The following is a 243,793-nucleotide window of genomic DNA, read 5'->3' on the forward strand; positions in this document are numbered from 1 at the left end:
GGCACTGCTCCTCTCTGCCAAAGTGGACTCCGTCCCCGACTTGGGGTAAAATAAGCCTTTCTCCCTCAGGATATTTCTTGTCAGATGTTCGGTCACAATGACAAGTGTGTGTGGAGGCCAAAGAGCCCACCTCTCTCTTTTCCCACCTTTATTTTATTTTTTTTAATTTATTTTTTACTTTTTGTTTTTCGAGACAGGGTTTCTCTGTGTAGCCTTGACTGTCCTGGACTCACTTTGTAAACCAGGCTGGCCTCGAACTCACAGTGATCCACCTGCCTCTGCCTCCCAAGTGCAGGGATTACAGGCGTGTGCCACCACACCTGGCCCCTCTTTTCCCAACTTTAAAACAGAGCATCTCAGCTGGTTCAAGTCCAGCCTGGTCTACAAAGCGAGTCGAAGACAGCCAAGGCTACACAGTGAAACCTTGTCTCCAAAAACCAAAAAAGAAAGGAGAAAAAAAAAAAAAAAAGACAGAGCACTTGACTGTTCAGCCAAGATGGCTGGCAGATAAACTCCAGGAATCCCCCTGTCTTTTCCTCCACACCAGGACTACAGCCACACGCCCAGGTATTTACAGGTGCTAGGGGTCTGAACTGAAGTCCTCATGCTGATGTGACAAGAACTGATGGAGCCATCTTTCCTGCCCCTAGTTTTGTTTTGTTTTGTTTGTTTTGTTTTTGTTTTTAGAGACAGGGTCTTACTCTGTAGCCAGGCTGTCTTAAACCCACTGTTTAGATCAGGCTGGCTCAAACTCATGATTCTCCTGCCTCAGTCTCCCAAGTGCTGTCTCAAATATTTTTGGGTTTTGGTTGTTTTTTTGTGCAAGGCTGGGGATCAAAACAGGGCCTTCTGTATGCCAGGCAGAACCTCCACCATTGAGCTACATCCAGTCCAAAAATCTATAAGCTGTAATGAACCAACTCTTGACACGCAGACTCTGTCTGGCAGGGGTGCTCTTGGCTCCTCTTGACTCAGAAGATGCTGGCTTGGCTTCCATTTGCATCAATATTCCTGATGCATAGTGTCTGTTATTTGATTTCTCCTTTGAGTTAGTTTTAACATCTTCTGCTTTTCTCAATGATGAGTTAAGGAAGATATTTAAGATGGTTTGTTTTGGTTTTTCAAGACAGGGTTTCTCTGTGTTAGCTTTGGCTGTCCTGGACTTGCTTTGTAAACCAGGCTGGCCATGAACTCAGTGATCTGCTTGCCTCTGCCTCCTGAGTGCTGGGATTAAAGGCATATGCCACCATGCCTGGCTTAAGATGGGTTAAAATACATATATATACATATATATGTGTGTGTATATATATATACACACACACACACACATGTATGCTTGCATGGCAGAAGAGAGCATCAGATAGAAGAGGGCATCAAATTTCATTATAGATGGTCGTGAGCCACTATGTGGTTGCTGGGAATTGAACTCAGGGCCCTGTGATGAGCAGCTAGTGCTCTTAACCACTGAGCCATCTCTCCAGCCCTAAGATGGGTTTGTTTTATAGCCGAATGAGAACTATGATTTTACTCCTTTGTAAAAAATAAAATAAAATAAAATAAAAATCATTGAACATGGGTTACTGCATTAGTTCAACTTTTCATAAACGGCAAATGCCTGAGAAAAACAGTTTATATTATGGTTTGAATGAGAGATGGCCCCCTCCCTCACCCCCACTTTGTATTTGAACTTTGGTTGCCAGTTGGTGGCGCTGTTTTCCTTTGTCATTGGTGTGTGTGTGTGTGTGCGCGTGTGCATGTGTGTGTGTGTGCATACACATGCGTGCAGAGACTGAGGGCAGAGATCAATGCCAGGTGCCTACCTTGATCTCTCTCTGCTTTATTTTTTGAGACAAAATCTCTCATCACACTCAAAGCTCAATAGGCTTTCTGGCCAGGCAGCCCTAATGATCCCTCTGTCTCTGCCTCCCCAGTTCAGAGATCACAGGCATGTACTGATATTTCTAACTTTTTATATGTGTGTGTGCTGGGGATCCAAGCTCATTAACTTCTCAGCCCCAAAGGCACAAGACGTGGAATATCTGTGAGTGGAGGCACAGCTGGCAGAAGTGGGTCACGGAAGGCAGGCATTTGAGAGCTGTAGTGTGGCCCTGCTGTTGACTCTCAGTCTCTGTTTCCTGAACCACCAGATGTGAACAGGCATGATACAAAGCCCCTTCTGAACCTTGAGCACCAGATCAGCCTCCTCGCCCTTAAGTCGTTTCTGGGAGGGATCTTGCCACAGCGATGAAAACAGTTAATAATAAGGGAGGAAAAGATTCCTTTGACTCCGCGCGTTTCAGAGGTTGGCCCTGCTGCTGTGTGCATCAGAGAGGGGTGGGTGAGAAGAGCTGCTCAGTTCACGTCAGCTGGGAAGAAGAGAGGGCAAGCCTGTGCTATCAGCTTCTTCCCCTGTTTCGGTCCCACCCCTTAGCCTCTCCGCTGGTGCCGCCCACATTCAATGGGGCGGGGGGAGGGGCCGGGCGGCAACCAGCGCCGCCTCTGTTTGATGTTTCCAAAGCTTCTAGAGACCCAACGTGGAATCATTCTGTGGTTGGCCTATTTGAGTGGACGGTCTGCAGAGAGGTCTCACGAGCGAGAACAGCCACTGGCTGGAAGCAGTGCACAAACATAAGGCAAACCCGGCAGGCTCTGAGCTCCTGCCCTCATTGTACCAAAATGCCATCTTGGGCAACTGATATATTTTCTTCATGGATGTCGTACAATTGCTCACCAGCCATTGCGTAAAGAGAACGCCAGGTGGTAGAAGGCCTCTCACATGGTGAGCCTTCAGGAAATGCTGGCTACTCTTTTGTTTGTTTGTTTACTTGTTTTGTTTTTGTTTTTCAAGACAGGGTTTTTCTGTGTAGCCTTGGCTGTCCTGGACTCGTTTCGTAGACCAGGCTGGCCCCGAACTCGCAGCGGTCCACCTGCCTCCTCTGCCTCCCGAGTGCTGGGATTAAAGGCGTGCGTCACCACAACCCAGCTTGTGAGTGACTTTATGTATGTATGTGCACTGTGGGTAGTGTGCAGTGCTCACAGAGGCCAGAGAGAGCAGTGCTGGGTGCTAGGAACTGGGCCTGGGTCCTCCGCAAGAGCAGAGCCATCTCTCCAGCCCCTCCGAGCCCCCCATCCCCACCCTGCAAAACTTTAAACCAGATGTGGTGGCCCATGCCTGGAATCCCAGCGCTTGGGAGGCTGAGGAGAGAGGGTACCAAGTTCCCAGCCACTCTGGCTCAACCGTCCCTTCCAAGAAAGACAAGACAGAGCACCAGGACACAGTACGCAAGCGGAGGCTCTGAGGATTTGGGGGTAACACCAAGGATGGGATTTATGTGTTGCGCAGGATCCTTGTCACGAGTGTGGGATGCTAGGAACGTAGACGGCATCACTTATGACTTTCTACAATGTCAGATCTTTTCAGTTTGTTGAATGACAATAGATATCGAGCCATATCAGTTTTGCTGGCCACCATTTACCGAGTGGCTCAGATTTCTTCTGATAGCTGGCTGTTAGTCACGGGCTGTCTCACTCCATCTTAACTACTTACGGCAACTGGAGGCTTACACACCAGGGTCCGTGCAGGCAACAGAATGGCTAAGATGGGCTAAAGGCGTCAGGAGGCCATGGCGCTCAAAGAGGTCTTACTGTAGGCAATGAGTGGCCGATAGCCACGGCAGTTTGGGTACGGGCCTAGTGCCACGAAATCACACCCTGCTTAAACACGTGGTGGCTCAGGCAAAAAAGTACGGATCCTTGCTCCGGCTTCTGAAGCCTAGCCCAGCCTGACCCCTGCCTGCCTCTCTAGCCTCCCTGGGTGCTGCTCTCTCGCCCTGAGTTTGGTTTTCAGCCGCTCCGACCTTCCCTCAAGGCCTCAAGAGTACATGCATATGCGATTCTCTCTGTCCAAATGCTTTTCCTCACTCCCATTAAAGCCTCCTGGGGCTTCACCCACTTAATTCCTTCCTCTCTTTCAAGTCTCCCTGCCCTCCCCTCCGCCTCTATGAGCCCCCAACAGATCCATTCCCTTGTCATGCCCTCCCCGGGTGGCCAGGTGTACCTCTCTCACTCAGCACTTACCACTATCAGGACTTGGCCTGGACCTCTGTGATGGCTCAGGACGAACTTCCTGAGGGCCCCCAGCTTGCTTCTGCCCTTTGTCTGGTGTTAAGGCCTGAGTCAGTCCCGTACATTACCAGTTCTTGTGGCTCAGAGAAAAGATTTAGGCAGAGACATACTGCTACAGAAGAAGCAGGGGCCTTTTAGGAAGAGATTGTACAATTCCCATGAGGGGCAGTTGCCAAAGCACAGGAGTCTGGGAGTCTCCCTGTGCAAGATTGGAGCTTTTACGCTACATGGGGGTTCTGGGCTCATTTGCATAGCACGGTTTTTACATTCGTTCATTCATTCATTTATTTTTATTTTATTTTTATTTTTGCTGAGACAGGGTTTCTCTGTCTAACAGCCTTGGCTGTCCAGGATTCGCTTTGTAGACTAGGCTGGCCTCAAACTCACAGAGATCTGCCTGCCTCTGCCTCCTACAGTGCTGGAGAAGATAGCTTCTCACATAGCCCAGGCTAGCCTTGAACTCTCTACATAGCCTAGGATGGCCTGCTCTTCCCATGACCTGTGTAGCTGTGGCTATCCTGGAACTCACTTTGTAGACCAGGCTAGCCTTACACTTAAGAGATCCAAGTGCTGGGATAAAAAGGGTGTGCCACCACATCTGGTTTAAGTAGTATTTCTAGAAGATTCATTTTGTTTGTATTTTCACATGTATGGGTGTTTTGTCTATACCATCTGCATGTGGCACGCATATAGGCCAGACAAGAGTGTTGCAACCTCTGGAACTGTGGTTACAGACTAGAGTGAGCAGCCATGTGGGTGTTGGAAATCAAACCATGGTCCTCAAGAAGAGTAGCCAGTGCTCATAGCTGCTGTGCCCGCCATCTTGCCTGCCCCCTTAAATGTATTTATTTATTATTTTTTGTTTTTTAGGTTTTGGTTTTTGTTTTTTTGAGACAGGGTTTCTCTGTGTAGCCGTGGCTGTCCTGGACTCACTTTGTAGACCAGGCTGGCCTCGAACTCACAGCGATCCACCTGCCTCTGCCTCCCGAGTGCTGGGATTACAGGCATGCGCCACCACACCCATCCTATTTATTACTATTTGTGTGGGAAGTATATGATGTGTGGGCATGTGCCACAGCTGTGTGTGTGTGTGTGTGTGTGTGTGTGTGTGTGTGTGTGTGTGTGTAGCTCAGAGGACAACTCCGGGAGAGCTTGTGTACTCCTTCCATGGAGTCTAAATATGGAACTCAATGGGAAGCCTGTGGATTGAATTGAGATGATCAGGTTTGTACGGAAGATGATTTTACCTGCTGAGCCATATTCCCAGCCCCCCAAATTGCATCATCTTATAACTTCTTTTTATGTTTATTTGTACGTGTGCATTGGGGTGGTTCATGCTACAGCATGTGTGTGGAGGTCAGAGGACACTTTTCAGGACTTGGTGGACTCCCAGAACTGAACTCAGGTCATCAGGCTTGGTGACAAACCGTTACCCACTGAGCCATCTTGCTGGTCCCCAGATTGCTCTACCTTGAAAACAAATGTAGAACTTGGATTTGAGCAGCGTTGCGATTCTCAGCCTGAAGGCTGACTGTCTAGACAGACTTCAGCAATCCCAGCTCCTTTCTCTCTGGTAGGGCGGGGCCAGAGAAAGAAAGGATAGAGAAAAATGACTCCCTGAAGTGGGAAGCTGTAAACATGGTGAGAATTTACTTTTTGAGACAATTCCCTGTGCTGGCAACTCCAAACAGGCATAGATCAAAGAGAGGTCATGGCCGGCACCTCCCTGCCAAGGCTGGCCACGTTGGGTTTGTCTCATGGTGGCCTTGATGGTAGCTTGGGAGTTAGGGTAATTTGCACCTGTTGGGGGGAGTCTGAGAGCAAATCAGCAATTGTTCTCCTGTTCACTTCCTAATTATCTGTAAACAGGAGCATGGCTTTCAGTGTCTGTGTGTGTGTGTGTGTGTGTGTGTGTGTGTGTGCCCCTGCTTCCTTCAGTGCTGGAACACTGCAGACAGCCCCCAGATCAGTCTTTGGGGCACCATGCTTTTATGCAAGCTACAGCGGAGGTTTCCTCACTAAATGCTGTGTAAAGCCTCACGGGGCTTCTTGTCACCCTCAGGACAAGGGAAGGGACGAGGCGGCCTGAAACCACCATGGCCTCAGCCTCTCAGACAAGGTGACACAAAAACAGCCTGGAGCAGGGCACCCTTTAATGTCTTCTCACCTGAGGGAGCCTTGTAATGGGATTCAGGGCAAAGGAGGGAACCATACTTTGGCATAACAAGATGGGAGCTGTTATCTCACAGCAAGTAGGACTGAAAGGCAGGAGGACAGAATACCAATTTCTCCCTGTGGGAGGACTGATCTTTGAGAGAAGGAAAGCAGTTCCTAAGGAGGAGGACTGGCTTTCAGACTGTGTTCAGGTTGAGGGGCAGTTCCTATCTCTCTCTCTCTCTCTCTCTCTCTCTCTCTCTCTCTCTCTCTCTCTCTCTCTCTCTTCCCCAGCTCTTGGTTCCAGATGTGACCGCTTACTCTGCCATAACATCCCATGGTCTCTTCACCAGAGACCAAATGCAACCATGTGATCTTGAATTTTTTTTTCCCCGAGACAGGGTTTTTCTGTGTAGCCCTGGCTGTTCTAGAATTCTCTCTGTAGTCCAGGCTGGCCTCGAACTCACAGAAATCTGCTTGCCTCTGCCTCCCAAGTGCTGGGATTAAAGGTGTGTGCCACCTATGCCTGGCTCGGTGATTTACGCTCTTAATCCCGGCCTTCAGGAGGCTGAGGCAGGAGGATTGCTGTAAGTTCTCTGCTTTCAGACAGAAGCTACTTAGGGAACACCCAGTGGGGACAGCTGAGGCTGGACAGAGAGCAGAAGGAGCAGGGTCCTAGGAGAGCCAGCCATGGCCCCAGCAGAGGCTGGTGAGCTTGTGCTGCTGGCCACTGCACTGCAGCTGTTCCCTGGCTGCCTCTGCCCCAGCCTCTCACTATCACAAAATGGGACAACAGTGAGACCATGGAAGTCACCTGTTCCCACCAGCATTTCCTATGTCAAGCCTTTGGGGCAGGTGGGTGGGGGGGGAGGTAGGGTAGGGGGAGGTGGGGCAGGGAGAGCTGAGAGCGGGCTTACAAGGTCTAGTAAGGCCAAAAGCCATCTCTCACTGTGTTGTTGTAGACACTTTGTTTTACTCCATGCTGGAGAATAGATGCAAAGAGGTATCATTTTGTTCCCATTTCACAGATGAGGAAACTGGGGGGGGGGGGGCACAGGAAGAGAAAGGAAGTGTCCCGCATGGACAAGTAGCTGAGTTGGGGTTTGAACCCAGGCAATTGAGCTCCAGGCTCCCATCCCCTTGGAGTGCTCACTGTCTGGTCCAGGGAGTGTGTGTGTGGGTGAACAGACTAGGAAACAACCCCCCGGGGGTGGGGTGGGGTCTACAAATGGTCCCTTAACTGCACACAGGATGTTTGCTGGCACCCAGTCTCTGCTTCCTATGGGGCTTCTGGCCTCTAGTAGAACTGTGAAAAAAGAAACTTCTAGTGTCCTCAGCTGCTGTATTGCACACCTGTAGTCACTGTAGACACTAAAGAAAGCCCTGTCTCAGCATCCTTGTTCCTGGTCTTTCTCCTCTAGCAAGAGGTGGGGGAGGGCTGAGCTAGGCACACCTGCTATCCCAGCCTTGGGAGGCAGAGGCAGGAAGGTCAGGAGTTCAAGGCCAGCCTGAGCTACCTGAGATCCAGTCTCAGAAAAAAAAAAAAGTGAAAGGACAAGATTTGGAAAGGGGGCGAGTGGGATGGTGGTGGCGCACACCTTTAATCTCAGCACTCAGGAAGCAGAGGCAGGAAGATCTCTGTGAGTTCAAGGCCAGCCTGGTCTACAAAATAAGTCCAGGGAGCCAGGGATATTACACAGAGAAACCTGCTGGAAAAAAACAACAAAACAAACAAAAGATTTGGAAAGAGGGTACTTCTAAGGGCCTTGTGATTTGTTTTGGTTTTGTAGCACCAAATACTGTACCTAGGGTGTGGTGCGTTCAAGGCAAGCACCCTGTCACTCCACCTCCAAACAGGGGGTTCAAATCTGAGCTCCCACACAGCACCACCCTGGAAGCCTCTGTCTTTGGAGCTGCATTCCCCACCGCATCCTTATACTGTGTCACATAACCAGGAGGCTCACCTGACATCTTGTTTACCAAGGGGGCCTTGGGAGCACTTGCCTGAAGTAATGCTGATTCAGTGACAGCTCCAGAGCAAAGATAGATGTGTCCTGCCTGAGAGGACGTTACAATGTCTGTCCCAGCGGCTCCTTGGAAAGCTGGGCACAGACTCACCAAAGGAGGGAATCCAGACTGACAGGAAGCAGCCGGACAGGGGCTCCGAATATGCAAAAATCTTCAGCCAGATTCTGACTCTGCCACGTACGTGACCCTCCTGAGTCTTGGTCACTATCGTAAAGATGAAGTAACAACAAGCATCTTTGAGAGCGATCCTGTGAGAGAGTAGGCTAAGAGGAGAAGTGCAGCGCATGCGCTCTGGGGCCAGACTGCTTGGCTCGGTCCCAGGCCCACCATCCATCGATTTTTTTTTTTTTAGATTTACTTTTATTTTTGTGTATGTGTCAGTGTGTGTTCAAGCCATGTGTGTGACTATACCCGTGGAGGCCAGAAGAGGGCGTCTAAATCCTCCGGCGCTTGAGTTACAGGCAGCTGTGGGTCCTGGCACTTGAACCTTGGACCTCTCTGGTCATATGGCCATGCACACAGTAAATCCTCCATAAGATGCGCAGGGGCCTTCGCTGAGACTCCCAGCATTGTACACCACAGCATTGTAAGCGTTGCTATACGACCGCAAAAGCAATCAGCACAGTGCCTGGGAAGAAGGGGCCTGCAAGTGACACCTGTTGTCTCTGCTGCCAGTTCTTGCTGAGGGGATGTGGAGGGCGCGGCTGATGCCCTGTGCCCCAATCTGTAGGTCTCCCCCCTTCACTCTCTAGGAGCCTGGCATACTGGAGGAGCTCCTGGAGCCCGTTTATAGATTTAGCTCCCAGATTGCATCCACCAGTTGTCAGCCACTTATCAGCAATTAAGCTCCCATTGTAGATGTCAAGACAGAAATACATTTTTGCTGTTGAGTGGGGAGGTGTTCCCACGGGCTGTCAGACTCGGGTTCTCATTTTCCCTGCTGTGGCAAAGACTTCTATACCAGTACAGCTGGAAGGGACCCTGGAGACGCCCATTTTACATACGTGAAAACAGATCTGGGAGGATGTCATGAGCCAAGGGCAGGGATAGAAGAGCCCCGGGCTACCTTCCCTAGCTGAGTCCTTAGAAGGGAGGTCCCGGGTCTGGACCCCTGGGCCTGTGCTTTCTTATTAAGCTACACCACAGGCCTAACATATTTGCCCACTTTCTTTCTTTTCAGAGTATTTTATTTTTATTTTTTAGTATGTGCACTTGTGTGTGTGCCTGGGTACGGGTGTGTACACATGACTGCAGTTGCCCTTGTGTGTGCCTGGGTACGGGTGTGTGCACATGACTGCAGTTGCCCTTGTGTGTGCCTGGGTATCGGTGTGTGCACATGACTGCAGTTGCCCTTGTGTGTGCCTGGGTATGGGTGTGTGCACATGACTGCAGTTGCCCTTGTGTGTGCCTGGGTATGGGTGTGTGCGTATGACTGCAGTTGCCCTTGTGTGTGCCTGGCTATCGGTGTGTGCACATGACTGCAGTTGCCCTTGTGTGTGCCTGGGTATGGGTGTGTGCACATGACTGCAGTTGCCCTTGTGTGTGCCTGGGTATGGGTGTGTGCACATGACTGCAGTTGCCCGTGTGTGTGCCTGGGTACGGGTGTGTGCACATGACTGCAGTTGCCCTTGTGTATGCCTGGGTACGGGTGTGTGCCCATGACTGCAGTTGCCCTTGTGTGTGCCTGGGTACGGGTGTGTGCCCATGACTGCAGTTGCCCTTGTGTGTGCCTGGGTATCGGTGTGTGCACATGACTGCAGTTGCCCTTGTGTGTGCCTGGGTATGGGTGTGTGCGTATGACTGCAGTTGCCCGTGTGTGTGCCTAGGTACGGGTGTGTGCACATGACTGCAGTTGCCCTTGTGTATGCCTGGGTACGGGTGTGTGCCCATGACTGCAGTTGCCCTTGTGTGTGCCTGGGTACGGGTGTGTGCCCATGACTGCAGTTGCCCTTGGAGGCCAAGATGTGGGATAATCATGGAGCTGGGACCCCACCTCAGCAAGAACTCATACCCCCCTGAGCCATCTCTCCAGCCTTCACCTGGTCCTGCCCTTTTCCTTTAAGACAGGACAGGGTCTTACTAGGCTGTGTAGACCAGATTAGCCAAACTCATAGAGACCCACCAGCCTCCGCTACCCACATGCTGGGATTAATGATGCTCACTTGGCTATTTGATTTTAATGGTAAATAATTGTAAAGTACACCGTTACACCAGAGATGTGCATGCTTGTAACTCCCCCGTACTGTGCGGAGAGCATTGATAGAACCCTGAGTGTGCCATCCAGGGCAAGACACAGAGTGAGCACTGCCACCGCGAAGCTGCAAAGGCCACTTTTATTTATCACTTATTCACAAACAGGGTCTGATTTCATATTTCAGGGGCAACCTAGAACTCCCTAGGCTGCCCTCAAATTCAAAGTATAATCTTCCTGCCTCAGCCTTTTGAGTGCTGGGTTGACAGGCACCTGCTACCATTCCACCCCTACAAATGTGCTTGGTTCAGATTGCCTTTGAAGCACCGTGAAATTGCTCCAGATGACCTAGCCTTAGCTGGCTCTGGGCACCGTGGTGTTTCTATTGTCCTTTCTCCAGGAATGCGCACCTCTCCCCCAGGCTCATGTCACCCTTCTCCACTGGACATAATTCAGATCATCTAAGAATTAACTAGTTTTCAACGTTTCACATTTGAAAAACCTGGGGAGGGGAGCCGGGCGTGGTGGCACTCAGGGGAGCAGAGGCAGGAGGGTCTCTGCAAGTTCAAGGCCAGCTTGGTCTAACAAGGGAGACCAGGGAAGCCAATGCTACACAGAGAATCTCTGTCTCGAAAAGCCAAAAACACCTGACTCAGACATGAACTCTGGTGCCCCATATTTGGCCACTTCCCCTTGGTGAGGAGGCCTGGTGGCACTCAGAGAAAGGAGAAGCAGGCTACCAGGATGAGACTTGATAGGCTGTGACCATATAGTGGGGGAGGAGGTCCCCTTCTGTCACAGACCTAGGGGAGGGGAATAGGATGAAAGAGGGAGGGAGAGAGGGAGGAACAGGAGGATACAAGTGAGGGGATAACAATTGAGATGTAATCTAAATAAATAAATTAAAAAAAAAAAAGAAAACAGAAAAACCAAAAAACACAAACAAACCAAAAAGAAAAAAAGAAAAGCCTGGGAGGCCCCAGGAGCCCCCTTTTTTCCAGGCCACCATTCCCTGGAGGCCAATGCTCTGGTAGGTGGTCCCAGATGACCTTGTGCACATCCAGTCAACAAACTGACACTGTTGCCAGGACCAGGGATGCGGGAGAGAAAATAAAAGCCCTGCCCTCAACTATTAGATGTGCAAATTACAAGTTAAGCAAGTGCAACACTGGGAGTGACATCCGAGTGTGCAGGGCTACCCTGCCTGGCACAGAGCCTACCAGGACTAAGCTCACTGGGCAAAGGAACTGCCTTCCTTGCTTCTGTGTGGTAGCGTTTCCCGGAGACCGTTTGATGAACAAATGCTTTGGGGATGCTGCCATTAAGAGTGTTTTGTGTGGCCCCTAAATTCTAGGTCAGGGTCTTCACTCTCAGGCCGTCGAGATGGCCGAGCAAGGAAAAGAACTTCTCACACACAAACTCGATGGCCGGAGTTCAGGCCCTGGATTCCTTGGTAGGAGAGACCTGGTTGTGCTGTCGGCCTCTGACCTCCACGCCTGCATTTAGCCGACACAGGCTGGGGTTTGTCTGTGCTCTATCTCCCCAGCTGGGGATGGGACCTAGAGCCTCGGGCATGACATGTGGCCTTTGAGAAGTGGCCTTGGTGAGGTGGGGGTGGTGGTGGTTAGTGCCTTTTATAAAGGAGGCTTGACAGAACCGCCTTTGTCCTCCCCCCATTTGAGGGCCCAAGGGAGGAAGGCCATCTATGGTCTAGCAAGCCAGGCAGCACCAGACACTTGATCTGCCAGCACCTTGACTGTGGACTTTTAGACTCTAGGACTGTGGGGGAATAGATCTCTGCCAATGTATACACCGTCCAGCCTACGGCATTTTGTTACAGCAGTTTAAATGGACTAAGACAAAGGAGTAAACCCTCGTGGGTCCCTACCCTAGCACTCTCCTAATGGTGTGGACGTCTCCCTGGTCCTCGGTTATGTATAAAAGAGGGGTAGGACGGCCTCCTAAGCTTGAGTTAATGACTGGCCCAATAAACAGAGGCCTCCTCTCCTGACGGCACAGACACCTGTTAGTGCTGTTAAGGAAGCATGAGCGTGAATCCTGCAGCTCTGAGGAGTTAATTGGGGACTGAATCAGGAGCACGTGCCCTCAGCGGCTGTAATGACGTCTGCGGGCACAAACCTCCGCAGGATGCAACCACCGGCTAAATGTGATGAGGCGGTTTGTGGACACAAAGTGCTGAGACCAGTGTCTAGAACGTCAAGGGCAGCGCTTTGAAAATGAAGGCTTCCCATCGTTTTTACATGGGAAGTAAAACGATGGTGGGCTTCCTATGCAGACTCAAAACTGGCTTCAGCAAGTTGTGAATAGCTGTGATCGACTCACTGAGGACTTCCCCCCCTTCCCCCCTTTTGGGAATTATCTCTTGCTCTACCCAGGGACCCCTAGCTGGTGCAGACATTCTATTTCCCTTACCAACCTTTTTAAGGGTCTGTCTCTGTACGTTAAATAAAAGTTACTTTTTGGCAAGCTTGAATTTGTAATGGGGGAAGAGGAAAAAAAAAAGATTGCTATAGAGGCAGAGATGCTGGGTGTGCGGTTGCCATGGAAATGATTTAATAGTGTAAACTTTATTTTCTAAGATGCCCAGTAAAGTAATTGGTCAGGACAGAAAGAAAGAGGCTAGAAGCATTTTTTTTTCCTGGTGGGGGGAACTGAGGGGGAAGAAGGAAGGAAGGAAGGAAGGAAGGAAGGAAGGAAGGAAGGAAGGAGAAAACAGTACTAGCTAGGGAAAGGCCGACAGATGATGAAAAGAAAGCTTTCCTTCCTCTCAGGGAAAAGAGTTCAAAGATCGCTTATGCTTTGGTTGAGGCAGGAGCCACAGCACTCAGGCGTGCTGTTTCTTTTTTCTCTTCTGCCTGCAGATTAAAACACCAGGGGAAATCAGGAAGAGAGAGCGGGCGTGGTGATGCCGATGCCTGGAACGAGAGGACTTAGAAGGACATCACAGGAGGATAGCCATGAGTTTGCAGGAGGATAGGCCACATTAACTAACCATCAACACAGTCCCACACGGACATGCCCACGGGCAACCTGATCTAGATAATTCTTCAATTAAGAGGTCCAGGTAACTTCAGGTTGTGTCAACAATTAATCAACACACTAGGCAAAAACAACAAAACAAAACAAAAATCCCTTCTACTTACTAGCACTGCACTTCTTATCTTATTCCTCTTTTTTTTTTTTTTCAGTCGAGCTGACATTCAGACTTGCCTAGTGAACTTTGAAACGGTGAGGCTGTCTAACAGACCTCACATACTGGAGAGGAAATGCTAGAGGTTCAGGAAACTACAGGGTAGCCGGCGCCAATCAGGCCTGCTTCAGGGGCCACAGGAGGACAGCATCCACTAGGTATCCACGGCCCCTGAGGGGAGAGCATAGAAGTGACCACCCTCTGCTGGTAGCCTCTGGCTCTAATTTGGTAGAGCCAAATTATTTGGTAGACTTACTGAGTGGCTTCCAGAAGTGGTTCCCCGAGCCTCAGTTTCTCCTTCTGGCTAGTCCCTTTGAGACTACAGGATGACGTTCCCAACTCTTGACTAGTGGCCAGGATGGAGAAATGGAAGCAAGTTGCACAGCCTTGCTGGATGTCATGGGCCAAGGAGTGTGGAACCTGGACACAAAGGGCCAGGGTGAGGTACCACCCTCTCTCCTGCAGCCAGACTCCCCAACAGACAACCTGCAGAACAGTCTGTGATTGACAGGTACAACTGTTTCCATGAAAGAAAAAAAAAAAAGTACAATCAGCCAACTGGGCATTTGTAGCCTCAGCTGTCAGGGTGGCAAGTGCAGCCACAGTTATTTCTGAAAATAATTACTGACTGTGGCTGATGAATCCCACCTGAGGTGTGAGGAGCAGGATGTCGAGGAAGGGGGGTGTTGCCTCCAGCCCTTGGGGAACTTGGGGGGGTTATTTTTATAAACTGGGCCTGGAGCATTAGCTACAGTTCTGCTTTTCAACTTCAGGACGGCAGACAGCTTGCTTGTGGTTCTGCAAATCAGTCCAGGAAAGCCAGCAGGTCAGTGGACACCCAGCTGTTGGCCCTCCCTCTGGGACTAACCTTTTTGGGACTCAGCTCATCATGTGATGACAAGGGAGCCAGCTTACTCCTGGTATCTCCATAAGAGTTGTCTGGTGGCCCTCTAGAACCGGGCAGATCTCCAGGGATATGACGTCCCATAAGGTCAGCAGTGGGGAGAGTCCCTGCCCCATCTGCCCCTGAGCCCTGGGCCCTGCTTGTCTCCTGCAGTTAGCCTCAGATCCCTTTCACACAATCCGTACCCATTTCCCCTGCAAAGTCATGGGGCCTGTCCCTTCCCGGCACAGGAAAACAATGTCCATCCTACCACAGCCAGGCTTGGGAAGAGGAGATGCTAGTTCATTTCGGGACAAGGTCTCACGCCCTTAAACTTCCTATTAGATGAAGATGACCTCAAACTCTTGACGCCTCAGAAGGATCACAGGTGAAGTGACCACACCTTCTGTTTGAATGTTGGAAGAACCCTAACGTTGGAGGCTGCAGTCCTCCCAATCTGAATAGCTATTCTGAGCTTGGCGTTAGGTGCAGGACCCTCTCTCCCCAGCAGGGCCTCCGGCTCTCTGCCTGACTCTGTCTGGAGAGTGTCTTTAGACACAGATAGCCCTAACCACACTCCATATACGGCCCTTGACACAGCTCCCTGGTAGCAGCTCTCCCTCCCTGCACCTATAGGATAATTAGCTACTGTGCTCCTGTTCAGAAGTTAGGAGAGTGATGCCAAATGTAAAACAAGTGTCCTTGGGCTGGGCGGTGGTGGCACACACCTTTAATCCCAGCACTCGGGAGGCAGAGGCAGGGGGATCTCTGTGAGTTCGGGGCCAGCCTGGTCTACAAAGTGAGTCCAGCCCCAGCCCAGGCTACACAGAGAAACCGTGTCTCGAAAAAAAAAAAAATCCTTAAATTGCCTGCTTTCAGCCAATTATGAACACCCATCCCAGAACCCCCCCACTCACTTCCCAAGATCTATTATAGCCTTTGTTCGCCCTGAGTAAAGTTGAATTAGCTCCTGAAGTGGTTCCCGGAGTGTTTGATCTCCATGGTGCTTACGGCCTTCCAGGCCCTGTGTTTTGTTTTCTGCTCCTTCTGTCTCAGCGGGCTGGTGGCCAACAGCTGCCCCCCCCCCAAGGAAGAGAAGAACCACATTTTTTTTTTTCTGAGACAGGGCCTCTCTGTGTATTCTTGACTGTCCTGAACTCACTTTGTAGACCAGGCTGGCCTCGAACTCACAATGATCCTCCTGTCTCTGTCTCCGGAGTGCTGGGATTAAAGGCGTGCGCCGCCTGCGCCGCCACCGCCCGGCCCAAGAACCACATTCAAAACAAAACAAAACAAAACTAACTAAAAACTAAAACAACAACCACAAACCACTGGGGGCTAGAGATATTGTCAGTGATTAAGAGACCCTGAAGAGCTTTTGCGGAGGATCCAAATTCTGTTCCCAGCACCCACATGGTGGCTCTGAAGGAGAGAAACCTGTTCTTTAGGATCCCAAGTGTGGGATCGGAAAGGTCTCTCGAGAGAACAGGTGATGTTAATTCACTAGAAGAGCAACCACCTCATGCAGGAGCTTAATTGCTACCAGATGAAAAAGATCCCGTGAACAGACTCTGGGAGGAGCTATATAAATGAGCCCAGAACTGGCGGAGGGGTGGATTGGAGACTTGGGAAAGGTTTGGCTGTTTATTGCTACCCTTCAAGACGCTCCTAGAGAAAACCGCTCAAGGGAAGGCTTCAGAGCTCTGGCTCCTGCTGAGGCTCTGGGGTCTGGTTAGCCCAGGTTCCAGTGGAAGAAATCCTGCGGCTCCCGACCAGAGAATCGTTCCTCGGAACTGATTTCCTTAAGGTTTTGTTATTTTGTCCATTAATCCTCATTTCCTACTGTTTTGGTTCATCGGGTTATAATTGACGCAGGCTTGGTCACTGAGGTGTTAATAAAATATTCTGGTTAAGAAAATTGAGTCTACATGTAACTGCCTGTAACTCTTGCTCCAGTGTATCGAGGAGCACCTGCTAGTGTGTGGGCATCCACATAAATAAAAACAGAATAAATCTAGAAAAAAGTACATTGGGCCAGGTGGTGGTAGTGCATGCTTTTAATTCCAGCACTTAGGAGGCAGAGGTAGAGACAGACACAGACAGATCTCTGTGAGTTCAAGGCCAGCCTGGTCTACAGAGTAAGTTTCAGAACAGCAGGGGCTATACAGAGCAGCCCTGTCTCAAAACCAAACCAAACCAACCAACCAAAATGGCAATGTCTTGGGGCCGGAGAGTGACTCAGTTAGTACAATGCTTGCCCAGCATGCACAGGGACTTGGCTGTGATCCCCAGCACTGCATATGGCACATAGATATGACGGTATGTGACCATAATCCCAGGAGTTGGAGGCAGGAGCATCAGAAGTCATCTGTTGGCTTGGGTGTGGCTGCTGCCCAAAGGAGCAGACTCATGTACCCTAAACTGTTTGCAACCTTGCCTAAGAACTTCTTCCTGTTTGAACATTAAAAAGCCACCACACCCAGGCAGAGCAAATGGGATAGGTTTGGTGGCTAAGAGTCCCCAGCTTTTGGGAGAGAGACCAGAAGCGGTTCTTGGATAGGGAAGAGCCGGAGGAAGAAAAGGGAAGGAGGCCGGTCCCACGGTTAGGTGGAGGAGAAGCACAAGGCCGGCGTGAATGGAAGATAAGGCCCAGATGAAGAACGTTAGCAAGTATTTGGGATCATGGATGGGAGGTGGCTTGATAGAAATTATTAGAAGCAGATGGCATGGGATTGGGGCAGGTATGGGATTCCCTGCCCCAATATAGAAGATAGTTTAGGGGATTAATATCTGCTCTGACCCAGGTGAACCAAGGGTATTTTAAAATATAACAGGTACCTGTGTCTTCATTGACTGCTAGTGGGTTAGAAAATATCACCATAATAGCTGGGCAGTGGTAGTGCACGCCTTTAATCCCAGCACTCAGGAGGCAGAGGCAGGTGGATCCCTGTGAGTTTGAGGTCAGCCTGGTCTACAATGTGAGTGTAGGACAGCCAAGATTACACAGAGAAACCCTATCTCAAAAAACCAACCCCCCCCACAAAAAAAAAAGAAAACATCACCATAATAATAATTATAGGGCTAATGGTAAACGTCTTTTAGGCCCTACTTCTTTTTTTTTTTTTTAAGATTTATTTATTATTTATACAGTATTCTGCTGTCATGTAGGTCTGCAGGCCAGATGGGGGAACCAGATCTCATTATAGATGGCCGTGAGCCACCATGTGGTTGCTGAGAATTGAACTCAGGACCTTTGGAAGAGCAGGCGGTGCTCTTGACCACTGAGCCATCTCTCCAGTCCTAGGCCCTACTTCTAAATTAACAACAATAGTCACCCTAAAGATATGTCTTGAATACATTTGTTTAGTGGATTGTATTCTTCATAGTTACTTTTTAAAAAATATATATATTTTTTATTTATTTAATTTTAATTTATGTATGTTGGTGTGAGGGTGTCAGATCTTGGAGTTACAGACAGTTGTGAGCCACCATGTGGGTGCCAGGAATTGAACCCGGGTCCTTTGGAAGAGCAGGCAGTGCTCTTAACCACTGAGCCATCTCTCCAGCCCCATAGTTACTTTTTCAGACAATTTTTATCAACGTTTTGAGCATTTATTTCCTTTTTTTTTTTTTTTTAACAGTACTGGGGACTAGACCAAGGCCCTTGTGCATGCTAAGAAACTGTGACACTTCTGAACTACGCCATCAGCCCCACCCTCCCTTTCCCCCAAGTAGTACAGGATCAGACCTAAGACTTCTACAAGCAGCACAGGAGTTCTACCCCCGAGCTGCATCTAGCTCTGAGCCCCTGGTTTTACTTATTTACTTGTTTGTTTGGAGACAGGGTTTCCTCTGTGTAGCCCTGGCTGGCCTCCAAGTCACAAAGATCTACCTGCCTCTGCTTCCCGAGTGTTGGGATTTAAAGAGATGCACCGTCTGGCTCTAAACCCCTTGTTTTATGTTGAAATATTTCCCCCTAATCTTGTTTTTTTTTTTTTTGTTTTGTTTTTTGTTTTTTACTTTGTTTATTGTGTCATTTGCCATAGAGAAGCGTTTATTTTTGCGTAGTCAAATCTGTCAGCCGTGATAATATTTTAAGAAAATAAAGTTTATTTTTAGGCTACGCATTTTTATTTAGATAGTGCAGCTTCAACGTGAAACTTCACTTTGCTTCCTTGCCAGATGTCTTCTATTCTAAGTAATGTGGAAAAATAAAGGAACAGCTCAATCAATACGTTAAGTTTTCCCCCAACACTAGATATGGAATCCAGGGTTTCACATATGCCTGGCAAGGGCTGTGTCGTGGAACCAGCTACAGCTCACCTTCACAGCTTTGCTTCAAATGTGTCCCCTGTCCCAGACAACAATGAGGACAAAGACGATGATGGCGATGATAAAGATGAAGAAGAAAACAGATAATGTCATGATATCAGAGATAATAATTGTGGTGGTGAGAGTGATTGGATATCGAGAGTGATGGCAGTGAGGAAGGAGGACGAAGAAAGTACCTACTCCGTGCTAGAGGCTGCTTCGTTCTCTTCACTTTATAATTGTCTCTTTTTTTTTTTTTTTTTTTTTTGGTTTTTTGGTTTTTCGAGACAAGGTTTCTCTGTGTAGCCTTGGCTGTCTTGGACTCCTATTGTAGACCAGGCTGGCCTCAAACTCACAGCAATCCTCCTGCCTCTGCCTCCCGAGTGCTGGGATTAAAGGCATGCGCCACCACAGCCTGGGTCTCCTCCTTTTTTTCTTATTTATGTATTATGATTTTTTGGGGGGGCGGTTTGAGACAGGGTTTCTCTGTGCAACCTTGACTGTCCTGGACTTGCTTTTGGAGACCAGGCTGGTCTCAGACTCATAGAGTTAAAGCAATCAGATCTCTGACTTAGAAGTCAGCCTGGTCCACAAAGTGAGTTCTATGATGGCCAGGGCTACACAGAGAAACTCTGTCTAGGGGAAGAAAAAAAAAAAGCAAATAAGTAAAAAAATAAAATGTATTTGCAAAATTGTATAACTTTTACTGCTCTTGAAATTGAGAATACTTTCATTATACCCAAAAGAAAACCTGTGGTACAACCTGTCCTCAGGTCCATTATACAGATGAGGAAACTGAGGCTCAGGAAGGCAGAAACATCCAACCAAGACCACATAGCTTAATCTAGATTTGAATTTAAGCTAAATTCTTGAGGTGGCAACCTTTCAATGAAAGTCACCCTTTTAGACCAAGAACCAGAAATTTGTATACGTAAAGGGAAAGCTAGGAATGTTCTAGACTTTTCCAGTAATCCAGTGGATAAGTGAGAGGTGGGGTGGGGGGAAACTGAAATAGACAGACAAAATACCTGTGGGATTGTACATCTGGGTAATAAATTGTTGTTTGGTTGCATCCATCCCCGTGTTCACCCTCTTGTACCATTTCGGGTACCCTGACCTTACCCAGAGGATGTAGCCTGCATCTGTCCCCCGTTGCCTCTAATGAGTGACCTAGTTTCTCTTTGGGAGCCTCCCTCCCCTGTCTCAGATTTTATGACTCAAGGAGAGAAAACAGAATCTTAGCATCTCTGCTCAGCAGTTCCCTAAATCCTCTTTCCCAGACTTCCGGTTCTGAGCCAACAGCTTCCCTTCCACCATCGATTCTTTTCCCCTTCAGAGTCAGTCTTGGGGCCGGGCAAAGTGTCACATGTCCTTTATCCCAGCAATTGGGAGGCAGAGGCAGGCGGATCGCTGTGAGTTCGAGGCCAGCCTGGTCTACAAAGCGAGTCCGGGACAGTCAAGGATACACAGAGAGACGCTGTCTTGGAAAAAAAAAAAAGTCAAGTCTTGGACCCAGGGGTGCCTGCACAGATGTAGCCAATGGACCGCTCATTCTCCATGTGGAGAAGGAGAGGGGAGAGCAGGGGACTGCCTCTGACAAGAACTCTGGTGCCCGAGATTTTGATCACTGCCCCTTGGTGGAGAGGCCCTGTGGGAACACAGAGGAAGGGGATGCAGGCTATCCAGGTGAGACCTGAGAGGCTGCGGTCAGAAGGTGGGGGAGGAGGACCCCATCTGTCCGAGGTCTAGGGGAGGGGAATAGAGCGGAAGAGGGAGTGAGGGTGAAAACAGGAAGATAAGAGCCAGGGAGATTAAGCTGGGCATGATTTTGCACGCCTTTAATCCCAGCACTCGGGAGGCCGAGGGACAGGCGGGCGTTGTGAGTTCGAGGCCAGACTGGTCAACAAAGTGAGTCCAGGACAGCCAGGGCTATTACACAGAGAAACCCTGTCTCGAAAAACAAGCAAAATAATAATAACTTAGCTACATATTTCACATGCTCTCCAGAGAGCACAGCCTTTCTGCGGTCCCTCCCTGTGCCTTACGCATCTCTTGGTGGTCTGGTCTTTTGAATACAAGACTTCATTTTTCCGGGTGCACAATGGCGAACATCACACGTTTGGCCAAACACCTGGGAATTCTCGGGAGTGCTCCAAGGCTTGACTTCTCATGCAGTTCAATCTAGTGACTCGCTAGAGTGTAGGCAGGAGTGTCACCTGGGTCCCCTGCCTGTGGTATGGCCAGGACGTGTGGAGAGTCTGTCTTAGCCCTCCCTGTTATTTCACCAAGAGTCAGTTACTTGTGACGGCCACAGCCTGTATATAATTACAGCTCCTGTGGCTGTTGTGCCCATTGTATCGGTTACTCCAGAGTATGTGGACTGCAGACAGCTTGAACTGTTTTGTAAAAAACGTATTTACTGTGCTGGCGAGCATTAGCAGTCACAGGAGTGAGACAACCCAATCACCGGGAGGAGGAAAGCCTTGGTCGAGGAGTTGGCTAGATCAGAGGCACTGGCTTGTGGGGGGAATTGTCTTGCCTACTAAACTGACGCAGGAGGTTTCCAGCCCACTGTGGGCAGCACCACTCCCTAGGTAGGTGGCCCTTAAGTTTACAAGAAAGCTGGTTAAGCATGCACCAGAGGAACAAGACGGCAAGCAGTGCTTCTCCAGGTTTCCTCTTCAAGCGACTGCTGAGTTACTATCTTGACTGCCTTCGGTGATGGGCGATGACCCGGAAGTGTAGGCCAAGTACTCTCCTCCTCTAAGTTGCTTTTGGTCAGAGTATTTTTTTTTATCCTAGCTCTAGACTGAAGCTAGAGCATTTATGTCATCATCATCATCATCATCATTATCATCATCATCATCATCATCTTATCTTCATCATGTCATCATCAGTGTGCGCCCTCCCATGCCACATGGTACCTGTGGAGGTCAGAGAACAGCTCTGTGGCGTCCAACCTCTCCTTCTACCTTTACTTGTATCCTGAGAATCAGACTCGGGTCACCAAGCTTTCCAGGCAAGCACCGTTGCATGCCGAGTCACCTCACCAGCCCATTTCTTTTCCCTTTGTCTCAGACATTTCGTAAACAGAGCTGGTGCTGCCTGAAGCCCAGCCCTGCCCTCCCAAGCCATTCCAGCACTGCTGTGACGTCTGCCCTGCTCTTCCCAGAGACCCTGGATGGATACGTTAGGTCCTATGTGATATACTGAAAAACAGGGCTGGAGAGACGGTTCAGTGGTTAAGAGCGCTGACTGCTCTTCCAGAGGTCCTGAGTTCAATTCCCAGCAACCACATGGTGGCTCGCACCCATCTAAATATGTCTTTTTTAAAAAGAAAAAGAAAAATACTTTTCTCTTAAATTTCGTTTTACATATTTTATGTGCATATGTGGATTTGAGCGTGTGTGTGTGTGTGTGTGTGTGTGTGTGTGAGAGAGAGAGAGAGAGAGAGAGAGAGAGAGAGAGAGAGAGAGAGAGAGAGAGAGAAGGTTAGCGGATACTAATAAAAATCTGATCTCTCCCTCTGCCTTGTGGGTCTCAAGGCTCGAACTCAGGTTGTTAGGCTTGGCAGCAGGCACTTTTACCTGCTGAGCCATCCCATTGGCTGAAAAAGCAAATAACTTTTTTGTTTTAAAGATTTATTTATTATGTATACAGTGTTCTGCCTACAGGCCAGAAGAGGGCACCAGATCTCATTATAGATGGTTTTGAACCACCATGTGGTTGCTGGGAATTGAACTCAGAACCTTTGGAAGGACAAACAGTGCTCTTAACCTCTGAGCCATTTCTCCAGGCCGCAAATGACTTTCAAAGAGAAACCATGGTGTTACTGAAATAAATAAAACCCTTGAAAAGAAAAAGGGGGGGGGGGGGGGGAAAGAAGGTGCCAGGAAGCAACACTTAGGAATCAGGATCTCTCTGAGTTCAAGGCCAGCCTGGTCTACAGAGACAGCTCCCAGACAGGCAGGGCTGTTACACAAAGAAACCTTGTCTCGAAAAACAAAATAGAACAACTACAACAACAACAACAACAAAAGGAAAAATACATTTTTTAATAGAAAATATTGTCTTACTGGATGTGGTGGTGTATGCCTTTAATTCCAGCAATTGGGAGGAGCAGAAACAGGTCAAGGCCTGGCCTTGAAGTGGGGTGTCAGATCATCCAGGCTGGCCTCCGACTCTCTTAAGTTCCTGCATTTCTGATCCTCTAGCGTCAACTGCGTGAGTCCTGGGATGACAGGCACACACCACCACAGCTGCTTTATGCAGACCTGGGACTTGAACCCTGGGCCTTTGTGCATGGTAGGCAAGCGCTCTACTGACGGAGCCACATCTCCAATCTAAGGAAAAAAGAAAATCTGATGAACACATAGTAAGCGTGTGTAGGAATGGGCTCTTAGTGTGGCATTTCAATCCACTGCAGCAAATGACATGAATCAAATCCAGACTTGTTATTGTTGTTGTTTTGTTGTTTGAGACAGGGTCTCTCTGTGTAGCCTTGGCTGTCCTGGACTCACTTTGTAGACCAGGCTGGCCTCGAACTCACAGTGATCCACCTGCCTCTGCCTCCCAAGTGCTGGGGTTAAAGGCATGCGCCACCATGCCCGGCCAAATCCAGACTTTTATTCATATTCTGCCCGGCACAGGGATTTGAGGCCAGACTTAACTGGATACAAATCCCATTTTCACTAATTGACTAGATGTTGAGAGACCTCACCTCTCCAAATAGGCTTCCTCTTCTTTAAAGTGAGGTCATTTATTTCTAGCGGTATGACAAGGATGGAAGATTTTACACGTGTTAAATAGCCCCTCGCGATGCAGAGTGGGTTTCAAAAAAGAGAAGCCACTATGATCAGGGAGAGTCCCATCTCTTCCTGGCCCCGCTGTTCAAAGCTATAAGTGAAGTCTGGGGCATTTCTCCCTACTATTGCACGAGAGCTTGAGGGAGCCCTAGGTGACCAGAGCAGAAGCATCTTTTTTTTTTTAAAGATTTATTTATTATTATGTATACAGTGCTCTGCCTGCATGTACATCTGCAGGCCAGAGGAGGGCATCAGATCACATTACAGATGGTTGTGGGCCACCACGTGGTTGCTGGGAATTGAACTCATGACCTCTGGAAGAGCAGTCAGTGCTCTTAACCACTGAGCTGTCTCTCCAGCCCCTGCAGAAGCATCTTTTAGACTCTGTTATAAATGGAGAAAGTGAGGCCGAAGGGGGTGAAGGCCCTTACTCTAGGTTGTGCGTGTTTCCTTCAGGGACAGAATTCAGCTGTGGTCCTTGTTCCCAACTGCCCTATCCCCTCTTTCCTAAGAAGACAGAATGTCGGTGACGGCAGGGGTGCTGCCCTGTGGTGGGGCCTCTACCTATCACGTGTGTAGGGGGAGACCATGAAGAAGAGCCGAGCCGGTAAGAATAGTTAACAAGAGCCAAACATTGAGTCACGCCTGGTGTTAAGAACTGTGCACGTATTCCTTCTCCGCTCTTCCTTACAGCCTATCACTCTGCCCCCAGCAAACCCAGAAGAAGCTATACATCCTGCCAAAGGTCACAGAGCTAAGACATGGCTGGGCCAGAGTTTGAACTTGGAGCTGTCTGCTTCTGTGCTTTTCCTACTTTGCCATTTCAAAGTCTCTTCTAGAATTTTCTGTCTTCCTGGCCAATCCAATGACTCCCTGACTGTCCGGTCTTGCTGTTGCCTCAGCCAGGACCCTGCCCTATCACCCGACCCAGGCCCAGCACAGGTCACCACCCACTCCTCACGTCATGTCAGATGTTAGCCCCATGATCTGCCAAGATGGTGCAGTGGGTCAAGACGCTTGCCTCCATGTTTGATCATCTGAATTCAATCTCCTGGACCCAATGGTGGAGGGGGAATGAACGCCGAGACTTGTTCTTTGACCTCCATGGCAACCACACACCTGCACTCATACACATACACACATCACACACACATACACACCCCACACACTCACACACACATACACACACACCCACACACACACACCTCACACACATACACACTCCACACACTCATACACACACACACCTCACACACACATGCACACTCCACACACTCATACACACACACACCTCACACACACATGCACACTCCACACACTCATACACACACACCTCACACACATATATACCCCACACACATACACACCCCACACACTCACACACACACACCTCACACACATATACACCTCACACACTCACACTCACACACACACACCTTACATACATACACACTCCACACACTCATACACACACACCTCACACACATATACACCTCACACACTCACACACACACCTCACACACATACACACCTCACACACTCACACACACACACCTCACACGCATACACACCCCCACACACTCACACACACCCCTTACATACCCATACACGCTCCACACACTCATGTACACCCACCTCACACACCCGTGCACACCACCCATACACACTCACACACACCCCATTAGATAAACAAACAACAACAACAACAACAAAAAACCCATAAATGTAACTAGGAAAAAAAAGAAGTCAGCCATCTGGGACCCTGAAGTAGTTCGGCTGAACTGAACTGCAGGCCTACAGCCGCACTACACTTTCCTTCAAGATAGCAGGGCAGGCCGGGCCTGCTAATTGTGTTTGTATTTGGGCTGATTTATATTTGTGCTCAGTATGCATCGTCACCCCCTACCAAGAAAGCAGATGGGTACGCTGTGCCTTTGAAAGAAATATAATTAAGGCAATTTAGCATCTTCCTTCAAGGATGCTCTTCCTCACAAGAGAGGAAATGTGTTTGCATGGGCTTTAGAATGCTTGAGGTTTCATTCTGTGGTTCTCACAGCTGGTGCGCTCTGGAGGAGGCTGAGCGGGAGAGGGGAGGCTTTTCCTTTTTGTGTGTGTGGAGGACCTGGGACAGGATGGGAGAAGCCATCAGGATGGGAGAAGCCATCGGCAGCACGGTTCTGAGGAAGTCTCTTTCCCTCGGTGAGACTCAGTGGCCGCTTTTGTTTTATGCTTCTTGAGGTTCGGGGAGGTAAGCCAGAGCCTCCGTGTCCGGTGTGCTAGGCAAGCCTTCCCATGAGCCCGAATCCGCAGCGTTGGTGTGTTGGTTTTAAGGAGATAAAACAGTCCAGCTGCTCTGCGGGGTCCTTGGAGATGCTGGTGCAAGGCGCACAGGGAGAGCTGTGGTTTCAATGCCTGGTGACGCTGGCATGTGATCCTAGCTATTCAGAGGGTTGACTCAGGGAGCTGTCAGGTGCAAGACCTACCTGGGCTAGAGATGAGCGGAAGGGCCCGGAAGCTCGCTGACATGCTAGATCAGAATTAGAATATTGCCGGATACAGTGCAGCAGCAGAGTACTTACTTGCCTAATGCATGGAAGACTCCGGATTCAGTCCCCAGCGCTGGAAAGGCAAACAAGCAAACAAACACTTAGGGCTTCTTTGGTTATTCGAGACAGGGTTTCTCTGTGTAGCCTTGGCTGTCCTGGACTCACTTTGTAGACCAGGCTGGCCTCGAACTCACAGCGATCCGCCTGCCTCTGCCTCCTGAGTCCTGGCATTAAAGGCATGCGCCACCACGCCTGGCACACAAACACTTAGTTTTGTGAAGCGTTTATAAAAGTTTAGAGCCAGGAGAGGCTTTAATAATTGGTTTTGTTGTTGTTGAGTCAAGGTCTCGGTATGTAGCCCTGGCTGGCCTAGAGCTCTCTCTGTCTCTCTCTGTAGACCAGGCTAGCCTCCAACTCCCAGAGTTCTACCTCCCAAGTGCTCATCCACACCCAGTAGTGATTTCTCCTAATTAGTATGTCGTGTGAAGATTGCTACAGGGTAGCTTTATGATCAGCTTTTCTTTCATATTTAATTCATTCATATTAGAAAATATGCTGGTGATGACCTGTGTGTAAGAAAATCAAAAGTAAGTTAGAAGTGGCTGTCGAGGGGCCGTGGCAGCTGCGGCAGCGACGGCAGCCATGCCTTTAATCCCAGCACTGTGGAGACAGAGTGTTCTCTGAGTGTTAGAGGCCAGCCTGGTCTACACAGTGAGCTTCAGGGCTAGCAGGGCAATACAGTGAGGCTCTGCTTCAAAGACAGACAGACATGTGCTAAAAGTGTAAGTGCTGAGTGTCTTCCAGGTCCCTCCCTCGTCAGGTGACCACTGAGTCCATTGAGGGTCCTTCAAGGATACTTAAATTTGGATGCTGTTTGTCTGTTTGTTTTTATAGCCGTGTGTGTGTGTGTGTGTGTGTGTGTGTGTGTGTGTGTGTGTGTAGTTCTGAGGACCAGAATGGAATCAGAGCTCATATAATTTCCTTTTGTTTTTGTTTTTTCTAGACAGGGTTTCTCTGTGTAGCCTTGTCTGTCCTTGACTTACTCTGTAGACCAGGCTGGCCTTGAACTCACAGAGATCTCACCCCCCCCCCAACCTCTGCCTCCTGAGTGCTGGAATTAAAGGCGTGTGCCACTACACCTGGGTATAATTTCCTTTTTTTTTTTTTTTTTTTTTGGTTTTTTGAGACAGGGTTTCTCTGTGTAGCCCTGGCCGTCCTGGACTCGCTTTGTAGACCAGGCTGGTCTTGAACTCACAGCGATCCACCACCAGCCTCTGCCTCCCAAGTGCTGGGGTTAAAGGCGTGCACCACCATTGCCCAGCCATTTTCTAACTAGAAAAGTCAACCCAGACCAAGGAGCCAGACCCACAGAGCCAGCTGCTTGTGTTGAGACCTTGGCCCTGTCATCTCTTAGCTGAAAGAGACGAGGTGTGGAGCACCTGGATTTGGTTAGAGGAGATTGTGTGGAAAACGCACCTCGCGTTTCCTATATATATATATGCTATTGTTTATATTTTGTCTGTTTGTTTGTTTTTGGTTTTGAGACAGGGTCTCCCTGTGTCGCTCCAGCTGTCCTGGAACTCACTATGTAAACCAGGCAGGCCTCACAAAAGTCTGCCCGCCTCTGCCTCCTGAGTGCTGAGATTAAAGGCATGGGGTACCATACCTGGTTCTAAACACCGTTATTTTTTAAATTAATTTTTTAAAAAACTGTCTCATTTAGGATCTCTCTTATTTTTGCCACACCAATGCATCCAGCTGTTTTACATGGGTCTAGGGGTTGAACTCAGCCCCCACATCTGTTTGCTTTGCTTCATTGGGACTAGGAACTGAGTAAGGTCCTTGCGTGTGCCTGCTACCAATCTACACTCCCCCATACCTACAGTCCCTTAAATCCCTTTTTTTAAAAAAATTATTATTTATTTGTATGTGCATACACCCACATCACTGTATGTGTGTGGCACTCAGAGGACACCTTTTGGAAGTTGGTTTTCTCCTTCTCCCACGTGGGGCCTGGGGACTGAACACACAGGCCACCAGGCTGGGCAGCAGGTGCCTTCACCTGCTGAGTCATCTTGCTGGCCTCTGGCTCGTTTGTTAGACAGGATCTCAACATGCAGGATTTAAACATATAATTCTCCTGCTTCAGTCTCCCAAGGTCTGGGATTACATGTTATCAGTGTGCCTGGTTCTAATTTGACATTTTATGAGGGCTCGAAGACGTAGCTCAGCTGGTAGAGTGCTTGCTTAGCATGCAGGAGGCCATGGATTCAGTCCCCGGCACTGCACCAACCAGGCGCGGTATACATGTCTGCAATCCTAGCATTTAGGAGGTAGAAGGAAGAGGGTCGGAGGTTCAAGATCATCCTTGGTTACGTAGCAAGCTGAAGGTAAGCCTGGCCTATGTAAGACTCTGCTTTCTCTCAACGCTCCAAAAACCTGAGTGCCGATGGAGGGCCCACCTGGAGGCCTTTTTACTTCCTGGTTCACTGACCGCTTACAACTCCCAGGTGTAACAACGTCGCCGTGGCTCAGAGAGGTACGATCCCGGCCGATATTCACACAGCTGGTTGAGCGGCGCATGGAAGGGTCCCTTCCGGTCCGTTCTATCTCCTAAACCTGGTTTCTTCTCTCTCTCTCTCTCTCTCTTAAGTACCTTCCGCTTTCCCGGTCCCGACTCATCTGTTCCTCCTGAGATTCTGTAGGAAGGTATTTCTGCTCTTGTTTTTTTTCAGGCGAGCAGTGCGAGAGATGTCAGAGCTCTCTCCATTTTGCAGATTAGAATGTCGAGACTAAGGGAGTCGTTAGAATCAGAACCAGATCCTCTGACTCCCTCAGGATCCCAGCAGGGGTTTTCGTTTGACTTTGAACTCTTCATCCGCCTGCCTCAACCTGAATGCTGATTATAGGTGTGTGCTACCAGGTCTGGAATAGTATTATTAAAAAAAAAAAAAGAAGTTATTCGATGGGTGCGGTGGTGTCCGCCTGTAATCCCAGCACTCCGGGAGGCAGAGGCAGGTGGATCTCTGTGAGTTCGAGGCCAGCCTGGTCTACAAAGTGAGTCCAGGACAGCCAAGGCTACACAGAGAAAACCTGTTAGGAAAACAACAACAACAAAAGGTTATTCAATACAACTTGTTAAAAACAAGGAAGAATCTCTGCTTGACCAAACCTTACTCAGATTTTTTTAACCCTGTCCTTGGCTTGCCCATGCAATTTCTTGTGAAAATCCACCACTAGCAAACAGTCTGGGCAAATCCATTTAGCGGGATCCTCACTCTTCTATCTGAACATGGTCATCCTTGCTATCTGGTTCTTTTTCCCTCCTTCATCCCCTGGCAGGATGTCACTCTAGCTTGTCTCCAGAAAAAAATGCTGCTGGGTGGGTTTGGCCAGCATCCCCTTCAGACCCCCCCCCAACTCTGGCCCTTGCTTATAAACTTGGTTATAAACTTGTCCCAAATATAATTGGAGTGAAAGTCTCTCTCCCTACTGCAAAATTTGCTGTGGGTACTTTGTCTATCACAACTGCACTGACATAATCTGCCTTGTTGATACTTTTTTCTTTTAGTTTGGTTTTTCAAGACAGGGTTTCTCTGTGTAGCCTTGGCTGTCCTGGACTCACTTTGTAGACCGGGTTGGCCTCAAACTCACAGAGATCCACCTGCCTCTGCCTCCCGGAGTGCTGGGATTAAAGGCATGCACCATCACTGTCTGGCTTGATGGTCTTTTTTTTAAACTCTATTTTATTTGGGGTATTGAAGCCTCTACCTCCCTTCCACCAACCCCTTAACCCTGAGTACATGAAAGAAGGTTAGTGGGGAGAGGGGGTGGGGACCCCTTTACTTCTCCTGGCTGTTTAAGGTCAAAGGGTTCTTTTGGGGGCAATACCAAGCTCTGTCAACAGCAAACAGAGCAAGTAGTTTCCTCTGAGGTGCTGCATTGAAACATTTCTCTCTGTCTGCCATAACAGACTCTGGTCTTTCGAAACTACTACAAGCCACACTTTCTCTTTCCCGCTCTCTTATTAATCTTCCTCAGTGTCCTAGACCACGCCCCTCTCCATGCCACAAGAGGCAGTTGGTTACCAGCTGGCAAAGACCACACCTTAAGCACGAGACAGTTACCAGCTGTGGACAAACTAAAGCCCAAACTGAAATCCCACACTTGGGATTAAAACGAAAACATATTTACATAACATAACTGAGTTTACAAAGAAACCAAAACTTCTATTACAATGCCTTGGTGAGTATTGTCGATATTTTTTTCCTTCCTGAAAGGTTTGAGTAGAGACACTTGGGACAAGCAAGCTCTGCCTGTTTCCAAGACCAAATTTATTTATTTATTTATTTATTTATTTATTTATTGCTTTTTGTCAAGACAGGATTTCTCTGTAGCCCTGGCTGTCCTGGAGTTGCTTTGTAGATTGGTCTCAAACTCACAGAGATCCACCTGCCTCTGCCTCCCTGAATGCTGAGATTAAAGGTATGAGCCAGCATACCCGGCTGCCCGTGGCTGGTTTAAAATTTTAAAAAATTGTACTACAGAACCTAACATTCCTGGGGAGGCTCTGAGTTTTTAATCCCCTACACCACAGAAAACCAGGCAGGATGACTCTATAATTCTAGAACTCCAGAAGCACAATTGAGGATGTTCAAGGTCATCCGTTTTACGAAGGGCGTTTGAAACCCGGCCTGGATTCCGTGAGATGCAGTCTCCAATCAGTCAGCTAGTTGATTGATCAGTCAGTCAATCAGTCTAACACTCCTCCGGTTGCTGTAGGGAGAGAGACTTTTGTCCTGGGCTCAGACTCATGTCCTCTCTGTGCCCCACTCTGCGGAGGCTTGAGCCCACAGCCCATCCATCTGAGTCAAGAGGGCTTCTCTCTCTCTCTCTCTCTCTCTCTCTCTCTCTCTCTCTCTGCCTTCCTCACAGCCACCTGTCTCCTCGCTGCTGGCCCCTGGGACCTCTATTCCCCAGGCAAGGCCATCAAGCTCCTAATTAAATTCTCGTGTTAAAAGTGGAGGCAGAGGAAAACAAACAACCATCGGTTCTGCGATGCCTCTTGCAGGCTCAGTCAGGTTGATAGCCATCTTCATGGCTGTCCGTGCCCATCCCTCTCTGTTCCTTGGAATTTCCTGTTGGCTCCAGCCAGCTCAGCCCACTCTGTCTGGACCAGAGGAAATTGCCATGGAAGGCTCCGGCCTGTTATCGGGAGTCTCTTTGCTGTTCCAGTTGGGGGTGAGTCCTTGGACTCTAGGCTGAAGAGAAGTGGAGACATGGAAGAGGCCATGTGGCCCCAAGGACAGCGAGTGACAGGTGACCTCCATTCCCTCTTGAGCACACTGTGGTAAACAGAGGAGCCACGGAAAGCTGAAAAGGGCATCGGACAGAGAGTTGGGAAGCCCTGAGTGCATCCCAGATAGGAACCAGGTCACCCGTTAATAACCAGCGAGTGAACTATGCTGAGTGTTTTAACAACTCTTGTGCATGGGTGATTTCACTTCATTCCCACAAACTCCGCCCCCCCCCTTTTTTTTTTCCAAGACAGGGTTTCTCTGTGTAGCCTTGGCTATCCTGGACTCCCTTTGTAGACCAGGCTGGCCTTGAACTCACAGCGATTCGCCTGTCTCTGCCTCTGCTGGGATTAAAGGCTTGCACGCCCCAGCACAAACTTTCCCCTTCTTTCAGACAACCTGAGGTCCAGAGAGGGTAAGTGAGCAACCCAAGGTCACACAGCTGGGAATCAGACCAAGAAGTCTGTCTCCAGGATCCAAGCTCATAATTTTACTCTTCTGTTGGCTTCCTCCTTCTAGGTCTCAGTAAGCGAGTGGGACTGTCATGCTTGAACCGCAAAGACCCGAACCTTCCAGCGTTGACAATCTCTGATTTATTCACTACATTGCCAGGCAGAGCTGGGAATACAAAGATTAGCAAGACTTCACTTCTGTCCTCGGGCTGTGAACTCCCGGGGAGACCTTAATTCTCCTCACTGACCTGATACCAATTACCACAGCGATGCATACTGAAAAGGAAAAGCTATTTGGACACCCAGTTCCTGGGGGAACAGAACTAACCAAAGTCCTGTCTCTCATTTTGCAAGAGAGGATATTGGTCTCCTATGCTTCTCTCTTCACCAATGGGCTAGAAGCACGCAATCCTTTCCTAACAGGCTCTGGAGAGTAAGTAGGATGGTTGGCATGGTGGCTTAATGCTGAACTGTTCGGCTGTCCCCAGGGAACAGCCAAATACAGTTACTTCATCTGCTGGGGGCAGATAGCAAGGCCGCCCTAGTTGGGTCCTAAACCTGAGAGAGAGGAAGGGGGTGATGAGAAGCCAGGTTCCCTGAGGAGCCTTCTCCTGGGCTGCGATTCCCAGGCAGTCCCCATTTCTCCCTAGCAGGCATGTCCTCTCTGTCTAGACAGCTCTCCTTTGAAGACTCTGCAGAGCACAGCTTGTCTGGTGACAAAGCCTGCCCCAGACAGCACGCTCCCTGACACGGGATTCAGTCAGCACTCCTCAGGAAAGGATTAGCCGGGCACCTCTGAAACTGAGGGACTCTAATGAATAGAAATGGCAAAGTGGTGGCGCCCTCCTCCTCCTCCCCTCCCCTCCCCCTGCTCCTCCCTCTTCTCCCCTCCTTCCCTCCTCTTCCTCTTTTTCTTTCCCTCTCCTCTTTTTGCCTCCTCCTTCTTTTTTGAGGCAGGTGTCACAGAGCCCAAGCCGGCCTTGAACTCACTCAGGGTCCTCTTGCCTCCATCTCCCGAGTGCTGGCATTACAGGCATGTACCACCGTGGATGTGGTGTTAGGGAATCAAGCCCAGGACTTGCGCTCTACCAGCTGAGCCGCATCCCCAGTCCTCTTCTTGTAATTTTTTATGTAGCCATCCAGCCAGGCAGCCTTGAATGAATGCTTTATGGTGTGCCGGAGTACAGCTGGGCACTAGGCATACCAAGGTGACTTAAGCTCAACTCACCCTGTCAGGAACTCATCACTTTGTGGAAGACGGACTTAGAGTAATTGTGTGGGATCCAACTGCCGTGGCAGTGATGGGAGACACTCCTGAGGCTCCCGGGGCAGGCAGATGTTGCTTGAGTTCAATGTGGTCTTCATCAGTTATAAAGTTATAACCCTGTGAGGTAGCCAGCCTTCACCATGATCATGAAGTGAGAAATTCACCAAGGTTCCCAGAGCTGGGGTGATGTACCCAGAGTTCCACAGCCATGGAACACTAAAGTCAAGAGTCAAAGTCAGGGGAGGGGGAGAAGCTGCACTTGCACACTTAACCCCACTCTGGTGTGAACCTCCTAGGAGGGGGCCCACTCTCCTGTGCTTGAGGACCGTGTGGGGAAGGGGTTTCTCAGCAGGGTCTGGAATTTTAGGTTGGTGCTCCGAGGAGGTAGGAAAAAGAGTCTAGCAATGAGATTCTGCCAGTAGGAGTGGGAGTGAGAGCTTTCCAGAAAAACACGAGCCAGGTCTCGCTGTGAATGAGCCGGGGGTGGGGGCGGTGGGGGGGTGGGGGGGTGGGGGGGTTGGGGGAGTTAGGGTGGGGTGGGGGATGATGGGGTGGGGGTTGGGGGGGAACAGAACAGGTTGGGAAGACCTGGGATGCCAGAACAAGGGACGTAGGGCCTCTCAGGAGGCTGTGGAAGGCGCCAAGCCTTAGCCAGAGGCTCAGGGCCCTGTGCTCAGGAAGTTGGCTTCAGGGTTTGGAGAATGCCGTGCAGGAAGCTAACTTGGAATGTCACACCCCACACAGTGTTCTCACTCACTTTCCCTCCTCCTTTCTTCTTGTTGTGGTGCCAATGATGGGAACTACAAAAGGCCCTGGTGGTGATGCTCGCCTGGGTGTCAGGACACCAGGATAGCCAGTGTGCACCGTGTGGTCATGCCAAGCTCTTGCTCACACAGTGAAAAGAAGTCCCTGTCACCTGGCTTACCTTCCAACCCCACCCCAGGGACAGGGTTTCTCTGTGGAGCCTTGGCTGTCCTGGACTCACTTTGTAGACCAGGCTGGCCTCGAACTCACAGCGATCTGCCTGCCTCTGCCTCCTGAGTGCTGGGATTAAAGGCATGCACCACCACGCCCGGCCACCTGGCCTTCTTGATAAGCCGACCCTTCTTGTCCCTCCACCCCACGCTATCTGCTCTCTACAACTCCATCTCATCCAGAGCCCCTGCAGCAAGTGCCCATCCTGCATTTGTGCTTTGGTGCCTCTGCACAGCATCTATATCTCTTGCCTGGTCTTTTCTTATATGCCTCCTGCTCATGCATCAAGGCTCAAGGCCCGGGTGAGCCTTCCCTTGCGCCCACACCCAAGGGCTTATATACGGCTTCCTTTCCCTCTTCTTCTGATACTCTGCTGTGCCCAGCTATGTAGAGTTTCCTCCTGGAGGACAGAGAAGGCTCTTTGCATGTCTGCTGGCCCCTGGAAGGTAAAAATCTAAAGTGAACTCTCTTCGCAGACCTAGACATTTCTGTCAACCAGCTTTCCAATATCGCTGTCCTGGGCTGCTTTTAAGCAGGTGCTACCAGAAAGCATTGCCTCAGGTTTGTCACTCTCTCGTGTCTTTTCTTCTTCTTCTTCTTCTTCTTCTTCTTCTTCTTCTTCTTCTTCTTCTTCTTCTTCTTCTTCTTCTTCTTCCTTCTCCTCCTCCATCATAGCATTATGATGATGATGATGATGATGAGACTGAGTCTCATGGAGTCCAGATTGGCCACAGACTCACTATGTGTGTAGTTAGTGACCTTGAACTTCTAATCCTCCTGTTTACTCCTGAGTATGGGGATTACAGACATGTGCCACTACTATGGAATTGTTAGATGCTGGGTGGTGAAGTTGGGGGCTGTGCATTCTAGGCAAGTATGTTACCAACTGATATATGTTGTTCACATCTTCCCAGGGCTGCTTTAGGGACCTCTCATAAAACACACGCGCGCACACACACACACACACACACGTCACATGCCTCTGTCTACTCTGAAGTGTCATTTTCTTTTCTATTTTTTCTTCTTTCCTTCCTTTTCTCCTCCTCCTCCTCCTTCTTTTTAGGTTTTTTTTTTTTTTTTTTTTTTGAGACAAGGTTTCTCTGTGTTACACTGTCCTAGACTCCCTTTGTAGACCAGACTGGCCTCAAACTCACAGAGATCCACCTGCCTCTGCCTCCTGAGTGCTGGGACTAAAGGCGTGCGCCACCACACCTGGCAAGTGTATGGTTTTCAACTGCAAGACCTCAGGGTAGGACCTTGGTAGCTGCCATGCTGGGCTGTGTATCAAGACCCTCTGTCCCTCCATAATGGTCCAACCGAGTCACTGGTAGCTCGGCTTGTATCAAGGGCCACCTACGTTTGGAATTGTTCGATCTTTCCATCTCCTATGTGAGAAAAGAGCCAAGGGCCTAACCCAAGGAGAGGAGGCTGAGGTGTGGTTGCCGATAACTCCCCCCTCCCCTTCCCCCCCCCCCCCCCCCCGTCTGTTCATGCCAGTGATTTATTTGCCTGCGATCTGCGCTAAGACTAAAAGAACCTCTGCATTATTAATGGCCATTGATCACAGCCTTCCAAAAAAGAGAGATTGAAAGAGGTGGAGGCTCCAAGCCAATCACAAATGACAGACCAGGAGAGCAAGGGATGGGCTGGGGAGGGGAGGGCAGGGCCAGGTGGGCAGAGCATTTGGTGCAAATAGAAGGACACAGAAGGACACGGAAAGCAAAACGCACAGTAGCTGTTGAGTTCTCAGCGTGCTGGTGTGCCAGATGTCAAACAGCTGTGTGGGTGCTGCTAGGCGCTTCAGGATCCTCCCTATGCACCCTCCTCCAAGGAGACTCGAAGACACAACTGTCAGGAGGGATAGGGAGGATCACGGGGCACTTTATGATGCTAATAGGGTCAGTTCATCAAGAACACATAAGCAGCCTAGTGGGGATGATGCTGATAGTGACAAGGCTTGAGAACACAGAAACAATAAGGAGACACAGTGGGCAAAGGCACGGAAGGCCGGGTCCACCCGAGCTGTTTGGAACCTAGTCAAGACCTGCTCGCTGCTCAGACTGCTGCAAGAGTTTTTGCTGTTCCTGTCTTTGGACTCAGCCCTCTTTCTTAACGGTTTTCTGCATCCGCAGCTCCTACTAAACGCTGAGCAGGGGAGCTGGCATTCAGATCTTCGGGGGGGGGGGGCAACTCTGGGCTCTCTCTACTTGCCCAGCAGGAAACTGACTGTACCCATCTCACTCTTGTCTGTCCTGGGAGGCTGCTTTCCTGGTGAGACACCCGACCCCCCCCCCCCCCGACTCCCTCGCCACCTCTATTCCGCTGCCACCTCCGCCTCTGATCACCCTGTCCACTCCCTGTCTCTTTTCTTGCATTATTTCCCTCCTGAATCACCTGCCATCTCATTAAGTGCGTTGCATCCGCTCCCTCGGGTAGAAAGTGAGCCCTAAGGTGCAGGGGGCGGGAGGGTGGTGCACAGTGGTTCTAAAAGCCCAGTGCATAGTCCATGCAGACACAAAGCAGATCAATAAATATTTGCTAAATTAAAGGTAGGGGGCAGGAGACCCAGCTTGTAAGGAACTCGCAGAGAGATACAGATGGAGTCTAGGCAAGGGCCACTTTCACCGGACAGTCCGTTCCTTCCTACAGGTGGGCCTCCTCCACCTGCGTCCCCAGCGTCCTCCCACTGTGGGGCTGGGGCAGGGGCTCCGGGCGGGCCTCCTCTGCCTTGGGCGGGAGGCCGAGTGGGGAGCGAGCCCAGCGGGGGAGGAGCCCGGGAGTAGAGCGCGGAGCAGCGGCGGGCGCGGGCAGGAGCACGGAGCCCTAGCTGCAGGCTGGGAGGGCGGAGGCGCCAAGAGCTCAGCAGGGTCGCGGAGGAGGCCCGGCTGCAGTCCTCGGGGGATGCAGGGCGCCCGCAGTGTCTGCCCATACCTGCCGCCACGGAGCCGGTAAGCGCGGGAGCCCAGGGTAGCCGGGCATTGCAGCCTCGCGGGGCTGAGACCAGCCGGGCGGGTCCCGGTGGAGCGGGTCTGGGTCACCTGCTGTCCTGCCTCTGTGCGCCTCTGAGACCTGAGAGGAGCGCTGCGATAGACGGTCCCAAAGGACCATGGGGCCAGGAAGTAGCATCCCAGGTCGCTGCTCAGAGCCCTGGACCGAGAGGTGGGCCGAGGGAGACCACGGGACACCGTGGCTGTGGGGAGATACCACTGGGCTGGAGTTGACAGCCCTCCACCGCCCCCCCCCCCCCGCAAGGCCCGAACTGAGATGCCCCCCAGGTGGCCCTGGCGGCGCCGAGGGAAGCGGGGGAGCCCTCTACCGGCCAGGTCTCGGGGTGACGCCTGTTCGGAAGGGGACCTGAAGGAGTGTCCAGTTTGGAGCTGGGGTTGGAAAGGGCCCTGACTTGCTCATGACCTTGGACAGGTCACTGCTTTTCTTAGAGCCTCAGTATGCACATCTGTCAAATGGAGAGGACGCTTCCCCTTCTCTGCGGATTGGTGGGAACGAGTGAGAGGCCAGGGATGCCTTTTTATATACGGTAAAGTTCTCGGCAAATCCTAGCTGCCCGAGCAACATCAGAACTGCAAAGCTCTGGGAGATTCACTTGATTGTAGGTGGGAGAAATGGGGACGAAATCTTGCCCCAAAGTCACAGAACTTGTAGAATATAAAACTCTAACCTCCTGACTCGCTGGGTTTTGGGGACATTCAGGGACTAAGATCCCGGTACTCTCTCAGGCTGGCTGCACTAGCAAACTAGTCCTGGCCACTTAGCTGTGCGATCTCTGGAAAGCAATTGGTTCCCTCCTCCTATAGGAAACGAGGATGACAACGTTCATGCTTCAGGTTTGCTTTGCAAAATCAGATGGAACCATTGCTAGTAGCAGCCCCGATCTCTTTTCTGGAATTGGTTTATGGCTTTGCTACTCAACCTGTGAGTCGCGACCCCCTTTGAGAGTCAACCAACCCTTTTTTTTTTAGAGGGGTGCCTAAGCCCAGACCATCAGAAAACACAGATGTTTGCGTTATGATCCGTAACAGTAGTGAAGTTAGAGTTATGAAGCCGCAACGAAAATAGTTTTATGGTCAGGATTCACCACAACATGAAGAACTGTATTAAAGGGCCGAAGCGTTAGCAAGGTTGAGAACACCTTATGGTGTTATCAGTGGAGTATATGCTGCAGGTCTGCGCTTTCCTCTGGAGCCCAGTGGCTAGATAGAGTCTCAGCCCTCCCTACAAGAGACCTTTGATGACAGCAGCAAGCTGGCCAAAAGCTGGGCTTTCACGCCAGCCTTTGACTATTCTCAGTTGATTGGCAGAAGGTGGGTGGGCTTTTTCCAAGAGACCAGGACCCCACCGGAAGCTGGAGTTCAGACCAGCAGGTGTTAAGTGGTAGGGCCCTGGGCCTCCATACTTGCCCATCTGATTACAGGGCTGGGAATACAGAGATGCTCCCCTTGGGTTCGCCAGCTGCCTGACGGAGTGTGGACCTGCTGTGCTCCCTCCCCTCCCTAGGATGGCTAACAGCTCTTTTTGGCAAGGGTGATGTGAACACAAACAGAAATACAGATCCTCGGAGGCTGGCATTCCCAGACCTGAGACAGTACTCTCCTTGCGCAGATGGCGCCCATCAGGCCCACAGAGCCCAAGGTCAGCGAGCCGCATTCAGGAAGCCAAATCACTTTAACGTTCTCCACCCCCCCCAACCCCACCCCACCCCCACCCCATCCCCGAGTTAACACTGTTGGCCACACTTTCTGAAACAGGATACTTTGAGTTCCTTTGACTTAACACAATCTTTCCTCTTTGCTATTTACTTGTTTTGAAGGCTCATCTTCCTATGACTAGCCACTGGTGCTCTGCTGCCCCTGCGGGGTGGAGGGTCGGTGGTGGAGAGGGGAAGGCCCTCCTCCCTGTTTATGGTAGACCCTCTCTCTCCCCTGGGTGATCTCACCTTCCCTCAGGCTCTCTATACCACCTCTCCTCACGTGACTCAGAGGTAGGATGTCTCCAGCCTAGAGCACTCTTGGGCTGGCAATGCATCCACTTATTGTCAGCCAGCCACTAGTCAGGCCCTGGGGATACGGTGATGAGCTAGACAGAGCAATGTGTTATGTGAGTATGGGGTGTGTGTGTGTGTGTGTGTGTAGTGGTGAGATGGCCAGTTAACAGAGAAGTGGAAAGCATCAGCTAGTGTTAAGTGCTAAAATGAGAGGACAGGTGACATGGAAGGGACAAGAGCAGCTGTGTGTTGGGTAACGTGGTGGCCTGACTGGGGTGGGCAGGTAGGAGGTGAGGTCAAGAGGTGGTGGGGTCAGGTCCTGTGCATGCTGGGCCAGCACTTGAGCCAGCCCCGAGGCCCAGTGCTTACTGATTTCTCCTGGGTGTTTTTAGGCCTTATAAAAAGACTGATTCTAGATTAGTTTCAAGTGCTCTGGTCTGGAGCGGGGAGGGAGTAGGTTTCTCTTCAATGAGCTCCTAGCCATGGGCAGGAGGAGGCAGAGATGAACTCAGAGTCAGGAGATTAAAGGAGAGAGATCTGGGGGTGGGGGTGGGGGTGGGGGAGCTGGAGATGTAGCTCAGTCGACAGAGCGCTTGCCAGGCAAGCCTAACCGGGCCCTGGGGTTGGTCCCTAGCACTGCGTAGACCTGGGAGTGCTTGTGCGCATCTGCAATCCCAGCACTCAGCAGGGGGAGGCAGGAGTTCCAGGTCATTCCTGCGTATACAGCCAGCTGAAAGCCAGTCTGGGCTGTGACTCTGCAGAGATTGGATCAGGGGAGGAACTTCCTAGAGGAAGTGGCTTCTATAGCAGAGGCATTGTGAGCCCAGGCAGACAGGACAGCCCACACTAAAACAAAGAAATGTCCCAAGTATGTGGAGAGAGGTAACAGGGCCTGCAAGGGTGTAAGATTCCTGGGGTGTTAAGACCAAGGCTCTTGCCAGACACGATGGTGATGGCGCATGCCTGTGATCCCAGCACTCTTGGGAGGCAGAGGCTGGCGGATCTCTGTGAGTTTGAGGCCAGCCTGGGCTACAGAGTGAGTCCAGGGCAGGCAGGGCTACACAGAGAAACCCTGCCTCAAAAAACAAACAAACAGGGCTGGAGAGATGGCTCAGTGGTTAAGAGCGCCGCCTGCTCTTCCAGAGGCCCTGAGTTCAATTCCCAGCAACCACATGGTGGCTCACAACCATCTTTAATGTAATCTGATACCCTCTTCTGCAGATAAAGCAGTCATATGCAATAACAAACAAAGACTAAGGCTATCAACTGTGCCATGGGCTTGTATGGGCCTCTCAGCCTCTTCCTTTGTATGAGATAGCTGGTTAAAAGCCAGGGGGAAACAGCAGAAAGTTCTCAGTCTAGGGGGGAAACAGCAGAAAGTTCTCAGTCTAGGTGTTGGGCTGGGGCCCAGTTGTAGAGTGCTTGCCTAACGTGCCTGAGACCCTGGGTTCCATCCGCATCCAAAAAAAACGTCAAGAAGGGCTGGCAAGATAGCTCAGTGGGTAGAGGCAGTTGCTGCTGAGCCTGTCATCGACCTGAGCTAAATCTCCAGGAATACTGTGGTGGAAGGAGAAAAGAGACACCGCAATTTGTCCTCTGACCCAAACAAACAAACAAACAAACAAAAAAACCAAAACCAAAATATTTAAATAAGTTTATCCTAAGCCAGGTGCTGTGGCACACACCTGTAACCCTGGCACTCAGGGAGGCAGAGGCAGGTGGATCTCTGTGAGTTCGAGGCCAGCCTGGTCTACAAAGTAAGTCCAGGACAGCCAGGGCTACACAGAGAACCCCTGTCTTGAAAACAAACAAACAATAAGTTGGTCCTAGTGGCACGTACCCGTAAACCCATCTGAGAAGGCAGAGGCATGAGGGCCTCCGGCTTGAGGCCAATCTGAGCTATATAGTGAGATCCTGTCTGGAAAAGCCAAGGTCTAGGATGTAGCTCCATGGTAGGGTGTTTGTCTAGCATGGGCAAGGCCCTGGGTTCAATCAGCAATACAGATGCCAGCCAAGTCATAGTCTGGGTGAGAGTGCTTGACTGTGTTTCGAACTCACATCATGCCTTCATACAGAATCATAACAAGGCATTTGGATTACAAGAGATGAGGGTAAAATTGTCTACTTTTTTTTTTCACCCGTTCGTTGAGTAAATTTTTATTGATCGCCTGTATCAACTCTAAAACGTTTCACTATGGACGAAGCCAAGTCCCTGCTGTAGGAATGACCTTTCTTGTGTGGAGAAAAGAGACACAGAAGCTGCAGCGCAGAGTGAGCCAGGCCCTGTGTTAGGGACCGGCTGGCACAGAGGAGAGAGAAGGGCTCAGTGAGGGGACTTTAGGACAGGTGGTCCTGAAGGTGGCTGGGGGAAGGACACTGGGCTCCACCACACATGTGCCATCCCCTTCCAGAATTCCAGTCTGGCAGGGACACAGGAAGTCAGCAACTGAGGACAGTTGAGGCAGCCAAATACAGTCCTACATAAGAAACTTAGTACTGATCAATTCTACCCTGGGGTCTAGGGAAACTTCCAGAAAGTATTTTTTTAGAGGAGAAGGAGATGATGGCTCAGTGGGTAAGAGGGACTTGCTGTACAAGCATGAAGACCTGAGTTCAAGTTCCCAGCGTCCATGTAAAAAAAAAAAAAAGCTGAGCATGGCTGCGCATACCCATAACCCCAGAATGTGGGGAGCAGAGACAGCCTCGAAAGACCCTATCTCAAGGGCTGAGAGTGTTAGATGGAGGAGGAGGTGGCCAAAATGGTCTTTGCAATGGTAAATGGCAGGACGTGAAAAGGATTTAGCGCCCGATTGCTGTGAGTTCGAGGCCAGCCTGGTCTACAAAGTGAGTCTGGGACAGCCAAGATAACACAAAGAAACCCTGTTTCAAAAGAGAGAGAGAGAGAGAGAGAGAGAGAGAGAGAGAGAGAGAGAGAAGAAGAAGAAGAAGAAGAAGAAGAAGAAGAAGAAGAAGAAAAGAAAAAAAGAAAGAAAGAAAGAAAAAAGAAAAAGAAAAGGATTTAGGGCAACTACAGGCTTCAGTCATGTGCTTCCAAGCCACTCTCAGAGTAGGGTCTCAAGATGACAGCAGGTTACCTGTCCTTGTTAGTTCCCATGGCTCCTGGCGTGAACCCTGTCATCCTCTCAAGACTGTCATCTTACATATAGAAAGTGTTTTTCTAGGGGGTCACAGATGCGGGTTGCTCACACCCTCGGGAGTGTATGGAAAGGGAACGGACTCGGCAGGGCTGGGTAAAACTTATCCATGATCACAGAGCTAAGAAATGGAGCTGGGAAGCAAACTCACTCCAAAGCTTGTGTTGACCCCTAATGGCTGCCGCGTGTCTGCCAGCAGAGAAAGTAGGCGGTGGCTAGTGGGTTTGAGCCCTTTAAACACTGTACAGTTCGCTGCTTGGCTTCCTGGAAACATATCCCTGTCGTTAGCATCTCGTGTACCCGGGTGGGAAATGTCAGCTTCTCTTCAGCCCCAAAGAGAAGAGTAGGCTTGCTCCATGAGCTCGAACTGCTCTCCAGAGATCCAGATGTGCAACATCTGGGGCTGAGGAGAAGAGGTGGGCTAAGCTCCAGGCCAAAGGGTGCAAAAGGCCTGTGTAGCTGGCCTGTCTGTGTGCTATCAGATGTGTCCTGCTGTAGATGGAAGTGGTCTTGGGGATGGGGTTGGGGGGGGCTTGTAAAACACCAGAAGCATATGTCCTGAATGGGGGCAGGAGTCCCCTGAGTACTCTGCCCTTTGTCTCAGGTTCACACTGCAAGTGAGAGTCTGGGGGGGGGGCGTCTAGAGACTTGGTCTCTGCCTGTAACCCACTGTGTGGCTTGGTGAGCCTGTCTCTGGGTCAGCATCACCAGGGAGCTGGGCTGGGTGGATCCTGAAAGCCCTTCCCACTCTGACACCTAGGTCTTTGGCAAATCCCAGGGCCAGTGTAACGGTGTCGTATCCAGCCCTGTCCATCCCTCACTCCCTCTCCCTTGCGCACACTGCTTGGTGTGAGCCCTGCAGCCCGATCCCAGCAGCCTCACCTGCAGCAAGCCAGGGTCTCTCAGGCCTCCTCCAGGCCCAGCCAAGCGTGAGACATTGCTGCAAAGTGCTGCAGGCGCCACTTCCCCTTTTCCTCTGGGCTGTGCCAAGTACAGTACAGCCCTGGTAGGAAAAGCCTCTGCCAGGAGAAGTGCTGGCACCCAGCAGGAATAAAGCTCCTTCCTCTATCCTCCTCTCCCCTCCCCCTCCCCTCCCCTCCCCCTTCCCTTCCCTTCCCCTCCCCTTCCCTCCCCCTTCCCTTCCCTTCCCTTCCCCTCCCCCTTCCCTTCCCTTCCCTTCCCCTCCCCCTTCCCTCCCCCTTCCCTTCCCCTCCCCCTTCCCCTCCCCTCCCCTCCCCTCCCCTCCCTTCCCCTCCCCTCCCTTTCTTTTCTTCTTCCTTTCCTTTCTCCCTTCTTCTTTTTCTCAGATAAAGGTCTTGTTATGCAGCCCAGGCTGGCTTCAAACTGCCTCAAACTGCTGGCATGAGCCACTGGGCCTGGCTAAGATCCCTTGTATGTTTGCAGGCCTGCACCCAACAAATAAGTCTTCGTGGGAAGAGAAAGAAGAATTGAACAGGTTTTCCCGCCTTTTATGAATGGTGTGCCACGGAGCCAGGCAAACCCAAATCCCAGTCCTAAAATTTTCTCCCCCAAGCCGGGCATGGTGGTGCACGCTTTTAATCCCAGCACTCGGGAGGCAGAGGCAGGCGGATCGCTGTGAGTTCCAGGCCAAAATGGTCTACAAAGCAAGTCCAGGACAGCCAAGGCTACACAGAGAAACACTGTCTCGAAAAAAATAATTTTTTTTCCTCCCCTGGTGGGAGACAGTAGAAAGGATTGTGGTTGGACATTGCTCTTTATGGCTAGCCACCCACAGTGGTCTCACCGGCTGCCCCATCCCCTGGCCAGAAATGCAGTTCCCAAAGTGACCCCTAGGGGGTGATAGCACCCTGTTTGCAATGACTTGTTCTGACGTTGCACTGTCCGGGCCCTAGGGGTGGGAGAAAGGAGTGTGTGTGTGCGTGTGTGTGTGTGTGTGTGTGTGTGTGTGTGTGTGTGTGTGTGTGTGTGTGTGTGTGTGTGTGTGTGTTTGTACAGGATCCCACTCTGTTGCCTAGGCTAGCCTCAAACTCTGTATCTTCCTGCCTCAGCCTCCAAGTGTGCGTCATTGTTTTTTTTTTTTTTAACACTTAAGTCATTTGTCAGTGTCTCCATTTTAAGTGCTCAGGGTCCCCACTTCTAAAGAGTCCCCCAACTTGGGCTCCCACTCCTATAAATGGTAATACCGAATCTGCCTCAAGGGCAACACTAGGGCCAGGTAGAGGGAGTTAAGGCCTTGCTGCCCGCTTTCCCACAGATGCAGGAATCCGGCAAGCCACCAGTGGCAAAGGCTCTGGCTTCTAAGCAGCTGCTTGGCTTTTTCACAGTGGCCTCTGGCCTGTTGAGGGCTTGTAAAAATCCAGTACAAAATCAAGAAGAACAAAGCCTGAAGTATGCTTCCCTAACCGGTTCAAAGGCCCTGAAAACAGGTCTCTCCCGTATGTGACATTTTATCGATCTTCAGCCATCAGCCATGGCCCGGTATCTCCCTATCTCCCCAGCCAGGCCACACTGGAGAAACACTTGAGGAATTTTCAGAAATTACAGTGTCTGGGCTCTCCCCCCCCACAGAGGGCGAGGCCCAGATAACTGTGGGTTTCGGTTGGTTTTGTTTTGTTTTTGTTTCAGCCTCCACCACCTCACCCCACCCTGCTGGAATTCAAACCCGAGACCTTTCAAAAGCAAGAGCTCTGCCACTGAGCTACATCGCCATCGCCCTTTCTTTTTTTCCTTTTGAAACAGTGTCTCACTCGGTTTCTCAGGCCGGCCATAAACTCACTCTGTCATCTAGGCATACCTTGGACTTTTTTATTTATTTATTTATTTATTATTATTTTTTGATCTCCCTGCCTCAGCCTCCTGAGTAGCTGCGGTTACAGGCCTGTGCTGCCAGGTCCAGCCATTTGTGCTTTACAGAAGTTCCCTCGGGGCTTTTGATAACTCCTCTCGGGAGTCTCTAATTTGCTCCAACACTCTCTTTCTGAAGTTGGAGAAACTGAAAGCTAAATAGGGAAGGACTGAGAGTTACATAGCATTAGTGGCAGAGCCAAGCTGAAGCCTAGGACCCCTGCCTCTGCCTGGCCATGCTCTTTAAGCCACTCCCCTCTGCGCAGTCTGGACATTTAAAGGTTAATTTTTATTCTGTGTCTATGAGGGGGTATGGTGCACGTGAACGCAGTGTTCCGGGTCTAGAGGCATTAGATGCCCTAGTGCTGGAGTTATGTGCACTGAGATTGCCTAACGTAGATGCTGGGAACCCAGCCTGGGTCCTCTACAAGCGTAGAAAGACTCTTAGCCACTGAGCCATCTCTATAGCCGCCTCAACATAACCATTTATCTGTCTCTTGTCAGAGTTATAGGTGTGATTAAAAAAAAAAACTGGCCCCTGTCTTCAAGGATTTCGTGTGGAGATAGTGACGGTGATGGGCCTTTGCGGGAGGGGCACCTGGGCTGCCTAGGGCGACAGGCTAGGAAAGACATCTCAAGTATGCAACAGCCTAGACCCAAGGGTGACTGGAAGTGACACAAGCAGAGGGTGAAAGAGATGACACTTTCCAAGCATGGGAGGATGAAGCAGAGATAAAGGTTCAGAGCAGGAGGTAGCCCTGCCAGAAAACCAGGCAGATGTGCCTTGCTGGTGTATGAAGATGACAGCGAGCTGAGTCAGAACCCACTAGAGGTGGAAGAGACCGTTCATGATGGGGCTCTTAAACCAAGCACGGCAAGTGCATGGAAGCCCCAGCAGGATTTTTAGGGGAGTGACATGGTCAGATGTTTATGTGAAAAAAGATTCTTGAGAGGCAGATGATCTCTGTGAGTTTAAGGCAACCTGGTCTACATAGACAGTTCCAGGCTAGCCTGGGCTACATAGTGATACTTTGTCTCAAAAAAATAAAGTTCTTTTTTTTCCGAGACAGGGTCTCTCTAGGTTAGCCTTGGCCATCCTGGACTTGCTTTATAAACCAGGCTAGCCTCGAACTCACAGTGATCCGCCTGCCTCTGCCTCCCGAGTACTGGGATTAAAGGCATGTGCCACCACACCCCACCCCACCCTACCCCCCAGCTTCCACTCACCTTTTTTGTGATGATGTAAGACATTATAATGCCTAAGTGTCTAAGTGATGAGAAGGAGGCAGGTGCACGTCACAGGCACCGGTGTAGTATCAAGCTACAGCCACATAAGGGACAGCTGAACACAAGTGCTGTGAGAGCAGATGTGGATCTGCAGTAGAGACAGCCCCTAGGTGACTAATGACCAAGTAGTGAGCACACACACATGTATAGCATGGCTACACCAGGCAATGGATGAGTCAGCCCTGGGCCAACCTAAACAGGACTGTGCCAGATTTTTATCATGCTGCTCAAAACGGGGCACAGCTTACAACACAGAAATTGTTTGTTTCTGGAACTTTCCGTGTCATACTTTGGCCAGGTGTAGTGGCTCACGTCTTTAATCCCAGCACTTGGAAAGCAGAGGCTGTGAGTTCAAGGCCAGCCTGGTCTACAATGTAAATTCAGGACAGCCAGAGTGACATAGAGAAACCCTCTCGGGGGAAAAAACAAAAACAAAAACAAAACAAGACAAAACCCATGGCATACTTTGGACCAGAGTTGCCTCTGGATAGTGAAAACATAGAAAGATAACCAGAGGGGCCAACAGCGGTTACAACTGATAGAACCTTTGTAAGACACCCGACACTCTCCTCACACAGTCCACTTATACCCAGCAGATAGCTGTGTGGTGCTGGGGCCGCTACTGTCTTCGTTTTCTACTAGAAGAAACTGAGTGTAGATGTTCAACTGATAACCTGAGGTCTACCCATGGCCAACAGCTGGCGCCTCGGTCACGGGCAGACCTGGGCATCTAACTGCTGCTATTCCCTAGTTTGGGGAGCCATAAAAGCAAATGTCCCCCAAATCTAAATGAGTTTTCACAGCCCTAGAAACAAAACATGTGTTGCCCCAGGGCCCCCAGCCCCCACCCCTCTACCCCTACCCACCCCCACCACCCCCACCCACCACCCACCACACCCACCACCCACCACAACCCCACCCACCTCCACCTCACCACCACCCCCCACCCCCCACCTGCCCCACCTCCACCCCCATCACCCCCCACCCTACCCCCACTCCCCCACCCACCCCCACCTCTACCCCCCCACCCCTACCTCCCCACCCCTACTCCCCCCCCACCCCCCACCCCTACTCCCCCCCACCCCCCACCCCCCGGCCACTTTATAAGAGTCACACTCCAAACCCAGCCAGTAGTGTTTCTCAACTATCATGCCAGCACTTGGACCGGCTGAGGCAGGAGGATGAAAACAGGTTAGTCTGAGGCTGGTCTTGCCTCCATACAAAGGCAACATCTCCAAATGAAACCAAAGCCACACACAGGCTCCTGTCCTTCTCGAGAGGAGTATTTGGCAGGCTGGTGAGCTTTGTGTAAAGTCCCACTGCAGCAAGTGTCTGGCAGCGTCTTGGCCCTAATGTGAGCCTGGGAGCCTCGCTGACACACTGAAAGCTGCGTGGGTTCACTACAGTTACCTATGGAGTCTCCTGATGTGTTTGGGTAGATTCCCGTCTCGAGTTTCTGGGAACAGTTTTGGCAAATGTCTTACATCATTTGATGGGCATTCCCGCAAGCTTTTATTTATTTGCTGAGACCCATCCTAGAGCCTCCTGTATTCCAGACAAGGCCTCTCCTACTGAACTGCAACCTCAACCCTCTGCTCCTGTTTGTTGGGCAGACAGGCAGGGAAGGAAGTACTGGGCCAAGAACCAGCCTCCTGGGGCGGTAGATGCAGTTCAGTCGGCAGAGTTGCTTAGCGTGTATAAAGCTCCTGGGCTAGCCCAGGATCACACAAGCAGCGAACAAGGCTTCCTAGCCAGTGTGAAGTCCCCCTAGGATAAAAGACACTGTGTCTTTTTCTTGTTGTTGTTTTTCTGAGACAAGGTCTCACTATGTAGCTCTGGCTGTCCCGGAACTCACCATGTAGACGGTTAGCCTTGAATTCACAAAGACCCACCTGCCTCTGCCTCCTGAGTGCTGGGATCAAAGATGTGCACCACTATGCCCAGCTAAGACATGGTGTAAAAAAAAAAAAAAAGAAAAGAAAAGAAAGGAAGAGAAAAGAAAGAAAAGAATGTATTCACCTTCCTCTTCTATGTTTTTTTGTTTCTGTTTTTGTTTGTTTGTTTGTTTTTGAGACATCATCTCTCTACAGAGCTGTGGCTGCCTTGGAACTCACTGTGTAGATCAGGCTGATCTCAAAATCACAGAGATCTGCCTGCCTCTACTTCCTGAGTGCTGGGACTAAAGGTCTGTGCTACCACAATGGACTGTTTTTCCAGATTTTAAAGATTTATATTACATACACACACACACACACACACACACACACACACACACACACACACACACACATTGCCATAGCCATGTCTATACTGCTTACATTACCTTTAGCCCTCACTTTATCTCCGGGAGGCATGGGTGATACCTTGATTTTCCCCGGAGAGAAGGGCTCCAAGTGAAGGAGGTCCCACACAGGATGGGGTGGGGTCAGGGTGGGGGAATCAGATAACAGCTGTGGAGGCCTGTCGTAAAAAGGAAAGTGCTCAGATTTGTGGAGAGCTATTTTTCCTGTCCAGGGCTTACTCGTCCGTACAACACTGCTCCTACAGAGAAAGCAGACATGAATTCCTCTGTGGGAGATTTATTCTACTGCAACAAATCTTTGATCAGAAAGCCCTGGATTTTTTTTTTCCCCCTCTAAAAAGCTGAGACTGGCTTCTGCAGAGCCATTAGAGCCACACACCCGCTTTGTTTCTGGCAGGTTTTATGACTCAGTTAAAAACCCTTCAGAATGAAGCAGGACAGACCCTCCCAGAATCCAGGGCAGGAAGCTTAGGTTAAGGGGCGGGGGAGGACCCCTGCTATGTGCCAGTTTCTCTGCCAAGGGTGTCCTGACTTTGCTGAAACCACAGGAGGATTCTGGGAGAAAAGTGGTGTTGCTCTAATTGACAAATGAGAAGAAGGGGCCGGGGGAGGAGGAGGAGGAAGAGGATGGTCTCCCTGCAGGTTCCATGATGGAAATTGTTGCGTGGGAAGAACTGAAAGTCTGTCTTGTGTGACTTTTCTTTTCTTTTTCTTTAGGTTTTGTAGACAGGGTTTCTCTGTGTAGCCCTGACTATCCTGGGCTTGCTCTCTTGACCAGGCTGGCTTTGAACTCACAGAGATACGCCTGCCTCTGCCTCCCACGTGCTGGGATTAAAGGTGTGCATCGCCAAATCCTGGCTTGAGTGGCTTTTCTGGGTCAGCTGGGCCCATCTGAATGGACTTGGCTGGGAGAAGATTAGGCTGGCCCTGGTGACGTTTCCTGGTAGGAGGTTACTCTTAGACATTCATGGATGGGGCTCCTTGCTTCTCTCTCTCTCTCTCTCTCTCTCTCTCTCTCTCTCTCTCTCTCTGCTTCTTTCTTTGTTTATTCTCCTTCAGAGCTTTTTATTTTGTTTTGTTTCCAATTATTCCCTACTAAATAGTATGTGTATACATGTATGCAAACATATATGTGCATGTATATATACATATGTGTGTGTATATTAAAGAATAAAAAGCGTTCAGATGGGGCTGGAGAGATGGCTCAGAGATTAAGAGCGCTGGCAGCTCTCCCAGAGGTCCCGAGTTCAATTCTCAGCAATCACGTGGTGGCTCACAACCATCCGTAATGGGATCTGGTGCCCTCTTCTGGCCTACAGGTGTACAAATAAATAAATATATTAAAAACCCAACAACTTTCCTTTTTTTTAAAAAAAGTGTTCAGATGCAGCTCAGTTGGTAAAATGCTCAACCCATCATACAAAAAGCCATGGTGTGGTCCCCAGCACTGGGTAAGCCAGGGGTGTGGCACCCACCTGGACTCCCAGCACTTAGGAGGAGGAAGCAGGAGGATCAGAAGTTCAAGGTCATCTTTAACTACATGTCAAGTTCGGGATAAGATAAAACTCCATGAGATGAATAGAAAAAAAAAAGAACAGAACCCATATGTCCACCCTAGTATTTTGAAATCAAACAGCTAGGGCTATGGGGATGGCTCAGCTGATAGAGTGCTTCAGTGGCTAAAAGCCACACACACACACACACACACACACACACACACACACACACACACACACCTGACAGGGTAGTTCACGCTCGTGATCGAAGTGCTGGGGAAGCAGAGGTTGGGAGAGCCCTGGGCTTCTCTGGTCAGCCAACCTAGATGACTTGGCAAATTCCAGGCCAATGAGGTAATATCTGCGAAAAAGAGAGAGAGAGAGAGAGAGAGAGAGAGAGAGAGAGAGAGAGAGAGAGAGAGGTAGATGGTACCTGAGAAATGACTCTGTAGGCTGACCTCTGGCCTCTGCACATATCCACACAGAAAACAGATCTGGAAACATAGTTCAGTGGCAGGGCTACTTGTACAGCATGCATGATAGCATGGGTTCAATTCCCAGCACACTGCCAGCACACACACACACACACACACACACACACACACACACACACCACAAATGAAATGAAACGAAAAATAGAACACTCTAGACTCCTGTGGCGGGGGTGGACAGGTCCTGCCATTGGAGGGCCATGGGGAGAAGGGGAGCACAGGGCCTCAGGTGGGCATCGCGTCCTTCGCATCCTGAGACGGGGCAAACGCCGTGCTATGGGGCATCTCCAACTTTTGCTTTATTCTTTGCTGGAGACACTTCCTATCACCCCACCTGCTCGCAGGCTAATTTGATTAGAATAAAAATTGTAGCTGGGCTGTGGTGACGTAAGGCTTTAATCCCAGCACTCTGGGGGCAGAGGCAGGCAGATCATTGTGAGTTTGAGGCCAGCCTTGTCAAAGCCACAACAGAGAAACCCTGTCTCAAAAACACAAACCAAACAAAGAAACAAAGCTTGCAGCCTCAGCTGGGTAAAAATAGCATCTAACTGTCATCTTTATGTGTGTTTCTACTTTTTGTTTGTTTGTTTAATTATCTTTTGAGATGGGATTTCTCTGTGTAGCCTTGGCTATCCTGGAACTCATTCTATAGACCAGGCTGGCCTCGAACTCATGGCGACCCGCCTGCCTCTGCCTCCGGAGTGCTGGGATTAAAGGCATGCGCCACTGCCGCCGCCACCTTCCATGTTTCTACTTTGCTATTTGAGATGTTATGGAGAGAGTCAGTTATTTGTAGCTCTGTAAGTCCATGTCTCCAAAGGTGAAACAATTAGGGATAGTCGCCTAACTTAGTTCAGGCTGGAAAAAGGAAAGGCTGAAGGCTCAAGAATGAGGTCACTTCCTGGAAAAGTTCCAGTACAAGCCCCTGACCAAGGCCATCTCCTTTGCCCCAGTCCGTCTTCCCAAGATGTCACTGAGGGCTTGCCCTTCTACCTGCCTCTCAGCCTTCCCAGCCCAGGACTCTTCCTGCAGGGAGGTAGGTGGCTGGGATGTCTGGCGCCACCGGAGTGTGTGGGGGCGGGTACACCAGGATACTGTGGGGCAGGACGGTAGCAAGCCCACCTACCAGAGCCTGCCTAAGGTACCAATCTGACTTTACATCTTCCTGTTAGCCACAGGGAGGGAAAGCAGCTGCAGATTTGGAATGGAGCCCAAGGCAAGAGGGGGCAGGAGTTGAGGGTTTTTTGGTGTTTTTTTTTTTTTTTTAATCCCTGGGGCCATACCTGTGCCTTGAGGCTTTTCTTCCTGAATTGCAAAATTTGAAGAAAGGTAGAGATTTTGGAGAGCTCTGGACTCAGTCCTTCTACTTCCCGCTGGGTGACGTCACCTCTTAGAACACCCACTGGCCAATTTGTAACTTAGAGGAGGTATTGCCCACTGGACAGGTTGGGTGACTCAGGCCCTGGGCTGGCTCAGTGCCTGTAACATAGCAAGAACGCCATTAATAATAATAATGGTGGGTGCGCCCTTAGTCCAGCAGCAGGGAAGCAGTGGCTGGCTGATCTCTGTGAGTTCAGGTCAGCTGGGTCTTTATCATGAATTCTAGGATAGCCAGGGCTACACAATGAGACCCTGTCTCAAATTGATGATGGTGATGATGATGATGATGATGATGATGATGAATGCCTTTCAATTTTGAAGATACGTTTTAGAGTTTGGAATTTAGTGTTGTTGTTTTTTTTTCCTTCTTCCTTTCTTCCTTTCTTGGAAATAGGGTCCCATATAACCTAGGTTGACCTCAAACTTTGCAATATAACAGAGGCTGGCCTTGAGCGCCTAATCTTCCTACCTCTATGTGCAATTGGCTGGGATTATAGGCATGGGCTACCATACCTGGCTTACTTTTGTTATCGCTGTGGTTTTTGTTTTGTTTTATTTTTGGGGGATAGGGTCTCACTATGTAATCTTAGCTGTCCTGGGACTCACTATGTAGAAAAGACACAAGTAGAACACACATTAAAAACAGATGTTGCTGGACGTGGTGGCACACAGATGGCTGGGAGTTCGAGGCCAGCCTGGTCTACAAAGCGAGTCCAGGACAGCTAAGGCTACACAGAGAAACCCTGTCTCGAAAAACCAAACCAATCAAACAAACAAACAAAAATAGATGCTGTAGAGCCAGATGTGGTGCAGGCAGATCTGTATGAGTTCAAGGTCTTCAGAGTCCAGGACAGCCATGGCTACACAAAGAAACCCTGTCTCAAAAAACAAACAAAACAAAAACAAAAACAAAAACAATCACTCAGGAACCAAGCATAATGGTGTGCGTCTGTAATGCCAGTATTTAGAAAGTGGCACACGCCTTTAATCCCAGCACTTGGGAGGCAGAGGTAGGTGGATCGCTGTGAGTTCGAGGCCAGCCTGGTCTACAAAGTGAGTCCAGGACAGGTAAGGCTACACAGAGCGACCCTGTCTCAAAAAATCAGGAAAAAAAAAGGGAAGAAAGAAAGAAAGAAAGAAAGTGGAGGCAGGAGGATCAGGAGTTCAAAAATCAACCTAGATACTTCAAAGAGTAAATTTAAGGCTGTCGAGGGCTACGTGTGACTCTGTCTTTAAAAAGCACCATTGTTCCCCGCCTTTCCTCACATGCCATTAGTGCTCACTCTAGGACACTTGGAAAGTTCGGATGAATAGAAGTAAGTGACCCTGTGCCCTCTGACAATGTGTGGACAATGTGGTGTTCCTTCTGGGAGCCTTTCTTTCCCCCAGGTCTGGCTTGGCTTGTTTAGCCTCCAATGCTGCATAAACAGAGTGATGCTTTCTGATTCAGTATGCAGCGCTGACTTCATGTGCTTGCAATAAACCTATGATACTACCAACAGCTAGGACACTCTGTCCCCTCTGGGAATTGTGTGGGTGGGGCACATCACCACAGTCATGTTCTCAGTGGCGAGAAAGTCAAGTTTACAGTCCTGGGGGGACAGCATGAAGCTATATCTTTTCCATCTTACCATTTTAGGGCTCAGCATCCTCCTTTTAGAATCTAATTCTACTTTCTTTTTCTTTTTCCTTTCTCAAACCTCAGAGCTTCTGAACACGCATGGCTCTGTCTCTGTCTCCTCCGTGAACCAGCGGTGACCCATTTGTTTTTTTGCCTTCTCCCAGCTCATGCATTCTTTGAGTCTTGGTAACGGGAATGTTTTGTCTGGTCGGATTCAAAACCGTCAGCAGGAGAGAACCAACACTGAGGACTCATGACGTGTCGGGAGGATCCTGGGAAAATGGAGCTGCTGGCGGCGCACCTCTGAATCAGCTGGTCCTTCTTGCCTCCCAGTTTTCAAAGCTCTCTGGAGGAATTGACGTGAAGTCCAGAGTCTTCTCTAAGTATGAACAGGGAAATGGTGAAGTTTTTGTTAAATAGGTTGACATCTGATGTTTTGAAAAAGAGCTAGAATTGCCAAAGACAGGAACCCCAGAGCCCTACCCATCCTCCTGTGAGACCCTGGTAATTGTCTAAGAAATCTATCATGTGTCTACCAGGCTGGGAAAGGTTCCAGAACCTCAAGGTGCGTTGGGTTTCATCTGCTTCCAGAAGCAGCTAGCAGTGGTCTTGATGTTCCTTCTGGGCCACGCCTTGAGGTCTCTCTGCTGTGCTCAGTTCTGACTTATGGCCTCCACGATTGTGAGGCCGAAGGATGACCTTGCTCTTTGGGTGGGGCAGCGGTGAAGGAAGGAGCTGTGAGTGTAGAAGTCTGTGGAAAGAAAGAAACACCGAGCATGTCTCTGGCCAATCAGTCCATAGAAGGCTTTCCCCCGGAGGCCTCCAACAGATCCCTGAATACTACAGGGGCTTGGGACCCACAGGTCCTACAAGCGCTCAAAATCTCCCTTGTGGTGGTCCTCTCCGCTATCACCCTGGCCACGGTCCTCTCCAATGCCTTTGTACTCACCACCATCTTACTCACCAAGAAGCTCCACACCCCGGCCAATTATCTCATTGGCTCCTTGGCCACCACCGACCTCCTGGTTTCTGTCTTGGTCATGCCGATCAGCATAGCCTACACCACCACTCGCACCTGGAACTTCGGCCAAATCTTGTGTGATATCTGGGTGTCTTCTGACATCACCTGCTGCACGGCCTCCATCTTGCATCTCTGTGTCATCGCTCTGGACCGATACTGGGCCATCACTGATGCCCTGGAGTACAGCAAGCGCCGGACAGCTGGCCACGCGGCAGCCATGATTGCGGCAGTCTGGGCCATCTCCATCTGTATCTCCATCCCACCACTGTTCTGGCGTCAGGCCACGGCTCATGAGGAAATGTCCGACTGCCTGGTGAACACATCTCAGATCTCTTACACCATCTACTCCACCTGTGGGGCCTTCTACATCCCGTCCGTCTTGCTCATTATCCTGTATGGCCGCATATACGTGGCCGCCCGGAGTCGGATCCTGAACCCACCCTCCCTCTACGGGAAGCGCTTCACCACGGCACAGCTTATCACGGGCTCCGCGGGCTCCTCACTCTGCTCCCTCAACCCCAGCCTCCACGAGAGCCACACACACACAGCCGGCTCCCCTCTCTTTTTCAACCAAGTGAAAATCAAGCTCGCTGATAGCATCCTAGAACGGAAGAGGATCTCTGCAGCTCGAGAAAAGAAAGCCACTAAAACCTTGGGCATCATTCTGGGAGCCTTTATCGTCTGCTGGCTGCCTTTCTTTGTGGTGTCGCTGGTCCTCCCCATCTGCAGGGACTCCTGTTGGATCCACCCGGCTCTCTTTGACTTCTTCACCTGGCTAGGTTATTTAAACTCCCTCATTAACCCCGTCATTTACACTGTGTTCAACGAAGACTTTCGACAAGCATTTCAAAAAGTTGTCCATTTCAGGAAAGCCTCCTAGTCGGATTTGGGGGTTTATCTGTTATGCCCTGTAACCCGGCTGGGTTTGCCTTTTTTTATTTTTATTTTTTTTTTAATTTATTTTTTATTACTGTTGTTTCTCTGAGACCTGGGCTGATGTGTGCCGTCTTGGGTCTTGGATTAGTCAATAGATTTGTTCTGTGTTCAACTGCCAGCATCTTCTAGACTTCGGGATCGCCTAAAGCTAGGCCATTGTGTGGAAGGGGGCAGGACTGAAGACATCCCTCGCCACAATAGCCGCATGGTTTTCTGCATTGGAAGAAATATAAGCTACAGGACTAAGGTGAGAAACTGTCTTATTCTCTCGCAGGCTCAGAGCCAAGGCCTTCTGGTCTACCTAGGGTTTTACAGAGGGCTGTGGAGAAGGGATGGGATTGATGTCTTGAATAAAAAGAGAATTTGGAATTATAAAGGAGGGGCCCCCATCTCCTGTAGCTCTTTGATTAGAAAACAACATCCGGGAACTGTGTCCACTGGGTCTCTGTTGTCCATAAAGAAAGAGGTACCAGTGACACAGAGTGACATGGAGAGAGAGGTTTAGAAGGTGGCAGCAGGGGAGAGGGATTCTTGGGACCAGACCCACTACTCTGCATCCTTCATTCTTCCCCTGTCTCTATTACATAATGTCCTGAAGTTAAAACCCACACCATGCCACTCAGGAAGACTGACAAGTGTTGGACCCACCAACCTTTGAATGGGACACCCCGTTCTACCGGCTCTGATTTTTTTTTTCTGAATTATTATTATTATTATTTTTTTTACAACTCATTGTCATCAGAGTTCTTACGATGTTGAGTCTTATCAAATAAAAAGCATGAGATATAGTGAGCAGTGGTGTCTTTACAAAGTTATTTGTTTACCTGTTGTTTGGTTATGTGTGTATATGGTGTGTGTGTGTGTGTGTGTGTGTGTGTGTGTGTGTGTGTGTGTGTAAAGGTGTGGCGTGCTACAGTGCATGTGTGGAGGTCAGAGGACCACTTCTGGCGTCAGTCCTCTCTTACACCTTGTTTGAGGAAGGGTCTCCCTTGTTTCCAGCGCTGCCTTGCATGTTCTCAGCTAGCTAGCCCACAGGCTCCAGGGAAGGGCGTTCTGTCTCCACCTCCTGTCTCATCACAGCAGTGTAAGGACTGCAGACATGCACCTCTGCATCCAGCTGTTGAGGCAATGGAACTCACTTTGTCATACTTGGACAGCAAACACTCTCAGAGCCACCTCCCCCACCCCCGACCCCCTTTACCCCCACCCTCCAGCCTTCATGAACCATAAAGTCTTTTTTCCTCTTCTGCCCTGATGTGCTACAGACTTTCAACTTAATTCGGTTCACAGCATCCACTGAGCACCTACCTCACACCAGGCCCTGTGCCCAATGTCTTAGTTAGCATTTGTTCTAAGAGTGAGCCTAGTCACTGTGGAGGCCTGTGGAAATGTGACAACTGAAAACTGAGAAACTGGGCCTGGCAAGGTGGCTGCTCAGTGGGTAAAGATACTTCCCACCAAGTCTGAAGACCTGAGTTTGATTCCCAGAACCCACATGGTAGACAACCATCTCCCTCAAGTTGTCCCCTGACTTCTGCACATGATCTCTTCCTCCTCATCTTAAAAGTGCGAGAACTATGTCTGTGGCTGGAGGAGGGCTTTGTTAAGAGCCCCCGGTGGGAGGGCAAAGGGACTGGAGTTGCCATGAGGTGTCTGAGGAGAATAAGCAAAGCAGAGGAAAGCAGGGCACAGGGTCCCAGGTGAGACAGAGCATCGGAGCCTCTGAGGTATCCCGTGAGGCCTCAGCCACAGGGAACAGATGTGTGAGCCAGATGTCAGGAAGGCTGGGAAGGAGAGAGGGGCTGCCCAGAAGGAGAAGTTTGTTCAGGATGTATTCCAGGGCCCTCCCGCTCAGAGTCACTCCACAAGCTTGCTGACCCTGGATCCCTGCTCTCAGATCCACTGTTGCAGAACCTCTGACAGTGAAGGCCAGGAGTTTTGTTTTGTGACAAGGGTTCACTGGGTTGTTCAGGTTGACTTTGAAGCTTAGGTTGGCTCAAGTGAGATCCTCTCGCTTCAGCATCCCAGTATCCTAGGTTACGGGCTAAAGTCAGCTCTCTAAGTAAGCCCACTTCCTGTACTGGGAGAGTTCTATGCCTTACACCTTGGGAACGGTGCAGAGAGGCTGTGTGGCCTCTCTCTGAGGCAAGGACAGTCAGTGTGCTTGTTGCTTCTCTTTGCCTGATAGGCTCCATGCTTCCGTCCTTCCTTCTTTGTGTGTGTGTGTGTGTGTGTGTGTGTGTGTGTGTGTGTATGTGTATGTGTGTGTACATACACCCATGCATACACATGTAGAAGCCACAGAAGGACATCAGGTGTCTTCTTCCTTTATCATTCTCTGTCTTATTCCCTTAACTCAGGGGCCCTTGATGAACCTGGCGACTTCCGCTGGGCTGGCTGGCTAGTAAGCTCCCAGAACCAGCCTGTCTCAGCCCCTCAGTGCTGGGGTTAAAAGAGTGGGTGGTCAGCCGGCTATGGTGGCGCATGCCTGTAATCCCAGCACTTGGGAGGCAGAGGCAGGTGGATCTCTGTGAGTTCGAGGCCAGCCTGGTCTACAAAGTGAGTCCAGGACAGCCAAGGAAGGCTACACAGAGAAACTCTGTCTTGAAAAAAAAAAAAAAAGAGTGGGTGGTCATGTCTGGGTTTTGTAGGTGCCAAGGTTTTGAAACTGGGTTTTTGTGCTGGCACATAAGCATTTTTTTTTAATCTCCTGAGCCATCTCCCCAAGTCTCCCTTTTCTCTTTTCCTCCCTTCCTCCCTTCATTCCTTTCTTTAGAAGTAAGATCTCCTGTAGCCCTAACTCTCCGTGAATTCTCCATAGAGGGGAGGATGACCTTGAACTGATCCTCCTGCCTCTACTTCCCCTGAGTGCTGTTACAGGCGTGCACCACCCCCCAGGTAATTTATACGGTCTTGGGGGTCAAAACCAGGGCACTGGGCAAGCAGTCTATCAACCCTCAAGCTTGTAAGGCTTGTTTGTCCCATCTCCTCGTCTTGCTTTGAGATGTCTTCCTGACCCAGGAAAGAGTGGGAATTTAGAGTCTAGATAGGAAAGCATTCTATGGCTCTGTGATGTCGGACACAGCCTTTGGTGTCACACTTGGAACTGAGCCCCAGTTCTGTGGAACAGCAGCTGTGTGATGCAGAGGCGGATTGCCCAAGCGCTCTGTGCTTCTGTATCTTATCTGTTGAGTGGGGACATCTGTATTGAGCCCACGGGAAGCTGTGAGGGATGAACAAGGTACGGAACATAAGCACTTTGCACAGTAAAATGTCAAATGTCACCGGTTGCTTACTACGCAAGATCTTTGAGCAAATTATAAAAGAAGTTCAAACACCGAAAGCCTTCCAGGCCTTTTCTGACTAGACCAAAAGTCAACAATGATTTTACAAACAGCTTTTTGAGATATAATTTACACGTGTCACACAATTAAAAGGGCTAGGGGCGTAACTCAGGAGAAGAGTGCTGTGTAGTTTAGGAAAGGCCCTGGGTTTGGTCCAGAGCACTGAAACATCCACAACAATGCCTGGGTGTGATGGCGCATGCCTGCTATCCCAGCACTCAAGCTGAGGTAGAAGGAGTGCCTCCTTGAGTTTGAGGCCAGCCTGGACTACATAGAAAGATCTCATTTCACAAAAACAGGGAGCACTGGGTGGTGGTGGTGGTGGCAGCAGCAGCGGCGCACACCTTTAATCTCAGTCCTCAGGAGGCAGAGGCAAGCAAATCTCTGTGAGTTCGAGGCCAGCCTGGTCTACAGAGCTAGCCCCAGGGCAGCCAGGGCTACACAAAGAAAACCCTGTCTTGAAAACCCAAAAAAAAAAAAAAAAGCTGGGTGTGGTGGCGCACGCCTTTAATCCCAGCACTTGGGAGGCAGAGACAGACAGATCTCTGTGAGTTCGAGGCCAGCCTGGTCTACAAGTGAATCCAGGACAGCCAAGGCTACACAGAGAAACCCTGTCTAGGAAAAAAAGAAAAACAACGCCCCCCCCCCAAAAAAAAAGGAAAAGAAAAGAAAAAAGAGCTTGCTAAGGTGGTTGGCACATACCTTTGATTCTAGCATTCAGGAGACAGAGGTAGGCAGAACTCTGTGAATTCCAGGCCAGGCAAGTCTATGCAGAGAGTTCCAGGACAGCCAGAGCTGCATAGTAAGACTGTCTCAAAAAAAAAAAAAAAACACACACACACAAAACCAGCCATTTTCATTCCCCACTACCCACATAAGGAGACCCGGTACTCCTCAGCTAGCCCCTGCCTTGGTGACTATACAGCTACTTTCTGGCCTGTAGATGTCGGTTGTTTTTTGTTTTTCGGGTTTTGTTTTGTTTGTTTTTTGGTTTTTCAAGAAAAGGTTTCTTTGTGTAGCCTTGGCTGTCCTAGACTCACTTTGTAGACCAGGCTGGCCTCGAACTCACAGAAATCTGTCTTTTTTCTCTTTTTTAGATATGTATATATGTATGTATGTATGTATGTATGTATGTATGTATGTGTGTGTACACACATAGATGTGTGTGAGTATGCACAAGCTCTGGGCATGTGTGGAGGTCTGAGAACAAGTTGTGGGAGCTAATTTCCTCCCTCTCCTTATGGGTTGGGGGATGGTATATAAGTGGTCATCAGGCTTGGTAGAAAGCACCTTGACCCAGTGAGCCCTCTTGATTGCCCTGGTCTGTAGACTTTTTACTACTGGACTGTTTGACTTTTTTTGTTATTGTTTTGCTTTGCTTTGGTTTTGCTTTTCGACACAGAGTTCCTCTGTGTAGCCTTGACTGTCCTGGACTCACTTTGTAGACCAGGCTGGCCTCAAACTCACTGAGATCTGCCCGCCTCTGCCTCTATGAGTGCTGGAATTACAGGCAGGCACCACTGCACCGTGCTTGGACTTTTCATATAAACGGAATCCTGCGCAGCTTGTTGGCACACACCTGTGATCCCAGCTCTCAGGAAGCTGAGGCAGGGGGATTCGTGTATCTTTGAGGCAGAGCTGGGCTGCCCTGCAGTATGAGGCCAGTTAAGGCTGTAGACTGAAGCCAGACCATGCCTCAAACAAAACAAAGTATCCAGGCATGGTGTCAGGTGGTGATGACGCACACCTGTAATCCCTTTAATCCCAGCAGTTGGGAGGTAGAGGCAGGCAGAGCTCTTGTGAGTTCGAGGCCAGCCTGGTCTGCAGAGTGAGTCAAGGTTACACGGCATAATCCTGTCTCAAAAAACAAAACAAAACAAAACTAGAGAGGGGGTGGGGTGGGGAAAAGTGGTATATGACTTCAGAGTGCTATAGAAGCAGGGTCAGGTGGAGCTCCATGAGTTGGAGACCAGTTTGTTCTCTACAGTGAGTGAGTTCTAGGCCAGCCAAGGCTACATAGTCAGACCCTGTCACAAAACCAAACCAAACCAAGCAAACAAATAAAAAAATTAAAACCAGAATCTTATTACCATGGGTGATCTTGGAGACCGGCTTCTTTCATTTGTATAGTGTTTTCACAGCTCATCCAAATTTCGACATAGGTTATCTTTCTTACTGTTGCCGCATCGTGTGGCCTTACCCCCATTTTATTCACCAGCTGAGGGCATTTGAATTGCTTCCACTTTTTAGCTATTGCCAGTGGGGTTGTGAATATCCAAGCCCAAGCTTTGGTGTGGACAAAAGGTTCGAGTGGACTCGACTGGTCAGGTGACAGCTGCGTGTGGGCTCCTGCAGGTCAGCCTCCTCACTGCTTTCCAGAGTGGCCACACCGGTTTCCCTTCCCAGTGGCAAAACATCAGGGTTCCACTCCGTCCCTCCGCATTCTGTGGCTCCTGCTATTGTCTGTCTTTTTTTTTCTTTTTTTTTTTTAATTGGCGCCGGTCTAGTGGGTGTGACGTGGTGTTTCCTTGCAATGGCAAAGCTTTGTAAAGGGGCCAGAGAGCAAATATTTCCAGCTCCCTGACTCATTCCGTCTCTGCCACTGAGGCATGAACACAGCCTGGATGGCATGTAAACAAACTCTCGGTGGTTTACTAACAGGCGGCAGGCAGCTCAAGGGCCAGCTTGCAGATTCTCTTAAAAAACAAAAAAAAAACAAAAAAAGAATGGCTGCCCCATCTGCCCAGCTTGTCTCCTCCCCTACTTTGATATTGTGATTATCAGCTTTACAAGTAGCCGTTATTATTGCATTTATGTGCATGGTGTGTGTATGCGGGTGGGGTGGTGGTGCACACACGTGTGCGCTATAGAGTGCATATGAAGTCAGTGGACCACTTTTGCAGAGTTGCTTACCCCCTTTCCCACCTTTATGTGGCTGTTGGGGATTGAATTTATGTCCCCAAGGCTTTTGCTTTTACCAGGTTGGCTTTCATTTTGCCGACTTCTATTATTGACTTTTTAAAAAACCAGCTTTTATTTTATTCTACACGTATGAGTGTTTGCATGCACGCATGTGTGTATGCCATGTGTGTGTGTGTGTGCAGTGAGTGCCCCATGGAGATCAGAAGAGGCATCGGAGCCCCTGGAACTGGGATTATGGACAGTCTTGAGCTGCCAGGAAATTGCTGGGAACCGAACCCAGGTGTTCTGGAAGAGCAACGTAGGAGCCGACTCTTCAGCCCCTGCCCAGATTATTAGACTTTTGAAACAGGGTCTCCTCCTTACATGGCTCAGGCTGGACCTAAATTCGAGATCTTCCTGCTTCAGTCTTCCCAGTGCTGGGATTACAAACCTGGACTGCCATGCCCCCCCCCACCTCGCCCCTCCCCTCCAGCGACTCCTGGCTTTATGCTTTTGTTATGCTCTCTCGCTCGTTTCCAATGGCAACACTTAAGCATTTAGTCAGCGCGCTTACTGCCCTTCGTTCCTCTTAAGTGTCAGCTTGCTGGTGATGGTCTGATTGCCTGTGTTTTCCCTTTGGCCACGAGGCCTGGTGTATAGTAGGTGTTCAATAAGTACGAATTTTGAGGGAGGGAGTGACTGACTGCTGGGTGAATGGAAACCCATTTCCAAATGCATTCTGCTCAATGTCTTGTAAATTTTTTTAAAAATATATTTTATTAATTTATTCATATTGCATCTCAATTGCTATCCCATCCCTTGGATCCTCTCATTCCTCCCTCCCTCCCATTTTCCCCTTACTCCCCTGCCCTATGACTGTGACTGAGGGGGACCTCTTCTCCCTGTATATGCTCATAGGGTATCAAGTCTCTTCTTGGTAGCCTGCTATCCTTCCTCTGAATGCCACCAGGCCTCCCCATCCAGGGGACGTGGTCAAATATGGGGCACCAGAGTTCGTGTGAAAGTCATACCCCACTCTCCCCTCAACTGTGGAGAATGTCCTGTCCATTGGCTGGATCTGGGTAGGGTTGTCTCGTAAATTTTTGAGAGGTGCCAAGTGCTCCCTGCTTAGGAACTTCACCTGGTGTGAGAGTCAGTGTCAGGTGGAACTGGATAGGTGGGAGGCCATAGCTGAGATGGTGTGACTGGCAAGGAAACCAGGCAACCTCAGTACCTCCAAGGGGTCAAGTCGGATCTGGTGACCTAGCTTGTCCTAGCCCAGTGCCCCCCGTTTCCCCCTGTGATGTCCTCCAGACAAGCCCCTCCTCTTGCAGCAGTCACCCCCACACTGTGAAAATCAAAGGTCAGCCAGCCTAGGAGAGAGATGTGTTGATCATTTTTTTCTTCCTTTTTTAAAAACATATTTATTTATTTATTTATGTATACAATGTTTTGCCTACATGTACACTTGCACCCCAGAAGAGGGTACCCGATTTCTTTACAGATGGTTGTGAGCCACCATGTGGTTGCTGGGAATTGAACTCAGGACCTCTGGAAGAGCAGTCAGTGCTCTTAACCGCTGAGCCATCTCTCCAGGCCCTTGTTTCATTTTTTAAGACAGGTTTTCTCCAGTCCCATTTTTTTTTTCCAAACCGGGTCTCATCTATCTCCATACTGATTCTAGGCCTAGCCAGGGATATATGTTGAAACTTTGTCTTAAAAAATAAAATAAAGCAGGGCGGTGGTGACGCGTGCCTTTAATCCCAGCAATCAGGAGGCAGAGGCAGGTGGATCTCTGTAAGTTCGAGGCCAGCCTGGTCTACAAAGTGGGTCCAGGACAGCCAAGGCTACACAGAAAAACCCTGTCTCGGAAAACCAAATGAAACCAACCAAACAAAAACAAATAATCCAGATGTGGTGGTGCATGTATTTAGTCTCAGCACTGGGAGGCAGAGGCAGAGGCAGACAGATCTCTGCGAGTTTGGTTACAGAATGAGTTCCAGGACAGCCAGGGCTACACAGAGAAAATAGGTCTCAAAAATAAAATAAAATACTTGTGGGCTTGGAAGTGTAGTTTGGGAGGCTGGGGCAGGATGATTTCAAGTTCAAGGCCAGCCTGAACCTCGTAATGAGACTCTGCCACAAAAGATTGTTAAAATCAACTTGAGGTAAGGGCTAGAGATATAGTTCAGTTGGAGATATAGAGCGATTGCTTAGCATGTAAGAGACCCTGGGTTGGCTCCCTGACACTGCATAAACCAAGCATAGTGGCACACAAGTAATCCTAGCACTGGAAGTTTAAGGTCATCCTGGGCTACATAGCAAGTTCAAGCCCAGCCTGGAGTACATGAGACACTATATATAAATAAATAGGTAGGTAGATGATAGATAGATAAAACCTGAGGGCTAGGGCTATGGTTCAGTGGTTGGGGATTTTCCCATCATACATGAGGCCCTGGGTTCAATCCCCATCAATCCAAACAGTTTCCGTTGGTTTTGGTTTTTCAAAACAGGGTTTCTCTAATTAGCATTAGGTATCCTGGACTCACTTTGTAGACCAGGCTGGCCTCAAACTCACAGAGATCCGCCTGCCTCTGCCTCCCCGAATGCTGGAACTATAGGCCTGCGCCACAGCGCCAAGCCAACATTTCTTAGGAGCACAGAGGCAGCCTGTACCAAGGACCTTTCTCCTTTCAGTCTTCTTTCCTGCCACCTCCCATCCTGGCCATGTTTTTAATTCTTTCACACTTAGTCACAGATACACACACCCAGTGTGACAGAGATGATGCTGGGGAAGGGCAGGGCCTCACCCAGCATGTAACTGCTAAATTCTGCTTTATGCAACTACAGCATAGGTTCACAGTTCAATCCTAGCCCTTGCTCATAGAAACTTACAGTTAGCCGGGTGTGGTGGCGCATGCCTTTAATCCCAGCACTAGGGAAGCAGAGGCAGGCAGATTGCTGTGAGTTTGAGGCCAGCCTGGGTCTATAAAGTGAGTCCAGGACAGCCAAGACTACACAGAGAGACCCTGAGTCTAGGCTGTCCTATACAACCTATCTCAAAAAACTAAAATACAAGTCCAGGCATGGAGGCACTCCTTTAATCCCAGCACTCGGGAGGCAGAGGCAGGCAGATCTCTGTGAGTTTGAGGCCAGCCTGGTCTACAAAGCAAATCCAGTAGTGCCAGGGCCATAGAAAGACATCCCGCCTTGAAAAAGGTAAATAAAAAAAATAAATAAATAATAAATGAATGAATGAAGGGCCTGGCTTCTGTATTACCCAGGTTGGTATTGAACTTTTGGGCTCAAGTGATCCTCCCACTTTAGGCTTCTGAGTATCTGGGACTGCAAGTACACACCATGATAGCCCCAGTTTGTCAGTCCAGTTTGTTTTATTTATTTATTTATTTATTTATTTATTTATTTATTTATTTTCAGAGCAAGAAACATAGCCCAGGCCTTCACACATGCTCAGCAAACTGTTCCCTCCTGAGCTGTATTCCCAGCCATCCCATCCCCACAGTTTAATTGGCAGCCGACTTCTGGCCTCCAGGTTGTGAGTCCTGAAGGTGGTCCAAATATCTGAGCTCCATGGACACAGGTGACTTCAGCCGCTCTGCTTCCAAGGTCAGGCCCCCTTGCACCTTGCAGCACTCACCCTATGATCTCCCCCATCAGACTCTGAGCCCTGCAGGGACACTTATCTGTCTCTGTCCTCTTTGCACCTGGCGCACAGCCAGACTGTGTAGTTAATGATCATAGGTAGCATTTATTGAGCTCTGACTGTGTACTCAGGTATGCTGTAAGCGTTTTATGAACCTAAGCCACTTAGCCCAGTGGAGCAAGTCCAGCTGTTCTACTCCAGATTAGGAGCTAACACCTCCAAGAAACTAAATCATTTGCCCTTGTTACACTGCCAGAATTCAAGCCAGTCTACATCCTGAACCCCACTAAAGGATGGATGTGGCCAGGGCACATAAGTATGCGTGCCATTGTAAAGCAGAAAAGCCAAGGAGATGGCTCAGTCAGTACAACGTGTGCAGGGTGTGCAGGAGGATCTGAGGCCTTGTAATCCCAGAACAGGAGAGGCTGAGACAAGCAGTTCCCTGAGGCTCAGGCCCAGTCAGCTCACCTCGTCCAGGTCAAAGTGAGGGAGACTTTGTCTCAAAAATCATGTGGATGACAACCCTGAGGTACAACACCCAAGGTTAACCTCTGTCTTCTATGCATAGGATTGTGTATATTCACCTAGGCACACCTGGACACATGCAGACAAACACACACACACACACACACACACACATACACACACACACACACACACACACACACACACACACACACACCACAGTCGGGCAAAGTACAAGATCTGGTAACCAGGGTTTCCAGTTTTTGCTTCTTTGACTCGGTTCATTCTTTGGTACCATAAGACTACCAGTACTAGGCCGGGCGTAGTGGCGCACGCCTTTAATCCCAGCACTCTGGAGGCAGAGGCAGGTGGATCCCTGTGAGTTCGAGGCCAACCTGGTCTACAAAGTGAGTCCAGGAGAGCCAGGGCTATACAGAGAAACCTTGACTCAAAAACAAAAAACAAAAAACCTAACAGTACTGTCAGCCTCAGAGGCCTGGTACTGTCCCTGACACTGCAGTGCTCTGAACTGGGGAAATCACTGAATGGAACTAGGCTACTACCACTTACTCATTTGGAACTAATTAAGTGGCAAGCCAGATACACACAGTTGCCTATTCAGACTACAGAACAAGAGCCTGGGAGCCATGTCTAGCCCTTGGGTTGCCAGCTGGCAACCTGTGATCTTTTTTTTTTTTTTTAAATGATTGGCTGTTTTCTGTCCCCATATGGCCCCCAGATCCCTCACATGGCTCAGAGTCCATTTGGGGATCAAAGTACATGAAACAGAAAGGCAGACTGCCTGTTCTTCACCCAGCCTATGCTGTGCCCCACCCCCTCAATGCCCTCAGGTGCCCTTTCCATCATCTTCCTGTCACCAGAGTCAGGGCTGGGAGGGACGGAGAGAGGGGACAGTGCCTTTTTTTTTTTACAGACTCTGGCAAGCACCTGATACGAGCAGCCCTCTGACGGAAGGGTCTTACGATGGCGATGGCGTGTTGATGTGCTACGCTAATCCTGCATCTTGTTCTCAAAGGGAGAAGCCGGGGGTCTCAGACCTAGAGAAAGGATTTTAAAGATCAGCTTTGTTCAGCTCATCCATGACACAGCAGCAGCTCATGCCCCCTGGATTGCTTTACCTTAATGACCCAGCAACTTGGTGAAGAGGAAACCACTGGGACTTAAAATGGCTAAAAAAAAAAAATACAAAAGTTCAGGGTATCCTTGTAACTTGTTGGAAGAGACCACGGAGCATTCATGTCTAGGTGACGTCACCTAAGAACAGCATCAACATGCCAGGTGTGGTGACGCATGCCTTTTAATCCCAGCACCCGGGAGGCAGAGGCAGGTGGATTGCTATGAGTTCAAGGCCTGCTTGGTCTACAAAGTGAGTCCAGGACAGCCAAGGCTACACAGGGAAACCGTGCCTCGAAAAAACCAAAATAAATAAATTAATTAAATTTAATTTAAAAAAGAAAACAGGCTAAAAGAAGAAAAGGAAACGGACTAGGGTACAAACCTAGTTTTAAGGACAGGCTGGGATCAAATGCAAGTATATCTCTTTTTTTGTTTTGATTTTTTTGTTTGTTTATTTGTTTTTGTTGTCTTGAGACAGGGTCTCAACTGTACCAGAGGTTCTCAACCTGTGGGTTGTGGCCCCTTGGGGGGAGGGTCAAACGACCCTTTCACAAGGGTGACATAGCAGATACCATGCAAATCATATTTACATTATGATTCATAATGCTAGTAAAATTACAGTTATGAAGTAGCAATGAAAGTCATTTTATGGTTTGGGGTTGCAGCCTTAGGAAGGCTGAGAACCACTGAACTACACGGTCCTAGCTGGCTTGGAACTTGCTATATAAGTAAGACAGGACTGGCCTAGAACTTACGGAGATCTGCCTCTCTCTGCCTTCTGAGTGCTGGGATTAAAGCTATGTGCTACCACATTGAGCTTTGGTTCTAATTTGTTTTGAGAGAGAGAGAGAGAGAGAGAGAGAGAGAGAGAGAGAGAGAGGGAAGGAGGAGGGGGGAGTGTTGCCTGTATATAGTGACCAAGGAGGATAGAAGAGGAATCAAAAATCCCCTGGGATTGGAGCATAGATAGTGGTGAACTACCACATGGATGCTGGAAAACAAGCCCTCTGGAGAAGCAGCCATCTTAACCACCGAGCCGTCTCTCCCTGTCTGACAGAGGAACTTTAGACATCGGCCTTGGCTGTGTTAGAGCGGAAAGGATTCATTCCCTTCCTGCCCTTTTCCTGAAGGAGGAACCTAATCTGGAAAGGGCCTGGTACAAGTCTCCGATCCCATCATAGGCTAGCCATCAATTGGGACCATCTCGCCATCAAGAAGTTTGGCAAAGGCGTTGGCCTCCTCCGAAATCCTGGTCCATTCCACATCTGTCCACCAGGTGGCGCAGAGGCATCAGGGAAAAGGGCAGAAAGAAGGGTGGGCAAACCCCTTCCTCTTGCACAACTTTTCTCCTAACAAACTGGTTCGAGCCTCTGCCTGTTCTGTGCATTGCAGACACTCACAGAGGTGATTTTGGCCTGACCACGTTAGTAGCGACGGTAAAAGCTGAGAGGCAGACTCCAGCAGACGGGGAGCCTTCTTAGCAGCTGGCTCAGAGAGTGGTGCTAGCACACCCAGTGGAGGTGCAAGATGAGGTCCTCCTTTCCTGGGCTCTGCACAGAGCATGAGGGTGTTGGTGCTCTCCTTGGGTGGTCGGTGGCCACCACTAGTGAAGATCTACCACATGACGGAAGTGTCTGCCACTGTGGGAAGGCAGGGGCAACTGTTGGATCTGACAGCTCCACCGCTCAGCTCAAGGCCAGCAGCTCAGTCAGACCTTCTGTTCATGTCCCAGCCCACGGGGAGCTGTATGTTCAAAGGCTCGGAGGCTGGAATCTTTGAAGGTTTGAGTTACTCGGGGCGGGGGAAACAGGGTTGAGGGAGTACTAGAAGAAAGGGCGGGTTGGATGAGGTGTAGGCTGGGCCTTGGGGGCTTGAGCAAGCTGTCTGCTTTGAACTTTATCCTGGGAGGGACCGGGAGCGATTGAGGACTATTCAGCAGGAGGATGGTGTGGGAACATCGTGCTGAGCATGACCCACCCGAGCTGTGTGTAGACCGAGGAAGGGAGGTAGGGAAGTCTGGAGACAGAGGGGTCAACCAAGATGGGGGTTCATTTTCCACCCATTCACCAAGAGCTTCCATGGGGCCTTAGGTAACCCCAGGGAAACTGTTTTGGTTAGGTGACAGTTCTCACAGGTGGGGGGAGTCCCTGGTCCAAGATGATCAGTTCTCCACCTGGTATACACTAGAAGATCCCGGCTGTCAATAGACACTTAGGGAGAGAGAATGGCTAAGAAAAAGCAGATTGGGAGGTGGAGGGAGACAGAGGTGTGTGTGTGTGGGGGGGCGTCAGAAGCAGGGGAGGGCAAAAGTGGGAGGGGCACTTGCAGCAGAGGCAGGGGGTGGCAGAGGTGGGGGGGTCTGGCAGAGGCAGGGGTGTGTGGAAGAGGCAAGGTGGGGAGAGGGGTGACAGAAGTGGGGGGGTGGCAGAGGCAGGAGGTGGCAGAGGCAGGGCATTCCATTCGGGCCCATATTGGTGGTAAACATCTCTTCCAGATGCCAACTCGGCTAGTTATTGGCTGTGTTACCATGGCCAACTCACTTTGGTAATCCAAGCCTCAGCTTCTATATCTGTAAAAACGGTGGCTACGGAGATGGCGCAGCAGGTACCTGATGACCTGGGTTGGATCCTCAAAACCCACTTAAAAGTGGAGAGAACCTTTAATCCCAGCACTCGGGAGGCAGAGGCAGGTGAGTTTGAGGCCAGCCTGGTCTACAAAGTGAGTCCAGGACAGCCAAGATTATACAGAGAAACCCTGTCTCAAAAAACAAAAAACAAAAACAAACAAACAAACAAAAGTGGAGAGAACCGACTCCACAAAATTGTCCACCTCCCCAACCTACACACAACAATAGCAACAACAACAACAAACAACTACACAGAGAAACCCTGTCTTGAAAAACCAGAAAAAAACCAAACCAAAACCCATAAAAGATAAAATGTGATTATGGATAAAATTAATCTTTGAGACTATCTTGGGCCCTGGACAAGGTGGTGTATGTAGGTTCAGCACAGTTTTGGGGGTAGGGGTGGGGGTGTCAGAGAACACCCAGAAAGGGGTATTTTCAGGTTCTCCAAGCCTCAGAGAGTCTGTGGCTATGTAGGTGGGCGCTCTAGCTCTCTGGCCTGGAAGGTACTTCTTCAAGCCAGGGTGGGTTTGAAATCAGGTCAGCCCCAGGCTGACACCACATGGAATTAGGCCAAGGGAATTCTAGCCAGAGGCAAAGAAACAGTCTCATCATGGCCACCTTCTGGAGGAAGGAGCTGTGGCTGTCCCTTTGTTTAAACATTCAGAATGATTTCCTGGGCTACGTTTCAAGGAGAGAACCTCTCCATTCTATTCTGTTGTTTGCTTTCTTGTTTTGTGCTGGTGCAAATGAAAGGGATAAATGTCTCGTGTATATTCCTGCTTTCTTTTATTTTTTTATCCTTTGTTTTTGTATGTGTGTAAACTATGTGCCTCCGTGTGTGTGTGTGTGTGTGTGTGTGTGTGTGTGTGTGTGTGTGATGTGTGTGTCAGTACTTGCATGGATGCCACAGAAGGGCATCAGGTGTTCTGCTCTGTCACTCTCCTCTGCCTTACTCCTTTGAGACAGGATCTCTCACTGAACGCGGAGCTAGGCTGGCAACCAGAAAACCCCAGCCATTTTTTATAAAATGTGAGTGCTGGGTTCTGAACTCAGGTCGTTATGCTTACCCTACCAAGTGCTCTTAACCACTGAGCCATTTTTCCAGCCCCAACATTTTTATTTTGTTTTGGTTTTTTCCTCTCTATCTCTCTTTTTGCCTTTCCTCCCCCTCCCCTTCCCCTCCCTGTCCCTTTCCCATACCCTCCCCTCCCCTTCCCTGTCCTCCTCCCCTTCTCCTCCCTCTCCCTTCTCCTCCTCCTCCTCCTCCTCCTAGAAATCTGAGCCTGAGGCCTCACACAAGTTAAGCAAGTGCTTGACCACTGAGTTGCTCCCAGGCCTTTATGTGCACTCTTTCAGGTGCTCGGGATGGCTGCTTTGTGAGGCAGGTCCTACTTGTTATTCATCCCATTGTATGGGTGGGGAAACCTAGGCCGGAAAAAGTTAACACCTGTATATGGATCTACATTTATTTGGCCTATGGATAGGACAGTACACTTAGAGCCCAAGAATCTCCCAGAGCCTAGATTTATCCAGTAAGTAGAACCAGGCCAAAAGCCGCTAAGAGAAACATGCAGCCCAAGGCACAGCAGTTGTCAGCTTGGGGGCACCAAGCACAGTATTTGTACGACACCTGCCAGGGGGAACTCTTTTTTTATAATTTTTTTTTGTATGTGCATTGATGTTTTGCATGCATGTATGCATGTCTGTGTGAGGGTGTCAGATCTTGGAGTTACAGACAGTTGTGAGCTGCCACGTGGGTGCTGGGAATTGAACCCAGGTCCTTTGGAAGAGCAGTCTGTGCTCTTAACCACTGAGCCATCTCTCCAGCCCCAGCCAGGGGGAACTTAAGGAAAGGAAACATGAGGCTTTCCTGGATCACTGGCCTGATTCTTCCAGCCATATCAAAACAAAACTTGGGGAGAAGAGATGCTGAAACAAACCCCAGCACCTCACATGCACAGTTTAGACACTTGCACCAACCCAACGGTGACTTCTCATACACAATTTGCCTCATGCCAGGCCTGCTGCTAGAACCTTACACCCTTTGCTTGACTCATTTAATTTTCCCAAATAACCTCAAAGAAAGGGGCGTGAACAGAGAAGGCCATGGGTTGCTTAAGGTCATGTGATTACTAAGTGGGAGAGTTGGGTTTCAAAATAACATAGCCTAATGACAGGGAACTTGTCTGGTAGGCAGAAGGCTCTAAATTCCGTCTCCAGCACCAGAGGAGGGGTGGGGGGTGGGGGGTTGGGGGGTGGGGGGAATGGGAGGGGAGCTGGTTAATTGACATAGCACTGTCTCCGGGGCCTGTGCACTCAGTCACATTTACTACTTCCTATTCAATCTGAAACACATCCTGTCTCCTTCTTTGCTTTGACTGCCAGGAAGCTCAGAGCCACGGCTTAGGTTATATCACAGTCACTGTCCTTAGAAAACTTTCTGTCACCTTGCTGCTGTAGTCAGATTTTCATGTTTCTTCCTTCCTTCTCCCCTGGCCTTCTGCCCAGGCTTTCATTACTCCTTGATTCCCGCTCTTTAATTATTGATCAAATGGTCTTTAGGCTGCAGAGGAAGCCACCTCCAAACCCTTTTTGGAGCCGACAAGACGTCAGAAATTTATGAGATGAATAGAGACCTCCTGACTGGCTGCGCCAGCTGGTCACAGTCATGAGGGACGAGTGGTTTTGAGCAGCTTCCAGTGGATAGAACAGTGAAAGTTCTGCATTCCGTAGCTCTGTGTAAGTTAGCACTGCATTCACGAAATTCATGCTAGAGCTACATCGGGCCAACCCTGACATCTCAGTGCCTAAGGAAAAGGAAGCTATTCCTTGCCTCAGTGACTAAAGCATTTTGCCACATTCGTGAGGATTGGAGTTTGGATCCCCCAGACGCTGCCCACTTAAGAGACAGGTGGATGTGGTAGGCATGAAAGTGGAGATGGGGGTCTCCAGAGCAAGCCAATGAGCTACAGTAGCAAAACCAGTGAGCCCTAGGTTCCGTGGGGGACCCTACCTCAATATCTAAGGTGAAGAGTGATGGGCTGGAGAGATGGCTCGGCGGTTAAGAGCACTGTCTGCTCTCCCAGAGGTCCTGAGTTCAATTCCCAGCAACCACATGATGGCTCACAACCATCTATAATGAGATCTGTGCAGGCATACATGCAGGCAGAACACTGTATATGTAAAAATAAAATAAATCTTTAAAAAAAAAAAGAGTGATAGGAGAAGATACATGATATCTCCTGACGCGGTGGCACACGTCTTTAATCCCAGCACTCGGGAGGCAGAGGCAGGTCTGGTCTACAAAGTGAGTCCAGGACAGCCAAGGCTACACAGAGAAACCCTGTCTTGAAAAACCAACAAAACAACAACAAAAAACCCCTCAAAACCAAATCTAAACAAAAAAGATACACAACGTATGTCTCACAGCACTCCATGAACACCTGCACCTGCACACACACACACACACACACACACACACACACACACACACACACACAATGCACACATATACTTGAAAAAGTAGAAAAAAAAATGAAGCTCTTCCAATGTATGTTTTGGCCAATGTAGGGATGGAGTAAAACCCAGATTGACTCAGGCTCTGCCACGTCCAATATGTGGCTTCCAAAGTCACTCTGGTGTTGGCATCCAGTTGGCAGATGGGAGAGCACTTGCATACTTCCTAACCACGCCGGCCTGGATGTGGTGCCATGTCATCCTTGCCATCGTCGTCCCATTGGTAGAAAGGAGTCACATAGTAATTGCAAGAAGGGCTGGAAAAATGTAGGTCTGGGCTGCTTTTTTTTTTCTTTCTTTCCCTGAAACAGCTCTAAATATGGAGGGAAAGCATCTTTACTGAATAGCTGACACAGGTCCACAGGAAAGATGGGCTTGGCTTGCTTGCTTATGAGGAACCATGGGTAAAAGCATTTAGGGCTGAAGAGATGATGGCTCAGTAGGTAGAATTGTTTGTGTCATGTAATCTCAGGACTGGGTAAGTGGATCTTTGGCGTTCATTGGCCAGCTGGCCTATCTGTTTTAGAGAGCTTTAGGTTCAGTGAAAGGTCTTGTCTCAAAAACACAAGGAGGAGAGAGCTTGGAGAGTTGGACCAGTGGTTACAGCACTGGCTGCTCTTGAAGAGGACCTGGGTTCACCTAAGTGGCAGCTCACAAAAAAATCTGTAACTAAAGCTCCAAGGGACCTGATGCCCTCTTCTGGCCTCAAAGGCACCTGCACTCATGTATACACACACACACACACACACACACACACACACACACACACACACACACACACACACTTTTAAAAACGAAATGACTATTTTATTTTATTTTCCGAGACAGGGTTTCTCTGGCTGTCCTGGAAACTTGTCCTGTAGACCAGGCTGGCCTCGAACTCACGGAGATCCACCTGCCTCTGCCTCCCAAGTGCTGGGATTAAAGGCGTGCGCCACCACCAAACAGCACAAAATGACTCTTAAGAAAAAAGTGAAGCGGAGAGCAATTGAGGAAGTTGACCTCTGGCCTCCATAACATGTGTGCACAGTTGCCTCTGACACAGAACATTCACATTTGTTAAAAATTGTGCTTGTTGTGTGCCCGTACATATGGAGGCCAAAAGTCAACAGCCCTCCTCAGTCACTTATCTCCTGTAGTTTTAGAGATGGAGTCTCTTGCTGAATAGGAAGCTCATTGGTTTACCTAAAGCTGATTAGCCAATGAACCGCAGGAATCTGTTTGTCTCTGCCTCCCACTGATAGGGTTACAGGCTTGGGCAGTCACACCTGCTGCTTTTTTTTGTTTTGTTTTGGTTTTCTTTTTCTTTTTTGAACAGGGTTTCTCTGGGTAACCCTAGCCGTCCTGGGACTCTGTAACACTCTCTGTTGACCAGGCTGGCCTCGAACTCAGAGATCTGCCTCTGCCTCCAGAGTGCTAGGACTTAAAGGCATGTGCCACCACTTCCGAGCCACACCCAGCTTTATTATTATTATTATTATTATTATTATTATTATTATTATTATTATTATTTTATTTTTTTGTGGGTGCTGGGGTTAGGAAGTCAGGTTCTGATGATTGTTCAGCAGCCATTTTAAGGACGAACCATCTACTGCCTTTACATTTGCAGTTTAAACCAAACTTTGCTCCACAAGATGAGGAAATAGTCAAAGACAGACTGAATCTTCACCAGTTTTTAAGGTCGTAGAAAGAGTCAGGCAGGATGCCTCAAGTTTTCGCGTGGGTGCCAGGTCTTTTTTGCCTTCTCTGAAATAACTGTTTTGGGCCAGGTTCTGGGTGGGCATTTGGGGGACACCCATAACAAATGAGATAAGGTCTTAAGCCTCCGGGTTACCGAACTACACCAAGGAGGCAGTGTAAAGAATGGGATGGCCTGAGGTCTGGAGCCTGGAGTCAAAGCCTCGCTGAGTTACAGAGCTGGGTGACAAAGAAGCCACATGACCTCGTCAGTTTTCAGATTCCTGGCCCAGTGGGTAAAGTCTATTGTGATAAGCAGGAAGACTTGAGTTAGAAAGGATCCTATAAGTTGTTCTTGGATCCCCACGCGCAACCTGGGGAGCTCGCTCCTCCTCATCCGTCAGCCTCAGTGTTCTCATCAGAAGGATGGCGTTAACAGGTTGACATCAGGGGCTTGGAATCTGGCCGCGTTGTGGGCTCGGCCTCCCTGGGACAAGTGTGTGGCCTCCCCGCCCCGTTGCAAGGACACACACACACACACACACACACACACACACACACACACACACACACACACACACACTCACACACCGCGCGTTCCCGGCCGAGGAGGTCCCTGAGTTCACAAGGACGCGGCTTCCTGGCTGGCGTTCCGGGGAAGGAGCTTTGCGCCGAGGGTCCCATCCCCCGGTCGTCCGGCTCAGGAAACGCAGAGAAAGCCAGGAACCCAGCCTGCCAGGCCCCGGGGCCCTCCGCCCCGGCCTTCGACTGCAGGAAGCGCGCTGGCGGGAACGCCCTGCCCGTGGGTGGGAAAAAGCCAGAGCTGCTGCTTCGCCGCGTCCTGGGCTGCGGCGAGCTGTCACCGCGGGCGCGCGTCCCTGCCGCAGCCCCATCCCTGCGCCAGTGCGGCAGCCGCGTGCCTGGGATCCTGCAGGCTCCACCGCGCGGGGGTGCGGGGAGGGAGGGCGCGGACCCAGAGCTTGCTTTGAGGGGCGACGTGCTTAGGGTACGTAGGTGAGTGGTCCAGCGCTGGACCACTGGCGTTAGACTCCGGATGTCTCCTTGAGTCGCAACTTTTGCGGTTGGCGCCCGGAAGATTTAGTTTCTTGGTGGCAGGAGATCTCAGAAACAGTTCTGGACTTAGATGCTACTGTGATGGGCAGGCCTTGACACCCTTTCACCAATAAGAGCTAAGGAAGAAAAAGATGGAGGACATAAAAGGGCGGTGCTTTCCAGTGCAGCAAGGGCGTTGGAATCAGTTATCCCCAGGCTTAAGTCCTAGCTTTCCCTCTTACCAGCTGTGTGATCTTGAGTAAGTACCATAACTCCTCTGGGCTTCCAGGTCACATCGACTTATTAAAGGTGCCTTTCAACTCTCCTAGACTTAGTTAGGTCCCACACTTAATCTCTTTTTTCCCTCATAGCATATGGCTTGATTCCTTGTGACACAGCGCTAATATTATTTATTAAACAAGTGTGTTCGCTGGGCGTGGTGGCGCACGCCTTTAATCCCAGCACTTGGGAGGCAGAATCAGGCGGATCTCTGTGAGTTTGAGGCCAGCCTGGTCTATAAATGAGTCCAGGACAGCCGAAGGCTACACAGAGAAACCCTGTCTTGAAAAACAAGAACAAACAACAACAACAAAAACAAAAACCAACCACAGTTGTATTCGGGTGCCCTGTCTTTCCACTTCAGGAGTCCCAAAGTTAAGGAAGATGGGGACCTTTGCTAACGTAAGCCCGTGTGCGCGCTGACACATGTTAAACATTCTGCCATTTGTTGTGAAATAAATACAGAGTGAAGGAATGGAGAGATGTGTGCCAGATGCTGCATTAAGAGTAGAAAAGGACCAGAAACAAATAAGCATCGTTCCCATCGTCAAAGAGGTCCCAGTCTAGAGCGGGAGGGGAATGAAATGGGTTTGTGCAAGGAAGATGGTCCTTGGTGTGCGCCAACAAGGGTTAAACAGTCCCGGAGACAAACACTAAAGCAGGGCTAGAAGCGGGAGAGCCGGAGATGAGTGACAGCCAGTCCCTAGGGAGCTGGGATAATGGACTTCTTTTCCACTAGAACTTACAAAGTACTTAATTTGCATAAAGCCTCACCGTGTTTTTATCCTAAGAAGATTGGGGGGGGGGGGGAAATGGATGAAGAATTTAGTGGCTTGTTCAAGCCCTCCTCCCCTTTTTGGAGGTGGGGATCAGTGCTGAAAGTGGATCCCAAACCTTTAGGCAAGCTGAGCTCTAGCCTCAGCTTCAAGGACACCGCCCTTGGTTTTGCACTGATCTTGGCTCAGGTCCAAATAAATGTTTTTTTTGGGTTTTTTTTGTTTTTTTTTTTTTAAGGTAAGCACTGTTGCCTCTCTGCCTTGCTCTACCTCTAAGCCTTGTTTTCCTAACCTGGAAAGAGTAATAATAAAGGCTTCCTATAACACACTGAGGTAGTTGGTGCAGACCTCTCAACCCCTGTCTCGGTTCTTAGTTTATGCTGAAGGGTCCACAGGTGATTTGATGGCCTCCCTGCTCTCACTTTCCATGATTCCTGTGAGACTTTGCTCCTGGACTCATTCATCACTGCGTTATGATTTATTGTGTGCAGACCAACAAAGGCGAGCCGACTCCAGCTTGGTTAGCATCCTTTTTATATATGCTTTTACTGCCTTATTTTCTGATGACAAAGTAATATGCGCTCCTTGTTAAAAAAAAATTACATTGCAGGAAGATATTGGGGGAAAATGAAAGTGCAAGTCTAGGCACACAAAAACAGAAGAGCTGACAGCTTGCTGTTTTTGAGTGTGGGTGGGACAACTCGTAGTATGAGGGCTGATTTTTATGTGTCAGGATATCCAGGGTACGGGATGCCCGGATCTTCTCTAGGTGTTGTTTGTGAGGGTGTTTCCAGAAGAGCATCATATTGGTGACTGAGTCAAGGTTGAAGTTGGTAATTGGGATAGCTGGGGATTTGTGCCTTCCCCTAACCAGACACACACACAATGCCCCCTGCAACACTTGGATGCCTGTTATGCATCAAATCCCAGGCTTTGCTGAGGCTCAGAGCTCAATGTGTGTGCTCTGTTGTGGACCTATATAGCCCCAGCTCCTAAATTTCAAATCTTAGCATTTCTGTTTCTCAAGGCTGAAGCTTTTTTTTTTTTTTAAGATTTATTTATTATGTATACAGTACTCTGCCTGCATGTGTGCCTGCAGACCAAAAGAGGGCATCAGATCACATTATAGATGGTTGTGAGCCACCATGTGGTTGCTGGGAATTGAACTCAGGACCTCTGGAAGAGCAGCCAGTGCTCTTAGCCTCTGAGCCATCTCTCCAGCCCTGGTTGAAGCTTTTTAATGTGGATGAGTGAATATATGGCTGCTGGGCTCCTAGTCTGGGGCAAAGAATTCTATATTTTTAGAGGCATCTACTGGGACCCTTCCAAAAAACGGATGAGATTCGTAGAACGTTTTATTTTTCATTTTGGAAAATGTGGCTTATGTAGCCCAGGCTGGCTTTGAGCTGATCTTCCTGCGTTTACCTCTGGAGCACTGGGATTATAGGCATGTGATACCATACCCAGCTACCTTTGCGACTTTCTGTAGTACTAAACACAATTGGCACAAGTACCTCTTGTTAATGTGAATTGCAGTTGTATTTTCATCTCCTTTCCCCCCTCTTAGCAGTCAGGTCTTTTTGGAAAAATTCCTCTATACATACAGACAAAATAAGGAAAAAGAAAAAAAAAAGATGACGGTTCCCCTAGGTTTTTTATCTTTTTTTCCCTTTTGGCCTCTGAATCTCTCCCTATATGTAGACTAGACATATATTTTAAAGCACAGGCTTCAAGCAGGTCTGTGATTCTGTGGCTTACTCTTTGCAGCAGCTAACTCAGCAGACACCTACTCCTGCCTAGTCATGCAAACCTGTCCCTTTTTCTAAAGGCTCCTGGAGGACAGGACTGTTGTTTAGTTCTCCTAACCCAGAGGCCAATACATGGGAGACTAATGGGGAGGACAGGATGAAATTTAACAGCAGGCTGGGGGATAGCTCCGGAGTACAGCACTTGCCTAGCATGCATGAAGGCCTGCGTTCAGTTCCCAATAAAATGCGCATGTGCACAGGCGCATGCTCGTGTGTGTGTGTGTGTGTGTGTGTGTGTGTGTGTGCGCGCGCGTGCGCGCGCACGCGCGCGCGCGCACACACACAATCAACCACCATTTCCTGCCATAAACAGAGTGTTAAGCTTTTTGGTTTTGTTTGTTTTTTGAGACAGGGTTGCTCTGGGTAGCTCTGTCTTGGAACTCTCTCTGTAGACCAAGCTGTCCTTGAACTCACAGAGATCTGTCTGTCTCTTTCTCCCGAGTGCTGGGATTACAGGCATGCACCACCACACCTGGCAAGTGCTCAGCTTTTAACAGTTCAGTTTTTAGGTTTATTTATTTATTATGTATACAGTGTTTTGCTTGCATGTATGTCTGCACACCAGAAGAGGGCACCAGATCTCTTTATAAGATGGTTGTGAGCCACCATGTGGTTGCTGGGATTTGAACTCAGGGCCTCTGGAAGAGCAGGCAGTGCTCTTAGCCTCTGAGCCATCCCTCCAGCCCCTTATAACAGGTCTCCCATACATTATCTCTTGCGGTCCACTACAGCCATTGCAGGAGGTAGGTAGGTACTAGTCTCCTTTTGCAGATGAGAAACCGAACGCAGAGATTTGGAAGTCTGGGGTTTCTGCAACTGACAAATGCAGTTATAATTTGACTCCCGATCTCTCCAGTTGCAAAGCTTTAACTTTGCATGAGCTAGTAAGTGATCAGTGGGGCCGTGAGCACTGCAGAGTAAGTTCTAACCTCAGACCTTTGCCTGCATGTGCTCGGTTCTCCTTTCTGAACGGTTTCAGAGCCTTCAGACAGTGTTAGCAGATAGGAAAGGCCCTCTCCGTGCCTGAAGCAATCCTGTGATCATGCATACTTTTCATGGGAAGTAGCGTTTTTTTTTTGTTTTTGTTTTTTGGTTTTTTTGAACCTCCTAGTCTAAAAATAAACCACAAATTTTAGGGGCCCTTGGGGACGACTAGCCAAGGCATTTCAGGACAGCTATTTGCCTATCTGCAACACAGGATATTAATCAGAGAGCCCTTCCCCTCTTCCCACAGGCTGGTGTGCTGGAAAGGCCCAGTGCCTTGCTGTGGTTCTTTTGAAAGACCTCGGAGCGCCAAAAGGGCAGCCTAACACGCAACGATCTCTCTGTGGGGAGGCATAGAGCAGAAACAGGTCACTCTGCTGCAAGAACCTGAAGAGAGGACTTGCAGCTGTCACCTGGGAGGTGTGCCAAGACACAGGCCCTGGGGCCTGCAGAATCCACCTGGGGTCTGGGGACTGGGGAACTGGTTTCTGTTCTAATGGCCACTTTCAGTAAACCTCTTCCTTATGTCGAACCCTAGAAGTCTTCCTCCCCCTTATGAAATGATGATGACTTTTTTTTTTCCCTTTTCTCTTTCTTTTTTCTTTTTCTCTCTTTTTTAAGACAGGGTCTTAACAATGTCCTGTGGCCCAGTCTGGCCTTGAACTCCTGTGATCACAGGCCTGTACCTGGTGACTGGTGGGTGAATCATCACAAGGACACTGTGTGATGTTTGTTAGAAGTTAGAAATATCAAGCCGGGTGGTGGTGGCGCACACCTTTCATATCAGCACTCGGGAGGCAGAAGCAGGCTGATCGCTGTGAGTTCGAGGCCAGCCTGGTCTACAAAGTTAGTTTAGGACAGCCAAGGCTACACAGCGAAACCCAGCCTCGAAAAACCAAAAAAAAAAAGAGAGGTTAGAAATATCACTGATAGTGGTAATTTTGAAAATAAGAATGCTAACCACACTGTTTGTGTCAGGTGTTTTCTATATAATATCACATTTGTTTTACTTTAAATTTTTTTGAGACAGCATCTCACTGTGTGGCTCAGGCTTTCCACAAACTTACCGTCCTTCCCAAGTATTGAAATTATAGGCATGTGTCACTATGTTTGGCTTATCATACTTAATTAATAATTAATTAATCTTTTGGTGCTGGGAACTGAACCCCATGAACTTGTGCTTCCTAGGCAAGTGCTGTATCACTGAGCTAGTCCCCCCAAGTCCAGATTAAACAAGCGCCACAAGGACTGTATAATTATTCCCATTTCAAGGTGCAAGGACTGAGGCTCCATCAACACCTATCACCTGAGAAATGGGTTTGCGGTGTCACAACTTGAATTGCTTGCTTTCTTTTCTTTCTTTCTTTCTTTTCTCGTCTTCTTTCTTTCTTTCTTTTACAATCCAGCTCCTTTATTTCTTTTTGTACATTGGGCCATGAATTCGTACGGAATGGGCTCCGGCAGCTCAGGCTCCTTTGCCCCGTCAGTCCTCACGAAGTGTGCTTCTCTGGGTGGCACAGGCTGGCGCTTCGGCTGAACCCAGGTGCCCTTCTCTTTGGCTTCCTCCTTCTTCCGGTCGTTTCTCCTTCGTGCGCTTCAGGAAGCTGCCTCGGCTCCTAGAGAGCTTGATGTGCTCAATGCGCACGTTGATTCTCTCGGCGAGAATCTTGCCCTTATCCTGCCTGTTCACGATGATGCCCACAGCATGCTGGGGGACGTTGTGGACTCTTCCGGGTTTGCTGTGGTAACACTTAGGGGACGTTCTGTTTTTTGAAGAATGTCCATTCCCTTGATGTTTACGATGTCACCCTTTTTGTAGGTTCGCATGTATGTGGCCAAAGGGACAACTTCGTCTCCTAAAAGGCCTAGGGAACCCACAGCGAGTGCCCCACCTCTTTCCCTTCTTGCTTCTCATTTTGGCGAGTTCCTGGAAGATGGCCGAAAGCACAACTTGAGTTTCACAAACATCCCTGGGTTCTCACGTCCAGAAACCAGTGAGAAACAAGTGGAAAGTTTATCTATTTATTTAGAGACAGGATGTTATGTAGCCCAGAATGGCCTCAAACTCACTTTGTTGCTGAGGATGACCTTAATTTTCTTTTTTAAAAAACTTTGTTTTAAATTTCAACACTCAGAGGGAGGGGATGCTTAGTGATTTAAAAAAAAAAATTTTTTTTTTCTTCAACACTCAGGAGGCAGAGGCAGGCGGATTTCTGAGTTCAAGGCCAGCCTGGTCTCCAGAGTGATTTCCAGGACAGCCAGGGCTACACAGAGAAACCCTTTCTTGAAAACAACAACAACAAACTCTTTTTATTTACTAATTTTTTTATGTGGATGAATGTTTTGCTTACATGGATGCATGCCTACCGTGTATGTGCCTGGTTCCTGCAAAGCCCAGAGCAGGGCATGGAATCTCTTGGAACTGGAGTTGCAGATATTTGTAAGCTGCCATGGGGGTGCTGGGAACCAAACCTGGATCCTCTGCGACATGCTCTACCCAGTAAGTCACCTCCCCAGCCCTGAGTGTGACAGGACAGGATTTTACTACATAGCTCTGTGGCTGTCCTGGACCTCAGTCTGTAGACCAGGCTGGTGTCAAACTCACAGAGATCTGCCTGCCTCTGCCTCCCAAATGTTGCGATCAGAGGCATGTGCCACTTATGCTGGGTTCTGAATTTGAATTCCTGAATATTCTCTCTGTACCTCCTGAGTGCTACCACATCAAGTGGTATTACAGGTGAGTGCTACCACATCAAGTCTATGCAGTGCCTGAGATTAAAGCCAAGGGCACTGTGTGCACAGGCTAGCACTCTACCAATTGAACTATATCCCGGCCCCAAAGGGTACTCCAGGCTGGCCTTAGACCTGTGATCTTCCTAGCTCATCTTCTTCAACATTTGCCTACCAGCATGCATGGCCATGGCTGGCTTTGTTTATTTATTTACTTATCTGTTTTTTTTTTTTTCGAATCAGGGTTTCTCTGTGTAGCCTTGGCTGTCCTGGACTAGCTTTGTCGACCAGGCTGGCCTCGAACTCACCGAGATCAGCCGCCCTCTGCCTCCTGAGTGCTGGGATTAAAGGTGAGGGCTACCACTCCCAGCCTTACTTATTTGTTTTCTGAGACAGAGTTTCTGTGTAGCCCCGGCTGTCAGGGAACTTACTCTGTAGACCAAGGTGGCCTCAAACTCACAAAGATCCACCCGCATTGGCCACCACTGCCCAGCTGACTGGCATTTTTTTTTTTAAGAGGCATGCTCTCTCATTCTTAGCCCAGCTTGTCTCCAACTAGGACAGCACCTCCCTCACGGAGTGTCGGAATTAGAGGCATATGCCACCACCACACCCAGCTGGAGGTCAACGGGATACAAGTTATAATGTGTCCAAGGCCCAGAGAGCTCAAGTCAACACCACGAGGTACTGAGAGCCTACGGGATTGGCTTTTGCCTGGGGGGAAACTAGGAGGAGATGCATTGGAGATGAGGTGACAAGGAAAGAGGCTGAGCAAAAGGCCAGATGTGGGAAAGCAGTGGGTGTGCTGAGGGAAGTTTGGGTAAACGTTCGAGAGAGTGTGTGTGAAGGTAGGAAGTGTGCATACCAGGCCACGGATTTGGCCTTTGTTCCATAGGCAATAAAGAGCTTACACAAGAGGCGACTCCAGAGAGCAACCATACTGCTGCAGTCAGAGAGGAAACAGCAGCTCTTAGTCCATCTGTGTCCCGGCTTGTGCCGGCTGCTTGGTGCCAGCGCGTGGGAGGGCGTCCACAGAGAGAACGTCTCTGGCTGTGGCCTGTACTCTGCTGGGTGTGGGTCCTGAGCTACCTTCAAAGTCCTTTTCCCCCCTAATCTGGGCCCTAATACTTTGCAGATAGAAGAGCATTGCGGGATTTTTTTTGAGACCGTTTGGCCACGGCGGATTCCCACTTTAAAGAAGGAAAAAGTAAGGAATACAGACAGGAAGGGACTTTTCTTGGCAGCACAATAATATGGAGTTAGTGGGACTAGAACTCATGACCTCCAAGCCAAGCCCAGTTCCTTCTCCACACTCACTGAGTAACAGCGGTGGTCGTTGAGCGATTACTCCATTTCAGGCCCTAATCCCTTTGCATGGATGATTTTATTGCACCCTTCCTGCGTCTCCAGGAGCGTCCCTTTTGAATGCAGTCTTGCCTTCCAAGTCAGATTTCCTTCGGAACCTAGCCCAGGTCCTGGGCACCTTACGAGGAAGGCAAAGAAAACTTGGCTGGGTTCAAACCCCGGCCTTGGAAGTAGGATGGGGGCGGCGGAGGAGGGGAAGGGGGAAAAAAAAAAAAAAAGGGAAAGCTCTCAAGGGGCGTGGTCTATTATACGCCCCGCCCCGGAGTGTGACGCCACACAAAACCCCGCCCCTCATTGTCAGTCGGGGCAGCCTGAGCAGGCGCCGGCCGCTGGGAGCGGAACGCCGGATCCTTCGGCGGCGGGAGCGCGGGCCGGAGCTGCTGAGGTGAGGCGGCGGCGGCGGGAGTGCGGCCAGGCGGCGGCGGCGGGAGTGCGGCCAGGCGAGCGGCCCGAGGGCCCGGCTTGTGTGCCTGGGGGGAGGTTCGGTAGGGGTGTCCCGGGGGCGGCGGGGAGTGCGCCGCGGCTTCTGGAAGCGGGAGCCGGGAAGGGGAGGAGGTCTCCGGTGGGCCAGCCCGGGAGAGTGTGGCCGGAGTTGGAGGAAGAGACTCAGAAGAGATTTTTAAATTTTTTTTTCTCCCCTTCTCTCTCCTGAGGAGGGGGAGGGACGTTTCTGAGGAGACTGAGGAGACGCCGAGTGAGGGCGAGCGCGGCCGCGGCGGCCCGGGAAGGCGTCGGGGTGCTAAGCCGGGCTCCGCGGGGCGGCGGGCCGGGAGGAAGGAAGTGAGCGGACAGGAAGGGCCGCGGCCGGTGTGCGGGGCCGCGGCGCGCGGGGGACGGCGGAGAGGCCCCGCGGCGGGCCCGGGGCGTCCGCAGCTGTCGGGCCCGGGCTGCGGCCCGCGCGGCTCCCGCCGGCGCGCTGCTCCGTCTCGCGCGGCCAGACCGCCGCGGCCCGGGAAGGAATTCGAGGCATTCGCTTTGTTTAAGTTGCCAGTCGGCAGTCCCGAGGACTAATTAATGGTGGAATCTGCAGGGGCGCTCGGGCAGCCGCCGGGCCCCCTCCCGCCGCCGCGGTGAACTTTCCGCAGCGCGCACCCCGCCCCGCGCGGCCCGGCCAGGGAAGGGAACCATGGCTTCCCGAAGCGCAGGAATGAAGTGCGGTTTCAGGAGCCGCTTTTTGGCCTGCGGCTGGCGAGGCGAGGAGAAGCCGGCGTCCCGGGCACGGCGGGACTCAGGGTTTCCGCAGCCCCGGTGCGGACCTCTCCCGAGGTGCCTGCGGTTTCTGCTAATTACCTCGCAGGAGCCTCCGGCGGCCGAGAAAGACCCATCTTTGCTTTGGAGCATCTGTTTCTTCATCGCGTCAGCCCCTTTCCTAACACTGCAGAGCTTGTTGCGGCTTGTTTCGGAAATGCCGAGGCGGGTGCTCACACTTCGGGGTGGGAGAGGGGAAGAGAGCAGGCAAGCCCCCACCCCCTCTTCACACACCTCAAAAAAAAAAAAAAATAAAAATAAGAAATCTCCGCAGTGTTCTTTACCGAGGAGCTTGCAGATTCTCTGTCGCACCTTTTTCACTGACTTGAATGACCTTGGGGGAAAGGATTGTGCTTCTGAGCGCCTCGTGGTGGCTTTTCTGTCCATTGAGGGGAAAAAAAATTACTCTTCAGACCTCCCTGTCTTCTGAGAGATATTTTTGAGAACTGGGGGGTTTGTCCGGGGCATTTCTTTCTTTCTTTCTTTTTTAACCCACTGCTATGGTTCTTTCTCGCTTAAGGATCTGGAGTAGTGATAGAGCCGGGAAGAATTCAGATCACCAAGGAAGAGTTAGTAACCCCAAATGAGGGAAGGATATTTCCTTTTGGAAAATCTGTACAGTATGTGCCAAATTGCCCTCTGTCACTTTGTGTTCATCGTTGGTGGCATTTGTGTGGTTAAATTCTATTAACCCCCATAGAAAATTCTTCTCTTGTTAGAAATAATTGTTTTGCACAGAATTTCCCCTTGGGGCAGATTAAGGTTTTGCTCAATTTACTCGGAAGAATTTTCCAGGTTTCTAAAATTAAATCACTTTTCTAAACATAGCAACTAAAATTTGTAAAACTAGAAATAGTGGGATGGGTAAGGGATGGATTGGACTATGAAGGCAGGAAATAGAGGTTCACAACTGACCATCCATTGATAGCATGGATTTGAAAAAAGATTTATTTATTTATTTATTTGTGTTCCTGTGTATGGGAATGTTCACTTGAGTTCAGGTGCTCTCTCAGGACAGATCCCTCTGGAGTTTTCATTTATAGGCAGTTATGGTTGGGAGCTGTCTGACATGTGTGCTGGAAAGTGACCTTTGGCCTACTGGAAGAGCAAGAAAGCTTCTTAAACTTTTTGCCCTCTCTCTAGCTCCTTTAACATGGATTGTGCGGGTTAACCCTCCTTGATTTTATTTTTATTTTTTAAAGCCTGAAGACCAAGAAAGGGAACTAATAATGTTGCTATTCCATAATAATGCTAGGTGGTGATTATATTACAGTCTCAAGTCTATGAAATACTAGTTGAGCAAATTGAAGGTCAGAGTGTAAAAGTGACTATCCCCAGCTCATGCATATAAGCATATAACCAGTAAAAAGTGACACTGGAATTCAAAACCAAGTCAGTTTGGAAGGTCCACAGTTATTTCCACTACGCATGCTCCCTTGGGAACCAAGAAACTTAGTTTCTACACTTTTGAGTCAGCCCACTGGGTCACTGTGGACCCAGTAAATCACTCAAGTATTTTACAATAAGTAAGCTTCTTCCAGAGTGTTGTTAGTATGCTTTGCAGGCGTGATGTTTTGGTACAAGACTATATAAACATATGTACTGTATATAATAGATGCTTAATGTTTTGCTTATTTTGGAAACATTCATATTAAAACATATACTTCATCTATATAATGGAAGCTGGTGGAAAGGTGTAATGATCCTGCAGTAGAGGCCACCATTGAGGTGACATTTAGGATCCAGAAATGGAAACATTTTCATCTAACAGTTCTGGGATAGTGCCACTCAGTAGAGTCCTACTGCTTGTAGGACTCAGATAATCCAACCTAAAGGATTTGTTATACATTTTGATGCACATAATAGACACTGAATTTATTTGGCCCAATGTTAGGTGTATAGTTTGAGCTTTGACAAAGGTATAATGTTATATAGTTGTGAAGTCACTACTACCTTTATTATTTTAGACTTTTCTTTAAGGAATTGGTAACACATTGATCCCAAGGAAGATTAGGAGATTTCTGTGCTTAGATTTTATACTCCGTAGGCCAGCTTGGTTCCTAGGAAATAGAGAAACCTTTAAATATTTAATGGTGAGCCTTTTCCTTTGAAACGGTAGTTTGTATATGCAATAAATGCTTTAGATGTTATGTTATAGCTTTTTAATACTTTGTTTTTACTTTTATGTGCATTGATGTTCCGCTGGAGTGCATATCTGTGTGAGGGTTTGGATCTTTGGAACTAGAGTTAAAGACAGTGGTGAGCTGCCATATGATTGTTGGGAATTGAACCCAGGTCCTTTGGAAGAACAACCTGTACTCTTAACTGCTGAGCCGTCTCTCCAGCCCCTTAAGGTGTTATAGTTAACATAACATGTCCACATAATACTTAAGTGTGGGGATGTGTCAAATGGTTCTACAATCTCTCATTCCCACATGTGAATTTGAGAATGAAAACTCTTGTTAAAATCAACTATTGTCCCTCTCTCTATATGCCATTAGGAAATAATAATTAAATTAAAATACTCTCCAGACTACTCAATATTTTGGATGACTAAGGGAGAAAAGTATAATAGATTTTTCACATTTATTATTATCCTTCTTTTATAAATCAGGGAGCTGAGCTCAGAGCAGTTACTGCCAGACCTTGTGAGGGACAGACCATATATTTGAGGTCAGGCAGGTTGAATCTTTATTTTGTTATATTTTATTTCATTAATGTATTGCTGGGGGTATTTCAAAGAACAAACTCTAAGATACCATGTTAAAATTTGAGGTGCAATGTAGTAGGCATGATGCTGTTTTCATCTATTGTCTTAGTTCTTAGTGATGTCTCCTCCGTGCTAACAAATTTGTAGCTCATCTTTTATTGCAGAGTTCCCTTCCCATACTCAGCGCACACACTACACACACACATACTCATGTGTGGTGGTGGTGGTAGTAGTGGTGGTGAGGTGTCCGTATAAATTGTACAAAGGCCAAAAGATGTTGTTGGATCCCTTGGAGCTGCAGTTACAGACATTTGTGAAACCCTTTGCTTTTTAAGTTGGTGTTGGGTTCTAAACTCTGGTCCTTATGACTGTTCAGCAACAGGATCATGTCATGTCCGCCCCCGCCTCCCATCTCTCTGTGTAGTCTTGGCTGCCCTGGACTACTTTGTAGGTCAGGCTGGCCTCAAACTCCCAGTGATCCACTTGCCTCTCTCTGCCTCCCAAGTGCTGGGATTAAAGGCATGTGCTACCATGTCCAGTGCAACAGGTCTTTTTATCCTTTTAAATTAATTTTTAAAGTGGACTTCATCCCTTCTCTGCTCTGCAAGTCTTCCCCCCTCCCCCCCCCCACCCCCCGCCCCCACCGTTCTGGCTGTCCTGGAACTTTCTTTGCTAGCATTGAACTCACAGATCCTCCTGCCTTTGCCTCCCAAATACTTAAGCTTATGTTGAGTATCAGAGACAGCTCCTTATTACTCTGTCTTGTTAGTCCTTTCCCGTTATTCCCTATTACTGGGAATATTACTGGCTTCTGTTGAATTTTTCATAGGGCCTATTATGATTTATATTGATATACCTGCTTGTATGATTATTATCTGTCTTCCTACTACACTCAATAGGAACAAAGAAGTCATTTGTTCTTGAGTGTATGTATCCCAAATACCTAGCACAGTATATTTAATGATTATATTCCAAAGTTAGCACTTTTGTTTGTATTATCCCCCCCACCTCTTTTGGTGTTTTGAGACAGGATTTTTCTGTGTAGCCCTTGCTGTCCTGAAACTCCCTTTGCAGACCAAGCTGGCCTCAAACGGACAGAGATAGCCTGCCTCTGCCTCCTGAGTGCTGAGATTAAAGGTGCTGTTTTAACTTTTTAAATGTTTTCCTTTTTCCTTTTTAAAATTTTTTTTTCCTTTTTCCCTTTTTGGTTTTTTTGAGATAGTGTTTCTCTTAAATAGCCTTGGTTGCCCTGGACTTGCTTTGTAGACCGGGCTAGGCTTGGAACTCACAGAGATCTGCCTGTCTCTGCCTCCTGAGTGCTGGGATTAAAGATGTGTACCACCACTCCCAGGCTTAAAATTTATTTTTATTTCATGTGCATTGGTGTTTTGCCAATATGTATGTCTGTGTGAGGCATCATATCCTGTGGAATTGGAGTTACAGACAGCTGTGAGCTGCCATGGAGGTGCTGGGAATTTAACCTGGGTTCTCTGGATGAGCAGCCAGTGGTCTTAACTGCTAAGCCATCTCTCCAGCCCTGAAAATTCTGAGCTCCAGGATATTGTGACACATGCTTGTAATCTCAAAACTGGGTTTGGTGCTGAGGCTGAAATGGCGGTCACGATTTATAGGCTAGCTTGGGCTGTATGGTTAGGCTATGTTTCAAACACGAAATCAAGATAGGGCTGGGAGATGTCTCAATGGGTGAAGTAATTGTCACAGAAGCATGAGGACCTGAGGATCCCCAGAACATGTAAAAAGCCTGGCAGGAGAACATGCAAGCTCCTACTGTAAAATAAAAGGCGGAGATAAAAGAATCCCTGGATGCTCTCAGGCCAACAGGCACGGACGGAGTCTGTAGCATCAGATGATCTTGTCTTGAACAAAGCAGAAAGTGAGGTCTTAGACCTGGGGTTGTCTTCTGACCTCCATACACATGTTATGGCATGTGTGTACTCACAATCACACACAAGAACACATATACACAGATAAACAAAATATGGGCTGAAGAGATGGCTTAGTTGGTAAAGTGTTTGCCATGTAAACAGGAGAATTTGAGGTTGGATCGCCAACATCTATGTGAATGCCCAGTATGTGCAATTTAGCCCAGCATAGGTGGTGGAGATAAGTGGATCCCTGGAGCTCACTGGCCGACTGAATCGATGGGTTCCAGATTCAGGAAAAGACCCTGCTGTAATGAGAGTTTTGGTTTCTTTGTGCCTCTGCCTTCCGAGTGCAAGAATTAAAGGCGTGCGCCACTGTGCCCCCCTTTGTAACTTTTTTACTCCAACTAATAAGTCAGTTAAAAATAGATATGACACATTCACATGTATAGGTATGTCAATATAGTAGTAAACTTCAGTAAGTTGACTTTAATTTTAATGTAAGACAAATGATGAACTCTGGGGCATCTATTACAAAAAGTCTTCAGAGTTGACAGCCCTTCTTCATCACTTACAGAACAACTCTGCAACTAGAGATGGGAACTCCCAGTAAGAGAATATGAATACTTTAAGCTGCTTTAAAGCCTTTAAACTGCTTAAGATTATTTTAAGTTAAATATTAAGCCATTTTGGGATAGTGATGTTACTATTGTTGGCCACTGGCTTTTTCTTATTCCAGGTACAGATATAAAGTGATTTTTACATTAGTTATAGTAATGTCCCAAGCACTGTTCTAATGGATTCATTTGTTAATTTAACATTTAACAAAAACCTATTGAATGCGTACATATTTCAGGCTCATGAAGTAGGCTCACAGCTTATTATTTTAGCCCTATTTATAGTTGAAGTGGAACACAGAAATTATCTTGTCCAGTGTCAAGCTGGACAAAGCTGTTGAAGCTTAGAATTGATTTAAATTTTACTAATATGTTTGGCTGGTGGTAGCTAAGTAGGCACTCAGCCATTAAACTACATACATCCTTGACCCTGGGATTTTAAACTAGTTTTTGAAATTTTGGCATGAAATTGTTCTATGCTAGTTTTTTGTCTTGGGGGGGGAGGTACTAAATTTTAAGTCTCTGGCTGTAGTCAAGATGATTAGATAATCAGGTTATGATTAACTATGTTGGGATTACATCTTAGTCTGTATAATGCTACTTGTATGTACATTTTCAGGGTTACCATTTGGCATTGGATAACCAATTGGGATGTTCTTCCCTGGAGAAGATTATTTCTTTAGTTGCCTATAGTTTTGTGAGGGTTGAGGCTCCTTGGTTGCCCCTGTTGACTTACATTGTTTAGGCAGTCATGTTGGTAGGCCTTCATGGGTGTAGCCTTTGACTTTACTAGAAGATAGAATTTCACAGCAAACTCCCTTATCTGGCTTTTACAATCTGCCTGCCTTCTGTTCCACATGGATGCCTTGGTGGTATTAAGTAGCCTCTCTCTAACAGTACCCAAGACCTATTTATTCAACAGGAGACAAATCATACCTGGTTCTGGAACCTAGATGACTACCCAGGCTAGTGAGTTGTGGGTCTTGGAGGGAGGAGAACTTACAAATTCCATCTTACTAAACCAGCGTAGCCTCATTTTTAGATTTTTATAGTTGTAGAGGTTCATTAAATGTCTTTAAGTGGGAGATTGACAGTAGCGGCTGGTGAGATACTTGGATATTAAGCTAGACTAACAAACTGCTATTGGTAGTTACCTTTGGGTAACTGTAATGGTCTCTTGCAGGCTCAAGTAAGGATTGCTACTTTTTAAATTTTTTCATTTTTCTGGAATACTGGGGATTAAACCCGGGTTTTATACATGTGAGGCAAGCCTTGTAGGTTTTTGTGGTGTGTGTGTGTGTGTGTGTGTGTGTGTGTGTCTGTGTGTGTGTAGGTAGGTGCTTGCTCAGGTGCATGCTTGCAGAGGTCAGCGGATAACCTTGGGTATTGATCTTCCACTCAGTGTGAGATAGCGTCTCTTGTTCACTGCTATGTACACCAGGCCCACTGGCCTGCACGCTTGTGGAAACTCTTCTGTCTCAACCTTCTCTTTCCCCTCAGGGGTGTGTTGGGGTTACCTAAGCACACGCTACAGCATCTGGCTTCATGAGGGTTCTAGGGCTCCAAACTCAGGTTGTAGGCTTGCATGACAAGTGCTTAAATCTACTGAGCTATATCTCCAGCACCTCACTGTTCCTCTTCCCTTTCCCTCCTCCCTCTCCTTTTCTTTCTGTATCTCTTGTAACCTAGGTTGGCTTTAAATTCCAGTTAGCTGAGGATAACCTTGAACTCTTGATCTTCTTGTTTCACTTCCCAAGTGCTAAAAATTACAATTGTGCCAAACCACACCTGGTTTTATGCGGTGCTGGGGCTCAAACCTAGGGTTTGCCAGCCCTCTACCAGCTGAGCCATATCCTTTCCCACCTTTTACTACTTAAACCTTTTAATTTAGAGACAGGGTCGTGTTAAGTTGCTCAAGCTGGCCTTGAACTTGTGATCCTCCTCCTTTGGTGTTGTAGAACAACATGAGATATTGTTAATGTAATTCGATAAGATCAGACATCTTCAGTGTCTTTTCTGTAGGAACTTGACTGATTAGGTTAACTAACACTTTAGAGATTCTAAATCAGTTTGACATTAACCATAAAAATTTTAGGAGACGGGGTGTAGTTCAATAGTAGAGTGCTTGCTTAAACATGCTGGAGGCCTACGCTTGCTTAGATTTCTCAGTAACGCGCACAAGTACTGTTCAGGCTAGTTTTGTGTCAATTTGACACAAGCTATAGTTAGTTCAGAGGAGGAAACCTTAATTGAGAAATTCCTCCATAAGAGTGGTCTGTATGTAAGTCTGTAGGGCATTTTCTTAGTGAGTTGATAAGGGAGGGGCCCAGCCCATTGTAGATGAGCCCTTCTCACCCCACCCCCACCCCCCAAGCTGGTGGCCCTGGCTTCTATAAGAAAGCCAGTAGGCAGCACTCCTCCATTGCTCATGGGTCTGGGTTCCCATCAAGTTTAAGTTCCTGTCTCAGTTTCCCTCAGTGGACCCTTTCCTCCTCAAGTTACTTTTGGTCATGGTGTTTCATCACCGCAGTAGTCACCCTAACTAAGACACACACAGATATGGTGCTGGGGTATGGAGTGTGTATGTGTCATGCCTGAGGTTCAGTCCCCACTATAAAAAGAAAAAACAATGGTCAAAAGAAACATAACTTAAAAAAAAAATAGGAAGATGGTGAGACAGGCAAATGATCAGAGAGAGAGAGAGAGAGAGAGAGAGACAGACAGACTGAGGAGATGCTAAAGAAATGAAGGATAAAATTTCAGGTGATAAATAAAAGTGGAGTGCAGTTAGTGATCTTGTGATGTAACAGGAATACTCTAGAAATGCGCAGTTGTGTTCAGGGGAGGAGAGATGAGGACACTGAACTGACTTGGCTAGGGTAACATCAGATTTTAAAAGCCAGAATTCACATATATCTGTTTTGTTGTTGTTGTTGTTGTTTTTGTTTTGTCTTTTGGTTTTTTGAGATGGTTTCTCTCGATAGCCTTAACTGTCATGGACTCGCTTTGTAGACCAGGCTGGCCTCGAACTCACAGTCATCCTCCTGCCTCTGCCTCCCAAGTGCTGGGATTAAAGGCGTGTGCCACTGCCACCTGGCCTGTTTTGTTTATAGTCCTGGTTTTGTGTTCAATCCTGGGGTAGTATAGGACAAGCAAAGAGACAAAAGAAGTGCCACATATGACTCTTAAAATTCTCACTGGGGAGACAGTGTTTAGTTTTGAAACAGTTCCTTAAACTGTCCTGAGCTGTGTATAAGAGTGGAAACAAGGGGTATGGAGTGGTTCAGAAACCAGCCTCATGTCAAGGACATGAACATGGGAAACATCTAACATCACTATCAAAGATGGACCTTTGAAAGCAGATAAGAAAAAAAAAGAGTGTCTTGGAGGAGAACAGTCTTACGTACTGCATAATTCCCCTTGTGGTTTGCTAAGTTCCATGAAGACAGACCACGTTTTATGTGCTGGATTTGAACTGGCAGGCAGGAAGAGGCTGGTTTTCCAGACTAGAGCAGTGCAAACCGAAGATACTGAGGTTGGGATAAACTTGTGTGATTGGTGGGCTAAGAAGATCTGTGTGCTATAGAATGGACTGTGAGGAGGTGAGATTAGTAATTAGTCAGCAGACACCATCGGTAGTCACACTGAGGAATTGAGACTGGATTTTTGTCAGCTTTTGGGAGCCATTGAAAGTTTATAAATTAGGCAGTGACATGATGTATTTGAAATTATAGACTGTTACTATTATTATTAAGTAGACTATTAGAAAGGACCTTTTAAATTTTGTTTTATAAAACAAATCTTACTGCTTTTATTTTATGTGTATGGGTGCTTTGCTTGCATATATGTCTATGCATTTCTTACGTGCCTTGTGGTAAGAAGAGGGCATAGGATCCCCTGAAATTAGAGTGACAGATGGTTGTGAGCCATCCTGTAGGTGCTGGGCCAAACCTGAGCCCTCTGGAGGAGCAGCCAGTGGCCTTAACTTCTGAGCCATCTCTCTAGTCCCCTTTTTCTTCTTTCTTTTTGAGACAGGGTCTTACTGTCTTGGTGCCTGCTGTTTGTTCGCGTTTTAGCACAGGTTGGTCTCAAACTTGCAGCAGTATTTCTGCTTTAGCTACCTGAGTGCTGGGGTTACAAGTATATGCCACCATGTCCAGTTCCAGTTAAAGTTTTTCTTTTCTTTTCTTCCTTCCTTCCTTCCTTTCATTTTTTTAAAAAAAGAAATTGGAATGTAAGGGAGCAAGGTATGAGTAGGGAGGCATGGGAAGATGAGAAGGGAAAAGGAATATACTCGAGGGCTCACTGGATAAGAGGACCCGAGTGAGTACCCATGTGAATAAAAGAACCAAGTGTGACCAGAGCCACCTGTAACCCCAGTATAGAGCAGAAGGAAGAAAGTTTAGCAGAAAAACAGCAAGCTCCAGGTCCAGTGAGAGACAGTGTGTAAAGAAATGAAGGCAAAGAGGGAGAGAGCAGGACACACCCAACATGCACCCCTGGTTTCTGTGCATCGCTGGTTTGTTCATGTACATGTGTGTGCATGCGCTTAAACACGAGGGTATGCACACAAACAGGGATATTGAAGAGGTTTTGTTGAGAGTAGAGATAGGACTAAATGACATAAATGAAAAAGGAAGAATAATGGTTTGAGATTGGTAAAATGAGAATTAATTGTGATTATTACTTACCTGAAATTCTTTGCCAGGGTTCTGTGTGCCCCTGATCTTTCTGCCTCCCTTTTCTCCCTTCCCCTGATAGAGCCATAACACCTGGCTTCTTGTGGTTTTTTGTTTTGTTTTGTTTTCTTTTTCTTTACTTAAAAACGTGTAGGTTCTTTAAAATTGCCCTGGTTTTGTGTGTTTGTTTGTTTTTTCTAGATAGGGTTTCTCTGTGTATCCTTGGCTGTCCTGGATTGGCTTTGTAGGCCAGGCTGGCCTCGAATTTACAGAGATCCTCCTGCCTCTGCCTCCCGAGTGCTGGGATTACAGATGTGTGCCACCACGCCCAGCTTGGACTACATTTTTAATTCCAGACCAGCAGGCTTAGAAAATAAAGTGTAGAGCTGGGGTGCGGTGGTTTACAACTATAATCCCAGCACAGAGGCGGGTGGATCACTGTGAGTTTGAGGCCAGCCTGGTCTACAAATTGAGTCCAGGGCAGCCAAGGCTACACAGAGAAATCCTGTCTGGGGCGGGGGGGGGGGGGGGGGGGGGGAGCATAGGCTTAGGCTTCAAATATTGGTTGGATGTCAAGTTAGGTTATTGAGTCCAAATCCATGTGCTATAGTATTCTAACATGACTTATATGTACATTAATTTAGTAGCCAACTCAAATATATTGACCTGATGACTTGTTTGAATTCCAGCTCTGCCAAGCAGTATTTGTGCAAAGTTGGAAAAGGAATTCTATTTCTTGGGGCCTTAGTTTATTTACTAGAAAAAGGACAGCAGTATCTATCTCATAGGCTTGGTGTGAGGAACTAAATTTATGCAAAGGGTTAGAATGTTATGCAGTAAATAGTGAAGATTAGTTATTACATTATGCTTTCAAGCTTTCACAGTACGTTGGTATTTCCTTCAAATGGCATTCCTAATGAAAGAGATAGGTCTAGAATATATTTAGTCCTATTTTTAAAAAATCCATAAAAGGACAGAACAAAATGAAAGGGACTAAAATTTAAGTGATTCTTAAACTCTGAAAGTGGGTTATGGGAGGTTTGGATTGAGTTCTTTGAACTTCTGATCCTTCTACCTCTACTTATGTGCCCACTATGGTGTGTGCCACTAGTCCTCATTTACGTGCTGTGGAGAATGAAGCACAGGGCTTCATGCATGCTAGGTCAGCACTCTACCCACAGAGCTATGCCCCCAGTTTAAATCTGTGCTATTTTGAACGAGAAAGGGAAGATCATTCTTAGCCATTCCTGTTATTCGATTCTTTTCCTACTTTCTCAGGAGGTGTGGGGAGGATGTTGCTGTGTCACTCCTGTATCCTATTCTAGCAAGCTGAGAATTAGCATTTGAAGGATATTGCATTTTCTGGGAACCGGGGAAGCAGCTTACCTGGAGAAAAGGTAAAATGGGAGCTGCCTACCACTAGTATGCTATTGTGTTGTTTCTTGGCTTTACTTTCTTGGCTCTTGTACTGCTTGAACTGAATTCTACTCTTGTGTTTGTCCGTTTTCTGCAGCCCCTTAGAATTATAGGATCCCAGTACTTCTCGGCCTGCCTCCCTCCCTCCCTCTGACCGTCCTTACCTCCCTTTCTTTTTAATAGCCTTCTGCTGCTTGGTCCCTTTCAGCTGCCAGCACATGACTTTGCTGCAGTATGCACTGCATGATCTCTGCAGTGCTGTAGCTATATTTGGTTGGGTTTTCTCTTTTCATCTCCATTAAGAGGATTTTTTCCCGTTGCATCTCTTTCACAGTCTAGACTATAGAATTGGAGGACTGTGGCCCTTGTAAAGCCTGAAGAGAGCAAATTCTAGGCTTTGTCCAAGCTGGATCCTTCTCTTGTGTCTGCGCAATGTCTTCAGGAGATGTATGTGTTTATAAGTAGTCCATGCGAGGGGCTAATTCTGTATCACTCGGTAGCCCTTCAGGGTTTGTAAGAATCAAAGCACATTGGGTTAAGTTGGTAAAAATTGAGGGCAGGTGAAGTATATTTAGTGGAACAGAGAGCTTTAGTGTTGGTCGCATTGGATTTAATCTCAATTCTGCTTTTTATGCCAAATGCTAAGGGAATACTTAGCTTTCTTTCTTTTTCTTTTTAATTATTATTTATATAGTGTTCTGCCTGTGTGTGTGTGTGCCTACAGTTCAGAAGAGGGCACCAGATCTCATTATAGATGGTTGTGAGCCACCATGTGTTTATTGGGAATTGAACTCAGGAGCTTTGGAAGAACGCCCAGCGCTCTTAACCCTTGAGCTGGGATCAGAGACATTCGCCACCACTGCCATATGTTTAAAAAAAAAATGCTTAGCACCTCTGTCCAGCTGAAATAATACAAAAGAGTATATAGGTAGTAGGTAGGGCATGAGCATGGGAGAGCTGGTCCTGCTCCTCATGGGCAGTGGGGTGGGGTGGGTGAGGGAGAGATGCCTTCCTCCCCTACTTCACTCCTAACTGCCTAGGGCAGGCGGGTCAGCTGACCAGGAGAGCTGGCCCCACCCCTCACCAGCTGCAGTGCTCTGGAGAATAGGCCCTGCACTTGGCCTGGGCAGCACAGTAGAGCTGGCCCTGGTGTTGAGGCACTATACTGTGCTGCCCAGGTGAGGCGCTGAGCTTCCAGCCTTGGCCAGCTCTCCTGCAGTGAGGAGTGAGGTTGGTAGCCTGCTTTCTTATGTATCCGGGAGCACTAGCTCAGGGGTAGCTGTACCTACAAATGGGCTGGGCTTGCCTATACTTGGGGCATTTTCTCAATTGAGATTACCTCCTCTCAGATGACCCCAGCTTGTGTCAAGTTGACATAGAGTTAGCCGGCCTTCACAAGTCATATCACTGCCAGCAATTAGTACTACTTCAACAGTCTGAGTATGTGCTTTTCCAGTTATATTTTGCTTACGTCTCATCATTTTAGTTTTATCTCAAATCTAGTCCCTATGAGCCTTTGAGTGTGTGTGTGTGTGTGTGTTTTGTATATATTGGTATGCTTGTGGCTATGTATGCTTGAGAGTGTATATCAGTATCCACAAGTGACGTGACTCGTGTGTGAATGTTAGAGGACAACTTTTGGGTATGAGTCTGTCTTTCCACCTTGTTTGAGACAGGATCACTGCCCTGAGAAAGCCAGGGCAGCTGGCCCCAGTGTTCACTGATTCTTTTGCCTCTAAGATAAGAGCTGCTTGCACTGCTGCATCTGGCTTTTATGTGGGTTCTGGGGATCTGAACTCTGATCGGTAGGCTTGCATGGCAAGTGCTTTATCCCACTGAGCCATTTCCCCAGCCTTCTCTGTTTTTAACAAATACAGTTAGGCTCCATTTATCCTAAAAAATTAGCTTGAGTTTCACCATGAAAGGGTTTTTTTTGTTTTTGTTTTGTTTTTTGAGACAGAGTTTCTCTGTGTAGCCGTGACTGTCCTAGACTCACTTTGTAGACCAGGCTGGCCTCGAACTCACAGCGATCCGCCTGCCTCTGCCTCCCGAGTGCTGGGATTAAAGGCATGCGCCACCATGCCTGGCCTGGTTTGTCACATTTTTAAGTGTCATTTTCATACATACATGCCACCAGTTCATGGGCTGACACACCGTACTTTTCCTCTCCATAATCTTTTTGATAGAAACTTATACCCCTGACCCCAGCATCTAGTTTAGACATCATCATCTGAGTGAAACCTTTCCTGATCTATAATAAATGTCTTCTGTACTTTGTCATCTGTTTTTGTTGTACTTAACACATTGTGTTGTATTATCTGTTTGATTGTGGCTATAATAGACTACAGGGGTCATAGGAACAGAGTATTTACCTCTGTCTTCCTACTGCACAATGCATGGCTACTCAATACGAGACTTTAATGCTTCCACTTTGTGGTGGTACTTTTATTTTTCTAACCTTAGAATTATTGAGAACTATACCTTGGAGTTTGTATGTATGCTTAAAGAGAAAGAAAAGAGCCAGGGAGCTTAGCTCGTGCCTGTAGTCTCAGCTTCTCAGGAGACTGAGCAGTAAGTATTTATTACTCAAGTCTAGGAGTTAAGAGACCAACCTGGGCAACATAGGAAAACTGTCTCAAAACAATAACCCTCATCCACAATGATCATTTAAAAGTTCAGTTCAGTCCCAGCACTCAGAGGCAGAGGCAGGCAGATTGATGTGCGTTCTAGGCCAGTCTGGTATACAAAGTGAGTCCAGGACAACCAAAGCCACACAGAGAAACCCTGTCTTGAAAAAATAAAACAAAAAGTTCAATTCAGTAGCTGTCACCTCTTTTCTTTCTCTTCTTTTTTTCCTCACCCCCCCCCTTTTTTTTTTTTTTTTAAATTAAAGACAGGGTCTGTCTGTGTCCTGGAACTTGGGAATCCTCATGCTTTTTTCTTTCCGAGTACTGGGATTAGAGGTGTGTGCCACTATGTGTGACATTTTTTTTTTTCCTTCTTGAGATAGGGTTTCATTGTGTGGCACTGGCTATTCTGGAACTACTTGCTCTATAGACCAGACTGCCCTCAAACTCTGCCTTCTCAGTGCTAGAATAAAGCCACGGCGCCCAGCTTTTTCCTTAACCCCCTCCCTCCTTTTTTTTTTTCTTTCTCCATTCTTCCAGTCCTCTTGTGACAGGGATCAAATCCAGGGCCTAGCACTAGGCAAGCGTTCTACCATTGAGCTTCATCTCCTTTTCTTCTTTTTGATATGTGATCTTGTTAGGTTACCCAGGCTGGCCACAGACTTATTCTATAGCTCGTATAGGACTTGAACTTGGAATTTTCCTGCTCTAAGCTGCCTCAGCAGCTAGAACAGCCTTGTGGTAATGGTCTTTCAAACTATATTTTCAGAGTTGTGCAACCATTACTCTAATCTCAGAACATTTCATCATCTTAAAAAGGAAACCATATGCCCACTAGCAGTCACACTCTGTTCTGTCTCTCACTCTTGAACAATCACTTTCTCATGTCTGCATTTTTCCCTTGTCAACTCAGGCTTGATAGTGGCTGACCTCTTTTATTAGGTGTAGTATTTTCTTTTAGTTTTTGGGTGTTTTTTATTTTTAGTTGTTTTGTGGTAGGGTTTTATGTAGCTCATGCTGGTCTTAAAACTTGATTTGTAGCTGAGGGTGGTGTTGAATTTCTGAATCTCCTTGCTTTTACCTTCTAGTACTGGGGTTACAAGATTGGGCCACTAAACGTGACTACTGTCGTGTTTTTAAAAGTTTTTTTTCCATATTGCAATATCTGTTGGTACTTTTTTAAAGAGCTAAATGTATAAGCCCCCTTAACAGACTTTTCCTATGTAGTATAATCCTAATTGGCCTAGAATTACGTAATTATGCCAGCCTCAAATTTGTAATCTTCCCACCTCTTTTTCCTGAGTTCTTGGGTTATAGGCATGCCTGGTAGAAATCCCAGTTTTGTTTCTTACTAGTTTGTGGACATATGAGTTGTTTTTACTTTGTGTCTATTGGGAACTTTATTTCTTGGCTACATATCTATAGTTAGAGATACATGGTCATATAGTCACTCTGTTTAATTTTTTAAAAATATTTATTTATTATTTATACAGTGGTCTATATGCATATCTGCACCCCAGAAGAGGGCATTAAGTAACCAGATATATATACTAACCTGATATATATAACCTAATATAGATGGTTGTGAGCCATCATGTGGTTGCTGGAAATTGAACTCAGGACCTCTGGAAGAGCAGTCAGTGCTCTTAATCTCTATGCTATCTCCCCTGACTTTTTTTCTTTTTCTTTTCTTTTCTTTCTTTTTTTGGTTTTTTGAGACAAGGTTTCTCTGTGTAGCCTTGGCTGTCCTGGACTCGCTTTATAGACCAGGCTGGCCTCGAACTCACAGCTGTCCACCTGCCTCTGCCTCCCGAGTGTGTACCACCACGCCTGGCTCTCTGTTTAATGTTTCGAGGAACTGCTAACAACCTTCCCAGTGCTTGTATCATTTTTATTTTACACTCCTAATAGTACATGGGTTTCCTTCTGTTTTTTCCCATATTGCTGCAATATAGTCTTTTTTTATAGCCACACTAGTCAGGGTAAAGTGTTTTGATCTGCATTTACCTAGTGATTAATGCTATTAACCGACTACCTACCTACCTTCCTTCCTTCCTTCCCTTTTTCCTTCCTTCCTTCCTAGCTCACTCAGGCTGGCCTCAAACTTGCCTCAACCTTTAGAGTGCTGTGACTAGAGTGGACTCTCACTAACTGCCCCCCAATCATATATTTTAAAGCTTCCTAAAGTGAATCAGTTGAATAAATAGAATTATTAGTAGTTCTCTTGGATTTGTGGGGTTCCTAAGGTTCTGTAAAGGCGAATCAAACTATTTTATTAATGCCAAGACATTAACATTTGTACTAGTGTTACAAAAGCTAATGGCAAATAATGTTGCTATGTCTTAGCCCACATCAAGAGAGTAGGATTTAATTGTGTTAGTGAGAATTATGCTCATGATACATGTTATAAAGCAAGAATACTAGTTTCACTTTCAAATGTCCTTAATGAAGCACTAAAAATTAGTTTTATTAATATCTTTTGATCAGTAGTCATGCTGTTCTATTTTGTGTGATGGGAAGCTCATGTGAAGCCCTTCTTCTACCCATGTTCAATGAGTACATTAAGAGAAACACTGCTGCAATTGCTTGAATTACAAACTAAAGTAACATTTTTCTTTCCAGGAAGCATCAGTTTTATTTGAAGGGATGACTGCTGGTTACATTGACTTTCAGACTTAGGCCTTTGGCCACTGTTGTCTTATGAATGAAATGTAACTTGTTACTGTAAGAGAAATTGGTAGTATTTATTATCAAGGATAGAATTTGAGCTTCCAGGGGAAAAATTAGAATTAAAGGTAGCTTGTTTTGGGGAGCTTGGCAGCATATCCAACATAGACTTGCTTTTATTATTTATTTATACCTTTACCCCCTCCAATACAGGGTTTCTCTGTGTAGCCCTGGCTGTCCAGGAACTCCCTTTGTAGACCAGGCTGGCCTTGAACTCACAGAGAGCTGCCTGCCTCTGCCTCCCGAGTGCTGGGATTACAGGCAGGCACCACCATGCCCAGTTCTTTTGCTTTTTTTTTTTTTTTAAGATTTATTTATTTATTATGTATGTATACAGTGTTCTGCCTGCATGTACACCAGAAGAGGGCACCAGATCTCATCATAGATGGTTGTGAGCTACCATGTAGTTGCTGGGATTTGAACTCAGGACCTTCGCAAGAGCAGCCAGTACTCTTAACATCAGAGCCATCTCTCCAGCCCCTTTTTGAGTATTTTTGAGACAGGATTTTTTCTTATAATTCTGGCTCCTAGAATTCTGTAGACTAGTCTGGCCTAGAACTCACAGATCCATTTGCCTCTGCCTTCTGAGTGTTAGGATTAAAGGTGTGTGCCACCGCCTCCCAGGAAAAAAAATTATTTATTTATTACTATGTATACAGTGCTCTCAGGCCAGAAAAGGACATCAGATCACATTATAGATGGTTGTGAGCCACCAGGTGGGTTACTGGGAATTGAACTCAGGACCTATGGAGAAGCAGCCAGTACCCTTAACCTCTGAGCCATCTCTCCATCCCCACCAAAAAAAATGTTTTTAAATGATTTATTTTCTAATTTATGTGCATTGGTGTTTTGCCTGTGTGTATGTCTATGTAAGGGTGCCAGATCCCCTGGAGCTGGAGTTACAGTTTGAGTTGCCATGTGGGTGCTGGCAATTGAATGGGGTCCTCTTGAAGAGCAATCAGTGCTCTTAACCACTGAGCCGTCTCTCCAGCCTGTTTTTAAGGTTTTGTTTTAAGTTTTATATAGCCCTTTGAGACCTTCATTAATGCTTTAAGTAAAGGAGATACAAAATCTAAAAATTTGAGAACCATTGACCTAGATTCCATGTTTGCTTTATTTTTTTTCTTGCACACTTTTTCTCATCTGAAACATTTGGAAGAAAGCTGCACATGTTATTCATAAAGAAATATACTTTAGCACTAGCATTCATATAGGTTTAATTTTGTTCATATCTAACTTAGCCGTTCTCTAACCGTTCTTTAGGACCTTTTGTCTAAAGATGTAAGGATTTCAGCTTTGTGGGCTTTAGAGTCTCTTGCTTATTAGGAATTCACAGCCATAGACACCACATGAGTGAATGGCTATGGCTGCACGCCAATAAAACTATAGTTTTTAGATCCCTGATCTAGAACAGCTTTCCCAAACTTGTGTCTTTAGCAGCATTTTGTTTTAAGAGTCCGGGTTAGTTATCCTATAAATTGGATTTAACTCATTTTTTCCCCCTCATGTTTAGATAAGAGGGAAAACTTTTGGGGTGAGTAAATTGTGTATTATGGCTGTGTAATATGCTGTTGTATATTTTTCCCATGTTATATAAAGGCAGGCTATGTCAGTCTGCTTGATCTTTGCATTGTAAAGGTATCTACTCCCTTTTGTATGATATCTGTGGAATGACTTGGAGACAGTCGGAATATTCTATTTTTAAAAAAATTTCTCAGAGATGGGGTTTCTCTGTGTAGCCTGGCTGTCCTGGACTCACTTTGTAGACCAGGCTGGCCTTGAACTCACAGCATCCGCCTGCCTCCTAAATGCTGGGATAAAGTTGTGCACCTCCATGCTTGGCCTCTGCGGTCTCGTGACATTTAAAAACAACAACAACAACAACAACAACAAAACAAACAAAAAACCCACTGTGTTTAAGTGGTTCCCTGAAGATAGCAATAATGGCTTGCATTCCATTGGTCAATAAAATGTGAGATCAGCAGTCTGGGAGCAGGGAACAGTCCAGGACTTCTTTGGCTTCTGTTCAAGTATTAGATCTTTCAGAATACCAAGGCTGAGCACTACATAGTAGAGCACTTCTAGCATACAGTAATTTTTGTGTTTGATTCCTAGCTCTGCAAAACTAAAAAATTATATCAGTGATGAGCAAGATAAATTGAAAACAAATTAACAAAACAAAACAAAAACCTAGAATGCAGCCTAATTTAGCTTATGCTAGATACTTAGTGAATAATGCCTGGCTTATAGTGGTACCTAATGAGTATTTCTGACTTAAAGATGCTGATAGGTTGGAGGAATACAACAGAAAAGGAAAGTCGTTCTCTGTTCAGTAGTTAAAAATTCTATTTGGTCACTCCAACATTTAATCTGTTTATTGCTATGGAAAATAAACAAGTAGAAAGCAATGTTAACTGCAGTGCTGTGTAAGAATGAAAAAATACATTCTTTGTATAGTTAATATTTATCGACTATCTTTTGTGTACCATACAGTATTCTGGGTGTTGGATTCAGTGGTAAACAGCACTAACAAAGTCTTTATCTTTGTAGAGTTTACAACTTATTTGGGAAACAAAGCAGTTTAAAAAAAAAAAAAAGGCCAGGCTGTGGTGGCACACGCCTTTAATCCCAGCATTTGCCAGGCAGAGGCAGTTCCAGGCCAGCCAGAGCTACACAGAGAAACCCTGTCAAAAACAATCCCTCCAAACCCTGTATAATTTTGGATATAGATCTTCCAGTTGGGGAGACATGTTAGGAGCATAGTTATCCAGGATCATTAGGTAAGACATTGCTGAGGAAATGATATTTGACTTGTGACTTGAATTATAAGGCAATAGAAGCCATAGGAAATGATATTAGGAAGATGCTAAAGTTTAGTGGAAGGTTTGTAGGAGCAGAGGGAGATGGATTGGAGAAAATGGTGGGATAGGTCATGAGGTAGGAGAACAGATTCAGTACTGTTACTTTATGTGATGAGAAGACATTGAGGAATCCAAGTTGTAGTCCGTAAAACAGCTGAAGGATTCAGTCACTGATGCAGTCTCATGCTGGTGATGGTGATGATTTAGATAGTCTTGAATTCAAGATGTACCGTCACATGAACCACCGTATCTGTTTTTTTTTAAAGACTTATTTATTTATTATGTATACAATATTCTGCCTGCATGTGTACCTGCCTGCCAGAAGAGGACATCAGATCACATTATAGATGGTTGTGAGCCACCATGTGGTTGCTGGGAATTGAACTCAGGACCTCTAGAAGAGCTGACAGTGCTCTTAACCTCTGAGCCATCTCTCCAGCCCCCACATCTGTTTGTATATGTTTGCTTTAAAAAAAATGTATTTTATTAATTTATTCATATTACATCTAAATTGTTATCCCATCCCTTGTATACTCCCATTCCTCTCTCCCTCCCATTTTCCCCTTACTCCCCTCCCCTATGACTGTGACTGAGGGGGACCTCCTCCCCCTGTATATGCTTATAGGGTATCTATGCTTGTTTTTAAAAAAAAAAACTTTATTTTTAGCCTTATGCCTGCAATTTTAGCATTTAGGAGACTGAGGCAAGAGGAGACCAGATAGAAACTAGCCTGTGTTAGAGAGGGAGACTGTTTCAATGAAAACCAAAAGAACCAAACCAGCAGACAAAACCCCTTTAACTGGTGAATCTGAAGAACCTTATGTTTCATCGCTTTTCACCTTTTTCTTCCAGCATATCTTTACTGAATAATATGTTCATAATATCTTATTAGTAGAATTACAAAGAAATTACAGTTCTACAGTTTTATGTTTGGGTTGTAATTGGAATACTAAAATTACATAAATACAAGGATATTTGAGTAAAGAACAATACAGCATTTATCTGTCAAATGACAGCAGATACTCAAGGAAAGAGTTAACAAGCAATTACTGAAGAAGAGATAGCATTGATTTGTTTCTTGGGTAGATTTGATGATGGAATAAGTCATTTCAGGAAAGGAAAATGTCGGGCCAAAGGTGTAACATGAAGAAATTTATTCTAATGAGACCAGTCTGTTCAAAGTAGGAAGAAGGTCATGACCAGCATGCTAGGAGTTAACTGATAAACTAAGCAATTGAGAATGCAATGTATGCCAGGAGTTAAGTGACAAAATAAGCAATTTAGACTTTATTCTGTTTTTTGTTTGCTTGTTTGTTTTTAAAGATTTATTTATTTAATGTAATGAGTACTCTATCTGCTTGTACACCTATAGGCCAGAAGAGGGCACCAGATTACATTATAGATGGTTATGAGCCACCATGTGGTTGCTGGGAACAGAACTCAGGACCTTTGGAAGAACAGCCAATGCTCTTCACCGCTGAGCCATCTCTCCAGCCCCCGCTTTTTGTTTTTGTTTTTGTTTTTTTGAGACAGGTTTTCTCTGATACTTTGGCTGTCCTGAACTCCTTTTGTAGACCAGGCTGGCCTCAAACTCACAGCGATCTGCCTGCCTCTGCTTCCCAAGTGCTGGGATTAAATGTGTGTGCCACCACGCCCGGCTTGACTAAAGTTATTGACTGTATTATTGTGGATGCTTCTTTATAACTTATTTATATGTTATAGCATGTTCAATCTGCTTATTCAGCTAATATTATTACCTATTGTGTATACTTGAGTTATTTGGAACTTACAGCCTAGATCACTTGCTGCAGATACAAATCTAATTGGATCTGTCACTTGATTGATACAGATATAGAAACACATTCTGAAAATGAATGGGAAGGATCTTTTAAGAGATGCATCCTTAGAAAAGAATTCTTAATTAGGATAGAGTTCATATAATTAGTAGGTGCTGAATAGTTGGGTTTTTTGTTGTTTAGGGATGGATGGGGAAATGTTGAAGGTTATTGTTGAAATGTATTGCAAGATTCACTGTCCTCAAGGGTGCTGCACAAACTACTGTACCAACCAAGGATAATGCATGCAGTAAACCTAGACCCCCTATTCAAATCTATTCAATGGACAGTGCATTCTCCACAGTTGTGTGGAGAGCAAGGACTGACTCTAACATGAACTCTGGTGCCCCCTGTTTGACTACTTCCCTTTGATGGGAAGGCCTGGTGGCACTCACAGGAAGGGGAAGCAAGCTATCTGGATGAGATGTGATAGGCTGTGATCATACAGTGGAGGAAGAGGTGCCCTTATGTCACAGGTCTAGGGGAGGGTAATAGAGTGAAGGAGGGAGGGGGTAATGGGAAGATACAAGTGAGGGGATAACAATTGGGATGTAATCTGAATAAATCATTTAAATAAAAAAGTTTTAAATAGGAAAAAAAAAAAGATTCACTGTCCTCACTGTAACTTATGTGTGAGGGCTGGAAATGGGAATGGTGAGCTTAATGATAGTTTAAGTCTTAGTCAGTCTTTAGTTGGAATACAATCACACACACAACACACAATCCTAGTAGCTCCTACACAATTTCTCTTTTACCTTCCTAAACTATTGGCTTTAAAAAACATTTTATTGCTTGATACTAGTCTCAACAGTGTTATCAATAGAAAAAAGCACTTTGTGGCATTAATTATAATTGATGTTTTCTTTTCACATCAATGACTATTTTCCATATACTTTATAGAAAGATGTTCAGAGTTAGAGTGAAAACAAAACCAGTTTTATCAGTGTTACTGTTTATGTGTTGGAGCAGGGCTTTCCAACAGCAAGTACAGGCTGCGCGGACTAGATGGATCCCTTGTAGATGCAGCCCAGGGCACGCGGTTGTAGGAGCAGTAGCTCCTCCTACAGGAGGTATGATTGCACTCTGCTTCTGCTGGAGCCGGTGTAGGTAGAGGAGTCTCCAGCTGTGCTTGAGCCCCTGGTGGGATCCATTTTAAATCCTGATCATCCAGAGAGGGAACGCAAGGCACTTTTTGAATGTTGTCTTAACTTTAGATTATTGGGTGTCTTTTTATGACTGCATGGCTTGCTTTTTCATAATTTGCTTATGGAAGAATAAGCCCAACATTAGGCATATGCTGATAGTGCTTATTGGCTTCCCTTAAGGAGAGGCCTTAGAAGTCACCTGGAGTTGTGTGTCGTTCCCCCCCCCCCAATTTGATTAAATAGATCTGGATGTCTCAAGTGGGTAAAACCCATAACATGAAAGGAGGGATTAATTGTTTGGACATAACAGGAGTGCTGTCTCCATCCTCCTTCCCCAGTATGTGGTAAGGCTATTGCTGAAAATCCTTCTCAAAATAAAACAGTATATGATTAGTTATATATCCTAGTTTGGACTATTGAGAGACCCAGTGGTGCTGTTGGAGAGAATATTGACAACAAAAGTTGATAAGTAAACCATATCCTTTCTGAGGGACAAATTAGTTGGAGCTTAAGATACTTATTTTCACATATCAATGTAATGATGTTTTTATAGGTATTATCAAATTTGAATTTTAGGGTACCGTTAGATGGAGAAACAAGAGAATTTATCACTATTTAATACGTTAAACTTAGATTTTATTTTACATCCCCCCTTTAGTACAGTGCCTGGATTGCTTACTTTCTATCCAAATTCCTTTCTGGCCTGATGTCATACACCAGTGACTCCTAGCACTTAGGATATTGAGATAGCAAGATTGCTTAAGTCCACAGGGCCACCCTGGGTAACATATTCAGACTATATCTCAATCAACAAAACTGTCAAAATTTTTGTAATAATGGATTATGTTGAGTCCAATTTTGGAGTAAACCCAGGCTTTTCTTTTTAACTGGAAAAGCTGTTTTCCATTACTTCTCTTTTTAAAATTTATTTATTTATTTATTTTATGTGTATGTGTACACTGTCTTTATGCACACCCAAAGAAGGCACCACATATCAATACAGATAGCTGTGAGCCACCATGTGGTTGCTGGGAATTGAACTCAGGACCTCTGGAAGAGCAGCCGGTGCTCTTAACTGCTGAGCCATCTCTCCAGCCCCTTCCATTACTTCTTACTAATTAAAGGGTGTTTTGTTAGTTTGGGTCTTGCCTCCCTCCCTCCCTCCTTCTTTTTCTTCTTTTCCTTGTTTCAGTTTTGAGAGCTTCACCATGCAGTTAAGGCTGCTAGGCTTGATCTCTGTACCTCACCACCCCAAAGTAAAAATCAAACTGAAGAATCGGATTCTAACCAGCATCCAAGTTTGTATTAAATGATCGTGTTTAGCTCTCATAGATTCGATAAGTATTTATTAAATGTCTTCTTTTAGTCTTATTGTAAAGAATAGGAAGGAGGAGGCTTAGTTAGAATATTTAAGTGAAAAGAATTTAAGTTCCATTCTGGACTCAAATCTTGTTAAAACCATGTTACTAGTTGGAAATTGCCAAGCCTCTTAGAGATTTGATCTCTAAAATGAGGATAGTATTGTTAGACTTTTTATTTTTTTTTATTTTTTTGAGACTGGGTCTCTATGTAGCCCAAACTGACCTCAGACTCAATATATAGCCCATGTTGTCCTCAAATTCACAGAAATCGACCTACCTCTGCTTCCTGAGTGTTGGGATTAGAGCTGTGCACCCCTATACCTGGCCAGGATTTTTCTTTCTTTCTGTTTGTGTGTGTGTGTGCATGCACACATACCGGCCTACCTGCCTGTGGGTGGGTGTGTACATGTGAAGACAGGCACCCATGGAGGCCAGAATTACAGTTGGTTGTGAGCTGCACTCTGGAAGAGTAGTATGTGCTCTTAATCCTCGAGCTATGTCTCCAGCCCCAGGTTTGTTTTGAGGAATAAGGTGATACATAGAAATGCAAGGCATTTCTGACCACAGGTGAATGTAGACACTACATTGTGTGCTGGCGAGTTATATGTCAGCTTGACACAAGCTAGAGTCATCTGAAAGGAAGGAACCTCAACTGAGAAAATGCCTCTGTAAGATCCAGCTGTAGGGCATTTTCTTTTTCTTTCTCTTTTCTTTCTTTTAAAGATTTATTTATTTATTATGTATATAGTGTTCTTTCTGCTTGCTTGTACCCCTGAAGGCCAGAAGAGGGCATCAGACCACATTATAGATGTTTGTAAGCCACCATGTGGTTGCTGGGAATTGAACTCAGGACCTCTGAAAGAGCAGTCAATGCTCTTAACCGCTGAGCCATCTCTGCAGCCCTAGGGCATTTTCTTAATTGGTCATTGATGGTAAGGGCCCAGCCCATTGTGGGTGGTGCCATCCCTGGGCTGGTGGTCCTGGGTTCTATAAGAAAACAGGCCAAGTGGTGATGCATGCCTTTAATCCCAGCACTCAAGAGGCAGAGGCAGGCAGATTGCTGTGAGTTCAAGGCCAGCCTGGCCTACAAAGTGAGTCCAGGACAGCCAGGGCTACACAGAGAGACCCTGTCTCAAAAAACCAAAAAACAACAAACAAACAAAGCAAGCAGGCCAAGCAAACTGTGGGGAGCAAGCCAGTAAGCAGCACCCCTCTATGGCTTCTTCATCAGCTCCTGCCTTGAGGTTCCTGTCCTGTTTGAGTTCCTGCCTTGACTTCCCCCAGTGTTTCCTAGAAATGTAAGTGAAATAAACCCTTTCCTCCCCAACTTGCTTTGGTCATTGTGTTTCATCACAGCAACAGTAACCCTAACTAGGACATGTAGTTAATGTTATTTAAGTCTGAGCAGGAAGTGTCTGGCTGACCCATTGTAGGACAGAGTGCAGCAATCTTTGCTGTGGTATGCTGTCTTGCTTTTGTTGAAACTTGCAGCTCTCACATTGACTTTCCCAGCATTGTATTTGCCTTCTCATATGATAGGAGCCAGGTCATTCCTGTGGAGTGTAAGGCTTTTAGAAACTTCTATAAGTTGGACCTTTAAACTTCTGTTGTAGTTAAGCTGGAGAGAAAATTGTATTACCAGAGTAGTGAAGTCAGGTGGCAGGGTCCCTATCTATGATAGTCTCTAGATTCACTTTGCTGAGCATGGTCACCATCAAAAGCAGAAAAGTGGCTGCCTAGAGTTTAGCTAACAAGTAACCGAAGCCAGTAAAATAAACAGCATGAAAGACTTTTGGGTTTTCAAGACAGGGCTTTTCTGTGTAGCCCTGGCAGTCAGTCCTAGAACTCACTCTGTAGACCACCACTGCCTGGCTAAAGGCATGAAAGACTAAGACCATACTTTGTTTTTTGAATAGTCCCATATTTATAAACATTTATAAAGAGCACATAAAAGGCACTATTTGAGGAGCCTAGGAAAATAATACTAGAGACAGGGAAGCCTCTTTCCTAATGGAGTTACATTCTAGCGAGGAGGTAAGTAAATATTAACTCTTAAGTGCTGAGAACCATGAAGAAAAATAACACAGGAAAAAGAAAGATGCTTTTTGTCATTATTATGATTAATATTTTAAGAAGGATCTTGCTGTCTAGTCTGGGCTGGCTTAGAATTCATGTTTTACTTGTCACTATGACAAAATATCTAACAGAAGCAACTTTAAAGGAAAAAGGGTTTATTTTGGATCATGATTTCAGACAGTACATCATGACCATGAAGGCATGGTCACAGTAACAATTCTGTCTGTGATAGCAGGAGCTGAGGTGACATGGCATATCTTGGTTGATTATGAAGCATAGATAAGCTTGTTTCTAGTGCCTCACCTCTTAAATGTTCATAGCGCCACAAAACAGTGCCACGAGTCTAGACAAAGAATACTGAACAAGTTTGTGGGGGAGAATATTGCAGATTCAAATCATTAGTTTGACTCAGTTTCCTGAGTGCTAGAATTACAAGTGTATACCACCATGCCTGGCTTAAGTCTTATTTTAAGTAGAAGTATATGGAAAAATTCTCAGAGGGATAATGAACAGAACTCACAATGAAGCCAAAAGTGGCCTTTAAGGAAAAGGATCCATTTTAGTTACCAAAAGGAAGGTCCTTGGAATGAGGAATAATTGACTTTAGAAGTTACTTTAGTAGATAAAAGAGAGGGTGTGAAAGTCAGTCCCCTATCTCCACTTAACTGTGGAGAATGTTCTTTCTCTTGGCTAGATCTGGGTATGGGTTTGATGATGACTACACGTTTTGTCCTTAGTTGGTTATCTCTGGTGCCCCATATTTGGCCATGTCCCTTTGTTGGGGAGGCCCAATGGCATTCGGAGGAAGGATAGCGGACTACCAAGAAGAGACTTGATACCCTAGCACCATATTCAGGGGGAGGAGGTCCCCCTCAGTCACAGTCATAGGGAAGGGGGATTGGGGTGAAAGTGGGAGGAGGGAGGAATGGGAGGATGCATGGGATGGGATAGAAAATGAGATGTAATATGAATTATTTTATTTTTCAATAAAAATGTGTTAAAAAATAAATAAACATTACTATAGTCACACAAAAAATCAATGACTATAAAATTAAAAGTTTTTTTCATACAAACTTAAGTTCATTTTATGCAAAAGCAGTATATAATGGCTTAAAAATTTGTGCAAAAACTAAATTATGGGCACCAATAACTTTAAAAATAGCTAAAGTAGATTCAATTAAAACAATTCCAACACTCAAAACCAGAGAGAGAGAGAGAGAGAGAGAGGAGAGAGAGTGATTATTTTAAGTCAGTGGTTCTCAACCTTCCTGATGCTTTGACCCTGTAATACAGATCCTCATGTTGTGGAGACCCCAACTATAAAATTATCTTTGTTGCTACTTCTTAACTGTAATTTCGATACTGCTATGAATCATAATGTAAAATATCTGGATTTTCTGATGGTCTTATGTGTGCCTTTAATCCCAGCACTCAGAATGCAGAGGCAGGTGGTTTTCGAGTTCGAGGCCAGCCTGGTCTACAGAGTGAGTTCCGGGATAGCCAAAGCTACACAGAGAAACTGTCTTAAAAAGCTGACAGGAGCCAGGCACTCTTTTAATCCCAGCAGTCAGGAGGCAAAGGCAGGCAAAGGCCAGTCTGGTCTACAAAGCAAGTCCAGGACAGCCAAGGCTACACAGAAAAACCCTATCTTGAAAAGCCAAAATGGTCACTTAACTTAACCCAAGGGGTAGTGAATCACAGGTTAAGAACCACAGCTTAAAAAAATGTGTGTGTGTGTGTGTGTGTGTGTGCGTGCGTGCGCGCGCTCTATCTGCATGTACATCTACATACCAGAAGAGGGCATTAGATCACACTATAGATGCCTATGAGCTACCATGTGATTGCTGGGAATTGAACTCAGGACCTTTCGAAGAACAGATAGTGCTCTTACCCACTGAGCCATCTCCCCAGCCCCTCACAAATGTAACTTTTAAAACATAAAATAGTAGTCTTTCCACTATCAGAATGAAAATTAAAAATTTATTAGCCCCACCACAGATCCACATCAGAACATTTGAGGACAGTATTTGGAAGTTTGTAATATTAACAATTACCAAGATAACTATCTTACCGGGGTTTAAAAAGTATTTTCTGTATTCTTGTTGATAGAAGTCATCTTTACCCTGAGCTTAGTGGGTGGGCAGGCAAGTACCTGCTTATTTAAGACCCATTCTTGTATAATGGATGGTGAATCTTGTATTTACTTTTACAGAGATTTAAATCTTGGCTTTAGACTCTGACTGTTACATACTCTAAGATGTATTGGTGCCACAGCAGAAAAAAAGAAGCCTTTGTCCTCTTTCCTAATACAAAATTTTAAAGGTTTATTTATTCATTATTATGTATACAGTGCTCTGCCTGCATTTATACCTGCAGGCCAGAAGAGAGCATCAGATCACATTATAGATGGTTGTGAGCCACCATGTGGTTGCTGGGAATTGAACTCAAGATTTCTGGAAGAATAGTCCGTGTTCTTAACCTCTGAGCCATCTCTCCAGCCCTCCCAATATAATTTTTAATTTTCACCTTAGCATATACTTGGGAAGGAGAAATTTCTGAATAGAGAAGGCCAAATTGGCTGTACACTGATGTGTGGAATGATTATTAATGTGATATAAATCATAAATTTAGTACAGTGGCAGTTTATCTTTAGCCAGCTATTTACCCAAGTAACAACTCATGGAGACTTATGTATTTAATTAGCCTAGAGTACAGTAATGAGCAGTAATTACTTCATCCTAAACCTCCAAGCTAGTCTACCTTCCTCCCAGCCAAATTTCCCATTATACTTGCTTTTTAATCATCTCCTAGCTTCGGTTCATGTCTCCTGATGCTTCTTGGTTTTTCCCTCATGTCTCAACCCCCTCCCCACCCCTCCTTTCTTCCTCTCCCCACCCATCCTGGACCTGGATGTCCCACCCTATTCTCAGTATTGCTCAACGTTGCCTGGTTGGCACTTTATTGGCAGAACAGAGAACAAAAAGTGGGCGTGTTTACACTTGAGACAGGAGATACTTAGAATAAACATTACAATGCCATGTCTGGATTGAAACCAGATAGTGAGGTAGAGAAATCAGCAAACAAAAGACTACAAAAAGACTATGCCAACACTGATGTACAAAAACTAAAAATGAAACAAAATGAAACCTTGCTAATATAGTGGTGCATGCCTTTAATCTCAGTACTTGGGAGGCAGAGGCAGACAGCTCTCTGTGTGTTCAAGGCTTGTCTGGTCTACAGAATGTGTTCGAAGACATCCACGGCTACGTAGTGAGACTGTCTTGAAAAAACTCAACCCCTTAAGTATCTAGCATGAAAATACCTTAGTGAAAGATTAAACAAAATGAGGGTACTGAAGGTACATAATAAGTAATTTGGTTCTGAGGGAGGGAGGAGGTTGAAATCATCAGTCTCAAATGTAAGCAGTTTGTAGATGTTGAACTGGGTGGTAAGAGTGTCTGTCACAGCCACTATTCCAGTGGCCACACTGCTGAAGGAAATGTACTATTGCTCCAGCTTTAATGGCACTACTGTTAATGTCATGTTGTGGGAGGTCTAATAGCTATGGTACTTCCCTGCTAGGGCTGTGCCGGGCTCCTGGGCAAGTCCTGACTTTTTATACCTTGTCTTGTGCAGCCAGCTGCTCTTGAGGTTAGGGCTTCTTTGAATGAAAATATAAGCCTCTCTTCTATTAAAGAAGCTGAAAGTCCAAGAAGAGAAACTATTTTCCTTCAATATCTAAGTACTGGAATATAAATAATGAAGTCAGGGGAGTGATTTTCTTTGGTGGAGTTCTCTAGCTTTGTAATGCTTTAGAAAAGCACCCCCAAATCTGTGTATGCATACCTTTAGTCACAATGTTCAGGTGGTAAAGGCAAGCAGATCTCTGAGTTTGAGGCCAGCCAGATCTGTCTATGTAGAGAGTTCCAGGACAACCAGAATTACCTAATGAAGCTTGTCTCAAAACAAAAACAAAACCCCAAAAATAAAATTAAAAAATGTCTCCTTACCCTCAATTAACTAACTTCTTTACCCTGATATTAATCTGTTTAAGAGTTTTCATCTCTCTCCATCCTTGTGGCTGGTTGTTTTTGATTACCAGTCCAGTGATTAGGAGAGCTCATTACAGTGAGTGGAAATTTACATTTTGCTTTTTAGTAAAAATGATTCATATTTAAGAGAAAAGGTCATTAAATTGAGTAACTGGTCTTGAGTCATACTGCAAAACAGCAGAGGAGAGTTCACAAAGAAGGGCTGGTTTATCTGCTTAGTACTAAGTGGTATATTCAGTACCATTTACTGTATTTACTTTCTTTTGCCTTAGTCATTTGCCAATGATAGTCTTGCAAAGAGGTCTGATGTGGCAGAGGTACTAGGGTTGGAGATCTGGACTCCTGACTTTAAACCTATGTTTCTCTGTGTTTCCCCTGGGACTTATTTTCCTATCTTCATTTATTTAAAATGGCAAGGAATTCTATTTTATTTTTATTTTATGTGTATAGGAGTTTTCTGTGCCTGGTGCCTCTGGAGGCCAGAAGAGGGCATAGAATCCTCTGGAACTGGATTACAGATGGTTTCAAGCTGCCATGTGGGTGCTGGGAATGGAACATTGCTTTTAACTTCTAACACATCTCTCTAGTCTCATTTCTTCCCATCTTTAAAATGAAAGACTGGTATTGATGATTGTCTTTCAAAACTCTTTTTTTTTTACCCCCCCAGACAGAGTTTCTCTGTAGCCTTCACTGTCCTGGACTCACTTTGTAGACCAGGCTGACCTCTGCCTCCCGAGTGCTGGGATTAAAGGCATGCGCCACCACACCCGGCTCAAAGCTCTGTTTTAAAAGCTCTGAGAGTCCTTGATTTCATGAGTTCTAAGGCAATCTTGATTTTTAAATTAATTATTATTTTTGTTTTGTTTTTGGTTTTTTGAGACAGGGTTTTTCTGTCTAACAGTCCTGACTGTCCTCAGGCTCGCTTTGCAGACCAGGCTGGTCTTAAACGCGCAGAGATCTGCCTGCCTCTGAGTGCTGAGATTAAAAGCATGTGCCACCATGTCCAGCATTTTATTATTATTATTAAACTTACTTATTTTTAAAGATCGGCCTCTATTCTGTTGTCCTTGTAGGCTGTATGGATAAGGCTGGCCTTGAGCTCAAAGCATTCCCTCTGCCTCTATATCCAGGAGTTGGGATTACAAGTGTGAAATATCAAATACGATTTGCTTTTTATAGATTGATTTTTTTGCTTTTTTTTTCTAGTTTGCATATGACAACTCAACACTTTCATTTTCTTTTCTGACTTTGTCATTATATCTATGCCAACAGAAACTGTTTCTCCCAGCAGCATGTGCAGTTAGCATCTCATGTGTTACACCCAGGCCTCCAAACATCCCAGCTCTCCAGCACTGCTAACATGGTCCTCCCTTTTCATTGCACACATCTCTGTCTAGGTCTTGTCACTATTGAGGCGTCCTAAGGTCACTGGCATCAGAAAAATGCCACAATGCTGTTCCACCCTATAAAGGCCCAACAAAGCATTTGTTATTAGAATAGTTGCTTGGGACACACATTACAGATCCAAGTTTCATGTAGATTTTTTGTATCCCTCTTTTTTTTTGGGGGGGGGGGGTCAGACAGGGTCTTATATATAGCCAACTGGCATCACGTGATACGCCAGTACTGACTATGAGACTTTGGAGCATTGGGTTGAGAATTTGTGAGGTTTGCTGTGCTTGGGTTCCACTACTAAATTGTGATTGATTAGCAGAGCCTACTGAGAGGAGGAGCTGCATTGCAGGCAGGAACTGAAAAGGGACAAGAACTAGTTTCAACTTTGCCTTGGGTGGCTGTTCTGCTGTTCAGTCTGTGTAGCTTCACCACCAAGTGGTCAAGAGGCAGTCTGAAGGCCACAGAGCTGTGGGTGACTTCTCTAAGGCCTACATGGAACATCATTAAGTTCCAAGTAAGGCTCAGAAGGTAATTCTACAGAGGATCTGGCCAGGTGTGCATGTTGCAAGGTGTGTGCTTATCCTCTGGAATCCACTGCTGTGTCATCCAGGTGAAGGCTGCTGGAATGTTAGGTGACTTAGGAGCAAAAATGGCCTTGCTTCAGGATAAGCCCAGAACTTCTCACTTCAAATTAAAAAGGTATCTTCTAGTGTTACCTTGAAACCAAGATTGAGTATTTAATCAGGCTCCAGAATTAGGGAGAGTTTTGAAAAGCACAGACTCAGCACAAAACAGGTATGTGGGGGCTGGAGAGATGGCTCAGTGGTTAAGAGGACTGGCTGCTCTTAACTCTTCCAAAAGGACCCAGGTTCAAATCCCAGCACCCCCATGCATGGCAGTTCACAACTGTCTGTAATTCCAGTTCCAGAGGATCTGACATCCTCACACACACATACATTGAGGCAGAATACCAATGTAAATAAAACAATAATTAAAAAAACAAAACAAAACCAGGCATGTGGAGGAAGATGGTTCAGAGGTTAAGAGCACTTGGTGTTCCTGCAGAAGACAAGAGGTTTAGGTCCAGCATCAACATGGCACCTAGTTCCAGGGGAACAGATGCCCTCTTCTGGCCTCTCTGGGCACTGCATATACATGGTACACAGCCATATATGTCAGGCCAAAATGTACATCTCCATCCCCCCCATCCCTCCTCCCCTACCCAAAAGCACACATTATAGGATGTTCCTATAGAGTACCAAAGGGACTCAGTGTGATCCTGATTTTGACTCCTGCTTCTCCTCATGGTGCTGTGTAACTGTACCTTTTGGAGCAACTGGCCCTGTTGCCTTGGAGGATATGGTAGTGTTCTGTAAGTGGATCCAGGCGCCTTCTTTGTGACTCTCCACCTGCTGTTCAGCCCACTTTTCCAGGCAGTGTCACTTTTCTTACTTACTCTTTTAGTTTTTCTTGCCACTTGAAGTAGTTTCACCTTGCCTTTCTGTGTTTTTTTCTTCTGTTTGGTCATGCTGAGGTCTTTGGCAGCTCTCAGCTTTTGTACCATTCTCTGGCCTCCATGGTTCTGCAGTTTGGTGGCCACAGATTCTGCATTGGAACTTTATGGTGCTGCTTGGGTGGTGTCAGGCTAAGATACTTATTTATGTATTTATTTTGGGAGAAATGTTTTTTATAGATAACCTAGTTTTAATTTTGCTTTTTGAAGAGAGAGTAAAATTTTAAAAGAGCCACAGGGCCTGAGATTGTAGCTCAGTTGGTAGAGAGCTTGCCTAATGTGCACATGGTCCTAGATTTATCCCAACAAACAAACTTGCTGAGTGTTGGGAGGCAGGAGGATTAGAAGTTTAGGTCATTCTTGCCTTCATAGTGTGTTTGAGGCCAGCTTAGGGTATATGAGACCCTGTCTCAGAAAACAAAACAAATAACAACAAAAGGACATGAGAAGACTACTTGAAACTTGGATCTATGGGAAATGCCCTGACTGTTCTAATGACACATACATTGTTGGGCCTTTATGTAGGGTGGCACAGCATTGTGGCATTTTTCTGATGCCAGTTGCAAAGAACAAGCAAGTTCAAAGTCTAGTTGGCTTATGCTTTGGGAAAAGGAGTGGTGATTTACCACTGGGCCTGAGAGCTACAAACGACACAGCTTTCTGGTTCTTTGTAATTGCTACTGCTCAGTAGAGCTTCTCTCTTACCTGTGTGTGACTGGAAAAATCTGTAATTCAAACTTGTTTAGCTCTAACTATGGGAGTTTATTTTTATGCAAAAGTTACTTCAACTCATGATGGCTTCATGATTCTTGTAGAATACCCAGAGCTACTTGGATGTATCTGTCTCTAGAACAAGCTTGGTGGCTGTATTCTGAAGTTATACAGCACTCTGGCTCTGTGCTAGAAGACACTGTTTGCTTTTGCTTTGTGTTCTAGGTGGGTGGAGTGCTTTCCACTCCTTCTTGAATAAAAAGCATTTAGCTGACTTCCAATCATGCCCTGTCTTGTCTTTCATTTTTTTCTTCGCATTTCATTCTGGTTTGCTGCAGCTTAGCTTTTTTCCAGTTGTGGCTCAACACAAGGCATGAGCCACAACACGGTACATAGTTGTTTATCGGAAGAGAAACTTAAAATGTATGAGGTAGGAAGGGGTTTAATACTTGTTCTGTTCACAGGGCAGCACTAGGATGAGGAGTGGGAACATAGGAGAAATGTGGATTCTTGATTAGATAAATTATTTGGGGAAATAGAATTTTGGGTTGCTGACAGATCAGAAATATTTGGAGAATGCTCCTGTTTTGATAAAAAAGTTATTTTTAGAATAATTTCATCATCATACTGGAATCTTGCAGTCATGTTTGTAACTCATACTAATCAGCTTATGTGCCAGAAAAGTGTCAGGTGGCACGCTCACTTCCTCCTAAGTGTTAGTACTGCTTGGCTTAACTCCTGCAAGCAGTGCTGTGGCTGGGCTGCTGGGCGTTGTCAGGGGGCATCATGGATGGCGAGGGTGAGCTGGTGCTGGTTTAGGTGCTGGCCTGAGGGGAGAAGGTGCACACTGTGCTGTGCTCCAGTGTGTTCACATGGGCTGTAGTTGGCTGCTGTAGGTACTTAAAACCTGTGCATGCTAGGCATATTTTGGTAAAAACTGTTTTAGAACCTAGTTTGCCTGACCCAGTTGCCCATTCTCCTGGTTTTTGTCCCTCTTGGTTTTACTTCTCGCATATGGGTTTTTAAATGATATTTAAGGTTCCAGTTATTCATGTAGCACACTTCCACTGAGTGCTGTTTAAATGTATGCCCATTGAAGGTGTTAGCATTCCTGTTTTTTTTTTTCCCCTTAGCATTTCTTATTTATTGAAGAAAATCTAAGTACTAAAACAATTTTAATTTTAAAATTTGGAAAAGACTATATAAATTACTAAGTCAGAAAAACATGCCTTGTGGCTTAGTTTTGATTTAGGTACTTTATGGTCATTGCACCAGAGAGAACGTAAACTCATGAAGATGTTGCTTCAACTCTGAAGAATTTAGAATGGTGAGGAGAAAACAACAGGCTTAAAGCAAGTATCTTCTAAACCAGTTAACTGGCTGAGGGCTGGTGGGAGTATACCTTCTTGCTGGAACATGTCTTGTCCATAATAGAAGTTTATGAGTATGACTGAAGTTTTGGAGATTTTTTTTTCCTGGACTGGCCTTATTATTATTATTTTTTCCTTAAAACAGTAAAAATGAAGACTGGGATTGTGGCTTAGTGGCAGAGCACTTGTCCAGCATGTGCACAGTCCTATATCCAGTGTCAGTTATCACAAAAGTAATAAAAACAACTAAACAAAACTATAATAAAATAACTGGTGCCTCACCTAGGCAGCGCAGTAGGGATGGCCCTAGTCGAGAGGGCATGGGTGAGCCAGCCCTGAGGACAGGAGCAAGGGAGAGCTGGCCCAGCCCCTGGAAGGCTGCAGCACTTGGAGGAGTGGGCCTCAGGCCTTGACTGGGCAGCGGAGTGGAGTCGTGGGTGTGGATAGGCCTGCCCCAAGGCATGAGAGCGGGAGACCTGACCCTGCCTCCTGCCCATGGGGAGCAGAACTGGAGAGCTGGTGGTACGGGTAAGGGAGCCAGTGTGCTGACCAGCTCAGCTACCATCCAGGCCCAGATCCAGGGCTCTGAATTGGCCTATCCCAAAATCTATATCTTTGAATGATTGGGACACTTGAAAGGGCCAGTCCTGCTGATCCAAAGCTGTGGGATCTCCATGACACAGGACAAAACCAGGATAACCAGGAGAAATCCCTGTAAGGAGCCAATATTGATTGTATCACAGAAGCCAGAGATCTTGAACCCGACCAACGACTCATTGCAGTGAACATTTGCAAGTAAAGATGTGTGGACAGAGAGTTGTTCTGTGGGACACCCTGTGACATACTACAACTTCTACATGTGTGTGTGTGTGTGTGTGTGTGTGTGTGTGTGTGTGTGTGTGTGTGTGTTTTACTTTTTGGGGGGGAGAGGTTGCAAGAGCAAAGGGCAGATATGAGGGGATGGGAAGATGAGCGGGACTGGGGTACATGATATGAAACTCACAAAGAGTCAATAAAAAGGTAAATAAAATAAAATAACCAGTGAATCTGACTCTCATGGAGGCAAGAAAAGCCTGCAGTCACAGCTAGAGGGCTACTCTGTTTGTGGAGGCCGGAGCAGGTGGAGACAGCCATATATTATTCTCTTTCTCCTGGGCCTGAAGAGGCTACAGTGAAAGCCCTTCTTCAGTCGTCATGGCTTGCCTCAGGTTAAACAATTATTTAAAAGTGGAGCCTCAGTTTCCTGTTACATAAAATGGGTTTGATAATCTTGGAATCTGAAAGGGTTGCTTTGAGGACTGGGAGTGTGCGCAAGTAAGTGTAGGTCATCTGACCCATGAAGTGCTGTGTAAGCAGTGGGCAGTAGTAGGTATATTATTTCTTTTGTTTTCTGAAATGGGGTCTTGGTATGTTGGCCAGGCAAGTTTTGAATTCTTGGCTCAAGTGATCTTTTTGCCTCAATTTCCTGACAAGCTAAAAGGTATATTATTCAGAGAGTAAGAGTAGGGTTTGGAACAGGAATAAACAAATAGACAATTAAAATATTGAATAAGTGCTAGTAAATCTAGGATCTGTCAGGAGAACTGGTTCCTACTGGATTCCTTGTTAACTACCTCTATAGCATTTTTTAAAAAGCTGTAAGAAGTCCTCAGAAATGGAGCAGTTTGCCTAAGTGTCACAGCCACTCTTAGTTACAAAGCTGAACTAAGGTGGGATTTGCTTCACCCACCGATGCTGTTAGTTGTAGTCTTAGTTTCATCCGAACTGACTTTTGCGTTTCCTCTTTGCCTTGGGCCTTTCCCTTTTTCAGTTACATCCTTCCCTCCTCATTCTACCCTCCATCTTTTCATCCTCTGCTCTTATTACCTTGTCTCACAGTTACTATTGCAGTAGACCAGGGCATCGTGAGTGTGCGTTTATTGACATGGAAGGTGCCTAGTATTGACTGTACATTAGAATTATTTACATGACTTTTACAAAATACTGATTACTAAGATTTTGATTTTGTTTTTATATTTGTTGTTTTTTATGATTAGGTTTATATCTATAATAATGTACCCAAATTGCTTAATAAATTTTATGTGTATATAATCATGTGAAAATGAGTTATATTAAGATATATAACCTACCAAAACACAAACTATTTCTAGAACTCCAGAACATTCATTTCCTCCTAATTCTTCCTCATTACTGGCTCTTATAGTAACTTTCCATTAGTTAATTAATTTTTATTTTATTTACATATTTTTGAGACAGGGTCTCTTATAGCCAAGCTGTCCTCCAACTCATTATGCCTTGAACTTTTGTTTCTTCTGCTTCCTTCCGAAGTGCTGATATCACACCGCCATGCCTAGCTTTGTTTTGTTTGTTTGAGGCAGAGTCTTGGTATGTTTGTAGCCCAGTTGTGAACTCCACTTGGCTTTTGCATTCTTTGCTAACTAGCTTTATCTTTGTTGTTGCGGTGCTAGGATTGGGCCTGTGGCCTTGAGCATAGTCCAGCACTGGGCCACTGAGTATACCCCCAGCACTTCTGTTACTTTTTACTTGACAGTGTCACTAAGTTGCTTAGGTTAACTAACCTTCAACGGCCTCTGTAGTTTGGGGTCCTTGAACCAGATATCCTGCCTCAGTTTTCCTGAATGGCTCAGTTTATAGATGTACTTCAGCAGGCCTGGAAGTTTTGCTTGTTGAATTTCATGCAGAGTCAGAGAGTATGCTTTTTTTTTTTTTTTTGGTACTTATCCCCTCAATTCTCCTCATCCTATATTTTAAAGCAGATTATAGTGGGGGCGGGGGAGGACAGGGAGAGAGAAAACGAGGAAGTACAGTTTATACATGAATATAATAGTAAGAAAGAAGTTATTACCTGACGTTCATGACTCTTACTATATTTTCATTAGAAGCAAGTCACCAGTTACTGTCTGCAGTCAAGGAAAGGCCTCTTAAGAATGTGAACATTGGGAACCATTTTTAGAAAACGTAGCCCATGTCAGTATTTGCCTTGTTACTACACAGTTGATGCTAGAGAGGACAAAAGTTCCCTCATTTACCCCTGGGCAAGAACTGTTGTTAAACAGTTTCCTTTTATTACTCATGGGTGTCATGTGAACAACCCAATGAGTTGTCAGGAGTTAGAAGTAGGATTGGTTAAGAGGCTTCAAGCTCTTTCACGCTGGTCAAGGTATGAACTGGTTGTCAGGTCCTTAAAATTATCAATTGTAAATTTCACACAGTGCCAGGGTTTGGGAGGCACAGAACGAACACAGAAGAATAAGAAGAAGAAAAGATAGGCACTGGAGAGAAGACTCGGGAGTTAAGAGCAGGACCCAAGTTTGGTTCCCAACCCCACATCAGAGCCTCACAACCTGCCTTTGTGGGTACTTACATACACGGCATACTTCACACGTTAATATACACGTACACATAAATAAAAGACACATTCATAGGTACAGGAAGAAACTTGGGGAGGGAGAAGAGCCTGTTCCTCTGACTTGGGCATCCTCCCTCTCCTTTTGGATGCTGCTTGATTACACTTCTAGTTTTGCCCAACCACCACTCTTAGTGTATCTTTTAAATTCTTTCTGCTGGAACCATACAACTGTTTCTCAAAGTTTCTTTTTCCAAAGACTTCCTGCTGCACCTAGACAAAGAGATTGAAAATTAAAATGCATAAGGTTTAAATTACAATGCCAATGTTTTTTTGTTTTAGTTTTGGTTGTTGTTTGTTGAGACAGGATTTCTGTTGTAGTCCTGGCTGTCTTGAAACTCCCTTTGTAGACAAAGCCGGCCTCGAACTCACAGAGATCCTTGTGCCTCTGCCTCCCTAGTGCTGGGATTAAAGGTGTGAACCACTACACCTGGCCACAATGTCAATGTAAAGAAAACTGTTCCAGGCTATACATGGCTGGGCACTTAATGTCTATTTTTATAAGTCCTTAACAGCAATTTCATGAAGTTTAGATATGATTTTTATATACAATTGAAAAATTAGAGGTTTTTCATCAACATTGCTATGCAACCAAATTAAAGTTGGGACCTGTCTTCTCTGACTTTTGACTGAGCTCTTTCCACAGTAGTATGTTGGCTGGGCAGGAAACAGGGTGGAGAGTGTGGAGTAGAGACAACGGGCTGTTCTCTAGAGCTGTAAAAGGAAAGACAGTTGCTGCGAGCAAAAATAGTGACCAAAAATACATCTTCACATTAAAATGGGAAAAAGCAGAAAACTCTTTATTATTTGTCTGTAGTGTATGTTTTAGCTCACTCCTAATAGCACCAAGGCTGCTTTTTCACTCTTGCATTGTAATAAGAGAGATGAACTGTTTGTGTAAGCAAAAATTTGAATGTTGATTTTTAAAAATTTATTTATTTATGTACTTTTTAAATGTGGGAGTGCTCTATCTGCATGTCCACCTACATGCCAGAAGAGGGCATCAGACCCCTTTATAGGTATTTGTGAACCACCATGCAGTTTTTGGGAATTGAACTCAGAACGCCTGGATGAACAGCCAGTGTTCTGAACCGCTGAGCCATCTCAGCAGCCCCTTGAACGTTGATTTTTAGGCACTTAGGAATTAATCCAAAGTAAGTCATATTCTAAGTTGAATGTGAATAAAAACAACTTGAAACCTTTGGTGATTAGTAACTGTTAAGACTTGGAGTTCATATCTGTGACTGATAGGATAGTGTGTGTACTCCCTTGGTTTTAAACAAAACCAAACAGAATCCCCTCCTTAATTCTCCCTTCTTTTTATCACCTTTACTTTTACACAGGTAAATGCTTCCACAAAGCTGTATATCCACTGCCTCTCCACTCAGTCTGGCTTCTGTCCCTCACATTTCACAGTGACATCTCTTACTGAGGTCACCAGTATCTTCTACCAAGCTGAATATTAGACCTTTTGTCCTTAGTTTTCTCGGCCTAGTGAACTGCTACACTCCTTCTAGAAGGACTCTTCTTATGGCTCCAGTGGTGTAATACTCACTGTCCTAATCTTCCTCCTACTTCTCTGGTGTTTTTCCAGGCTCATCATCCTTTCTATGGCTATTAAATGCTTACTCGCCCAGGCCCTCCTCTCTTCACATAGTAGACATTCTTCCTGGGTATTCTCAGTCCGCCCCCATTGGCTTTATGGATATGAGTCATGCCTTTATGTCTCCAACCCACACTACTCCATCTGTTATCTACCATACTGTTCCAGGCATTGGGGATATAGCGATGAGCTAGACAGAAAAGTAGAGGTTATTTATAGAGGGGAGGAGGGTGAATCATAAAATAGCAGAGTTAAGTGCTAAGATGAGCACAAAGCATGGTGGTAATGTAGTAGAGAGTGAGAACTATTCTACGTTGACCGATACAAACTTTACTGAGGTGGTAAAATTTATACTGACCTTTGAATGACTGAAGGGAGCCAGCTGTACAAAGGGAAGAGGGAACAGCTAGTACAAAGGTTCCAGGTAGAAATGAATACAGAATGTTCACGAAACAGGAAATGAAGAGGGGATGGTAAAAAGTGAGATCAGAAAGTAGGTTAGGGCTAGAGTTTGCACTGTCCCCGTAAGCTGTAGCTGAAGACTGGAGATTAAGCGAAATGGAAAGCAGCTAGAAATTTTTATTTGCTTGATAGGATCGAGTATTGATCTGATTAAAATTTTGGGAATGTGATCTGTTTGCAGAGTGGTTTATATGTAGACAGCTGGAAGCAGAGAAGCTTAATGTCGCTTTTATAGCAGGTAAGGTAAGAGTCAGTGCAGAAAGGAGTGTGGAGAACAGGGGGACAGAACCAAAGACAACTGGGAAGTGGGGCTGACAGGACCTGCTGACTTGACATTTTCTTGAGACAAAGGAAGTACAGTTTGCGTCTAGGTGCTTGACTTGCACTGCTAGGTGAGTGGTGCTGCTGTAGCTGAGGTGGGCAGAGGTCGAAAGGGAATGCGTTTGCAGTGAGAAGAGTGGAGGTAGAAGTCAGGAAGACTGTGCATGAGTTTGTTCAGGCTGGTTTTCAATTAGATAGAGATCAAAGGAGAGTTTTCTTGTTTTGTTTTTTTCTAAATAGGAAATTCTAGAATCTTATTTCCTAAATATGGTCTCTGGATAGAAACCTAGAATCTCATTGTTTTTATTTTATTCTTTAGATTATTTCATTTTATGTATATGACTGTTTAGCCTGCATGTGTATCTGTGAGCCATGTGCCCTTGGAAATTAAAAGAGGGGTTTTGAGCCGGGCGTGGTGGCGCATGCCTTTAATCCCAGCACTCGGGAGGCAGAGGCGGGCGGATCACTGTGAGTTCGAGGCCAGCCTGGTCTACAAAGTGAGTCCATGACAGCCCAGGGCTACAGAGAGACCCTGTCTCGAAAAACCAAAAAAAAAAAAAAAAAAAAAAAAAAAAAGAAGGGTTTTGATCCTCTGGAACTATAGTTGTGGACCTCCGTGTGGATGCTGGCAACATCTGCTAAATAATTTTTCCTGTCTTTAGATTCTCATTTTAGTGAGACCTGGTCCAACAAAAATTTGGATAATAGTTTGTAGAACTGTGATATCAGGTAATTTTATATCTTGTCGTGGGTTTTTCTTATAATAGAAATTAATTTGTACACTTTGGTAAAGGATCTAATGGTGGCTCTTCTGGAAGCTACAGTCAACCTAGACATATTTCAGTTAGTATATTTTGTTCTGCTCCACTGTCATCTCTGTTCTGATCTGTTTGTTTTAAGGGTTAGATTGATTAAACTTAATTTGGGAGTAGGGCTTTGAAGGTTTGAGACAGGGTTTCTCTGTGTAGTCCTGGCTGTCCTGGAATTCTCTCTGTAGACTAGCTTGGCCTCAAACTCAGTTCCACCTGCCTCTGCTCCTCAAGTACTGGATTAAGGGCATTGCACCACTACTGCCTGGCAATTTATTTAATTATTTTTTTCTGTATATGGTGCATGTGTACATGGGTATGTGTGCTTATGCAAAAGTACATGTGCATGTTCATACTTGTATGTGCATAGGCCAGAGGTCAACTCAAGTATCTTCCTCTGTTGCTCTATATCTTGTTTTTGAGATGGTGTCCCTCACTGAACCTGGGGGACTGGCTGAGAGACTGGCTGACAGGCAACCACTCAGAATGGGATAAACAAACAAGTAAATAGATACTCTATCTTTGCTCTTTTTTTGAGGCGGGGGAGGAGGGTTCTGAGACAGGGTTTCTCTGTGTAGCCTTAGCTGTCCTAGACTCACTTTGTAGATTTGGCTGGCCTCGACAGCACAGCAATCCACCTGCCTCTGCCTCCCTAGTGCTGGCATTAAAGGTGTGCACCACCACCACCTGGCTTTTTTTTTTAATGAGACAGTCTTTCTCTGTGTAGCCCTGGTTGTCCTGGGATTACAGGAGTGTGCCACCATGCCAGAACTTCCAATTTCTCTCCCAAGATTTACCATTTTCCTTTAGTTTTGAACATTTCTTTTCCATTAAATTTAGGTATAATACTTGTATTTTCTATTTTTGTTTGGTAATCCCACCCCTCCCCCAAAAGACAGGGTTTCTCTGTGTAGTCTTGGCTGTTGGCTGTCCTGGATCATTTTTTTTTTTTAACAAAAGAAAGCATTTATTATTTGTGCATATCTCCTACTATGGGTCTCAGTCCCACATATAGCCCAGGAACTAAATCCTGGATCACTTTTTAGACTAGGCTGGCCTCTAAGTCACAGAGATCCTCTGCCTGTGCCTCTCTGAGTGCTGGAATTAAAGGTGTGTGCCACCATTCCCAGCTTTGTTTGGTAATTTCAATATGAAGTCCATCTTAGTGTTGCCTTCTGCTGATTGGCCTTTAATTACTAGGTTTATTTTTTTTTTAATTCTTTACATAATTTGGGGTTGTATCTTTCACATTTGGGTACAAGAATATTTTCAGTTGGTATTTTTATTTTAGCACACAGCTAATCAGACTCAAACTGCAAGCTTTGCCAGCCTAGGGGTTGCAGTTACATTCATTCATAGTTTTTTGTCTTTAGTGAGGTCTTTGGATTCTGCCTTTTGAAACACTGCATACCTAAGGGTTGCTGGCCAGTTTAGGGCCAAGTTTGCACACTCAGATGGGTCTCTCTCCTCTTCTGGCTCTTGTTTTTCCTATTACCCATTATCTTTGGCTGGTCCAGCCTTTTCTGGTTCCTATAGAAGCCTAAATTTGCTTTTTAATTAGAACTACAGCTGGATACCATCAACCAGAACCCACTGCAGTCCCTTCTTGAATTTTCCTAAATCTGCAAGTTTCTGTTCACTTCAGATGGTTTTTGGTTTTTTTATTCAGTTTACATTTGGGTGCAGTATTTTGGGAGGGTCATGTGGAAGCTGAATTCTCGAATAGTACTTTTATTTATTATAGAAGAACCATGGAAGCAAAAGACACTTTTGTTCATGCTTTGTAACCTTGGGCAAGTCTTTCCTCTCTGGAACTTCCTTGCTCCTCAGGAAAATGAGGCAGTTGGTGAACTGTCCACAAGGCAAGGACTCGTTCTTTCATCTCTGCTTTGAAGACAGCCTGCACCTACCATTTATATCACTGGCAGGGTCACCAGAAAGCTCTGAAGAAGCTGTAGCACTGGTGATTGATGGTATTTACTACAGTCATCTTGGGCCGGTGAGAGGGCTCAGTGGGTAAAGACCCATTCTGTCAGGCCTCATGAGCTGAGCTCCATCCCTAGAACCCACATGGTAGGAGTGGCCCCACTTGCAAGCTGTCCTTGGGATGTTTTCCTTTGATGGATCCTTTTAAAAAATAAATTCTTTTTAGGTTGGAGAGATAGCTCAGGACCTTTGTTTGATTTCAGACATCCACATAGTGACTCAGAACCATCTGTAACTCCAATCCCAGGCCATCTGATGCCCTCTTCTGGCCTCTGTGGACCCAGCTAGATTCTGCTGAGGATCAAGCCCTGGGCTTCATTCATGCTAGGCAAGGGTTCCACCAACTGCACTACACCCCCCAGCCTGCTCACTCTTCAGGTTATTGACTTATAGCTTCAAGTATTCCTTGTGCTATTAAGCCATTAAACAAACAACACAACTATTATCTCTTTTTCTAATTCTGTGTTAGCTCTCTAAGAGAATAGAGGCAGTTAGTTCTGTGGTATGGGTAAATTTTAGGGTTGTAGAATTCAGTTTAAAGGGACCAACAGTCTTGGAAGAAGGCCAGAAGGTGGTCTTCAGGCATGGTGAGTCATGGCTCAAGGAAGGAGATGTTTGAATGTGAGACGATGACAGAAGTTTTCGATTAGCACTGACCTCGTTCTTTTTTTTTTTTTTTTTTGCCCTGAGACAGGGTTTCTCTGTGTAGCCTTGGCTGTCCTAGACTTACTTTGTAGACCAGGCTGGCCTCGAACTCACAGCAATCCACCTGCCTCTGCCTCCCCAGTGCTGGGATTAAAGGTGTGTGCCACCACCGCCTGGCTCCACCCTCATTCTTTAAGATGGGGTAGACAGGAAGATTTCACCTAAATCCTCTACTTCGCATAACTTTCCCCTAATTTTAGCAGTAAATTTCAGATTGATTGGTTTTTCAGCTTTCTTTTAGGAAGCCATTCCTTTTAAAACTAGAGAGAGGATTGTAGAAACTCTACTTTTAGCACTAATTGGTATTGGGTGTTTTAAGGGCCTCTTTAAGGACTGAGCCAAAGGCAATAAAATGAGAGTGTTGTGAAGTAGCTTTTTTCAGAAAAATAAGTTTAAGTCTTGACTGTATTTACTGACTAAGCTATAGGATTTTGGACAAGTCACTTGACTTCTTAAGATTTAGATTATCTAAGCAACATTATCATGTTGTTATTTTATATAAAATATAATGCCCAGGATGTAATAGGCTTTCTACTTGTTTTCTAAAATATCTTAATTTTAGCATCATTCCAGCTTTACCCCTAACTCATTGTATGACTTACCTTTTCCAAGCTCAGTTTCCCTTCTCACATGCCTAGCTGATTTCTGAGGTGCTTCCCAGATGCAAGATGTCATGAATATTTAGAATATTGAAAAATACAGGTTTATTAGTTTAAGTAAAGACAATATGGCCTAGGAATCATATAATCTAGTAGGAGGGGAAGTGGCATGGGGCCTAGTTCCCCTTCAGAGACATAGATAGCTTCCTTTACAGCTAGGGTGTATATAGTTCTTCCTTGCCTCTTTTCTGATGCTGGACTATATGTCAAGGTATTTGGGTCAGGTCAGCTCAGCCTTGGTGTGATTCATGACTTACCTATTTCTTCTTTTCTTTTATATTCTGTGTAGGTCAACAGGCAGCTACCAATAAAAGACAGTGACTGTTTCCAGGATAGGAGACAGTGGGAAGGGCAACGAGAAGTCCCCACAAAAAGCTCCCATTACCTAAATGGTAAGTATCTTGCACAGTTATTCCTGGTAGACCTGAAGAATTGGGTAGTTTCTGAAGCGTTTACAATTTTCTATCCTGGCAAGTGAAGGGAGAAAAGACTTTATTGATGCCTTGTTGTGAATCATACATGAGGCTAAGCTAGGCTAAGCACTTTTCATGTTTTCTTTTCTAAGTCTCAACCCAATAGGGTTGTAGTCCACTCATGAAGCCAAAAACTTTAAGGAGCAGGTCTAACCTATCACTAGTATTTACTATGTGTCGGGCCTGTTTGTCGTACATTTTCTTCCTTCATACCTCTTCCAACTCTGAGGTTAGTGCTTTTATCATTGCAAAATGAGTTTAGAGATTAAACAACATCTCCAAGTTTACACAGGCAGAAAACGATAGTTAAGTTTTCAAATTAGGTCCTTTTCGTCATATCACATTCCCCTTCTGAGAGAAAGTAAATTCTGGGCTGAGATGGTGGCTGACTTACTGTTAAGAAGCACACCAAAACAAACAGATTAAAGAAACTTGGACTAACAGCCAATTCCTTTTGCTCTTCCTTGGGTTTTGTGAACCAGTCTTTATTGGTGGTTCTCATGAAGGCTATGGAGAGTGCCGGTGAGCTAGGGTGGAGAGGAGTGAGACTGTGAACAGGGAGCAGCTAGGGACCTTAGTGGTCTTGGTCACTGCTGGCATGATGTGGATAAAGGTCTGGGAAAGACGTTTTTGGAAAGTGGACAGTGGTCATGGAAATGACTGGATATGGAGGAAAAAATTCAGTAACACTCTCATGTTGACCCACTCATGAAAAAGAAAAAGGACAAAGGGGAACTTGTCATGAGGTAGTCGGTGGCATACAGACATGTTCTTTAACTTGTGGACCTTATATTCTGCTGGAAGAGTCAGACAGTTACTGAGTTCACACACAATGTGGTTAAAAGTTCGAGGCTGAAAAGTAGTGAATTCCCTTAGAGCTATCCACAGATGGGATGTGTCGTCTGGTGGGAAAGCGTGTGTCATTCTTGTCATTAGAAGTGCTTAGACAAGAATTGGATGATGCTTACCTGACAACTTCTGCATCTGAATGCGTAGGTACTAGCCCTGAGGTTTCTGAGTCTAAAGTACATGAATTTATGATTCTGGGGAAGGGGATATGCTTGTTAGGAACTGGGCAGTGGTGGCGCACGCCTTTAATCTCAGCACTCAGGAGGCAGCAGACGGCGGATCTCTGAGTCTGAGGCCAGCCTGGTCTACAAAGTGAGTCCAGGACAGCCAAAGCTACACAGAGAAACTCTGTCTCAGAAATAAAACAAAACAAACAAAAAAAGATATGCTTGTTAGAAGGCCTAAGTCTTTAAGACTAACTATTAGAAGTGATCTAGAGGAGACTGTTTAAAAACAGTGCTCTGCTCACTTCAGCAGCACATTTAGTAAAATCGGAACAATAAAAACAGTGCCTTGGTTTTTCCTGTGGACCAGGAGATGCCAAGCTCTGGCAGGCCTGTGCTTGATTTTATAAATAAAGTTTAATTGAAACATGGCTATGCTTGCTTATTTGCTTATATGCCTGACATATGACTGTTTCACATTACGAAGTAGAGTTCTTGGGACAGACACTTTTGGTTTCACAAAAACCTAAAATACTTAACTTCCAACCGAAGTCCATGTAAGTTATATATCAAACTGCAAAGAAGTTTGCTGACCCTGCTTTAAATGACTATTGGGAACAGGAAATGAATCATGGCAACTATGTTGAGAGAAGAGGCAGGGCAGGATTTATTATGTTCTATTTCAGACCTTCCTGATCTGCCAGGACAGGAAGAAGAGCTAGTTTCTAAAATGCTAGATAGGGCCACGTAAAAGTAGGTGTAAGGGGCTGAGGATGTAGTTTAGTTGTCAGAGTGTTATCATGCCCAGGAACAGCCCCCAGTACTACATAAACCAGGCACCCGGGAAGTAGATGTAGGGGGTAAGATGTTCTAGGTCATCCTTAGTTATATACTGAGCTCAGGGCCACTATGAGATAGATATACAAGGCCCTGTTATTTTGGGGGGTTTTGTTTGTTTTGTTTTTTAAGAGGTTTAAGAAGTTTGGCAGCAATGAGCTGCCAAATGAAAAAACAATTGGTATCTTTCTAATATTAATTGGAACATAGGTATCTTTCTAATATTAATTGGAACAGAGGTAGATATTGATATGGGAGACATTGGCTTTAAAGAGATGGGACTGGCTAAGTGGGACATGCTTGTGACCCCAGCACATGGAACACTGAGGCATTGTGAATTTGAGGCTAGTATGAGCTTACCATGTAGTAAGTTCAAGGACCACTTAGACTATAGGGTAGGAAACTCTGTCTAAATGAAATACAAACAAGTGGGACTATCCATCCTTCCCTTTACTTTTCTATGACTTTCTAAGGGTTAGCATCCCTCCCAGACGCCATCCTCAGGCACAGTTCATTGCTATTTCTGATCTTCCCGGGATATATGTATGGTGGTCAAGTGTGCTAAAGAAGAAAATTAGTGTATGAAGATAGAGATGGTAGCTGTAGGTGCTGTCATGTGAGATGGTTAAGGAAGACCTACTGCTGCCTTGCTTCCTCTCTTCCCTCTTTCCTTCCTTTGTTTCTTCACTATGAACCCTTGATCATCTTGCCCCAGCCTCCCAAGGGCTGCGACAATAGGAGAGTGCCACCATGCCCTATTAGGGAAGACCTTATTTTTTTTAACCATTGTTTTACTTTTGGCTATATCTGTCTGATTTCTTTCTTTCTTTTTCTTTTCCTTTTTTTTTTTTTTTTTAAGCCAGGGTTTCTCTGTGTAGCCCTGGCTGTCCTAGATTCTCTTTGTAGACCAGGCTGGCCTTGAACTCACAGTGATCCTCCTGCCTCTGCCTCCCGAGTGCTGGGATTAAAGGCATGAGCCACCACCATGCCCGGCTGATTTCTGAAAGACAGAGGAAGCTCATATTTTTTTCATTCTTGCACTTTATAAAATCTTGGGTATATCATAGATGTTCATAAATATTTAGTAAATAATGATTTCTCTGCTGGGAACAGGCAAATATTAGGAAGAGAGGAATCTACTCCTTATGTTTGTAGATAGCCTTGGAAACAGCACGCCAACTCTTCTCTTCAGATAAGAAATGTATATTAATAAATATACATTAAGTAAATAAAAGGAGTGTGGTGTCACATGTGTTTAATCTCAGCACTTGGGAGGCAGGCGGATCTCTGTGAGTTCAAGGCCAGCCTGGTCAATAATGAGTTCCAGGACAGCCAGTGCTATTTAGAGAGACCCTGTCTCAAAAAAACCAAACCAAACCAAACCCTCTGTTTTCTTTGTTTCTGTTTTTCAAGACGGGGTTTCTCTGTGTAGCCCTGGCTGTTCTGGAACTCACTCTTTAAACCAGGCTGGCCTTGAACTCAAAGATCTGCCTGCCTCTGATTCTTTTTTTTTCTTTTTTCTTTTCTTTTCTTTTCTTTCTTTCTTTTTTTTGTTTTTGTTTTTGTTTTTGTTTTTGTTTTTTTTTCCAGACAGGGTTTCTTGCTGTAGCCTTGCCTGTCCTGGACTCACTTTGTAGACCAGCCTTGAACTCACAGAAATCTACCTGGCTCTGCCTCTGATTCTTGAGTGCTGGAATTAAAGGCAAACACCACCACTGCCTTGCTTTAAAACCCTATTCTAAGGAGTAGAAGAAGATCCAGAAATACTTTGTGTTCTTACTTGGCCCAGTAATATTTGGGCAGCCTGTAAGGAGTGTTGTCTGCAGTTTGGCCCTGTTTCCATGGCACAGACCTGCAGGCTGTAAGATGGACAATATGGTGGTTAAGACACTGAGAAAGTGGTACAGGGTTTGTGTATGATCTTTTAAAATCAGGACCCAATATTCTGTTCCATCTGGATCCACTCTTGCTAGCCATTTCCTCTGTTGTAATCCATGAACAGTTCCTTGGCATTATTTAATGTGTTCTGTTATTGGCCAGTGTCTGGCCAGCCATTGAATCATTAGGAAGTTCATTTGGCCACTCAAAATCACCAAGTTTAAAGCATTTATTGTATGCTGGGTTCCCTGCTGGGTACTGAGAATTCAGAATAAAAATAAGAAAGCAACCAGGGAGAAATGGACTAAGTAAATAAAACCTCATACAGTGTGATAAAATTTGACAATGGAGTCAGTGCAGGCTTCCACCTGGCCTGGGGCTTCAGGAAGGAGGTGCAGAAGTAGGATCTGAGAAAATGAAAAGGAGTCAAGCTTACCGCCAGGTGGGAGGGGGAGTACCAGAGTGAGAAGCTGGGATTGGGGCTCGTGTCTCAGTAACAGAGCGTTTGTCTGGCATGCCCAAGACCCCGGGCTTCATCTCCAGGGTATTCCTGCCACCACAGCCAGCCAGGAATGAAACTTGACATGCAGGCTGAAGGCAAGGCTGGGAGGTAGGTGAACGGGCAGGGCGAGAGCATGCAAGGCTCCTTGTGTTAAATTGGGGAATTTGGACTTTATCCTAAGAATAAAAAGAGCCTTGAAAAGATTTCAGATAGGGTAGTTAGTGAATGTAATGTGGCTCTGTTAGTGCCAAGTAAGTACTTTCTTTCTTTCTTTCTTTCTTTTTTTTTTTTTTTTTTAAGATTTATTATTACAATACAGTGCTCTGCCTACATGTACACCTGCAGGCCAGAAGAGGGCATCAGATCACATTATAGATGGTTGTGAGCCACCATGTGGTTGCTGGGAGTTGAACTCAGGACCTCTGGAAGAGCAGACAGTGCTCTTAACCTCTGAGTCATCTCTCCTTATTAACTGAGTTTAGTTTTTCATTTCTGTGCTATAGTGGTTTAGTTCCCTTGCTCAGTTTTGAACAAAAGATAGAAAATTAACACTAAAATCCAAATGAAGGGGCTGTCAAGATGACTCAGTAGCACTTGTTGCTTTTGTGAAACAAGTTCATTTCTCAGCACCCATGCTGGGCTCACAGGTCCCTGTAACTCTAGCTCCAGGGGATCGGTACTCCCACAGACATGCACACTCACAAAGACAGACACACACACACACACACACACACACACACCTAAAAAAATATCCACATAAAAACGGTCAGGTTCCTGAACTTTTGTAATTCATAATGGTGGTAATTTATAGATGGAGCTGTGCTAAAGTTGGACATCTGTATTAGTTACTTCTCCTGTTTCTATAATAAAGTATCCTGACAAGTTAAGAGAGAAAAGATTGTTCTGGTCCGGTCCATCATGATGAGGAAGTCAAGGCAGCAAGAATATGAGAAAGAAGGCTGCTCACACTGAATCCACAGACCCAACCCCGGGAAATGGGCCTCTCACTTCTTGTATGGGTTTTCCCCTTTCAGTTAACATATCTCACAGGTCGTCCTGGAGACTTTTTGGATTCCAAAATGTATCAGGTTGACAATCAGTATTAACTATTAAACTTTATCTCCCCACCCCCACCCCGCCAGACAGGGTTTCTCTGTGTAGCCTTGGCTGTCCTGGACTCACTTTGTAGACCAGGCTGGCCTCAAACTCACAGTCTGCCTCTGCCTCCTGAGTGCTGGGATTAAAGGTGTGCGTCACCACTGCCCGGCTTTGATGATTTTTTTAAAAGTATATTTACAATAATACACTACTTTTAAAGCACTCTGTAGACACATGGTGTCATTTGTCTTCCAGTAACTGCATGCTAGTATAAATCCTGTAGCCCTTTATCCTTTCTATCTATATGAATTAGTTGAGTTCTTAATCCCCCTCCTTGTATATAGATAGGTAAGGCTTTTGCTGTGCCACTTACCAAATGGCCAAAGGAAAGAGTTTTTTGTTTGTTTGCTAGTTTTTCTGAGACAGGGTTTCTCTGTGTAGCCTTTGCTATCCTGGACTTGCTTTGTAGACCAGGCTGGCCTGGAACTCGCAGTGATCCACCTGCCTCTGCCTCCCAAGTGCTGAGATTAAAGTTGTATGCCACCACGCCCGGCCAAGAGTCCTCTTTTTCTCCAGTTTTGGAGAATGTAGGCTAGGGAACCATGGGAGAATGTCTAAAAAAGCCTAGATGAGAGAAGAGAGCTGTGTCGTGAGATGGGGGCAGAGTGATGAATAGGAAAGAGAGAGCCAGCTTTGGTGGTAGCAGTTTCTCCCCAGAGGTGTGAGCTGTAAGCTGTGCTTGGGCTCCATCTGGTGGCTCTGGACACGTAGTACGGCCAGGGTCTCCAGAAGGCATTTGGTATTTCAAGCCTCGCTTGCAGTTGGATTGTTGGGAGTCAGTTTTACTTTGGATACAGCCCAGACTGTCTATCTTTCCTCCTTTGCCCTAGCTCTGAATCTAATCTTACAAGACTACATCATTCAGTGTCCTCATTGTTGCTGTCATCAACCATTCACTTCCCCAAGTTTCTCAATGATTCAAATCCTGATTCTGTCAGTTTCCAACACTATTCCTGTTCATTAGTGCTAAATCCCTGTCACCCGCCCATGTGGTACTGGAGATGCAGCCCCAGGCTTTACATATGCTGGACAACATGCCTTACCACTGAGCCATCTCCTCAGGCCCAGGGGTGGTTGCTGGTGATACTTGTGACATCATTGTCTTGATAGTTCCATCTTTGTTAGTCTTACTTCACAGCTGGTCATTGCATTTTTCTTAAACTTAGGAGGCTTCCATGACGCTACATGCTGTGCACTCTTCTGGTTTGCCTCACAGATGGTTTCTTCCCTTTACTATTCTTATCTCTATGAGTATTGGGGTTCAGACCATTGGTTTCTTGTTTTCTCTGTGTTTGCTCAATATCTTAGCAATGTCATTGTAGTTTGTTTGTTTGTTTGTTTGAGACAGGGTTTCTCTGTGTAGCCTTGACTGTCCTGGACTCACTTTGTAGACCAGGCTGGCCTCTGCCTCCCAAGTGCTGGGATTAAAGGCATGCACCACCCCAGTCTGGTGCAATGTTGTTGTTTTTATAAGCCATCTTTTGTTGTTGTTGTTGACTCACAGTTTTATATTGTAAGAACACTTCTCCCCTGAACTCTCTCCATGCTTTTGTATTTGTGGCCTCTATTGTCTTTCAATGACCAAGAGGTCCCTCACAAGTAATGTTGTAAACCAATCTTGCTTTTCCTACTGGTCCATCTGTCCTCAGCTGCACTGAGCTTAAGGTAGCACTGTCCTACAAATTCAGTTCAGCAGCCTTGGAGCCATCCCTAATTTCTCACCTGTCTTATACATCATATGCAGCCCAGGGACAAAAGCATGGAGTTCTCCCTTTACATGGCCAGAATTCTGACCACTTTTCAGTGCCTGTAGTATCAGCCACAATGGTCTTTGCCTGGATTATCACAGTGCTTCTGGTTCCACTCCTCACTGGTTTAAAAAAAAACATGGCTTTTATATTGATTTTTATCATGTTTTAGGTCATAGTAATTGCTATCACCCAATGCCTATATATTAAGGTTCACTTTTTTTCTCTTTTTAAGTTTGAGACAGAGTCTCACTGTGTAGCCCTGGCTGCCCTGCAACACACTAAGTATACCAGGCTGGCCTCAAAATTCATAGGAATCCACCTGCTTCTGCTTCAAGTGTGTGCTACCATGTCCAGCCTAGGGTTCACTATCGATCTTGTATGTTTTATAGGTTTAGAGAGAGGTAGAATGACATATATCCATAATTAAACTGGGTAGTGTTTCACTGCCCCGGATTCCCTGTGCTCTAGTCACCCTTCCTGTTCTCATAGTTTTTCCTTTTCCAGACAAGCCTTTTAAAATTGATACCTCATTTCATTTTAGAACTGAATAGTGTTCCATTGTCTGGATGTAGCAGTTTATCTCTATGCTCACTGGAGGATAACTCCCTACTTCTAGGTTTAGGCAGTTATAAATGTAGCTTCTGTAGATAATTACATGCCTGCTTTTATGTGAATGTGGGTTTTCAATCATTTGGGTAAACGAGGAGTTAAACTGCTAGGTCAGATGGTAAGAGTATGCTTAGATTTTCTAGAGACTGTCTTCAAAAAGGGGTGTTACCATTTTGCATTACCACTGGCATGGACTTAAGAAATCTTGTTGCTCTGTATCCTCCATGTTATCAATGGTTTAGACATTCCAATAGGTATGTAGTGGTGTTAGGGTCTTGCTCTATAGCCCAGGCTGGCCTCACAAGATCAAGGTGCTGTTCTCCTGACTCAGCTTCCCGAGTGCTGGCTTATGAGCAGGAGCCACCATGCCCAGCTTTTGGTATATTGTATATTTTTTTTTTCAGTTCTAAATCAACATGATCTTTCCAATGTGCTTATTTGCAATCTGTATGCCTCTTTTGCTGAGGTGTCTGTTCAAGTCTTTTCTTATGGAGGTAAGCTTTTTTTGAAACAGAGTCTCTATATGTGGCTCTGGCTGTTCTGGAACTCACTTTGTAGACCAGGATGGCCTTGAACTCACAGAGAATCTGCCTCTGCTTCTTGTGTGCTGGGATTAAAGTTGTACACCACCATTCCTGATATTATCAAATATATTTTAGTTTTCTCTTGATCTTTGGCTTGTCTTGATGTCTTTCACTTTAACAAACTTAGATTATAACTGATTCTTTCCTTCATGGATTGTCCTTTTGGGATAGTACCTGAGGTTACCACTGTTCTCAAGGTCATCTTTTCTCCTTTATGATTTTTTAGGAGTTGATGGTTTTGCGTTTTATACTTAAGTCTGTACATATGGGTCCAGTTATAGCACCATTTGTAGAGAAGACTATTTTTGCTCTGTTTTACTGCTTTTGTTCTTTTCTCAGAGATCACTAGAGTATTCTGTCAAGGCTGTTTTGTTCCTTTGTCTGTTCTTTCTCATACATACTGCCTTGACTGATAACTTTTTAGGTGTCACCAGATGTTGATTTTGTTAATTTTTAATATTGTGTTTGTTCTTCTGGTCATTTAACTCCACCAGAACTTTTATCAGTTTGGCAATATCCACACAGTAGTAGTTGGCGATTTTGATCATGTTTGAGTCTATAAAACTGACATTCAGAGTACATTGAATCTTTCTGCCAGAGCATGGACAAGCTCCCTATTTTATTTTTATAGTGCTAATAAAAACGATTCTGTTCTTTAATTTCAAATTCCACTTGCTCAGTGTTGGTACATTGGGAAGTGGTTGATTTATATCAACCACTGTCAATTGTTTGACCACCTTAGAATAAAATGACTTTTTTTTTTCTTTTCAAGATAGAGTTTCTCTTTGTAGACCAGGCTGGCCTTGAACTCACAGAGATACGCCTGCCTCTGCCTTCCCAAGTGCTGGGATTACAGGTGTATGCCACTGCACCTGGCTTTGGTCATTCTTTTGAATTTTCTACACAGACAGGCATGTCTTTTTCAAAGTTTCTTTCCCCACAACCAGTATACCTTATTTTCTTGTCTAAGCTTCTAATACAATGTTGAAGAGAGATGGCAAGAAGACCTTGTTCCTCATACCACAGGGAGGCTTGGAGCTTCTCTATGTGATCCATGTTGGTCTTCTTCTGTAACCTATTGCTGTGATTACATATCAGTTTTTAAAAGCTGAAGCCTTGCATTTCTTGGATAAATTCAACTGGTTGTAGCATACAATTCTTCCTATACATTGCTAGAGTTCATATTGCTAGTATTTTGTTGAAGACCCTTAGATGTGTCTGTGTTTGTGAGATACTGGTCTGTAAAATTTGTTTAGTTGTGATGTCTTCGGTCTTATGAGGGTTTGGCTGGCCTCGAGAGAAGGAGCTGGGAGTATTTGTTGTGATTTTGTCTTCTGGAAAAGCGGTGCAGACTTCTCTAAATGTATGTAGTACTTACCTGTAAATTCATTTGGGCTCTTATACCTATTTTGTAATGTTATTGGTGATCAGTTCCCTTATATACCTATTTGACATTGTCTACTATTTGAATAAATTGTGGCTTTCAGGTAATTGCTCTATTTCATCTGGTTTACCAAATTTTGGCCACAGAGTTTTTTTCATAAGTTACTCTTTTTAATGTCTCTGAGATCTGTAGTGTCGTTCCACACCCCCCCCCCCAACCCCCAGACAGGGTTTTTCTGTGTAGCCTTGGCTGTCCTGGACTTTGTAGACCAGGCTGGCCTCGAACTTAGAAATCCACCTGCCTCTGCCTCCCCAGTGCTGGGATTAAAGGCATGTGCCACCATGCCCAGCTTCTCTTTCATTTTTGATACTAGTAATTTTATGTTTTTAGTCCCTTTAAAGTCCTAATTTTATTATCTTTCCAATTGTAAAAAGATATATCTAATTTTAAAAACTTGTGGAGCCTTTTGAATCTGTTCTGTTTTGAAATATTTTCAGTAAACTTGGTGACTCCTAAAAAAAATCCTTTAAAAGATGTATTGCTTTGTGTGTATGTACATGCAATACCATATGAAGGCATTGGATCCCCTGGAAGTGGAGTTGTGTGTCGCTGAAGTGTGTGGGAACCAAAACTCATACCTCTACAAGTACTCATCAGGTGTTATTACTGGCTAAGCCATCTCTCCAGCCCCATTATCTTTTCAAAGAGACAGCTTTGCCTATTTTAAAATATTTATTGTTATGTATATGAGTGCTGTATCTGCATGTACACCTGCATACCAGAAGAGAGGGCACCAGATCTCATAATAGATGGTTGTGAGCTCCAGGTGATTGCTAGGATTTGAAATCAGGACCTCTGGAAGAGCAGACAAAACTCTTAACCTCCCTGATAGCTTTGTCTTTGATTAACGATTCCCCATTTGTTTCCCTGTTTCAATTTGATTTTCACTGATTTTTAAAAACGATTTCTTCTTAATTGTAATGAACTAACTGTACTCACTTAATTAGCTGGCAGTCTCACAGTTGACCACCTTTGTTTTAAGCAGTCATTCTGTTTTACTTTCTCTGGCAGCTGGGACAGCCATCATATCTGGTTTACTTTACCTTTTTGTTTGTTTGTTTCTTAAATGAAAGCTTAGAGGTTATTATTACAATTACTTCATCTACCGTATGCACTAAGTGCCATAACTATGTCTAAGCCACACTTTCACTTCATCCTACAATTCTTTAGAGAATTTCATAATAACTGTATTTCTGTTATTGACTCTCCTTCTCTAACTTGTATGTTATCCCTTACCCCTTGAAATTCATGGCCTCTTCATTAGTGTTTCTCTATTCCCCCCCCACCCCCCACCCCCCACTGTGAGACTTTCCTCCAACTATGTTGGGATGTCATCTGATGGTATCATTGTTCAGGTCTTGTTTAGGCTCCCTCACTGTTAAGATTTCATGGATGCAGTCCCTGTCATATGTAGACGCAAACCTCCACTCCTCTGGTTCTTAAAATCTTGCCACCTCCTCTTGTGCTGTTCTGAGTTTATCCTACAAATTTTATTAAGTTGTATTTTTCTTCATTTCAAAATACTTATATATTTCCAGTTGCTGATTTACTTGATTCCTTTATGGACTAATTTAAGGTTTCACTTAGAATTGTTAAGGTGAAGGGAGAAAGGGTTTGTTTCGGCTTAACTTGAGCACAGTCCATCAGGGTGGCAGGCATCAAAGCAGCTGGCTCTGTCACATCCACAGTCAGGGACAGAGAGAGCAATGGATGCACACTGCTGCTCACCATTTATTAGCACAGGGTCCTTGCCAAGAAAGGGGCCATGCATACCAGGCAGCAGTTAACACAATCAACTCCCCTACCCCAAGCTACCGCCCCCATCTCCCAGGTGACCCTGGGTTCTGCCTGGCTGACAGTTAACACAGCCATCACAACTGTGTTATATATAGCCTTGAATTTGAACTTAAGAATGTGTCTTCTGCTGGTGTTAGCACATGCTGTGCACAAGCCTGTGCCCAGTTCACGAAAGTACTCATGAGTTCATTAGGTTAAGCCCATTATGTTTGGTACTTTAGGGGGTACAAAACTAGTTTGACAGTTTACTTAAACATTGCCATGTCTTTTGTCTTCTACTTGGCACTCAGTTAAAGGTCAGTTGTTGTTTCTTTAAAGATTGTTGCTATGATTTGAATGTTTTTGTGTCCCACAAAACTTAACCCTCCCCAATATAATTAAAAGGTGGGGTTTTTAAGAGGTGATTAGGCCTGCCACTTTTTTTGTCCCTACCACCATTCAAGTACAAAGATTTAAGGCCCATACCTGTTATAGAAGAACCTGCTGGTGGCCTTTGTGTGCATTTTCCAGCTTTCAGAACCTCATCTTGTCTTTTTAAATGATCCAGTGTCAGATCTTTTGCTAGAACAGCCAAATGGATTGAGACAACTTTTTAAAACCTGTTACTTTTATAAATTGTGTGTGTTTCTGTATAACTTGTGTCTGGGAGTAGATTTAACTTTATTCTGTTTGGGGCAGAAGGTTCTTTCACCAACTTGTGTCAGATATTCTTCCCTCCTTTGGTCTGTACACCCGCTCTTCCTTCCCCTCCCCCCACTTCAGGATTATTTAGTGTGTTGTTACCAACAGCTCACCATGTTCTGATGAGGACACTGACTGGGGAGAGAGGACTGTGTTCATTTTACAGCTCAGGAAGAAAGGCAGGCTGTATTTTAAAACGACGACAGAAAGGGTAGAGATTGCGTGCATGGTAGATGTTCTTGTACTCTGCCATGAGAATTGGCGTTTCCTGCACTTCTCTGCCAGTGCAGAGAACTAAGGTTCATTGCCAGCCACAAAGAACAGAGGTTTGTTTTACAGGTTTACTCAAGTTGATCCATTACAGTTTTGAGTAACTGCTATGTCTTCTGTGTAAGGACTTCAGGTTGGCGTTCTTACAGTCAAGCTAACATGCAGGCTTTTATTTGCTGACATGCTTTCCGCTTTCATTCTGTAGACTGATAATGGTCTTCAGTTGCCAAAGAAGGTTGTGGATGCCAAGAGAAAGGTAACCAGTTTCTCCGGTGCGGTTGGATGCCTCTAGCAGCTCCCCTTGGCTGGCTGTAGACATGGCAGAATTTGCTAGCTACAAGGATGCCGCCTCCAGTCGTCACCTGCGGTTTAAGTTACAGAGCCTGAGCCGCCGCCTTGATGAGTTGGAGGAAGCCACAAAAAACCTCCAGAAAGCTGAGGATGAGCTCCTGGACCTCCAGGACAAGGTGATCCAGGCAGAGGGCAGCAACTCCAGCATGCTGCCTGAGATTGAGGTGCTACGCCAGCGGGTACTGAAGATTGAAGGTAAAGATGAGGAAATCAAGAGAGCAGAGGACCTGTGTCATATGATGAAGGAGAAACTTGAAGAGGAGGAAAACCTTACTCGAGAGCTAAAATCTGAGATTGAGCGGCTACAGAAGCGAATGGCTGATTTAGAGAAGCTGGAGGAGGCCTTGAGCAGGAGCAAGAACGAATGTTCCCAGCTTTGTTTGAGCCTGAATGAAGAGAGAAATCTCACCAAGAAAATCTCCTCTGAGTTGGAAATGCTCAGAGTCAAAGTGAAAGAACTAGAGTCTTCAGAAGACCGCTTGGATAAAACTGAGCAGAGTTTAGTGTCAGAATTAGAAAAGCTAAAGTCATTAACCCTGAGCTTTGTAAATGAGAGAAAATACTTGAATGAAAAGGAGAAAGAAAATGAGAAATTAATAAAAGAGCTTACTCAAAGACTGGAGGAGAACAAGAAAATGAACCGAGATCATGTGAGGAATGCTTCCACTTTTCTGGAAAGGAATGACTTGCGGATTGAGGACGGCATATCCTCTACACTGCCATCCAAAGAATCAAGAAGGAAGGGCAGCCTGGATTACCTAAAGCAGGTTGGGAATGAAACCAGAGACAAATCAGAAAATGAAAAGAACCGTAATCAAGAGGACAACAAAGTGAAAGACCTTAACCAAGAGATTGAGAAACTTAAGACACAAATCAAACATTTTGAATCTTTGGAAGAGGAGCTTAAGAAAATGAGGGCTAAAAACAATGACCTTCAGGATAATTACCTAACTGAACTGAATAAAAACAGAACTTTAGCTAGCCAGCTAGAAGAGGTAAAGCTGCAAGTCAAGAAACAGAAAGAGTTAGGAAACGGGGACATAGAAGTGGAAGATGCTTTCCTATTGGGCAGAGGCAGGCAGGAGAGGACTAAGCTAAAAGGCCATGGGGTTGAGGCATCTCTGTCCAAGCACACATCCCGGGAACTGTCTCCTCAACATAAGCGGGAAAGGTTACGGAACAGGGAGTTTGCTCTCAATAATGAAAACTATTCTCTAAGCAACAAGCAAGCATCTCCCATTTTCACAAACAGAAGGGCAGCAAAAGCATCCAACCTGGGGGTGGGTGCAGAAAGTGGGACTCAGGAGACAAAGAGAACTGAAGACCGATTTGCACCTGGGTCCTCTCAGAGTGAAGGGAAAAGGGGTAGGGAGCAGCCATCCGTGCTTAGCCGGTACCCTCCTGCTGCCCAGGAGCACACTAAAGCTTGGAAGGGAACTCCCAAGCCGGGCACTGAGAGTGGACTTAAGGGAAAAGTAGAGAAGACAACGCGAACATACAGCGACTCCGCCCATGGCTCTGTTTCCAATGACACAATGGGGAAAGGCGGTAAGGCTTCTGATCTGTCCTCTGAGGCCCACTATGGCAAGAGAGGACAGATTCCTGGCAATGGAAGTCAAGTAACTCAGTCTGCAGAGTCTGGGTGTTCTAAAGCCACTGGGGCTCCATCATCATCTCGAAGAGCCTCCTCCGAGGGGCTTTCTAAGGGCAAAAAGGCTGCTAATGGCCTAGAAGCTGATGCCAATTTTTCAAATTCTAAAGCTCCTATTTTATCAAAATATCCTTACAGCTCAAGAAGCCAAGAAAATATTCTTCAGGGCTTTTCATCACCAAATAAAGAAGGAATTGATCAGTCTGTAGCTGTTGTGATGGAAGACAGCAGTCAGCATGAAGCCCTGAGGTGCCGAGTCATCAAATCCAGTGGCAGAGAGAAGCCAGACTCAGATGATGACCTGGACATAGAATCTCTTGTTACTGCCAAGTTGGTGAACACAACTATCACTCCAGAGCCAGAGCCCAAACTCCAGCCAAACTCCAGAGAAAAGGTTAAGTCCCGAGGGGGACCTAGAACTGCCCTATATGAAAATGATAAAAATGCTACAATTGAAAATGAATCTGTGAAAGCTTCTCCCAATGCTGTAGAATTCCCAGATGCCAATGGTGCTGGGGTGAAAAGCCAAAGGCCCTTTAGCCCCAGAGAGGCCCTGCGGTCTAGAGCAATTATAAAACCCGTTATCATTGATAAGGATGTGAAAAAAATCATGGGTGGGTCTGGAACTGAGGTTGTATTGGAGAAGCAGAGATCTACTTCTAAACCGGTGACAAGCAAAGTGACAAGCAGTATCACCATCTACCCCTCTGACAACAGTGGCCCTAGAGCCATCCCAGGGGAGGCCTCAAGAGAGAGGCATACATCCACCAGCAACATCCAGGTGGGCCCCCCAGAGCTCACACCGGTTAGCAACCATGTCAGTTCCCCTCTTGAGCTCTCTATTCATAAACATGACATCACCTTACAGCTCACAGAAGCTGAAAGAATGGGAGACGGGTCTCCAAAGAGTAGACCAGAGACAGTAGTCTCTAGGAGCAGCATTCTAATCAAGCCATCAGATTCTGTGGAGAAGAATAGTCATGCCCCGCCAGCGGAGACAATCAGGTGGAAAAGTCACAGTGCCTCTTCAGAGGTGGGCTCTTCAGATACCAGACACGTCACTGTGCGGAATGCCTGGAAGAGTAAACGAGACTTGAAATGTTCAGAAGACTCCCCAGGTCGAATAGGTAGAAACATGGAAACTACCAATGCCTACACACAGAGGTCTTCCACAGACTTCTTAGAACTTGAACAGCCCAGGTCCCACCCTTCTGAACAGGGTACTCGAAAGGTAGGAAATTCAGGGGATGCTCCTGAGCTCTCCTCAAGAAGGACCCAAAGTAGCCTCACTGCATCAGAGGTACTCACCCGGAGGAATCGGATAGGAGATACCATCACTGCTGCCTCCTGGAACCACTCAGCAAACATGGTGAGTCTCACTTTACTTCTTCTATTTCCCTGAGCCTTGATTTGTTCTGCCCAGAATGTAGGGACCCCCACAAGGCTGGGAAATACTGAATCTTGGGTAGGGTTGGCAGAAAGCAACATGACCTCCAGAACCCCTCATCTAGTTTGTCTTCTCTATTTTGCTCTCACATGGAAGGGGAGGCAAACAGAAAATGGCATTTGTTCCCTAGTTTGCTTGAGATTTCCAAAGCAGGAAGCTCTTGGGTGCCTGTAGGATGGCAGTGAACAGGTTCTTCCCTGCCCTGATTCCTCAGTTGGTCAGGAGGTCTCTGTGGACAGCTAACAGATAGGGGAGAGTGAGGGCTGACTTGGGCCTACTTTATAAGATTTACACCTAAGTGTCACTTTCTTTTGTCCCAGATAGCCCTAACCCATTGTATTCTGTCTGAGAATAGTAAAGAACAGATGAATCCAGAAACAACTGACTTGAAAACCAGAGTCACAGTCTGGTAAAGGCCCAGGAGTTCTCTACACACACTATTACCTCTTAAAAATTCACATTAAATTTTATTTATTTAGTGTGTTTGGGTGTTTTGTTTACATGTATGACTGTGTGCCAAGTGTGTATGCCTGGTAGCAACCGAGGCCAGGAGAGTTAGTTTTTAGTTCCCCTGGGACTGGAGTTTTAGGTGGTTGTGAGCTGCCATGTGGGTGCTAGGAATCAAACCCAGATCTTCTAGAAGCTCACTGAGCCGTCTCTCCAGCCCACACTAGTTTTGTTTTGTTTGTCTGGCAGGTGCCTGGTTTAACTGGACAAGCCTGTTAAATCTTTTGGGGACTTAACTCTTTGGCTTTATCCAGTGTCCCTTAAACCCTGTGAACAGCGCTAGCCTCACTTTTCACATGTGAATAGTAAAGATTAAGGTCAGACAAAATGCCTTATTGAAGGTCATCGAGATGAGCTCAGATTGGATCCTAAGATTCCTCTGTGATCCAGTGCCACTCTACCCCAGTCACCTGCCTTTTCTGCACATACTCGTTCTTTGATAAAGACTATTGGCAAGGCAAAATTCCAAGGATGGGGAGAAAGATGGATAGCTGGGGTCCTGAAGATTTGGCTATCTCAATTTCCAGGGCACGGACAAGCCATGGGACAGAATGGTATGAGGGAAGGCATGTGGCTTTTTCATAGATCCTATGTAAGAAATAGAGAGCTGCCTAACTTTCTCTTCAGCATACTCCTGCCATGCAGCAAGGAAATGGCTTTCACACATGCCACCTGGTGGTCCTGCTCCCATATTTCAGTTCTAAGCTCTGGCCTATAAACAGGCTTCTGTTCAGTTATGAGCCTGTTGGTCTCCTCAGTTCTTTATTCCAGGGGTTTTATACCAACTCTGCTCCACACCCCACCCGCAAAAAATATCTCTGCACTTACTGTGTAATGTGGTAGTGTAGTGTCTATGCCAGGTGGGAGAACATCCCAGGGTGGCAGGTGAGGGTGTCTCATTCCTCCCTGTACTGTCTTTGCAGCTCACTTTTTACTTGTTACTCATTGGCACAGGAGGAAGGGGAAGATGGCACATTTGTTATCAGCAGGCGAGTGCACAACGCCCTGGAGCATTCTGAACTGACTGGGAAGCAGGGGCTGCCAGCACCTGAGCGAGTCTGGACTGAGGAGCGACTACAGCCAGCCAGGCCTTATGCTGAGGAAGACTGAGCCAGCTAGGTGAAGTCTGCTGTTTCTTCTCTCCTCCTGCTTCTCAGCTCCTCCCCATTCATGGCCTGCAAAGGACCCAAGGCCAGTTAACCCAGCTAGACACAAAAGCCTCGGCTGGGACACTGTAGAGAGCCAGGATGTGGCTCAGGTAAATTTTGTCAGTTGTCCAGATAGGATCAGACTACAAACCAGTCACTCAGGCCCAGCCTTCCCTGATGCATGAGTAGTCCTCTCCTATCTCTATCCCCAAGGTAGCATGGACCACTCTCTGACCCCCAAATGGGAAGTTACAGAAACCCACCACCATAGAAAGGTAGCCAAAAGTTTTCAATTCTGCTCCTTGGTGAGCGGTTTCAGCCCCCTTTGCTCTGTAGTTGATGCCAATTTGTCTCCTCACCATATCCAGTTTGCTCTATGTTTGCCCTGAGAGGACCCCTCACCCGCTGCCGAGAGCACATTAAGAGTTATCAGCCATCATTTCCATCTAAGAGGCTTACATTCCTTCCTCTCTGAGTTCTTGAGAATTTGGAAACAGAAAGAGTCAGCGCTGCTGCCCCTGAGTATTTATGGGACCACCCTTACACTGAAGCGTCCCTGACCTGACTTAGCGAACCAGTTTCTTGGGGCCAGAGCATGATACCCAATGGAAGGACGCCGTCCTCCTACTCCAGCTCACCTTCCAAAAGCATCAGAAATGGATCTTGGGCACCTGCTTTCCTGGACACCAACACTGCAGCCGGCATCATCACCTTTGCTCTTTCTGGGGGCTGGGAACTTCAGCTCACTTCATCACTCTCGTCTTGGGAAATTCCCTAGACTGAGCTGGCTGACCCAGCATACTCTGCCTTCTAGGAAGTGCCCAGCAAATGGAAAAGCAAACAAGAACAAATTAATTCCTTTAGTCACTCCACAAGCAATAGCTCCATGAAAGCCATGGACCGACTGTCCCCTCCCTTCCCTCCTCCATCCCCTGTGGAGGAGGCTTCGCACTTTACCATGCTGACTGCTGATGCACCAGCCCCACACAAAGCAAGCCCTTGGCATCTATGAGCAGACCATTATTTCAGTGATTTCATCGGAGGAAAGCCAATACCTGCCTGTTGAGGGCCTCAGATTTATGCAGTTCAAAGTGCATTAAGCCTTTTAGGAAGGCAGATAAATAAACTTTTATTCCCTTATACCAACCACATGGGGAGGTTAAGAACTGTTTGCTTGTTGCTGAATTTTCTGAAGCATTCTTTCAGTTCAAAGGGATCCTCCATGGCTACCTTTGTGAAGTAGATGTCATTGCCTTATCACTAGACCTAGGAGTCTGGAAAGCCACTTTTCCCCACTTTGTCAACCCTTGCTCTGTGACCTTTGGCAAGTCAGTCTTCTTGGAGCCTCGTTTTCCTGTCTTTAAAATGAAATGTTGGTTTGTTTGTTGTGGGCATACATGTGTCACATGCAAATGCATGCTGGGGATTAAAGCTAGGACCTGGTGTGGTAGGCAGGTGTTCTGCCACTGCTGTTTCCCAGCTCAGAATGAGTTCTGTGGAATGGATGACCTCTAAGGCCTTAACTTTGGTGTTCTACACTTGTTTCACCAATTGGATTGAGCTGACTCTTGCTTTTAGAAGGTGGTGTGTCCACAGGAGTCTGGAAAGTATCTTTCTGCCTTTAGTTGTCTTCTCATTTTTCCTTTTCTCATGTTTTTTGTCATGGGGATGCGCTCTGAGAAGTCTGTAAGACCTGTTTTCAGTCTGAGGTGAAGGGATTGGAGTGGGTGGTCTCAGGTTTTCCTGGCTTTCAAGCTAGGTGCTTTCTGTAATACAAGTCTGTTTAATTCCTGTTCCTGTGCCTCTCTTGAGAATTTCCTGGTGACAGGAAGACTCAGGACATCCTCAGGAGGACTCCCTCCACCCTTACTCAGCACACACACACTGGCACTCATCTGCCCTTGTCTGCATCAGACTCAACCATCCTGCCAGGGTTTGGGGAGATCTACCGTGTTTTGTATGTTTGTCTCCTCCCCCCCCCCCCCAACCCAGGGACAGGAACAATTAGCTAGCACTTCTGTTTCAATGGAGTTTTTCTAACCTGAGGGCATTGCCATGTGTCTTGCCTCTACATCCCAACTTGATGTACAACTAGGATTAAGTGTTTTTCAAGATCTGTTCTTGCTGCTGCTTTGGGGTCACTGGCCAGAAATTCATTCAAGGCTCCAACATCTCACTTGTAGTCCTTTCCCTGCCCCAGCGCGGCCCCCCCCCCCCCCCCCCCGTACCAGTTGGCAACCCTGAGAGTTCAAAGGAAACAGACCTCTGGGAGGTCCACTGTAGAGTATAAAGTAAAGTCTGTGGCTCTTCTCTGCTGACAGAAACTGGAGGTGTGGGTGAGGGGGCACCAAGCCCTGCTTCAAAAGATTTTGCCAATAATTTTTGTCTTTGGGTGTTGAGCCCTGGATTCTGGTGCTGTAGCTCCTGGTGCCAAAGTCTGGATCTTTCCACAGTTTTAGCAGCACCAACACCTGCTGCTATCAGAAATGTTCTGTGGAAAAGGGACAGCTGTGGGCTGCCATTTTGAAAAATCTGAGTGCAATAGCATTTGATTGTAACAATTGTTTCAGGATATTTTGTTTCTTTAATCTGCACACTTTGTAGAACCGCTATAAAGTAGATTTTATTTTTAAATGTCTTCAGCATTGCAGACGTTTATACTAAGCAAATGACATATGGATGGCTAGGCTGGCTCTGATTCTGAGGTTGGAAGGCACATTACTTCTAAAAATACCAAGACAAAATCCTTGGGCTTAAGCCAGATGCTGGAGGAAGCCTCCAAATAGAAGGGAGAATGGTGGTCAAACCGTTGTCTAATCAAGCCAAATAGTCCCTTAGTCCCCACCAATAGACCCACTTTTTGTGACAAGTGCTTCTCTTCTACAGTCTGGGTAGATGGCTAAATTGAACCAGCAGGTATTTGTCTGTGAGAGTTCTGAGTAGAGCTGGTCCTAGAACTGCTTGGCTGGAGGATGGAGCTGGCTAAATGCCAGGAGCTGGTGTCTTCCACTAGCCACTGTTAACAGCCACTCTGGTACTGAAACAATCAGAAAGGGCTGTAGGGTAGCAGGTAAGAAAAGCTGTACCAGCCCAGCTGTGTTTGTGTGGCAGTGAAACAGTTCACAGTATGATTTAAAGGCTATTTGTGTGGGGCCAAGGCTACAGGCAGGCAAGCTTGCACACCAGTCATTCCTCTCATGTGGCAGGGGCCGGTGCCTAGATTAATAGTGGACTTCTTGTCCTGGGCAGTGTTAGTTTAGGTTTAATGGGTCAGTAAAGGAACAGGGAGGCAGAGGCGGGCCCCTGGCTGCCTCTGTTGGCTTTGGTTTCTTCTCTGACAAAGACTGCTTTGTAAGAGCTGCTTTTTAGGGATTACCTTTTACACCCTGAGAGGGGAACAGGGTTCTCCTCAACCACCTCAACCAAGGTCATAGGAAAGAGGTCCTATTTTCCTGCTGCTTCACAGCTCAGAACATGTATTGAATGGAATGTATTTTTAAGAGAATAAAGTCTATTTTTTGTATTTTAAAGATTGAGAGGGCTAGGAAGATAGATAGCCCTTAAGTAAACTTACGCATGATCGGTCCTTTGCTGGGGGCCTCAGCTCTGTTGGTCCACACTACTTGCCCAGGCAGGTGGCTCTGGCTTCACCTCCGCCCCTTGGAGTCTAGGTGCAGCAGCTTCTACATTCCTGCTCCAAGCACGGGACCAGAGAGGCCAGAACCTGCCTATGGAAAGCAGGGCACAGCCGCAGGCAGTGGCTCAGGGCTCCTTGGGTGCATGTGTACAGTTGAAGCTGCCTGTCTGCATGTTTCCTTTGGCTGTAATGCTCTCTGTTGGCTCTGCAGCACAATATTGTAACCAATAAAGCTCCCTTATTTCCATATACTTCTTTGAGTCAGTGATGCATATTTTGTCAGTATCATCATTTCTGGAAACAACTGTTGTTTGGTGCTGCTGGTATGGAGTTTCACAAATTTAGGTTAAAATAGAGAGTTAAACTAGCAGTTTTAGCCAGGCGTGGTGGCACACACCTTTAATCCCAGCACTCGGAGGCTGGTAGATCGCTGTGAGTTCGAGGACAGCCTGGTCTACAAAGAGAGGCTGGGGCTACACAGAGAAACCGTGTCTCAAAAAAACCAAACAAAACCCCACAAAAAACTAGCAGCTTTGTTCTATTTTCATTTTAGGCTTGTCTGTTGTAAAAGATAATTTCTCTCAAATTACATGCCTTTTAATCCCAAATGGAGGATTTTCTGTGAGTTTCAGAACAGCCGGGGCTACACACACTCTTGAGGCCCTGTCTTAAAAGCAGCAGCCACTGACTGTACCAGATACCCTTGTGAACTCCCCTCAGTTGGTGTGTGTGTGTGTGTAAGTGTAATCACCTTCCTGTCATTAACACCATTTTCCAAAGACTCTTGTCAGTGAGACTAGGGGAAAAGCCCCACTCCATTTTCGTCATCTAGCCAAACCCCAGTATAAAGTTCCTCATAGCTAGGTAGTGGTGCAAGTCTAAAATCCTAGTACACTGGAAACTGAGGCAAAACGATCTTGAGCTCAAGGCCATTCTGGATATATACAAAAATGCCTCATAAAGCAGTGGGGAACCTCAGAGATACTATATAGAATTTTTGGGGGTGCGGAGATTAGATTTGGGCTCCAGGTACAATTACAGTAGCCTTATAGAAGAGACGGTCAGCTACCAGCTGGTGTATGCCAACACAGATGAAACCTGGAAAGTACAAAGAAACATTCCCTTGGAACCTCCCATTTGTTATGTGGCTGGAAAGATGGTTTCATGGTTAAGAAGTACTTGCAGCTCTTGGAGAAGACCCAGGTTTGGTCTCTAGCACCAAATGGAGGCTCATAGTGTATGGTACACATACATACAGGAAGACAAACACCAATAGTAAAGTTTAAAAAAAAAAAAAAAGAGCTAGCAGCAGCATAACTCAGTAGGAGAGCCTGGGACCTGATCAAACTTTGTCCTTTACATGACTTCCGCCTTGCACAGATGTGGAGAAAATATATATTCTATTGTCAAAGGTAGATTTCCATTCCCAAAGGAGCAACACTTGTATATTATGTATATAAAAAAATTTAAAGATCAAACTAATTTTATATGAGGTTAGAGAGAAAAGGCATAGTAGTTAAAGACATATACTATTCTTGCAGAGGACTTGAGTTTGCTTCATGATCAGCTCTAGGAGATCCAATGCCTCTGGCGTCCATGGGCACCCACGTAAGTGCATATACCTACGCAGACACACAAACACACATAATTAAAAATAAATCTTCATAAAAATTATTTTTAAAGTTTTATTCTCAAAATATATTAAAAAAAAAAAAAAACCAAACACCAACAGACTAAGAGGTTATATCTCACAGCACTTGCTTGTCTCAGTTTTTACAGAGTAAGTTCCTCTCTGTGCTGTCAAAGGAGCCAGCCTCTGCTGTCAAACTAAGCCCCAGCAGGCGATGACAGTGCTCGGTAGGATCTAGTATTGCTAGAAGAGCTTGCTCACGTGACAGATGACATGTCCATTGGGCTTCTTTTTTCAGAACTATCTGTCTCACATGCTTGGGGACTGCTGTGCAGGAACACCTGGTGTGGCCTGGCGAGGCAAAGTGTACATGGCCCCCAAAAACTGGTCTGCAATCCTTCCTGCTTCCCGAAGCCCACTCAGCAGAGCACCATGGACTGTAGCTGGGTAGTTCCGTATCGTGTGTTCTCCAGCAAAGAAGAGTCGTGGGATTGGCTATTTTAGGGGTGGGGTAGAGAGAAAAATCAAGTTGCAAACACAACTTCATTGTTTTGAACTGCCAAATTCCTGTTGACTTTTGAAGGCTGGTCTGCTTCCACCTCTAGTTTATCAGTTTACCAAAGTCTCTTCATCAGTTTATTAAAACTCAAAATTCTAGTTTTATTTCACGTAGTACCTGTTGGCTAAGATTGACAGGGTATCCTAAACTCTGAGCCGCCTTAGGCAGGAATGTATTTGACTTCCTGGTTCAGAGGAGACACCAAGCCTTAGGGATTGTGATAGTGAAGAATACTCTAGAACAGGTCTAGCACAATCTACATAAAGAACAACTCCTGAGCAGGCCCTACAAAGCCCTAGTGACTCTCCTGCAACCCTACAAGCTAGCCAAAATTAGGTACAATTAAAAAAAATTTTATGTGCCTTTGGGAGTAGAAGAGGGTGTCAGATCCCCTGAAGCTTGCTGGATTTATAGGTGCTGGGGACTGAACTCAGCCACTTTTTTTTTTTTCATATTTAATTTTAATGTGCCTTAGTACGAGAGTGTCAGATCTTGGAGTTACAGACCGTTGTGAGCTGCCATGTGGGTGCTGGGAATTGAACCTGGGTCCTTTGGAAGAGCAGGCAGTGCTCTTAACCACTGAGCCATCTCTCTAGCCCCATAGCAGCCACTCTTTTGTTTTGTTTTGTTTTGTTTTTTCAAGACAGAGTTTCTCTGTGTAGCCTTGGCCATCCTGGACTCACTTTGTAGACCAGGCTGGCCTCGAACTCACAGCGATCCGCCTGCCTCTGCTTCCTGAGTGCTGGGATTAAAGGTGTGCGCCACCACGCCCAGCATAGCAGCCACTCTTAAATGACTTTTTAAAGGGGTAAAAACGGAGCAAGAAGAAAAAATTGCTGGCATACATTCTCTAGACATTTCTAATCCAGGCTAGGTACATTTACAAAGCCCAACTATGAGAAATAGTACTTTACTCTGAAAGTATCTAAGGATGGGATGACTGAAGTCTGAAATAGCCAGCGGTGTCAACTCTACCCTGAGCTTCTGGTCTTTATCACTAAACAGGCTCAGACACAGATTTCTGGTTTCTCACCTGTGGGGCACCTGGAATTGAGGGGCCAGGAGTGATTGGCTGAGCCATTAAATCATAGTCATTTCCAGAAGATCCTGCAGCCACATAGGAGTAGGAGCCCCGGGCCCACGGATCAGCACGCCAGCGAGACACCACAGTTTCCTTGGGCTACATACGGGAAAAACCGTGAGTGAGTCATTACTGATACCAGGACAAATCACCTCTAAGTAGGTAGGACTCATTTAAGAGGCATGCAAAGGGAAGAGGATCTGACAGGCACCACCTGACCTTTAACTCTTCCTCCTCACCCCAACCCCCCCTTTTGGGGGCCCTTTTTTTTTTTCAAGATAGGGAGGGTTTCTCTGTATAACAACTCTGGCTGTAGACCAGGCTGGCCTCAAACTCAGAGATCCTTCTACCTCCCCAAATGATGGGATTAAAGACACGCGCCACCGTACTCTTCTTTCTTAAGTCTTACAAAAGGCTAAAAGTATTGCAATTGGCCTGGAAAATTAGCTACACAGTGTATTCGCTGAATTAAGTTACTTGTGACATGATCTCACAAAAGGAACACAGCTAGCAGCTGCAATTCTCACTATGAGCCTTCTGAATGCTTTAGTTTTACATATTAAAATCCATGTCAACTCAGCACATATCTCCATGGAATGTCCTGATAAAGAAATTAAGGTGCAAACTGCAACTAAGCCAAACCCTAGTTCAGTTGTAAGCTGTGCCCCTGCTTATCCACTCACTCACATACCTGTGGTACTGCACTGCTACCAAAAATCCCTTTGAGAATGGCCAGGCACCGGCCAACAATTACATCGTCACTAATGTTCTCCATGATGCCAGCAGCTTCTCCTGCCACCAGGGCCAATAGTATTGGAGCTGGGGAAACACAAGAACAAGGACAATTGCAGAGTTTTCCTATACTTTTCTTGAAAGTATTAAGAGAACAAAGTCAAGGAGCCATGTACCACACAAAGCTGGAAAGAAGCTACTGTTTGAGCTTTCCCTAGAAATTGACCAAATGGGCACTTCACTGCCTTTGATTTCCAGAACGTTTCTGTATTTAGGTATAGAATTTTTTGTCCTAACCACTTCAGGTGGTCACGGCAATATGGCAAACATATCTTACCTAACTCATACCTATTACTACCTTCATCCATTTGAAGCTTGCATGAGCCCCAGAATAATGGCCTACTATAAAGCTATGACAATACAGGACATAGTAAAGAGAATACATAGATTTAATCAGATTCTAGGCAACAGGAATGTGTGCCCTAAATATACATGCATTCAGGCCAAGCTGTGAAGGCTGAGCAAAGTGAACAAGACAGTGAAAATAATACACACAGAAGCTCCGAACAACAAAGTAACCTTATCAATCCCAGGGTTTGAAAACAGTTGTAAGTTCCTAGAACTGTGAGTGGGGATAGACAGGGAAGAACAAAAACGGCTACATGAGGGCCTCAGTAAAGCCTTGGTAAGAAATCTATCTTTCCCTTTAGCAATACAAAGCTGTCGACAAACACAAAGCAATCAGCAGAAGCAACTGTTACAGGAGGTGACAGGACCACATGGTGGGTAAGGAAGGCTGTGGGAGATACCATGAGGCTGCACTGAGAGGACCAGATGGCCTTGACGGAAACAGGGAAAAAGCATGGTGCCCCCTTGGTGTATGAAGGCCTCTTCACCAGGGATGGAGTGACAATGGGTCAGAAACATGCCTGTGCTGCTAAGCAGTGTCTACAACTGCTGCACAGGAAACACCTGTTCTTCACTCTTCTTGGAAGAGGGAATTAAATATGCTTACTTAGCTCTCTAGTCAATCTAGTTAATTATAAAGTAATAGGATGGGCGATAGGAACAAAAATATTTTAGGGAAGTGATCTAAGGTTGAAGGCAAGCTGGATTTAACAATCTCAGAATGAGGGATACTGTTTCTTGATTTTTACATGCTTTCTTCAAAACACTCTGAAGGCATTTTTTAGGATTGGCCTATTAAGAGAAAAAAAGTAAGGCATATATATGAGAAAACGTCCAATACGCCTAATTCTGTATGTTTCTGTAGAAGTGTGAAAAAATTAAAACAGCAGTTACCTTTATATAGGTTCCAGAAGAGGAAGAGCTCGCCCCTGCTAGCAGTTGTACTACCAACGTGCCCGAACAAATTGACGCTTGGATCCCAGAACACCCGGTCAAAACACAACACCACCTACACAGGAAGGGAGCTTATGAGCTGGCCTCAGAGAGACCGCTTTCTGTAGGCATTGCTTTGCCCTTTCAGGTCACACTTCTTAGACTTACTAACCACTCCTAATCTACTTTCAATGTAAAAAGAATCCTATTTTGTTATTTATGATGCAATTTATGACCTTTAGTAGGCTTGGAGTTACAAAAAGATTGTGTGCTTGAATATTATATAACAGAAATACAACCAGGCACTGAGTTATGAACTGCCAGGCCTTAAGCTTGGAATCAGACAGTTGAGGGCACAGGCAAACATGCAGACCCATTCCTCACTGAGCCGACTGGAACCCGAACATTAGACTAGTGAGAGGAGGGAGGCAAGCACATCACCTTGTTAAGGTTGCCAAATCCCATCCTTTGGACTGCAGATGTTTTCCACTCAGGAAGAGGTGGCACAAACTGAACAGCTGGTGGCTGCTGCTTCAACACTCCGAGGGGAAGGGTACAGAGAACTGCGTCACACTTATAAATAAAGGTTTGACTTGTGGAGCGTGTGTTCACAGCAATCACTTCACACCCTAGAGAAAGTGGTAAAACTTTACTGGTGATGAGGGAACGGAACATGGTGGCCAACAGGATGGGCGTGCTATTTCCTTCATTTTTTCAGACAAGAAAGCACAAGAGGTTAGCCTACAGTTGCCAGGATTTAAACATTCACATCAATAAAAGAACCCCTGACTGCCCAGCACACTAGGGATAAAGTGGCCTAAAGTAGTCACCTGTTCACTAGGGATGACAACTTGAAGTCTGTGGTACAAAGCCCAAACTGTGGAGATATGTTGTGATGCTTAGCTGATCTCTAAGTTGATATTGGAATTATGTCACTATTTTTTTACCTAATGTGTTTTTTTAAAAAATAGTAATGTAGATTTATTAACAATGAGAGTAAAAACATAGAAAATACTTTATAAAAGAAAGCGCCACCAAGCAGTTTGATGAGCCCAAGGATGCTTTTATATGAATGCTCATACAACTATATTTATGCATCTTTTTGATCATTGTGAATTCTTTGAGAATATGGCACATCTTAACTACAACTAACCTATGCCCAGCTTTTGTAGACAGGAAGATGGTGCTGCAGTTTCTGTCACCTTGCCATCTGCTTGCAAAAGGCATCTTCAAAGTTTACACTCATGAACCCACACAATCAAGTTACCAAAAAGAAGTTGTAAAAAACTAGTTCTGTCTCAGGAAGGTGCTCTATATTCTTATAGAACAAGCAACATACCTGAGGCTGTATAGCGAACCTGTCGTACTGCTGTGTTTAGTTTAATGTCCAGGCCTTCAGCTAAAGCCACAGGCACACACGAGTAGCCATTCCTCACTGTCAGGTGGCTGCCAGTGAACTCAAAGTCGTCATCCTAACAAGGAAAGAAAAGGGGTGGGGGAATCGCCATACTTTTAAAATATAATTTACGCCATGCCACTTGCACTGAATTCTACATGACAGTCTTGAATAGCACAACCTTGCAGACTAGTCAATTTTTTTAAAAATTTATGTGTATGGGTGCTTACCTACATGTGTCTTATGTACCATAAACATGCAGTGTTTGTAGAAGCCAGAAGAGGGTGTTGGATACTCTGGGACCAGAGTGACAGACAACAGCCATGTTGGTGCTGGCAATCAAACCCAGGTCCTCTGCAAGAGCAGCCAGTGCTCTTAACTGCTGAGCTACCTCTCCAGCCCCAAACAGTATTTTAAGACCACAATTAAACACTCACTCTTCACGTTTAACAGCCTAAGGAAAATATACTGACTGATCTGTCCCTTATCCCCATGAAGAAGTTTCTTTTGTGTCTGGACAGCGGTTGGCACAGTCCTATACCACCAAGTTCAGACCATCCATCCACAAGGGGTAGGATGGAGATCAGGCGCTAAGAAAGCACAGAAGCTGATCCATTTACTTCCTTAACACCATTGTAGATGTGCAAGATATCAGATTCACTGCCACAATTACATTTTCTTAAGAACAAAATCCATCTTTAGTCCTTAAAACAATTTTAAACCAGTTGGTCAAATTAGGCAAAGGCAGCCCAGAGGCATAAAGAAGCCCCAGACATCCACAGTATCAAGCCAAGGTCTAACCGAAACTCAGGTGAAAAGGATCATTTTTCAGAATGAAAGTACAGATGGAGCTAGAGGGTGCATGTGCACATGAGGCCCTAGGGTCAAGCCAAAGGCTATAAAAAGTACTGTAAAATATGTATCTGAGAAATAAGCTCTTATAACTTAAAAAGAAGAAAAACAACCAGATTCTTAAAGGGCCGGAATGTATGAAGGCATTTCACTGGAACACGCCATAGAGCGGCTGATGAACACATGGAAGACCCCGTCCTCACAGTCACCCTCCAGGTCTGCACTGAGCACCTCTGAGGGGGTGAAGCACATGGGCTGCCACAGACTTAGGAGGGGACGGCAATCTGGTATATAGTTTGGAAGCTTATTACATGGTTAAAGTAGGGCTAGGGGTCTAAGTATAGCTCAGTGGCAAAACAATTACTTGATAGGTACAAGGCCCTGAATTTGATCCCAGTTATCACTAAAAATCAACTAAGCAGTAACTTTCTATAATACCTTAGCAATTCTGCTCCTACATTTTTGGGGGTCTGGGTAGGGTCTCATGGTGTACCTCTGGCTGTTCTCTCACTATGTTCACGGCTGGCCTTGAAGCCTGCTTCTGCCTCAAGTGCTGGGATTAAAGGCATGATCAACCATGCCCAGCTCCACTCTTACATTTTTTCTTATAAAGATATCAATATTCAGAGACCCCTCACTAATAGTACTCCCACACACACACACACCAGTCAGTGTACCAGTGGTATAGTCTATGCTTATCTCTACAATGGAGCTGTAATAACAAAGGGATACATTATAAATTACGTCATGGTAAGTGAAGTCATTGACAAAGGCAACTTGCAATGAAACTATAGGACAAGCTGAAGCAGGACTGGGAGGAGGGATTAACTGTAAAAGGGCAGGAGAAATCCTTTCAGGATGGAAATATTTTGTATCTTTTGGTTTTTAGAGACAAAGCCCTCACTATGTAGGCCATGCTGACCACAAACTTAATTTTTCTGTCCTAGCCTCCAAAGCACTAGGATGGCAGGAGTGAACCACAACATAAGGGTAAAATGGTCTATATCCTAACTGGGTGGTAGCTCACGATGAAGCAAGCTTGGCAAATTATCAAGCCCCTTGCTTAAAAATGTATGGACTTCACTGTAAGTAGACGTTGTCTCCTCCTGAAGCTATGAGAACAGAGACAGACGGACAGATGCGTGCGTGCGTGCGCGCGCGCGCACACACACACACACACACACACACACACACACACACACACACACACACGGGGTGGGGGGGGTGGAGGCAGAGGAGAGAGGGGCCTTTAATAGTCCTTAAATATGTGCAATTTAATAAATGATGAAGAAAGCTTACCTGATCCCAATGTTTAAGAGAGAGTGTAGAGAGAGGTGTGGCGTTGGCAAACTCAAGATTTGCAAAATGCCAGTCGAGTATTTGTCTGTCTCTTGATGAGAGATAAACATCACTAAAAAAAACGGGGAGCACAGGGTTAACAAGGACATCACTGCTAGTCTCAGTGAGTCAATGTGGGTAGTCTCAGCCAATCTGGACTCTAAGGTGGAACTGGGCCTGTGCCTTATATCTAGGTCATAGAACAGGCTCTCACCTGTGTCATTAACTGCTCTATCCCTGATGTTTAAAGATCAGTGTCAAGCTCAGCTCAGCAAATTATGGTGGGGTCACCTTTTTCTGAAAAAAGTCCTCCTCATACTAAGTCTTTGTACATCATAAAAGTGTACACTTTGTCTCAAATCCTAAGAACAGGCTTTACTGCAAAGATGGGTAGCATCTCTGCCCCCAAGAAATAGGGCAGGTGCATGTGGAGCATCTTATTAGCATGTAGTCACTGCATGAACCCAATGAAAATAAAAACAGTCCTAGTGGTGGAGCACACCTATAATCCCAGCACTCAGACGGCAGAGGCAGGCAGATCACTGTGAGTTCGAAGGCAGCCTGGTCTACAAAGCAAGTCTAGGACGGTCAAGGCTACACAGAGAAACCCTGTCTCAAAACAACCAAAAAGCAGACAAACAAAAAAAGATACAGTCCTAGTCCCCCAAATATTTCAAATGTAAATCAACAGTACTTTTTCTTTTAAACCACACTCAAAGACAATTTCCATCTAGGACAGCTGCATCTCAAAAGCAGGTTTTGTGGAGAAGGGCTAACTCTAGATACCAAAAACATCCTCATACACTAAAACGTTAGAGTAGGGGACTGCAAACCTGACATCAGCCCCGTTTCACACATACCTTCCATTCATCACAGAATTTAATATACTCATAAAAATAAAGGCTCGTTGTTTTATTATCTTCCAAATTGAGTACAAAGAGAGCAAAACTCTCTTTTTTGGGGGGGGGGGGGGGGAGAGGGGTTGGATTCGATTTGTAGACCAGGCTGGCCTTGAACTCACAGCGATCCACCTGCCTCTGCCTCCCGAGTACTGGGATTACAGGCGTGCACCATCACGCCCCATCTGTCATTCTTAGTGTCTGGGTTTCTTTCCTTACCTTGGGGGATTAGCCTCCAATTCTTGAAGTTTTTCTTCTAGCTTTCCTTGTGTTTCAGCTAATTCGTCATATTCCTGACAGAAATTTTAAAAGCAAATGAATGTGATTTATCAGATATTTACCTAATTTACATGTAACACATTTCCTGCTCAGGTCATGTGTACACAGCATGATTCAATTTAAGGTGGATATCAGACCTCAGGGATGTTTTTAATCCTGGAAACAAGCTGTGAATCTGGGATAAGATGGGGCAGGAAGGAAAGTGCTAAATGCACTAGCAGTGTGCTCCAAGCAAGGATGTGACAACACAGCACCTACCATGCTTTCAGTACCCCTCATGGCTTGGCATGGGATTCCTTGGAAACACAGTTCACTTGAACTTCTCAAGGACTCTCCAAGCTCTGTATTACTAATACCATACTGCAGATGACGTGACTAAGGAGGTCAAGGTTTGGGGGATACCATGCGAGAGATTTAAACTTCATGGTCTGACTTCAGCTGGCAGGAAACACCAATCTTATACAATACTGAGCCATTAAGTCTCCATGGCTCTTAAGGTACCCAGCCCTTTTCTGCATAGTACAGACACTTGCCATTGGCTAAGGGCTCTTTCATGTCCTAGGTTTCCCACCTCTGCGTTACTTTTCAGGACAGGAAGGCACTGACCTTGCAGAGGGCAGTCAGGTCCCTGTGCTTGCTTTTCACTAGGAACTCGGCTGTGATGTCTCTGGGTGGCTTCACTTCCGATGCTTCTTTGTATTGTTGATGGAGTTCTTTAATTTTCTCCTTCAAATTTACCATCTAAGAGGGGAAAGTAAAAACTTTTCATACTAGAGAGCAAGGTAATTCATTCCTAAATAACACATACCCTTAGCACTGGCTCTCCCTGTACACTGTTGTGAAAGATCCTTGGAATTTCTCAACACCTGTTCTGTATCAAGCCATTTGGGAATAGATAGTTTAACAGAGGTTTCCACAACACCATCAGATGACTAAAATGGATGTTTGTCTTCCACAACAAGGGAGGGAAAGGAATACTCCACTTAAGAAACAAACATACAAAACAACCTACCATCAACTTAAGTTTATTTTGGGAAAACGGTTATTATTTTGCTTTTTGAGACACGGTCTCACTGTGTAGCACAGGTCTTAAACTCACAACCCCTCTTGCCTTAGCTTCCTGGGTATTGAAATCACACAGGTTCACCATGCCCAGCTTTGTTCCTTTTTAAAAACATGTAAAAGGTCAAATCATCTCACAAAGAACCTTAGGTGACCATTCCTACTGTTAGTTTTTTCAGGTACCAACAAGGTGTTGGAACCTGGTCCACAGATGTCCGCCAAATGGCAGTTCTCCAACCACTCTTCAACTCTTGCCACAGTTGGGGGGAGGAGGGGAGATGGCATGCACACGTGGCAGCAAGTGGCTGGAGCTTACACAACTGCATCTGCATCACCTGAAACTTGATGGTGACAAAGTCCTCACTTGGGAATGAAGGTAGGAATGCTGGCATGTAGAGAAATAATTGTAACAATGATTGCGCTGACCTGGTCTTCCTTCATCAATGGGTACTTGGCCCTCAGTAGTAGTATTTTAAGAACAGAGGACCCAGCTGGGCAACTCCTCTCCATGGTGGTGAACTTCAACAAGGCCTCTAGCATTTCTAAGTTAAAGGAATCTCATTTTACATTTTTGGGCTATGGAAACAGTGAATGCAGAACTCTACCTTATTAAGAAGCTCTTTCAACTCCTCCTGAGTTTTCACTATCTTCTTCCAATGTTCAATCTGCTCATCTTTGACGTGCTTTTCTTGTAGCCTGTAAGAGACAACACATGTGGCCCACCCGCAGAGCCAGCTCTACAGCACAAAATGGGCACCCAGCCAAACATCTAAGGGCCAAAGCCCACTGAATGTCTAATACTCAGACAAGAAAGGTAGCTGGTTGCTATTTATTACCTGGCCTATAGTGCATTAAAGTGGTGCCGTTTAGACCTGAAAATGGCCTTGGCATTCTATAAGTATTTTAAATGTTTTACTTTGAGATTCATTTTATGAATTACTTTTATTTTATGAGTGTTTACCTGTCTGTGCACCGGGTACATATAGTTTCTTCAGAGGCAAGAGGCAAGGGAGTGTCAGATCCTCTGGCACTAGAGTGACAGACTGTTATGCGCTATCATGTGGGTACCAGGAACTGAACCCAGGTCCTTTGAAAGAACAGCCAGTGCTCTTAACCACTGAGCTATCTCTCCAGCCCTGACTTTGGAATTTAAAAATCCACATGAAAATATGTAAGTCAAAAAAGACTTATGACAAACTTAAGACATACACTGCAGTCTGTAAATGGAATTCACTGTGTGAGAAACAGTTTTAAAGTACTTACTGAATGACAACCTCCAACGCCTGGCCAAGGGATACGGGTTTATTATTGAGGACGTTGAAATCTAGCTGATGACTAAGGTAAGAGGTGGCTTCTAGTAACCGGTTAAATTCTTGTTCTACCATTTCATCTTTCTCTTTCGGAACCTGCAAATATGAAGTATAGCAGAGTTGGTCCTTATAAGACTAAGCACAGTCATCCACGAACACACAAAAATGTTCTACAATTTAGAGGCCAAAATATGTATTTCAAAGGAAAACCTTTGAGGACAATGATTTGACTTTTTCTATGAAGTGGTTAAGTCCATTTAAATGAGATATGAAATGTTTCAGGCCTGAAATATTTCCCTCTCTCCCACTTGTTCCCTCAGAGCTGGGATTCAACCTATAGTCACAGCCACAAGACCTGCATTGGCACTAGCTGGATTACATGAAGCACAAGGTACACTGAGCTAAGCTGGGCTGACATGCAGAGGACACACTAGAAAAGTCCCAGAGAACAAAGACTATGATCACACACCCAAAGAACTTAAAAGAATAAGAGCAACATGAGAAAAGAAGAGGCTCAAGTTACCTGCTCAAAGATGAAAGAATTTCAAAGGACAGTAGGAAATACAGAGGTAAAATTCATGATATTGACAATAACACATTATCACCTTATTCTTTTACAGAGCAAAAGCAGATTCTCAGCTCAAAGGCCAATGTCAAACTCTTAGACACTGAATAATCAGCTCGTAGAAGGTCTGGTGCTGCAGCAGAGGAAGGGAACACACTGCAAAGCAGTCCTCTAGCTGTTCTGGGCCATTCTATACAGTCTACTGACAGCATTAGTTCATTAATACCATTCTCTGTTACATCTTAGTTTTGCCCCAAAGTAAACTATCTGGAGTCCACTGCTGGATTCACGACAACAATGTGAGATAACAAAGCATGTCTAAGGTAAGCATTTTTTGCCAGGGCTAGGCACTGAGAGATGGAACTTAAAATACGGACTTTACTTTGCAATCAACCTAAAACAGGGAACAAGAAAACACAGCACTAAAATAAGCTCTAGTAAATACCAAGCCTGTTTTTGGTAGGAAGTGACGACTGACAAGAGGCTACCTCTCACTGGACTCACTTCAATTTTGCATTTGCAAGTAAACACAGGAGCAAAGCACTTGGCCACACCCCTCACAGTAACTCCATGAGATGGGCCACTGTGTGGCAAAGACAACCTGTCAAAAAAGGATAACTTTTACTAAAAGAGAAGGGGAAGAGGGCGGAAGCAGCTCTGCTTTGGATCTGTGAACACAACAGATACAAGTGACAAAGGCATGCTTAAGCCTCAAGGAGAGAGGAGGCTCTTACAGAGAATTAGGTGCTCCCAGCCTAAAGGAAACCTAAACTCCAATAATCTCATTTGTGTAGAAAAACAAGGTGGAGACCCAGGTTTCAGATGCATTACGGTGGTCTCAGGAGCACACTGAAAGAAGAGCTCTTGGTGATGGTCCTCCTGCTCTCGCTGCACCTATTAGAGCTGCTCAGAGACACTCTTGTCATGAATTTTATTCTCGCTTTCAGCAGTTACTTTTTCTCAAAGATATGATGGCCATGAATAAAGTAATTCAAAATGAAATTCTACCAGGAACTTGCTATTTCCAGTACAAGCCTGCAAATGGTGCTAGAGAAGATGGGTCTACCACTCCACAATAACCTCTCCTTTCAAAAGGGAGACAATCACATTTCAATATAAAATCTAACGGATGTGCAACGTTAACTACAAGATGCTTTTCCTGAAGTGTTTCTAGCATGTTTCTAAAATGCCTCAGAAGAGGATGCCCTAGCAAAATGGACTAGACCACATATGCCTTTACCACAGGGCAGAATGTGCTTAAACACGAGAACGCAAATGGGACAGATTAAAGCTCTTCCAGTGCCAACTGGAAGGCTTGCTTCAGACAAGCTTTAATCTTTGTGGTTTGGGTGACAGTCACATAAGGGAGTTCATACTGAGAAACACCCAGCACTCCGGTTCAGTAAGGCGGGTCTAGGGCGTGTGGTAGAGAAATATTTAAAGGGACACTGTCAAGGTTAGAGGGACCAAATTGACCTTTTGTTTCTTCCCTCTATTTTCTGAGCAGCCTGCTTGATTCGTTACACTTCCCCCTTTCCCACCCAAACTCCCCACAAAAAAAACTGATGTTTCACATGCGCTTTCAATGACAAAAACTCAAACAGCACCAGCCCAACATATAGGCGCAACTCTACAACAACAAACCAGTGTGAATGTGTGATGGAGAGGATCATTGAAAGGAAAAGATTTAAGTGTTAAACTTTTAATGGGTTACTGTAAACAGTGAAGAAAATGATTTGAAAAATTATGAAAAAAATACCTTGACAGTGTCCTTTTAACCAGTGCAGCAGAGGGAGAAATAAACTGTAAATAACAGCCCAACAGCCACGTCAAGTTTAGTTTTGTATGACAGCAGTAAAATCAAGGCTTTAAACACACAGCATGACAGAAGCATTCTGTTAAGCTTAGAAGCTGCAACCGCTGGAGAAATAAGGAACAGACTGTACAGAGACCAAAATGGGAAAGTCAAGGCACAGAAATGGCCAGGGGTAAGGGGACAATTTAAAAAAGGCAGGCAGGGGTGGGGTGGGGGTGAAAAAGCAGTGAAGAACAAAAGCAAAACTCAATTAAAAAACAGAAAAACACAGAACAGTAACAACAAAATCAAACAAATAAAACTCAAACCAAAGGAGTACTACCACATTTGACTGACACCAGATGACAAGACTGCGTGTCTGGTACCCACTTAGACCCAAGGCTCAGCTTTATGAGGTATGTGAGGCAGTCGGCAACCAGGCCCATCCATTTCTGCCCAGGTGAGGAATTACAGCAATGCTGATGTTGCTAGTGCAACCAGGAAGTGCTGCTGAAGCAGGGCTGTTCTCCATTAATATTGAAATTGGAAATGAAAGGAGTATTTTGAAAATGGTAAACAGCATAGGCGTCCATTGACAAACCAATGCTAATTAGAGGAAACCCAAATGTGTTTTGAATGCATTTAAATACTGAGTCCATTGCTAAAAGGCCAGTTATAAATGATCTGTTTTACATATCCAACAATTGAAAGTACTCGTAAATGACTACCCTAAGTACCTCCAAATGTTCTGGGTTCCAAATATTTTTGTTCCCTTTCGTTAAAATCTGTGGATTCTATTACTTCTATAAATAATTATGGAGATGTTTCTCCAAAGGAAAACTCAGGGTCTGCAGGATGGATCTCCGTGCTTCCTCTACCCACACATAACCTTAAACTTTCACTGTCAAGACAAACACTGAGGAGCAACAGCATAGCTGCCCATGTAGGACCCCAGAGAATAGTAAGGTATTGCTTTAGGGCCCACTGTCATTATGTTTTTAATAATTTAACAATAGGCACTGGGAAAATAAGATGCTTAAGTCTCTAACGTACCCACCACATGAATTGAAGACCTGAGTTCAGATTGCCAGTATTCACATAAAAACACAACCCAGAGCAGGGTAGGCAGAGACAGGAGAATCCCTGGGGCTTGCTGGCAGCCAAATAGCTGATCAGTGAGCTCCAGGTTCCCTGAGAGATCCTGTCTCAAAAATAAGATGAGGAGTCAAAGAAGAAGACACCAACCTCTTATGTACACTCACACCCCCAAACACACGTGTACATACCTGCATAAATAAACACACACACAAAACAAATAGCAACACAATCACCACCTATTACATTTTTTTCCCTATAGCAAAAAATGACCAGTTATGGAGCTGTGTCCGTAAGGAAGCACCACCTGTGATATCTACAACCTTCTCCCCCCTCCCTCCGCGGCCCACCCCCTCATTGTTTGTTTTTGTTTTTTCAAGACAGGGTTCCTCTGTGTAGCCCTAACTCTCCTGGAACTCACTTTAGAGACCAGGCTACCCTGAACTCACAAAGGTCCAGCTGTATCTGCCTACTAAATTCTGGGGTTAAAGGCACGAGCCACGTCTGGTGATACCCTGACTCTCGGTACCTGCTGGCCTTACAGATCGTGGCAGACTTGTTCTCTACGTGCTAACAGCAGAACCATCATACTGCTTCCTTCCTCCACGGTACTAAGAACTGAACACAGACCACTGGGCTACATACATCCCTAAGTCTTTTAGACAGGGTTATGATCTTCCTGCATCAGCCGCCTAAGTAGCTGGAATTACAGGACTTGAACACTGTGCTGGGTAAATTTTGATTAAGGTTGTACACAAAGAGCATATAATCTAAATTTTTAAACAACTAACAAATCTCAATGGCTGAGCAATGTCTACTCTAGGTGGGTCCTGCTGGCTCCAAGGGAAACCATTTTAGGTTTTGTTTTGTTTTTTTGAGACAGAGTCTCTCACTGAATGTTGTGGCGCACGCCTTTGATCCCAACACTCAGGAGGCAGAGGCAGGCAGATTTCTCTGAGTTCAAGGCCAACCTGGTCTACAAAGCAAGTCCAGTAAAACCAAAGCTACACAGAGAAACCCTGTCTTGAAAAAACAAAAACAAAAACAAAAAAGAAACAGAGTCTCTCTATTATGTAGCTCTGGCTATCCTGGAACTCGCTCTGTAGACCAGGCTGGCCTTGAACTCACAGACATCTACCTGCTTCTGTCTCCAAGTGCCACTGAGTACAGCCTAAGGGGAACCATTTTAAAGCTCTCTGAGAAAGAGATTCAGCTAGTACAGTCACACAGGCAGTCGTGACAGTGCACACTCACTCACCCTGCTCCACCTACCTTCCTGAGAAACCAGGTGGGTGTAACAGGACAAAATGGGAGTGTGAGCAGAACACTAGAAACAGACTGCTGCTCAAGTACTGGCCACAGTGGCTCTAGGGAACTGCATGGGAGATACAGTTTCCATTCTGCAAAACCAGAAAATTAGAAACCACTGGCCCACTTAACTCTTCGTATTTCTAAAGCTACAGCGCAACATTTGTAGCTATAAGCATATGCAAACAAGGTTCTCTGTACCTGTCCTCTAACTGAAAAACTAGTCTGCAGGTCAACAGTTCTGTATTCTCACTGAACTATGCCACTGGAGACAGAAAAACAGATATTATAACGTTGCTTCTTACACAGAATTACACAAAAGGCAAGAGGAACCCAAAGCTACAAAGAATTCTTTCCAAAACTAACTTTCCTAAAGAACCATCACTTGGCTAAAGCACCAAATACAAATAAATGAACTTAGGGGGAAAACACACCCTAGGCTTGAGAGATGGTTCCGCAGTTTAGAGCACTTGTTGCTTTTGCAGAGGACACAGGTTCAATACCCAGCACCCACATTTTCACAAGCATCTGTAATTCCAGAACCAGAGGATCCAATGCCCTCTTCTGTCCTTCATGGGCAACAGGTACACATGTTATGCACAGACATACATGTAGGCAAACACCCAAACACATAAAATAAATAAATCTAAAGAAAATAAATGGGGGGAAAAAAGGGAAGAATAACCATACCCTTGTTAAAATCACTGAATGTTCCCCCAAAGGGCTGGGCCTCAGGGAGCTTCAGTCAGAAGATAATGTACAACTTTCTACAGTATAGTTGGCAGCCTATATTCTTATGCAAGCTGCTTATCTTATACCATACTGTAATAGGAAAGATCGGTGACCATGCCTAGGGAGAACTTGCTGGTGGGCATATTATTTTAAAACGCGTAACACCCCTGTGTTACACAGAAATACAATCACTAATAACAACAAAACCCCACAAAAGGACTAGGTTCAGTGACAGAGCAACTGCCTAGAATAGCATGAAGGCCTGGATCCCATCCCCAACACAGCTCAGCTAGGCTGTGCGAGGTTGCACAGGCATGTTATCTCAGCACTTGGCAGGCTCAGGTAGGAGGCTCAAGAGCCAGCCACAAACAAAAAGCTTATCTAACAGTAAAGCACATCTCTGTGCTTTTTCCTGTGCCCTGTTTCCTGATCCAGCCAGGCTCTTTTCTGCTACTGACCTCAAATACCTATCTCGTCCTGTCTCGGCTCCTGCTCCAGCCCCAGCCCCTCCACAGCAAGGCCTTGCCCTACCCTGTAGCTTCTTTTCTTGCCTCACCAGGATGAGCCATCCTTCTCTGAGCCCACTCTACCTACTCACCTTCCTCAGCCCCAGTGTACAGCCATGGGCTGACGTCCTACACTGACCTCACAAATGTGCCCCTCCCTCTTTTCATCCTGTTCCACCAGTCACTTCCACACACCTTCTTGCCTCTCGACTCTGCTACAGCAATTGGCTCTATCGAACCCTTGGCAAATCTGCTTCAACTTAGTCCTGCTGATAGGCTTTGGGTGATAGATTAAGCATATTAAGCAAACTGGAAAAATGAGAGTACATTATAGTATTCTTCTTACTTTTGTAATATCTTTAAATTTTCATAATAAAAATTGGAGGGAGTTATTTCCATAGAAGTACCACTGGATTGAAGCAGAGAACTACCTTCAACTTTATTTCTGTTGCTGACTTTTGTCAAATAATTTATTAATAAGTTAACACCTATTATATTTCTTTGCTTATTTTGCTAGACGTCTCTCATAAGTCCTGGAAAGAAATCTGGACATGTTGGTGGATACAACCCAAAGCATTTCCTGAGCATCCCCTCTTTCTGACCAGAAGTCCATAGAACCCAAAGACAGCTAGGAGTAAAATACAAGCATCACCTGAAATCATCACACAAGTCTTACCACGTTTGGTGACAATGGCTAAGTCATGACATATACAATATATAGCAAACCTTTCTTCCTCAAAATATAAAGTTGACAATATTTTTACATTCTCAGACAATGGACTCTCATCTAGAGAGGAGAGTCGGTCAAATTTCTGCTAAACACAAACGTTTACATTTTACTTATGCCTGCAAAATCAGGACTGCCAGGAGCAGCCTAAGCCTGCCTGCCCATGGCTCACCTCCGCACATTCTCAGACCAATCACATGTTCCTGCTACTCTCACACCAAGGACAAGAAAGAAGCTCCTAGGCCTCTGACCATAAGCACTTTAACTTACCTCTACTTCTGGGTAAGTGTCACCATTTGGCTGTGTACTAGCTCATCAGAAGCCTGAGTCTATACACACAAAGCGAAGTTGTAAGAGCACACAGAGCTAAAGCACACAATGGAGGCACAGCACAAAAATAACAAGAATCAGGTTCAATTTCCCAGGTCTCTCGAAAATGCGGCCAGGGCCACTTAACTGGGTGGCTAGCCTTCAGTAACTACCTATGACCAAATGCCTAAACAGACATATAAACTTGCACATCAACCATCACCCCTTCCTATATAGCTCAGAGTTGAGAAAACAGCCAGGAAAATGCCAATTGTTTCTCAGTCTGTGTATTCAAGTCATGCTCAGTAATACATTCCCCTGGAATTATTTCCAACTGAACCAGACATTTTGGGAAGTTCTGTTTGTCACCAACTTACAGCTTGTCCATTGGCTTCATAAAGTGGGCATTTTTGCTTGATCTTGGCCAGTTCCATATTTACTTGTTTGCTGACGACAGCCATGGGATTCCCTCCTAGAAAAAAAAACTCAAACAAATTCAGCCTATCCTTGAAAAGAAAAGCGTCAAACTCAACACTTCTTTACTCAAAATTTAAAAATGCTAAATTTGGCCTTGGTGGCTGATGTCAAGACTGCAGCACTTCTGAGGCAAGAAGCAGGAGGATGGCTTGTTCAAGGCTACCCCACGGGCTGGGGGTGGAAATCAGTACTAGAGCTTGTCTCCCATTTGCAAGGCATGGAGTTGGATCCTCAGCAGCATTGCCAAAGGAATAAATAAATAAAACAGCTGAAAATGTATGGTGTCAATTATATCTTCTATTTTAAAGCTCACACTAAAAAAAAAAAAAAAAAAAAGTGTAAGACCAGCATAAAAATGTTAAATTAGCCAGGTTGTGGTGGTGGCTAATAATCCCAGTACTCAGGAGGCAGAGGCAGGCAGATCTCTGTGAGTTCGAGGCTAGTGTGGTCTACAAAGTGAGTCCAGGACAGCCAGGGCTACACAGAGATACCTTGTCTCAAAAAATAACAACAACTCAGGCTGGAGTTTAATCCCCACTGTGAGATGAGAATGATGTCCTTAATTCTACTTTTGTACTCAGAAGGTAAAAGCTTTGCAGATGTGGATAGGTAAACGTGAGTCCCTGGGCTGAATCGTACCAGCCTTAGAAGAATAAAACCTAAGGGCACTCACACACCCCGTTTCCTGCCATATGACCTCAACTACCCTTGACCAACAGCAAGAGGGCTATCAGATCACTGCTCCTTTGGCCTACTACCCAACTACAAAGAAAAAACTTCTTTCATTATGACCCGCTGTCTGTCTGTGGTGTGTCCCTATGACCCACTGTGTGTCTGTGGTGTGTCCCTATGACTGTCTATGGTGTGTTATGGCAACAAAACAAACACAATACTCAAATCAGTACATGATAAAACTACTGGTATAAATGTAAGCTCCATCTTTCTGGTTTTAGATTGTGTATTACAATACCAAACTAAATTACTTACCAAGACCTGTTACTACCATGGCTCCCAAATCAGCTACATAGTTTCCTTTTCGAAATGTAGCAACCCGTCCACCTACACGATCCTGTTTTTTAGAAATTAAATGGTCAAAGTTATTTACTCTATTTTAACCATAATAACTCAGCACACCAGGATCCAATCTTTCATAATATTAAAAGGAAAAGCGTTGTTTTCAGTCTACATGAAGTACAAGAACTGGTTCTATGTGCACAAAACACACACCAATGATAACCTAGCAACAAGCATGAGCGTCAGGAGTGCTGTGATGTAAAACAGTGTGTCAGCTAGAAGCCTACACGCCCTACCCAGCCATTCTAAGTGCCCAGGATGCACAAGGCCCACTGAGAGAAAACATATGCTTGTGCATTCCAACACTAAACACCAATTTTTTACCACCATGCTTTGAAGCTTGCACTTTAATGACTATAGTCACTTTACCAAGTTGCCCTGGCTAGTATTAAACTGATGGGTTAACGTAAGTCTAAGCAGCCTGGACTAGAGAAACACTAGCTGCTGTAACTGGATCACTTCTCTGATAAATGCTCTCCCCCAAGCAACCTGATGGCTAGGCACCCTCTACTGAACATAAGCTGGTAATAAGAGCTTTTACTCCTAAATAGGTCGACTTATGTCTGGTTTGGGAGATAAAAAAAAAAAAAAATTTACTGAGCTACCACAATAACTTAAAATTATGGAAATATCAAAGCACTTTGTAGATTTCATATGCACAACAATAACAACAACAAAAAGCAGAACAAAACCAGTTAGAGCATAATCCACATAGGAGGAATCACAATAACCTGCTATGCCTTCCTTTACTCTTAACACAGTACAGAGCACACACACAAAAGGCCTATAAAGTTAAAGGAGTTTTTCAGTAATTACTAAGAGGTAAAGTTTCTTTTTGTTTTGTTTTTGTTTGGTTGGTTTTGTTTTAAATAAAAATCTTTGGGCTAGAGAGATGGCACAGCAGTTAAGAGCACTGACTGGTCTTCCAGAGGTCCTCAGTTTAATTCCCAGCAACCATGTGGTGGCTCACAACCATCTATAATGTGATCTGATGCCCTCTTCCGGCCTGCAGGTGTACATGCAGGTAGAGCACTGTATTCATAATAAATAAAAGCCACCAAAAGGTAAAATGTTTTAAAAAACTCATTTATGAAAACCATTTTTGTATCAGCTTCCTAAAGTTCCAAGCCATCCACCTTCAGCTTCTATTTCAAGATCCAGAAATAATAGTAAATACAATCAATTCTTTTGGCTTTACCTGGCCCTAAAAGACTCTGTTTATCTGAGGTAACTTCTTTTCCCTGTCTAACAAAGAATATAATTTAATCACTGAAAGTATCATCTCCTACAAAAGGAAGTTTATGGATACTAAATTAAAGAGTTCCCTTTAGGGGCTGGACAGACAGCTCAGTGGTTCAGAGCACTGGACAATCCTGTTAAGGATCTGAGTTCAGGTCCCAGCACTCAATGTGCAGCTCACAAGCAACTGTGATCCAGCTCAGGGGATTTGGTGCCCTCTTCTGGCTCCTTGAGAGCATACTCAGATGTACATATATCCACACCCAGATTCATGCATAAAACATGTAATTAAGTAAAGACAGAGAGCGCTAATATAAAAAATTACCTGAAATTAGCCATCCAAAGGACTGATGAATCCCTTATGATTACCACATACTCAGTGATCACTTTGTAAAAATGTATTGTCAAAAATACTTTAGTGCTGCTCATTGACCTCTGTTACTCAAGTGACCCTAACAGTCACAGGAAGTGGAAGATGGAGCACAGTCTGCCTCTCTAGGCTTTGAATTAGATTGGTTGACATTACCCAGTTTATACATTTTTAATGGATAAAATATAAGAAAAAAAAATCACCACATTTTGGTCAATCCATGGGAATCTTCCATTCGACTCCATTTTTAGCAACAGGCATTTTACGTGGCATAGACCTTGGTAGATTAAGTTTGCCCGACATTTATACAGTCTGTGGGCTTGAATGTATACAGATCTAGATACATACTTCAACACATATCCTCACAGTTGACTTTATATCCACATACAATACCTAGAGGTGTCTAGACTATGTACATGCAAGTGTGTACAGACATGCTTAATACTGATGTTGTAATCTTTCAAATCACCATGCCAAAAAAACCCCAACCAAACAGACTTGAGTGCTAGAAATGTAGATCAATGGTAGAACTATGTGCAAAGCTCAGGGTTTGATTCCCAGCATCAAACAACCATTAATATAGGTAAAAGCTATAGCAGCAACTTTACAGTGTCCAAAAATACTCTATTACACCTCAGAAATCAGTCTGCGTAAGCACAAATTCTCATCTTTAAATTGCAGCAGGTAATTCCTTACCATGTTTCCATTAGGTCAGGAGTCTAATCCCAAAGTACAACTCTTACCCTGGCTTCCAGGAGTGTGACATCCATCCCAAAGCTCTGTAGCTGTCGAGCTGCTGCCAAGCCAGAAACACCCGAGCCTATAATAATCACCTTTCCTGTCTTTTTAGCTAAAAAGAGAAAAGAGAACAAAAATTGCAGTATTTTGTTATAGTTCAGAGTTTGTACTGTTTTTCTCTGGTGAAAAGGTCTGGTTTCTTTACGTAATGCCTTAAACAATTCAGTTACTTTTAAACTGTAGAACTGTAAAAATAACAAATGTCCAAAACTTGTAAAAATTAATTCAATGCTGTAAATTTATAACCAAATTCACAAGCTTAAGTCGTGTTAGTAATTAGAAGTCCTGCAGCCTAACCTCTCAGGAAGGCCTGCTCACCTATTCACAGCTAGGTTAGTGGGAGCATTTTCTTCAGAGCTTTATAACTTCTGTTTAAGTCATTATTAAAATTATTAAAATTTTCTAGAATACCTTTCTCATTTAGATCCCTGGCAAACATTATTGAAACAGTATGAAAAGGGCAAATATTTAGACAAAAGAAAAGAAAAAGAGAAAGAAAAGATGCACAGAGGAAAGCCTCAAAACCTGGTGTCTGCATAATTGCTTTCATTACTAACAATTTTTTAATTTTAAGTTCTAAAAACTGGAAATTAATCTTTTTCTAAAACCTTTTCAAACCAGAAATTCAAAGAAATGTACATTTTTTAAAAAAACTTTGACTGATGAGCCTGAGAATATTTTCACTAGTGGAAACTTATGAATAAAGATAAAATGTCACCAGCACCATTAATATTAAACACAGGCATCGAAGTACCAAATACCACTTAATTCATTTGGTGAGAAAGTCCTTACTTGGTAAAGGTTTTATCCTCTTATAGATGCCAAAGTTGATAAGACCGTGACGTTCTAAGTAACTGTGAACTCGGTGGACAAGCACAGTATCACCTGTAAATTAAAAACATGTTTATATTTCTAACGGTTTTAAACAGAAAGTTTTTGTAACTCTTCTTTCTACAATGTGAAGATATCCTACACACAACTCATGGACCCTTAGTCATGTGATTCTTTAGCAAACTAAGACACAGAAATATCAGGTACAAAATGTTCAACACAGAAATAAAGTTGAGGCTGGCCTCTGACTCTCCTGCTTCTACCCACAGAATGCTTAGGCCATGGGCATGTACCCATGTACCTGCCTAAATAAACATTATATGTATGCATGTATGTACATAGTATGTATTTATGTATGTATGTTTTCTCAAAACAGGGTTTCTCTGTGTGTAGCCCAGGCTATACTGGAATCACTCTGTAGACCTGGCTGGCTTCAAACTCACAGAGATCAGCCTACCTCTACCTCCCTAGTGCTGGGATTAAAGGCATGTGCCAGCACTGCCTGGCTAAATTGGCATTTTAAAGATGATATTATGGGCTGGAGAGATGGCTCAGCAGTTAAGCACTGGCTGCTCTTCCAGGGGTTCTAGGTTCAATTCTCAGCATTCACATGGAGGCTCCCAACTACCTATAATAGAATCTTATACCATCTTTTGGTGTACAGACACATATATGTAGACAAAATACTCAAATACAAAAATATATCTTTAAGAAATATGATAATTACATTACAGATAAAATAGAGAACAAACCTTTGGAAGGTATGACCAATGTTTATATATTTTGCAAAAACTTCCTAAGACTTTGTTGATGGTAAACAGAAAGAAAAGCAAATAACTAGCTAATCAAATTACCAGTGTATTCCACGGATCAAACTGAGACAATAGATCTGGGAAAGCACTTAGAAATATTCTGAATGTTTTCTCAATGTAATTTTCAGATTAGGAAAACAAACAAAAACTGAACTTACTATAAAGGTCATTTCTGGGGCCAGGTGTGGTGGCGCATGCCTTTAATCCCAGCACTCAGGAGGCAGAGGCAGGAGGATCGCTGTGATTCCGAGGACAGCCTGGTCTACAAAGTGAGTCTAGGACAGCCAAGGCTACACAGAGAAACCCTGTCTCAAAAAATAAAACAAAACAAAAAGGGTCATTTCTGCACAACACAAGATGAAATAAATTGTCAACAGAAGCCACCAGGTTCTCCCAGCAAGCACAGTACTTACTGTTGTAAGGCGCTTCTAACTGCTGGAGAGTAGCCTCAAATGTCAGCTGAATCTTTGGGTTGTCCAACCATAACTGCAGCTGTATTTAAATGACATAAGTTGTATTACACACCCACAGATACATGTCACCTGACCAGTTGTGTCACCTGACCTCTTAAATGTAAGACTTCAACAATAAGGTTTTATATTCATATAAACAGTGAGGGTTATAGTCCTAGCAAGGAAACTATTACCGAACACAAAAGGGTACCAAATTAGTGAATTATTGAAGCTGGAGTCTATCTGACCTAAGAAAGAAAAATTTCTAAATAACCAATAGGAAACACCTAGGACTTAAACCTGGGGTTAATGTAATTCCAGATACTGAGAGGATAAAAATCACACTGTTGCGCTGTTACACAGAGAAAGTTGTCTCAAAAACAACAACAACAAAAATCACATTGTTACAATTATGTAGGTATACAGATGCTGAAAAGTGTCAGCGATGGCCCCTCAGTTTTGAGTTGAACAACTAATTAATGCCTTGGCCTTTGTGGATCCGGAAAAACAGAGTATTCTAGGAGTCTAATTCTGAGATAACCAAGAGGAGATAGATACAAGACAGGAAGCTAAGAGGAGGTAAGTCTGCAGTGTGAGAATGACTTAAACGTACAGAGGAGCCTAGAGGAAAAGAAAGGAGAGGACCTCACTTAATGGAGAGCTGGGAAGCACCTGACTGACCACATGGCAGAGGTGCAGGAGAAAATCAGAGTACTATATAACTAAAGCCAAAATAGTGTGTTTAAGAAAAAAACAAAAGGGAACAGTGAATTATTTCAAAGTCTGCAGATGAAGAATGAAAAGATTATAGCATAGTCAATGATTTTCAATGAATTTAAAAAGAAATGCTCTCCAAGGTAAACAGACAGGGAGGCGTGCATGCACTTTCTGTGAGTTGAGGCCTGGTCTACAAAGTGAGTTTATGACAGCCAAGGTTACACAGAGAAACCCTGTCTCGAAAAACAAAGCAAAACAAGAGCAGAAACATGCACTACATGAAACAAAACCAATGCAATTGTACCTAAAACTTCCCCTAAACAAATATTGGTAGCTCTATACACCTGTTGATTCAATCATGAGACATATCAATGTCAAGATTTATAAGCTAAGACATTTCCATTCACTTAAATACCAGCTTTATTGTGTTTCAAACCTCTAGTATAACTGACCTGTCCGTCATCTTAGCTATATGGTACTTTGTGATTCAAATTTTGCAGTGGTTGTACAACCTAGTAGCCAAACTAACAAAGTAAGTAGGAGCTAAAAAGCAAACATGGCTCAAGATATGTTAGAGGCATATTCAAAACACGAGGAACTCCATAGATACTATGAGAAAATGATGGGCATGTTTATAAATAACACCTTGCAGCCTGGCACGGTGGAGCACGTCTTTAATCCCAGCACTTGGAGGCAAAGGCAGGCGGACCTCTGTGAATTCGAGTCCAACTTGGTCTACAAAGTGAGTCCCAGACAACCAGGACTACACAGAGAAATTCTGTCTTGAAAAATCAAAAACAAAACCAAAAAACAAAACCCAAATAACACCTCGCCCTCCCTAATAGCTAAAGAAATTTGTTTTGTTTTGAGACAGGGTCTTATATAGCCTAGGCTCAGCCTCCTGAATGCTGGCTGCAGTTAAAGGCAAGGCTACCATGTCCGATAGCTAAAAAATTTTTGGTAAAGGACATTTTCAAAAAATTACAGCATACAAATGATTAATAAATACAAAAAAAAAAAAACCGCAGTAACCTAAGAATTAAAAATAAGGTGGGTTTGTCTTACAGTAGCACAGCATCATTCAATAACAAAAATGGGGGCAGGACAATCAGATTATAGTTCAATCTTTCTGGATTCTTTTTGTTCTCTCTCTCTCTCTCTCTCTCTCTCTCTCTCTCTCTCTCTCTCTCTCTCTCTCTCTCTCTCTCTCTCGTTTTCAAGACAGGGTTTCTCTATGTAGTCTTGGCTGTCCTGGCCTCACTTTGTAAACCAGGCTGGCCTCGAACTCACAGAAATCTGCCCACCTCTGCCTCCCAAGTGCTGGGACTAAAGGCGTGCGCCACCATGCTCGGTGAGACAGGTTTCTCTATATGTTAACAGTCTTAGCTGTCCTGGAACTTACTGTGCCGACCAGGCTGGCCTCAAACTCACAGAGACCCACCTGGCTTACTTCAGCCTTTCTGGTACATAATCTGCATTAAAATGCTAAAAGTGTTTCTAACTTATGAAGTTTTTACTCCTGGTATAACCACTATTAAAGTGAATTTTTTTCTCTTTGGGTATTGGAAAATATCTTTACAAAGTTTTCGTTTTCTACAAGTTGCGATTCTATTTCCATGCACACAGAACCATACAACCACTGCTCACTTTGGATCACAAACTACCACGTAACTACAATGACACGTCAGCTATACTGGAGATACGAAACATGTGAATGCCAGGGCGTAAGTCAATGGAAACATATTCCAGACACAGAACTGAAAACACATTGAAACTAGTTAAAGTTTAATTACAGCAAAGTAAAAATGGAAACTTAAGTTTCTAAATAGTTAAATATTTCTAATAGAAGAGTTAAGTTTCTAAATAGTTAAATGGTCCAACTGTTAGGAAAAATACTATAAAGTTAGTCTAGAGGAAGTTAAACCAGGTGACAAAAAAGGGTTAAGGATGCAGCTTTGAAGGGAAAGGCAAAGTGGTTGCTTAAAGTAGCTTATATCTGGCTGAGGATATGGCTCAGTGGTGAAACACTTGCCTAGTTAGTGCGTAAACAGCCAATCTCCAGCACTTCTCCCCTCCCCACCCCATCCCACCCCACCCCAAAAACGGTTGAGACAAATTTTGTTTCAATGTAGATTTTTAATATTTATCAGGTATGAGAAGGATCCTTTAAAAAGAATGCAAATAGAACCCCAACTTATAGAAATAAAACTTTGCCCCCATCACTTTCCAGTACCCATGTTGGATGGCTCACAACTGCCTGTAGCTCCAGCCCTAGAACATCTAGGATACCTGTGGATTCTGTGGATACCTGTATTCACATGCACACACACACCCACACAGGTATACAAGCATGCACATACACACGTGCAAAATAAACACAATAAACATAAATCTTCTTAAATAGCTAAAGGAAAAAACAATTTTTCTCTGGCAATAGTTATATATGGAATAAAAATAATACAAATGATTTAATATCTTTTTCTGCTCTTCTATTTTGTTTTTCAATATTCCTTATAAAAGTCATGGATATTTTTCAAAATTAAAGTGAAAAAAGGGAGGCATAGACACTTACTGTGCGGTTCCTGATGAACAGAAAAACCTTCTGTGTCTGCTGGGGCCCACTGATGATGTCAGGGAAACAGGCTGCTTCCTGAGAGGTCATCCGGTCATGGGGAAGTCTGCTTTGAAAAGCTGCACCCTCCACACCTAGCAAAGGAAGCAGAGGGCCACTAGAACAGTGCATACGGGCATAGACCAGTGATGAGGAAACCTTAAATGCCTCTTCTGCCTGAAGACAGCTGTAAACTGTGCCTAATTCACAGACTGATACTGCCTTCAAAAAGTTGTTTGTTTTAAATTTTGCCTCAAAAGTTAAAATTTCAAGCTTAACATCTCAAAGTTTATTAATGAAGTAATTACAACAAACCATTTACAATATTTTCATCCATCAATCAGATAAACTGAATTATATTCTAATTACAATGAATATTGCAGATACCATACAATACAATTTAAAGGGGGGGGGGAGTAAAAGTACACTAACAGGCCAGGAGTTAAAAAATGCAGTCACAGGCCTTAATTTGAGATTACAGCATGAAATGGAAAGTTGAAAACTCAAAACAGAAGAATACACAAGCTCATCATGAGCAGGATGAACTAAATCCTCATTATCTAGCGTTGGCGAGTGGGCAGAGAAATCAAGCAGATTGTCATGGTTAAGTCAGAAGTAGACCAAGAGTTTACTTTTTCTGTCAGCAACATTAGAAATACTTCACTCTATACAAGCGAAATGCTGCTATACACAGTGTACGACAGAGTATGCCCAAAGAAAACGAGTTACTCTGAGATTACTTAAATTTGGCTTTTAAATATTTTATAAGCTGGTGGGTTTTATCGTGTTTGTAAGGGATTCTTGGAAAGGCAGGCACATGCTGGGGTTACAGCTCACACATCTTAAAAACACTAACGCAGGCAGACAGGCCTGAACGCAAGTGCTTACCCAGCCCTAGATCCAATCCCCAGCAAATGTCCACTCCAGAACCAGGAGAGGGACAAGAAAAGTTACAATTTTTAGAGTTTCTGAATTCAATATTATAAAGTATTATAGTAAGTAAGAAAGCAAGACAAAAGTGCCTATATATAATATTTAAAAGTCAGAAAACAGGAAGTTAGAAGCAATGATAAGAGGGTTTAGTGAAGACTAGAATTGAAAGAGCACAGCAGGTACAAATTTAACTTGAAGACTGTAGCTACTCTATCGAGGGATCTGTTTCCACAAAGACATGCAAATGACAATCACCACTTAGAGAAAGTCACAGTGAACAAAAAGGCCAAGTAAAACTGCCCAGTGCTGACAGAGGCCACACACTGGAAATAGCTGTTCTCCCACAACAGCACTGCCCACCACTAGATGTAAGCACAGGGCAAACCCCTGAGCTGCACACCACTAAATAACCAACAATCCTGTATTAGCTAACTCCAACCTAAAATCAAAGATTGTCAGAACAATTAAATATCCCTCAAAGGACAAAAATAAGAGCCTTCTCATTGCAGGTGGCATGTGATACTACTTGAGGAGGAAGTGGTGGTGGAAGAGGTACCAACAGGGGCAGAAATTTTCTAAAATTATACAGCTTTGATGTCCCTGTCCCCTACCTCAAACCAAAACAACTGAACAAAAACCAGAAGTCCAACTCTAAAATATCTTAACTCCTTATAATGAATAGTTATCTACTCACTACAGTTTAGTGCTTAGGCCAAGTACTTCATAGGTTATAGTTCATGTGTGTACTATTAACATAAAGTTAATGATCACTATAAAATCCCCACTACACTCCACTTCTCCGTTGACCGTGGTGGTGCCTGTCATAATGCCAGCACTCCAGAGGCAGAGGCAGGAGGAGCCTAAGTTCAAGGTCGACCTGGGCTTTATGGCAAAACCCCACCATGAGCCCAACCAAAACATCAACAAACACTCTTCTTTGGCTTGCCAAAAATAATTTTCTTTCTTAGCTATACTATATTACGTCCTGGCTTTAAAAGTGGTCGATTAATTAACACTTCTACTAAACCAGATTATTTTTCAACAGCAGAAAAAACTATGTGGGAAAAATAATCCCCCCAAATTTCATATGACACTTGGTTCCAAGATGCAAGTGTTCTTGGGGAAAACAAATAAAAAACCACATACACTTGGTTAACTTTGGGCATCTGAGGAGTATGTAACAATTGAGATAAGTTTACACAGCAATTTCAAAGTACTTCTCTAGATCAGGAATCAAAAATGTTATACAAATGCAAATAAGAAACTAAAAAGGTGGTATAATATATCAGAAGCAATATTCCTTTACAGCTCCATCTTCCTGCTCTGACTCTGTGACACTAAGTTCTCAAACTGAAAAAACCTCTAGGACACTCAGTGAATGCTGAGGTGACTGCTCACGCACAAGCCTGGTGCTCTCCTCAGTACTCAACAAATCAAAACTCTCAGTAGTTATGTTATTTTTTGTATTTAGGGATAGAGTATTATTTAAAGGATGAAGGCCATTGTAAAAACTGGGCAACAAGATTAAAAAAGCAAATCTAGACTTTTTTTTCAAAGAAAACAACAAAAAGTTAATTTGGCATAAGCTGTCCAGAAGCTAAATCAAAGTTTCTTTCCTATGGAATATTTACAGGATGAAAACAAAGATCACTCTGGATAATCCAACATCTCATAGCAATCTCCTTTACAGGAAACCTGCTGACCTGGATAATGTCTTTTTTTTTTTTTTTAAAGTAACCAACAGTACACAGAATTCAGAAGTAATTTGCATTTGGCTCTAGAATATAATTTTTACTTCTGTGTGTGGATACACTACACTTAATACAATCTATTATTCTAGAAATTTAGAAAATTACAAAGATGCTGTCTAAATTTTTAAAAAGCCTCAGCCTGCCTAGCTTCAGTCCTATCTCCCACCCCTCACAGAGTTAAGTTCTACAAGACGCTTCCTTCTAGTCTGCAATCATGCTAAACTACAACGCCCTTTCTGACCACCTGACGCTGTCTCTAAAAACACACAAAACCTTCTTCTTTAAAGGAACAGCCCACATTCTGCAGGGCGGGTCAACTAGAGAAGGGGCAGGCAGGGAGGCAGCACTCTTAAGTATTTTAAGCCACAAAACTACTTTGCCCTGCTCTTTATGAGATGCAAATAGAATTTTAACAAGGGCTGAGTTACACGGAAGTTAAAGAGTGGAGGCCTGCGTGCATCAGTTGCCTTTGAGTATTGTTTTAAGAGATAAATTAACTAGATTTCAGGCTGAAAGTGAAAACAAACAAATATCTGGTGGGATCTACATAAAGTCTTTTCTTAAAATCAGCAGAGGTGTGTCAAATCCTACAACAATTTTAAAATAAAAAGAGTAAAGGCAGGAGAAAAGCAAAGTCAAGAGCCCTCACATTTACACGCTTTGTTTGTAGGGCAGATGCCTGCGGATCAGTATGTAGAACAGTCTATACGCTAAGAAGCAAGGTCCCTGAGTGCTCGCTCACAGCTGCTGGTTTACTGCTAAGGTTCTTTGTTCTGTCAGGATCTGACTCAGGGACAGGGGCACACAGCACTATCTGTTTGAAGGCAGGAGCTAGACAAGATGACCTCAAGCTCCCTTCTAGCGCTAAGAGTTAGGAGACACACATCAAGATGGATCTCAAGAAATCCAAGATACAATCCTGGCCACAAGAAACCCTCAAAGTTCCCTGGCTTCATTTGGAGACCGCTAACCACGTAGGCATGTTTTAAACTCTGACTGTGTCACACGTTTGCTTCTGAACCTTGCAAGATCTAACCTAAGAGAGGATTGGCGGGGTTCACACCATTCACCACCCTCCTGGCAATACCCAGAACCATGCTCTACAGTTTCACATGGCTGCCTGCTGTTGTACCAGCAATACAATATGCTGTTTACGTAAGCAAAGAGGAACAGTTTCTAAAAACAAAAACCAACAAGAGAACTTGATTTCCTTCAGATTAAGACTCTAGAGGCTGTGTTCATCAAGTTTCAAGGAAGATCTCCTGCATCACTCAGTGAAAGCATTCTCTCTGAAGCAGCATCTCCTTGGGACAGTATGGAAAGATCTCCACTTAGAACATTCCAATCCTCTTGACTATCAACTACCAACTACTCTATCTCCAAGGAACTACCTCTGGTCCAAAACAAAGCACAAATAGATCCTGAACCTGCTAGACACAAACTACAACAGACAAATAACCTATACTTAAATGAAAGTTGACAGCCTTCAGTAGTAAGTAATAAGTATTCCAATTTTAAGTGTCTAAACAAATCAGCTTTGGGCCCTGGTGCATGTTCGTTCTCTCTCTCTCTCTCACACACACACACACGCACACACACACACACGCACACACACGCGCGCACACACACACACACTTCAAAGGACGAAAGGATGAAAGACAAGCATGTTACTTCCAGTTCTTGGAACAAGCCTAATTGTCCCAAATGACTGTCCTACAAGTCCTTTACTTTTTCCTAGAAGTAAAAATCTACAGTTTGGTCTGAACAGAGAGAGTCCTACGAATATTCTTTTTCTTAAAGGTAACTTTTACCCTAGAAACAAAATAATTCAACTGTACATACTGTTAGCTGGAAAAAGTACCTAGCAGCAACAATCACACCTATGAAGGTGTCACCTGCAGTCTAGTCCTACCTAGAATACCTTAGCAATGTTTAGACTTCCCAGTCCATGGTTTCTTGTCTATGACTACTGCTACATTTCTCTTTAAAGGTCCCATTGACTCCCAAGAATATTACCCGCCATCGCCTCAAAAACATGAAGAATGGAGGGCTGAGATCGGCCTGAGGACTTCAACAGTCTGCTTGCCTTTGTTCTGGCTACACTCTCTACTTACACTATCCTGTCCTGTGGGTTACATTACCCCTGCGCTTCTGGCTACAATGACAATACCATAGCCAAAAACACTTGCAAGCATCAATCACTCCCTGACTTGGCGGCTCTTGCTAAAGTGGCAAGCATCTAATGCCACCCTCACCTGATGCTTGGCCGTCTCCATACCCTCCAGAACTGTCGTCTTGAAGTCCTCCTGCTTGCCCTGTGGAAGGAAAGAGGAGAACTCAGGGACCTTACTCCATAAATTAAGATAATATTTGGACATAAAGGCCTAATAGTTGGTGACTCAAGAATTTACCACCAACTAGTAAACCCATATCAGAGAGCTCTTTCTGGAATAAGGCCCAGGGAATTACATCATCTTTCAAATTCTGATCAGGAAATTTCAACTTCACATGCTGATCCTTGTTGAAAGGCAGTAGAACAAGTACATAATATTTCTAATCCCTAAATTCTTGCTGCCAGTCGTATTTAGTAAGTCTGGATGGGGATGGGAGATGGATTCTAATGCCCTGTAGCTAACTGTTGCTACACTGAGAGGGTCTGACATAGGCTATAAGACCTGAAATTGCAACAATTTAGCATCAATTCAAAAGTCTCTTAGTTTTCTATCTAAAAAGACAACAAGCAAATGACTGACAATCTTAGTAAAAAAAAAAAAATCCTGTTCTCATCAAAGCAGGGGATATAACTAGAAGACTCAGCACCAAAAGTAGTTTTGTTTACCACACACAGTAGATAGGACTGGACTGAATATTGCAGTGTTTCCTTAGTAAAGACACCATGTAATCAGAGGCCAAGCTACAGACCAGGGACTCAAGGAACTCAGGCAACATCCTAGGGGAACTTCTACCTTAAGCTATATACTAAGCCTTGCTTTAAAAAACAAAAACAAAACAAACAAACAACAACAAAAAAACCCTCCACAATGGTACTTTGTAGAACTTCAAGAATCTAAGCTTTAAATTAATCAGAAAATATCAACAGACTATCTTCTACAATCTAATCAAGACAGACACCATGATCTTAGGCTTCCAGCCCCCTGGCACACTGCAGGGGCAACACCACGTGGACTCTGAAAGTAGGGAAACACAGTCTCTCAGTGATCTGAACTTAAAACAAGCTTCACTAGACAGTTTACCTTAGGATATCCCCACAAGACAGCAGATTGGTTTTTCCACCATTGAGTTTGAAGGAACAGTAAAGTCAAACAATTACAGCCCTTATAAAATTGTTCCAAGGTCTATGAAAAGTTAAATGATAGCTCTATCCAAAATATTAAGGACTGAAATTCAAGCAGTGACTTTTGAGAACACTATAATAATGTGCTGGTAGATAGCAGACACTTTTTAAAAGATCATTTTCCTGTGCTCTTGTCTAAAGGACCCACTTGGTTCTAGAAGGTTCTTTGGCTTATAACAAGATTATCATGTATATAACTTTTTGTTTAGAGGCCCTAAGAAAAAACCCATAGGCATGAGAAGACTGAACTGCTAACACAATCTACAAGCTAATCTTGAGAACACAGGACCTACAGCTTAAATCAGCAATGTCCACTCTTGCTATGATCTTTTTTTCCTGAAAGAGTTGTGGGCTTAAAAAAAAAAACATCATTGTTGGTTTGTTTCTGAACAGAGCTAAGGTAGATCAGAATACTAAATCATATTTGGAAAAAGAAGAGTGGGCTCATAACAGTAAAACCAATACAGCTGAAGAATAACATTTGAACATTAGCTGTTCTCTCAAATGATGCTCCTGACTTGGCAAAAGTGAAGGTTTCTTACAGAAACATATCACTACTAAACAAAACAAAACAAAACCCCTAACAGAGAAGAAAAGCACCCTTCTAGTTTGTTTTTGAGATAGGGTCTCGCTATATAGCTCCTGCTGACCGGGAACTCACCACATACAACAGGCTGGCCTTGAACTCACAGAGATCCACCTGCCTCTGCCTCTCAAGTGCTGGGATTAAAGGCGTGTGACACCACACCAGGCTGTAAAACCACTTTCAATTGGTCACTGACACTCAATATTCCACCCTTTCTATTCCTATCATTTCCCTTTCTCCAACTATATGTCATGCAATAAGCATTGTTTAAGCTACAAATAGCTCTACTCATTTTTCTATTGTCAACAGTATTCAACAAAAAGATATTTCTTATTCATGATTACTGTGCTACAAAGAATGAACAAAGTATAAGGTAAGGCAGTCTTTCTTGCTTCTGCTTTTAAAGGTACATTTTAAAAATTCTTATAAAGACAGTGAGCAAGTATGGTAGTGCATGCCTATAAATAACCCTGAGGACTTGGGAGGCTAAAGTAAGAGGATGCCAAGTTCAAGTCCAGCCTGGCTTACATAGCAAAACTCTTTGTTTTTACCAAGATACTGTTCGTTAATAAGAATATATAGGAGAATTTAGAAGCTATTTAATACCCTAGAAATATTTTAAAGGCTTTTTCATAATATGAAAAAAATTCAAATCCAAAGTATTGTGTGGGTAAACAAAAGGATAAACGCAAAGGGTAACTAACATACAGCATAAGAACTGATGGAAAGCAAAACTAAAATATTCTTTGTTTGATTTGTTTTGTTTTGTTTTTGAAATAGGTTTTCTCTGTGTAGCCTTGGCTGTCTTGGACTTACTTTGTAGACCAGGCTGGCCTGGAACTCACAGAGATCTGCCTCCTGAGTGCTGGGATTACAGGCTGAACCACCTAGCCTGGATAAAACATTCTTAGTAAGACTTAGAAAGAAGATTTATCTATTGGCCTAAAAGTTTAATTTGTTTAGAAGTGAAAGGATGTGGTTATTTTCTAACCATTATATACTTGTGTATTCACCCAGTTTTCAAAAGAGCTGAAAAGAATCCTCTTTGGTTTTGGTTTTGATTTGTTTTTAAGACAAGACTTCATGTACCCATTTGCTATTATGTATCTGAAGATTAACTGAATTTCTGACCTACCTGGGGCTCCCTTCCAAGTGCTTGGATTATAGGCTTGCACCACTACTGAATGAAGAACAAGTAATCTCTCAACTGAGCTACATTCCTAGGCTCAAAAGGGTTTGTTTGCTTGTTTTGCAGTGCTGAGCACTGAACCCATGACCTTACGTACGCTAGGCAAGCATTCCATTACTATGCTATATCCCAGCCTAGAATCTTGTTTTCTTTTCTTTTTTTTTTAAGATTTATATTTATTACTATGTATACAGTGCTCTCAGGCCAGAAAAGGACATCAGATCACATTATAGATGGTTGTGAGCCACCATGTGGTTGCTGGGAATTGAACTCAGGACCTCTGGAAGAGCAGTCAGTGCTCTTAACCTCTGAGCCATCTCTCCAGGCCCCCATCTTTTTTGTTTTCTAAGACAGGCTGGTCTTGAACTTGATGTACATATGAGCCCAGACTTGAACTCTTGCTTTCACCTCCCAAATGCTGTTACAAGGCCCTCTGCCACTGAGTTACAGCCTCAGTCCTGCCAGACGTCCTTATTGTTAATATTCTGGATGAATATGACAGGGGCTACACAATCTGAGCCTCCTTTACAAATTTCAGTGTTGGGATTACAATCATGGGCTGTCACATCCAGTTCATCATTTTCTTCATAAGGGCACAGATACAAATACTAACAGCCAACTTTCTACATAGTTAGCATATATAAAATATCTTATTCATCTAACCTGGGACTCTCCAGACCTTAGGATTCTGCTCCTTACTTGTGAAAGCAAGCACACGGTTATCTTTAATAAGTAAAAATTCAAGATAAAAAAGTGAAAATATTCAAAAGTAACTTTTTTGGCACCACTGCCTTATTTTATTTCAGCCACCGTATGCACACACAAGTGCTCAAACATGCAGTAGCAACAACAAATTCCTCAAGCACTACTTAGGTCATGTGTGCACAACTTCTCCAAATCAAGAATCAGTCTTTGGCTTATCTTCTGTAACAACTGTGGGACTATCCCCTTTAGGGCTCCAGTTCCATCACTAGATGCTTCCTCATCTTGATTTAAGTACCCAAGGGCCCATTTTTTCCAACATCTTAAACAGAAGTCAGTGTTGACCTTCAAATACTCAAATATATGGAGGTGAAAAGGACCAGTTTGCTGACCCCAAGAACTTCCTACTTTAACTAGTTTCCTGCAATTACATCTACATTTGTAATTTCTCTAAGTAGCTTGATAAACCTCTAAATCTTCTTAGAAGAAATGACTGTTTCAGAAATGAGATGTCAATCTAGTCACTTCACACCTTGGCAAATTAGCTTGGTAATAAGAAATCATTATTTTCAGAGAAACCCTGTCTCAAAAAACCAAAAAAAAAAAAAAAAAAAAAAAAAAAAAAAAAAAGAAATCATTATTTCAAAAATTAAAAAGCAAAAATGTAAAACTCTTCTTTGAACACACAAATCCCCATTTTATTAACAATCAGGGCAATTTTGTGTTTAATAATTTCATAATTTAGCCAAGCGTGGTGGCACACACCTTTAATCCCAGCACTCAGGGGGCAGAGGCAGGTGGATCTCTGTGAATTCAAGGCCAGCCTAGTCTACAAGAGAGTCCAGGACAGCCAGGGATACACACAGAGAAACCCTGTCACGAAAAAACAAAACAAAACAAAACAAATAATTTCATAATTTGATGTTTAATGGATACTTATCACAAACTGCTAAGCACCAACACAAAAATAGAGGAGAACTCCTTCTTTAAAAGAGCTTATTTGGAAAAATATGAAAAATACCCATAAAGCAACTTTTAAGACATGAAATAAGATAATAGACTTGAGGATCGGGATGATTTTCTTTTCTTTTTTTGGTTTTTTGAGACAGGGTTTCTCTGTGTAGTCTTAGCTGTCCTAGACTCTCTTTGTAGACCAGGCTGGCCTTGAACTCACAATGATCCACCTGAGACAGAGGTCTCCCAGGTGCTGGGATGAAAGGCTTGCGCCACCACACCCAGCTTGAGGATGATTTTCTGTACAGGTCTCGAAGCATTTGGATAGACTGAGAGGCCCAAAGCATCCAAAGGCAAAGAGACAATCAGATGCAGTATGCAGAATATGGCATAGCACACTTAACTAGGGAGATGGTCTGGAGGAGCAGTGGGAGAGCAAGCAGAGATAGCCAACTGCTAGGTATGTCCAGTTTGTAGCCCACAGGACACATGAGGCTGAGAAGAGCCATAAATGTGGCCCCAAAACTCTGTGAACTTACTTAAATCATTATGAGAGCTTCTTACAACTATTTTTGTGACTCAACTATATGGTTCACCAGTGTGAACTTTGTAGGTGTTAACATTAAGGCATTATGTCCAAACCTTGGACACCCCGAAACCTAATCTTGATCTTAGCATTAATGGAAGAAAATTGATCTTTAGCAAGAACGCGGTATAACAAAATGTATTTTACTTAAACTGATCTGACTACTTTGTACAGATGTCTTGGAGAAAGAAGTGACCTAGAGAAAGAAAATGAAATTAAAAAGCAATAAAATAACTTACATGTAAAATGTAACACAATACTTAGCAAATCACAAAGGCTGTGTACATGAGGATATAAAGGGATAAAGGACTTTAAAGATTACTCCATTTTAATTTAGGAGAATAGTAATGCAATTGATAAAATGGGAAGAGATAAACTGAAATGGGATTATTCTAAAGATGTCTGAAATTAAAGACTAGAACACAGAAGGAACAATAAATCTAAATGTTTTAAAACTGCACAAACATATAAATAAATAAATACATGATTCATTTTAGGAAAGTAATCAAAGCCTTAATTTTTTTTGTTTTTGTTTTTGTTTTTTGGTTTTTCGAGACAGGGTTTCTCTATGTAGCCTTGGCTATCCTAGACTCGCTCTGTAGACCAGGCTGGCCTCGAACTCACAGTATGACTCCTGCACACTTGTTCTGTCCTGTACCACATAAGCACAAGCACATAAAATAATGTTTTGAGAGAGAACATCACTACTTTGTACTACCTTTCTGTTATCTCCATATTAAAAAGTAACTATAAAAACACCATTCAAAGCTGGGTGTGGTAGTGCATGCCTTTGATCCCAGTACTCAGGAAGCAGAGGCAGACAGACTTCTGTAAGTCTGAGGCCAACCTGGTCTACAAAGACTCCAGGATAGCCAGGGCTCCATTACACCAAGAAACCCTATCTCAAAAAACGAACAAAAACTAAACAAAACAACAAAAAATTACAAACCACACCAACCAAACAACAACAAAAAACCCCAACACCATTCAAAAGCTGGGCATGGCAGTTAGCACACCTTTAATCCCACCACCACTCAGGAGGCAGAGTAGATCTCCCTAAATTCTAGCTCAGCCTGAACTATACAGTGAGTTCTGGGACAGCCAGGGATATAGAGAAAGGCCCAGTCTCAAAAACAAAACAAAACATCAACAATAAAACCCAAAACACAAACAAAAAAACATTCAAGAGTCTGGAGATACGGGCTCCTGTTTATCTGGCAGGACCTGCAGTGAACCCCCAGCTCTCAGGTTTAGTGACTCAAAACTGCTTGTAACTCTAGTTTCCAGGGATCTGATACCCCCCCCTTCTGACCCTCAGGCAACCAAGTATACACGGTACATATATACACAGACACACACACTCATATATATAAATAAAAATAGTAAAAACAATCTAAAGTATCATTAAGATAAACTCAATACACTTTTTCCTACTACCTATTTGACCCAATTCTGTGCAAAATAAATGTCTGTTAGAATAAATGTAAAGCAAAGTAAACTAGATTCACAGAGATAGGAAAAAAAAAGACTCTTCAAGCACACTAGAAGTCTGTTAACGATGCTAATGACTGTCAGTATTTGAGGAACAATATTATTCTAAATATAATTCATAGGTTTCAACTGAAACAGAAATCCCAGAGTTACACCATCATTATAAAAATGAACTAAAACAGCCAACCTTCCATAATGTCTAGAACTAAGAAAGGGTTCTGCTGAAAACAGGCTATCCCTCTTCACCATGCCAGAAGAAACAGAAGTCAGAACAGTAACCATGGAGACAAAGTAAGAAGTCAACACACAGGAAGCTGCTAGGGAAAGCAAACCTTTTTTGAAATCAACAGAAAGACTATTTTTTACAAACTATTTACCCACATCCCATAGTACAGATTTTCCTGATCCGTATTTTATGCAGTCTTGATTCATGGTGTAGATTTCAAAATGCTTCAAAGAAAATGTATAATTCTGATTCTCAGTTATGCTAACGACAAGCTTACGGTGTCTGAGCAGTAAAAACAAAGAAACAAACAAACCCCAAACCTTCACTTTTCTTATTTATCTGTTTTTAAAATTGTTGGTATCAAACTTTATTCTGGCTCCACTATTAAAAGTACCAGTGTAACATTTCATACCAATGCTTACTATTATCTTCAAAGTTGCACATATTTGACAATAATGTACTAAATTGACATTCCAGTTTCCAAAACGATCTATGTAGTTTATAATTTGACCTGAATCTTTTTTCTGGCTAACATATGAATAATCCTATTCCTATTCCTAGTTCAACTTTACTGTTCAACATAATGGTAGGATGCACACTTTCCCAATGGAATCCTCACAGAAAGCCCCTGTAGCAGATGAAGAAAATTCTCATGGACAAATTACCCCATCATTGTATTACAATGTGATCAGACCAAATAAATGATAGAAGAGAATTGAAAGTTATAATAATAAAGTTGTTCAACTAAAATTATTGTTTTCCTTAAGAAAAATCAAAACAAAATAAACAAATAAACCAACTCATTAGGAAAGCAGGGCAGAGCCAGTACTCTGGAGGCAGAGGCAAGTGGAACTCTGTGAATTTGAGGACAGCCAAGGCTACATTGTGAAATCCCTGGGGGGGAGCGGGGGGGAGAGGAGACCAAAACCAAACCAAACCAAAAATCATTAATTCTTCATGTTTAATGTAAAATTTCCAAAATCCAATCTGATTTGACACAACTTCTAAAAGGTTTGATACAACACAGTAACTAGTGTTAGGATTTTGCTCCAGTCTGCCTACCTGTGATGTCATTGCCTACCTGTCATAGGGGTGTGGCCCAAGGTTATAAAAGGCCAAACCCTCCTCAGGGCTCTCCCTTACCTCTCTCTTCCTCTCTCTCCCTCTTTTTCTGGAGTACTCCTTCTCCCTCCTTTCTTCCTTTCCCTATGCTCATTTAATAAACTCCTCATCTACTATCTGTTGCCTGGCATCTTATTTTAATTATTAAAACTAGTAAATAACAATAATCTGTATTCTTTAAAAAAAAAAAAAAAGCACCAGAGTAGATGTTAAGTATTCTTTTCAAGACAGAGTAGCCTTGGCTGTCCTGGACTCACTTAGTAGACCTGGCTAGCCTTGAACTCACAGTGATCTGCCTGCCTCTGCCTCCCGAGTGCTGGGGTTAAAGGGGTGCACATCATAAAAATGATCTCATCAAGGTAATAATACATATGCTGCTGTCTCACTCAATTCTGACAGTCTACTAATACACATTACTTCAAAATAGATTTACACAATTTTATCTACCAGCTTAAAAAATTAAATGAACTTGTGGATTCTTAGTACAATTTTCCTTAGATCCCTCCTACAACTGGTCGGTCAGCTGCTAGTATCCATAGCCCTTTGGACTGAAATTATAATGAAGGGTCTAGTCTTATTTCAAAATTCTTAGAACTACACTTGCAACAAAGGATTAAAAGTGTACAATTAAGGGCTGGAGAGATGGCTCAGAGGTTAAGGGCACTGACTGTTCTTCTGGAGGTCCTGAGTTCAATTCAGCAACCACATGGAGGCTCACAACCATCTATAATGTGATCTGATGCCCTCTTCTGGCCTGCAGGTGTACATGCAGACAGCACTGTATACATAATAATAAATAAATAAATCTTTTTTAAAAATTTTTTTTAAAAATGCACAGCCTTTAATCCCAGCACTTGGGAGGCAGAGGCAGGTGGATTGCTGTGAGTTCCAGGCCGGCCTGGTCTACAAAGAGAGTCCAGGACAGCCAAGGCTACACAGAAAAATCCTATCTTGAAAAACCAAAGGAAAAAAAAAAAGGTGCAATTAGTTGCTGTGTGCTAAATAAACTAAGGAAAGAGCTACTATATTTGGAGGAATCTTCTTTTATGTAGAAAATATCTCCATTTTACCTTTTATTTGTTTGTTTTCTGAGATAGTTTCTCTGTGTAGCCCTGCCCATCTTGGAACTCGGTAGACCAGGCTGGCCTTAAACTCAGAAATCCCCAGAGTAGCAGCAATCCTTATCTCCAGCTTCCTGAATGGTTTTTATTGTTTTTATGACAGGGTATTTCTATGTAGGCCTGGGTGTCCTGAAACTCACTTGTAACTAGATTGGCTTAGAATTCAAAGAGATCTACCTGCCTCTGCCCCCCTAGTGCTGAGATTAAAGGCATGGTCAATCACTACCCAGCTCAGGTTTATTTTTCAAAATTTCACCTCTAGGGGCTAGACAGATGATGCGTGTGTGGGTGCGCGCGCGTGCGTGCGCGCGCCCATGCATGCAAGAACACTAGCTGCGGGCTGGAGAGATGGCTCAGCAGTTAAGAACACTGACTGCTCTTCCAGGTCACGAGTTCACTTCCCAGCAACCACATAGTGGCTCACAACCATCTATAATGTGATCTGATGCCCTCTTCTGGCCTGCAGGTGTACATGCAGACAGAGCGCTGTATTCATAATAATAAATAAATGCAAAAAAAAAAAAAACCCAAAAAACAAAAAACCACCACTAGCTGCTCTTCCAGAGGACCTGGGTTCAATTCACCTAAATGACAGCTCACAACTGTCTGTAACTCCTGCTCCAAGGAATTCAACACCCTCAAACAAACATAAATGCAGGCAAAATACCAATGTACATGAAAGAAAAATTACAATGAAAAGAGAAAAGAAAAAATTTCGCCTCTACATTACATATCAATCTTGTACTCTCTACACTCTCTGCTTCCAAGTCTCTCTAGGGCTGTATTTTAATTTTTTTTCTTTTAAAGACAGGGTCTCTTTACATAGTTCTGGCTGTTCTGCAACTCACTAGTATAGACTAGGCAGGTCTACACCATGTCATCACTTGGGTCATCAAACCGGCCTTGCATAGCAAGGACTTTATCCAGTGAGCTATCTCACCAGCCTGTTTTCTCCTTTTCTTTTAAAGTAAATTGGCTGGAGCTGAAGGTGTGTGCCCACAATTCCAGCACTTGGGAGTACAGGCAGAAGGATCACCAGTTCAACCTTAGCCTCAACCAAGCCAAAATGAGCTCGGGCTGTTACAAAGGAGGAAATCAGCTGCCAGCTCGTCTTCAGGGCCAGTGAGAAGGCTCCCTGGGTAAAGGCACTTACCAACGTGGTAAAAGGTGAGAAATAACTTCCACAAATTGTCCTCTGAACTTCCCACCTCCAAAACATACACTAATACAAAAGATTCTGCCTTTTAGATTTCTGTTACACTGAATAATCAATTAATCAAATGTTTATCAGTCTTGTTGTCACATATTTTCATAATAACATTAGTGATCCAATGTCACTGAAACAAACTAAATACTTCTACTCATAGTTTTTCTATATTTATTTTTGATTATTTAGTATTTTTACTATTCCAGGTTGGGTGTACTTTTTAATCTGTGTGTGTGTGTGTGTGTGTGTGTGTGCGTGTGTGCGTGTACGTGTTCTCTTGCTTTCTTCCCTCCTTTTTCTTGAGGGTGGGTGGGTGAGTTTCCACACTGTACAGCCCTGGCTAGCCTTGAACTCCTTGAGATTCAATGGACTTTACTTCAGAGTGCTGGGATTAAAGACATGTGCCACTATGCCCAGATATCTTTTTTTCTTTTTTACAAAATATTTTACTTAATTTATGTGTGCTGGTAACAGGTCTTGGAGTTACAGATAGTTGTGAGCTGCCATGTGGGTGCTGGGAATTGAGCCTGGGTCCCTTGGAAGAACAGGCAGTACTCTTAACCACTGAGCCATCTCTCCAGACCCATGCCCAGCTATCTTCACTTTATTTTTTGGTATAGTGTCTCACTGAACCTGGAACTAAGTGATTCATCTAACTACTGGCAAGACTCGGGAACCTTCCTGTCTTTGCTTCCCCAGGGCTGGGGTTACACACACAGACCACTGAACTTGGGCTATCCTTTCATACGTGTTTTCTCCTACCTTCTTGGGAAGAGGGGGCTGGTAGAGCTGGGGAGCAAACCCAGAGACCTAGGTCATGTTAGGCAGGTGCTCTACCACTGGACTACAACACCAAAATAGTTTTTTCTTTTTCTTTTTTCTTCCCGAGACAAGGTTTCTCTGTGTAGCCCTTAGCTGTCCTGGAACCCACTCTGTAGATCAGGCTGGCCTCAAACTCATAGAGATCTGTCTGTCTCTGCCTCCCAAGTGCTGGGACTAAAGGAAAGCACCACTGCCACCCAGCACATTTCATTTCAAATGTGCTTTTACTAAGTTTTCATATATGTCTCAAGCTATGCACAACAAAACTACTTATTACTCAAAATATTATCATCCTAAAGCAGAGTCCTCCGGTGAAAATGTAAAATCAGCAACTATTTAGTAAGGCAGTAGGATGAGGACAAGTGATGACTCTGTAAATTAAAGGCTTAGTAGCAGCAGAGCAGTTAACAGGGTAAAGACTGAATAATGCCAAGGGACAATCTGAAGTACATGAGACAAGTTCCAAATAAAGTGTATTTGTAACAGAGGCTCCTTCAACCAAGGGGCAGTAACTCTAAACCAGTTACGGACACAAATGAGTCTTCTGTTATGGAAGCTCCTCCATTAACCAACACATGCAACCCAAAGGCAGTATGTTCCCAGTAAGTCCCCATGACTTAAGAAAACAAAGTTTAATGTTAACAGAAAAGATACTAGGAAATAAAACAAAACTATCATTTGTTAAACCAAATATAGCCAACATGGAAATTGTAAGAAAACAAAGCAATACAGGTCTAAATATAAGCAACAGTTGATACTTAAAAATCTGTATATTACCCATGTGACTCTTTTTTGGTTTTTCACACAAGCAGTCAAGCCAGGCTTTCTACAATATGGTTCAAATCTGCCTTTTCCAATTCTCATTTAAAAGAACTTGTCCAATAAAGGTCTTTGGAACACCTTGGGCTTTTATAAACAACAAAGGTTGTGCCCCTTAAAATTAACACTTTAGAAACCAAAGCAAAATTTTGTGAACCAACTTAAAAGTAGGTGAAAATAAAATTAAGCAATCAACCCTTAGAATATTTAGACAACTTCTAGATATTTTCCTTACCAAAACTTAACTTTCCTCCAAATACTAAAACATCTTATTTATACAGTGCCTCCAAATAGTAAATCCCTTCAAGATATGTTTTGTGGGACCCAGTGACTGGTATTTATTTTTTTTAAATTCCTTTAAAAAAAAATATAAGGGCTGAAGAGATGGCTTAGTGGATAAGAGCACAGGCTGCTCTTCCAGGTCCTGAGTTCAAATCCCATCAACCACATGGCAGCCCACAACCATCTGTAATAGAATCTGAGTCTCTCCTTCTGGTGTGCATGAAAACAGAGCACTCATATAAAAAATAAAATAAACACACCATTAAAACCAAGACTTGATTTAAATTTTTAGAGAACAAAAAAAGTGTATCCTGTTGGTACCTAAGATAAATCATATCTACTAGAACCACAGACTACCACACCAAAAAACCTCTGACATATCAGATCGTCACCGGACAATACTTTAAAACTCTTCAGCTGAGGGATCTGCAGCCTCAGGAGCTATGACAGGCATTTCAATAGCACCAAAGGCAGAATTAAAACAAACAAACAAAACAAACAAAAAAACAAACAAACAAAAAAAACCAATCAAAAAGACTGTATTGGGGGGGGTGAAAAGAAGAGAAGGGAGATACAGAGTGAACAAAGGGAAGAAAGCTAAATGCAGTGAGGTGTTGCTGAGGTATAGGGGAGGTCTGCTGCCTCCAGGTGCAAAGGTAAGTCACATCCACACTACAAGCCTTCCAATGCTGAGCTGCCTGATGAATTACTGAAACAGTCTTAGGAAAAACCCCTGCATACTGGGATGAACTGAATCCAGAATCTAATCTTTCTCTTTTTCAGACAGTGTTTTTATAATATTTTGTTTCAGTTGTACAAGTTATTTTTAAGAGCTTTAGTCAGAATTTATGCTCTAAACCTAAATTTACAACAATTGACTTTTAATCCTCTTAAATAGAGTACCATTATTAGGGGCTGGAGAGATGGCTGAGTGATTAAGAGCACTGGATGCTCTTCCAGAGGCCCTGAATTCAATTCCCAGCAACTACATGATGGCTTACAAGCATCTATAATATGATTTGGTGCCCTCTTCTGGTGTGCAGGTGTACATGCAGATAGAGTACTCATATACATTGAAAAAAAAAAAGTACAGTACCAGCATAAATAGTGGGTTTTAAAAAATACCCAAGTTCTTGGAGCTGGAGAGATGGTTCAGAGGTTAATAGCACTGACTGTGAGGGCTAGAGAGATGGCTCAGAGGTTGGGGGCACTGACTGCTCCTCCAGAGGTCCTGAGTTCAATTCTCAGCAACCACATGGTGGCTCACAACCATCTATAATGTGATCTGATGCCCTCTTCTGGCCTGCAGGTGTACATGCAGACAGAGCACTGTATTCATAATAAATAAAGAAAGAAAGAAATCTTTAAAAAAAAAAAAAAAAAACAAACAAGTTCTGTTAATTTACAATAACATCAAAGAGGAGAAACACCTAAAATGAAAAAAAATTTAAATGCTAGGTCAAAAGCTTAAACTTGTCAAAATGAGTTTTAATCTGGATAGCTCTGGAAGTAACAAACACATAAGATGGCAGATGAAGCCTGAAATAAGCGTTCTATTTTAAAGGTATAGGACTAAAAGAACTGGTGAAGTGTGGGTCCTGTAGCTAATAGAACTTTAAAAGTTATTTCAAGGAGAAGAATGCTACAATTCTTCAAAGTCAAAATGTGTTACTAAAATGTTATTCAGGGCAGAAAACACAAAAAAAATTAATTAAGACTCTAGTTTTACATTGTCTCTCCAAAACAAAACAACTAGCTAGAATATCCTGAGAAAGCTAGGACTGAAGGTTGATAATATTTATGAGGGTTTTTGTTTGTTTGAGACAGGGTTTCTCTGTGTGTGTTGTGTAGCCCTGACTATCCTGGACTCGCTTTATAGACAAGGCTGGCCTCAAACACAGAGATCTGCCTGCCTCTGCCACCTTACTGCTGGGACTAAAGGTGTGCACCACCACACCCAGGCTGCCAGGTTCAACAGTGGCTGTCTTCCTCAATCACTCTTCACCTTATTTTTTGAGACAGTCTCGCTGAACCTGGAGCTGGCAGATTCAGCTAGGCTGGCTGGCCAGCAAACCTCAGCAATAGTCATGTCTCTGTCTCCTCAGCACTGAGGCTATAGGCTTGTGCTAGATACTCAGCTTTTTGGGGTGCTAAGGAATGAACTCGGGTCCTTATGATTTGCTCAGCAAGCACTTGACTGAACATCACTCAGTGCCACAGTCTTTCCTTATACCATTCCTTCTATTAGAAGGACCTCTAACTGAAATGACAGGATCTGAGGCCTGATCCTTTTAACTTCAGAATGCTTTTATATATGTTCACCAGGAAAAAAGTTTTTACTAACAAGTACGCGTACATAAAAACAAAAACACCACCACCAACTAATCAAACCTTTAAGCTGTAAATTCAAGTTGTTGTTGACAGGATTGGCTCTGTGGATTCGACACTGTGTTTTCTCTAACCATTTATTTTCTCCTAATTATAACCAACTTACACTGCCATTATATATCACAACCCTATACATTCTTCACACATAAAAAGATCAGCAGCAGCATTATTAATACACATGTGCACATATACACATGTATATGAACACATCAAAAGACACAGCAAAGAACCCCAGAATCAGAATATAAGCCAAAGATGCAGATATAAATAACACAGCAAGATAATAACAAAATAACTGACTTTTACTTCTTAGATAAAATATTATCTTAACTCACCAGATGGCTCTTCTGGCTCACTTTCATTTTCTTCCTCAGGTGGGGCTTGAGGAGGTGGTGGGGGAAGCTTCTTTTCCTTCTCTGCTTTGGCATTTCTTTCTTCTTCCGAATAATATTCATCTTCTGAGAGGTTGGCCAAGCTTTCATCCATTTCCCTGTATTCTACCTACATGGAGATCATACCAGGAAAAAAAAAAAAAAACTAATGAGAAGCTCAATCACGGACTCTACTTGGAACCATTAATGGAAATTGATTGCTTTCAAATTTTAAAGAAATAACAAAGATCAAACCAACTTATAATAGTTACTAAAGACAAAAAGCCTTAAGAATACAGTGTCATCTGTGAGTTCCAGGCCAGCCTGGTCTACAAAAGGAGTCCAGGACAGTCAAGGTTACACAGAGAAACCCTGTCTCGAAAAACCAAAAACCAAACAGTATCAGTCATAGTTACATCTCTGACTCAAGCTCTCCTGTAGGTTTTTTTTCCCCAGTGTGTATTCATGTTCATATATTGAAAGTTTCTATTAAAATGGTTCTCATGGGGCTGGAGAGATGGCTCAGAGGTTAAGAGCACTGGCTGCTCTTCCGGAGGTCCTGAGTTCAATTCCCAGCAACCACATGGTGGCTCACAACCACCTATAATGGGATCTAATGCCCTCTTCTGGTGTGCAAGTATATATATGCAGGCAGAACACTGTATACATATTAAGTAAATTAAAAAATAAAATAAAATGTCTCCCATCCAGAAACCCTGTCTCAAAACAAACAAACAAACAAACAAACAAACAAAACAAAAAGCCTCTCATCCAAAAATAAAGTTAGTGATCCAGATATGGTGGCACATGCCTATAATTCCAGGTGATTTTTAAGTTCTAACGTGAGCTACACAGACAATTTCATGGCCAGCCTATATAAAATATCCTGTCTTAAAATATCATGAACTGGTCAGGCTTAGTGGCCCACACCTTTAATCCCAGCACTCAGGAGGTAGAGGCAGGCAGATCGATGTGAGTTCAAGGCCAGCCTGGTCTACAAATGGACTCCAGGACAGCCAAGGCTAACACAGAAACCCTGTCTCGAAAAACCAAAACAACAACAACAAACAACACATGAACTGAGAATGTAGCTCAGGTATTAGAGTCTCTTCCTGCTGTGGCCACTTTGAAAATCTTTTTTCTGCTTTTTGCTATTATTAGTTGACATACTGAGGACAGATGGCCCAAGCTAATTTGTTAGACCTGCGAGACCTAACGTGTTGACCCCAACATCTTCAGTACACTTTTATAAAACTTCAATTTAAGTCTGACTATGTAATTTCATATTTTAAAAGAGGAAACCCTAGTCCTGGGCACAGTGGTTCACGTCTATAATCCCAACACTTGGGAGGCAGAGGCAGAGTCTACATTGGCCTCAGCTTCCTTTGTAAAAAGTTCTCTTCAGGTGTATGTACTCTTATACATTCTAAAGCCAAAAGAGAAAATTGGGTGTCCTGTTCTATTACTCTCTTCTTTATTCCCTTGAGACAGGGTCTCTCACTGAACCTGAAGCTTGGCTATAGCAGCCAATCAGCCTCTGATAGCGTCCTGTCTCTACTTCCCCCACAATGATGGCCAGTGGGGCCCACACTCATCAGCTTGCTTTTTTTTTTTAAAAGATGTATTCACTATTTATACAGTATTCTGCCTACACATGAGCCAGCAGGCCAAAAGAAGGCATCAGAGCCCATCACAGATGGGTATGAGCCACCATATGGTTGCTGGGAATTGAACTCAGGACCCCCAGAAGAATAGCCAGCACCCTTAACCTCTGAGCCATCTCTCTTGCCCTCAGCTTTTTTTTTCCTTTGTTCACCACCCCACTGAAGTTACAGTTTACATTAGCTCCCAAAACTGACTATGAATGGGTAAAATTCCCTACCTTTTTGTTGCTGTTGCTTTTTTTGTATTTTAGTTTATATTATGATTATGGGTGTTTTGTTAGTTGGGGGATTGTTTTATTGGCTTTTTTTTTTTTTTTTGAGACAGGGTTTCTCTGTGTAGCCTTGGCTGTCCTAGACTAGCTTTGTAGACCAGGCTGGCCTTGAACTCACAGAGATCCCTTGCCTCTGACTCCCAAGTGCTGGGATTACAGGAGTGCACCACCATGCCCTGCTATATAAGTGTTTTCTGTCCAATTATTTTTGTGCACCATATGCATGCAGTGTTCACATAGGCCAAAAGAGGGCATTGGGTTCCCTGAAACTGGAGCTACAGACAGGTTGTAAACTGCCATGTGGGTACTGGAAATCGAACTTAGGTCCTTTGGAAGAACAGTCATTACTCTCTGCCAATGAGCCATCTCTAACCCCACATCCTTGCTTCTAATTGTCCCTAAAACAAACAAATATCTCATGTTTCTTTTGAAAGTTTAAGAGCTGTTACTATGGCCAGGAAGGTGGCTCTTGGGATAAAGTGCAAATCACTGATGAAGACCAGAATCCCCAGCACATAAAAGACAGTCAGGAGTGGTGGGCATGTAATCCCAGTGCTTAGGAGATGCAAGGGATCCTTGGAACAAACTTACTACACAGACAAGCAAAATCAAAAATGCAAAAAGTTTGGGGTTCAGTCAGAAACCCTGCCTCAGAAAATAAAGTAGATTAAGGAAGACACTTGATATCAACCCTGGCCTCCATGTGCATGCACATATAGGCACACATGCTCACACTCGAGAGCAGGCACAGACTGCACATACCAAAAAAAAAAAAAAAAAAGAGCAAGATGGAAAAAACAGGACTCAAACCTAAGAGAAGCTGGACATGGTTGGCACATACCTGCAATCCCAGCATTCAGGGAGGCAGAGGCAGGATGGTCTCTGTGAGTTCGAGATCAGCCTGGTCTACAAAGTGAGTCCAGGACAGCCAAGGCTACACAGAGAAACCCTGTCTCAAAGAAAAACCAAACCAAAGCAAACAAAAACCAAAGAAAATCCTAAGAGAATTACAAAGACAGCAATCTTACAAAACTCCAACTGATCCACAGATTCAACACAATTCCAACATAAATTGGGTGCTGAGGCTGAGATAGCTGAGTCAGCAACATTCAGACACAGGGCAATCCCTGAGGCTTGTAGTCATATGGACAACCAGTGAGCTCCAGGCTCAAAGGAAGATCCTGGATTACAAAATAATTTGGAGAGATGATTGAGGAGGACGCCTGATGTCAACCTCTGCCGCTATCCAAACATGAACATGCATACATACACATGCACCGCACCCACACAAACATGTATACTAAGCACACAGCACACCAAAAAATTCCCATCTGTGTGTAAAGTAGTTATACAATTCCTACAAAAAGATCAATCATCTTGAAGAACAAGAAAGTTGATCTTGATTCCAAAATCCTTTTATAAAACCACAGTACCCAGAACAGTATGTCAGTGGCATATGGGTAGAAAAATACATCGATGAGACCAGAAAGATATTCCTCAGATACAACAATGGATGCAGCAGAAAAAGCCAAATACATAAATTGGGTCTTACCAAAATTTAAAAGTAGAATAAAATTAAATCTTACTATAAAATTATTTTTTAAAAATGAGCCAAAGCCAGGCATTATGGCATATGTCTGTAACCCCAGCAGTCAGGGAAGCAGAGGTAGGCAGATATCTGTAATTGAGGCCAGCCTGACATACAAAGCAAGTAGTCCAGGAAAGAGAAACCTGGGTGGGGGGAGGGGTAAGGGCGAGAGGGATGAAGAGCCAGGCATGGTGGCACATGCCTTTAACGCAGGCACAAAGGCTGTTAGAGAAAGCCTGTGTGTAAAAAACCAAAAACAACCCCCCTCGAAAGAAGTGGACTTGGTGATCAGAAATTCAATGTCATCCCTAAGACCAGCATCGGTTGTCCTTTAAAACAAAACAAAACCCAACCTTTTAATAAAAAGATATTTAAATATTTAAAAGAACAACAACAACAACAAAAAATACCGAACCATGTCCAGCATCATTAACCATTAGGGAAATGCATATCAGACTACAATGAATTATCATTTCAGATCTACAAAGATGGCTATAGTAAAAGACAGACAATGCTAAGCACAAAGATATGGAGACATAGAACCCACACACGCTGCTCATGAGGTGAAACTGTGGCTCCTACTTTAGAAAAACATTTGGTAGCAATTACAAAAGAAAAGCAGAATTCACATGTGATTCAGCAATTATAATCCCAGGTATTACAAGAGATATGAAAAAAATTATGTCCCCATGTTGTACCTACTGTGTTCATAGTTACATTATACATAGCAGCAAAAAAGTAGAGACCTCCCCCAAAAAAGTCCATCAAATGAATAAATGATGGCAAACCCATACTAACAGCAAAAGTAAAGGGCCACATATCCTGAGACTGCATACAGATTGTTCAGAACAGGCAACTCCATATAGTCAGAAAGTAGACTAGTGAGGGGCTGGGGATGAGAAAAGACAGCTGGTATACAGGTGTCTCTGGGAAACAGTGGCATGTCCTAAGCTAACTGTGAAGCCGATTTTATGTTATGATTACATATTTTAAAAAGCAATACTGAGGCCAGGTGTGGTGGTGCACGCCTTTAATTCCAGCACTCGGGAGGCAGAGGCAGGTGGATTGCTGTGAGTTTGAGGCCAGCCTGGTCTACAAAGCGAGTTCAGGACAGCCAGGGCTACACAGAGACCCTGTCTCGAAAAAACAAAACAAAAACAAACAAACAAACAAAAAGCAACACTGGCACATGAATTGTCTCAAATCAGCCTTAAATTATCTCAGTTCCTGGCCACACTTTCAACTGAACTGATAAAATGGAAACCTACTAGGCTTTGTCTTGTTGCACCTCTAAAGGTTGAAGTCATTAATTAACCTCTATGCTTTTCTTCTAATGCCTTTAAAAACAAAAACAGCCAAGCAGGTGGATGGCTATGAGTTTGAGGCCAACCAGGTCTACAGAGTGAGTTCCAGGACAGCCAAGGCTACACAGAGAAACCATGTCTTTAAAAAACAAAATAGTGAAAAGAAAAAAAAAAAGGGGGGGGGGGCCAGGTGTTGTGGCCCATGCCTTTAATCACTATGAGTTCAGGGTCATCCTGGTCTACAAAGTGAGTCCAGGACAGCCAGAGCTGTTACACAGAGAAACCGTGTCTCTAGAAAAAACAAACAAACAAAAAAACACAAACACACACAAAAAACAAAAACAGCAAAACAACAATCCCCCTCAAAAAACAAAACAGAAATCCCCCCAAATAAAACAATATTTAAAAACCGCCCAATACAGGCAAATTGAACTGTGTTCAGATTATCTTAGGGGCTGGCGGTGTCACTGTGTGTGTTCCGCCTTCCCACATGCACTTTCTTTAGGATTCTAGTTTTGTGGGTTTTAAGAATAAGTTAGGTAGGGCTCCTTACTGCGTTTTCACACATAACTAGTTGGTTTTGGCTGACTCTCTCCTCCCTTCTGATCCTCCATCTTTGCTGAAACCATTCCAGCCCCCGTATTCCACTTTCTGGTTCTTGTTCTGATAAAAAGCAAAACAAAACAAAACAAAACAAAACAAAAACCGCCTTTCCTCCAAATTCATTTTACTGAGCAGTGAGTACGAGATCTTTCAAGTCAGTAGTTGAAGCTGAGGCCTCTGCAGGTAACACTCGTCTCAAGATGCTGCTCATGCCGGACTTGGAAAACCATGCCCAGCAGCCTGGCAGTGTCCTATCTTCCTGACATCTCAGCAAGCCCAGGTGGGAGGATGCACTAAGCCCAGGAATCTGAGATCAAACTGTGCAAAGTAACAGGGTGTCAGATCAAAAACAAAACAAAGCAAGCCCAATGAGGAAGGTGCAGAATCCCAGGGGAGGCTGACAAAGGAGGATCACAAATCCAAGCTCTGTCTAGGCCACAAGATAATTCAGGACCAATCTGTGCGAACTCAGCTTCAAAATAAAAAGTAGGCCTGGAGATATAGTAGAGTGATAGAGAACCAGTCTACCACATACAGGATTCAACTCCCTAGTACAGCAGGAGAAAAAACATGTACAAGCTACCTAAACCTGGCACAGTGGCGCATTCCTTTAATCCCAGCAGCCGGGAGGATCTCTGTAACTTCCAGGCCAGCCTGTTCTACAAATCAGGCCAGGAAAGCCAGGACTACACAGAGAACCCGTCTCGAAAGAGCAACAACAACAACAACAACAAAAAAAAAAAACCTAGCTAAATCCCACAACTTACCACCTGTACTGATGTATTTATTTTGCAGTGCTGTGGACTGAAACCCTGGTTCTCAATCATGCTAGGCAACTGCTGTGCCAGTCAGGCACACACCTACACTGTTTCTTTACATTCATTACATACCCATGTGTGTTTTCAATTTCCCAAACAGATTAAGAACTCTCTGGAAAAAGGCACTGTCTGAATAAAGCCACATCAACACCTGGCAATGTTACCGCCCCAGGTGATTGGCTCTTTGTTTCATTAAAGAAGGGACACCCTTGTCAAAACACCAAACTTTGAACTTAGAAACTGTACCCCTCAGTTTACTCATTCTTAAAAATGAAGCTTAACAATACCAGTCTAATGGTGTTTAGCAAAACGAAAACGTTGGACCCATGCCAAATACACCATCTGGCACACTGAGGTATTAAGACAGAGATGTTATCTGTGTATAGTGTTGGATTTGGTGCCAAATCCTTTATCTTTACGTTTGCACCATGAGCATTCAACTGGTATTAGGAGCATTCTTCACCCGCTTCCACTTCAGTAAAAGTCTACCCGAGGCCCAAGAATGGCGCCTGCCGTCAAACCTGACAACCTCAGTTCGACTCCTGAACATGGTGGAAAAACAGAACAGACTCAGGCCCAGCTGTCCTCTGACCTCCGCTCGCACACAGAAAATAAATAATTGTAAGAAGAAAGAAAGGAGAGAGAGAGAGAGAGAGGGAGAGAGAGAGAGAGAGAGAGAGAGAGAGAGAGAGAGAGAGTGTCTATACCAAAAGACCACATTAAAAAAAAAAAAACCTGGCATACAGCAAGACCTTTAAAAAACAAAAAAGTCTCTTCCTTTTCACGCCCCTTGACTCTGGATCATCAACCACCTCAATTTCCCCTGTGCACCCAGAACAGAAGCCGCCTGGCGTCTACACAGGTGGATAAATGCATCAGGAAGCCATCTTTCCCAGTTGGAAGATCACGGTCACACCCTCCCCGTGCCCGAAACCCTGGGTCCCCGCACAAAGGCCCGGCTCCCCTCCCCCGCCCCACCCGCCCCACCCCCAGCCGGGCCCAGGCCTCACCTTCGCCCGCTTGCGCCGGCTGGTCCTTCGGCCCTCCGGGGTCTCGGCTATTCCCGTCTCCATGGGCGTCGCGGAGCCCGGCCCCGCTGTGGGCCCCGCCTGAGGCCCGGCGGACCCGGGCGGCTCGGCCAGGCCCCCGGGCGGTGAGGCCCGCGGAGGCTCCTTCTTTCGGGGAGTGCGCTCGCCCGCCGCCCCCGTGGCAACCTCGGTGGGGCCCGCCAGGCCCCCGGGCGGCGCGGCCACCTCAGAGCCGTTCTCCGCGCCGCCCGCCGCCCCGGGCCCGGCCTCCGTCCCAGCTGCCGCCGCCGCCGCCGCTGCTGCCGCCGCCGCCGCCGCCTTCTTCCCAGACAACATCTCGGGCCGCCTGGCCGCCGCGGGCCGCAGGGGCCGCTCGGTCTGCCGCTCCGTGTGTTCGCAGCCGCCGCTCCGCTCGGACCTCGCTCAGACCGCACGAAGACCGACAACCCCGCGTGCGCACGCGCCCTGCGCGCTCCCGCCGCGTCAAAGACAAAAAGCCGCAGCGGTCTTCGGCCCCGCCTCCTCTCAACCATAGAGCGGACTCCTGGAGGCTAGAGCGGAGCCAAGAGCTCCGAGAGCGAGGCTGGCGTAGAGCGGCCCCCTGCGATTGGGAGTCTGTCCCAGCTCCTCCATCTGAATTTGGGCGTTGAACCTGACTGCACCTCCCAGGACCATTTCCAACAGAGACTCTCAAGATTGATTGATTGATTGATTGATTCATTCATTCATTCATTCATTCCCCGTACACTAGTTACTTCAAGTAATACTATGCATTCTCACTGCAGGACAAGGGTTGAAATATGGAATTCTGGCTTTCAGGGAGCTTCCCACCTAATTGAGATAGGGCAACATTCTGAAGGACGACTTAATTGATGTACCGTTGCCCAGCCTGGCTGCATGAAAATACCTGTCTCAAAACAACAACAAAAAAGTTAGTGTCTTAGGTTTACTATGGTTGTGATGCAACACATGACCAAAAGCAAGTTGGGGAGGGAAGAATTTAATTGGCTTACATCTCCACATCACTGTTCATCATCAGAGGAAGACAGGACAAGAACTCAAACAGGGCAGGAACCTGGAGGCAGGAGCTGATGCAGAAGACGTGAATCGGGGCTACTTACTGGCTTGCTCTCTCTGATTTGCTCATCCTGTTTTTCCTGTAGTACCCATGACCACCAGCCCAGGAGTGGCACCACCCACAATCAGCTGGTGCCTCTCCCATAAATCACTAAGTAAATATCCTACCCCAACAGGGTGGCAAGCAGCAACCCTGAGCTTGTGCAGGCTCTGCCCCCGAACACTCTGCTCAGCCTCGTGATCGCCCGGGCTCTGGAGCAATGGCAGGATGTCTGAGATAAAAAACAGTTCATTTAGCCGGGCGTGGTGGCGCACGACTTTAATCCCAGCACTCGGGAGGCAGAGGCAGGCGGATCGCTGTGAGTTCGAGGCCAGCCTGGTCTACAAAGCGAGTCTAGGACAGCCAAGGCTACACAGAGAAACCTTGTCTCAAAAAACAACAACAACAAAAAAAAACCAGTTCATTTTCTGCGTTGGGTCTCCTTGCATAAACCTCCATGTTCCATGCTGTCGCTTGAAGCCATGTTGATGTCTGTGGTCCATGTTGTCACCCAGGACCAAGTTGTGGTCCATGATCCACACTGGGGACCAGGTTAATGTCTGTGGTCTATGCAGTCACCGGAAATTGGAAAGAGTTCAAGTCCAGCCTGGTCTACAAAGCAAGTCCAGCACAGCCAAGATAACATAGAGAAACCCTGTCTCGAGAAAAAGAAAAAAGAAGAAGAAGAAGAAGAAGAAGAAGAAGAAGTTAGGTGAGGCAGTGGTGGCGTACTCCTTTAATCCTAGCACATGGGAGGCAGAGGCAGGCAGATCTCTGTCAGTTCAAGGCCAGCCTGGTCTACAGAGTGAGTTTCAGGACAGCCAGAGCTATTACACAGAGAACCCCTGTGTGTGTGGGGGGGGGGGGAGGAAGATAAGAAGAAAAAGAAGAGGAGGAGGAGGAAGAGGAAGAGGACGAAGTTAATCAAGGCACATGCCGTTAATCCCAGCACCAGGTAGGCAGAGTTAATCAGGGGCTGGGGAGATGGTTCTGCTTGTAAAGTGCTCACCATGCAAGCATAAGGACATGAATTTGATTCTCCTAAAAAGCTAGATGGGGTGGCACGCTCTTGTAATCCCAGCACTGAGACCAGAGACACTGTGGGCCTTGCTGGTCAGCCCTTCAAGCTAAATCCATGAACCCCAAGTCCCAGAGAGAGACTCTGTCTCAAACAAATAAACAAACAAACAAATAAACAAAATAGGATGGACAGCTCCTGAGGAATGATAGCCAAAGTTGTTTTCTGGCCTTTACAAACACACACCTGTACACACACACATACACACAACTAAAAAACAAAAATAAGCAGGAGTACCTTCAGTAGGTAAAGGCACTTACTTGTTGACAAGCCTGGTAACCATATGGTGGAACGTTCTCAGACATCTACACATACACAAATAATAAATAAGTAAGTATATTTGGGGGGTTGTTGTTGTTTTGTTTGTTTTTTGAGACACAGTTTCTCTGTGTAGCCCTGGCTGTCGTGGACCTCACTGTGTAGACCAAGCTGGCCTCAAACTCAAGAGTTCCACTTGCCCCTCCTCTGAGTGCTGGGATTAAAGGCATGCACTACCACTTCCTGGCTAAATAAGTATAATTTTTAAAGTAAATCAAATAGATAGCCTCCATGGACTAATTGGCATTATTCTAGGGTGACTATGAAAATATAGAGGAAGCCAGGCGGACAGGAAGCCAGGCAGTGGTGGCACACATCTTTAATCCCAGTACGGCAGGGTAGGCAAAGGCAGACGGATCTCTGAGTTCAAGGTCAGCCTGGTCCAGGACAAGCAGGGATGTTACACAGAGAAACCCTGTCTCAAAACAAACAAACAAACAAAAATATAATAATAATAATAAAAGAAAGAAAGAGAGAGAAGAAAAAAAGAAGAGGAAGAAGAAAGAAAGTACACAGGAATCTCTTTGCCTTATCCCCAAGTTATGGATACTTTTTCTTTGCAGTCTCGCCCAATACAAGAGGAGGTGGCCTCTAACATTGGCTGTTCTGTTACAGGGGCTCCCAGAAGTGTACAGTGAGAGAGGTATTGCTGAGGTCTACAACACTTGGCTGCCAGGAGGATGTCATGACATGATGCTTTCAAACAGCCTGCCAGAGAGCCTGACTCACAGTGGCCCCTCCAGACAGGCACAGGAAAAGTTATTGTTATGCGACAGCCAGGGTAGGGGTGGGGAGCTAGTTACAAATCAGAGGAGTGGGTGGCTGTGCTTTCTGTTATGGATGGGGCTGAAGCAGGGGCCTGGGGCCTGTGCCCCTCTGTGTCATAATGTTGGGGGAACTGATATTTCTTCTGAGGGGTTTCCTTGGGGTTCTTGCTTCTTCTGGCACCATAGGAGCCATCTTGGCTTGGTTGATAAGCTTTAAGCCAGCCTTGTTTGGCTTCCTTCTCCTCCTGCTGCTGCTTAGCAACTGGCTGGTCAAAAATGAACTCAATCAGGCTCCCTCCCAGACCCAGAGGGTAAGCAAGAGGGTGCTTAATCCTCACTAACGGTTATGGGACACTCGGGGCTGGACTGGCAGAGTGGCTCAGGGAAGGGGTCAGGCTGAAGAAGTCTGTGACTTCTATGAGTCTGGGCTAAGGCTCCTCTTGCATGGTGGTGGTGGACAAGATCCCTTCAACAAGGCTCCTGTTGACTCAGCTGTGAAATAGGGGGCGTACTAGACTCTCCCACACCGTGCTCCGTCCTGTTTCAGCAACACTACCAACTATTTCAAACGGAAAGAAAAACTTTAAGTTGATGAATACGTACATAGTATAATATGTATATATTTATTTTTATGTATGAGAATAAGATATAAGGCAATAAGATAATAAGGTACCAGATGCCAGATATTATGTTATAGAGGTTTATTAAATGAGCATGGAGGAAAAGGAAAAGGGGGGAGGGGTACCCCAAAGAGAGAGAGACAGAGACAGAGAAAGATAGAGAGATGGAGAGAGGAAGAGTAAAAGGAGTAGAGAGAGGGTCACTAGGAGAGTTTGTCCTTTTACATAGCTCTGGACAAAGCCACGCCCCCATGGCAGATGGGCAATGACATCACCTGTACGCGGACTGGAGCAGAATCCTAACATTTATGATATATAATAATGAATTTATCAGAAGTGCACAAATCGCATCAGCCAGTTTTCTCCTGCTATAACCTCTTCCCAAACTGATCATCGTCTTATAAAGAAAAGAGGGTTCTTTCGGCTCATGGTTTTAGAGGTTCTGGCTCTTGACTGGGTGCACCCATTGCTTTGAGGTCTCTGGCAAGTGGGTTGTGGGAAGGAGGGGATAAAACTGAGCACCCATGGGGCTGGAGAGATGGCTCAGAGGTTAAGAACGCTGTCTGCTCTTCCAGAGGTCCTGAGTTCAATTCCCAGCAACCACATGGTGGCTCACAGCCGTCTATAATGTCATCTGACGCCCTCTTCTGGCCTGCATGCAGATGTACATGCAGGCAGAGCACTGTATACATAGTAAATAAATACATCTTCAAAACAAAACAAAACAAGAAGTGAGTACGCATGGCCAGGAAGTGAAAAGGAGCCTCACTAGCAGATAAAACTAGGATAAAACAAGGAATTCTCAGCCCGGTGGTGGTGGTGGTGGCGGCGGCGCACGTCTTTAATCCCAGCACTCGGGAGGCAGAGGCAGGCAGATCGCTGTGAGTTCGAGGCCAGCCTGGTCTACAAAGGGAGTCCAGAACAGTCAAGGCTACACAGAGAAACCCCATGTCGAAAAACCAAAACATAACAAAAAACAAGGAATTCTCTGGGTGGGGTGTTTCTTGCTTGCTGGAGGGGGGTTAGGTGAGTGGGGGTTTGTGGGGGGCGGGGGGCATTATTTGGCAGCTTCTTCGGCCTCTACATAGGAAACACTAGTATCGCTTTCCTCCTCATTTGCCACCACGTAGAATATCTCCAGATGTTGCCAGGTGTTACCTGGAGAGGGCAAAATAGCTTCCTATTTAAAGCAAACAAACGGGGCTAGAGAGACGGCTCACCCTTTAAGAGCTCTTGTTGTTCCTGCGGAGGACCCAGGTTCAGTTCCCAGGACCCACGTGGTGGCTCACAGCCATCCGTAAGGGAATCTGATGACCTCTTCTAACCTGGGCTGGCACTGCATGCCCACGTTGCAGATAGGCATGCAGGCAAAACCACCCACGCACCTAAAATAAAAACAGTTTGGGACTGAAGTGATAACTCGGTGATTAAGAGCACTTGCTGCTCTTGCAGAGGACCTGAAGTCAGTTCCGAACACCTACGTGATGGCTCAGAATTGCTGGTAACTCCAGGGGTCTGGCGCCCTCCTTGGCTTCCACAGGCACACATACAGTGCCTCAATCACACATAATTCCCACTCCAGGGTATCCATGCTCTCTCCCAATCTCCTTGGGCACCGCATGCACGGGTGCAAGTACATGCATGCAGGCAAAACCACTCATAAACAGAAAGTAAATACATCTAAAAATAAAATAAGATACTTAAAAAAAAGAAAAAGGCTAGGACAAGCCCAGAAGGCAAAGCACTTACTTGCTTGCTGGGCAAATATGAGGACTGGGATTGGATGCCCAGTACCCTATTAAAAGCAGAGTTGGGGGCTGGAGAGATGGCCCAGCGGTTAAAGGCACTGACTGTTCTTCCAAAGGACCCAGGTTCAGTTCCCAGCACCCACATGGCAGTTCACAACTGTCTGTAACTCCAAGATCTGACACCCTCACACAGACATACATGCAGGCAAAACACCAATGCACATACGATGAAAATAAATAAATTATTTAAAAAAAAAAAAAAGCAGAGTTGGTCTGGTGGTCCACCTAGACTGTAGGAGTTGGAAACAGGATCCCCAGAAGAGGCCAGATCGCCTGGCTAGCCACAATGGTGAGCTCTGGGTTCAGGGACAACCCTTCCTCAACATACAGGGTGGAGTGCAAGCAAGCAAGACACACATGAACACACTCATGCTCACACACATTCTAGCATACAAACACACGAGGACACCAGACATACATGCATTTGCAAAGAAAAAAAAAAAGCACTAAGACACTAAAAAAATACGATGAGCGTGGTGGCGCACGCCTTTAATCCCAGCCCTCGGGAGGCAGAGGCAGGAGGATCTCTGAGTTCGAGGCCAACCTGGTCTACCAAGCGAGTGCAGGACAGGCAGGGATGTTAAACAGAGAAACCCTGTCTGGAAAAAACAAAAACAAACAAACAAAACACTAAAAAACAAAACTCAGGATTATAAATGAGGAAGTAACATTTTGGGGGAGGGAACTCCGGGGTAGAAGAGACTTTCACAGAAATTTCAACTGTGTTAATGAAATTCCCTCCCTCCCTCCCTCCCGTTGGCCTCTCCCTCCTCTCTTTTCCTTCCTTCTCTTCTCCCTCCCTCCCTTCCTGTTCTACCACTGAGCTGCGTCCTACTTGTCTTCTTAAGCTGATATGAGAAATATGGAAGTTTGGCATTGTGTTTGCTATCTTTCCCCACATCGCTTTGACTCTGTTTCCTGAAGGAGGGTCTCATGTGGCCCAGGCTGACCTCCAACTCTCTGTGTAATCAAGCATGGCTTTGAGCCTCTGGTCCTCTCCACTTCTGTTTCCCGAGTGCTGGGACTACAGGGGTGTGCCCCACAACTAGTTTATACACTGCTGGAGCTCAAACTCGGGCCTCCACTCATGCCAAGCAAACAGTATACCAATGGTGCTCGATCCTAGCCTGAAGTAGGTAGTTTTAAAGTGTTTCTTAAGGCCACCAGTTTGGCCTGGTGAGATGGCTCAGTGGATAAAGGTACTTTTCACCATGCCTGGTGACCTAAGTTAGAACTGACTTAAACAGACATATAGTAGATAGATAGATAGATAAATAAATAAATAAATAAATAAATAAATAAATAAGGCCAGGAATGGTGGCGTACGCCTTTAATCTCAGTACTCAGGAGGCAGAGGCAGGCAGATCACTGTGAGTTCGAGGTCTACAAAGTGAGTCCAAGAAAGCCAAAGCTACACAGAGAAACCCTGTCTCGAAACAACAACAATAACAACAACAACAACAACAACAACAACAACAACAACAAAAGCAGTAGTTTGTAGCTGAATCCAAAGAAAAAATTTTACTATAAATGGGGTTGTGGGGGCGGGGACGGGACATTAGGATTTGTGAAGTTTTACTGATCCTGACGATGAGCTCAGAAAGGCTTTTGAGGGAGAAAAAAAAAAAAGATTCTGAAGACATAAATACACACACACATACTCACACATTTATGCCAAGGACCGTAATTTTTTTTTTTAACGTATGTGAGCGCTCTTTGTACGACACTGCGTGTTAGGAGGAGTCAGTTCCCTCCTTCCACTATGTGGGTCCTGGGGATCAGACTCAAGTCTGACTTGGCGGCAAGAGCCATATTGTCAACCCACAGGGCTTTAGTCCTGTATAGCCAGCAGATCCAGCAGCCTACAAGACAAAGACAACCATAGGTCTGAGGAGTTTGGGGGAGGAGGTGTTGCTGCCAGATGATGAGAAAGTGACTACTACCCTTCTCTAGACCCCGTGTCTCCCAACCATGAATTGTGGTACAGATGCTTTCCCCCTGGCCAGAGGGCCTGAGAATCGATTTGAGAAAATGGCCTGGAGGGCTGGGAATGGAGCTCAGTTAGTAAAGCCTAGCGGGCCCGAAGCCCTGGGAGTTCAATTCCCCAACACTGCAGAAACTAGATGTAGCGATGATGTTCATGTGTAGCCGCACTGGAGGGGTAAAGGCAGGAGGAGCCCAAGGACATCTTGGCTACGTAGTGGGTTCCAGGCTAGCCTGGGCTACATGAGGACTCTGTCTCTAAAACAGAATGAAAATAGAAAATGACGCTGCTCTGGAGCAGACGTTCTGTGTCAGAAAGAATTAATGGTCACGAACTGACTCTTCTCTTCCGATGGGGATCTTAGGAGGAGGCAGAAACAGCCATGGCTCTTCCCAATGACATCGCCACGAACCAGAAAGAGCTGGAAAGAATGAATGCTTGCTTCGCTCTCCAGGACAAGGTCCTTGAACGGCTGTTGCTCAGTGAGATGAAGCTGAAGGTCTTGGAAAATCAGATGTTTGTCATATGGAATAAGATGAACCGCCGCCGCTGGTGGGCCAGCAGGCACCGGAACTTCTCCAGGAGGAGGCACAGGACGAGGAGGAACGAGTCCACTTTCTCCACGGTCTCTAACTATAGTACCAACACCCCCACTGAATGTGACTGAGATGGGCCAGCTTCTGCTGACGTGATCTTGACCCAGTGTACGTGTCTGGTTTTGCCGTTGTCTTTGCTGCTGCTGTAACAAAATATCTGAGCCTGGGACCTTTATAAAGAAAAGAAGCTTTGTTTAGTTCACAGTGTTGGAGGTCTAAAGGATGTGATGCTAGCGGTGGCTTTCTGTGAGGGCTTCAAAGAGAATAGCCCCACGTTGTGTGTATGTGTGTGTGTGTAAGAGAGAGAGAGAGAGAGAGAGAGAGAGAGAGAGACAGACAGACAGACAGACAGACAGACAGAGAGACAGAGACAGAGACAGAGAGAGACAGAGACAGAGACAGAGACAGAAAAACCAGGAAAGCCAAAGCTGCCTTGTGACAACCTCTCCTGAATTAAGGACGTAGCTCAGTGGTAGAGCACTTGCCAGGGATGTGTAAGGTCCTGGGTTCAATCCTCAGTATTTCAAAAATGAAGAAATCAAAACAGCACTCTCTTTGGCTCATCAGCTTAAGCCATTTCCCACCAGGTTACTCTGACAACCCAAGTTCAATTCCTAGAACCTGCCTACATGGTTGGGGGGCAGAACTGACTCCTGGAACTTGTCCTCGAACCTCCACACTTGTGAATATATACTCGAACACATACATGAAATAATACATAATAAAATAAAATAAAATAAAAGCAGCAAACACCCTTCTCTTGAGGTAACCAATTCAGTCCCAGACTCTTTTTTTTTTTTTAATGTGCATTGGTGTTTTGCCTGCATGTATGTCTGTGTGAGGGTGTCAGATCTTGGAGTTACAGATAATTGTGAGCTGCCATGTGAGTGCTGGGAATCGAACCCAGGTCCTCCGGAAGAGCAGTCTGTGTTTTTTGTTGTTGTTGTTGTTGTTTTTCGAGACAGGGTTTCTCTGGGTAGCCTTGGGTACCCTGGACTTGGTTTGTAGACCAGGCCGGCCTAGAACTCACAGCGATCCGCCTATTTCTGCCTCCCAAGTGGTGGGATTAGAGGTGTGCGCCATTTCTCTAGCCACCCAGTACTAGACCATGATTAAAAGGAACTTGGGGAGGAAAAGCCTTTATCTGGTTACCCTAAATCATCAAGAGAGGCCAGAGTAGGAACGGAAGCAGGAAGCAGAGATCACAGAAGACACTGCTCATGGTCAGCTACCTTTTTTTTTTTCTTTTGAGACAGCCCCAACTGTCCTGTAGACCAAGCTGGCTTCAAACTCTCTGCTTCCTGAGTGCTGGGGTTAAAGGAACGTACCACCATTTGTAGCTCTCAACTACCTTTCTTATAGCTCCGGCACTCATGCCCAAAGATGCTACCACCCACAGTGACCTTGGCCCTCTTGAATCACTTAGCAGCCAAGAAAATGCCCATAGATCAACTGGTGGAGGCAACTCTTTAGTTGAGGTTCCCTCTTGCCAGGTGAGCCATTACCAACCAAGACTAGACACACCTTGCTCTTGCTCTGGGCCAAGTTCCCAGCACCCGTACCAGGCAGCTCACAACCGTCTGCAACTCCAGCTCCAGGGACTCCACCACCCTTGTCTGGTCTCCCTGGTCACCTGCAAATATGAGGGTACACATACTCACACAGACACACACACATGTAAATTTAAAAAAGGAATCTTAACATTTTGTTACAGTTATTTATGTATGTACACCCGTCCTGAGGATCAAACTCAGCATGTGCCTGCAGCCACTGACCTATCTTGCTGACGCCGAATGGCATTTTAAAAATTTTGTATTTGGCTGGGCAGTGGTGGCGCACGCCTTTAATCCCAGCACTCGGGAGGCAGAGGCAGGCGGATCGCTATGAGTTTGAGGCCAGCCTGGTCTAAAAAGTGAGTCCAGGACAGCCAAGGCTACACAGAGAAACCCTGTCTCGAAAAACCAAAAAAATAAAAAAATAAAATAAAATAAATGTATTTGGTGGCGCCTTAGACATGCTTCTTAACTCTGTTCTGTCATCATGTATCTTCCTGGTGGGGGTAGATCTGTATTCTTCCTCCAGTGCCTGGTTAGATTGCGCATATTAACAATACACAGCTCTGAGCCCTGGGGAGGCAGAGGAAGCAGGTCTTTATGAGTTTGAGGACAGCCAAGGCTACATAGAGAAATCCTGATTCAGAAAAACCAAAAACCACTCAGGAGGCACAGGCAGGTGGATCACTGTAAGTTCAAGGCCAGCTTGGTGTACAAATCGAGTCCAGGACAGCTAAGGCTATACAAAGAAACCCTGTCTTGAAAAACCAAAACCAAAACAAAAAACAAAACAAACACAAAAAACCCACAAAACAAACAAACAAACAAACAAACTCCAACAAACAAAAGCCAACAACAGCAACAACCCCTCAAAAAAAATACAGCTCTGAGTGACAGTGACAATACAGTTCTTGCTCAGAGTGGCAGCCGCAGCCTTCCATACAACTCCCCACAGGTCTTTTTAGCTAGGGATCTCAACTGGAAAATTGACTTTAGCTCATCACACTTCTTCCATTAGGCACTCTATAGTCTTCTTTTTAAAAATATCAATGCACTGATGGTGGTGGTGCACACCTTTAATCCCAGAATTCTGGCAACAGAGACAGTCAGATCTCTGAGGCCAGCCTGGTCCACAGAATGAGTTCCAGGACGGTCAGGGCTACACAGAGAAACCTTGTCTTAAAAAACAAACAAACAACAAAACAAAACAAAAGCCCAGAACAAAATAAATAAAGCAAAACAAGGGTTTTGCCTGCAGGTATATACACACACCACCTCAAAGTCTAACGCCTTGGGAGGCCAGAAGCTGGCCTTGGATCCCCAGGCACTGGAGTTACAGCCTCCATGTGGGTGCTGGGAATTGAACTCAGGTCTTCTGGAAAAGCATCCAGTGCTCAGAACCACTGTGCAATCTCTCCAGTCCATGTTTTGAATGCTCTCTATTCTTGGTATATAATTTTAAATAAATGAAAGAAAAGTATAAAAGTTACCAGTGAGATGGCTCAGTGGTTAAGAGCACTGTCTGCTCTTCCAGAGGTCCTGAGTTCAATTCTGGCCATCCGCATGGTGGCTCACAACCATCTGTAATGTGATCTAATAATGCCCTCTTCTGGCCCACAGGTGTACATGCAAATAGAGCACTCATATACAATAAATAAATAAAATCTTTTTTTTTTTTTTTAAAGTTACCAGTGGAGCGTGGGGATTAGCTTGATTGGTAGAGTGCTTGCTGACTATGCATGAAGCCCTGAGTTCGAGCCCTAGCACCATTTAATCTAGGTGTGTACATATATATTTGTTGTTGTTTTTTAACTTTTTAAAAAAACCTTTATTTTATATCGTTGGTGTTTTGCCTGCATCTATGTCTATGTGAGGGTATCAGCTCTTGAAGTTACAGACAGTTGTGAGCTGCTATGTGAGTGCTGAGATTTGAACCTGTGTCCTGTGGAAGAGCAGTCAGTGCCCTTACCGCTGAGCCATCTCTCCAGCCCCATATGTATATATTTGTAATCCCAGCACTTAGGAGGTGGAGGCAAGAGAATCAGAAGTCTTTGGCTACTTAGTGTCTTCAAGTTTAGTCTGGACTACAAGAGAGTCTATCTCAAAAAAAATATTGCCTTAAAATAAAGATAATACATCAAAACTGTGTTATGTTCCATTTATAGCTTAACTGTCTATTCAAGAATAAATGACTGTGAATGCTGGATTAAAAAGTGGGAGATGAAGCTGGGCGTGGTGGCGCACGCCTGTAATCCCAGCACTTGGGAGGCAGAGGCAGCCAGATCGCTGTGAGTTTGAGGCCAGCCTGGTCTACAAATCGAGTCCAGAACAGCCAAGGCTACACAGAGAAACACCCCCCCCCTCTCTCTCAAGATTTATTTATTTATTATGTATACAGTGCTCTGCCTACATATAACACCTACATGCCAGGAGAGGGCACCAGATCTCATTACCGATGGTTGTGAGCCACCATGTGGTTGCTGGGAATTGAACTCAAGACCTTTGGAAGAGCAGGCAGTGCTCTTAACCTCTAAGCCACCTCTCCAACCCCCAAGAAACCCTTTCTTGAAAAACAATAACAAGAGGAACAAAAATTTAAAGAAAGAAAGAAAGAAAAGAAAAAAAGGAAAGAAGAAAGCGAGCAAACAAGCAAGCAAGCCAGGTATGGTGGCATATGCCTGTAATCCTAGCACTTAGGAGGCAGAGGCAGGTGGATTGCTAAGAGTTCCAGCCAGCCTGGTCTACAGAATGAGTTCCAGGACAGCCAAAGCTACACAGAGAAAACCCCCTCTTGGAAAAATAAAAAAACAAGAAAGGTGGTTGGGGTAAGAAGTTGTCCTCTGAACTACACACACACATACACACACACACACACACACACACACAGGCACGCACGCATGTGTGCACACACACGCACATTCACACGTGTCACACAGATAAAAGAGGTAAGCAAAATGTTGATTACCAGACTAGTACCAACTGCAGCTTTTCTTAGGGAGAACCAGAAAGGAAACAGTTGCCTCACTGTGACCCCACGCCACACTGGCACCCCACTTAAACATGTTGCAGGTCACACCCTGCAACCTGGATGGGTTGCCAGCCAGTCCCTAAAGGCGCCCGGTGGCGTTGGCCTGTGTGCTTCCTCCCCTGGGATCCTTCACTTTTCACATCTGCTGTTCTAATTCCTTCTCTTCCGAAGAAACCACCAGCTCTGGGCCCGCCTCCCTCCAGGCAGTTCTCAACACAGAGGCCACATCTGTCCGCACTGCTTTCCCCAGAGGCGCAAGGTTTGAAAGCTTGGCATCCATTAAGAGGTGAAGTGATGGACTCTCGGGATGTACGTGCAAAGCCCTGGGTCTCATCCCAGCACTGCAGAAAAGAAAAAAGAAAGAAAGAAAATTGGATTTTGAGGGCGAGACCCTGGAAAAGGCAGAGACAGCCTTGAGTCAATGTGTATTTCCTCACATGGTTACAACCACATCAAGGACCCCAGTGCTTCAGACCCACAGGAATGTCAAAGACCCCCCCCACTCCCCTACCCGACCCTGCTGGGGGGCTCCCAGTGTGAGGCTCAGAGGAATGCAAAGCCCTCCTCTGGTGTGAGTGTGAATACTGACTGTGTGTGCAACGCTAGCAACTGCAGCTTCCTCCTCCTGTTTACAGCGCTACAGTGTTTACAGAGGTTCACAGAGACCTCCCAGAGAGACAAGCTAACCCAGGCCCTGTGCTGCAGGTAATAAGCACTAAGGTGCCAGCTCTTTTAGATGTTGGTGTGGCTTTATCAGAGTGCATAGGGTCATCCAACCTGAGCTTTTCTGTCTATGTGTCTGTTCTTTTCTTTGTTCCCTTATCACTGCAGTCTGGTTTGCAGGATCAAGCCAAAAGCAAGGCACAGCAGCTGTCCACAGATAGTCCCTATAAAAGGCCTGGTCTGGCCGGTCAGGGGTGATGCAAACCTTTAATCCCAGTACTCAGGAGACAGAGGTAGGCAGATCTCTGAGTTTGAGGCCAGCCTGGTCTACAGAGAGAGTTCCAAGACAGCCAGGGCTACACAGAGAAACCCTGTCTTGAAAAGCCAAAAAAACAAACAAACAAACAAACAAAAACAAAAACAAAAAAGCCTAGCCTGGCCCCTTATCTCTCTTGGATTCCGGATTACTATCTTGCACATATTCCTACCATGATGGGACATGGGGGAAGGGCTCTTCAGAGCCAGGGCCATGTTTTGGAAAACTCCCAAATCATTAGCTAAATAGGCCTCTTCTTTATGAAGTAGAGTTTTTGTTTGTTTGTTTGTTTTGGATTTTTTGGAGACAGGGTCTCTCTGTGTAGCCTTGGTTGTCCTGGACTCTCTTTGTAGACCAGGCTGGCCTCAAACTCACAGTGATCCATCTGCCTCTGCCTCCCAAGTGCTGGGATTAAAGGCAGCGCCACCACTGCCTGGCGTTTTTGGTTTTTTAAATATATATATATATATATATATATATATATATATATATATATATATTTTTTTTTTTTTTTTTTTTTTTTTTTTTTTTTGAGACAGGGTTTCATTGTGTAGCCTTGGCTGTCCTAGACAGAGATACGCCTGCCTCTGCCTTCTGAGTGTTAGGATTAAAGGCGTGCGCCATCGCTGCACCGCATTTCAGACAATGGTGAACCGGTCGCTCCTTTGCTAAGGTGAATCAGAGCGCACTGACCCTCTACTCCAACTTCAAAGGCTCCCCCTCTCCCTCAGAGGGAGACCCTGGGTCTTCCCTGTCTGGAAGGTTCTACATGACTTCCCTTCTTAACACCTCTTAATCTTGTCAACTGTCTGGCTCCCTGCTCAGTCTGTCCCAGATTCTAGACTTCTCACCTTGCCTTTGAAATCGCGAGGCATCTGAAACTGAAGGCACCCACAGTCCCGCCACAGGGAGCACTTCTCACAGACGGCCCCCTGCTTCACTGACTCCTCAGCCAGCTCCTATCCCGCCTCTCTCACCAACTATATGTATTTTCCACAGCATGTGGCATTTTCTTTTCTTTTTCTTTTCTTAAAATCATTAATTTTTTCTTCTTTTGGGTGTGTGTGTGTGGGGAGGGTGGTGGTTTTGAGACAGGATTTCTCTGTGTAGCCTCGGCTGTCCTGAACTCCCTTTATAGACCTGGCTGGCCTCAAACTCACAGTGATCCACCTGCCTCTGCCTCCCTGAGTGCTGAGCACATGACCATGACTGGCTCGAAAAGTGTTTTCTTTCTTTCTTTTTTTTTTTCCAAAGTATTTGTACAAACTGTTTTTTTTCCAGTAAATCTTTTTTATTTATCTTTATTTTCTGTTCATTGGTGTTTTGTCTGCATATATGAGGATGCCATGTCCCCCTGGAACTGGAGAAACAGACAGATGTGAGCTGCCATGCAGGTACTGAGAATTGAACTCAGAACCTCTGGAAGAGCAGCCAGTACTTTTTAAAAAAAGTAATTAATTAATTTTTTGAGCAGCCAATACTCTTAACCACTGAGCCATCTCTCCAGCCCCCTCCCCCGAAAAGTGTTTTCTTTTTTTTTTTTTTTTTTGTTTTTTTGTTTTGTTTTGTTTTTCGAGACAGGGTTTCTCTGTGTAGCCTTGGCTATCCTGGACTTACTTTGTAGACCAGGCTGGCCTCGAACTCACAGCGATCCGCCTGCCTCTGCCTCCCGAGTGCTGGGATTAAAGGCGTGCGCCACCACGCCCGGCGTGAAAAGTGTTTTCTTAATTATGTGTATGTGTCTGTGTTTCTGTGTGGCCATGTGCATGTGAGCACAGGTGACCTCAGAGGCTAGAGGCATCAGATTCCCTGGAGCCCGAGTTACAGGCAGTTGTCAGCTTTGAAATGTGGGTGCTAAGTGCATACTTAATCTCAAAGCCATCGTCTTGTCCCTTTTTCTTTCTTTCTCCCCCAAGACAGGATTTCTCCATGTATCCTGGACTGTCCTGGAACTCACTCAGCATGTCAGGCTGGCCTCGAACTCAGAAATCTGCCTGCCACTGCCTCTTGACTGCTGGGATTAAAGGCGTGCGCCACCATGCATGGCTCCCCTTTCTTCTCTTCCTCCTCCTCCTCTTCCTCCTCCTCCTCCTCTTCCTCCTCTTCTCTTCTTCTTCCTCTTCTTTTGTTTTTTGAGACAGGATTTTCTGTGTAACAAGAGCCCTGGCTGTCCTAGACTCATTTTGTAGACCAGACTGGCCTCAAACCCACAGAGATCAGCTTGCTACTGCCTCCTGGGTGCTGGGATTAAAGGCGTGTGCCACCGTGCCGGCTCTCCTCCTTTTCTTTTAAACAAAGTTTTCTCTCTCCCTCTCTCTCTCTCTCTCTCTCTCTCTCTCTCCCCTTTCTCTCCCCACCCCCCCGGGGTGTATGCATGAGGAGCACATGTGCATGTGCCTATGCGTGTGTGCCTGTGCGTGTGTGCCTGTGCGTGTGTGCCTGTGCGCGTGTGCCTGTGCGTGTGTGCCTGTGCGTGTGTGCCTGTGCGTGTGTGCCTGTGCGTGTGTGCCTGTGCGTGTGTGCCTGTGCGTGTGTGCCTGTGCGTGTGTGCCTGTGTCTCCCGGTGTCTTTCTTATTCACTTTCCATCCCATTTTCCTTAAGATGGGGTCACTTCCTGAACTAGCTCAACAACCAATGAGTCTACCTGGCCCGTGAATCTCCAGGAGCCTTTCCCCAGCCATTTCCCCCCCACCCCCTTCTCCCTCCCTGCACAGGGCTTATAAACATCCAGATTTTTCCTCCTCCTAGCCCATGGGCCGTGGAACTGAACCCAAGTGCTCTTGCTTGGCCGCAAGCCCTTTATTCACCCAGCCATCTCCCTATGCCCTGTACACTTGAACCAGTCTCAGCAAGTTGCCCAGGCTGGCCTGGAATTTGTGTGGTAACCTTTGGCCATTATAAATTTTGGTCCTCCAGTCTCAGCCTTCTGGGTAGCTGGATTACAAGCCTGCATCATCAAGTCTGGCTTAAAGTGTAATTTGTTGACATCTTTTTTCAATCACCTGTACAAAGTAGATCCCTGGGCTACTGAGGTGTCTCGGTGGATAAAGACAGTTGCCACCAAACCTCACAACCTGAATTTGATCACTAGAAGCCATTTGGCAAAAGGAGGGACTCCAGCAAGTTATCCTCTGGCCTCCACTTGCATGCCTGCAGACGTCCCACAAAAATACATAAATAGGGTTTGGAGAGATGGCTCAGAGGTTAAGAGCGCTGACTGCTCTGAGTTCAATTCCCAGCAACCACATGGTGGCTCAAAACTATCTATAATGTGATCTGGTGCCCTCTTCTGGCCTGAAGGTGTACATGCAGGCAGAGCACTGTATACATAGTAATAAATAAATACATCTTTAAAAAATACATAAATAGCTGGGCACGGTGGTGCATGCCTGTAATCCCAGCACTTGGGAGGCAGAGGCAGGCGGATCCCTGTGAGTTCGAGGCCAGCCTGGTCTACAAAGTGAGTCCAGGACAGCCAAGGCTACACGGAGAAACCCTGTCTCAAAAAACAAAACAAACAAAAAACCAAAACCAAAACAAAACAAAACAAAAAAAAGCCAAAACAACCAAAAAACCAAAAACCCAAAAAACTTAAAAAAAAAAAAGAAAACAAAAAAACAAAGAAAGAAAGAAAGAAAAAGGGCCAGGCCAGGCCTTTTAATTCTAGTACTCAGGAGGCAGAGGGAGGCAGATCTCTGAGTTCAAAGCCAGCCTGGAGTACAGAGTGAGTTCCAAGACAGCCAGGGCTACAGAAAGGAACTCTGTTTCAGAAAACCAACCAACCCATCAAAAATGACAATATATATATAAATAATGACACTAAATATATAAAAATATATAATAAATGATAATACTATAAATATAATATATAGCCGGGCGTGGTGGCGCACGCCTTTAATCCCAGCACTCGGGAGGCAGAGTTGGGCGGATCGCTGTGAGTTCGAGGCCAGCCTGGTCTACAAAGTGAGTCCAGAACAGCCAAGGCTACAAAGAGACCCTGACTCGAAAAACCAAAAAAAAAAAAAATATATATATATATATATATATATAATATATAAAAAATATATAAAAATATATGTAATATGCATAATATATTATATATAAAGTAAATATATATAAAAATAAATTTAAAATGACAGCCTTGAGGCTAAGAGTAGGACACTTGTCTTCCCCCAAGAGAAGAGACCCATGACAGGAGTGGTAATTACATTGACTAGCTTTGTCGGGCACTCTTGGTGGGCAGGGCCATGTGCTCCACCTGTGGCCATCCTCCTATTCAGCCTTCACTGAAGGCTGGTGTCTTCAGTCACCCATGTACAGATGAGGCCCTGAAAAACCTGACCAAAGTGACACACGTAGTAAGGATCAGGCCCGAGGTTTGAACTCTGCATTCTGGCCCAAGGGTCCCTGCAATGGTTGGCGCCTACACTGTTAGGTCAAAGATCAAGAGACAAGGGGAGACTAGAGCACTTGCTGCATCTGCAGAGACCCTGAGTTTGGTTCTCAGCACCCAGGGTGACATGCTAACAGCTACCTGTCACTCTAACTCTGGGGGATATGACACTCCCTTCTGACCTTCACAGGGCTCTACACTTATGTGCCCAAAGCTATACACAGGTACACACAAACAGATAATTAAAACACAACATTTGTTTTTGTTTTGTTTGTTTGTTTTTGAGACAGGGTTTCTCTGTGTAGCCGTGGCTGCCCTAAATTCGCTTTGTAGACCAGGCTGGCCTCCAACTCACAGTGATCTGCCTGCCTCTGCCTCCCAGGTGCTGGGATGAAAGGTATGCACCACCACGCCCGGCTTAAAAACACAATATTTTAACACGAGAGACAGGCAGGATTATATGCGATATCTCATGTAAAAAGAGGATGGGTGATTAATTCCTTCCGTGTGTGCGGGGGGTGGGGTGGGGGTGGGGGTGGGGGGGCGTGTGTGTATGTGTGTGTGTTTGATCTTTCTTGTTCCATTGGCGCAGAACCTGAACAGCAATTTTCTAGTGAAACACCTTTAAAGGAAGAGCAAGCAAGGACGTCCTGTGTACATCTGCTGCCACCTAGTGGTGATATTGCTGTATGACATGCTGTGGATTCTCCTCTGGCTGAATTGGAAATAACCCTGGCTTATTTATAGGTGAGAAATGGCTGCCTCCAGAGCTGGGTCAACTTAATATCCAGGAGGGAGCGCCACAGAAGACAGGTGGGAAGTCTTGCAGGCCCTTGCAATGAGTTAACTGACTCAGATCATCAGCTCTAGCTTTGACATGCTGTCCTTGTCCTGCAGGACGTAATAGTCAGACAGAGGCATAAGGAAGGTATCCCCAGTGGGGCTCTTGTGTTCCAACCTCGGCCTTGGCACTTCCTGGGACGTTCATAGATTCTGCTTTGTGCAATTTAGCTTGCCGATCAAAGACACAGACAGGGCCTGTAAGACGGCTCAATAGGTAGCGGTGCTTGTCACTAAGCCTGATGTCTTGAATTCCATCCCTGAGACCCACACAGTGGAAAGAGAAAACCAATTCTTGCAAATGGCCCCTCTGACATCCTAGAAAGTTCCCTAAGAAAAATCTAAAGTCAGCCTTGGGACCGGGCTGGGAGTTTGATGCCCGGGCCATGAGAGCCAGCCTTGGCAGAACCCTTCCTAGGGCTGGTTCCAGGTTTCTGGCTTTATGAGCACTGCCCTGCTAAATCAGATATTGTCCTTGTGTATAAAGAAACCAAGAGAGAGAGAGAGAGTTCCTGAGCATTTAACACCAAGGCCTCACACTATGTTCTCAGGTGACAGGTGAACTGGTTTGAGCTTGGGAAGGGTCCTGGAGGCGTGTGCCTGATGCATGTCCTGGGGGCTGTCCTTTGTCACCTCTTTTCCACCCTGGGTTCCTTTGTGTGCCCACTCTCACCCCAGCTCTAGAGCTTTTGCGGGTGTCCGGCACTCTGACACATCTGCCCAGCTTCCCTACTGCTGGGGCTTCTGGGAGCTAATCCTCTGGGCAGAGGACAGGGAGGGATTAGCACTGGAGAAAAGCGGGTCACATCTGTCACTGCTGGGAGTTTGGGCAAAGCCCATGCTGAGAGTGCAGGAGGACCGTCCTGTCCCTTGGAACACGGGGACTTGAATCGCGGGTTCTATTGGATCCTTCTGGAAGTAGGTAAGACATGAGAGTTTGGGGCAGGCTGGGGAGGGGAGCTGGGATCACATGCCTGGGTCTGATGGTAGATTTGAGGTTGGTGTGATGCCCGCCTCTCCAGGTTTGCCTGAGGTAAAAAGGGTTTCTGGGAAATGTGGGTCTTTCCGTGCAAGAACCAGGACAGTTCTGGGCAAATGGGAGGTGCTGTGAGTCATCCTGGATGAGGCTTCCGAGCTTGGAAACTGAGGGTCCCCTTCCCCACCATCTTCATCTTTGCCTTGTTTTCTGGCTATTCTCTGTCTCCCTCTTTTCCCAGGACTTATCTTTATTATTAATTGTATACGAGTGCTTTGTCTACCTGTATGTTTGCATCACATGCCTGCCTCATACCCCTGGGGGAGTGTCAGATCCCCCGGAGCTGGGGTTACAGACGGTTGTGAGCGGCTGTGTAGAGGCAGGGAATTGAACCCAGATCCTCTGGAACAGCACCCAGTCATCTTAACCTCTGAGCCATCTCCCGAGGAGGCCCTGTCTCCCCATCACTCCCACTTCCTTTTGCATTTGCTCCTCTCAGTTTCCTTTCCACAGGGTCTCCTGAGCTGCAGGCCTGAATCCTCAGGGAGCTGGAATCTTCCATGCCTTGGGAAGGATGAAGACTCGGGTGAGGCTCAAACCGGAAGTCACAGATCAACTTGTGTCGGCACCTAGGTTCCTCCCCCAAGCACCTGCTCAATGACTCTGCCCTTCCTCCCATCCTGGCTGGTTCACCTGACACTCCCGCCTCCCCCCCCCCAAGAGCCTCCGCTCTTGTCTGTTTCTCTGTAGAGCAAACACAGCAAAGATGATGGTTGCGCTAACACTTGTTACTGTTACATGGCTTGTTCACTGATTCACGCTTCATGCACAGCTTTGCAGGAGCTCCATGGCGGGGTGTGTGTGTGTGTGTGTGTGTGTGTGTGTGTGTGTGTGTGTGTGTGTGTGTGTGTGAGTTGTCAGGCTCCAAGAGGTGAAGTCATTTGTCCAAACCTGGAAGGTGCACAGCTGAAGTCAGGTTCTGCTTGCTGCCCTTCCCTGACTGTTATACAAATGACGTCATAGTCTGTCTGGCTTTGAGTCTGGCTTATTTCACTTAGTGCTGTGCGCTTAAGGTTTATCTACATTATTGTATATATCAAGACTCTATTCTTTTTTGTTTGTTTTGTTTTGTTTTGTTTTGTGGTGTTTCCGAGACAGGGTTCCTCTGTTTTAGCTCTGGCTGTCCTAGAACTCATTCTGTAGACCAGGCTGGCCTTGAACTCACTGAGATCTTTACTGCCTCTGCCTCCTGAGTGCTGCCACCACTGCCCGGCCCAATATTCTATTCTTTACATTGCTACGTTACAGCCCATTGCATGGATGAATGTACCACATTTTTTTTTTCTTCATCCATAATCGAAGGGCATTTGGTTGACTTGGGCCCTTGAAAGCTTATAAGTAGCTAGGGAGATGGCTCAGTAAAGAGCTTGACGCACAAGGACCTGAGTTCAATCCCCAGTACTGTGTAAAAAGGCTGGGATTCAGTGGTGTGCACCTAATCCCGGTGTCTGCGATGCAGCGGCGTGTGCCTTCAATCCCAGTGTGTGGGAGGCAGCCTGCCTTCCCCAATCACTGAGCGAGAAACCTTACCTCAAAAACAAGGTAAAGAGCCATATAAGAAGGCACCTGATAGTGACTTCTGACGTCTATGTGCACATGTACACACATGCAGTCATACACACACAGAGAGAAATTTAAGAATAAAGAATGGCTTCTGTTTGGACCCCAAGTTCTAGAGGTGAAAAATAATTTTGAAGTCCAGTGGGATTTCCAGATGCAGAATTCCATCCTCTCCTGAAGACCCTCGCCCTGGCCTGCCCTGGGGATCGGGGTGCCGTGCTGTCTAGGCTCTCAGGAAGACAGGGCTAAATCTAGACCCAGCTTTTAAATTGCAGGACAGGGCTAAATGTTTTAACTCCAAAGCATTTCCTGAGAGGCAGAAAAATAACAGTAGCTGCTTGTGTTGAGAAACAAGGATGCCTATGGCGCACGCCTTTAATCCCAGCACTTGGGAGGCAGAGCAGGTGGATCACTGTGAGTTTGAGGCCAGCCTGATCTACAAAGTGAGTCCAGGACAGCCAAGGCTACACAGAGAAGCCCTGTCTAAAAAACAAACAAACAAAAAACCTCTTAGGACAGGGCCTGCTTATATGTATGTTGGCTGTTCCCATTGTATCAGGATGACAGACTCGGCAAGCTAAGCATCCTAGATGCTCTGTACCCACAGGAGTCACAAGCAGCAGGCACCTTCTGGGTACCAGCTCCTTGAGGGTGGAAATCTCTGAAGCTGGCTCACTGCCTCACCCCAGGAACCTGGCATAGTGCCTGGTGCCTAGTGGCTGCTCAGAAAAAAAAAAAAAAAAGATGGGGCCCAGGGAGGGACCTCTCAGACTAAAGTCCAGATACAAGGGTTGAGACCTGGGCAGAACAGATTTACTACTGTCGTGTGAAATTTCCTGGGGAGATGAGAACAAATGCCTATTCACCCCAGAAAAAGCATCAGTGACAGACTAAAGAAACGATCCCACCCAAGTGTCATTTAGTGAACTGGTGAGTGTGGGGTCACACAAAGGACTGGGGGTGTCCTAGTTTCATTTCCATTCACTATAGAGTCTTTTCTTTCTTTACAGACTTATTATTGGGCTGGAGAGGTGGCTCACTGGTTAAAAGCACCACCTATTCTTCCAGAGGTACTGAGTTCAATTCCCAGCAACCACATGGTGCCTCACAACCATCTATAATGAGATCTGGTGCCTTCTTTTGCAGATAAAGCACTCATACGCAATTAATAAAATAAATACATCTTTACAAAAGTAACAAAGATTTACTATTTATCTATTATATATATATGAACGCTCTATCTGTATGTATGCCTGCACACCAGAAGAAGGCATCAGATCCCAGTATTTGGTTGTGGTTGTGAGCCACCACGTGGTTGTCAGGAATTGAACCCAGGTCCTCTGGAAGAGCAGACAGTGCTCTTAACCACTGAGCCATCTCTCCAGCCCCCACTATAGTCTTTTCTGCCTGTTTTGGAAGGGTGGCATGGTGACAGTATGGTATGAATAGCCTTCCAGAAACATCCTCCAGCAGTACCCACATGCTGGGAGCTTCAGGCGTGCCCACTGGGTGCTCTTAGGCTTAACCTGAAGGTGCAAGACAGGTGCCCTGGAAGTGGGGTGTGGCGAGACCCACTGTGTGCACCTCAGATGGGTAACCGAGTAACCAGCACACCAAAGGTTACAGAAGGGGAGAAAGTGGCCAGGTGCTCCTGTCCTGGAGGGTTCCCCTGTTAGGAAGGCCAGCTGATGTGGGAGGGATGGGCAGGTATGGCATTGTTCTACACTGAGGAACTTTTTATTTCCCTTACAGGTATGACCTTGGGAGGGAAACAGGTGTGGAAAGTTGGGGAAGGCTTCCTGGAGGAGGCGGCATTTTTAGTGGGGCTCAGGGTATCTTGATAAGCACTTGTGAGGTGATAGGAGGGGAGGGAAGGGCATCAGGGCCAGACCAGGTGTGTAAAGCTGATGAGGTTAGGCCCTCGGCTTCACAGATAGCATTGCAGTGAGAGTCCCTTCCTCGCCCCGCTGACCCTAGAGGCCACAACCTGTGTCTTTGTTTCTTTAGGCCTACCAGCAGTCCTGTCTTCTAAAAGGGAAAAGGAAATGGCTTCTGCGGGCCCTCAGCGGCTTCCTCTTCCTGTTCTCAGCGGCCATGACTGGCTGTTTCCTGTGGCAGTACCACCTCCCCAAGCTGCCAACTGGTGAGTGAAAAAGCTACTTACTCACTCCCACTCTGCTGACGTGGTTGGTGTCCCCCACCCACCCCAGGGTGGGGGTGAGGGTGGGGGAGGGGGTGGGAATGGGGGTGGGGGTGGGGGTGGGGTTGAGGGTGAGGGTGGGGGTGGGGATGGGGGGGTGGGGGTGGGGGTGGGGGGAGCCTGGAGTGGCCAAGATCCTAAGGGCATAGGAGGACAGTTGAGATTTAGACTCAGGAGCACAGACCTCCGTTCACACTGTTCATCACTGGCCAGCGCACAAGACCTCCCTGGGCTTGGTCAAGCTCTTATAAACAAAGTGAGAAAGAAGCCTATTGTCATCAGGGTTACACAAGTTACCCACGCTGGGGGTCAACTCAGCGTTCTGTCAGAAGCCCGAACAGAGCCGGGTGAAATGGCTCGGTGGGTAAAGGTACCTGCCAGGTAAGCCACTCAAAGGTTAAAGAGAGAACGGACTCCATAGCCTTGTTTGCTGACCTACACACACACACACACACACACACACACACACACACACACACACACACGCACACGCTCACACGCACGCTTAACTTTTTTAGTTTTAAAAATTAAGCCAGGCAGGCGATGGTGGCGCATGCTTTTAATCCCAGCACTCATGAGGCAGAGGCAGGATTGAGTTCCAGGACACCCAGGGCTACACAGAGAAAGCCTTGTCTCAAAAACAAACAAACAAACAAAACAAAGCTTAAACAGTGTTTCCCTTGCTCTGTGGGCTGGCCTGACTCTCACTTCTTTCTAACACCCCTATTCTATCTAGGACCCCAGAGGGCGGCAAGTCACAGATGGACACCTCCCCCCCCCCTTTGTGGCTGTAGCATCCACTACACCAAGTCTCCACTGCATTGGGGAGCAGCCCCTCCCAGTCCTGTCATTCATATTGCCAATTGCCTGTGCTCAGCAAGGTACCCGGGGCTCCTGGGTTTCGAGAGCCTTCTGTAGACACAGCTCCTCTTACCGTCTCTCCAGACTCTTCATCTCCCACCCCAGTCCTTTCGGGGGGGGGGGGTAAGTTCCTTTTCAAGGGACTTCTTTGTTGCTCAAGCAAACAGACTCCTCCAGCTGAGGAGGCTGTTCAGGGCCACGCTGCTCAAACTACCAAGCCACGATGGACAGGTGGTACCGTAAGTCCACAAAATGAACTCTTAGCGGGGGGGGGGGGGGGGGGGACCTCAAGAGAGACATTTGAAACGCAGGCTGAGCTGTGTGAGCGGATCCAGTGGGTGCAAGTCACCGTGGCCCTCCCAGAGTGTGGGCAGGGCCAGATGGCCCATCGGATAAAGACACTCGCCACCAAGTCTAATGACCTGAACTTGATCCCTGGGACCCTTGCGGTGAAAGGGGAGGAAACAATTGCTACAGGTTGTCCTCTGACCTCTACGGTCATGCTGCGGCAAGCCTACCAAGCCCACGCCCTCAGCGTGGGCACTTTTGGGCCTTGCCCAGACGGGCTGACTCCATAATGCAGTTTGAGACTCCCCCGGGTGCCTCTGTGTGGCTGCCTACAGATCCTAGCCCTGCCCAGGCCCCAAAGCTGACAAAGCTGAGGCTCTGTCCAAGACTTCTATTCCAATTACCAAGCCCCCAAGTCTGAGGAATAAACCACCCCAGGGTTAGGGGGTGTAACTTAGTGGTAGAGCACGTGCCTACAGTTTGCCAGGCCCTGGGTTCTATTGCCAGCACCATAAAGGAAAAAACAAAAACAACAAACTCACTGGCTGAGTGTTTCTCATGGTTCTGGGGGCTGACTGACACTAATATCCCCGGTCTAACCTACTCAAGTATGCAAGTCACTTGGGATTGGAGTCTCCCTAGGGCCTTGTGCTCTCAGGGCTAATTTCCTATTGTCTACCATGTGATGACAGACCAGACTCACTTCATTCAGTTCTGGAGACAGAAAGAGTCCCTCCTGCTTCAGGCCCGAAGCCCCACTGGGGTTTCAAGTTCACATCCCTTAAACATACAATACTAGCTTGAGGTATAGATGGATGATGGACAGATGGATGGATGGATGAGTGGTTGGGTGGGTGGATAGTTGGGTGGATGAGGCTGAGCCTGTCAGGAGGAAGGGAGGGTGGAGACCAGTAGCTGACCTGAAGGGACTCGATCCTAATGGCCCGTGGTCTCTCGGCTGGCCTGTGATTGAACATTTCCTGAGAAGGCTCCTGCTGGCGGGAAGATATCCCAAAGGCATGGCTCTGGCCTTGGCTGCAGCCTTCCTGTCCTCCAAGATGTCCCTTCACCCTGGATCTGACCTCTTCTATACCCACCTCCTGATGCACCCTCTAGGTTCCTTGAAGCCAGAGGTGACCCCAGCCCCAGGGAGGACGTGTCCCCGGCACCCTGAGCTCGTGCCTCTGGCTCACCCACTGCCGGTGTTGAAGGAGGCCTTGGAGAAGGTTAGTGATGGCCCGTGAAGTTACCGGGAGTGTGGTAAAGCTCCGCAGAGGAGGGATTGCTCTCTGTGCTGTGGCATTCGTTCATTCATTCATTCATTCGCTCACTCAATATGCTTGCTTTGTTTGCTTATTTTTTTTTTAACAGGGTTTCTCTGCATAGCAGCCCTGGTTGTCCTGGAACTCACTCTGTAGACCAGGCTGGCCTCACAGAGATTGACCTGCCTCTGCCTCCTGAGTGCTAGGACTAAAGGCATGAGCCACCACACCCAGGTTTAATGTGCATTTCGTGAGTGTCTGCTCTGTGCCTAGAGTCCCAGTGCATGGGAGGCAGAGGCAAGAGGATCTGCGAGTTTGAGGCCAGCCTGGTCTACAGAGTGAGTTTTAGGCCAGAGGGGCTGGGGAGAGACTGACTCCTAGTCAGTCTGTAGGTGAAAGAAGCAGCTAAGGTAACACATTATTTCTCCGGTGTTGGTGGCACGCGCCTTTAATCCCAGAGCTCGGATGGCAGAGGCAGGCAGGTCTCTGAGTTGGAGGCCAGCCTGGTCTACAGAGCAAGTTTCAGGACAGCCAGAGCTACACAGAGGGAGACCCTGTTTTGGTCCCCACTCCTCCCAAAAATGATAACACTTATATCTGCCTCAGAAACGAGAGTGAAGACTAGAAGCTGGGCAGGGGTGGTGTGCGCACACACATACACACACACACACACACACACACACACAAATGACATACCCACACTCATACCCACATACTTACACCCACATACACACACATCAAATACACTCACACATATACATACACACACTCACACACAAATCACACACAGACACATGCAAGTCACAGTACACACATCATACACACACACACACACACACAAATCACACTCGTACACATAAAAATCACATGCACATAAATCACACGCACATTCACACATCTATAAATCACACACACTCACAAACATACAAATCACATTCACACACACTCGCGCACACTCCACTCACGTACAATCACACACACAAACCACACACATTCACAAACATACAAATCACATTCACACACAAATCACACACACTCACACATAATATACATGCACAGAAATCACATACACACACACACACACACCCTATGTCTAAAACAGGTGGATGGGAAGCTGCTTAGAGTTAGGTCCTCGTGGGGTGTGGTGCTGGGATCTCAGGGTCTGGAGGTTCCCGGAGGGACAGCTGGGTGTGCTAAGGCAGGGGCTGTCACTGCCCCCACCATCTGAGCCCCTATTCTCCCTGGACAGGTGGACAGGATTCTGCGCAAGGCAGTGTTGGCCCCAGGCCTGGCTGCCGTGTCTGCCCTTGTCATCCACAATGACACCGTGCTCTGGACCGGAAACTTCGGGAGGAAGAACGGCTCAGATCCAAATTCTGGAACCCCTAATGAGTACACCATGTACCGGTTAGTGGGGGTGACCTCCAGTGTCTCAGAGGGGACGAGCAGGCTGGCAAGCCAAGCAAATATAGGAGTCAGGGACATTCAAGAGAATTGTGGCTGGAGCCTCCGCTGCCAGGGCCGATGGCTCCGTCCTGATGATTCTCTAGGAGAGGAGACAGGTCCAGAGAGGACCAGGAAGTATGAGTGCCCAATGCCACAACGCAGGGACCACAGGCCAAATGAAAGAGGTTGCCATCTCCTCGCCTCTCCATGTGCCACCCAGGACCAATAACCAGCTCCCAGCCCGCTCTTCACCCCTGTGAGTCGGTGGCATTGGTCCAGTTGGAAGCAGCTGGGGACGCTTGGCTGCATGCCCAGAGCCTCTCTCTCCTCTTAGGTGCTGCCCGCAGAGTCCTCAAAGCAGCAACAATGGACACACTTGATCCCAGGATGCTGTGGGGGGCGGGGGTGGGGTCCAGTGGGATTTAGCCTTCATACTGTACCTGTGTGGCACCAGGCCCAGGGCCCAGGGGTCTATTTGTTTTGCTTACTGCTTACTTACTACCTGCCTGGCATGCTGAGTGCTACACACACACACACACACACACACACACACACACACACACACACACCCTTCTACCTCCGTTACACCCCATGAAACCAATAGTCAAACTCTCAGAAAGGTCTAGTAATCAACCCAAGGCCACACAGCCGGTGAGCGTTTAAACTGACCAAACCCGGGCCTGCCTCAGTACTGGCATGGTAAACGACCTAGCACGGGGCAGGTGCTGCTTATCCCAGCTTCTGGTACATTCTAAGCATCCTCGAGCAGCTCTGCAGAGCCTGGGGGCTCGGCCTGAGACGCAGACTGCAAGGAAAAGTATTGGTTCGGGACCCCCCAAGACCAGGTTATCAGTACCAAAGAGATTTAGTTGCCCCAGAGGGACAGAGGGCAGGGATGAGGGCAAAGACAGGGTATAGAGAAATAGGGAGGGGGGAAGGGAGTGGTGGCACAAGGAACTGCCTCTGAAGAGAGAGGAGCCAGATGTGGCACATAGGTTTATAAAGGTACAAGGGGGAAACTCTGTGTTAGGATGAGGAGTTTAACTTTATTTTTATTTTTATTTTTTTTGTTTTTTTGAGACAGGATTTCTCTGTGTAGCCTTGGCTGTCCTGGACTTGCTTTGTAGACCAGGCTGGCCTCGAACTCACAGCGATCCACCTGCCTCTGCCTCCCTAGTGCTGGGATTAAAGGTGTGCGCCACCACACCCTGCTGAGGAGTTTAATTTTAAATGGGCATGTTAATTAGGTGAGCCAAAGGGGGCTTTTGATTGTGGGACTTCAAAACTTTGATAGCTGGACCGTGGTGGTCAACCTCAGGAGGAGGAAGTCCAAATAAGGAAATAGACCTTGGTGGCCAGCTTAAGGAGTGTAGTCTAACGGTTCTTAGCAAAGCAGAAGGGATGGAGAGATGGGCAAGGCCTGCCAGAGCCATGCTCACCATGATGGAGCTGGCCACAGTCCCTTCACAGACTAGGGTAGAGTGTAGATGTGAGAAGCTGGAGGCTGGGGCTGTGAGGCTAACATGGGGCACTCCCCGTACCCCAACACAGGATTGCCAGCATCTCCAAGATCTTCCCCGTGCTTATGCTGTACCGCCTGTGGGAGGAGGGCGCCGTGGCCTCCCTGGATGACCCACTGGAGCGCTATGCCAGCACCTTCTCCATCAACAACCCGCTGGGCACAGCCCAAGGCCCTGAACCACAGGGCTCAGTCGGGGAGTTTGAAGCAATGGGCTCCCTCCCGAGGCCTTCTCCTGTCACTCTCCGGAGGATGGCCAGTCAGTTGTCAGGTGAGCCCAGGGATTGCTCAGCTGAGCCAATCCCCATCTCAGGGCCTTGGAAGCAGGCACGGGATACAGGTTCCCACGCATTAGGATCCTGCTCTGGTTCCTGAATGCCCATGGGTGGTGGCCAGGGTAGAAAGAACTGAGGTAAGCCTGAGATTTAAAAACTTATATATATATATATATATAGCGATCCGCCTGCCTCTGCCTCCCGAGTGCTGGGATCAAAGGCATTTGCCACTATGTCCAACATTTAACTTATTTTTAAAGTAAGTGTGTGTGTGTGTGTGTGTGTGTCTGTGCCACACACATGTGGGTATCCACAGAAGTATGCCACAGTACAGGTGAGTGATGGGAACTGGACTTGAGCCTTTTGGAAGAAGAGCTTTACCTGCTAGCTCTCCAGAGCTGGGACTTACATTTACTTTATTATGAGAGCGGGTCTCTTGCAGCCCAGGCTGGCTTCAGGCTCACTCTGTAGCTCAGGATGACCCTGAATTTTTGATCCTTCTTTCGCTAACTCCCGAGTGCTAAGAATTACAGGGTACTGTGTCACTACATCCAGTAGGTTCGCTGTTGGGGAGGCAACTCAGGGCTTCACGTGTGTGCCAAGCAAGCATCGTAGCAGCCGAGTGATGTCCGTGGCCTGGACCCAGGTGTGCGGGTCAGGCAGAGAAACATGCTCACAGACAAAAGGAGTCAGGATCTGTGTAAGAATGCCAAGGGCAAGGCAGCATGTTAATGCCGGTAGGGGGCTCTACAGTGATGATCCAGACTCCCCGAACACACACACATAACGGTCACGTGGAAAGCCGCAGTCCTCAGGGCACATAGGTGAAAGATAGGGACAAGGCACAGAGAAGGCTCTGAATAAATACTAAAAGATGCCAACCGGGGCCGGGCCTGGTGGCGCATGCCTATAATCCTAGCACTCGGGAGGCAGAGGCAAGCGGATCGTTGTGAGTTCGAGGCCAGCCTGGTCTACAAAGTGAGTCCAGGACAGCCAAGGCTACACAGAGAAACCTTGTCTCAAAAATAAATAAATAAATAAATAAATAAATAAATAAATAATAAATAAATAAAAAAACCAAAACCAAACCAAACCAAAACAAAGATGTCAACCCTTGTTCACTGCAATATGTGTGCAAACTGAAACTACACCAAGACACACTTTTCCTGGCAGACTCACAAAGACCAAAATAGTAGGGTACACTGACTGAGGAAAGCATGGAGACAGCGTTCTCATCTACATCAGTGGAGGGAATTTAAATCGATGACCCTCTATGCTGCCTAGTTTTATATCAACCTGATACAAGCTAAAGTCATCTGAGAGGAGGGTATCTCAGTTAGGAAAATGCCTTCATAAAACTGGGTTGGGGGGGGGGGGCGCTGGAGAGATGGCTCAGAGGTTAAGAGCACTGGCTGTTCTTCCAGAGGTCCTGAGTTCAATTCCCAGCAACCACATGGTGGCTCACAACCATCTGTAATGAGATCTGGTGCCCTCTTCTGGCGTGCGGGTGTACATGCACATAGAGCACTCATTATATATAAAATAAATAGATTTAAAAGTGGGTTGTGGACAGCCTATAGGGTATTTTCTTAATTAGTGATTGATGGGGGAGGGCCACACCCCATGGTGGGTGGTGCTATCTCTGGGCTGGTGGTCCTGGGTTCTTTAAGAAAGCAGGCAGAATAAGCCATGGGGAGCAAGCCAGTAAGCAGCACTTCTCCATGGTCTCAGCATCAGCTCCTGTCTCTGGGTTCCTGCCCTGTTTTAGTTCCTGCCTTGGCTTCCCTCTATGAACTGTGATGTGTTAGCCAAATTAACCCCTTTCTCCCCAAGTTGCTTGGGTGTTTTCATCATAGCAATAGAAACCCTGAGACACCCCAAATAAACAAATAAACAAACAAACAAATGGATAAAACCCATGTGAAGGTAAATTCAAATATTTACCACAATTGTTTTCTTGTCTTTTTTGGGATAGGGTCTCAGGTAGCACAGGCCTTCTTCCCACTCACTCTCTATGTAGCTGAAGATGACCTTGAACTCCTGATGCTCCTGCCTCCACCTCTTGAGTGCTGCCACTGCACCAGGCTGTGGCTGGAGATCAGCAGTACAGCGCACTTGGCATGTGAAAAGCTCGGAGTTAGAGAGGAAGAGGGAGGGAGGGAGAGAGAAAGAGGGAGGGAGAGAGAGGAGAGGGAGGGAGGGAGGGAGAGAAGAGTGTATTTTCCTTCTGAGAAGTTTGACTTCTAGAAAATCCCACCGAAGATGATCTCACCCTGCGTAGCATAAAGCATGTTCATAATTATTCACTGCGTAGTGTTTACAGCAACAAGAGAGGAGCCTGTGGGGGCGGTGAGGATACACACCTATGGCCCAGCACTCCCAAGATGGAGGCAAGAGGATTAGGAGTTCAAGGTCATCCTGGGCTACATAGTGAGTTCAAAGCCAGCCTGGGCTTCCAGGAGACCCTCTCAAAACACCAAAACCAAAACAAGAAGGAGTAACCGGCATGCTCCTCCCTAGGGGAGTGACTATGTAATCAAAGCCTGTATAGCTCTAAATGGTAGTGCTGGTTACTGAAATAAAATATGCCAAGTAGGAGAAAAGTACATATATGATATGCTACTATACAAATAAATATAAAAATTATATTAAGATGATGTAAACATACTTTAAAAAACACGTTTGTGCAGAAGGCAGGTATAATGCACATGATTATATAATATGCTATGCATTTTTTATATTTTAAAACTCATTTGTATGCGAGGGGGCACATCTTACATTGAATGGAGGTCAGAGGATGTGGGAGTTTGTTCCCTTTCTACTACAGGGGTTTGGGATTAAAAAAAAAGAAAGATTTATTTATTGTTTTGTATAGTGTTCTGCCTGCATGTATAGGTGCAGGCCAGAAGAGGGCATCAGATCACATTACAGATGGTTGTGAGTCACCTTGTGGTTGCTGGGAATTGAACTCAGGACCTCTGGAAGAACAGCCCATGTGCTTAACCTCTGAGCCATCTCTCCAGCTCTTCCCCCCCCCCCTTTTTTTTTTTAAAAAGATTTATTTATTTAGACAATATTCTGCCTACATGTGTGCCTGCCCACCACAAGAAGGCACCAGATCTCATTATAGGAGGTTGTGAGCCACCATGTGGTTGCTGGGAATTGAACTTTGGAAAAGCAGCCTGTGCTCTTAACCTCTGAGCCATCTCTCCAGCCCACCACAGGGGTTTTGAGGATTGAATTCAAGTACGGTTGCCCAGCACCTTTACCAGATAAGTCATCTTGCAAGCCCTAAATATTAACTATTTCGGGATGTACTAAATTGCCTTTGGAAGGACTGGACTGCCCCAGCACCTAGGAGGGAGATCGCAGAGAAGAAAGAGATGAGGACAGTTTGCTTCCAGGAGGGGGAGATGGTGGCAGCTGGGGGGTGTGGAGGCGTGTGAGGAAAAGCTATTCAGCCTTGTTCTGGGGAAGGGACTTTCCCAGCAAAACATAGGTCCTGCAGGTCTGAACATTGCCCTTCCCCAGGACTTCCCAGGAGGCTGCGGGGCACTTCGCTGCTGTGGAGGGGCAGCACCCAGGAGGCTCTGAGCCTGCTCAAAGATGATGTCTTGGTGGCTGACCCAGGAACCAGGTGAGAAATGTGCCCTGAGTCCCACAAACATCCAACTAGACGGTCAGAGTCAGGAGGGGCCTAAGGATCATGGGTAGAGTCCATCGTACAGCCAGAAAAATGGAGGCCCAGAGGAAAAGGCACAGCAAGGTCTGGGAGAGCCTGGTCCAGGACCCAGGTCTGTTCTAGTTTGCCACTCCCATACCAACTGGGTTGTTTATGGAGCATCTACTCTAGGGATGGTGTGGTTGTGCACATCTGTAACCCCAACACTTGGGAGGCTGAGGCAGGATAGAGAGATGGAGGCCAGCTTGGGCTACATAATAAAATTGTCGGAAAGTCAACACCAACCAACCAACCAAAACCAAAAGGAGAAAACAGGACACAAAAATCAAACCAAGCCAGGCGGTGGTGGCACACACCTTTAATTCCTCAGGAGGCAGAGGCAGGTAGATCTCTGTGAGTTCGAGGCCAGCCTGGTCTACAATGTGAGTCCAGGACAGCCAAGGCTACACAGAGAAACCCTGTCTCGAAAAACAAAACAAAACAAAAACAAAAACAAAAACAAGCAAACAAAAAAAAGGTGGGGGTATGGCGTGGTACGACACATGGACGGAGGCAGCTGGCACTTCTCTGCCACCCTGGGCCAGGGTTTCCCTCTGTTTCTCCAAATACTAGACTGTAGGCCTTGCTTCCTTCCTCATCCTCCTGGTCCCATCACACTGTCCTTAGGATTATATCCAGGACCTCATCATTCCGATGGCCCCTCTCTCCACCCAGCTCACACTGCGCTGTTCTGGGGATCACATAGAACACCCCATCTTCACCCCTTCTCTCCCTCCAGATGCCACTACAGCACGCTGGCCTTCTCTCTCCTGGCCCATGTGCTGGCCGCGCATAGGGCGCAGGGGGACTACGAGCGCTGGGTGTCAGAGCAGGTGCTGGAACCTCTGGGGATGAGTGACACTGGCTTTGCACTGACAGGAGCAGTGCGCGCTCGCCTGGCGGCTGGCTTCTATGGCAGCGGCAGGCCCGCCCCGCTCTACGATCTGGGCTGGTACAGACCATCTGGCCAGATGTACTCAACGGCTGCAGATTTGGCCAGGCTGGCAGCTGCGCTTCTGGGCGCAGGACCTCGACGGCTGCTGCGGCCCGACAGCCTGACCACATTGCTAGCGCCACTGCGTGCCTGCGCTCACGGCTACTTCGCTGGTGAAACCGGAACACCCTGGGAGTTCCACGAAAATCGCGGATACCGCGTGGCGCGCAAGGACGGCGACCTGGACGGCTATGCCGCCAGCCTGGCGCTCGTGCCACCGCTGCGCTTGGGGTTTGTGCTGTTGCTGGCGGGGCCGCGCCCGTCCACGCAGGACCTGGTGGCTGACGCTCTGGACGTGCTGCTGCCCGCTCTGGAGCACGCGCTTCGCGATGCTGAGCTTGCGCCCGCGCCCCCGCCCCGCGCGCGCCCGTTCACGGGTTTCTTCACCTTCGCTAACCGCACCTACTACGAAGTGCACGCCGAGGGTCCACACGGCGAGCTGCGCTTGCGCCAGTTTGGCCCACGCGTGGAGGCGCTCGTGCCCGCCGCCTTCCGATCGCTCACCCTGCGCCACGTGCGTGGCCTTGTCTTCCAGTTGCACGTGGCTCGTGAGTTCCCGTGCACGCTGCCACTCGCAGACGATTGGCTGTCTTTGGAGGCGCAGCACGGGCAGCTGGTGCGTTTCTACCCGCTAGACCACCATGGGCTGGCGCCGGGCTTCGATGTGCCGGGCCTCAACACCTATGGAGTGCTGCGCTTGCCACGCAGGCCAGTGTTTGGCTCCCAGTGAGGTGGACATCCTCACACACTCACGTCCACCCTTGCATGCCCTCTTCTTTATGCCATCACGGCCAGCCGCCAGCAGCTTTTCGCTCTTACTTGCAGCCTTTCCCGCCTCCAGCCTGGCTTTCTCCTGCAACCTCCCCTGTAGCCTCTCATGCTTAAAAGCCTCTCTTCCCCACTTCAACCTCTCCATACTTGCAGCCTCCCTTGCGTGATGTTTGTCCCGTTCCAGCCTTCCCCTTTCTCCAGCTTCCTACCCATGATTGGCAGGGAGGCCAACCAGAGAACACTGTAGTTGGCAAAGTGGGGTTTTCTTGGACCACAGCCGGTTTCAAACTGCCCTTATTCAACTGGGAGGAAGAGTTCTATAGGAATTTACCATTTAAACACTTAGGCGTTGCTCAGCCACGGTAATACAGGCTAGCCCTTGGGAGACTCAGAAGTTCCAGGCCAGCCTAGACAGCAGGAGACCCTGTTTCGATCAAACAAATACAGAACCATTTTGCGTGCGTGCGTGTGTGTGTGTGTGTGTGTGTGTGTGTGTGTGTGTGTGTGTGTGTGTCTATTGAAACAAAGACAAAACACCAGGATCTGTCATGTTTTTAAAACCACCCTTCCTGGGCTGGGGGTGTAGCTCAGAAAGTAGAGAGCTTGTGCAGGAGCACATAACTGTGGTGTGGTACACACCTTCCCAATAATGTATTGTGGAGGAGGAGCAGGAGGA

General features: G+C 45.6%; 5 protein-coding genes across 8 annotated transcripts; 4 read left to right on the forward strand and 1 right to left on the reverse strand.

The window, feature by feature from the left end:
- Nucleotides 1-54,571: 54,571 nt before the first annotated feature.
- On the forward strand, nt 54,572-56,551 carry HTR1D (5-hydroxytryptamine receptor 1D). Its single transcript, XM_084788336.1, has one exon. The coding sequence runs from the start codon at nt 54,579-54,581 to the stop codon at nt 55,701-55,703; it is 1,125 nt and encodes a 374-aa protein (XP_084644462.1). The 5' UTR covers nt 54,572-54,578; the 3' UTR covers nt 55,704-56,551.
- A 27,826-nt stretch (nt 56,552-84,377) lies between these two features.
- LUZP1 (leucine zipper protein 1) lies at nt 84,378-152,274 on the forward strand. Of its 2 annotated transcripts, XM_084788267.1 has the most exons (5): nt 84,378-84,472; nt 96,503-96,621; nt 130,575-130,677; nt 143,488-146,653; nt 148,193-152,274. In XM_084788267.1, exons 4-5 carry the CDS (start codon nt 143,600-143,602, stop codon nt 148,346-148,348), a joined length of 3,210 nt encoding a protein of 1,069 aa, XP_084644393.1. In that variant the 5' UTR covers nt 84,378-84,472; nt 96,503-96,621; nt 130,575-130,677; nt 143,488-143,599; the 3' UTR covers nt 148,349-152,274. The 2 variants fall into 2 exon arrangements, with proteins under 2 accessions (XP_084644393.1, XP_084644392.1); XM_084788266.1 differs by lacking the exon at nt 96,503-96,621 and having other exon boundaries at nt 84,384-84,472.
- A 1,214-nt stretch (nt 152,275-153,488) lies between these two features.
- Nucleotides 153,489-208,596, reverse strand: KDM1A (lysine demethylase 1A). Of its 3 annotated transcripts, XM_084788287.1 has the most exons (21): nt 208,085-208,596; nt 200,790-200,955; nt 185,860-185,919; nt 180,882-181,015; nt 177,554-177,632; nt 176,290-176,382; nt 175,443-175,549; nt 173,004-173,085; nt 171,917-172,011; nt 164,456-164,598; nt 163,798-163,888; nt 162,737-162,871; nt 162,071-162,144; nt 160,914-161,025; nt 158,706-158,838; nt 157,808-157,995; nt 157,328-157,442; nt 155,985-156,112; nt 155,246-155,392; nt 153,915-154,148; nt 153,489-153,645 (listed from the first exon to the last, which is right to left on the reverse strand). In XM_084788287.1, exons 1-20 carry the CDS (start codon nt 208,436-208,438, stop codon nt 153,963-153,965), a joined length of 2,622 nt encoding a protein of 873 aa, XP_084644413.1. In that variant the 5' UTR covers nt 208,439-208,596; the 3' UTR covers nt 153,489-153,645; nt 153,915-153,962. The 3 variants fall into 3 exon arrangements, with proteins under 3 accessions (XP_084644413.1, XP_084644412.1, XP_084644414.1); XM_084788286.1 differs by lacking the exon at nt 153,489-153,645 and having other exon boundaries at nt 153,695-154,148; XM_084788288.1 differs by lacking the exons at nt 153,489-153,645; nt 185,860-185,919 and having other exon boundaries at nt 153,695-154,148.
- A 2,825-nt stretch (nt 208,597-211,421) lies between these two features.
- TEX46 (testis expressed 46) lies at nt 211,422-216,664 on the forward strand. Its single transcript, XM_084785047.1, has 2 exons — nt 211,422-211,693; nt 216,159-216,664. The coding sequence occupies exons 1-2, from the start codon at nt 211,502-211,504 to the stop codon at nt 216,459-216,461; spliced, it is 495 nt and encodes a 164-aa protein (XP_084641173.1). The 5' UTR covers nt 211,422-211,501; the 3' UTR covers nt 216,462-216,664.
- Nucleotides 216,665-226,974: 10,310 nt separating this feature from the next.
- Nucleotides 226,975-243,570, forward strand: LACTBL1 (lactamase beta like 1). The gene is made up of 8 exons (XM_084788304.1): nt 226,975-227,091; nt 228,674-228,746; nt 231,788-231,923; nt 234,246-234,355; nt 235,641-235,798; nt 237,389-237,627; nt 241,163-241,268; nt 242,092-243,570. The coding sequence occupies exons 2-8, from the start codon at nt 228,735-228,737 to the stop codon at nt 243,074-243,076; spliced, it is 1,746 nt and encodes a 581-aa protein (XP_084644430.1). The 5' UTR covers nt 226,975-227,091; nt 228,674-228,734; the 3' UTR covers nt 243,077-243,570.
- Nucleotides 243,571-243,793: the final 223 nt, after the last annotated feature.

This window comes from Acomys minous, assembly GCF_964271855.1.
Source record: "Acomys minous genome assembly, chromosome: 6".
NCBI classification, from domain to species: domain Eukaryota; kingdom Metazoa; phylum Chordata; class Mammalia; order Rodentia; family Muridae; genus Acomys; species Acomys minous.

What these genes read in the sequence shown, in the direction of transcription:
- HTR1D (XM_084788336.1), top strand. Translation starts at nt 54,579, where the DNA reads ATGTCTCTGGCCAATCAGTCCATAGAAGGCTTTCCCCCGGAGGCCTCC.
- LUZP1 (XM_084788267.1), top strand. Translation starts at nt 143,600, where the DNA reads ATGGCAGAATTTGCTAGCTACAAGGATGCCGCCTCCAGTCGTCACCTG. An exon ending in GGAACCACTCAGCAAACATG is followed by an intron (nt 146,654 to 148,192) that starts GTGAGTCTCACT and finishes TCATTGGCACAG; the next exon opens with GAGGAAGGGGAAGATGGCAC.
- KDM1A (XM_084788287.1), bottom strand. Translation starts at nt 208,438, where the DNA reads ATGTTGTCTGGGAAGAAGGCGGCGGCGGCGGCGGCAGCAGCGGCGGCG. An exon ending in GAGGATAAAACCTTTACCAA is followed by an intron (nt 175,550 to 176,289) that starts GTAAGGACTTTC and finishes TTCTCTTTTTAG; the next exon opens with CTAAAAAGACAGGAAAGGTG. An exon ending in CATGGTAGTAACAGGTCTTG is followed by an intron (nt 172,012 to 173,003) that starts GTAAGTAATTTA and finishes TTTTTTTTCTAG; the next exon opens with GAGGGAATCCCATGGCTGTC.
- TEX46 (XM_084785047.1), top strand. Translation starts at nt 211,502, where the DNA reads ATGTTGGGGGAACTGATATTTCTTCTGAGGGGTTTCCTTGGGGTTCTT. An exon ending in CTCCCTCCCAGACCCAGAGG is followed by an intron (nt 211,694 to 216,158) that starts GTAAGCAAGAGG and finishes TGGGGATCTTAG; the next exon opens with GAGGAGGCAGAAACAGCCAT.
- LACTBL1 (XM_084788304.1), top strand. An exon ending in TGAAGGAGGCCTTGGAGAAG is followed by an intron (nt 234,356 to 235,640) that starts GTTAGTGATGGC and finishes CTCCCTGGACAG; the next exon opens with GTGGACAGGATTCTGCGCAA. An exon ending in GATGGCCAGTCAGTTGTCAG is followed by an intron (nt 237,628 to 241,162) that starts GTGAGCCCAGGG and finishes GCCCTTCCCCAG; the next exon opens with GACTTCCCAGGAGGCTGCGG.